The 230,426-nt window shown below is 39.3% G+C and overlaps 5 protein-coding genes and 1 long non-coding RNA gene across 6 annotated transcripts; 1 reads left to right on the forward strand and 5 right to left on the reverse strand.

Moving 5' to 3' along the window:
• Window positions 1–4,422: 4,422 nt before the first annotated feature.
• LOC125240372 (CUE domain-containing protein 2) lies at window positions 4,423–15,371 on the reverse strand. Its single transcript, XM_048148280.1, has 7 exons — window positions 15,002–15,371; window positions 12,470–12,598; window positions 9,354–9,438; window positions 8,306–8,438; window positions 7,801–7,964; window positions 6,571–6,700; window positions 4,423–5,258 (listed from the first exon to the last, which is right to left on the reverse strand). Exons 1-7 carry the CDS (start codon window positions 15,165–15,167, stop codon window positions 5,196–5,198), a joined length of 870 nt encoding a protein of 289 aa, XP_048004237.1. The 5' UTR covers window positions 15,168–15,371; the 3' UTR covers window positions 4,423–5,195.
• A 7,832-nt stretch (window positions 15,372–23,203) lies between these two features.
• LOC125240235 (43 kDa receptor-associated protein of the synapse homolog) lies at window positions 23,204–53,147 on the reverse strand. The gene is given in 16 exon segments (XM_048148063.1): window positions 23,204–23,434; window positions 26,534–26,669; window positions 28,136–28,274; window positions 28,277–28,325; window positions 28,720–28,900; window positions 29,696–29,805; window positions 31,127–31,327; window positions 32,698–32,881; window positions 33,495–33,617; window positions 34,167–34,318; window positions 35,031–35,182; window positions 36,932–36,958; window positions 38,424–38,503; window positions 39,021–39,136; window positions 39,681–39,768; window positions 53,093–53,147. Coding segments are annotated over 14 exon segments (1,668 nt in total). The 5' UTR covers window positions 39,059–39,136; window positions 39,681–39,768; window positions 53,093–53,147; the 3' UTR covers window positions 23,204–23,338.
• Window positions 53,148–56,713: 3,566 nt separating this feature from the next.
• Window positions 56,714–101,159, forward strand: LOC125240236 (transcription factor SUM-1). The gene is made up of 4 exons (XM_048148065.1): window positions 56,714–57,055; window positions 84,680–84,811; window positions 99,744–99,837; window positions 100,934–101,159. Exons 1-4 carry the CDS (start codon window positions 56,819–56,821, stop codon window positions 101,008–101,010), a joined length of 540 nt encoding a protein of 179 aa, XP_048004022.1. The 5' UTR covers window positions 56,714–56,818; the 3' UTR covers window positions 101,011–101,159.
• A 15,484-nt stretch (window positions 101,160–116,643) lies between these two features.
• Window positions 116,644–166,783, reverse strand: LOC125240193 (ankyrin repeat domain-containing protein 50). The gene is made up of 32 exons (XM_048148017.1): window positions 166,458–166,783; window positions 166,005–166,148; window positions 163,196–163,295; window positions 161,158–161,257; window positions 160,574–160,696; window positions 160,160–160,293; window positions 158,801–158,959; window positions 157,834–157,917; window positions 156,516–156,645; window positions 154,123–154,189; window positions 147,684–147,835; window positions 145,533–145,670; window positions 143,630–143,809; window positions 142,157–142,227; window positions 141,466–141,647; window positions 140,806–140,810; window positions 140,612–140,715; window positions 137,847–138,037; window positions 136,898–136,996; window positions 135,071–135,254; window positions 134,420–134,603; window positions 133,721–133,790; window positions 133,036–133,182; window positions 132,615–132,698; window positions 131,283–131,381; window positions 129,448–129,557; window positions 128,596–128,723; window positions 128,107–128,282; window positions 127,239–127,356; window positions 123,492–123,575; window positions 117,860–117,930; window positions 116,644–117,094 (listed from the first exon to the last, which is right to left on the reverse strand). Exons 2-32 carry the CDS (start codon window positions 166,012–166,014, stop codon window positions 116,979–116,981), a joined length of 3,600 nt encoding a protein of 1,199 aa, XP_048003974.1. The 5' UTR covers window positions 166,015–166,148; window positions 166,458–166,783; the 3' UTR covers window positions 116,644–116,978.
• Window positions 166,784–177,979: 11,196 nt separating this feature from the next.
• LOC125240307 lies at window positions 177,980–182,988 on the reverse strand. The gene is made up of 3 exons (XR_007178601.1): window positions 182,916–182,988; window positions 179,176–179,270; window positions 177,980–178,015 (listed from the first exon to the last, which is right to left on the reverse strand). It is a non-coding gene; the product is annotated as an uncharacterized LOC125240307 (long non-coding RNA).
• Window positions 182,989–222,817: 39,829 nt separating this feature from the next.
• LOC125240345 (U6 snRNA-associated Sm-like protein LSm2) lies at window positions 222,818–223,260 on the reverse strand. The gene has a single exon (XM_048148238.1). The coding sequence runs from the start codon at window positions 223,197–223,199 to the stop codon at window positions 222,912–222,914; it is 288 nt and encodes a 95-aa protein (XP_048004195.1). The 5' UTR covers window positions 223,200–223,260; the 3' UTR covers window positions 222,818–222,911.
• Window positions 223,261–230,426: the final 7,166 nt, after the last annotated feature.

A 230,426-nucleotide genomic window follows, 5' to 3' on the forward strand; every position in this document is an offset into this window, starting at 1 on the left:
GCAAAATTATATAAAACCAATAAAGACATATTTTATTGAAAATGTAATAATCAATTTGATACACAACATAAATCATACACATAAAAAGCTGTTCATATGGCTCATATTTATAACTATAGCCTGCCCAGAAATATATGACTACGCGCGCCATGTTGCGGAATTTCATTACAACTATTTTCTTCATACTACTGAACTGTCAACCCATACATCAGAACAACAGCGCCCTCCTGACAATAATCATATATATCTGGTCAGACTTTACTGAACAACTAAAGCAAAAATAGTAAATACACACGCATACATATCATGACAGTCCTTGTGAGGAATATACGAATGTCACGCACACAATAAAGATTCATACTATCGAGATACACACATAAGAAGCGTTCACACAAAACTGTTATAAGATACGTTTCAGTAGCCTATAAAAATAAATAAAAATACATTTCACAGATGCAAAAGACAGCGTAGTAATATTAGGAATCACATTTTAGGAATTAATCATATAAATATCGTTAACAATTCAAAAATCACAGGTCTTAAGTCAGATCTAATACTCTTAACACTAGTGTAAGAACTTTTATTAACTAGTGAGAGGTTAATATTCAATAAATAATACTAGAGGAATAAAAGAACGTTATGGAATGTCATCCATAATGTATTTGTATGGAAAATCGATCGCACTATATCCAGTTAAGTTTGCGGCCTGAGTACACGTTCATATCGAGCGTGCGACGTGCATGTCAAACAATTGAAACTAGGGATGTACCGACTAGGCCGACAACCGACTAGTCGGCGCTTGGGTGGCCGATTAGTCGGCTAGTCGGCCAGAACATAATTTTAGACTAATTTATCAAAATGTTTTAATGACATTGGTCCTTTGTGGGCGCTTTTCATTATTTTTTAAAGGTTCAAAGGTCAATGAGAATATTGATAGTGGGTAGGAATCCTGCCTATGAAACCGATAGTCCTAGGTAGAACATTTCGTTCTTTTGACTAACAAAGGCATAACAAATAGGTTCATTACAATATTAGCTGTTAATTTATGTTTGTACTGTTTTTCTATCACTTATAATGTGGCGACTAATCGGCCTTTTTTGCCGACTTATCGACCTTTTTCGCCGACTAATCGACCTTTTTTGCCGACTAATCGCCGACTACAAATGTGGTCGGATCACAGACCAACCCCTATAGACATCTATTACAAGACGACTCGCTGTGGCCAGCCTTCCTAGTATTTGCACTGATATAAGCGCGGGCGCTCGCCGTGCCCGATCAGTATCGACCAAGTAACAGACCCGAAAGCAGCGCGTGTTTTTCGCACAAAAAAATTGGAAAAGGGTATTTTGATGCCTTAAAGATGTCCACCTGTAGTGTGAAATGGTGTGGAAAGGTAACAAGAAGCTCAAATTTAAAAACAGACGGCATTACATTCCACAAATAAGTCATATTTATAATTTATTCAGAGCCGGCATAGGTCAACTTACATTGGCCACTTACGCGTCAGTAGAGGGACAGTCATACTTCTGTCCCTTTTCATCTGGCGCGACTGCCCGCCGTCCTTGAAACGGCCAATCACAGCGCGCTTAACACATTCCCCGCCCGCTCCTCGCACCCCAAACACTGGTGACTCGTATCGCGAACCAAATATACAAGACTGCCACTCTATAGGAGGTTCTCTGTGGGTCGGATAGTCGACTTTCCCGACTAGTCGGTACATCCCTAATTGTCCTGAGTCCGCGCTGCATAGCGGGCACAAGGGCCCGCCCCGCTAACCGAGCATCCACTCAGGCCTTATAATTGTGTGTAACAATTTAATTTGTGATCTTAAAGTTACCTTTATTCTAGTATTATTTATAGTTCTTACATCACGATCTGGGAATGTATCGATATATCGAAATTAATTACAGGCGTATAAGATAGCATTTCATCAGTTTTATACTTATTAGATCTAAAATTTAAGTTAATTTTATCAAGTTATGATAAAACGATATAAAACATTCCATTTTTATATTTTATTTTTCCAAATAACGTTCTAATATGAATAAATACCTAAAATTATTAAAGTAGGTATAATTCTACTTTTAGTTATGATACTTGCTTGTTTTCGACATAATAATTAAACATAATATACAACTATTTTTTTATAGAAGTTTTTTACACTTTCTACGTCTAAATATTAAGTTATCTATTGAAATTGATTTCAGTTAAAATTAATTACAAATAAACTAAATACGTATAATAAATAATTTCTTAATAATGTGACTATATACTTCGTCTATCGATATTATCGATACATTCCCCTACCTAACCGAATGAACACTTCCCATAGACTAGAGTTGTCGCGACGTGACGGCCTGACGCCGGTCGCTGATTGGTTGGTACTAGTGATGCGCGCAATGCTGCCATATCGATAAATAAAAAAAATAGAAGAACATAGTGTTTTAGAATAGATAAGTAAAAAAATATGTCAGAAGTATGTAATATAAACATATGATAGTAAAATGACAGAATTAAACAAAAAAGTATTAAATATCAAAGGACTGCGTAATTTAATAAAATAAATGAGACTTACAGACAAAACTTTAAAAAAAACCAATAAATATTAGTGAAAGGCATACGCGCACCACCTATAACAATATAGTTCTAATATAAATAAGTAAATCGCTGGTTTTGTATCTATATGCAATGATAAACAAATTTAATCATTAAACAATACATAAACGTATTTAGGCATTGATCTCACCGCGAGATAGTAAGCTATGAGCAATTGGCTATAAAAACGAACAAAACATAAGCACTCCCTTGCAAATAAAAGAGACTCGGCGATATTGATAGTTCACCGCTGGGCGAGTAACTATAACGGCCCAGCCACGACATTGGTCTAAGCGCGACAGCGGTGAGCGGCAGCCATACGTGCGAATGAAAAGTCCCATCGCTGTGTCTCGCTCCAATGTATGGCCGCCGCTCAACGCTGTCGCGCTTAGACCAATGTCGTGGCTGAGCCGTAAAAATCGCCGTGACTCTTTTATTTACGCGGGAGTGATTATCTTTTGTTCGTTTTTATAGTCAATATCACATAGTTTACTAGCTCGCGGTGGGACCAGTGCCTTAGAAAGGAGTACTTAATACAAAATTAACAAAGTGTAAATTGTGGCTCGACATGTATATATTTTTTTAATAAATCATATTTTTTAAGTAGATATTTATTAAACCACTATTGGATCAGCTCCAAGTTAGGTTATTAAAGTCACAAAAAAATCCTAATTTGTATTAACGTTGGGCCGTTCCACGACAAAACCTCTGAGTGGGAAAAAATTACCTAATAATTTGGGAATTTTTCCCGGGAACGGTACCTAGACTTAAGAGTACTTTAGATTTTTATGCGATAGTTTTAGAGATTTAGTCAGTAACTAGTCCCACTAAAAGCGATAGAAAGGAACAAAAATAGTCGCTCTCGTGTAAATAAAAGAGAGAGCGAGCTATTTATAGTTCATCGCTCGGCGACTAGGCTTGTGTAGGACATGTACTAATAGTACAAAAGACACGATTCCCTGCACTGTACTAGACCGAACTACTCCCAAATGATTCTGCTCTCTAGTACATTTAGTACACACACACGCGCAACAGAATGGGAGCGAAAGGAGCGAAGAGCCGAGAAGTGACAATGACAGCAAAGCGATCCGTGTGATCCGACCGAGAGCGCGCGAAAACGGCCGATCAGCTCCGGCTAGTACGAGCGAGCGTTACTGTACGTCATATGCACAATTAATCTCTCGCTCTCTCGGTGTACTACTGTACTAAATGTCCTAAAAGAACGAACTAGTACATTTCGGAGATCGTACTAGTTGGGAGCGATCTTTTCAGTGAACGAGCAGGCACAACTCTATCGGCGACGAAGCATAACTTTATCGCGCTATAATCGCGTCTCTTTTATTTACACGGGAGTAACTATCTTTTGTTCCTTTCTATTGCCGTTAGCTCATTGTTTCCTCGCTTTTGGTGGGACCAGTGCCTTAAATTTGTACCTCATTGCATATAAAACATAGTCCAGCTTAAAACAAATCTAAAACATCACTGACCGCCTGAGGCGGCCGGTCAGACTAGCATATTTTTGGCCAACTCTTAAGCGCCTAAGTTCATTTCTTTTCAAGAAATTTCATTAAATAGAAAACAATTGAATATCTATTAAACTAGTTTGATGTGCGGGTATATCGAAATGGGATCGTTCGAGTCAAATGTTTGAAAACGAAAGCTTTTGAGTAAGAGTTGAGAAACTAAATTACTCTCAGTAGTAAGAATAACTCGAATAAAACTAGACAAAAAACAATTAAAAACATCTGAGATGTCATAAAAGATATATACACCGTGTTTTTTTTGTTTTCCGTTAAATTCTACATGTTGTTAGGTTCATTATAAGGAATCACTTTTAGTAAAATTCGCAAATGTTTTTTTTTTATTTTCGTATATAATAAATGAATTAATTAGTGTGATAGACCCTTAAGAATAACATTTAAGTTAGTGTCAAGTGATTGACGGCACATGTCAAAACAAATAACATTAGGAATTGGTAAAGGCTGCGACACACGTGTTCAGCAATTATCTTTATTTTTTTAATAACTCGATAACCGCAAGAGTTAAGACGCTAGTTTCTTAGAGAAATTAATTACATTTAATGTAGTGAAACTTCGAAGTTAACGGAATTCAATAAAAACACGGTGTATATGTATAGGACATTGCCAAGTATTAGACGGCTCATAAATATACCCATGATCACAAGAAAGCTTACAATTTATTGAGATAATATTGCCGCCCATGAAAATATATTTACGGGCGGCAAAATTTGAGCTATATAAATTTCATTTCTGTAAGATCGAATATTATTAACCCATATTTTGGACGCCGAATATTGCCGCTAAAATACAAATGTATCATAAGCCCTTCAAATGCCGACACAATTTCCTAATAAACTTGAGAAGACTGACCCGACCCACATTTCGACCCGCCACAAACTATACACTAAAACCATTACCAACTCTTAACCGACCGCGCGTCAGGCCCCGTCGCGCGCAACTCCTGCAAGACCTATCAGAAATAATACTGTGGCGAGGGAACCTAAGCACTACAACCAAAATCAGTACGGGGGGAGGACACGTGGGGGCGGGGCGGGCCCAGTACTGACGTGGCTGTAATGGTTAAGGGCAGTGCTGTTTTTTGGGCTTTTTCAAGTTGTCCTCGTCGACGCCTGACCTTGGCACCTGGAAATTTGGCGATTTAAATGTTTTTCATCACACTCGCACACTAAATGAGCAATTCCCGTTAAGTTTGTACATTTGGATCACGTCTCCGATTTTGATAAAAATTGGTAGGCTGATAGAGTCCATGATGCTGAGCAAGATCCACTAGGTTTCCCAAAATGTCCTATGTAGTTTATATGAAACCTTCCTTTTTTGTTACCAGATTTCTATACATTTTCGGTAACAAAAAAGGAAAGTTTCATACAATCAACCTAGGACATTTTGGGAAACCTAGTGGATCTTGCGCAGCATCATAGACTCTATCATCCTACCAATTTTTATCCAAATCGGAGACGTGATCTAAATGTACAAACTTAACGGGAATTGCTGAAATGTGCTATTGCACGCAGGCGGAGCGTGAGTTATAGAAAAATCGTTCTCCCTAGGGAGTAAAGAAATTTTTAGTACTGTATTGAATTCTTTTTTACCTTTTTGCATATTTTTTATAATGTAATTGTGATGAAAAACATTGTGTGTAACTCGGGAAGTATGAATATTACTAACTCGAGTCTTTAAATCGCTCTGGCAAGCCGTCGCAATTTAACTTACTCTCGTTAGTAATATAACTTCCTCCCCTTGTTGCACAATGTACTATTGTAATCTTTTGCGTTTAAACAAATCTCGTTTCTCAAAACTGAAAGTTATAAGCGGAAGTCTCTTTCCAACTTGTCATATTAGAAATTGACTATCGCTTTTGTAACTTGTAGGCTATAGCTTCGAGAAATGGGCCCCAGGGGAACGATTTTTGAACGTCGACCACTCGGTGTCACGAATTGGTTCCTGTTGGAATTACATCACTCAAAAAAGTAAAAAAAATATAAAAGCGTACCTCTACCGTTCGCAATTGTCGCTGCAGCGAACCATCGTTTTCGGCTCCATCTTGGACTGATTTCTCTCAATGTCTGTGACTTGAGGAGTCACAACTCTCAATACTGTATACAATTATGTCCTTTTATGTCCACAGAGAATCGTGTAATAAAATAATGCTAAGAATAAATGCAGCCAGCATGTACTTGTAGCGCGGTGATAGAATCGCTGAGCGGCTCAGAGATTCCGTAGCCGAATGGCATTTACGCGACGCGAAACGAAAACGAAACGCCACGAAAGGTAGTCTGGCTCTGTTGCGACAATACGCAAGAGCGATAGAGTTAGATATCTACGAGCGTTTCGTTTCGTGAGCGTTTGTGCCACTCGGCTACGCACGCTGGTATTGTGTTCATGACCACGAACAATCGAATGATAAAGTTATTGATAAGATTTTATAAAAGCGTACCTCAGTGTACCGTTCGCCCTTGAGCGACACGATCTTGTTGTCGCGGTAGCGGACCATCTTCTTCGGCTCCATCTTGGGAGCAAGCGGCTTATGCTCCTTGGTATCAGAGTTCTTGTCCACGTACGAGTAGCTGCAACAATAATTTTAATATTCATGTAAAATCTTTAAGTAAAAAGTCAGATTTAATAGTTCTACTAGAGCTGATAGCGGCAGAGCTATTGTGCGAATTAGTTAAGTGCAGAAGTAATAGTACAATTACAAATATTTAATATTCAACATAACTTTACACGACGAGTAACAGTTCAGGCAGTCTCACTATGCGGTGCCTTGCGGTATATTTTGGACACCACAGACAAAATATTGCAGACGGATAAATTTGTCTCTGAATGGTCACAGAGCGGAGTCTTGCTAGCCTGATGCAGGACAGCGGTCGACAGCGCCTGACGACCCTCAACAAATGGGCTCACCCCTCAACCAAATGGTATAACTGAAAGACTCAATAGGACTCACCGAGCGACGATACGGTGCTCGGAATAGTTATAGAGCGGAGTCTTGCTAGCCTGATGCAGAGCAGCGGTCGACAGCGCCTGGCGACCCTCAACAAATGGTCTCACCCCTCAACCAAATGGTATAACTGAAAGACTCAATAGGACTCACTGAGCGACGAAACGGTGCTCGGAATAGTCACAGAGCGGAGTCTTGCTAGCCTGATGCAGGGCAGCGGTCGACAGCGCCTGGCGACCCTCAACAAATGGTCGCACCCCTCAACCAAATGGTATAACTGAAAGACTCAACAGGACTCACCGAGCAATGATGCGGTTTTTGAGCTCTGAATCATCACAGAGCGGAGTCTTGCTAGCCTGGTGCAGCGCGGCGGCCTACACCACCTTTCTTTGCTCGCAGCAAAATTGCCAGTAATAGTCAGTATTATTCCTTAATCAAATGGATTCAATCGACTGAAAAACTCAGTAGGACACTTTAAGTGAGACTGTTTATTGAGAGTTACATCGTTTAATAGGCAGTAATTACTAGTAAACCCCTCAATCAAATATAACTGAAAGAGCCAACAGGACTCACCGAGCAATAATGCGGTTCTTGAGCTCTGAATCGTCACAGAGCGGAGTCTTGCCAGCTTGATGCAGGGCAGCGGTCGACAGCGCCTGGCGACCCTCAACAAATGGTCTCACCCCTCAACCAAATGGTATAACTGAAAGACTCAACAGGACTCACCGAGCAATGATGCGGTTTTTGAGCTCTGAATCATCACAGAGCGGAGTCTTGCTAGCCTGATGAAGCGCAGCGGCCGACAACGCTTGCCCCTGCTCGCGGCGGTGCAGTAATGTCGCCGCCGCACGCTCTACGTCGCCGCAAGCGATGGACACGCAATGCTTTATCTGGAATGGGTTAATAAATCTATGTACTATCTTAAAGAACAGAAACAAGCGTAGGTATAGAGCTACACTATAATTTGACTACATGCACACAATTTGTGTGCCAATAAAATTGCAAGTCTACATTCTTCATTAATACTCGTAATTGTATATTATTAGCCTTCGCAAGTTCTAAACCTGTTACTTGTCGGTTCTACTTTTATTATTCCGAAAATTGGGTTGCTGGTAGAAACTCACTTCTTTTGTCGTTGAAGTCAACAGCCAATGCATATAAGTACATATGTATAATAATATTGAACTTGGATCTTATTTCCCATTTATGTTTTTGATGGGATTCTTTTTACCTCCATAGCGCAGGTGTTGGGGAACATCTCATGCAGCACGGCGCACTGGGCAGCCAGCATCGGCAGATCTTCGGCTTCCAACAGGCTTCGCTGACGCTCGGCCTCCTCAGAGCTTTCCGAACTCGAATGAGAGCTGGGAAGTAATAGTTCGTTTTAGTTTAGGAGATTAACATTTTGAAAAAAAAAACCCTCGACCGCGATATAGTGGACCGATTTTCATGAAACATGGCTAAGAACACAACCGATTAACTCAGCTTTCAGACAAAAAAAAAACTAAATTTAAATCGGTTCATCCGTTCGGGGGGTACGATGCCACAAACAGACACACACACAGACAGACAGACAAACAGACAGACAGACAGACGACACGTCAAACTTATAACACCCCGTCGTTTTTGCGTTGGGGGTTAAAAACATCAATAGTGATCGACTCTGGCCAACTTCTGAGTCGCAGTCATGGACGGATGGTTGGCTGGCGCAATTGGTAACGCATTGGATCTAAAGATGTGGGTTCAAGTCCCATTTTTAAACCCTGACGCAAAAACGACGGGGTTGTTATAAGTTTGACGTGTCTGTCTGTCTGTCTGTTTGTTTGTCTGTCTGTGTGTGTGTCTGTCTGTGGCATAGTAGCTCCCGAACGGATAAACCGATTTAGATTTAGTTTTTTTTTTGTCTGAAAGCTGAGTTAGTCGGGAGTGTTCTTAGCCATGTTTCTTGAAAATCGGTCCACTATGTCGCAGTCAGGTTTTTTCAAAATTTTAATTTTGTGGTTATTTTTCATTTCGATTGTTGTCTGCATTCATAATTTGCGATTTGTAAAGTGGTACGTTCCACAATAAAATAGGAAAAGCTATATGTTTATAATTAAACATATGGATATATGCGAGTGTGTTTAGTAAAACGTCCCACTTTGTCGGTTACCATTAAGGCGAGATTTACTTGTATCTTTATATGAATAAGCTGACAGAGCGGCTTTATAGCTATCGACAAAGTGGGACGTTTTCTCGTGCACACTCATATATTAACATATTTAAATTATGGAACTCACCGGCTCGGCTTGGTGGCAGTCGGCAGCATCTCGCTCAGAGTGTGCAGGGTCATCGTCAGCTTATCGCTGCTGCTAGAAGACTCCTCTGTAACAAAAATGTAATAAGGATAATAACAATAATAATTGAGCCTATACATATGGCACATATCAGCTAGTAAGCTATGAGCTACCGGCTATAAAAACGAACAAAAGATAATCACCCCCGTGTAAATAAATAAAAAAACCGGCCAAGAGCGTGTCGGGCCACGCTCAGTGTAGGGTTTAGTAGTTTTCCGTATTTTTCTCAAAAACTACTGAACCTATCAAGTTCAAAACAGAAATTTTCCTAGAAACGCGTGGGGGCGTGTCATTACGTCACACGTAAAATAACTTGACAACTCTCCTCTCGTGTCCTCCGCACAGAAACGCTTAAAATCCGTAACGTAATTCTAACTCTAGCCCTGAAGTCCAAACCAAGGTTGTAATAACAAGTTGTAGAACCTTGGCCCAAGGACTTCTAGGCAATCGAGGCTATGTTGGCGCTACCTGTTTCTGAAACATGTAGGTCTCACCTATATTTGTGACTTTCTCGATCAAAAGGACATTCGTAAAGGCCTTTTACATATTTATTTATTATTATTACTGACTGGATAAGCTCAAGAAAGCTTGTTGTGGGTACTCAGACAATGATTTATTTTATTTTTTTATTTTATTTTATTTTATTTATTGAACATAGTGCAAGCTTACAGTCTGAACCAATACACCTACACATTAACAATACATGCAATATAATAAAAATAAAACATGCTTAGGTAAAATGTCGAACAAGTCAAACTAATCAAATAAACAATTAAGAGGAAAAATAAAATGAGAAAATTTAAAACAATGTCAAAACAGATTACAGGTCAGTCAAATAAAAATTTATAAATTGTCTAGCAGTTTTGCATAAGTATGCTAAACGATCGGCAAACATGTCAACGTCAACGTGCTGAGTGAGCATCGCCTGGAGAAGCGTTAAAGCACGCGTGGTGGGCGCGTGCCTCGCGTAACACGTGCGAGCGGTCGGCCGCTGCAGCAGACACGGCCGGCGACGCGGTGCCACCGCCCCCTCCAAGTCGCGCGGCACACGCTTGGGAACTAATAACCCTATCTTTCCTAACACATCTGGGCTATCAACATGGTGGTGGATGATGGAGAGATAGTGTATCAGGAGCAGCAACTTCCTCCTCAAACCGAGGGTGTCTAGCCCAACCATCCCCGAGACAAAAATGGAAGGGTAGAGGTACGGGTAGTATCCATAAGCTTTCTTGTACAACCAGCGTGCAAATTTCCGTTGTGTTTTCTCAAGCATTAAGGAATACTTGGCTTCATACGGATCCCAGACAACCGCACCATACTCCAACTTACTGCGTACGTAAGCATTATAGAGAACCTTGGCCACTCCGACGTGAAATTGCTTGGATATTCTCATTACAAATCCTAAGGTTTTACTGGCCTGCCTGCTAATGCTAGTGATATGCGAATGGAAGTCAAATTTGCTATCCAACATTAAACCCAGGTCACGAATATCAGTGACTTTCTCCAAAGACGAGCCCGCTAGACTGTACTCAGTTTGGAGTGCGGAACGTTTACGTGTGAAAGTTATCGCCTTACACTTTTTGGCATTAAAGGGAAGTCTATTTCTCACGCTCCACCCAGCAGCAGCATCAATATCAGCTTGCAACGCCGCACTGTCACTACTATCACCAATGCCTAGGAGCAGCTTCAGGTCATCGGCGAAAAGAAGACATTTAGCTGCCCTAAATGTATCAGGCAAGTCATTTATCATAATAAGAAAAAGAGTGGGGCCAAGGGTACTGCCCTGACTTACACCAGACAGCGTACAGTAATCGCTAGACTCGAAGCCGCTCACCCTAACGTACTGTTGCCTACCGCACATATAACTAGCTAAGAACTCTAATAGCTTCGGCGTGAAGCCCACTAGCGCCAACTTGCCCAGCAATATGTCATTGTCGACCAGGTCGAAAGCTTTTCTAAAGTCGAAATAAGCTGCATCGACCTGGCGACCAACATCCATCTCCTTGCAGACATAGTCAGCAAGAGCAACAAGATTCGTGACAGTGGATCGCGACTTACGGAAGCCGTGCTGACTGGGGTGCAAGCGATCTGCCACCTGTACACTTATATGGCGATTGAGCATGATTTCAAATATCTTGCCAAACACAGGCAGCACGGCTATAGGCCTAAAAGAGGTAATATCCGTATTGTTACCTTCCTTGGGAACTGGCGTCACCCTAGAAGTTTTCCAGCGATTTGGATAGACGGAACATCTGAGCGAAAGGTTAAATATATGCATTAGAGGCGTAACCAATGTGTCAGCACAATCTTTGGCTAGAAATACTGGGATACCGTCCGGTCCGCTAGATGAGCGGGGTTTAATTTTACGTATAGCCGCCCTTAAATCAGACTCAGAAACGAAGGGAATGGAGACAGTTCTCGAGTCACCGGAGACGTGTGCCAAGCGCGCCGCGGCCGCCGCGTCCAGGTTCGGCCTATCTTGCTGGAACACGGAGCTGAAATAATTGGCGAAGGCATCCGCAGCATCCTGACCACTCACTTCTCTTCCATTAAAATAAAAAGACTCGTCACTGTGCTGTCGTTCCCTTTTTTTGTCTTTGACATAATCCCAGAACGCATTTTCAGAATTTGGGATCCCCCAATTAGTTGTTAACAAAAAGTAACTCACTCTCAGTTTTGTGACGATAATTAAGCATGAAATTTCTATAAAAATATTGTTTTTGGGTTAATTACATAGACTTTAAGCAATAATCTACATTCAGAATGTGAAAAAAGTAAATTTTTAGACAGATTTTATGCTTAATTGTCGTCACAAAACTGACAGGGAGTTAATTTTTGTTAACAACTTACGCTAATTGGGGTGTCCCAAATTCTGAAAATGCCCTAATATAATATACAAATACTTATAGACATAGAAAACACCTATGACTTAGGAACAAATATCTGTCTGTGCTCATCACACAAATAAGTGCCCTGACTGAGCTTTGAACCGGCAGGGTCAGAACCGACTAGGCCAGACCAGTCGTCAAGTTGTATCTTACTAAAGCGACAGTACTGACCGTGGCTAGACGGAGGATCACTCTCTTCGCTGGTGAGCAGGGCTTCCAGGTCAACAACCCAGGAGCAGACCCTCTCCACGTCAATGTTGGCGAACTGAGGCACGTATGCAGCCATCATCTCTATGAACCCTGGAAGACAAATTAATTAATGCAATATATCATTTCTCAGGCAAGATGTACAGACAAAATGTGGACAAAAATTGCGACTTAATGAACAGGTCCACCGGGAAAACGACTCAAGAAGAGACCACATAAGCGCTGGTCAGGTTATATAGTCAAAACATCAGGAAAAAATTGGATGAAAATAGTTCTGGATAGAGAACAATGGAAGGGACTCGAGGAGGCTTTTACCCAATAAGGGATCAGCGAAACAAAGAAATACAACAAACACATAAAAAGTTATATTTAGTAAATCACTGAATAAATAAAGCTGTAATAATAATAAAAAAATCATTTCTCAGAAAAATACCCTTTTTGTCACTTTGGTACCAACAACTGCATGACTAAGTTCGTTCAGAAAGCTTACACTGCATACACAAAAGTATTTTAAGAAGCTTCAAAGTAGCCATATAATTTAGATTATTGTATGCCACAGTTTCGTTTTCTTTTAACCCCTTATTTGCCAAGAGTGGCCCTGCTTTAGTAGTTTCATGTGCTCTGCCTACAAATTTATGGGATTTAGATTATGTAATCTTTTCAGGAAAATCAAAATAATTTCAATAATAACAAGGAATTATCAGATTGGCCTATTAAACTATTAACGAGAATGAAAACATTGGTCTTTGTATGAAGTAATTAGACCAAATAGCAGTATCAAATCTTTAATAGAACCAAAGAGTATCAAGTATTATAGAGAGTTACTGTCACAGTGCATAGACTGCCATCCCTCAACACAGGCTTAAAACTTTTGAACCTCAGTTTTGATAAATTTTTTTTTTTGCCACTTTTATGAAGTGTGATATTTTTGAAAAAAAATATGCTATTACAATTGACCTAAAATTCCCTAAAACAATAAAAAAAAAATTATTGGCAAAAAAAAAAGAAATGCTCATTTCTTTGCTTGATATGTGTTAAAATGTCATATATTAATATTACCGCCATCTAGCCGAGAGTCCCCCAAAGGTATAACACCATCTAGGTCACCGTACCTTTTCCTATATAGTCCTAAGGTAAGTTTTTTAGACTGTAGCTGTCTATACGGAGTTACATATGATAGAACTAAAGCTTTCTTATTTCATGTACCTTTACTATTTAACTAAAAAAAAAGAAAAGATGTGTGGAGCTTACATTGTATCCTACACTTTCTTACAACACACATAGCCCCATTCATTTGCTTTAAACTTTTGAATAGTTCAATAAAAAAACTTCAATACAATTTTCCGGAAGCCGAAATTCAATAATTTTGTTATTTTGTTGATTGTAGTAAAACCTAAAAACCTGCCTTCAGCCTGTCTAGAAAGCCTTGTGGGTTGAAGAAATCTAACCCTGAGGGCCTATGATGCTTGAAATTTTATCTTATCCACATGGATAAAGTATCCGCCACGTTCTGGCAAATATGTCCATGTGAGAGTGACAAACGGCCATCCGAGTTGATAAGTGACAAAATAGGCTACTTTCCTCCTAGTCAAATCAGCTTCTTTTTAAGAACTGTCAAAACGATTTTGAATAACTTGCTAATATGGAATTAATATGAAATCGAATTGAATGATGTCACGGTCCACTGATTTAGTTTATATATTTCTATCTGATTTATAAAATACTAGCTTTTGCCCTTTTGCTTATTAGAAAGAGACAAAAAGTAGCCATGTCACTCTCCATCCCTTCAACTATCTGCACCTAAAAAAATCATGTCAATTCGTCGCTCCGTTTCACTGTGAAAGACGGACAAACAAACAGAGACACACACTTTCCCATTTATAATATTAGTATGGATAAATTGGAGTTAAAAATAACTTCTGTCCCTGTTTTTCTTATAATTATCTGATGCTTTGTTTCATGCATGGTATAAAATATTGGAAACATGATAGCCCTCAGATATTCTTATAAAACTCATACAGAAATATTGTAATGAGAAGAATAGTCAATAAGAATCAAGCTTGACAGTTTGCTTACTGTAAACAAAATGAATAAGTCATCCACAGCTGACTCCACCCTGTATTGATTTATTTCTGTGAGTAGTTTTTATGCTTGTTTTATTGTATGTATTATACTTTTTAAAGGAATACAAACTACTGCAAGTAATTTATACAAGTTGTTTTCTTAAAATTCATAATAAATTATATTGATTTTCTGGAATCATATGTATACTGTTTTTAAATCTCTGTAGTGTTAATAGATGTATGTGGCTACCAAAACTGCATTAACAGTTTAAAAAGTAATGTAGGAATAAAACATGAAGCCACCAGAACCTTTGACGCCAAATGCAAATTAGGGTGTTAACTTAGACGAAAATAGGTCGTTTATAGCCATAATATCCATCCCATGATCTAGTTTACTTATTTATCAAGAGATATAGACAATTTTATAGTTTACCTTCAACGTCGAAGCAGGGATCTTGCGAAGACTCCTCAACGAAAGAAATCACATAAGACAGCACGATGTCGTCAATTACGTTTAAGTCCGCCGAGGGGACGTTCTTAGTAATAAATTGAAACAAACTCTCCTTAACAGCAGACTCCTGCAATGCTGTAGTGCTCATTTTCACTTACAACAATATATTTTTCAAGAACACTAGACTTAATAAATTCTATTCGCACCCAGGCAGCGTTACGCCTCGGTAAACAGGTAAAAAGGGACGACGTTTCGGAGCAATGGGCGGCTCCTGAAAACCTTTTCTCTTATAACTAGCTAGCTTGTGCGTTAATATTAAATTACAAGGGAAAACTGGGCTATTCCGCTGGAATTCCAGAGTTCCGCGACGGAAAATCAATAAAACACAATGCAATGTTTTTTTTTCTTATGTCATAAATTTGTTTATGTCGCTCGGGCATAGACTCGCGAGTATACAGCCAAGGCTGACATTGTGACAGATTTAAAGGCGACGTACACTGACGGACTCTCTGTATAATAGTATCTTTTAGTAGTCTGTGATGTAGGCGTTTATGCCGCTTTCTCTGAACGCATCCACAATACAATGACGTTTTACATGTCACTGTCAGTGTCAATCTGTCAATTTCAATTTTGAAAATATTTTTTAAATTTTAATTTTCGGTTTTCGGGATCATATTAATTATAATTTTGAGTAGTATTAATATTCGGGTCATAAAATTCACGTTGTTACTTGAATCCTTTAGTGCATTCAGGAATCCTTTACTTCTATGAACCCGGCGCTCATAATGCAATCTTTTTCTTCGTTCGGGATTAAATGTGGCGATAGGTAGGTATACATTTCTACTCCCGAATCTTTGAATTATATTATGAATAAATAAAAAAACAACAGCCATTTTCACATTTGATTTATTTCAATTAAAATTTCAAAATATAACGAACAAATATACTTTTAACTTTTATCCATTTAAAATGACAAAATAAACACAACGCCCAATTCACAACTACATGGTTTTTTTATTATAATTACAAGATATTTTAGCAATAAATACTGCATTCCAAGTACGATAAACTAGCACTGCAAACGGGATAAAGACTATTTTCCATAAAAACGTAAGCCTGATTTTTTAAAGGATCTTTATTTGTTTTTGCCTACTGTCCTTAAATTTGAAATAAATTTTATTTATAGCGTTTTTATTCCTTAAACGTGATTATACATTTTATTTTATATATTATAAAATATTTTTTTTTTCTTCTATAGCGGTATAGCTACAATTACAATAAAACAAATTAAGTGTAATTATTTCCAATAATATTAACATCCAGAAAAAAATAACTCACCACATTCGTGGCAGATGCCTGTACCGCACTGCCACCCAGGTTTTTTTTTCAGTATAATTTCACAAGAACAATATTTTTTACGCTTTCGGAATGCAATACCTATTGATACTAGTTCATGCATATTTATAATGTAGGTATTTTAGAGGAATCACTTCGTGGAACGCTTGGCGCTTATAAGTATGTTATGGTGTCCATTTTTTTAATAAAATGTGATTGGTGTAGTTAGGTAATATTAACAGTGCAATAATAATTTTATTACTTTATTCTGGTATCAGTTGTTTTGCGTGAGTTACGGTGATGAAAATAAATTATCATAATTTTTTACCATATTATTTCATTTGGACAATGAGGTACCTACTGAAAAAACTGGACTTTTCGAACAACTTAATTTTTTTTAACATAGCCACCATAATATTCTTATGTAGTTTAATCTATAGCCTATATTAGAACACAGTTTTATCAAAAAATAAAGAAATAAGTACCTATAAATAGATATATTAGTAGTTTTAGATACATGGAAGTAATATTTTACCAATGTTAAGTATTTGCTTGACACAATTTGTGAAGGAAAAAAATCTTTTAAAGGTTTTAAACTTTAACATTAAACATTAAAAAAAATTATGAATAAATAAATAAATATGTACTCTAGTCTCTACTGAGATAATTTCCATAAAATAAATTTATATATGTACGTATGTACTCTAGTCTCTACCGCACCGCACCAAAAAGTCACCCATAAGTTAGAGCTAGAAAATATATATTTTTCTCGTTCTTACTTATGAGTGCTCTTCTTGCTCTTCTATTTAAATTATATGAAATTAAATCAGTTCGAGGTCGTTGGCCGAAGATAAATTGTATATATAGAAAGTGAATACTATCTAATACTGGTGCACTTATCAATAGTTGCTTAGCATTTTGAGCCTTATCGCCAAATAGTTATAATCCTGTTGCTACCCTGGGCATATTATAACGCTAAAAACTAGCAACAATTTTTCAATCGAATTATCCAGGTAACCTACTTGTTAGTATAGTATTATTTTCGTATATGTAGTTATTAGTACAGTAATTTTTCGTTTTACAATATGCCTCCCGGTATTCAATATTAATATTTTTGATTTGTGACTGCTAAACTTTAATTTTTCTAATTTTCGTGCATCCTTAAGGTACTTTAGAATCCAACCGTTTTGAGCAAGCTACTTAACGTATCAAATTATATTTTAACACGTCTACAAAAACTATGTAGTTGATGGCAATAAAATGACGTTATTTTCAAATAATATTTATAGGTTTTTGTAACAGTTCTAGAAGGTAAGAACCAACTGACTTTCTGATATTTAAATGCTTCAGATCTGAATCTTTCATCCGTTTCTTTAGAGTGTAAACTTTTCTTTAAAAAGGTTTCTTATATTATTGTAATTCACATCCAGAATTTTGCATAATAATGGGCAAATACTGGCAATGCCAATAAAAAGTTAAAAAAAAGCTGAACCTTTCAAAAACGGACACCCAGGAATTTAAGACCTCCGTGTCCGGGTGGCCTAGAAGTCAGGGTATTAGCCGCGTAAATTGAAGAATGCTGGATTATTGTATTTATGTATACTTAGTAAAGTTACTGTTTTAAAATACAATTTTTTTAGTAAAACAATTCGATATGGATATCTAATTTTACTATTAGTGTTCCCAATTCATGTTTTTGATTCCGGTTCCATATTTGATTTGATTATTGTAGTGAATTAAACATTTTCCGCAGCTACATTTTTTTCTTGAATACTTTGTCATTTTTGCACGATCTAATTGTTATATTTATATTTTATATGAATTTATAGTTTTTCTTCCTTAATTGACTTTAATCTATTTATAATTATGTGAGTTGTGAATTTTAAGTGAGACCCTATAGTTTCTTATTCGACAGTTAAAATATTTTCAATCTCAACAAGAATAAGTTCTATGATCTATCTGAGCCACTAGGGTAAATTTCATTCGAAAACATTTTTGAGTAGATTTTTTTAGATAACATCTTAAATTTTCGCGTTTTGTACACATATTTAAAGTCGAATGAGGCGCGATGAATTAGGTAAGTAATTAAGTGTTTTACCTTTCTTCCGGTTGCCATGGCTGGTCGAAACGTCAGGAAAAAGGTAAAAAAATGTAAATTTTTGAAATATGTTCCGCTTTCTTGGTGCCAAATGATCGGAGGGGCGCCAAAAAGCAAAAAGAAAAACACTTAATTAAATTTTTTTTGTCAAAAACTTAAAAACCGCATGGTGTCTAAATTATATCTCACTCTAACATATTGAGTGCTCAGACTGGTGCTGAAAATGAGGCTAAGCGAAACTGTTACGTTATGTTTTCGAATGAAATTTACGTTAGAGGTACTGAATAATATACTCTAGACTCTGGCAAGAAATATAAGACCCTAGGAAATGTAGGTCGAGTGTGAATGTTTATAGTACAGGATAGTCTGGCTAGCCAAATATAGTCTGGCTGTGACAATACGTCAATCAATAAAGACATAGGTGAATGGTGAATTAGAAAAAGTAGGAGGAAAATTTTCGTTAAAAAAACCTTTTTTTTTACACAGCTCTCCTTAATTTTTTAGTCTTCGTAAAGAAATTGGTATGACCAGTTGACGATATTACGCATTGAGTCTACCGAGTTACATTTACAATTAACTAAACTTTTTTTTTAAAGAAATAAAACATGATGAAACGTATAAAATATGATGATATAAAAACTACCTCATAACATGATATTGTAAAATTTGGCCGTCCAGACTTTGACTAGTGTGTAAGGTAAATGGTGGCAAATTCGTCTGGCAGAGAATTTCAACTAAGTTGCGTCTGCACCGGTGTTTTGAGATTGCCCCCCTGTACCTTATTTAGAAATATTTATTATAGGCTTATGGTTGTATTTTTACTGCCACGTCATGATATATAATGAATAATAAAAAAAAAATAAGCTATCTATTCTTGATACTACAGCAAAAAGATATAAGTGACATACGTATTCACAATACAACGTAAATATTCAGACATTAAAATTTGATTACCAAATAAAAATTAAATCTTATTTATAATTACACTTATTTGTTATTTATAGTTTATATACACCAATGATAACAATATTTATAATTTATTTATTATAATTCGTTTTAAAAAAAGAATTTATAAAGCGTATAGTGTAAATTAAACTATGTATCTAAAGGACATTTGACAGTTTTATGCAACTTTTTAAAAAATTGTATATAAACTTTTTAAAGTCGCATCGATTGTGTCCTACTCTGACACATTTTTTTTAAATGGCGAAAGAGCGGAACAGACAGTTTTCAACATTAAAGTTGATTTTAAATAGAATAGGATATGGACATTCGATCGATCCTTTCGTTTCAAACATTCCAGTAGTTAATCCTTTACCATAAAAAAAAAACACAATATATTGTGTCTTTTCCAAAACGGTTAATTTTCCAACGAATTTTCTCGTTTTTTAATGAAAATTAACCACTCTCCATAATATTAATCCTTATATAATATTTCCTTGCTTTTACCACCATTTGGTTAACATATATATTTATATATCTATATGAAATAAATTAAGTACACTTAAAATCCACGTCTAGATATTATACATACTTATATAAAATTACGTACGATAAATTCCTTTGATTCAATCAAATATTCTTATCATTTATATCAATATATATTAATATGTACTGGATTGTAAAAATAAAACATTGACATTCAAATCAAGGGTGTAGGTACAGGCATCTTCTGGGCGAGCTCACTGCATCGTAGGCCACGTCTTTGCCTTTGGCTAGTCTGTGGCCAAGAGTAAGCCCATTTATAATAATAATAAAAAATCTGTAGTTCCCAATTTCATGAGATTTATGAGATATTTATGTCAAAGTTTTATTAATACATTTTATGTATAGTCGAGTTAATAAATATGTGTACATTTTTTCAACTTATTGCAACGAGTTAAGGTGAAAAAATGTACACATATTTATGAACTCGACTGTACCTACACATTTCTGCATAAATTTTGACATACTTATTGCTATGTAAATACACTAAATATAATGATAAGTCTATATATAATAAAAATAACACGTTTTACGAAGCTGGGTAAATACATGAACCATAAAATTAATTAGTAATTCTACACAGAATTATTTTCTGTTACTAAAATGTTTAGTGAAGTTGAAAATTACAGTTTCGAACTTATTCACACTATCATTGTTCTTGCATATATACCGGGTGCCCGGTAATTAATGGACAACCTTTTAACCACCAAGAGGGCACCTTATACTGGTCCAGAAAATCGACTTTAAGCTTTAGTAAAAGTCGCCTGGTTTTCGAGATTTTCACATTTTAAAATTTTAGGTAGTATTAAAATTTTAAAAAGTGTGAAAATCTTGAAAATCAGGCGACTTTTACTAAACCTTAAAGTCGATTTTCTGGACCAGTATAAGGTGCCCTCTTGGTGGTTAAAAGGTTGTCCATTCAGATCCATTAAAATTTTAAAAAGTGTGAAAATCTCGAAAACCAGGCGACTTTTACTAAATCTTAAAGTCGATTTTCTGGACCCGTATAAGGTGCCCTCTTGGTGGTTAAAAGGTTGTCCATTAATTACCGGGCAACCTGTATATAGGCACTGGTCCTACCGCGATTTAATAAACTACGAGCTATAGGCTATAAAAACGAACAAAAGATAATCACTCCCGTGCAAATAAAAGAGACACGGCGATGTTTAAGCTAGGAACTTACTACGCGGACGTCCGTCGTAAATCGACCGCGACCGCGACCGATCAGTGTGCACGGAACAAAACATCCAGCGAGCCAGATTTCGATCGGACGTCCATGCGCTCAAGGCCACGTCCACGTCCGTCGACCGATAGTTTGCACGGTTATGTGTAATTTCATTGTCCAGATTCCCGTCCGCGGTCGATTTACGACGGACGTCCGCGTAGTATGTTCCTAGCTTTATAGTTACTCGCCCAGCGTTGACTAGCTCGCAGTGTGACCAGTGCCATAAGAATGTAGACTTAACGATAGGTACAATCAGCAAAACTTTAAAATAAGAATAATTATTCCAGAAATGCGGGATGACGTAAAATATGACTGTTCTGAACAGTTTTAAATTAGAAATAAACGTAGTATTTATTAACGATGTTCGTCATAATTGTCATAAAGATTTAGTATTATATAGCTTGTCAAAAAAGAGTAGAAATGGCACATTTTTTTTCATCATAGCAACACTTATTGTTGTCAATGTTGTCATACAAAAGTTGCCTCGAGTAAAACGGTTTACATACGGCGCCCCTATTACTTTGTACTCTTTTTTGCCCGGCTGTAGTTATTAGTGCTAACACATGACCGTACGAGGACCGTACTGTACGTACCAAGGTCATCCTATACCGGCCTGTAAGTGGGAGCGAGAAAGAGCTATTCTTTTCTCGCTCCCAATTACAGGTGCGGTGTGGTCGTGTGTAAGCACAGTTATACATATATGGGCTCTACGGATAGCTTAACAGACTATAGACTTTTAGAGATCTGTATATAACATTTTGGACGTTGTACGTAGGTAGGTAGTATTTTATAACAGAAACTTGAAATGTAATGTATTACCTATTAACATTAATATAATATTATTTACAAATTATTAAAACGGTTCATAAATTCGCTTCAAAAACAATAATAAGCGTAATATAGGTTTTTGACTATTTATCGCGGTCTCATCGTGTAGATAGCGCTTAAAATACCAGTGACCATAAACAGTCAATTTCTCGGCACTAAAAAATGGCGTGAAATTCAAATATTCTATGGGAATTAAGCCTTCGCCCCTACATTTTCAATCAATTTTAAGTGTTGACACATGGCTCGTCGATGATTCCGCCAACGTCAAGGTTTTATGAAGACAATTCTCTCTAGGTCAGCCTTACGCCGTGTCTTGCGTGGGCGACGGTCGCGCGACCGTCGCCGTCGCGTCTCATACTTCCATATCGATAAGGTTTGATTTCGTATGCGTCGCATCGCCGTCGCGCGACCATCGCGCGACCGTCGCCCACGCAAGATTTTTCGTGCCAAGATTTGGTTTATTTTAGAATTTTTGCCTCTAGCAACACATTTTTTTTTCGTTGATTCGCCTCGACGCAACTTTTTTTGTCTCTTATACCACACCTCGGACACTGGCGATCAAATATATGAAAGAGGCGCGTTCCTAGCACACAGTCTAAGCTCGTGTAGGTGAACGCGTACTATGCTTCTGTGAGTCAAATATGACAGGTCGACTGTTCGCGTTTTTGACAGGCAGTAACTGTGAGGTAACCGAGAGGGGGTGGGAGGCACTTTCAGCGGGGAGCGGGAGTGGCCATACTGTACGATAGTACTTTATTATACTGTGCTTATACCATCGGACCTGCATCGGACTATGGGCTAGTGGGTTAGTATGACTATGAAAGTGCGCCCACGTAGCGACGCAACTTTTCATAAGCCGCGTATCGACTGCGCGCGGCAAACCATCGAACATTGGCTCGCGCGGCGGCCGCGCAATATGGGGACGGGTCCGCCGCGCGCGGCAGCTTGAACATTGGCGCGCTCGAACGTGCCGCGCGGCGAACCAGTTCGTGTCGGTTTTTGGTGGCGCGGCAAAGGAGCGTCAGTGTGTTGTGCGTGCGCAATTGGGACGGACCTAAATGAATGTTTGTTCACGGATCGCCTGCCGCGCGCCGCTGCCGCGCTATATGAAAATGTTGAGCTTTAAATTGGCTCGCGCACCAAAACGCAGGTTTGGCGCGGTCGAACATGGCTCGCGCGGCAGCCGCGCGCAGTCGATACGCGGCTTTAGAAACACATCCGAGAGGTAAAAAAGTCGCGGTGTAAAGTCGCCTGTGGGCGCATACTCTTAAGGCCCGTTTGCACGGTGCGCTTTCATGCGAGTTTCATTACATTGCGGCATGTAACTAATTAATACGTGTAAATGAGTTTAGACGCTAGAAGTGGCTTGTTGGCTGCTGTGGTCAGAAAGCACCGAGTTGAGGTCAGATTCTCGCAGCACGGGCGGAGTGCCGAAAGGAAAGTCCTGGAAACACAAATTTTTTGTACACCGACAAAATAAAGATAATTTATTTATCTAAACTTTATTGCAAAAAAAGTTCTATGGAAAACTTGTGCCACAAATTAAGGTAAGTACCTAATAAATGTAATATATATATGTGGCGTGAGACAGGGCGGTTTAACTTCGCCTAGGCTCTTTAATCTATATGTTGATCAGCTCATCGGCAGACTCAGTAACATGCATGTTGGATGTAGAATAGACAACACAAGTGTTAATAATATCAGTTATGCTGATGATATGGTGTTGCTGAGTCCGTCGGTAGCGGGTATACGTAAATTATTGGAAGTGTGCCAAGAATATGCTGTGGAACATGGTTTAAAGTACAATGAGAAGAAAAGTGAATTTATGGTAATTACAGGTAAAAATAAGGGTCCGGCGACTGTGCCTCCTATAATCTTAAATGGAACTGCTTTGAACCGTGTTACCAATTTCAGATATTTAGGTCACATAGTGACTGAGGATTTAAAAGATGATATGGACATGGAGAGGGAGAGAAGAGCTTTATCTGTTAGAGGTGGCATGTTGGCGCACAGGTTCGCTAAATGTAGCATTGAGGTAAAAATTACTCTATTCCGATCATATTGCCAATGTTTTTATACTAGCGGCCTGTGGACCAACTTTAAGCAGAAGACCTTTCACTCTCTTAGGGTTCAATATAATAACATCTTCAGGGCCCTGTTGAGGCTTCCCCGATATTGTAGTGCCTCTGGCATGTTCGCGAATGCGCATGTAGACGACTTTTATGCCATTATGCGAAAGTCTAATGCTTCAGTGGTGCACCGTATGCGGGGGAGCGGCAACGGGATCCTGAAGATGATAGCAGAGCGTTTCGACTCTGACATTTTGGGGCGATATATCGAATTACATGTGTACAAGCATGTGATTCGGTAAATCACTCAATTCACTTTGTAGTCATTAAAATATGTAAGTAGATTATAAGAACGTAACATAGCATGTAAGTGTACACTAACAACTATGGACTGTAATTGTCTGAAAATAAACAATTTTTAATTTTTATTTTTATTTATTTATATATATATATATTATATTATGAGCCTATGGTGTCCCACTGCTGGGCAAAGGCCTCCCCCTTCTTTCTCCATTCTTCTCGATCTTGAGCTAAAACTGGCCAGTCTGTCAAAAAGGAGTCCAAGTTATCCCGCCATCGCCGGCGAGGTCTGCCGGATCCTCTGTTCGACTCATGGGGCTCCCATTCCGTGGCTATCTTGGCCCACAAGTCATTCGGCATACGGCAGACATGTCCAGCCCAGTCCCACTTTAACTTGGCCGCTTTTCGAGCTACATCAATTATCCGAGTTTTTGAGCGCAGCGTGATGTTTCGGATTCGATCCCTTAGTTTCACACCTAATATGCTGCGCTCCATAGCTCTCATAAATTTAATACAGACAGAAATCACATGTGACAGAGTCGAGTTAGGTGCGACGACGAGCGAAGCGAGTAGGAGCGTGTTAGGTTGACCGTGAGCAAATCAGAAATTACTTACGTACCTGTAAATTGGCACAAGTTTTTCGTAGCACTTCCCCAAAACTTCTGTCTGATACAACATTTACCGACCGCCATGGTAAGACCTACTTAGGTTTTACCAAATCGATGTGGGCAAAAGCCCTAACTAAACAGCATATATATAATGATATATCATATACTTTAAAAAAAAACCGCTTTCCTTTGGGGTTCTGGTGATAAATAATTTCAAATGTTGGATTATGTTATCAATTCGTCTGTATATTTTTTAATGTTTGTTATTCGATATCTCCGTCATTTCTGAACCAATTTTGAAATTTGGATGATTCTAAATAAGTACTTACAGATGAGAATGATTATCAGAACGGAACTCTAACCAGGGGCGGCTCACTCTTCATCAGTAGTTCCACTGCACCAAATGTCACTGTTCTGGACGTAAGTGCATGCTGTTCTTATAAAAATAACAAAGTCACTATAAGTGTGCCGTTCAGATTTGAGGAGTTCCGTTCTGACCATCATCAGCAGTTCCACTGCACCAAATGTCACTGTTCTGGACGTAAGTGCATGCTGTTCTTATAAAAATACCAAAGTCACTATAATAAGTGTGCCGTTCAGATTTGAGGAGTTCCGTTCTGACCATCATCAGCAGTTCCACTGCACCAAATGTCACTGTTCTGGACGTAAGTGCATGCTGTTCTTATAAAAATACCAAAGTCACTATAAGTGTGCCGTTCAGATTTGAGGAGTTCCATTCTGACCATCATCAGGAGTTCCACTGCACCAAATGTCACTGTTCCGTACGTAAATGCATGTTGTTCCTTTAAAAACACAAAAATCACCATATGTATGCCTTTCAGATTTGAGGAGTTCCCTCGATTTCTCCAGGATCCCACCACCAGAACTGGGTGCTGAGAAAAATGGGACCAATCTGTATGCATATACATTCAGTAAAATAACAGACTGAGAACTATAAGCAATTAAATTAATTGTGTAAGATGTAATACATATGATGTGGATGTACTGTAATAAATAAACAAATAAACAAACAAACAAATAAAAAATCAAAATCGGTCCAGTAACGACGGAGATATCGAGGAACAAACATTAAAAAAAAAATACAGACTAATTGAGAACCCCTTCCCTTGAGATTTGGAAGGCGGTTAAAAACAAATATAACATGTTTAATAAAATTGCAAACGGGACTTAATCGCGTATTACTATGTTTTAAACAATAACCCTGTCTGATCCGAGACCACGTGGACAATGCCGTCCTTGAAACGTCGGAGGTTAGTGTAAACGACATAGTAAGTCCCGATTGCAAATCCATACTAATTTTATAAATGGGAAAATGTGTGTGTCCGTCTTTCAGGGCAAAACGGAGCGACGAATTGACGTGATTTTTTAAGTGGATACAGTTATGTGGATGGAAAGTGATATAGGCTGTCTCTTTCTAACGCGAGCGAAGCCGCGGGCAAAATCTAGTTTTAAATATGTGTAAAAAGCGTGAAAGTTTAAATCAGCATATCTAATAACCATTTTGAACCCCCGACGCCGACGCAAAAACGATTTTTGTAGGTGTACCTGGTCTGGCAGATCCCGGGGCGCGGGCGGCGCGGGCGGCGGCGGCACGCGCGGCGCGCGCGCCGGCGACGCGCACTCTGCGCACTCGGGCTGCGCGCCGCGGACCGAGCGCCGCGACCACGATTCCGGCATGCAACTGGAAAACACGGGTATTACTATGTCAATTTCATACAAGCAAAGACATACCTATATAACTCTGTATAGATAGACAGATAAAGTCTAAGAAAAAAACGTACCTCAATACCATACAGAAAAAGGTACGGTGGCCTAGATGGCATTACACCTTTGGGGTACGCTCAGCTAGATGGCTCTAATATTAATATTTGACATTTATCATTTATCAACACATATCAAGCTAAGAATATGGACCAAATTGTCAAACTGAGGTTCAAAAGTTTTAAGCCTGTGTCAAGAGATGGCAGTCTATGCACTGTGATTACACATTTTACTTCGACAGTAACTCTCTATGATACTCGATACTCTTTGATACAAGTAAATTTCATAAGCAAGGTAATATTGCGGTTTATCATCACGTGTTAAGTTTACCCAGAGCCTATTGAAGATTAACGAAATTGTAAAGTCTAGTTTGAGCAACAAAATATGTTAGTTTTTATAAGTGGAAACTGTTTGGATTATGTTTATATTATTTTTCGCTGTTTGTTTCCCAACAATAAATAAATAAATAAATAAATAAGTATTTTAAGCAAGAACGTCTGCAGTCAATGTAGTCAGGCCAAGATTTTAATAGTCCTGCCTATTGAAAGGTTAAAGCGTTATTTTTAACGCCCGACGCAAAAACGACGGGGTGTTATAAGTTTGACGTGTCTGTCTGTCTGTCTAGATCCTAATTTAAATGTTCTTTGGTTCTACTTACGTTCCGCTTAAAACGTTTACGGGTATGCTATAGCAGTCGTGTCCGTGAATGTGTTAAGACAGTGATGCTAGTTGCTCTGCTACACACACTTTGTGACAATTTGCAGGCGTCCATAGGTTAGTGCGTTTTCACATTCGATCCGATATCGGATATCGGAAGGATTTCAAAGGCAAAAATCAAATATGGCTGCTTAAATGTATGGGATATCGGTCCTACATCCGATATCGGATCGGATAATGTGAAAACGCACTTACGGTGATCGCTTTCCATCAGGCGGACCGTATGCTTGTATCAAAGAGGATCGAGTATTATAGAGAGTTACTGTCGAAGTAAAATGTGTAATCACAGTGCATAGACTGCCATCTCTTGACACAGGCTTGAAATTTTTGAACTTCAATTTTGACAATTTGGTCCATATTCTTAGCTTGATATGTGTTAAAATGTCAAATATTAATATTAGCGCCATGTAGCTGAGCGTACCCCAAAGGTGTAATGCCATCTAGGTCACCGTACCTTTTTCTGTATGGTAGGTACTGAGGTACGTTTTTTTCTTAGACTTTATAGACGGAGTTATATATGTCTTTGGCTTGTTTGTATGTGTATGTGTGTAACTCTTTATTGTACAAAACATAAATATGACACAGGATAGACAGTAAAGGCGAACTTATCCCTTTAAGGGATTTCTTTGCTTGTTTTCCACCGACGTAGTATAAAAAAAAATCACTTACGCTTGATGCACTATATGAGCACAAGGCAGAGACGCTAGCGGTTCAGGCTGGGTGGCTAGCGGCTCCCTGCAGCGAGCGCAGGCTGGGGCCACGAACGCGGCGGCGGCCCGCTTGAGGCGCGCGGCGGCGTTGTTGTCCCGAGCGCTGTGTAGATATCCGACAGGCGGAGGCGGACGCGGCGGACCAGCATCTGGGGAACATTACAGTACAATACAATACTATTCATTGCAGAGCTCACATAGTTTGGGCATTTTCAGAATTTGGGACACCCCAATTAGCGTAAGTTGTTCAGTTTTGTGACGACATGAAATCAATAAAAAAATATAATAAAAAAATCACGTCAATTCGCCGCTCCGTTTTGCCGTGAAAGACGGAAAAATAAAAACACACGCACTTTTTACATACATACATACAATCACGCCTGTATCCCATAAAGGGGTAGGCAGAGCACATGAAACTACTAAAGCTTCAGTGTCACTCTTGGCAAATAAGGGGTTGAAAGAAAACGAAACTGTGACATTGCAGTCATGCAGCCAGCATCTCGCACGCACTTTTTCATTTGTAATATTAAAGTATGGTTTTACCTTAGCGCCGACAGATGTCGCCACCTCCAGCAGCCTAGTGTTGAACTCAAGTGGGCGGCAGTTACAAATGCGTCCCTGTTTCCGCAAAGCTTCTAGACACCGCGCTGCACCGTCCATGGCTTCCATTTGAGCTAGACGGTCTCCTAGGGCCTGACCAGCGCCCATTGCGACTTCGTAGTGCCTAAATGTTAAAGGAATACGTTAGGAATTAGGAATAAGTTGTGTGTAAATGAGTATGCGTATCTTGTGCCGTAGCCGAATGGCATTTATGCGACTCGTAGTCTGGCTCTGTCGCGCCAATACGCAAGAGCGATAGAGATAGATATCTACGAGCGTTTCGTTTCGTGAGCGTTTGTGCCATTCGGCTACTTACCCTGTTAAGTTAAAAGCAGCTTTGGTTTGGGAATAGGGTTTCAAAAACGGTGTAACTTTATGCTTTATCTTGCATTCGAAATTGAATATAAATCCTGATAGGAACGTCTTGCAGAAAATAATGGTGGGATTGAATTGATCAGAAATGTTTAAAATCAATATGCCAATTCCAAATAAAAACGAATACTTAAGGTATTTCGAACCGGACTTATGACTCGATGTTGGCATCGGCAGTAACTTGAATATAATTTTTTTGCTAATGACGCAGGTCATATCTATCTATATAGAGGTATATATACTATTATGGACCTTACACGCTTCTACATGTTTCAGCCACGAGCTCCATATGCAAACATCAATATTTTTAAAAGCTTTTTTATTCAACTTCCCTTGTTAGTATGTTAGTTTTGGGTCAAAACGTAGACTCTAAATTTGACCCACTTCCCGATTTCCGATTGAGCTGAAATTTTGCACACATATGTAAATCACGTGACAATGTAATATTATGGTATCATGAAGCTGATCTGATGATGGAGCAGAAATGTGGTCATAGGAACTCTGTTATGAAATGTCGTATCCCATTAAAACTTATTACTGCGTTTACCTCAAAGCCTTCCCAATATCGCACTTCCGTCTGTAGACATCCCCGGCTATACGGGCTGCCCGCGCGTAGCAACCCTGGTCTCCAGCGACTGCTGCCAGCCTTAAAGACTCCTGCGGATAATTATTCGATGAATACAGTGTAATAAGAAAATACGCACACTGCCAAGGAGCTCGGAAATATAGCGGCCGGCAAGGAATTCCACCTCCGCGGCTATATTTCCGAGCTCATATAACCTGGCGACCTTCTAATCAAGGGTGAACAGGCATCTTCTGGGCGAGCTCACTCCATCTTAGGTTCTCCTAACGGCTCATAGACTGGCCAAGGTCACAAGCCCTCGCATATCTTGTCTGTCTTGACTACTTTGTCTACAACTCACGTTACAATAATATGTGTGTCTCGCTCTCCTCTCGCCCTCAAAGCGGCTGCCATTTGTAACAAAGATCCTATGACACCTCACGTTAAGGTCAGCCCGCCTTACTTACCCTTTCGGTTTAACTTCTACCTTAATTACTAACTTCAGTTGCGTTGATTACGATAGTACTATGACTCCTGTGGAGGTCAGCCTTCCCTATCGTCTTGATATTTTTGACTACATTGTCTACGATTAACTCACGTTACAATAATCATGTGCGTCTGCCAGTTCTCCTCTTGCCCTCAAAGCAGCTGCCATCTGCAGTAACACCATCCTATGATGTCTGTAGTGTTAAGGTCAGCGGCTCCTAGACTAGCCAAGAGACAAGCCCTCGCATATCTTCTCTGTCTTGACTACTTTGTCTACAACTCACGTTACAATAATCATGTGCGTCTCCCAGCTCTCCTCTTGCCCTCAAAGCATCAGCTGCTATTTGCAATAACGCCGTTCTATGATGTCTAGTGTTTAGGTCGGCGGCGCGCGGCCCGCGGCCCAGGTGCCGTAGCCGAATGGCATTTCTGCGGCGCGAAATGAAAACGAAACGCCGCGAAAGGTAGTCTGGCTCTGTCGCGCCAATAAGCACTAGCGATAGAGATAGATATCTACGAGTCCGTGGTGACGAATACCTGCCCGGGTTAAGAATTTCACCACCCCCTTTCTTCCCGTGGGTGTCGTAGAAGGCGACTGTGGGAAATGGGTTAAATTGTATCGTAGGCGAGAGGCTGGCAACCTGTCACTGCAATGTCACAGTTTCGTTTTCTGTCAACCCCTAATTTGCCAAGAGTGGCACTGAAATTTGAGTAGTTTCATGTGCTCTGCCTATGTATCTATCTATGCTGTATGTATCTACGAGTGTTTCGTTTCGTGAGCGTTTGTGCCATTCGGCTAAAAAAAAAAAGTACCCTGGTCGTAAGCTCGAGCAGCACAAGCTAGCACGCTCGGCGTCACTGAGTGTGTTAAGGTCAACTCCCCCCTTTCTCAGCTGTCTCTTATGACTTTTGTGTACTTATATCACTCACGTTACAATAATCGTGTGCGTCTCCCAGCTCCCCTCTTGCCCTCAAAGCAGCTGCCATCTGCAGTAGCGCCATTCTATGATGTCTGGTGTTTAGGTCTGCGGCGCGCGGCCCCCGGCCCAGGTCGCAAGCTCGGGCAGCGCAAGCTACAGCTCGCTCGGCATCGCGGAGACGACGCCAGAGCTCGGACAGACCGACGTAGACCTGGAACAGAGGACTAGTCAAGAGTGGCAAGTGAGGTCATGTGAGTAGTATGTAAGTAACTCGCCGGGTAGGTAAAAGTACTAGACCTGTTTGAACAATGATCTTGGTCCTTATCCAGAGTTTATACGTTGATCTACCAACCCTACCATTGATCATGAGATCCATGAGCAGCAAGTATGAACTTATTGATAAAAATGAAGTGTAGTGTTGCTTTACACAATAAAAGTAGGAATCAAATGAAATAGAGTATTTACTGTGATATTAATAGAATTTCTGTTGCGCAAGAGTAGTCAATAATATTATTACTGGTTAAACTGAGGTAAATTGATGGCGCGTTGATAAATTTAGACTTATTTTATGAAATCACTCGAGCAATTTAATTGGCCATGGTAATTAGCCCACATTATATTACAAATGCAAACAATATTTATCTTTAACAAATTCTTACGCCATTACATTTTAATGTCAAATAATTTTATTTTCCCCTCACTAGCTCCGAAACACGTGTTTTGTCCTTTAATACCAGCGGGTAAAAACGCATTTTATCCACTAGTGGGTAAAGTGATTTGACCTTGAATAAAGTCAAATTAACTGCTTTAAAATTGATAAAAGTAGGTGAAACTAGTAATAAAGATGATTTACCACCTGTGGAACTACTGGAAGCAGTGATAAACGCATTTTTTGCGTTGTAGTTTCCTCGCTATAGTGAGGGGAAAAGTTTTGTGTTACACTCGGGTGCAAATGTATTTTACTTCTCGTGTGTTAAAAAACTCGCAAGTTCAGGATTCTATTCTCGAACCACTCGCTTCACTCGTGGTTCAACTATAGAATCCTTTCACTTGCTCGTTTTTCAATTCCACACTCGGCGTTAAAATACAACTTTGCCCCCTTGTATAACAAATAACTATTCTTTTTTACTTTGACGTCTCTCACGTCTCTGACAGTCGCCATTTGAAAAGAATGAAATGAACGAATGATTTTGGGAAAGTAGTCGCCAAACGGTAACAATGTGTGCACGCGTAGTGCACACTTTCTGTCACTTCTGTGACCATTTGTGCCTGTTACCAATCGTCCCCATTTGGGTCGCCGCGACTAAACGTCGACCGTACTGCGACTAAGCATTGAGACCCGAAGACCTGTGTGTACACAAAATAGGAGGATTTGCGTAGGAACGGCGACCGATTATGGTTATATGGGCTGGTCCCGTAGCCGAATGGCATTCCTGCGACGCCAAACGCCACTGTAATCTCTCGGCGTTTGTCATCGCAGAAAATGGCGGCTATCCTGTGACAATGAGCAAAATGGCCAGACACACGCCCGTATTGACCTTATTTTACAGTACACCTACCCATGGGTGGTCTGTGCCTTACCTGTAAGAGTAGCGTATTGTCGCCTTGCGCCTGCGCAACGCTCAGCGCCTTCTGGAAGCCGTCCATGGCCTTGGAGAAGGCGCCGAGCTCCAAGCTAACGGCCGCCACGGTCAGGTGCACGCAGCCGGCGGTCGAACCCCCACCACAGTCGTTGTAGAGTGCGTGGCGCGCGTAGGAGAGAGCTCTGAAAGTTGGACATATTAAAATTATTCTAAACCACGACCCAGGTATCCCGCCGGGAGGACCGTGATGCGACGGATCTGCATCAGCTTCAAGTCAGAAACTGGCAGGAGGCCGCGCAGGATCGGGACAGGTGGCGATCTCATTTTGAACGCCGATTGTCACTTTGGATCACTGAGCCAATATAGTAAGTCATACGCCAAAATTGCCGTTGGATAAAAAAATAATTCACGAAGGTTTTGCCGCATCGCGACATTCGCGACATCCGATGGTATGTGACCGGAAGTTTTCTCATGTTTACACTTGCTAATACCGCGGACTTGTGGACGTAATGTCATGTCCGAAACATCGGGTTAAATATAAACGTAAGTTTTACGGGATTAAGTCCCGTTTTAATTTAATACTATGGACCATTGTAGCTGGGTGAGACGAACTTTGGAGTGGAAGCTCGCTAACACCCACGCGGTCGTGGCAAGCCGCCCTGATGGAGAGATGACAAGCTGGCGGGAACTGGATGCAGATAGCAATGGACCAGCGTGGAGGAATGAAGAAGAGGCCTATGTCCAAAGACAGGCGCTTTAAAGGCTGCTATAGATAGATAGATAGATGGTATGTACCTGTCCAGTCCACCCAAGGTCTGATGAGCCCTGGCCAGGTTGAGGTAGGCTTCGGCTCGCATCGGGGCGGAGTCCAGCTCCTCTGATATCCCGAGCTGGCGGTTGGCGAATTCCAGGGATTCCCTGTAAAAACATATCTCAGTGTAGGTATCATCCCTATATGTACACATACATACATAGATACATACATATAATCACGCCTGTATCCCATAATGGAGTAGGCAGAGCACATGAACTACTAAGTTTCAGTCCCACTCTTGGCAAAAAGGGGTTGAAAGAAATCAAAATTATGACATTGCAGTGACAGGTTGCCAGCCTCTCGCCTATGCAAATTTCAGACAAATTTGAAATTGATACCCTAGAATAGACATTTAAATGATGATGATTTCAATCATCAATGTTGAACAATTTAATTTGATGGTCTACAGTTTAATATTGACCTCGGAGCCGTTATGTACGAAATATCATTTGATATTAGTCACTTTTCGTGGATGGAAAACATTGTGAGGTAACCATACTTTTCCCGATAAGACCTAGATACCCCTTGAATCAGAATGGCACATGGCACTTTCGTAAAACTAGTGCCTACTCCAAATCCTGCCAAAAATCAGTCATGAGCCATGGCAAAATGCCAAAATAACGCATAAGAAATACAGCAAACACTTTTTTTACCTGTACTTCCCAAAGTCCATGTAAGCCTGGTACAAATGGCCGAGTAGAGCGAAACGGTCGCTCCTGTGCCGGACTCCTCTTAGCGCCGACAGCCATATTTTCACTGCTAGTTGCTGCTCGTTTTGCCCGTAGAGACGCACGCCGCGCTCGATCTAAACGAAATATTTCAATAAAGACTAGTGCGTGGAACTGTCTACTTCTTGTTACAAGCTCATTCATTGTTGCCGTTAGAAAAGGGGCGGCTTAATTCGCGATTATTTCGCTGAGCTACAAGTACATGCCGGCGGTCGCACTCACGGTACTAATACCTAGATGCGCAAACGGCAGCCGACAAGAGCCACGCAGTGGTAAGGGGACGATGCGTGAGGCCGAATCTGCTAAATGCTATTTATTGTAATTATTACTTCTTTGTCACCTAGGTCAGATCAACCTGATTCAATGGCCTCCTCCTAGCGAATTGTTGATCTCAAACGGCACCTTCAGAAGCAGTCGAGTCGAGTAGCCCCATGCAGAAGGGCGGTGTGTGGTACCAAAACAGGAACACCAGGGCCCCGTTTCTCGAAAGGTACAAGCCTTGTATTACAAGTGCGCGAACTATCTAATAGTATGGGTTGTCATGGAAGCATGGGTTGCCCCTGTGGCCCGTTTCTCGAAGCTACAAGTTACAATTTACAAGTGGTAGTCAATGTCTAATATAAAAGATGGAAAAAGACTTCCGCTTGTATTACAAGCGTTGTAACTTGTAACTTTCAGTTTAGAAAAATGGGCCCCAGTCCGTTCAATTGTAATGATCAATGTCTTAGGCCAGTTACACCTTTCTCACCATTGGGGAAGTTACAAGTCTACAACTAAGAGTTCACTCACTTTTCTCCTAGCGAGGTACTGGCGGACGCGCACGCGACAGCCTCGGAAGCAGTCGAGCAGCTGCGCGCCGGGCGGCGGCCGGTGCGCCGGCCCGAACCGGGAGCCCCAGCGCGGCGCCCGCTCGTCGCACTCCGCGGCGAACGAGTGCAGCTCTGTGAGGTAGGAGTTCGGACGTGATTCTATAGATGGCGTTACACGTTTGATAAAGTGTCATTTATTAAATGGAAAAGCTCTTAGGGATTAGGGAGAGGAATGACAACCAAATCAGGGGTGTGTGAGAATATAAGAAAATTATTTACACGAGAATCCTTTAAGAATTGCGACCGGATATACAAAAGCAAAATAGCTTTAGCTAAAACGTAGCCCTTGCTTCGCTGCGGTCAATTATTTACAAATTACGTGCATGTCAAACATTGGAAGCTCATGCAAATGTCCTGAGTCGAGACGCTGCATAGATAGTATGCACGCTCGCCCGCCCCGCTGAACGGCCCAGCCACGACATTGGTCTAAGCGCGAGAGCGGTGAGCAGCCATACGTGCGAATGAAAAGTCCCATCGCTGTCTCGCTCCAATGTATGGCCGCCGCTCACCGCTGTCGCGCTTAGACCAATGTCGTGGCTGAGCCGGAACGCTCCGCAGCAAGCGTCCACTTAGTTAGGACGTGATTTGATAGATGGCGTTGCACGTTTGATAAACTGATATATTTAACCCCCGACGCAAAAACGACGGGGTGTTATAAGTTTGACGTGTCTGTCTGTCTGTCTGTCTGTCTGTCTGTTTGTCTGTTTGTCTGTCTGTCTGTGTCTGTCTGTGTGTGTGTCTGTCTGTGGCATCGTAGCTCCCGAACGGATGAACCGATTTCGATTTAGTTTTTTTATTTGAAAGCTGTGTTAGTCGGGAGTGTTCTTAGCTATGTTTCATGAAAATCGGTCCACTAGGTCGCGGTCGGGGGTTTTTCAAAATTTTAATTTTGTGGTTATATTATTTTAAACTGTGTAGGTATGATAGCTTTTTGGAAGTGATGGAAAAATTATAGGTTTGTGAGAATACAGGAATATTTATATTATTTGCAAATTACTGTAACATATGGCACTAGGGTTGAAATCACTTTAAAAAAATACTTATGGTTATCGCGTATAATGAATTTACAATTCATCCCGACGTTTGGTTATTTTGTAAGACCTTATGGTTATTTTGTAAGTTGTTACTTAGTGCAAAGCTCATTAGTATTAATATATAAATAATTTATTATAATTCAGGCAAAATGACAATAAGTGCACGAAATAGATACATATATGGGGCATACATATAAGTAAACAAATGGCGCTTTACACATTAAGTTGCTATTATTTTATTAAATAATTTGATTAGGTGTTGTTAAAATAAGAAAAATAACACACACGAATTAAAAACATTCAACAAATCATGATCACTAAAATAATATGTAAGAAGAAATTCAGCTATAATAGAAAGAAATTATAATAAAATGAAATAAATATTGTCCCATCCAGAAAAATGTTTGTATGTCACGTCTCATATAAATTATGAAAATAATGTGATTTTACATACTTTTCTCCCTAATAATGGGAAGACAAAAATTCGAATCAGTTATTTAAAAAAATCCAATAAGATCCTACCGACTGCGCCATTTAAAATATTTTTTTTTTTTTTAGTTCAAAAAGTTAAATTATGCGCACAGTTTCGAGAAGTATTGAGACAGAAGAGTAAATAACACACATAAGCTGACCCTAAGACTGAATTTTAATTCATATCAAAGTATTTATTATATGACAAAGTATGAAATTAATTACATAATTATCATACCAGATGGGACCATATTTTTGTAATTAGTTAAAGTTGGAAGTTATAAAGGAGAAGTATAGTACTGTAACAGTTGCTTACCTGTTTGGTCGGGCAAATCTGGCAAGCCTTGAAGATAACAGACATATCAGACATGCAGACAGACAAGCGACGATGATTGAAATGATAGTTAAGTCACACTTAGCAAAAAAATGTTACTCTTGGCATTTGTATTACGTCTTTTTACAAGCTTTTATTCAACTTGCCTTGTTAGTATGTTAGTGTGTATGTACTCGTAAATCACGTGGCAATACAATATTATGGTATCATGGAGCTGATCTGATTATGGAGCAGAAAGGTGGTCATAGGAACTCTGTTATGAAACGTCGTATCGAGTAAGGGGGTTTTAGAAACGTCTCGGAGAGTAGTAGATGACTGTTGAAGGAAAGGTACAGTTGACGATAAAAGCTTGTGCCAAAAATTTATTTTTTGCAAAAAAACTTATGTAGATTTTGCTAAGTATGCTATTCCAGCCATATTTTGTTGTTTGTTTGTAACTAAATAGTGATGATGTCTGAAGAAAACTAATGATGAAACACCAAGATAACGATTCTATAGTTTAAAGATAATTTTATAACTGAGGTTCTGTACTTAACCATAGATTAAATATAATAAGATCATACTATCCCATACATTAAAATGAGACTGCCTACGAACGCGCTTACACTACACCACACATAGATGGCGCCACAAAAAAAGCCTTGTTGTCAAAAAGGCGGTCGCATTTTAATGTATGGGATGGTATGATCTTGTTATATTTAATCTATGACTTAACATTAGTTTAACGAGCGCTGTAAGAAGAAATTTGCAGCCAATAAATAGCTAATAACAGTAATAACAGATATTTTTTTGAAACCACAATGCAACAGTATTAAAGTACAAGTTCTACATTTTTTTCTTTGATTTTACTAGCATAGATTGTACTAGAGAAGAAATGTTGATATTTTTTTGCTGAGTCAGCATAGTTAATCATTAATAATATTAATTATACTGTAACAACATTTAGGCAATCCTACTATCTTCTGATCTTTCTAATTAGGAGACACACAGAGGCGCCACCTTAAGACGACTTTGCACAGATAGAAGAATAAACTACTTTCTACTTTATCTGTAGGTTTTTGTTTAATAGCCATAACACATTACCGGACCATGCCAGTGTCATTTCATACATAAGAGCGAGAAGATATTTTCTCTCTCTCAGATATGAAATAACGTTTGCCGGTAATGTGTGGAGCTATTGCAGCTACACTGAGACTTTAGCGCGTGCCGTGGAGACGGGAGCTAGCCGCCGTGAATAATAGAAACAAAGGCTTTTGTTTAACAGATTACGGCAAAAACCAAAAAGCTTCTCAGAAAATTCATACTACAACAGGTTGTGAATGACAGTCACTGTACCTACACATCCTACGCACTTGCACAGGCGCCGCCTGGCGAGATAAAATGTCAGTGTGCAACCTATCTAGGTTCACTCCATATGATAAACACTACCTGCTATCGCAGGAGTATGGTAGGGTATGTTAGGGTAAGATGTTACCTGGCGGTTCATCGAGATGATGTGAGGGGTCCGGGGAGCTCAGCAGCCGCGTTGCCGAGAGCTGGTGGGCCGGTACCCCGCTGGAACGATATTATAGTCAAAATTATGTTCTTTTTCTTTAGGAAATACTCAATTACAAACAAGATCAGATAATTACTTTATATTTTATAAAAACCTGCTTCCAGTTTTTAACCCCCGACGCAAAAACGACGGGGTGTTATAATTTTGACGTGTCTGTCTGTCTGTTTGTCTGTCTGCATCGTAGCTCCCAAACGGATGAACCGATTTAGATTTTGTTTTTTGTCTGAAAGCTGAGTTAGTCGGGAGTGTTCTTAGCCATGTTTCATGAAAATCGGTCCACTATGTCGCGGTCGGGGGTTTTAAAAAAAAATAATTTTGTGGTTAGGTTATGTTTACACGGGAGCGAGTATCTTTTGTTCGTTTCTATTGCCGATAGCTCATCGGCCATACATTGGAGCGAGACACGGCGATGGGACTTTTCATTCGCACGTATGGCTGCCGCTCACTGCTGTCGCGCTTAGACCAATGTCGTGGCTGGGCCGTTAGAACTTACTCTGACATAAAGTTTTAGCTTACCCGAGGAAGTCTCGCGACTCTATAGAATCCCATGACATGTTCCTCGGGTGGAGCCGACAGCGTCACCTGGACGACGGGTGCATCCTGCCCTCTCGCTCGCACACCGCGCACGAACACTGGGGAGAAAGAGATGGCTATATTTGTTACATATACAGAGTGTTACAAAAAGGTACAGCAGGAACCCTTACGGCTGAGCCACGATATTGGTCTAAGCGCGACAGCGGTGAGCGGCGGCCATACATTGGAGCGAGACACAGCGATGGGACTTTTCATTCGCACGTATGGCTGCCACTCACCGCTGCCGCGCTTAGACCAATGTCGTGGCTGGGCCGTTATGGTGCGACTCTGTTCGTCTGTCACATTACTAAATATCTCGAGAACTACTAATGCTATCAACTTGAAATTTGAAATAGTAGTGAAAATTGTAAACCTCTACAAGTAAAATGTATTTATATATTTTTTTCAATTTATATATTTTAATTGTAGAAAATGGCCAAAATGAAAGGGGGGCAAACTGTAAATTTCAAGTAACTATACGGAGTTTCTTAGAGAAATTATGTAATTGTATTTGATGTAATGAATCTTCTCTTAAAGTTAACGGAATTCAATAAAAGCAGGATGTATATTATATTATTTATCAATGGTAAAGCAAATAATAACCTGATTCAGACACCCCCGGCCCGCTTCAGCAGCCAAACCATGTTGTATCCAAAACGGCAGCCATTACACCTCGCCTTCACGACATCATCTGAAAAGATAACTTCATTTAGGATTCCTTATTGTAAGTCCTAAGAGAGCGTTCTAGGGTCGACCGGCTGGTTGCCGTCCGGCGGGTCGACCCAGGTATCACCCTGTAGTATTGACGCGTAGTTTTACCAGTTGAACCATTGAGAATTTTCTTCCCAATAGACTTACTGATTATAAGACTTTGCTTTTTTGTACGAAACTAGATGCGACAACTGTTTCGACGGAGACCCGCTGCGCGGGGCTCCTATTTCTAGATTGTTTGCCCTTCGGGCATCTATAGGTACCTAACAAACCTAACATACCTATTGCCTAGCCCTTATAGATCAAGAGCCCAGGCCCGCCAGACCTTCCTCAAATTCTCAAGGATGAAACTTTGGGACAATGTAGAGTTCACATCGGCGTTTAATGTGTGCATATTTTCTAGTTCGGCCCATCGGCCAATTTTTTGCTATCAAGTGCTGAAGGTGAAAAAAAAGTGCTAACTTTCCTTAAATTCTCAAGGCTGATTTTTATATATGTGTTAGAGCACGTTGTTAGAAATTGGTTATCATCAATGCCAGACCGTTTCCGCCGGCCATAACTTTTACCAGACGCCACAAAGTTGGCAAAAAACGACTCTAACTTACCTCATTTTCTCAAGCCTGATTTTGATATATGATACGCAGGGACCTATAACTAGACCGTTTGTAAGCAGCCAGACCAATCGGATGGACCCAACCATCCGCCAGACCGACTTAAAATTTCGATATGAGCATTAGTAGAATTGAAATATTCCGGGTCTATAAAAGCTAAAAACTTGAATTTTCTACATTAAGCTACGTGTATATTGTATACTTGACGTAATAAGCGACTTTCAAAAATTTTACTTCTAAGCAAATAAAAAATGAAAGTTTATAATTATGTGGTGCAAGATTAATTTTAAGCTATGAATTTTATTTACGCTGTGTAAGTACATGTGTATTTTATTATAAATATAACTTTTACCAGACGCGACAAGGTTGGCAAAAAACGACTCTAACTTACCTCATTTTCTCAAGCCTGATTTTGGTATATGATACGCAGGGACCTGTAACCAGACCGTTTGTAAGCAGCCAGACCAATCGGATGGACCCAACCATCCGCCAGACCGACTTAAAGTTTCGATATGAGCAAATTAATCTTGCACCACATATAAACTTTCATTTTTTTATTTCCTTAGAAGTAAAATTTTTGAAAGTCGCTTATTACGTCAAGTATACAATATACACGTAGCTTAATGTAGAAAATTCAAGTTTTTAGCTTTTATAGACCCGGAATATTTCAATTCTACTAATGCTCATATCGAAACTTTAAGTCGGTCTGGCGGATAGTTGGGTCCATCCGATTGGTCTGGCTGCTTACAAACGGTCTAGTTACAGGTCCCTGCGTATCATATATCAAAATCAGGCTTGAGAAAATGAGGTAAGTTAGAGTCGTTTTTTGCCAACTTTGTCGCGTCTGGTAAAAGTTATGGCCGGCGGAAACGGTCTGGCATTGATGATAACCAATTTCTAACAACGTGCTCTAACACATATATAAAAATCAGCCTTGAGAATTTAAGGAAAGTAAGCACTTTTTTTTTTCACCTTCATCACTTGATAGCAAAAAATTGGCCGATGGGCCGAACTAGAAAATATGCACACATTAACCGCCGATATGAACTCTACATTGTCCCAAAGTTTCATCCTTGAGAATTTGAGGAAGGTCTGGCGGGCCTGGGCTCTGGGTCTATTACGGCTCAGCCACGACATTGGTCTAAGCGCAACAGCGGTGAGCGGCGGCCATACACTGGAGCGAGACACAGCGATGGGACTTTTCATTCGCACGTATGGCTGCCGCTCACCGCTGTCGCGCTTAGACCAATGTCGTGGCTGGGCCATAATCGAGGAATAAATAAAGTCAGAGTTAGAACTGGCCCCGTTACCCAAGTTACAAACGTCTACACTCTGTAGACGCAACTCTCGCACTAATCCATACTATCCATACTTAATATTATAAATGGGAAAGTTTGTGTGTCTGTTTGTTTGTCCGTCTTTCACGGCAAAACGGAGTGACGAATTGACGTGATTTTTTAAGTGGAGATGGTTGAAGGGATGGAGAGTTCCATAGGCTACTTTTTCTAACCCCCCCCCCACTTCCCTAAAATGGAATGGGGGGGGGGGGGTGGAATTTTGTATGGAGCATTCAGCAGTTTTCGAATTTAACGCGGGCGGAGCCGCGGGCAAATAAAAGTGCGTGTTTACTTGCAATCGTCATCTTAGGTAAGCCGGTATAGTTGCCGGTCTAGCCAAAACGACAGTCTTTGACGCTAGACGCCAATCTTAACGCAGTCTGGCTCTGTCGCGCCAATACGGAAGTGCGATAGAGCTATATAAATTTACATTCATACATATATATACATACATAAAATCACGACTGTATCCCATAGAGGGGTAGGCAGAGCATAAACTACTCAAGTTTCCGTGCCACTCTTGGCAAAAAGGGGTTAAAAAGAAAACGAAATTGTGATATTGCAGTGACAGGTTGCTAGCCTCTCATTATGTAAATTTAAACGTCAAACTTCTATGAAATTATGTATAGCCTGACAAGTTTTTATTTGACCCTCGCCACGTTGCGGATTTTCAGCTGAACTAATTTATTTTACTGGCAAGGATTAATATTTGACACCCGTCGTCAAAAGTCATTGAATGTCAGTGATGTAAACGAGAAGTAAATATTTTCAATTTTCTAACGGTTTCATCGCAAATTTGCCCAAAATAATATTTAAAAAAGTGAAAATAATTATACTTAAGGTGATAATTTACTAACAACAAAAAAGGATGAAGGATTTCACAGTATTTTGATAACAATGTTCCGAAATCGTTTGTTGATATGTCCGGTACCGACAATTTATAGTGCGGTTGTCCTGTACTGATTATTTGGTTTCGATTTAGCTTAATTTATGTTTTGTTCTTATTTAAGGTGTCTGTAGCTCTGCCGTGAAAAATATTTATAGAAATAAGAAGGCCGTTACATCATTGACACCAGTATAAAACAAGGTCCCACGCAAAAAGAAAATAAACATCGACGACTTCGATAAAGGCACAAGATTCATGGATTTTAGGCTGTGCGGAAACAAGTAGCGAGTATTTAAACCTTGCTTATTAAACTTTGATTCTCTAAAACCCTGTTTTCATTTTCTACAAATATTAAAGCGAAACCAGCACACGCTGTCCCCATTATATATGACGTCAGCACATTATTGCCATATGAAAGCGGTTTGTAGCGACACTCTTTCAGGGTCAAATAAAATCTTGTCAGGCTTTAGACAAATTAACATGAAAATTACACAAAAGGGGGGCCTATAAATAGTTAGCAATCTATCTTGGCCTGACTCTAACGGCCCAGCCACGACATTGGTCTAAGCGCGGCAGCGGTGAGCGGCAGCCATACGTGCGAATGAAAAGTCCCATCGCTGTGTCTCGCTCCCATGTATGGCCGCCGCTCACCGTTGTCGCGCTTAGACTAACGTCGTGGCTGAGCCGTAATAGTAAAGTAACGAGTTACAGTAGTTACTAATAGTAATAGCAGAATGAAATTAATACGACGCGTACGTAAGTGCGGACTTACAATGACCGATGCGAACTCTCTGCTTTGTTCGTGATAAAAAAGTCGAAAACTCATCCCCCATCAGGCCTTCGCACGATATTATGCATTCAGCTGAACACTCTTGATTATTCAGGCCAAACAAACTGCAAACTGAATTATCTGCTCATCAAGGCTTGTTTCAGTCAGTAATGACATTCGATGCCGAATGCTACCTATTTTCGGGCATATTTTTATTTTGTTGTCGATTTCACTTTTTAGGGTTCCGTAGTCAACTAGGAACCCTTATAGTTTCGCCATGTCTGTCTGTCCGTCCGTCCGTCCGTCCGTCCGTCCGTCCGTCCGTCCGTCCGTCCGTCCGTCCGTCCGTCCGTCCGCGGATAATCTCAGTAACCGTTAGCACTAGAAAGCTGAAATTTGGTACCAATATGTATATTAATTACGCCAACAAAGTGCAAAAATAAAAAATGAAAAAAAATGTTTTATTAGGGTACCCCCCCTACATGTAAAGTGGGGGCTGATATTTTTTTTCATTCCAACCCCAACGTGTGATATATTGTTGGATAGGTATTAAAAAATGAATAAGGGTTTACTAAGACCGTTTTTTGATAATATTAATATTTTCGTAAATAATCGCTCCTAAAGGAAAAAAAAGTGCGTCCCCCCCCTCTAACTTTTGAACCATATGTTTGAAAAATATGAAAAAAATCACAAAAGTAGAACTTTATAAAGACTTTCTAGGAAAATTGTTTTGAACTTGATAGGTTTAGTAGTTTTTGAGAAAAATACGGAAAACTACGGAACCCTACACTGAGCGTGGCCCGACACGCTCTTGGCCGGTTTTTATTTTATTTTTAGATGCTAATAGGAGACAAAAGGCCCCAAACATTTCATACATTTTTAGGGTTCCGTAGTCAACTAGGAACCCTTATAGTTTCGCCATGTCTGTCTGTCCGTCCGTCCGTCCGTCCGTCCGTCCGTCCGTCCGTCCGTCCGTCCGTCCGTCCGTCCGTCCGTCCGTCCGTCCGTCCGTCCGTCCGTCCGCGGATAATCTCAGTAACCGTAAGCACTAGAAAGCTGAAATTTGGTACCAATATGTATATCAATCACGCCAACAAAGTGCAAAAATAAAAAATGGAAAAAAATGTTTTATTAGGGTACCCCCCCTACATGTAAAGTGGGGGCGGATATTTTTTTTCATTCCAACCCCAACGTGTGATATATTGTTGGATAGGTATCAAAAAATGAAGAAGGGTTTACTAAGATCGTTTTTTGATAATATTAATATTATCGGAAATAATCGCTTCTAAAGGAAAAAAAAGTGCGTCCCCCCCCCTCTAACTTTTGAACCCTATGTTCAAAAAATATGAAAAAAATCACAATAGTAGATCTTTATAAAAACTTTCTAGGAAAATTGTTTTGAACTTGATAGGTTCAGTAGTTTTTAAGAAAAATACGGAAAATTACGGAACCCTACACTGAGCGTGGCCCGACACGCTCTTGGCCGGTTTTTTTTTGCTTTCCTCTGAGTTTAAGATCAAACAAGTTCTACGAGAAATTGTAACTCAGTGGAAACAAACATTCTGAGCAGAAAAAGTACGAAAATTCACACAACAAACTAATAATCCGCCTTTTTAGGGTTCCGTAGTCAACTAGGAACCCTTATAGTTTCGCCATGTCTGTCTGTCCGTCCGTCCGTCCGCGGATAATCTCAGTAACCGTTAGCACTAGAAAGCTGAAATTTGGTACCAAGATGTATATCAATCACGCCAACAAAGTGCAAAAATAAAAAATGGAAAAAAATGTTTTATTAGGGTACCCCCCCTACATGTAAAGTGGGGACTGATATTTTTTTTCATTCCAACCCCAACGTGTGATATATTGTTGGATAGGTATTTAAAAATGAATAAGGGTTTACTAAGATCGTTTTTAGGGTTCCGTAGTCAACTAGGAACCCTTATAGTTTCGCCATGTCTGTCTGTCCGTCCGTCCGTCCGTCCGTCCGTCCGTCCGTCCGTCCGTCCGTCCGTCCGTCCGTCCGTCCGTCCGTCCGCGGATAATCTCAGTAACCGTTAGCACTAGAAAGCTGAAATTTGGTACCAATATGTAGATGAATCACGCCGACAAAGTGCAAAAATAAAAAATGGAAAAAAATGTTTTATTAGGGTACCCCCCTTACATGTAAAGTGGGAGATGAATTTTTTTTTCATTCCAACCCTAACGTGTGATATATTGTTGGATAGGTATTTAAAAATGAATAAGGGTTTGCTAAGATAGTTTTTTGATAATATTTATATTTTCGGAAATAATCGCTCCTAAAGGAAAAAAAAGTGCGTCCCCCCCCTCTAACTTTTGAACCATATGTTTAAAAAATATGAAAAAAATCACAAAAGTAGAACTTAATAAAAACTTTCTAGGAAAATTGTTTTGAACTTGATAGGTTCAGTAGTTTTTGAGAAAAATACGGAAAACTACGGAACCCTACACTGAGCGTGGCCCGACACGCTCTTGGCCGGTTTTTTTGATAATATTAATATTTTCGGAAATAATCGCTCTTAAAGGAAAAAAAAGTGCGTCTTCCCCCCTCTAACTTTTGAACCATATGTTTAAAAAATATGAAAAAAATCACAAAAGTAGAACTTTATAAAGACTTTCTAGGAAAATTGTTTTGAACTTGATAGGTTCAGTAGTTGTTGAGAAAAATATGGAAAACTACGGAACCCTACACTGAGCGTGGCCCGACACGCTCTTGGCCGGTTTTTTACATTGTTAACTTGCAATCATACTAAGACTAGGTAATAATTAAGTATGCAATTTAATAAATAGTTAAATTACGTTCAATTTGTAGAAATTACGTTCAATTTGTAGAAATTACGTTACGAGTAGGTAACAATATTCGATGTTTTAACTATTCCCAAATCGATAGGTTAATCTTTATGTATTATTCCGCGAAGACAGACAGACAGACGGATAGAGTCGCACCATATGGGTTCCTTTTGTACCCTTTTGGGAATACTTGCTGATAAATAAAACGGGACGATCGTTAGTTTGATCGATTCCACGACTATTTTATTTATATCGACACGAGCTGTGTTTTATTTTTCTGCACTTTCATCGTTCAGTAGCTCAAATACAAAACTAAAACTAATTACAATTCAAATAGTTAAAATGAATAACTAAATTTACCTAACCTTCTATGTTATGTATGATTATTAATGTTTTAATTCGATGTCCACGTAAAATTTAAAATAATACACAACATATTCACAAAATCTAAATCGGTACGATCTTTAGTGCCCACATAATGGGACAAAAAATAAAAACATATTTTCGTAGAATATTTTTAAATGAATGGAGTCATCTAGCATTAACAACAGTACTTTTTGCGTGTTGTAATGTTTTGGAATCGTTCCAAATCCAACTATTTTGATTTGTATGAAGCTCAATTTTATAATAAAATAATGAAGTTGGTTTTAGTAATTTTAGCTCTATGTGACTACTGTTATGGTACAAATTAGGTCTCCTGCAAATTCACCTAGGTTATATGTAATTTATATCTAGAATTACTTGGGAATTGAAATGTAGCTGTAATTTATAGGTTACTAGAACAATTTTGTAAATGAATTTATTATTTATATGAAATTTTAAATTATTGATGCTACATGTTTGAACACTTTTTTTGAGATGCTAGTAACAAATTTATCTTTTAACAGTTGAATATTTATGTATCTAATCAATCTGTTATTCAGTTTTATTACTATTTTTAAATAATTTTTAAATAATTGATGCTACATGAATCATAAATTTTATTCGTTTGTTGTTATGGGGTCAATTGCAGAAAATTTGTACCTTTTGGATTCCGTAACGAAACTGGGAAATAACGGAATATATCATAATGATACAAATTTTTATTTTTATTGTGAATTTAGAACACGATTCATTAAAAAAATAACATTAAAAAATATAATTTATGTAGGGACTTTACTCTTGTGCAGTTTCTATATTTTGAATAACGTATCCATATTTTTTATTTTAAAAGCAATAAATATAGCCAAAACTTAAAGGTCACCTTAGTTATAAAAATACAAAATACGAAATAGTTTATTCATAAAAAACAAAAAATTTCGTAATATACAGGAAGGAATGATGACTCCCGGTAAGCAATATTGCCTGTGTTGGGAGCCACCGGCGCCACTGCTCTTCCTTGGTTATGACCATAAAACAATAAGGAGAGTACTAAATTTCTCTTTTTCTGTAATCTATCATGTAGGGGATACCCCCATTTGCCAGAATTTCATTTGCCATAATTTTATTTGCCATCCTATTCAACAATCATAATATTGTTTTTCATAACAACTTATGCCATAATCATTGTTTACTATATTAATCTAGTGCCAGAAACTTTGTTTCCCATAAAGTCAGTTTCCATAATGTCATTTGTCAGAATAATCGAAATCCGTAATTACCACATTCCATACCATCATTTGTCATACAAATTAGCGTCCAGAAAAGTCAATTTCCATAATGTGCTTTGGCAGAATCGAAAACTACTATAATAGGTACTAGAAGGACTAGAGAATGAAACTGCTATCAGAAAGTAGGTTAGGTTAGGTTAGAACTGTGACCCCCTGGAAAATGAAACTGCTATCAGAAAGTAGGTTAGGTTAGGTTAGAACTGTAAACCTCTGGAAAAGGAAACTGCTTGAAAAGTAGGTTAGGTTAGGTTAGAACTGTGACCCCCCGGAAAATGAAAATACTATCAGACAGTAGGTTAGGTTAGGTTAGAACTGCGACCCCCTGGAAAATTAAACTGCTATCAGAAAGTAGGTTAGGTTAGGTTAGAACTGTGACCCCCTGGAGAATGAAACTGCTGGAAAAGTAGGTTAGGTTAGGTTAGAACTGTGACAACTGGAAAATGAAACTGCTATCAGAAAGTAGGTTAGGTTAGGTAATAATATGGGCAACAATTAATATGGCAATAATTGCTTAAGGCGTTTGAATATTCTATGAAACCATATTATTGCACTTAATAATATGAGTCGAGTCGAGTTCAATGCGCGCAGCGATGTAAACGCGTTGATGAGTAATAATTAAAATAAATTGCGAATTTAGCGCGGCTCGAGTCGCGTTGGCGATTTGACACGATGGATCTCTCCAAACCGAGTCAACCCATCGTGAACGAGTTCCTCGCCTTTCTGCAACTAAAAAACAAGCTGTTGCGGGAAGGAAAGATGGATGCGGCTGCTGCTATGCAGATAAGTTCTCGTGCGTCGAGTTTTACCATCGAGGACATCTGCCAAGCGAAGCAAGTGCTGTGCCAGTCCCTGGGGATCGTCGGCACATATGTACCTCACCGGAGAGGTGATGAAACCGGAGAAAAGACCCTTCAAGATATTAAGAAGATCCTGAAGGAGAATGAAGACCGGATTCCGGAGTTTTTAGCGACGGATACCATCCTGACGTCGCGTGAGCCGGATCAAGTCGACGTTCGCTGCTTGGAAAAGGAAATCGTGGCCCTTAAATCAAGTTTAGCGGAAGTTAAAATTAAATTTGAAGCTAGCCTAACAACAATAGCCGAATTACGCAACGAAATCGCTGCTTTGCGGAATGCCCCAATTCGGACGGCTGATTCAAATATTAATATGGACATAAATCGGCCTGACACTAGTGTTCGGTCGGTCAGTTTGCGCAATGCTGACACGGTAAAAAGTGCAGCACGTGTCGCCGCTCCGCGCGCGCCCCCCCTGCGCGCGCGACCGCCCCCGGTAAACTCGACACTACGTCAGCGTGCTTATGCTGATGTTGTGGGTCAGCCTCGAACAGCTGACCGGGTCAAGGCACCTACTAAGGTGTGTGATGAACGGGCCCCACTCAAGAAGTCCTCCTGCGCCAGTGTGGATAAGGAGGGATTCACACTAGTGGAAAGAAAAAACAAGACACGCAGGGCGCCTCGAAAGACTCTGTGTGGCACTGCAGAGCCGGTTAATTCTGGTCTACGGGTCGCAACACCGAGTAGGGCGCTCTATGTGTCTCGCCTGCACTACTCCGCCGTGGCAGACGAGGTGGTGGACTACGTTCGCCGGAAGACTGGCTACACGCTGAGGGTGCAACAGCTGCAGTCGCGTCACTACGTGCACTTCAGCTCGTTCGTTGTGCGCGTGCCGCGGCCGCTGCAGGACACCATCGCGAGCGCAGACTTCTGGCCGAAAGGTGTGGTTTTTCGGCGGTTCCGGGGCAATTTGCCGAATCCTACACCGGGGCAAACGACGCAACGGAGCCACGCAGTTACGTCATCGCCCAAATCAATTGTTTAGTTTTAAACTTTATTGTTTTTTTTTTCATGTTCTTACAAACTGTTTTTTTCTTTTATGTTATCTAAGTTTCGTGACGCATTGGTTTTACTGTAATGTCATGTAAACATGTTTTTACTAATAAATAAATAAATAAATAAATAAATATGGCTAACAAATAGTATGGCATTGTATGATTATGGAAGGTAATATTCGGATAAACAACGAGTATGTCATATGATTTTTATGGTAAACAAATCATTCGGGCAAATGAAATTCAGGCAAGTTAGATTCGGGCAAATGAATATTATGTTAAATGACTGTCGGGCAAACAATAGACAACCATCATGTAGTCTAAGTATCTACACCGTGTCCAATAAGTTTGAATACAGCGCAAATAGCCAATAAAACAAAATGAACAAATAGTTACTACATTATTATTATATTTTATGAATGGCACTCTTATTTACTACATTCACAACAAATGTTTTGGAATAATTCCAGCATTAACTTGTTTACCAGCCTCAAACGCTTCTCAAACCGATCACACGCGGCACGCACCGTTTTCTTCACATTTCATCCCAAATACTCTCAATAATCTTTTTGAAATGATCTAGGTTTATGATTTTATAAAAATTTAGTCTTCAAAGCATGTATGACCATACAAAGTAGTCTAATACGCCTAAACCTGGAGGCCTGGGTGGCCACTCATGTTTCGGATAAAAAACTGCCAAATTAGTCTGAAACTACGCTAGAATACCATTTGCCGAATGTGCTGGAGGTGCGTCTTGTTGGGACACATGATACTCATTCCCAAGCATCCTTTTTAACTTTAAGGCATTTTTTTCTCCAAAACCTTGGTTTTAAAGAAAAAAACGTTGATTTTAACGCTTTTATCTGTAAGTACTGAAGGTAGTTTACCTCGCTTACATACTGCATCCCACACCTGGGCCGATGGTGAGCTCTGGAACCTAGGCACATTTTTCTAGTTGCCCGGAACGTTATCTATCCTCGGTACCCATAATAGTTTATTTTGGACACGTGGCGTCTGTTTTATCACATACAGATTCTGCTTATAAAAAATAACTCGTCACCTGCGTGCCGAGCAAGTATTTTGTTGGCACTTTACCTCTTTGTTTTTCTTAGACACTTCGGAAATTTCATGAACTTTGTGCTTGTATTTTATTAAAAGGAATATACTCTTCAGTTTAAATAAGAATTTGATGGCCTGTGATCCCTATATCTTTAGAACTGAGGTAAAATGTGAGTATTCGGACTTATTGGACACGGTGTAGAAACGTCAATCTTTATTGTCGTTTTAGAAAAAAAAACAGATTACTTTTCTCCTATATAATGGCTTCAAAATATTATATATACCTAGAGCACTAAATTCCTCATTTTTCTGTACACTATCATGTAGTCTAAGTATATAGAAACGTCGATCTATATTATTGTTTAAAAAAAAAGATTGCTTTTCTCCTATTTCTTTTCATCAAAATATTAATATTATATATTTATCATATCCTAAAGCTCAACTTAAAAATTTCTTCATTTTTACTATAGTATTATTTAACATATACCTACATGTAATAACATATCAAAAAAGAAAAAACTTTAATATTGTTAAAACCCATTTTTAGGGTTCCGTAGCCAAAATGGCAAAAACGGAACCCTTATAGTTTCGTCATGTCCGTCTGTCCGTCTGTCCGTCTGTCCGTCTGTCCGTCTGTCACAGCCGATTTACTCGGAAACTATAAGTACTACAGTGATGAAATTTGATGGGAATATGTGTTGTATGAACCGCTACAAAATTATGACACTAAATAGTAAAAAAAAGAATTGGGGGTGGGGCCCCCCATACATGTAACTGAGGGATGAAAATTTTTTTTTCGATGTACATACCCGTGTGGGGTATCAATGGAAAGGTCTTTTAAAATGATATAAAGTTTTCTAAAAAACATTTTTCTTAAAGTGAACGGTTTTTGAGATATCAGCTCTCAAAGTCGTAAAAAGTATGTCCCCCCCCCTCTATTTTTATAACTACGGGGTATAAAATTCTAAAAAAAATAGAGGTGATGCATGCTAATTAACTCTTTCAACGATTTTTGGTTTGATCAAAGTATCTCTTATAGTTTTTGAGATAGGTTGATTTAACTGTAATTTTGGTTTGCTGCTACGGAACCCTTTGTGCGCGAGCCCGACTCGCACTTGGCCGGTTTTTGTTAAATCGCTTGCCTAAAACGAATCTTCTAAAATCTAAAAATCTAATGACATAACGCTCTCGCATTAGCGTTCAAACTATTTTGTATCTGTCCCGTCCTGAACGACCTAGGTCACGATGTACGTCTACTAGGTAAATGTCATCAAATTAGGTCAGACCTGAGAACTTTTTAAACCTAAGAATATTTACGCAAATATTGAGAAACTTTTTTTTAGTTTTTATTTGTATTTCTTTTTTTTCATATTTTTTAATTGAAAAAAAAATTAATATAGGTATTTTATATTGCTACATCATTGAAATCGTACTATTATTAGAAAAGAGTAAAAAATATAGTATGTTTTTTTTGTATTTATAATTTTTAGAGGTCCTTTTAGCGTAAAATGTCAGTAGACATCTAAAAATAGGTTAGAGTTTCGACTCCAAAAATAATCTAATCAATCTAATCTATCATAATTAAATCAATATACCACCACTAATTCCTATATTTAAAAACCTAAAATTGTATTATCAAACATTTTCAATCGAGTACGCCTAGCGAAAATTAAGAAAATCGTTACTTACGCGAACGAAAAATCCGTGATTAAAACTGACAGCACATATTTCTTTTGTTTCACGTTTGTCACTTGTTTTTTTTTGTTTTTTGTTAGTCGAATGGTTTGTTTTAAAAGCTTTGGTTGTGGAGCAGTTTTCGAGTTTTGTACGGAGGACTTGGCGGATCACACCCCAATTCAAGGGATGTGTTATGCTGGGGGATAGAGAAATGTTTGGAGTAGGTAGGTACGTTGTAAATATATATTTTTATAAAGTTGTAATTTATGAGTGTATCTTTTTTTAAGTATCGGGTAAATTTTCATTTATTTCATTACATAAAAATATTTTTTGTATTTTTTTATCAAAAATGTATTAAAATTAAAAATAAGAAATATAAGAAAAATAAGAATAAGGTATTAATTCCGCTGTTTGCACATTTTTCTTTACTTTTGCAATGAAGTTTTAAATAAAATCAGAAGAATGAAACAAAAATAAATGTATTATTAGTAATAGATAATTTACTTACTTAAATTAAAACAATATAAGCACATCCAGTCATTCATTTTTCTAAAGGAAACTTCTCTATTAAGATAAAAAAGAAATCATTTTAAAGGATTTTTTTAACGTCACTACGCGAAAAATTGCAAAATATATAAATCAATACGACCGTCTCCACTCACGGCGCTGTTCCCGCAGCCTCCGTACCGGCGCGCGACGCATGCGCCCTCCCACGCCACTTATTGGAAATGTTAGGCGGCAGTTTTGACGTTTCGAACCCCCCCTTATCTCAGGATTATAGTAGGTGTAACCCAAATAGTGGGGATAGGCTTTTTTTGTCGATATTTTTTTTTGGATAAGGTATTTAGTTTGATTAGTGGAAAGTTTTATTGTTAAGATTTTTTAGTAAATGTGTACGTTTTACACTACGTCGGTGGCAAATAAGCATACGGTCCGCCTGATGGAAAGCGGTCACCGTAACCTATGGACGCCAGCAACTGAAAGAGCGTCACATGCGCGTTGCCACCCCATTAGAAACTTGTACACTCCCTTTGGCTGTGTTAAGTACACAGCAAAAAGGAGTGTACAAGTTCCAAGGAGGGTTCGGGTTGCCGACGACTCAAAGGAAAATAGATGGAACAAATTAGTTCCGTAAGTCCTCCCGTCGCCAGCACACCGCACCCTCGTTGAGCTCTTCACCTCTCGAGCGGCAGGAACACAACACTATGAGTAAACTAGTAGGGTAGACCCTACCCCCCACCACCACTAGAGTGCTATTTGGCTGCGGTTTTTTGTAAAACGGAGGTACTTCCCCAGTTGGGCTCTGCTCTAGATTCGAGCGGGACGATATCCGCTGTGCTGTGCCCTACCACACAAAGCGGAATATCATTCGCTATACCCTACCTCCTACAAAACGTGTAGGTATAAGGTAAAATACCCCATAATGGACGGTGATGCCATTATGGACAAAAAAACACAAATCCTTAAAAATAAGTATCTAAAATAAGTTTCTAAAAACTGACGGCTATGTACCATAAACTAGAGTTGTAGAGCTGTTTAATTTTGAAGTTTCAATTAATTCGGTTATTTCTGAAGGATTTGGAGACAAGATAAAATTCACCAGTTTACTGAAAAAAATATCAAGACGAATTCTTAGTAATGTTGCTAAGAGAGATGAGTTCATGTATAAAATAATAAAAAAATAACGCACGGTGTAATCTTGAATGAGTTTTACTTACTGCATTAAGCGTGAGATAAGGTATAAAACATACTAGTTTGTTGCTCGAAAGATATAAAGAAATGACGTTATTTTGCGAGTGTCCATTACTGGACCCGAAAAACTGCCTACCTCCTATGATGGACAAGGAACAATTTACAAAACCAAAATTTACAAGAAACAATCCTATGTTAAAATAACCCAAACTAATTGTATTTATGTTGTATAAAATTGACTCATTGCGTATCAGTTGGCTTTAAAAGTAAAATTTTAAACTTATTTCACTGTCCATAATGGGGGATCCATTACTGGAGAACTGCCGTCCATAATTGGAGAAAAAACACCTAGTTTTAATTTGTTAACTATGAAAAAACCAATAGGAGTATCTATTCTGCAATACGCTTGAAATGTAGAAGAAGGATAGGACATTCAAGATTTAACACGCTTGGCGGTAGAATTTTTACATTTATCAGTGAAATATCAAAAACAGGCGAATTTTTTTCTTAAACTGTCCATGATTGGGTCCGTCACCTTAGTACAAAATACACTTTTTTATGCGCGAGAACACTTTTTCGAAATATTAGGCGGCAGTTTTGATGTTTAAAACTCCTCTTATCTCAGGATCATATAATGGGTAACGTGTTTAGAATACATTTAAAAGTGGAAAATGTCTGCCTTGGGTGAGACTTGGACTCACGGCCTCTGGATCGATACTCCAGTGCTCTGCCAACTGAGCCACCAAGACTTCAACCAATCCAGCGAAATTTTCCACCACTAAGGTCAATGGGACCCGTAGCGACATCTACCTTAAGAGTGTTAAACTTCTTAAAAAGTGTAACGTGTTTGTTGTATATGGCATTTAAAATAATAGTTATTTGTTATACAAGGGGGCAAAGTTGTATTTTAACGCCGAGTGTGGAATTGAAAAACGAGCAAGTGAAAGGATCCTATAGTTGAACCACGAGCGAAGCGAGTGGTTCGAAAATAGAATCCTGAACTTGCGAGTTTTTTAACACACGAGAAGTAAAATACATTTGCACCCGAGTGTAACACAAACCTTTTCCCCTCACTACAGCGAGGAAACTACAACGCAAAAATGCGTTTTTCACTGCTTCCAGTAGTTCCACAGGTGGTAAATCATCTTTATTACTAGATTCACCTACTTTTATCAATTTTAAAGCAGTTAATTTGATTATATTCAAGGTCAAATTACTTTACCCACTAGTGGATAAAATGCGTTTTTACCCGCTGGTATTAAAGGACAAAACAAGTGTTTCCGAGCTAGTGAGGGGAAAAATAAATAATTTAGTTCGGTTGGCTAAAAGTTTTATTAGGTAAGTACACTACTAAGATCTCGTCAATGTATATTGTATATGTACTGGTGTAGTACACATTCATATGCCAATATAGCTAAATGTTATTTTGCAATATTTAAATTGTTTCGAGAAATTAATTCATAATGTGTTGGTATTACTTTTACTACACATTTTTACTCCATTAGGTGCATAATTACTTTAACACAGTAAGTACGCAGCAATTTCAAGGCGGATTATCTGAGGATTATATTAGACATTGACAATGAAATGCCTAATTTACATTACAACAGCCCTTGTCTGAGGTATTTTATGCATGGGTACATTATTAATTTAGCTTACCTATTTTTAATAAACGTTTCTCGTTTGGCAATTCTTGAAAAGTTGATTTTTTAGGGTTCCGTAGTCAACTAGGAACCCTTATAGTTTCGCCATGTCTGTCTGTCCGTCCGTCCGTCCGTCCGTCCGTCTGTCCGTCCGTCCGTCCGTCCGTCCGTCCGTCCGTCCGTCCGTCCGTCCGCGGATAATCTCAGTAACCGTTAGCACTAGAAAGCTGAAATTTGGTACCAATATGTATATCAATCACGCCAACAAAGTGCAAAAATAAAAAATGGAAAAAAATGTTTTATTAGGGTACCCCCCCCCCCTACACTAAAAGTGGGGGCTGACATTTTTTGAGAAAAATACGGAAAACTACGGAACCCTACACTGAGCGTGGCCCGACACGCTCTTGGCCGGTTTTTTAATTAGGAATTTGGGAATGTCAATACCTACGACACTTAATTATCTACACTATTTCTAGTAATTCCAGTATACCTACTGATAGTTTTCGTTAAATGAGATGATTAAATGGTGTATTGGATATTTTACGACTCTGTGTTTCCAAACAGATTTCAGTTATCTGTATCTATCTCTAACACATGTGTACATTTGAAATAAAAAAATGTCTTCTACGTTATTTTCCAAGAATTTCCTGCAATAAAATGAGTAAAATGACTAATCCAAACGATCCTTGTTAAAAATACAGCCAATGCAACTATTTGAAACATTAAAAAATCGATTCAACACCAGCAAGAGACGATAAAAACGTCGCGACACTTCCATCGTCACAAATTCTCTGAAAATTATGGGCGGCATCAATTTCAATCCAAACACTAATAAATTGGCATCTTTCAACGTTAGAGCAGAACGGCGTTGGTGTATTAATAGCTGTTATATTTTGTAAAACCCGATTCAACCCTCGGCTGAACAGTTTCGTCTAAGCCGCGGCGCGCGCCGCCCGAAAAAAAAAGCGCGCGCGACAACTGTCAAACTATAACCTCAAAAGCGCGCGGAAATTAACTGTCAAAAATTCGAAATTACAACCTCAAAATTTAGCCATGAGTTATATTTATGATGAATTTAACAATAATTTCCAAGATTTCCGTTATTACAAAGATAATAAAAGTGATAAGGAGTGTTGTGTGAAGGATGAGGGCAAAGACGAGCATATACAGCATGTGTTGGGGCCAAGTCGGAGGTGCTTGGCGTGGGCGTGTAAGGCCTGTAAGAGGAAAACGGCGGCTGTTGATCGGAGGAAAGCGGCGACGCTTAGAGAGAGACGGAGGCTTAGGAAAGTGAGTAAGCTGATGTTGTGTTTCAATAGCGCCATCTATCTTGAACAACAGTAACTATAAGTAAGCCTGCATCTTTAGGTAGGTAGTTAAATAAATGTAAACAGTGTTTTATTACTATTACTATCCATACTAATATTATAAATGGGAAAGTGTGTGTGTCTGTTTATTTGTCCGTCTTTCACGGCAGAACGGAGCTACGAATTGACGTAATTTTTTAAGTAGTGATAGTTGAAAGGATGGAGAGTGACATAGGCTTGTCTCTTTTTAACTCGAGCGAAGCCGCGGGCAAAAGCTAGTTACTTATAAAAGTAAGTTAAGCTGATGTTGACTTCAAAAGCGCCACCTATTTTGAACAACATGTACTACAATTAAATCTGTATCTTTAGGTAGGTAGTTCAATAAATGTAAATAATGTTTTATTACTTTTCGGTTAATACCTACTTGAAACATTGCATCAGCTAATTAATGAAAAAATCTGGTTTTCATCTATTTCATGCAGGTAATCGGGTGCCTAGTTTTTTTATTTACCTACCCTCAAATTGTATACATTCGAAGGCCAAACAATAGCAAATACTATAATACTAAATTACTACTAATTAATCAAATCTGTTGTATTGTATACAATAAAGTGATTACTACTACTACTACTACATTTACCGTTTACAAATCGCTCCCATTATTGCTCCCACTTAATGGCGTCGTTTATATCCTAACCGAAATGTCTGAAAGATCATTAATAATCGATAAACATTTGAAATATATAGCAATTATGTACATGCCGCTCGCCTTACAAACGAGTTCATAGTTAGGGTCGGCAACGCGCAAGTGACACCTTTACGGTGACTGCTTACCGTATGTTTGTTTGCCACCATTTGTGGTTTTTCACCAAGTTTTAATATGCACAATTCCAATATTAACAGCGAGCGTAGCGAGTGGTTAATGTGTGGGAATCTTGAGCGTTGCGAGGGGTTCAAGGCACGAATAAACATACTTTGCCACCGAGTGAAACTCAAAGTTTTTCACCACACCAACACGAACAAAATACTGACTATAAAATATCAAACTAATTGAAATCCATCAATTTATTCAATAATTTTGATCCAAAATCATCATAGAAAAAAAATTACTTGCCAGCTGAAAACATCAAGTTAAAATTTGTATATGTATGTAAAAGCTTACTTTGCTATTCGAAAACAAGAGTGCAAAATAATTTCATAGAAATTTTAACTTGATGTCTTAAAAAGCTGGCTGGTAGATTTTACTTGTTCGGGTATCAATATTGTTGCAAACAACAACTATAACACACACAAATAACTATTGCGCGGCCGATGGTCCATCTTTGTTTGTAATTTCCACGAAAAAATACAACATACAACATAATCAGGTATACCTGATAAATATAGTTAACCCCGTTTTGCAAATAAAATAGTGCTCTACGTAGAATCTAAAGCAAAAGTTGTGTACGATTACGATCCCTTGCGATCGAACTACCCTTTCAATTGTTAGTTACTACGGCCCTAAGTTTGACAGCCTCTAAGGTTTGGATCGTCCAACTTTGGTCATTCATTGATTATCTTAGAAGTACGAGCATTAAGCTAAGTTCAACCGAAAATGCAAAAAATGTAGGAACTAGAGTCGTTGCGCCAGATGCCGATAAAAATGCAGTCTTAATTTATATTATCGTAAATAAGCGTTTATGCCTTTGGCTACGAACCATGCTCCTGTCACTTTTATGTGCGAATTCACAAGTGCGGCATAGAGGCAACCAAGCAATAATGTGCTAAAGATCATGCCATCTATTACGCATATTTGAGTAATACTTATTCTAGAGGTAAATTCGCTGCTTATTTAAGCTAGACAAGACGGCCATATATCATTTTCTGCCGATTCTACTGTACCCAAATTTTACAAATATCTAGCAGGGGCTCATTTCTCGAAGCTACAAGTCACTATTTACAAGTAGTAGTCAATGTCTAATATGACAAGTTGAAAAAAGACTTCCGCTTGTAACTTGTTTTGAGAAATGGGCCCCGTCTTCGTGGCTCAGTTGGTGAGAGGGACGGCTTTCGATTCCTGCCGGAGGTGTGAATCATTCCATCTTTCCTTTAATTTAAAAATATCAAATAAAAATAAATAAAATAAAAACATAAAAAAAATAAAAAAAAAAAATAAAAAAGCCTTTTATTTCTTGCATACAAGTGACTAAATTTTTACTTAATAAACTATATACCTATTTAATTTTATTATTATTTATTTTTTTAAATTGGTTTTGCAAGAACCCCTCTGCAGGTAAAGGCCTCCTCCAAAGTTAGCCAGTCTTCCCTTATTTGGGCTGTTTGTAGCCAGTTTCTTCCTGCTGTTTTTATGATCTCGTCTTCCCATCTTGCGCAAGGTCGTGCCTGTTTTCTTTTCCCTGACGGGCCTTTCCATTTTGTCAGAATTTTCGTCCATCTTAGGTCTCTGATACGTGATACGTGGCCTGCCCATTTCCATTTCAATGACAATGCTTGCTCCAGAGCGTCTTTTGCTTTTGTAATATCTCTAATCTTTGTATGTCTAATTTTCTGTATTTTATTTATACTTAGCATGCTTCGCTCTATTGCTCGCTGACATGTGATTAATTTATTTCTAACTTTATTGTCATATTTCCATGTTTGACAGGCGTATGTTAGGCATGGTTGAATGAGTTGAATACCTTAGTTTTTATGGCAATTGGCATATTACTTTTGAATATTTCTTTTAAGCTCCAGTATTTGTTCCATGTAATTTGTGTTCTTCGCTCTACCTCCCAAATATTACTCGCTCTATCGAAACTTATCTGTTTTCCAAGGTATATATATTTCTCAGTGTACTCAAGAGGTTTATTGTTGACTAATATTGGACGTTTTGTGTTGCTGTTGGTCATTAGCATCGTCTTAGCTAAATTCATCTCTAGGCCTACCTTCGTGCTAGCCTGGTTTAGTTCATTTAACATTGATTGAAGTTCTGTGGCAGATTCCGCGAGTATTACCAGATCGTCTGCGAACCTTAGGTGGCTTAGGTTTTTATTGTTGATCCTTATGCCGCGTCTACTCCAATCTAGTTGACTAAATATGTATTGCAAGGTGGCTATAAAGAGTTTTGGAGACAAGGGATCTCCTTGCCGTACTCCTCTTTCGATCGGAAACCAAGGCCCTGGTGACTCCAGTTTTATTCTGCTCTTGCCATTCTCGTAGATGTTTTTTATAATCTTTATGTAATCCACTCCTACATTTTGCATTTCCAGAGCTTGCCATATGCTGTTGTGTGAGATGGTATCGAAAGCTTTTTGGTAGTCGACATAAGCAATGTAGAGTAACCTTCTTTTTTCCTGGTATTTTTCGATGAGGAGCTCAAGAGTGTGAATGTGGTCAATTGTCGAAAAGCCCTTTCTAAACCCTGCCTGTTCCACAGGTTGACTTTCTTCCAGTATAGTGCTAAGTCTTTGGTTAATTATAGATGAGAATAGTTTATATATAGTTGGTAACAGGCTAATTGGTCTATAATTACTGATGTCGTTTGGATCTCCCTTCTTATAAATGAGGATAATATTCGATTCTGACCATTGATATGGTGTTACCCCCGTGCTTATTATCAGGTTAAAAAGATTTGTTAGCGGCAGGACTAGATTCCCAATAGCAAGTTTTAAGACGTCTGTTGTGATACTATCTGACCCCGGGCTTTTCCCCAATTTCAGCTTTTTCAGTGTTTCTATAACTTCTTTAGGTTCGACTACTGGTATTTTTATGATGTTTTTCTCAATAGTAGTTTCCTGATTCCTGTTGTTCTCCTTTGCCCCATCTCTACTTGTGTATAGTTCCTTGTAGAACTCAGTAGCTATTGTGATTATGTCTCTTCGGTTACTTTTTCTTTTATCTCTTTGCGTTAGACTATCAATCCAGGGTTTATTTGTTGCCAGCTCTTTGAAAGCCTTTTTTGTGCTTCCAGTTTCCAATAAATGTCTTTCAATGGTGTTGTTTCTATAATTGTTGTAGTCTTTTTTAATATTTTTACTTATTAGTTTGTAGAGGGCTGAAATTTCATTTTTGATAGCTCTAGTTTTATTTTTTATTCGATGTAGTTCCTGTCTTCTCTTTATTAGTCTCATTGTGTACTCGGAGAGAATTTTTTTATTGTTCAGCGATTTTTCTGTATTTCTGGTACTAAGGCTGTTTGTAATAATTTTGACAAGATTGTCATAATATTCTTGTACTGATGAAGTTATTTTTAAGTCCAAGAGGCCTGAGGATACATAAGAATCAAGGTTTTGCTGGAATTTTGTAATGTCTTCTTTGTTCTCGAGTGTTATATTTTTATAGTTGTGAAATTGTGTTCGGCTTCTTTTTTTGGGCAAGTGTGATGTGCTCGTACCGGTTGCTCGTACCGGTCTATGGTCTGAAGGATATATTATGTTTAATACTTCTATATTTTGTACCTTATGTGATTTGTTTGTGAGTATGAAATCAATCTCGTTCTTATGTTTCCTTGTAGTCGGGTGATCTCCAAGTCCATTTTTTAACACTTTTTGTTTATTCACCAAGAATTGAAGTATACCTGGTTTGACCACTCCTTCTGTTGCATTTGATGTACTACTAGATGTTGTGCGTGGTGCATATGTCTTGTCGCGACGTTTCGCGAGTTACCTGGCAACACTACCAACTGAACGAAACAACCTCCATTCAAACCGGTAAAAACCTGTTTGTCACTTTATGGCGTGTTGAATTTAATTATGTAAATTAATATTCGAATCAGTGCTCATCAAGGGGAGCCGAGTCACCAAAGAAAGCTAAGTGGTGTTTTTTATCTCTTGATAAGAGGAGTTATTCTCCCAAAACGTTCTCGTACATTTAACCTAAAACTAACTTTTCATGATTGAATATTATTGCTATGCATTATTACAAAGTTTACGATGATGGTGTTTCTGTTGTTGATAATATGTTGAATTGGAGTTTATTCCATGTTTATTCATATTAAGAACATTTGTAGACGTAACAATTGTTGCACAACAAGATGGAGTCTGCCGAGGCAGAGTTAAGTATAAAATGCAATTGTGATTGTTATGAAATATAACTATTATGTCTGTTTAGACTAAGTTAAGAATTATGATTTTGCGTCTGGAGAGACGGCAATGCGAAAAGAGCATGATTGCAACACACAATGGCGTATGGAGGGCGTCAAAAGGCAATCATGGCTGTTATTAAGTCAGCGCGGCCCCAAATAGTTTGGGACCAGGCATCGGGTAACTCTGATGCTGGTACGACCGCAACCAGAGGCTGGGGGTGTGGTCCAGCCTTGGTAATTGTGCTATCTATTTAATATGAGGAAAGTTATGAGTTTGGCTGGGGTTGGAGTCGCCCCCGGCCTTGGTAAGCGCCGGATGAGTTTGTTAGACCCGGCCGCTGACGCCTGAAGGCCATGGGTTCACGCATCCTCTGGGAGGACCCCCCAAGATGGTGAACACTGTAAGGGCAGTCAGGCATGTGTACAAGATTAGCGCTTTTCTGGGAGGTTGACGAACCTTCGTACACAGTTTGGGTCCATAAAAGTATTTGTCAAGCGCTGGCCATGTGGGGCGTTGTGACGCTATGTAAGTGTATAGCCTTAAGTCTGTAATGTATATATGAGTGGCATTAATAATGTGGTTACCAAAGAGAGTTTCTGTGGTATATGAAAGATAAAAGAGGCTTTAATAATGTGGTTACCAAAGAGAGTTTCTGTGGTATATGAAAGATAAAAGAGGCTTTAATAATGTGGTTACCAAAGAGAGTTTCTGTGGTATATGAAAGATAAAAGAGGCTTTAATAATGTGGTTACCAAAGAGAGGTTCTGTGGTATATGAAAGATAAAAGTGGCTTTGATAATGTGTGTACTACAGAGGTGTTCTGTGGTTTATGAAATATCTCTAATAATCTGTAATGTGTTGATCTATGTGTAATGTTAATGTGCTTGCCATAGTTGTGTTTATGAGTGGTGTTAAGATACTTGCAATGATGATGTTATACTCATCTGATCTGATGTTGTATCCGTGATATACCATCTGCATTTATTCTCTATATTTGAGAAGTGTACTTTGTGAGAGAATGGTTACAAAGCTTTCATATTGAGTTTGACTATCATATGTGGAATTTTGTATCCTGAATATGCTGAATTGAGTTGATATATCTCAATACATTAGTTGAGATAATAGCAACTATAATGAAAGACAAATGTTGTTAGAAATTGACTTTGTTTACTGATTTACTGCATTATTTGTGTAGTACTTTGGTATGAATATTGATGCACCATAATGGTGGCTGGAAAGTATCTTTGAGATACTTTACATATGTATTTAAGTACTACATTTATGTAGTTCAAAGGGAACTAACATGATGATGGTCATGATAATGATGATGATGATAAATAGTTGGAACTGTAATAACTTCAATAAGCATCTTGGAATTAATGATTTCAGTGAGATTTGAGAACCTATAATGGAAAGAATATAACATGAAATTAACCTTGTAATAATACTTGCATAGAACTAAATGTGTGATATTATATAGAGATAATTTAGTGACTTTGTAAGTCATAGTTACCCCTTTTTAATACAGATCTTGAGATGCCAGTCATGCTGACCAGTGTGGAGGCAACGAGGACAGCGGTTGGAGAAAGGCTCTAACAGTCATTCCATACATGCAGTGTAGCCACTGCTAACCAAAGGTATGAATCATTCCTTTGCTTGACTGACGTTTATATAGAGTGAGTTATAATGATAGCAGTTATAGTGATAAACCTTTGGAGATGAATTCAGGCAATGTTTTAATTCTTTTTGTTCCAAACTTATTCCCCAGAGTTTGGAACATGTCTTGTTCTTTTTTGTTGCTTGAACATTGTGTGGACTTTTAACACTTTTACTACCGCAATTTAAGTTGTTTGGTGGTGAGACGGAAAGGTTTCTTTTCCTGTTGTCGGTTGTAGCTTCTTCTGTCTTCTTTTCTAATACTATCAGCTGGTCATATTTGATTAGTACTTTATTTCCTTTCTCTTTCTCTATATTCGCTAGTTTTTGTAGTTCTTTTCTTTTTTCCAATACATGATGAGGATAGTCTTCTTTGATGTAGTGTGTGGTGTCGTTTAACAAGTTTTTTGTTTTAAAATACTAATCTTTAAACCCAGTGTAGTGAATGTCACTGTTATTGGTCGAGGTTTATCTGATTTTTTACCAATCCTTCTAACTTCCTGTATATCAATATTGTTTAATTTCATTGAGAAATGACAGTTTATGAAGTTGATTAAGTTTGTTTCTAACTGTGAATAAGATGTTTCGCTTTCTTCAATGCCAAAGAACACTAAATTTCTCTGTCGTGCTTGTCTCTCTAATGTATGTAGGCGTTGTTCCTGGTTATCTAGTTTTTGACGCGACGCGACGAATTATTGATTTTGTTTCAGAAAATTTAAATTTTTAAAATTTTACGTTGTATGTACCCTAATATGATTTAATTTTAATTCACATAAATTACTTACTAATTAATATTATACCTTTGACATGTAATTTTTTTAATTTTAAGAATAAATAAATAATATATGAATATTACGAACTGAGTAGGTAATTTTTTAGGGTTCCGTACCAAAAAGGTACAACAGGAACCCTTATGGTGCGACTCTGTCCGTCTGTCACATTCCTAAATATCTCTAGAACTACTAATGCTATCAACTTGAAATTTGGAATAGTTGTGAACATTGTGAACCTCTACAAATAGAAGGTATAATTTTTTTAAATTTATTTATTTTAATTGTAGAAAATGGCCAAAATGAAAGGGGGCAAACTGTAAATTTCAAGTTACTAGGTCAAGTGGAGTATCGTTAGAAAGAGCTCAAATTGAACGTAAATAAACTATTTTTTATAATTTTTTTGTTGTGGAAAAAAAATAATTTTGAAGGAAAATGTAAAAAAAATACCGTCCCCCCCCCCCCCTTATCTTCGAAGTTTACCAAAGAAAAATTATGAAAATTTTAGGAAACATTGGTTTTATGCTAAATATTACAGGAAAAATATAATCGTGTTTGTATCTTGAAAAAAATTTTTTTTTATTCACAAAAAACTTTTCAGATTTTTACTTTTAATTTACCCACCTTTGCGGATGTATATAGTACTTCAAATTAATACGAGATGTTACGTAAATCATCTTCTTTCCAATAAAGTAAAAATTGTTTAAATCGGTTAACATTATAAAGAATAATCCCTGAAAAACCAACATACTATGGTCGCGCAAATTAGTTAGCGAATTCACCGAGAGATGGCGCTATACACAATAATACTCATTAGCACCTATACTTTTGTCTTCTAGTCACGTTGTTAGAGTTATGTGAAAACATGAGATTATTTTAACTGGAGAGTTTGAAAGTTTGTACGGAACCCTCGGTGGGCGAGTCCGACTCGCACTTGACCGGTTTTTTTTTTTCACCTCAGCTGGCCTCGGTGATCTGCGGGCCTAGCACACCAGTGTCATATAGCCTAGCACGTTAGTGCGTTCTTTTTGCACTTATAGAAGGCTAAGATATCACGCAACCATGCTTGCCTATATTCAATATTGAAAACCATCATTTATTAGTACTTAAATTCTACCAGCCAGCTTAAGACATCAGTTCAGTTATCAACCTTCACTAATACTCATAAAGAGTCATAAGCAACAAAAATATACGAATTATATTTACAACTTGGCTGTCATCCTTCCGTGCCCGCTCCCAAGGAAATGGTGCATAAATTGTCTCCGTAAACAATGTTTTAGTTTTTTTTTTAGTTTTGATGTCTATTAAAAATGACTAATTCGTGTTTTCCCAAAATACAGCGACCATTTGATACTGTTTGATGTTTGTGATATATTGGTTTCCGGAAAATTAATAAAGAGTATAAAAGAACAAAATAATTTAGAAATAAATAACTTCCGAACTAACTAGAGTTTTAATCTAGAGTGGATTACTTTAGCCTTTTCTTCCAGTTAAATAAATAAACAAACGAGTTATCTAAGCGCCTCAGAGATGCTTCTCTGGCGAAGTGGTGACCAGCCGGCGTATCATGATTCCAATTTTATCACTTATCCACGTGGATAAAGCATCCGTCACGCTTTAGCAAGTATGTCAGTGTGAGAGTACAGCCGGCGTATCATGCTGCCAATTTTATCACTTATCCACGTGGATAAAGCATCCGTCACGCTTTAGCAAGTATGTCAGTGTGAGAGTGACAGATGTCTTATCCACGTGGATAAGTGATAAAATTGGCAGCATGATACGCCGGCAGGCAGGCAATTATGGTCACGCGATAAATGATAAAATATCAGAACGGCCCGATGTTTTATCAGTTATCGCGCGACCATGATTGCCCCGCAGAGGGCTGGCCAACATTTTGCTCAGCGGATGAGCATTGCTATCCAGCGGGACAATTCCCCCAGCCTTCTGGGCCTTACAACCTTGCCTAGGTGAGGACTTAGGTTTTATTTTAATACTCGTTAATTGTTTAACATTGGTAGCGCTGGTAGCCTGGCGGTAAGTACGTGCGACTTTCGTTCCGGAGGTCGCGGGTTCGAAACCCGGCTTGCACCAATGAGCTTTTCGGAATTTATGTGTGAAATGTCATTTGGTATTTGGGCCATTTTTTTCAAAGTTGTCCACCCCACTTTTTTTGTAACATGGGTATTTTTTTGCGCGATTCATACTCAGAATCGAGAGCTCTTTCGATCCTGATAGGAGAAAAAAAATGTCCCAAGATTTCCATACATTTTTTCGAACCTTCCATTCCGTTACCGCCATACAAAATGTATGAAAAAATGGTAACGGAATGGGAAAAAAACCTTGGGACACTTTTTTCTCCTATTAGGATTAAAAGAGCTCGCGATTCTGAGTGGAAAACACATAAAAATTTCCAAATCCAAAAAAAAATTTGGGTGGACAACTTTGAAAAAAATGGCCCATTTGCCAGTCGCTTTTCGGTGAAAGAAAATATCGTGACGTGACGGACTAATCTCAATAAGGTCTAGTTTACCCTTCGGGTTGGAAGGTCAGATGGCAGGAGCTTTCGTAAAAACTAGTGCCTACGCCAAATCTTGGGATTAGTTGTCAAAGCGGACCCCAGGCTCCCATGAGCAGTGGCAAATGCCGATAACGCAAGGATGATGATGAAATTGTTTAACATTATTCAGTAAAAGACAATACATAAAAAATCTCAATTAGTATGAAGGTGCCTATATGTAGCTATGATTTTTTAAATTTTACGTTGTATGTACCCTAATATGATTTAATTTTAATTCACATAAATTACTTACTAATTAATATTATACCTTTGACATGTAATTTTTTTAATTTTAAGAATAAATAAATAATATATGAATATTACGAACTGACTTTTTTAGGGTTCCGTACCAAAAAGGTACAACAGGAACCCTTATGGTGCGACTCTGTCCGTCTGTCACATTCCTAAATATGTCTAGAACTACTAATGCTATCAACTTGAAATTTGGAATAGTTGTGAACATTGTGAACCTCTACAAATAGAAGGTATAATTTTTTTAAATTTATTTATTTTAATTGTAGAAAATGGCCAAAATGAAAGGGGGCAAACTGTAAATTTCAAGTTACTAGGTCAAGTGGAGTATCGTTAGAAAGAGCTCAAATTGAACGTAAATAAACTATTTTTTATAATTTTTTTGTTGTGGAAAAAAAATAATTTTGAAGGAAAATGTAAAAAAAATACCGTCCCCCCCCCCCTTATCTTCGAAGTTTACCAAAGAAAAATTATGAAAATTTTAGGAAACATTGGTTTTATGCTAAATATTACCGGAAAAATATAATCGTGTTTGTATCTTGAAAAATTTTTTTTTTTATTCACAAAAAACTTTTCAGATTTTTACTTTTAATTTACCCACCTTTGCGGATGTATATAGTACTTCAAATTAATACGAGATGTTACGTAAATCATTTATTTATTTAGTAAAAACATGTTTGCGTGACATTACAGTAAAACCAATGCGTCACGAAACTTAGATAACAAAAAACACAGAAAATAATGAAAACAAAATTAAAAATAAAATTAAACAATTGATTTGGGCGATGACGTCACAGCGTGGGTCCGTTGCGTCGTTTGCCCCGGTGTGGGATTTGGCAGGTTGCCCCGGAACCGCCGAAAAACCACACCTTTCGGCCAGAAGTCTGCGCTCGCGATGGTGTCCTGCAGCGGCCGCGGCACGCGCACAACGAACGAGCTGAAGTGCACGTAGTGACGCGACTGCAGCTGTTGCACCCTCAGCGTGTAGCCAGTCTTCCGGCGAACGTAGTCCACCACCTCGTCGGCCATGGCGGAGTAATGCAGGCGAGACACGTAGAGCGCCCTACTCGGTGTGGCAATCCGTAGACCAGAATTCACCGGTTCCGCAGAGCCACACATAGTCTTGCGAGTCGCTCTGCGCGCCTTGCTCTTCTTTTCCACCAATGTGAACCCCTCTTCATCCACATTGGTGCGGGAAGTATTTTCCTTGGCAGGTGCCCGTACTTCACATCCCTTTGTAGTTGGTGTATTGACCCGGCTAGTTGCAGTAGACCGGCCGGCAGTGACGTCAGCGTATGCACGCTGACACCGTGATTTCGACGAAACAGGAGGCGGCCGCGCGCGCGGAGGGAGGGGCGCGCGCGGGGCGGCGGCACGTGCAGCACTTTTTACAGCGTCAGCAGCGTGCAAACTAACCGACACGACACGAGTGTCTGTAGGTCGATGATCGCACTCTAAGTCTGAAACAGCTGACCGAGCTGGAGCATAACGCAAACATTTGATTTCGTTGCGTAACTCGGTAATCGTTTCCATGCTAGCTTCAAACTTCGAGATAACTGCGGCTAAACTTGTTTTTAGGGCCACGATTTCCCTAATCAAGCTGCGAACGTCGACGTTATCCGGATCGTACGGCGGAACGATGATATCCGTCGCAACAAACTCCGGAATCCGATCGTTGTATTCCTTCAGGATCTTCTTAATGTCCTCGAGACTTTTCTTCCCGGTTTCGTCGCCTCTCCGGTGAGGTACATAGGTGCCGGCAATCCCAAGGGACTCGCACAACACTCTCTTCGCTTCACAGATGTCGTCCACGGAGAACTTCGACGCACGCGAAGACATCCGGAAAGCAGCTGCCGCATCCATCGCCCCTTCCAGTAACAGCTTGTCTTTTTCTTGAAGGAAAGCGAGGAATTCATTTACGATGGTTTGATTCGGTTTGGAATCTGCCATCGTGTCGATTACCGGTCGCGGCAAAGCGCGCGCGCTGATTTCGCAATTATAATTTAATTAAACCATCAATGCGTCTGCACCGCTGCGCGCATTGGACTCGAGGTCATCTTCTTTCCAATAAAGTAAAAATTGTTTAAATCGGTTAACATTATAAAGAATAATCCCTGAAAAACCAACATACTATGGTCGCGCAAATTAGTTAGCGAATTCACCGAGAGATGGCGCTATACACAATAATACTCATTAGCACCTATACTTTTGTCTTCTAGTCACGTTGTTAGAGTTATGTGAAAACATGAGATTATTTTAACTGGAGAGTTTGAAAGTTTGTACGGAACCCTCGGTGGGCGAGTCCGACTCGCACTTGACCGGTTTTTTTTTTTTTTTTTCACCTCAGCTGGCCTCGGTGATCTGCGGGCCTAGCACACCAGTGTCATATAGCCTAGCACGTTAGTGCGTTCTTTTTGCACTTATAGAAGGCTAAGATATCACGCAACCATGCTTGCCTATATTCAATATTGAAAACCATCATTTATTAGTACTTAAATTCTACCAGCCAGCTTAAGACATCAGTTCAGTTATCAACCTTCACTAATACTCATAAAGAGTCATAAGCAACAAAAATATACGAATTATATTTACAACTTGGCTGTCATCCTTCCGTGCCCGCTCCCAAGGAAATGGTGCATAAATTGTCTCCGTAAACAATGTTTTTTTTTTTTAGTTTTGATGTCTATTAAAAATGACTAATTCGTGTTTTCCCAAAATACAGCGACCATTTGATACTGTTTGATGTTTGTGATATATTGGTTTCCGGAAAATTAATAAAGAGTATAAAAGAACAAAATAATTTAGAAATAAATAACTTCCGAACTAACTAGAGTTTTAATCTAGAGTGGATTACTTTAGCCTTTTCTTCCAGTTAAATAAATAAACAAACGAGTTATCTAAGCGCCTCAGAGATGCTTCTCTGGCGAAGTGGTGACCAGCCGGCGTATCATGATTCCAATTTTATCACTTATCCACGTGGATAAAGCATCCGTCACGCTTTAGCAAGTATGTCAGTGTGAGAGTACAGCCGGCGTATCATGCTGCCAATTTTATCACTTATCCACGTGGATAAAGCATCCGTCACGCTTTAGCAAGTATGTCAGTGTGAGAGTGACAGATGTCTTATCCACGTGGATAAGTGATAAAATTGGCAGCATGATACGCCGGCAGGCAGGCAATTATGGTCACGCGATAAATGATAAAATATCAGAACGGCCCGATGTTTTATCAGTTATCGCGCGACCATGATTGCCCCGCAGAGGGCTGGCCAACATTTTGCTCAGCGGATGAGCATTGCTATCCAGCGGGACAATTCCCCCAGCCTTCTGGGCCTTACAACCTTGCCTAGGTGAGGACTTAGGTTTTATTTTAATACTCGTTAATTGTTTAACATTGGTAGCGCTGGTAGCCTGGCGGTAAGTACGTGCGACTTTCGTTCCGGAGGTCGCGGGTTCGAAACCCGGCTTGCACCAATGAGCTTTTCGGAATTTATGTGTGAAATGTCATTTGGTATTTGGGCCATTTTTTTCAAAGTTGTCCACCCCACTTTTTTTGTAACATGGGTATTTTTTTGCGCGATTCATACTCAGAATCGAGAGCTCTTTCGATCCTGATAGGAGAAAAAAAATGTCCCAAGATTTCCATACATTTTTTCGAACCTTCCATTCCGTTACCGCCATACCAAATGTATGAAAAAATGGTAACGAAATGGGAAAAAACCTTGGGACATTTTTTATCTCCTATTAGGATTAAAAGAGCTCGCGATTCTGAGTGGAAAACACATAAAAATTTCCAAATCCAAAAAAAAATTTGGGTGGACAACTTTGAAAAAAATGGCCCATTTGCCAGTCGCTTTTCGGTGAAAGAAAATATCGTGACGTGACGGACTAATCTCAATAAGGTCTAGTTTACCCTTCGGGTTGGAAGGTCAGATGGCAGGAGCTTTCGTAAAAACTAGTGCCTACGCCAAATCTTGGGATTAGTTGTCAAAGCGGACCCCAGGCTCCCATGAGCAGTGGCAAATGCCGATAACGCAAGGATGATGATGAAATTGTTTAACATTATTCAGTAAAAGACAATACATAAAAAATCTCAATTAGTATGAAGGTGCCTATATGTAGCTATGATTTTTTAAATTTTACGTTGTATGTACCCTAATATGATTTAATTTTAATTCACATAAATTACTTACTAATTAATATTATACCTTTGACATGTAATTTTTTTAATTTTAAGAATAAATAAATAATATATGAATATTACGAACTGACTTTTTTAGGGTTCCGTACCAAAAAGGTACAACAGGAACCCTTATGGTGCGACTCTGTCCGTCTGTCACATTCCTAAATATGTCTAGAACTACTAATGCTATCAACTTGAAATTTGGAATAGTTGTGAACATTGTGAACCTCTACAAATAGAAGGTATAATTTTTTTAAATTTATTTATTTTAATTGTAGAAAATGGCCAAAATGAAAGGGGGCAAACTGTAAATTTCAAGTTACTAGGTCAAGTGGAGTATCGTTAGAAAGAGCTCAAATTGAACGTAAATAAACTATTTTTTATAATTTTTTTGTTGTGGAAAAAAAAATAATTTTGAAGGAAAATGTAAAAAAAATACCGTCCCCCCCCCCCCTTATCTTCGAAGTTTACCAAAGAAAAATTATGAAAATTTTAGGAAACATTGGTTTTATGCTAAATATTACCGGAAAAATATAATCGTGTTTGTATCTTGAAAAATTTTTTTTTTTATTCACAAAAAACTTTTCAGATTTTTACTTTTAATTTACCCACCTTTGCGGATGTATATAGTACTTCAAATTAATACGAGATGTTACGTAAATCATCTTCTTTCCAATAAAGTAAAAATTGTTTAAATCGGTTAACATTATAAAGAATAATCCCTGAAAAACCAACATACTATGGTCGCGCAAATTAGTTAGCGAATTCACCGAGAGATGGCGCTATACACAATAATACTCATTAGCACCTATACTTTTGTCTTCTAGTCACGTTGTTAGAGTTATGTGAAAACATGAGATTATTTTAACTGGAGAGTTTGAAAGTTTGTACGGAACCCTCGGTGGGCGAGTCCGACTCGCACTTGACCGGTTTTTTTTTTCACCTCAGCTGGCCTCAGTGATCTGCGGGCCTAGCACACCAGTGTCATATAGCCTAGCACGTCAGTGCGTTCTTTTTGCACTTATAGAAGGCTAAGATATCATGCAACCATGCTTGCCTAATCATAAAGATAGAGTGGTCAAAGGAATATAGTTCCTTCCATCTTGATGAATATTAGTTTCATGTTAAAATGAAAAAGCATATTCATATTTATTTATTGCATCCAGAAATTTATTTTTTTGCCAAAAAGGTTTATAATATGACTAGCATTTGCCTGCGGCTTTGCCAGCGCTAAATACGAAAATTGCGGAATGCTCCCCCGCCCCCTTTTAGGGAAGTGGGGAGCTAGAAAGAGCCAAAAAGTAGCCTATGATCACTCTCCATCCTTTCAACTATCGTCAATTTTGCCGTGAATGACGGACAAACAGACACACACTTTCCCATTTATAATATTAGTAAGGACATAAAATAAAACAAAATATATCAATACATTAGGAATTTACTTTAAAATAGATAATGTCTGCTGAGTAAGCGGACTCGTCTCCAGAGGCTGTCACGACGAATTAGATGCGCAGGAGTGGATTATCGTCTAAATGTGTTCAGTCACGGGCTTATACACAAACACTGCACAAAGCTACTGTTATCCATACTAATATAAATGGGAAAGTGTGTGTGTCTGTTTGTTTGTCTGTCTTTCACGGCAAAACGGAATGACGAATTGACGTGATTTTTTAGGTGGAGATAGTTAAAGGGACGGAGAGTGACATAGGCTACTTTTTTCTCTTTCTAACGCGAGCGAAGCCGCGGGTAAAAGCTAGTTTGAAATAAGTTTAAAGTCTTCCTGTTGTAAGATTTAAAAACTTAAGTATTCTATCTTACTTCCTTCAAGAAAAGAGCCCACCCATCTTAAAAGCCGGCAACGCACCTCCAACACCTCTGGTGTTTCAGGTGTTCACGGGCGGCAGTGATCGCTTGCCTCCTATAATAATAATTTTATTAATTTAATAAAACATAATTTTATCGAATATTATATCACAAATTAATTAATTGCCATTGATTTGTAAGTTGTTGAATCGAAATCGGTTCATCCGTTCGGGATCTACGATGCCACAGACAGACACACATACACACAGTTTTTGTTTATTTGAAAGCTGAGTTAATCGGGAGTGTTCTTAGCCATGTTTTATGAAAATCGGTCCACTATGTCGGGGTTTTTTTCAAAATTTTAATTTTCATCATCATCATCCTCCTTGCGTTATCCCGGCATTTGCCACGGCTCATGGGAGCCTGGGGTCCGCTTTGACAACTAATCCCAAGATTTGGCGTAGGCACTAGTTTTTACGAAAGCGACTGCCATCTGACCTTCCAACCCGACGGGTAACTAGGCCTTATTGGAATTAGTCCGGTTTCCTCACGATGTTTTCCTTCACCGAAACTGGCAAATATCAAATGACATTTCGCACATAAGTTTCGAAAAACTCATTGGTACGAGCCGGGGTTCGAACTCGAACCCGCGACCTCCGGATCGTAAGTCGCACGCTCTTACCGCTAGGCCACCAGCCAATTTTAATTTTGTGGTTAGGTTATTGTACTTTATTTAAGTTAACGAAAAACACAGACTAACTGCTTAATAAGAACAATCCCAAACACATTCAAAACCTAAATTTATCGTTAAAGTGCGGTTGCATTAAGAGGGTGCATTTATTACTCCAAAGTGCATCCCGGAGGAATAGATGTCAGATAAATTAAACGACTAATGTGCGACACCCCACCTTTCAATCTACTTTACTTATCGAGAGAGTTTAGAGTTTATGGCATTTAAACTGCCATTGAAAATAAATTTGATCCTTCTACTTACAGCCCATGAAATTTTAAAATTACGGCACATAAGTCGGTAGACGACTGTGGGATATGGGTTAAATTGTGGCGTATGCGAGAGGATGGCAACCTGTCACTGCATGGTCACAATTCATTGTTATGCGACTTATGCGAGATTATGTATTTTTAATATTATGCTTACTCAATGTTATCAACAATTACGTTATGCCAAATCTGTTATGCGAATTAATGATAGGCGAAATAGAGGGCACCCATCTGCAATGTCACAATTTCAATTTCTTTCAACCCCTTGCCAAGAGTGGCACTAAAACTTGAGTAGTTCATGTGCTCTGCCTACCTCTTTATGAGATACAGGCGTGATTTTATGTATGTACCTAGGTATTACATTTATACTTCCTTTTAATCCCATGAAAATAATTTTAACTAATAAATGTAAACTAACCGTAAATTAAAACGAAAAACAAATATGTCCGCTTTTATTACGATATGCTTATGAGTTTTATGTCCCTACAAAATTAGACGGAGCTTATTAGCGCCGGCTCATTTGCTCTCAAGCGACCCGATTTGTGGCGAAAAAAAATGTAAACATTACGGCCAAGTTCAATCATCTTATCTTATTATTTTGATGGTTGGAGAAACGTTTTGCCTACACTGGGTACGTAGCCAAATGCACGGACTCTTACGATTCAGATTCAGATTCAGATTCAGATACTTTATTGGTAAAACATTATTTTACACGTCATACATTAATGCAGATACATAACTTATCGGTAAGTACCTATTATACATTATTAGTACATATATTACATTATTATTATTATACATTGTTCATTATTATTATTATTATGTTATTTCAATTATTCATTATTAAATATTATACATTAGCTGATGTAAGCCTATTCAAGTTAATACAATATTGGCCTTTAAATACATAGTAGGTATTGAATGACTACCGTCCTGGCTGATTTTTACACATTTAGAATAAATTCGTTAACGTTGTAACATGCAAGTTCATGGAGTAGTCCCTTTAATTTTTTGTCAAAAATTATGTCACTGGTGGAGTTTTTTATATCACTTGGGATACAATTATATAACTTGGGGCCGAAGGCGCTGAGCGATGCGCGAGCCTTGGCTAGCCGTCTTGGCGGGTGTGCAAGTAGGTTTTTCGCGCGACACCTTTCGCTTCTAACTCCGAGCAGCGGGTATTCATGCAGGTTAGCTCTTACATATCTGCAGGCCGTCAGGATGTACACACTGGGCAGAGTTAAGATTTTGTAACGCCTGAATAGGTCCCTTGCGGGGTGATCAGGCGGTACGCGCGCAATAGTCCTCAATGCTCGTTTCTGGAGCTTGAAGGGTCTATCACGGTCGGCAGATGTCGCCCATAAATCAGCCCCCTGTATCAAGATACTATGGAAATATCCAAAATAAGCCTTTTTAAGGTTTTCAATGGATAGTGTAGGAGCTAATCTGGATAATGCATAACATGCCGAGGCCAGCCTGTTACACACGTAGTCGATGTGTGGAACCCAAGTGAGTCCCGAGTCGATCATGAAGCCTAGGTATTTAGTTACATAGACTTGGGGCACTGGAATATTATTAACTACGATGTTCAAAGGAAATTCCTCTTTGTGCTTTAATTTGAAATGCATTATGTTAGTTTTATCTATGTTTAGTGACATACCATTTGCTGAGAACCATAGAAATATATTGTGCATTGTTATTGATAATTTAGATCGTAAGTTTACAACGTTATCCGCGTTAACAATAATGCAAGTATCGTCCGCAAACATTACGTAATCCGGATCAGCACATGCCGATGTTATGTCATTTATTAATATCAAAAATAAATTGTTGCCTGTCGCCGAGCCTTGAGGGACAGAACAATTGCCAATAGGTTCCATTTCAGACCTTGTGTTATTGACATAAGTACACTGTTTGCGATTTTTTAAGTACGAGGCGATAGTGCCGTGAAAACAACCAGTGAAACCGTAGTGTCGCAGCTTGCTCAGAAGTAGTGCGTGGTCTATTGTCTCGAAGGCGCGCGACAGGTCACAGAAGATGGCTGCGACCTGCCGCCCGTCCTCGAGACGCTGGAGTACTCGCGCGGTGACGTCACGGACCGCGTCCGAAGTCGAGCGCCCCGGCTGGTAAGCGTACTGTTGGGGGTTTAGTAGGAGATTAGATGAGATATGCTGCATTATTCGGCTACATAATAGACCTTCGAAGATTTTCGATATAACAGGTATTATCGATATGGGTCTGTAATACTTAGTTACATGCATGTCACCTTTACCCTTATATACGGGGTGCACTTTTATTAGTTTTAAGGTATCAGGGTAAACGCCCGCGTTGACACAATTATTAAAAAGTAGTAGGAATAATGATATTACGCTAGGGGACAGACAGTCGATAATATGAGTTGTCATGTCGTTTATATCTTTGGTTTGTTTGCGTTTAATGTTTTTACATACTTGCAGCATTTCACTGAGTGAAAAGGGTACAAAATTATACTGAGGTGGCGCTCTGTTTAGTAGGTATCGATTAAGGTACTGGAGAGCGGCACTCGTGCATGGGATGGCGTTGTTTACATTCACATCTATGTAGAACCGGTTTAGTTGTGCGGCAGCTGAGGCGGCGCGCGCGCTGTTGTTGTCGCCAGCTGATTTGTTGATAAGCACTTCGATTGCAGTATTTGCAGGTTTATTATTGCTGCATGTTTCTAAAGAAATCACGCGCCAAACGCTGCGACACATGTTGTCACTAGAGGTTGAAATTTTGTTATTTATGTAGCTACAACGCGTATTTCTTAACTCCGCCCAGTACAACAACTCGGCCTTATCAAGTTCAGTACATAGCTCAGCGTCGTCGGGTGAAGATGATAACAAAACCTTTATTTTTCGAATGTTTTGATGCAACTTTTTTGTTAGTGGATTAACCCATGAACTCGCGCTGACTTTTACAAGTTGTTTTTTTATAGGGAAGTGTATCTCGTAAAAATGCTTGATGACATTTACAATAAGTTCAATTTGTTTACCAGGACAGCTGGATTTTTCTAAAATGGAATTCCAATTGTATGCGTCAAGGCTATGCGTAAAACTTATTTTATTTTGGCTAGTGAAAGTTCTTTTTAGCGTGTGCTGGTTTTTACACTCGTTCTTATTGCAAATGTCAACAATAACATTGACTGATAAGTGATCTGAGAGATACATATCAAAGCAGTTGACAGATTTTACGTCACATTTTTTTATGTTCGTGTATGCATGATCAAGGCACGTCTTAGAAGTACTAGTAACTCTAGTTGGTTCATTTACAAGTTGGTGAAAACCACACTGTTTAAATAAATTGAGTAGGCATTTTGTATTTTTACATTTATTAATTATGTCTATGTTTATGTCACCGAGAATCAATACATTATAATTTTGTATAGTATTTAAATGTAGTAAATTATCTAGCAAGCTAAAAAATAAGTTTACATCACCATTAGGGGGTCGGTACACGCAAACTACGACGAGATCCAATCCTACACACTCTACTGCGCAGACCTCGAATTGAGACTCCACAGAAAGTTCTGTCACCTCCTTGCGTTCGAAGCACTGGATTCTGGAAGCCACATAGATGCAGGCACCTCCCCCGGTGCGCGACGACCGGCAGTATTGGGCGCGCAGCTGGTAGTTCAATATGTTCACACGTTTTATTTGACTTTGCTCAAGCCAGTGTTCTGTCATACATAATATATCGATCTGTTTTTCTCGTGACTGGAGCTCCGATTCAATCCTGATGGTCTTATTACCCAGACGATTAATGTTTTGGTGAAGTACACTAATTTGAGTGGACGGGCTGGGTTGTTTATTTATAGGCTTATTCGGTTTTGGGAGTCCTGGGCTCCCTGGGTTTGAGAAAGTTCTGCCATTCCGATACACATGTATTTAGGGGCCACGCTGAGGTTACCAGAAAGTCTTCATAAACTGACGATGGGATACCGATTTTGTAGGATTTGTACGATTCCCTTTTAGATGGTATTAATTCAACCGTATATTGTACACCCTTACGTACGCTGTTTAGGTGGTCGATTATGGTATCGGGCGTAGATTCCGTTTTGAAAAAACACCCGTGTAGGTACCTGAGGACATCAACGCCGCGGAGATCCGTGTTTTCAGCGGTCCCTTTTATTGATAGGGGTTTTTTGTAGCTTTTTCGCCGTTGGTGGCGGTTTTGAACCTTTTCCCATTTGGTGTCATCGGACGGGGTGTCCTCTATCGGGATATTTATGCTGTTAATATCCTTACTATCAATCACAGTGTCATCATCGATGTTCGGGTTCGTGCACTTATTAGCAGTCGTTAATTTGTTATTATTTTTTGTCAAAGATACTCGCTTTGTCGCGGCGGTCAGTGGTGGCGGTGGGTTATTCTTGGCCGTTTGACTCGTTTGTTTGAATTTGGCCGTTTGTTTTGAACTCGCAGCAAGCCTCTCTTTCGTGCGGGCGGCGGCCGCTCGCGGCTCTCTAGACTCCTGCGCGTGCGTTAGAGTGAGACGACCGGTCGGTGTCGATGCGTTACTGTTGGGTGCTGATAACGGTGCTTTGTCTTCGGATCTACCGGCAATATTCGACGATTCCTCATTTTTTGTTGCACTGAGAACGGTTTTTATTTCCGATATTTCACTACATAATCCGTCAAGTTTTTCAGATAATTCACTCACTTTTCTCTCAAGCGGTTGTAGAATACTTTTCAGTATGCTCCTAATGGTTTCACAATCTTTTAACGCCATTTGGTACTATGTTCCGTTTCACACAGAGACAGCGATGTTTACGTTCGGCCGACCGCGCGCGACTACGACATCATCATTGTCTATTCTTCCGTATTGACGCGACAGGGCCAGACTGCGTTTTGATCGGCGTCTAGCGTCAAGGATTGTCATTTCGGCTAGTCAGACTGGAGTTTTTTTTTGTCTGCTTCATCTGTTTCATCATAAGTAGGTACTTACATTTGAATGCGATTCGACGCGTAGCTAACGGACGCAGTTTTATAAGAAATGCAGAAGGCGAATTAATGAGACTCGGCCCGGTAAGCCTAGTGAACGCCAGGCTAAAAACTACTTAAGGTAAAACTACCAGCGCTCGACAGTGTCCCTCTTTTCAATCTCAGTCATTGTCAATCAATGTGACAGACATATTTTTACTTTACGCGTTCAATGTTCAGACGATTTTTTTTAATTATTTACCAGACTATGTACTCAGTTACCAACTTCACGTAGTTATCAACCTTCACTAATAGGTACTCATAAAGAGTCATAAGCAACAAAAATATACGAATTATATTTACAACTTGGCTGTCATCCTTCCGTGCCCGCTCCCAAGGAAATGGTGCATAAATTGTCTCCGTAAACAATGTTTTAGTTTTTTTTTTTTAGTTTTGATGTCTATTAAAAATGACTAATTTGTGTTTTCCCAAAATACAGCGACCATTTGATACTGTTTGATGTTTGTGATATATTGGTTTCCGGAAAATTAATAAAGAGTATAAAAAGAACAAAAGAATTTAGAAATAAATAACTTCCGAACTAACTAGAGTTTTAATTTAGAGTGGATTATTTTAGCCTTTTCTTCCAGTTAAATAAATAAACAAACGAGTTATCTAAGCGCCTCAGAGATGCTTCTCTGGCGAAGTGGTGACCAGCCGGCGTATCATGATTCCAATTTTATCACTTATCCACGTGGATAAAGCATCCGTCACGCTTTAGCAAGTATGTCAGTGTGAGAGTACAGATGTCTTATCCACGTGGATAAGTGATAAAATTGGCAGCATGATACGCCGGCAGGCAGGCAATTATGGTCACGCGATAAATGATAAAATATCAGAACGGCCCGATGTTTTATTAGTTATCGCTCGACCATGATTGCCCCGCAGAGGGCTGGCCCACATTTTGCTCAGCGGATGAGCATTGCTATCCAGCGGGACAATTCCCCCAGCCTTCTGGGCCTTACAACCTTGCCTAGGTGAGGACTTAGGTTAAATTTTATTACTAGCTAATTAACTAGTAAAACAACTAGTTTAACATTGGTAGCGCTGGTAGCCTAGCGGTAAGTACGTTGGACTTTCGTTCCGGAGGTCGCGGGTTCGAACTCCGGCTTGCACCAATGAGTTTTTCGGAATTTATGTGCAAAATGTCATTTGGTATTTGGGCCATTTTTTTTCAAAGTTGTCCACCCCACTTTTTTTGTAACATGGGTATTTTTTTGCGCGATTCATACTCAGAATCGAGAGCTCTTTCGATCCTGATAGGAGAAAAAAAATGTCCCAAGATTTCCATACATTTTTTCGAACCTTCCATTCCGTTACCGCCATACAAAATGTATGAAAAAATGGTAACGGAATGGGAAAAAAACCTTGGGACACTTTTTTTCTCCTATTAGGATTAAAAGAGCTCGCGATTCTGAGTGGAAAACACATAAAAATTTCCAAATCCAAAAAAAAATTTGGGTGGACAACTTTGAAAAAAATGGCCCATTTGCCAGTCGCTTTTCGGTGAAAGAAAATATCGTGACGTGACGGACTAATCTCAATAAGGTCTAGTTTACCCTTCGGGTTGGAAGGTCAGATGGCAGGAGCTTTCGTAAAAGCTAGTGCGTACGCCAAATCTTGGGATTAGTTGTCAAAGCGGACCCCAGGCTCCCATAAGCAGTGGCAAATGCCGGGATAATGCAAAGATGATGATGAATTGTTTAACATTATTCAGTAAAAGACAATACATAAAAATCTCAATTAGTATGAAGGTGCCTATATGTAGCTATGAGCCAGGCTTGTGGGGGTCCAAAATTGACTCCAAATATACCGACATATGACGCATATTTCATAAACATATGCTTTGCCAAATCGAATTTCCTACGATATACTTATTCTTGAATTATCCGAGAAATCATCTTACAATTTCAAACCTCTACGCAACATGGTACCTATTTCAAGGTCCCTACTTACTCCAAATAAAAACCGGCCAAGAGCGTGTCGGGCCACGCTCAGTGTAGGGTTCCGTAGTTTTTCGTATTTTTCTCAAAAACTACTAAACCTATCAAGTTCAAAATAATTTTCCTAGAAAGTCTTTATAAAGTTCTACTTTTGTGATTTTTTTCATATTTTTTAAACATATGGTTCAAAAGTTAGAGGGGGGGGACGCACTTTTTTTTCCTTTAGGAGCGATTATTTCCGAAAATATTAATATTATCAAAAAACAATCTTAGTAAACCCTTATTAATTTTTAAATACCTATCCAACAATATATCACACGTTGGGGTTGGAATGAAAAAAAATATCAGCCCCCACTTTACATGTAGGGGGGGTACCCTAATAAAACATTTTTTTCCATTTTTTATTTTTGCACTTTGTTGGCGTGATTGATATACATATTGGTACCAAATTTCAGCTTTCTAGTGCTTACGGTTACTGAGATTATCCGCGGACGGACGGACGGACGGACGGACGGACGGACGGACGGACGGACAGACAGACATGGCGAAACTATAAGGGTTCCTAGTTGACTACGGAACCCTAAAAAAGCATGAGTATCAGTACTAGACAAAGGATTGAGTATTATAGAGAGTTACTGTGAAAGTAAAATGTGTTTTCACAGTGCATAGACTGCCATCCCTCGACACTGGCTTAAAACTTTTGAACCTCAGTTTTGACAATTTGGTCCATATTCTTAGCTTGATATGTGTTAAAATGTCAAATATTTTTACTAGCGCCATCTAGCCGAGCGTTCCCCAAAGGTGTAACGCCATCTAGGCCACCGTACCTTTTTCATTATGGTTTTGAGGTGCGTTTTTTTCTTAGACTTTATCCGTCTAGTTACATATGTCTTTGGTATTAGCTATGCAACTAAATTTACAATTTATTGTACAAGTGCTAATCTATTTCCTCGCAATAAAGTACATGAACTACGACGGATTTATTCTCCATAACATTTAACGGCTACAAAACGGTACAAGCATTAAGGGGACAGGGGAAAACGATTGTCCATACAAACGTTAGCCCCCATTTTCCTTTCTACAGTACTAGTACAGTGCTGTATAACGTCGTACAATTTAAATAGTTCAATACGCTACAACTGCGGAAAAAAGTCGTGTCGTGTAAAGATTCAACGAAATTTCTTTAATTTTTTACTATTTTAAAAAATATGCGAAAAATAGTACATTACGATACGATACAAGTGCGTAAAAAGTGAAGTTTTTCGCACGTGTATCGTACGAAGTTTTTCAGTACAGATGGCCCTCCGAAGTTTCGATCTGACAAGAAATAAAACTCATTTCGCATTAGTGCGTAAAAAATGCGCATGAGTACAATCCAGGTCTCTTTAAAGCAAGAGTAAATAGGTATCTCTTTGGTAAGCGTGCTCCACCGTAGACCGCGTCATCACTTACCATCAGTAGGCCTAGCACATGATTGCCGCGAGAGTATGTCGCCGCGAGATAGATGACACGTCTTCTTCTAACTGTATGAATGACATAAGGACGGGTAGCCTATCTCGCGGCGACATACTCTCGCGGCAATCATGTGCTAACCCTGCTGGTGTGATCGTGGTCAAACGTCTACCTATTCAAACTTTTAAAAAATGCAGAGAGGAAAAATAGGAGATACATTGTATGAAAAACCGGTTTCTACTCCACAATCTCCTCGTACAAAACGGTAAGCACGTAAAATAAAAATAAATTGTCGCCCTTTGAGTGAAGTCATAAATTAACTTTTATGTGGAATTAAGATGTGTCCCATATATTTGTGAGTTTATCTGTGTTTCTATAAATATGACTGTCTACTAAGTCTTTTTAACGGTTTATGAGTCAGTGGTTAGATGTAGTTTTCTCGGTATCTAGGAGTTTTGCATATGATATTGTTTGTTCCAAGTTTTATTCTAGAATGTGTTATTGAATGAAAACAATTATTTTATGAAGCATTTTATTTTGATCCGTTTCGCCTTGAAAAATGGGGCGAATCGGATATTTTTAATGCTTTTGTATTTTAATTGTTAAAATTTAATTAAAGGTCTGATATTTGTTTTGACTACTTGATTCAATAAATCGATAACCGTTGTATCCAAAAAACATTAATAAACGACATATCGCTTTGAAATGTCGTTTTTATGTCAAAAAACCGGCCAAGAGCGTGTCGGGCCAGGCTCAGTGTAGGGTTCCGTAGTTTTTCGTATTTTCCTCAAAAACTACTGAACCTATCAAGTTCAAAACAATTTTCCTAGAAAGTCCTTATAAAGTTCTACTTTTGTGATTTTTTTCATATTTTTTAAACATATGGTTCAAAAGTTAGAGGGGGGGGGACGCACTTTTTTTTCCTTTAGGAGCGATTATTTCCGAAAATATTAATATTATCAAAAAACGATTTGAGTAAACCCTTATTCATTTTTAAATACCTATCCAACAATATATCACACGTTGGGGTTAGAAAGAAAAAAATATCAGCCCCCACTTTACATGTAGGGGGGGTACCCTAATAGTTTTATTTAAATTAACTTTAAAAAAAATTTTTTTTTTTAAATGTTTATTTTTTTCCATTTTTTATTTTTGCACTTTGTTGGCGTGATTGATATACATATTGGTACCAAATTTCAGCTTTCTAGTGCTTACGGTTACTGAGATTATCCGCGGACGGACGGACGGACGGACGGACGGACGGACGGACGGACGGACGGACGGACGGACGGACGGACGGACGGACGGACGGACGGACGGACAGAGACAGACATGGCGAAACTATAAGGGTTCCTAGTTGACTACGGAACCCTAATAAAAACGACATTTCAAACTGAGGCGAATCGGATCAATTTTGGGTTAATGTCAAATTAACCCAAAATTGATCCGATTCGCCTCAGTCTAACCTACTTAAAAAACATCTTGTATACTTAATTTGACCGAATCCGCAACTCCACGCTCAAAAACACACATTACAGATGTAGGGGTTAAGACCGCCAAACTGAAATTGGACTGGGCAAGCCATGTCTGCCGTATGCACCCACAGAGGTGGGCTAAAATAGCCACGGTTATGGGTGCCGCAAGACGGGCGGGGATCTGGCAGGCCCAGGCGGAGATGGCGCCCGTTTCTCGAAAGGTACAAGCCTTGTATTACAAGTGTGTTTCCATGACAACCCATACGATTTGATAGTTCGCGCACAAGGCTTGTACCTTTCGAGAAACGGGCCCCTGGGCGTGTATCTCAGCGACTGGCCGGAGATCGCTCATAACCGGGGCGAGTGGAGATTGAAAGGGGAGGCCTTTGCCTAGCAGTGGGACTGTGGGACACGGTATAGACTTTAGATACTTAATTGATTTTTCTTTGTCCCAGGTAAATGCTGCCTTCGAAGAGCTTCGAATTCGTGCGAGAGCCGGCAGTGGGAGGTTACCGAAACTGGAAATACTGAGGGCCGCCATACAGCATATAGAGAGGTTGCAAGCCGCCTTGAGAGCTGCCGCAGCGGTAAGCATTATTTAGGGATCACTCGTGTGTCTGTCTGTCGGTCTGTCACAGCCAATTTTTCCGAAACTAACAAACCGATTAACTTGAAATTTGTCACACATATGTACACCTGTGACCCAAAGACGAACATGTAATTTAAATTAAGAAAATTCAATTACAGCCCGGGCCACTTTTGGGGGGTAAAAGTGAAAATTAAAAATCAAAGTTTCTAGAACTATATTGTGTAACTTTTTATAATCATTTCAAAAATATTTTTATTAATATTTTTTAGTAAATTAATTTTAAGTAATTTAAGAAAATAGGCAAAAAATCCACTCACTTTTATCAATTTTAAAGCAGAAAAATGACTATATTCAAGGTCAAATTACTTTATCCACTGGTGGATAAAATGCGTTTTTACCCGCTGGTATTAAAGGACAAAACACGTGTTTCCGAGCTAGTGAGGGGAAAAACTGTTTGTTTTGCGCACTCCCGCATACCTAAGCGTAGTTAGTAGTAGCGTCATTCGTGTTTACTAATATTCTTAGTTGGCACTAAACTATTGGCTCCCATTACGCACTAAACGAAGTTGACGCGTACATTCCCTGTAATCTATGAGGCCAGGAATAAGGCCAGCCTTACACGATCTTAAAATTAATAATCTATATAAAATTCAGTCTGTCCTCACACACTCTTATTTTCTAAGATTATGATTTTTTTTTAAGTACTAACGCTACTACCTATAAACTGAAATAGATACCACTAAAGAAAAAGCGATCAAGCCCTCTGGTGGCGAAGCCGGGAATCGAACCGGGTCTCCAGCTAACGCGGCTGACGTGTTCGACCGCTACACCACCCCGACCGCCGAGGTACCCGTCGAAATTTCTCTAGTGTATGCTATCTCTGAAGGCTAGGCGCCTTTGACCAACTCTAAGGGCGAGCAATTTGTGCTTGCACTTCCTATATGAATCCTTTTGCAGTATTACGATATAGCGAGAGAGATGGTGCTGCCATCTATCGATGTAGGGAACAAATAAAATTATTTTATTAAATATTTTACTAACGCTACTATTATACTATTTGAAATAAATGTCATATACAAGGAAAAAGTGCGTCCAAGCCATCATCCTCCGTTTACCGGACTTATGCCTAAACTGGTCGGCCATTGGGTCACGAAGACAATGGTCGACAATTCCAAATAATTGACAAAATCTGAAGGCTCGTGGTGCTGTCTGCCATCCCTGAGGTAGAACAGTATGGTTCGACCTCCTAGTTTCTAGTTCGGGACCCGATGGCCGAGTGGTGTAGGCATCCGTCCGGTAAACGAAGGACATTAGTTCGATTCCAGCTCGGGACACTTGAGGCCTTGCCTTGCCTTGAAGTCAATTGAAGGCCTTGGTCACTTTTTACAAGCTTTTATTCTACTTGCCTTGTTAGTATGTTAGTTTGGGTCAAAACGTAGAAGCTAAATTTGACCCACTTAACGGTTTCCGATTGAGCTGATATTTTGCACACATATGTAAAGCACGTGACAATGCAATATTATGGTATCATGGAGCTGATCTGATGATGGGGCAGAAAGGTAGTCTTAGGAACTAACTAACTAATAGTAAAGGGTTTTTAGAAACGTCTCGGAGAGCAGTAGATGACTGTTGAAAGAAAGGTACAGTCGGCGATAAAAGCTTGTGCCAAAAATTAAATTTTTGCAAAAAACACTTATTCTTTATTATGACATTTCTTTCAAATCCAGACTATGAGTAAGACTGTGTGAGGAGCGCCTAAGAGCATTTCTAATAATCTCGGCCGCCAGGAATAACGCGTCGAATTAATTAGTCCCGATATAAGTTGTATTAATGTCGTTTCCAAGATGGCGTCGATTCGCGCCGTCTGGCTTGTCAAAACGGTTGGCCGCTTATTGATGAAATGGCGAGGGTTCCGTGTGTTGAGAAATTAGTTTATTTTATTTTTAAGCCCCGACGCAAAAACGATGGGGTGTTATAAGTTTGACGTGTCTGTCTGTCTGTTTGTCTGTCTGTTTGGCTGTCTGTCTGTAGGGGAAGGTGAGGTAATACGATCCCTGGAGGTCAAACGATCCCCCGCCCTAAATCAGAGACAACTAGTGCCATCTATCCAAATGCGCTTTAAACATGTTCCCCGCGCCTGAGCCAGTCACCTCTCCAAGTGTCATGGCGGTGCGAGAGCTCGGCGTGATTTTATTAAAAAATAATCAAAAAGTGTGGCTCTGATTTAAGATAAGCCTGTTTTTGAACTTTCATTACTTTATTCATGTTCGTATTTATTGAAATATTGTGTTATTTGAGGGTATTAATATCGGTTAGCTAATATTTAAGCCATGTTCGATCACCGCACGCGTTATTTGAAGGTTATAATTTGATCGATATCTAGAAATTTGGTGTTTGGGGCAAAACGATGCCTTTCTATGTGTTTAAAATGATCCCTGGAATCATTTTACCCCATTAGTATTTGTTGTTTTTACAGATCATGCCGCGAATTTATATACGCAAAAGTAATCGCCTAAATTGGCTTGAAGAACAAAATGCAGAAGGCATTAGATGCCGTCAGAGATGGCATGCCTTACAAAACTGCAAGTAGAGTTTAAGGTCCCGGTGATGGCTTTAAAAAAAAGAGCCAAAGGTAAAAATAAAATAGCTGTAGGCTCCGCTAAAAAGCTAGGTCGCAAACAAACTGTGTTTAACTTAGAACAAGAACAGGAACTGGTTGATTACATTAAGGACATGGAGTCTAGAATGTACGGACTGACCACACAGGATGTTTTAAGCTTAGCTCACGAACTGGCAGAAATAATTGACCTCATCCATTTTCTGAAGAAAAAGGAAAAGTTGGACTTGAATGGCTTCGTTGATTTAGTTTAGACGTAGACATCCGGACATTACGATGCGTGCCCCAGAATCGATGTCTTCTGCCCGGGCGCGAGCCTTTAATAAGGCCTGTGGTGGACAAATTTTTTTCGACTTTCGCAAATGTGCAAGCAAAACATTATTTTCCACCCCATCGGATATTTAATGTTGACGAGACGAGTATATGCACTGTCCCAACAAAAAACTCGAGAGTGTTTGCACAAACGGGCCGTAATAAAATGCCGGGCCGTAATAAATAAAGGGCCGGGTTTAAAATGATCCCTGGGATTATTTTACCCCTACCCCAGGGATCATTTTATACAAGGGTGTGTATAAAATGATCCTTTACTAAACTTTATCAAAAACCTCTAATACTATAAAAATACACACATATAATAAAAAACAAGTGTGCAGTTACAACGTCAAGTAAGTTTACTACCTACAACAATAGAAATCTTGCGGTTTTTGTCTTCAGCTTTAGCCACAGTTAAGTTTTTCCCTTAAGGGAATCATTATACCTCACCTTCCCCTATTTGTGTCTGTCTGTGGCATCGTAGCCCCGAACGGATCAACCGATTTTGATTTCGTTTTTTTTGTTGCTGAATTAATCGGGAGTGTTCTTAGCCATGTTTCATGAAAATCGGTCGCGGTCAGGGGTTTTTTCAAATTTTAATTTTGTGGCGTAGGCGAGAGGCTGGCAACCTGTCACTGCAATGTCACAATTTCGTTTTATTTCAACCCCTTTTTGCCAAGAGTGGCACTGAAACTTGAGTGGTTCATGTGCCCTGCCTACCCCTTTATGGGATACAGGCGTGATTGTATGTTGTATGTATGTTGTTAATTTTGTGGTTAGGTTATGTAAGTAAGGATATTTTCAATCCACTAAAAATATAGAAACTTTATAAACCATTCATCTAGTGACAGATCAAAATAGACGACGCATATGCACATAATGCATTAAATCTACTCCGATCATCTTCACAACCTCGTATCTCACCCTAAACTTAACCCTAATTTCAACCTTACAACTAGGTTAAATAGAGTTTAGTTTAGAGTACATGTTGTGAGTGGTGTGCGAGCACAGACCACCTCAACTAGACAGCGCATTAAAACTTTTTTATGCAAATGCTTATACCTACTCCTTATCCTGCTTCATTATCAATTTTACACGTATTTACGTATTTAACACGTGTAATCCGACGGAAAAATACTATAGGATAATCTCAACTACAGTGAAGTCAACAGTGGTGTACCTAACTTATGTGGAACTGCATGTGTTTGTGGCTTATCTAATTCGGTCGAGGCGCGAGTATAATATGTGTCAATCTTTCCCATCATCATCCTCCTTGATGAGTTATCCTGGCATTGGCCGCGGCTCATGAGAGCTTCCGGTTTGACAACTAATCCCATCATTTGGAGCTCACTCCATCGTAGGCCACGTCTTTGCCTTTGGCTAGTCTGTGGCCATGGGTAAACCTATTTAAGAGCGAGTGCTATCTGACCTTCCAAACCCAAGGGTAACTATTAGGCCTTATTGGGATGATATTTCGCGCAAAAGTTCCGAAATACTCATGGGTAGGTACGAGCACTTCCTTGAAAGTCGTACGCTCTTACCGCTAACGTAGCTCTTAGCGTTTCGTTAAGACGATACAGGAGCAAAAATGCTAAAATGGAAAGGAGCCCCCCTTTCAATTTGGGAATTTTAGTTAAATATACTAGTGTTATTAACTAGATTTATCGAAAAAAAATTATCCATTCAAAACAACTCAGTTAAAAGATATGGCGAAAAAATCTTTAAAATTGAAGTTCCACTCTCGACTGTTTCCTCCTTCAAAACTTAATCAATCGTAACGAAATTTAAGAATCTGAATAACAATGAAATAATCTGTGTCGGACCGTTTAGTTTATTTGGCTATTTGTTACCAATTTTGAGTATCACACCTTTTTTGCGCCATAATGAAAAAGGCCGTTTTTGGAAATTTTTGATGGGCTCTAGAGTCTTTAAAAATAGGAATATCAAAAAAATCAAAACGGTCTGACACAGATAATAATAATAATAATAATCTGTGTTGCCCTGGCGGGTGTTGCCTCTGCGTGTGTCCCATGATATGGGCAAGGGCAACATCCGCTCGGTGTACCCCTTACATTTCATTAAAGTGTCGAAAGGGCCTCTACGCGTTGGCTTCGGCCCCGCGCACGCCTCCCAAAGGTCCGGAATACCATTGTTCCGTGATGGGAAAGACATAATAATAATCTGTGTTGAAAAAATCATTGCTCTATCTTCAAAAACCAGGGAGGAAACAGTAGAGAGCGTTTGTATGGAGAATTGACCCGTACTGTATCGTCTTAGCTGTATGCGGTGTCTATGTGTGCGAGGTCGGGAAGCGTATCTATTTCTGCGCAGGAGTCGTGTAGCAATAAATAATGCGCGGACTTGGATTAATGGCGATTTAACCCGCGACACGGGCTCTGTCCGCGATGCTATCATGGGTGGTGACTCTGGTGAAGTTTAGAAACGTCTTAAGAGACTGTGTTCTTGTTACGTCGTTTTGGTGGCGGGCTACTGAGATTCATAGAATGAAACTTTTGCTCTTGAACAGAACCACAGTGCCATATAACGTGTATTTTTATACTTAGTAACATTTAGTATATGAAAGTTAGAAACGTATTTTTTTCCTGTGAGTCTTAACTTTATTCACATTCACTTTATTTTGTGTCTTAAACAAAGCGGATTTTTTTTTAGAATTAAAGATTAATGTATAAGAATGATAGGGCTGGCAACGCGCATAAAACTCCCTGGTATTGCAGGCATCCATACGCTACGTAATCTTAATGCCTACTTAGCATCACAGTGGCCACATTCTTGTTTGGCACTGACGTAGATAAAAAAACCGGCCAAGAGCGTGTCGGGCCACGCTCAGTGTAGGGTTCCGTAGTTTTCCGTTTTTTTCTCAAAAACTACTGAACCTATCAAGTTCAAAATAATTTTCCTAGGAAGTCCTTATAAAGTTCTACTTTTGTGATTTTTTTCATATTTTTTAAACATATGGTTCAAAAGTTAGAGGGGGGGGGACGCACTTTTTTTTCCTTTAGGAGCGATTATTTCAGAAAATATTAATATTATCAAAAAACAATCTTAGCAAACCCTTATTCATTTTTAAATACCTATCCAACAATATATCCGCCGGCAACCCTGGCCAAGCAAACATTAAGAATGGAGCTATGTCGATTTTTAACTGAAAAAAAACTGGAATACATACGTTTCGAATAAAGGATTTGGCAGAAAACATCCGAAGAGGTACGCACGTTGGAACAACACTCCTAAACAGCAAACTAGTACGCAAGACCCGTATCACAGCATCTTCATTACTGGTGAGACTAAACATTTTTTTGACAGTTTGCTTTAAAATTTAAAATATTTCACAAATTGCGAGAACACAACGGCATTAAAACAATACCACGCCGGTCATTGACGATTCTGAATCAGTGACAGTGACAGTGACGTGACACTGACATTCACGCGGAATACCAACTGCATGGCTTAATTGGTGTTGCCATAACAGAAAATTACTGAGACGCTAACAGGTTTGACATAACGTCACTGCTACCAACATTATTTAGGGTGCGTTCAGTGACTGAAAACTTGTTTGAACTATTGACCACCACAGAGTGCGTGTGCATATATTAAAATAAAATTATAAAAATACGTACCTACAACACACCGATAATGGCACCGAAGGAAACAAAGCTATATATAAAATGTACGACATGCCGAAAAACATATGATACTGCTATTATGAAAATTCCTGCAAAAACATTCCGTCAAATGACAAAAGAAGAAAAAAGCGTTTGGAAATGCCCCCTCTGTATTCCAGCTGGTACGCCAACAACGGGTAATATTTCAAAAAAAAAATCTACAAGTTCTGTAAACCCAATAGAATCTGACAATGTCACAAAACGCAAACCTACCAAACTGGCACAGTCTAAAGTTCCACAATCGCACAATACATCAGGGTCATCAACATCAGAGGCAGATGAACAGGACCTCTTTCCTGGCTCGGAACCCGAAAGTTCAGCGATAGATGGCGACACTCATCGCAGTTTACCAAATATTTCAATAATGGATAATGTGATGATTGCTGATTTAAAACACGAAGTTAGTAGTTTAACCGTACAGCTTGCCAGCGCGCACGAGGAAATTGACAGACTAAATAGTGAAACTTCAGTTCTAAAAAAAAACAGTAGACGAGTACAAAAAAAAATTAGAAATGTATAAAAAAGTTACAACCGGAAACGTGCCTCGTGTTGCAACCCCTCACAAAATAAATATAAGCAAACAAAAACCTTCTATAGTAATACAGAAAAACTTAAAAATGACCAAATCAACTATTCAGGTGCCACAAGAAAGTACTACATGCCAAACTATGTCATCTGTAAACATGACAATACAAGAACCTAGCAACGAAATACATCCAACACTGAATCAAGAAGTCAACTCAAATCTTGACAAGGAGCTGTCTACCAAGCCACTCCCACCACAAGTGCCAAATAGTCCACCAGAAAATGAGCAGACGACAAAAATTGGTAATAGTATTTATATAGTGGGAGATCAACAGGCAAGAAATCTACCTGCGCTGATATTACGCGAAAGGGCAAAGTATAAAACCCCGCAACAATACAATGTAATAGGCTATACATACACGGACGCTACACTAGAATACATTATGAAACAGTCACAAATTATGGAAAATAATTTTGGCAAGAATGACTGGGTGGTCCTGTGTATGGGTGCCAATGAATGCAACCCCACTAAGTATTTTGCAGAACTTAGTGTCTTATTGACAAAATTAAGTTCACCAAGAATTATTTTATGTAGCACTGAAGAAAATTATCATTTAAATACAAGCAAATTGAATTACAGCATGTCAACGCTGGCACAGTTATTTGCGAACTGCAACTACTTAGACACAAGGGAAAAAATGAATAACTATAATGCCCAGACAAACAAAAAACGACAGGTATCATTGATAAATAAAGAGATAGATATTGATGACTATGACAAACATTACACCGTAAATAACTCATCGAATAACAAAGGTCTTCTACAGCAAATCCGTGAAGAATATAGATGCTCACTAAATAGGCCGAGTAACAAAATAACAAAGAAAAAGATGGACAAGCAAACAAAATAACAAATTACTTTAAAGTAGTAGAAAAACAATCTTATTCAACAAGTGTGAGTCTCAACATAAATGAATCATCAACCAATCTCCACTGTAACAGTCAAACTAAGTTTTTTCGTACGTAAACATATGTTCATTCTCCACCAGAATATATCTGGATTAATAAACAAAAGCGATGAACTCACGTTAAATCTGAATGAACTGGAGAACCAACAAAGACCCATTGACGTGATCTGCATCACCGAGCATAACATGACCACCGACATCGAAAAATACCTCACGATTCCCGATTTCTGCCTAGCGACCAGTTTCTGCAGAAATAAGAAGCGGGGTGGAGCCTGCATCCTAGTAAGGAATGGACACCGATATAAAGTTTTAAATAATATTAAAAATCTTTCAATCAGATGTGTAATAGAGTGTTGCGCTATAGAACTTTACGAGCAAAACTTAATTGTTGTATGTGTATATAGGGTACCAGGCTCTGACTTGAGCATGTTCCACGACCGCCTTGAAAGCATACTCAACTTTACATGTGATATTAAAAACAATAAAAAAGTCGTTATAAATGGGGATTTTAACATAGATACATTAAAAAACACATCAAAAAGCCACGAATTCTTACACCATCTTTTAAGTCGAAATTTAAAACTTGAAATTAAACAACCAACAAGGTTATGTAGCGGAACCTGCATAGATAATTTCGCACATAACATAAAGGGGTCTCAGGGAGAAGTCGTGGAATTGGCTCTATCGGATCATGCCGCCCAAATCTTAAAGTGTCCTGTAAAGAAAATATGTCTGATTAAGTCTTGGCGTGTCACGCGCCGTTGCTATAGTCAAGAAAATCTTGAAAAGTTCAGTAGACATCTAAAAAGCATTACATTTGACGATGTGAAAAATTGTAATCATGTAAACTCTGCATATGATTCCTTCTTAAATACCTTTAAACTATTATACGATCTATGTTTTCCGTACCTTAGCTTCAAAAAAAAGGTGAATGCAAAACCAAAGTGGATGTCAAAAGGAATCCAATTATGTTGCAAAAAGAAAAGACAAATGCTATGGTCTTACCGATCTAGTGGAAAAAACGAAAAAGCAAGGTCACTACATATTTTAAGGTCGTACAGTGCCAGACTCAAAAGAGTTATTAAGCTTACTCAAAAATCTCAAAATGACTTCTATGTAAAAACCTCGAGAAACAAGTCAAAAGCTACGTGGCAAATTATAAATAAATGTAAAAGTAATTTACCACCAGAGCCAATACATCAACTAATAGTAGACAATGAACAGATAACAGACCCAACTAATATTGCAAAAGCATTTAACGACTACTTCATTGATGAAATACAAAACAATGTTTATGCTTCCCAACAATACAATCACAATATAACTAGTAATCCATATACTATCTTCCTTGCTCCGACTTCGCCTAATGACGTTTTAAACGCTATTAAAAACTTAAAAAACAGTCATAGCGTTGGTTTTGATGGTATAAGCACCAAGGTAGTTAAATATGTGGCTGCATCCATTTCCTTACCATTAAGTCACATAATTAATCTTAGTTTTACTACTGGCGTATTTCCAAATAAGCTTAAAATAGGAGTTGTAAAACCCTTGCATAAGAAAGGGTGCAAACAAAATGTGCAAAACTACCGACCAATAACGTTGTTACCTATATTTGCTAAAGTGTTTGAGAAAATTATTTACAACAAAATTTATACATTTCTTGATAAATACAAAATATTAATAGAAGAACAGAAAGGATTTAGGAAAAATAACACCACTAACATGGCAATATATGACTTGGTCAGCAAAATTTATACCAATCTGGACTCAAGAAATCCGTCATGCGCCATATTTATGGACATGACGAAAGCATTTGATCACGTCGATCATAATACGCTATTAAAAAAATTAGAATACTATGGTATCCGAGGAAATGCATACTATTTATTAAAATCTTACCTAGATGACAGACAACAATACACAGAATTAACGCAAATTTGTACCTCCTCCAGAGAAGAAAAGACATATAAATCAGAACGTAGACACGTAAAATATGGAGTGCCTCAGGGAGTGTACTAGGACCTCTGTTGTTCTTGATTTACATCAATGACATCGTAAAAAGTAGCCAATACCCAATGATACTCTTTGCTGACGATAGCACAGTTTTTATAGAACTTGAAACTAATACAAATTATGAACAAAATGTTAATTCTACCATTACAAATATAATAAGCTGGCTAGACCACAATAATTTAAAAATAAATATTAGTAAAACTAATGTTATGCAGTTCACTCAGAGAAAAGCTGTGCCAAAATTAGACGTGGTGTATAACGGAGAGATAATAACTAAAACTTCTGTCACCAAATTTCTAGGTATATTCATTGATAGCAACATGTCTTGGGAGGCACACTCCTTAGAAATATGTAAAAGGCTATACACATTCTCATATGCGTTAGGTAAATTAGCGAAGATCTCTGACCAGAAAACCGTATTGACGGCCTATCATGGATTTGTCAGCTCTAACTTACGCTTTGGTGTCATATTCTGGGGCAACTCAACCTATAAAGATCAGATGTTTAAAGCCCAAAAGCGCTGTATTAGAGCTATTTATAATCTTAATCAACTGGAGAGCTGCCAACCGTATTTTAAGTCTAAAAAGATTCTCACGCTACCTTGTCTGTACATTTATGAATGCTGTAGTTTTGTAAAAAATAATCCATCTTTATTTAAAATGACTGAGCCCAATCCTATGGGTAATTTACGACCCAGGGAGCCGATGATTGCTATAAAGAGATATCAAACGGCATTAATGGGCCACAGTATATGTGTCATGGCACCTAAACTGTACAACAAGCTACCCGTTGAAATAAAAGATGCCAATTTAAATAAATTTAAGTCTTTGTTAACAAAAATGTTAGTAAATAAATGTTATTATAGTACTAAGGAATATCTCAATGATTCATTTGAAACTGAGTGAATGGTTTTAATAATCTTATTTTTTATTGACATAGTTCCTATTAAATTAATTCAATGCCGTAATCAATGTTCCTAATTTTACTTTAAATATTATTTTAATTCTATTGCATGTTTTGTAAATATTACTTTAAGATATTATGTTAAGACTTATTTTATAAGGAATTAATTGTGCATGCCATGAACGGCAGATTTTAGAGGACACTTCTTTTGTTTTAACACCCAATTGTACTTACGTACCTAAAATCGTGCAAAATAAATATCATTTATCATTTATCATCATTTATCATTTAATATATCACACGTTGGGGTTGGAATGAAAAAAAATATCAGCCCCCACTTTACATGTAGGGGGGGTACCCTAATAAAACATTTTTTTCCACTTTTTGTTTTCGCACTTTGTTGGCGTGATTGATATACATATTGGTACCAAATTTCAGCTTTCTAGTGCTAACGGTTACTGAGATTATCCGCGGACGGACGGACGGACGGACGGACGGACGGACGGACGGACGGACGGACGGACGGACGGACAGACAGACATGGCGAAACTATAAGGGTTCCTAGTTGACTACGGAACCCTAAAAACCGGTCAAGTGCGAGTCGGACTCGCCCACCGAGGGTTCCGTACAAACTTTCAAACTCTCCAGTTAAAATAATCTCATGTTTTCACATAACTCTAACAACTTGACTAGAAGACAAAAGTATAGGTACTAATGAGTATTATTGTGTATAGCGCCATCTCTCGGTGAATTCGCTAACTAATTTGCGCGACCATAGTATGTTGGTTTTTCAGGGATTATTCTTTATAATGTTAACCGATTTAAACAATTTTTACTTTATTGGAAAGAAGATGATTTACGTAACATCTCGTATTAATTTGAAGTACTATATACATCCGCAAAGGTGGGTAAATTAAAAGTAAAAATCTGAAAAGTTTTTTGTGGATTAAAAAAAAAGTTTTCAAGATACAAACACGATTATATTTTTCCTGTAATATTTAGCATAAAACCAATGTTTCCTACAACTTTCATAATTTTTCTTTGGTAAACTTCGAAGATAAGGGGGGGGAACGGTATTTTTGTTTACATTTTCCTTCAAAATTCTTTTTTTTTTCCACAATAAAAAAATTATAAAAAATAGTTTATTTACGTTCAATTTGCGCTCTTTCTAACGATACCCCACTTGACCTAGTAACTTGAAATTTACAGTTTGCCCCCCTTTCATTTTGGCCATTTTCTACAATTAAAATTAATAAATTTAAAAAAATTATACCTTCTATTTGTAGAGGTTCACAATGTTCACAACTATTCCAAATTTCAAGTTGATAGCACTAGTAGTTCTCGAGATATTTAGGAATGTGACGGACGGACAGACAGACGGACAGAGTCGCACCATAAGGGTTCCTGTTGTACCTTTTTGGTACGGAACCCTAAAAACAAGATCATTTAAAATTAAATCGATTTTTGCTCCTAACAATAATAATAAAAATTTTATCGTTCATAAAATATCTACAACCTACTATTTATGTGAGAAATCGACATCACCGATCAAATAAATCAAGACGTTTTCTTCAACAAACTCTATACATTATCCATTCTAATATTATAAATGGGAAAGTGTGTGTGTCTGTTTGTTTGTCCGTCTTTCACGGCAAAGCGGAGCGACGAATTGACGTGATTTTTTAAGTGGAGATAGTTGAAGGGATGGAGAGTGACATAGGCTACTTTTTGTCTCTTTCTAACACGAGCGAAGCCGCGGGCAAAAGCTAGTGATTTATAATTCGAAGTTAAGAGCGAATAAGTAGGTACTCGAATAAACGCATTACAAAAATATAGCTTTTTCAGAAAATGACCTAAAACGCGGCGTTTCAAATTTTCAATCTTTTATGCTAAATTTTATAACGACGGCTGTTAAGTCCTTACGTAGCTGTACAGTACAGATGTGAATAGAAATCAACTTGGCCTATATTTAGCCCGCGGCGAAGGACAGATATGGCAAACTTCCATGCCGCAGGGATTTGTACGGAAGATATGCCAGATAGCATCTGTAAAGGGTTGAAATAACATTTTCAGTAGTAGTTACAAGGTGTTTGCGTTTCTAACCCGAGAGGTCGCGGTCGGGGGTTTTTTAAAAATTTTAATTACCTAGGGTAGGGTAGGGTAGGGTAGGGTCGGGGGTTTTTTACCTAGTGGACCTATTTTCATGAAACATGTCTAAGAACACTCCCGACTAATTCAGCTTTCAAACAAAAGAAAAAAAACGAGATTTAAATCGGTTCATCAGTTCGGGAGCTACGATGTCACAGACAGACGCACACACAAATAGACTGACAGACAGACAGACACGTCAAACTTATAACACCCCGTCGTTTTTGCTGTGCTCGCGCTTTAATATTAGAATCTTTCGTTTGCTCGGGTATCAATATTGGTACGAGTACGTGCGGTTAAACAACAACTTTGCCCCCTTGTAAAACAGATACCTATTGTTTTACAAGGGGGCAAAGTTGTGGTGTTCCTAAACCCTATGCTATGACAGAACAGAACTGTTATCAACACACACACAAACCGACACACCCAGACCGCACAAAAGACCGCATCCAAATAGCACTAGACCCTACTCATAGTGTTGTGTTACTTGTGTTCCTGCCGGTGAGTAAGGCTGCCAGAGCTCAACAAGGGTGTGGGGTGCTGACGACGGGAGGACTTACGGAACTAAATTTGTTCCGTCTATTGTCCTTTGAGTCGTCGGCAACCCAAACCCTCCTTTGAACTTGTACACTCCTTTTTGCTGTGTACTTATACTTAACACAGCAAAGGGGAGTGTACAAGTCTCTAATGGGGTGGCAACGCGCATGTGACACTCTTTGAGTTGCAGGCGTCCATAGGTTACGGTGACCGCTTTCCATCAGGCGGACCGTATGCTTGTTTGCCACCGACGTAGTATAAAAAAAAAACCGGCCAAGAGCGTGTCGGGCCACGCTCAGTGTAGGGTTCCGTAGTTTTCCATATTTTTCAAAAACTACTGAACCTATCAAGTTCAAAACAATTTTCCTAGAAAGTCTTTATAAAGTTCTACTTTTGTGATTTTTTTCATATTTTTTAAACATACGGTTCAAAAGTTAGAGGGGGGGACGCACTTTTTTTTCCTTTAGGAGCGATTATTTCCGAAAATACTAATATTATCAAAAAACCATCTTAGTAAACCCTTATTCATTTTTAAATACCTATCCAACAATATATCACACGTTGGGGTTGAAATGAAAAAAAATATCAGCCCCCACTTTACATGTAGGGGGGGTACCCTAATAAAACATTTTTTTCCATTTTTTATTTTTGCACTTTGTCGGCGTGATTGAAATACATATTGGTACCAAATTTCAGCTTTCTAGTGCTAACGGTTACTGAGATTATCCGCGGACGGACGGACGGACGGACGGACGGACGGACGGACGGACGGACGGACGGACGGACGGACGGACAGACAGACATGGCGAAACTATAAGGGTTCCTAGTTGACTACGGAACCCTAAAAAACTTCACAACTTGTCATTCGCCAGGTTTACTAAGGCAACTTTAACTCCCGACGCAAAAACGACGGAGTGTTATAAGTTTGACGTGTCTGTCTGTCTGTGTGTGTGTGTCTGTCTGTGGCATCGTATCTCCTGATCGGATGAACCGACTACGATTTAGTTTTTTTCTGAAAGCTGAATTAGTGCGTTTTCATATTATCCGATCCGATATCGGATGTAGGACCGATATCCCATACATTACAGGCGCCATCTTGGATTTTTTCCATTGAAATCCTTCCGACATCCGATATCGGATCGGATAATGTAAAAACGGACTGTTTGGTGGAAATTGGTGCACGGTATCAGGGGATTTTTTTTTTCAATTTTTTTTTGTTAACAGTTGGAGACAGAAGGCAAGGGCTACATGGAGCCAGTCGGTGACAGGAGTCCCGCCAGGGAACCCAACTTGGACCGGGAGAAACCTTTCCTTAACAGTACGTAAATTATGATATTTATGATACTAGTGCGGAAAAAAACAAATTCAAAAGGAGTCACGATATAATACATTACGACACAAGTGCGTAAAAAAGGAAGTTCGAACGACGTACGAATTTCCTTTTCGCACGTGTATCGTACGAAGTTTTTCAGTACAGATGAGCCTCCAAAGTTTCGACCTGGTATATAATGAACCACTTCTCGCACTAGTGCGTAAAAAAAACACCATCTGTACTGAAGAATTTAATACATTAATGAACGAAGGGAGTATTTTATTTTATTTTCCCCTCACTAGCTCGGAAACACGTGTTTTGTCCTTTAATACCAGCGGGTAAAAACGCATTTTATCCACTAGTGGGTAAAGTAATTTGACCTTGAATATAGTCAAATTAACTGCTTTAAAATTGATAAAAGTAGGTGAATCTAGTAATAAAGATGATTTACCACCGGTGGAACTACTGGAAGCAGTGATAAACGCATTTTTTGCGTTGTAGTTTCCTCGCTATAGTGAGGGGAAAAGTTTTGTGTTACACTCGGGTGCAAATGTATTTAACTTCTCGTGTGTTAAAAAACTCGCAAGTTCAGGATTCTATTCTCGAACCACTCGCTTCGCTCGTGGTTCAACTATAGAATCCTTTCACTTGCTCGTTTTTCAATTCCACACTCGGCGTTAAAATACAACTTTGCCCCCTTGTATAACAAATAACTATTTCTTTATTGGGGAAAAAAACAGACATAGGAAGGTCATACAGATAAGAAGATATTGGAATACACAATAATAGGTACAACCTACATCCTGAGACAATTCCCACTAAGATTTATAGCCTTTAGTTAAGAATGGCACTTTTGTCTGTATTGATAGCTGTATTGCCGAACAAGGGGTAACAAGGGGTAGGCAGAGCACATGAAACTACTCAAGTGTCAATGTCACTCTTGGCAAAAAGCGTTTGAAAGAAAACGAAATTGTGACATTGCTGTGACAGGATGCCAGCTTCTCGCCTGCGCCACAATTTAACCCACATCCTACTGTCGTTTTCTGCGACAGCTATGGCAAGAAAGTTTTCTTATTATGACATAATCGTTTCTTGTCCCCAGACGAAGGAGGTTGTGGAGTCAACAGTCTAGCACGACTTCGGTGCATCGTCCAAGCCTTAACTACGAGGGACTCGTGACCGGCATCCGTATTATCCATAAATAACCAACCACAAATTAAAATTTTGAAAAAACCCCCGACCGCGACATAGTGGACCGATTTTCATGAAACATTTCTAAGAACACTCCCTACTCATTCAGCTTTTAAACAAAAAAGTAAAACTAAATCGGTTCATCCGTTCGGGAGCTACGATGCCACAGCTACACACACACAAACAGACAGACAGACCCAGACAACACCCCGTCGTTTTTGCGTTGGGGGTTAAATATCATTTTCATCACACTCGCACACTAAACGTGATTTTGCACGCAGGCGGAGCGTGAGTTATAGAAAAATCGTTCTCCCAAGGGAGTTATGACATTTCTAGTACCGTATTCGACTTTTTTTTTATCTTTTTACATATTTTTATATTGCAAGTGTGATGAAAAACATTGTGTGTAACTCGGGGGAGTATGAATATTACAAACTTCAGTCTTTAAATCCCTCCGGCAAGCCGTCGCGATTTAACTTACTCTCGTTAGTAATATTCAAGTTCCTCCCCTTGTTGCATAATGTACTATTCAACCCTTTTCTTCCCGTGTCAAAAAAACAAAAAAACCACTAGTGGTGGGCAAAGTAAAAAAAGAATACAGGGAGTCCCACGGCTATTGCAGAAGGAAAGTACCTTAAATATCAGAGACAGGATATATTGCTGAAAGAAGACTTCATTTTATTTTTAAAACTAAGAAAAACTGCATTCATAGATTTTTAAATAATTACATGGGTTAAACGGGAATCGAACCCGCTACCTACACGAAAAAAACACTGTAGTTTTGTCATACCGATCGATAGGCTTCATCATAAGACCGTTTTCACATTATCCGATCCGATATCGGATGTTGGAAGGAAAAATCCAATATGGCGCCTGTAATGTATGGGATATCGGTCCGACATCCGATATCGGATCAGATAATGTGAAAACGTACTGGATATTTTTTTACATACCTACTTAGTGTCGGATATAAAAAAGACTATGGATTTTAACTTTTACATGGCAACTCGTTATAGACTAAGAGCCTATAGCCACCAGACCTTCCTCATTTTCTCAAGGATGAAACTTTGGGATAATGTAGAGGTGGTACGACGTTAATGTCTGCATATTTAAGATATGTAAGATTCTTCCAGTAAGCCTTCAGCATAAATTCACATTAGCACTTAGTCACCATGGAAGTCATAATCATGGTTTATCTCTTGTAAGTAATACACACGGCACCAGGTCGGTAACTGTAGGCAAATACGAAGTGCCCAGAGTAACCAGCTACTATGGAGATAGATGTTTGACGAAACGTCTACCCTACATATTAAACTGTTTGCCTGCGGATATCAGGACGGAAGCCTGATTTGAAAGAGCTCTGTTTAAGTTTTTAATTGTTACTATCTAAATGTTATTTTAAGTCAAACTGTGAAAACCGTTTTGTGGGACATATTTTTTGTTATGAATGTACCTCTTGTGTTAATAAATTAATAAATTAATTAATAATATTATCTAGTTCGGCCCGACGGCCATTTTTTTGCTATAAGGTTTTTTTTTTAAAACAATAGCTTTCCTTAAATTCTCAAGGCTGATTTTTAGGGTTCCGTAGTCAACTAGGAACCCTTATAGTTTCGCCATGTCTGTCTGTCCGTCCGTCCGTCCGTCCGTCCGTCCGTCCGTCCGTCCGCGGATAATCTCAGTAACCGTTAGCACTAGAAAGCTGAAATTTGGTACCAATATGTATATCAATCACGCCAACAAAGTGCAAAAATAAAAAATGGAAAAAAATGTTTTATTAGGGTACCCTCCCTACATGTAAAGTGGGGGCTGATATTTTTTTTTCATTCCAACCCCAGCGTGTGATATATTGTTGGATAGGTATTAAAAAATTAATAAGGGTTTACTAAGACCGTTTTTTGATAATATTAATATTTTAGTAAATAATCGCTCCTAAAGCAAAAAAAAGTGCGTCCCCCCCCTCTAACTTTTGAACCATATGTTTAAAAAATATAAAAAAAAATCACAAAAGTAGAACTTTATAAAGACTTTCTAGGAAAATTGTTTTGAACTTGATAGGTTTAGTAGTTTTTGAAAAAAATACGGAAAACTACGGAACCCTACACTGAGCGTGGCCCGACACGCTCTTGGCCGGTTTTTTTTTTATATGTAATAGAAAAGACTGCAAGGATTTGACAATCATCACTTCCAGACCATTTCTGCCGGGCGTGACTTGTACCAGCCGCTTGAAAGTCTCTCTAACTTACCCTAATGTATAACACTTAACAGCCCTAATTTCTCAAGCCATAGCCGGCGCAAATGGTTAGTAAATAGTATTTTATGCAACTGGTGGTTAAAAGAGGTCAAAAAAGGTGAGTGGCGTGGGTAACGAATTTGAGGCGAAGCCGAAAATTGTTAATAAAGACGCCACGAGCATTTTTTGACTCAGTTAAACACCGTTGCATACAATACTTTTTCTACGACCAAGCACTTATTTTGAAAGAAAATTATAAATTCAACAAATACCTACTTTCAGTCATCTTAGTTATCTAGGTGGACCGCCTACCATTTTGAATATGCAGTTTGAGTGCAAACATGAAAATAAAACTGTCTATGGTATGGTTCTTTGAAAACTGGCCACTAAGACGAATCGAGCCGAGTTGAATCGAGTTCTCATACATTTGAATGCGATTCGACGCGTCGCCAATGAACGCAGCAGAAAACGAAGGAGTCTCGACTCTGCGAATTGGTTTGTTAAGTTGGTAGCAATGTATTTACTGAACTGTAACAGCTATATCGTGCTACTGCTACTAAATGTTTTCAGGGTATAGACTAGATAGACTTGTCCTGACATCTTTTATGTAGGGTTTTAAAGTTCTATGCACGACCTTGTAACTCACGAATAACAGTACGGGAGTAGAAAAAGATGATTATCAAATCCTTACAGCCTTTTCTAACACATGTATAAAAATCAGCCTTGAGAATTTAAGGACAGGCAATATTTAAAAAAAAACCTTATAGCAAAAAAATGGCAATGCGTTTGGCGACCGGTCTGGCGCAGTCGGTAGTGATCCTGCCTGCTACGCCGCGGTCCCGGGTTCGAATCCCGGGAAGGGAATTTATTAGTGTGATGAGCACAGATATTTGTTCCTGAGTCATGGATGTTTTCTATGTATATAAGTATTTATATATTATACAGAGTGGGGCCTGTAACAAAGGCGAAGAATTGAACTGTAGGCTATTCTCCTTATACTGATCAACATTTGTTCAGTGACTTTTAAAAATTATGAAGTCTTTAATATTTTAATTTTTCATACAAAATAAATATTAGCATCAATGTACGCCATTATTGTTGTCATTGACGTTGTCTGTCACACTTTAGACTTAACAGAATTCGCAATACATTACCTCTTAGAAAAAACTTTCAAGGGGCCCCACTCTGTATACCGTTGTCTGAGTACCCACAACACAAGCCTTCTTGAGCTTATGTCCTATAATATTTATTTATTTATTATTATTGATTTATTTAATGGCCAACGGGCCGAACTAGGTAATATGCAGACATTAAACGTCGATACCAACTCTACATTATCCCAAAGTTTCATCCTTGAGAAAATGAGGAAGGTCTGGCGGCTATGGGCTCTTAGTCCATTATATTCGTATGTAGTTATCTACAATACTAGAATAGTTATAAATTATAATGTAGCTAAAGTAATATTGTAAATACATATTGTGATAAGAGTATTTTTAGTTCGTAGATAAATTATTTATTGTAAATGTAGTAAAATAATTGTACATAGCCAAATTACATAATAGTTTTTGAGTTTGTAGTTTTATTTTACCACCTGTGATTTTAAACGTACAGTCAATAACACACCTGTGAATACAGACAGAGTTCAAAATAGTATTTTATGCAACAGGCGCTTAAAGGAAGCCAAAAAAGACGAGGGGCGTGAGTAACAATTTGAGGCGAAGCCGAAAATTGTTAATTAAGGTGCCACGAGTATTTTTTGACTCAGCTAAACACCGTTGCATACAATACTTTTTCAGTACAGATGGTCGTTTTTTTACGCACTAGTTCGAGAAGTGGTTCATTATATGCCAGGTCGAAACTTCGGAGGCTCATCTGTACTGAAAAACGTCGTACGATACACGTGCAAAAAGGAAATTCGTAACTCGTGTCGATTTAAAACACTCCCTTCGGTCGTGTTTTAATTTATCGCCACTCGTTTCGATCTTCCTTTTTTACGCACTTGTATCGTAATGTACTATTTCTACGACCATGCACTTTCAGTTTTTAATAGTTTTCTTGAAATTCACTCTGTTTCCTGTATTTTGATGCAAAGGTTTGCACTGTCAGCTCAGCTGCCCAAAGCGTTATAACAATGTGTTGCCATGGTTACAGAGCCAAACAATGCGTTTTCAGCTTTTTGGATATTGCGCGCATACCTACGCGGAAAGCCGGCGGACGGCTTTGGGGAATATACTTATGGGTGCTTTCAAAAAAAACGTAAGAAAAATGTAAAATTGATAGTTTTAGTCGGTGAAATACTACACTTTCCGTTATCCAACAGATTTATTTAATTCAAGTTTCAGTTAGAGCATCTTATTATCTTGATTTTTATAAGACTGGATTTTCGATAACTAACTCACTAAATTAATTATGAATTTTTCCCCTCACTAGCTCGGAAACACGTGTTTTGTCCTTTAATACCAGCGGGTAAAAACGCATTTTATCCACTAGTGAGTAAAGTAATTTGACCTTGAATAAAGTCAAATTAACTGCTTTAAAATTGATAAAAATAGGTGAATCTAATAATAAAGATGATTTACCACCTGTGGAACTACTGGAAGCAGTGATAAATACGCATTTTTTGCGTTGTAGTTTCCTCGCTATAGTGAGGGGAAAAGTTTTGTGTTACACTCGGGTGCAAATGTATTTTACTTCTCGTGTGTTAAAAAACTCGCAAGTTCAGGATTCTATTCTCGAACCACTCGCTTCGCTCGTGGTTCAACTATAGAATCCTTTCACATGCTCGTTTTTCAATTCCACACTCGGCGTTAAAATACAACTTTGCCCCCTTGTATAACAAATAACTATTTCTGTAATGCACGTTTAAAAAAACTCACGTATAGAGCTGAATTAGTCGATCTTATTTGTAAAATTTGGACAATTTTTAATACTAAAACAGGTAAATTTATAATTCGTATATCCTGTACTACAATCTTCTAAGACTACATTTTTATTATAAGGTTTTGAAAAAGAGTAAACGAGGCTAAGACGAATTCAATTTTTTTCAGAAATTACCTAAAATTAAGTGACAATTTCCTTGAAAATCTACATCACATCGAAGTAATTTTTGTACTTAATTAATCTGCAACGTTTACTTAAACTGCTGTTATGCCTTAGTGATTATAAATTGCTATTATTTATTTTTGGCAATTTTTTGAAAACGAGCCTTCACCGGTACAATTATTACCACTTTTGGACATTTTCTCATATTTTGTTAGACCAAGAAGAAAAAGTCTTATAATGTGATATATATTTGTAAACTACTCGCAAAGCTCTTTAATTTGATACCACACACGATGTGATTAAGCGCTCGGTTGCGATTTCACTGTTTTTCACACGAAAGCCCTCTTATGTAGGGTTTTAAAGATCTATGCACGATCCTGTAAATGACGGATCGGTTCGGGAGTAGAAAAAATATGTTTACAGAACTTTATTCCCTGTACATAAAGGTGTGTATATATATTTTTGGCACTCTGTACTCACAGCTATATTTTTGACTGCACCTAAAAACGTTAGGTATACCATATGGTAGGACTGATAGGTACAGATACCCGTACATACGATACACTTGCGAAAAGGGAATTCGTGACTCGCGTCGATTTAAAACACTCCCTTCGGTCGATTTTTAATTTGTCGTCACTTGTTTATAATTTCCTCTTTTCTTCACTTGAATCGTAATGATTCCGATCCGATATTTAACTTGATAAATATAAGCGATAAATAAAATCTTAAATATAAATATGTTATAGTTATTTGTTATACAAGGGGGCAAAGTTGTATTTTAACGCCGAGTGTGGAATTGAAAAACGAGCAAGTGAAAGGATTCTATAGTTGAACCACGAGCGAAGCGAGTGGTTCAAGAATAGAATCCTGAACTTGCGAGTTTTTTAACACACGAGAAGTAAAATACATTTGCACCCGAGTGTAACACAAAACTTTTCCCCTCACTATAGCGAGGAAACTACAACGCAAAAAATGCGTCTATCACTGCTTCCAGTAGTTCCACAGGTGGTAAATCATCTTTATTAGGGGAAGGTGAGGTATAATGATTCCCTTAAGGGAAAAACTTAACTGTGGCTAAAGCTGAAGACAAAAACCGCAAGATTTCTATTGTTGTAGGTAGTAAACTTACTTGACGTTGTAACTGCACACTTGTTTTTTATTATATGTGTGTATTTTTATAGTATTAGAGGTTTTTGATAAAGTTTAGTAAAGGATCATTTTATACACACCCTTGTATAAAATGATCCCTGGGGTAGGGGTAAAATAATCCCAGGGATCATTTTAAACCCGGCCCTTTATTTATTACGGCCCGGCATTTTATTACGGCCCGTTTGTGCAAACACTCTCGAGTTTTTTGTTGGGACAGTGCATATACTCGTCTCGTCAACATTAAATATCCGATGGGGTGGAAAATAATGTTTTGCTTGCACATTTGCGAAAGTCGAAAAAATTTGTCCACCACAGGCCTTATTAAAGGCTCGCGCCCGGGCAGAAGACATCGATTCTGGGGCACGCATCGTAATGTCCGGATGTCTACGTCTAAACTAAATCAACGAAGCCATTCAAGTCCAACTTTTCCTTTTTCTTCAGAAAATGGATGAGGTCAATTATTTCTGCCAGTTCGTGAGCTAAGCTTAAAACATCCTGTGTGGTCAGTCCGTACATTCTAGACTCCATGTCCTTAATGTAATCAACCAGTTCCTGTTCTTGTTCTAAGTTAAACACAGTTTGTTTGCGACCTAGCTTTTTAGCGGAGCCTACAGCTATTTTATTTTTACCTTTGGCTCTTTTTTTTAAAGCCATCACCGGGACCTTAAACTCTACTTGCAGTTTTGTAAGGCATGCCATCTCTGACGGCATCTAATGCCTTCTGCATTTTGTTCTTCAAGCCAATTTAGGCGATTACTTTTGCGTATATAAATTCGCGGCATGATCTGTAAAAACAACAAATACTAATGGGGTAAAATGATTCCAGGGATCATTTTAAACACATAGAAAGGCATCGTTTTGCCCCAAACACCAAATTTCTAGATATCGATCAAATTATAACCTTCAAATAACGCGTGCGGTGATCGAACATGGCTTAAATATTAGCTAACCGATATTAATACCCTCAAATAACACAATATTTCAATAAATACGAACATGAATAAAGTAATGAAAGTTCAAAAACAGGCTTATCTTAAATCAGAGCCACACTTTTTGATTATTTTTTAATAAAATCACGCCGAGCTCTCGCACCGCCATGACACTTGGAGAGGTGACTGGCTCAGGCGCGGGGAACATGTTTAAAGCGCATTTGGATAGATGGCACTAGTTGTCTCTGATTTAGGGCGGGGGATCGTTTGACCTCCAGGGATCGTATTACCTCACCTTCCCCTACTAGAATCACCTACTTTTATCAATTTTAAAGCAGTTAATTTGACTTTATTCAAGGTCAAATTACTTTACCCACTAGTGGATAAAATGCGTTTTTACCCGCTGGTATTAAAGGACAAAACACGTGTTTCCGAGCTAGTGAGGGGAAAATAAAATTACAAGCATATAATATTCATTAATTTCTATCCACGGTCGCATCGCATCAAAATATGACGGTGCCAATCTATTTCTGTAGACAGCTAAACTATGTAAGCTTTGATTTCATAAATTTCAAATCTGATTCTGATTGGGCGCGGCTTTGTTTGATTCCGCCCACTCTGCCCAGACTGTACTCTCATTGGTTGAGAGAAATGCGCGAGCGCTGGTGAAATGAGTTCTTAATAGTAGGCAACGAGATCTGTGGGTACCGTGATCAGAATACGTACATGTTTCTATACCGAGAATGACACGAAAATGGTATATTACGATACAAGTGAGGAAAAAAGGAGATTAGAAACGAGTAGCGATAAAGTAAAACACGAGCGAAGGGAGTGTTTTAATCGACACGAGTTACGAATTTCCTTTTTGCAGGTGTATCGTACGATGTATTTCAGTACAGATGGCCATCCGAAGTTTCGACCTGACATATAATGAACCACTTCTCGCACTAGTGCGTAAAAAAAGAAGCGATTCATTTCTTGTGGTTAGGTTATTCGATTCTTTTTCCCCTCACTATCTCGGAAACACGTGTTTTGTCCTTTAATACCAGCGGGTAAAAACGCATTTTATCCACTAGTGGGTAAAGTAATTTGACCTTGAATAAAGTCAAATTAACTGCTTTAAAATTGATAAAAGTAGGTGAATCTAGTAATAAAGATGATTTACCACCTGTGGAACTACTGGAAGCTGTGATAAACGCATTTTTTGCGTTGTAGTTTCCTCGCTATAGTGAGGGGAAAAGTTTTGTGTTACACTCGGGTGGAAATGTATTTTACTTCTCGTGTGTTAAAAAACTCGCAAGTTCAGGATTCTATTCTCGAAACACTCGCTTCGCTCGTGGTCCAACTATAGAATCTTTTCCCTTGCTCGTTTTTCAATTCCACACTCGGCGTTAAAATACAACTTTGCCCCCTTGTATAACAAATAACTATTAGAGTAGAACTGAAATGCTAGTTTATTTATACTGGTTATTTTGAACTGTAGCTCGGTAAACGGTTTGGAATGACGTTAGAGAAGGGCGTCGCTTGCGCAGTGACATCCTATCGATCATACGAACAACTGTTCTTATATCAACCTTAACGCATTAAGATGAAGTTCAAAATTGAGAGAATGCAGTTTGTTAAGTAAGGTACGTATGTAAGGTACAGCGGGGTAAATCTCGACTGGGGGGGCATTGTAACTAATCCATTGACACTGAACACGCCTACCGTATATATAACCGGTAGACACTCTATTTAATAATGCAAACATTGTAAAACATGGAAAAAATGGACCAGTTACATTTGCCCCCCAGTCGAGATTCGCCCGAGCGGTATATTGATGTAAAATAACACGATTCGCATCCAAATCCAACAATTTATACAATATTTATGATTCAAATTCATCGTTTATAGGTAAATTGTACCGTCCAGATTAAGACAGCAAGTTAAAATTTGTACGAAATTACTTTGCACTCTTGTGGATAAAATGCAATTTTCCTATCGGTTTTCGAATAGTATAACCTAACCACAAAATTAAAATTTAGAGAAACCCCCGACCGCGACATAGTAGACCGATTTTCGTGAAACATGGCTAAGAACACTACCTAAACTCAGCTTTCAGACAAAAAAAAACTAAATCTATATCGGTTCATCCGTTCGGGAGCTACGATTCCACAGACAGACAGACACGTCAAACTTATAACACCCCATCGTTTTTGCGTCGGGGGTTAAAAATTGGTGTTTACCCGTTGGTGTGGTCACAAAATCATTCTCGAGCTTAGCGATCTCTATTTCAAATAAAACACACATATAAGAGAAATTATATATATTTCAATATATTTCTTCACAACATGTATCGCACGGCACCACCTACGCTATATTCGTACAGATTCAACACAAACAAAATAATCTAAATCACAATGTCGCCAAACTCACACAAACGTTTACGAACCAAAGTTAATAAAATATAACCAGCTAGCTTTTGTCCGCTGCGGCGAAAATTCCGGAATGCTCCAAACTCCAACCCCCCCCCCTTTTAGGGTGGGGAGGGAGGCTATGTAACTCTAAATCCCTTCAACTATATCCGATTAAAAAATCACGTCAATCCGTTGCCGTGAAAGACGGAAAAACAAACAGACACACACTTTCCCACCTAAAATATCAGTATGGATTTTTCTTTCAAACACAAAAAAAAACTTGGCTAGTTTTGGCACATAATCTTCTCAAATAACGCCAACAGGGATCTAGTCAAGGCTAGTCTGCGTCTAGTCAAAGACGTAAATAACTCCGTATAGACAGATAAAGTCTAAGAAACAAACGTACCTCGGGACCAAGATTGATTTATATAGGATTAACGATCTTCATACTAATATTGTACCTCAATTTTTTGTCGCCACCTATTAAATAATTAACTACATGAAGATCCTGCGGCTGTCGTGAATCACGACACTCGTTATTAATACCCCCTTACATCTCTTGTTGCACAATGTATTAAAAATGTTTTCTTTAATTGTATTGTGAATTTTTCTCTCAAAGGTATCTTTTAATGGAATAATATCGGTATTTTTCTTTCTTGCTTTTATTATGGGAACAATAGAGATAGCAAGTTTTATCAAAGCTGTGTGCCAGTGTTGTCTTTGGTTCGTAAACTTTTTAAAATTAAAATGGGCACGAAATTTGACATAATTTTATATTACCTAATGTAACGTTTCGTATAATTTTGATTGCATATTTGCTTTCGTATTTTACTGCAATAAGTATTATATTAAATTAATTATATTTGTGTATATTATAAACGTTACATTAGGCTTTAAAACATAATATCACGCACCCAAAATCAATAAATAAATATTACTATATTTTTACAAAATAAGCGTAAACTAAGGCGTTATATGCGAAGATTTTTGCATGAGAGCCATATACATATATATATTCATATAACCCACAGCAAAAATGTTAAAATATTTGTAAAAAAAAACTAAAAAATATTGACTGGAGATTAGCAAGAATTGATTCAAAACTATAATATAAAAAATAATTTGTATTTTTTGTCACAAAAAATATGAAGATATTTTAGTTGTACATATTATAAGAACTTATTTTATGCAAAGAGAGTTATGTTATGAAATCATTTTAGTCATAAAACGAGTTATAACCACTTGGTAAAATATGAAAATGAATTTGCACGTCACTAAACAAAAAAAATAGTACATTACATCAGAGGCCGGGAAAATGAGGATTTCCGGCCAAGTGGGTATATACGGGATACCGGATAGGGATACGAGGCCGGGAATCCGTTTTCACGCCGAGGCATGTATAGTGCTTTTCTCAAACATACAATGAAATAAAAAAAATGCTCTAAAGGACAATATTTTATAAAAAAAAGTTACTTTGCAGGCCTAGGACTAAAAAATAATATGAAATCCCTTTACAGTCCTCTCGAGTTGTTGCGCCCAAAAAGCGATACTTCCCAGCCCATTTTAAGGAACGTAAAGACAATATTTCATTGCATGTTTGAGAAAAGGAGTTTTTATGAATATCTTAATACTTTTTATGACTTTAAAATACAATATACATGAGATATTATTGTTACATTTGTGTATGCATTCCCTTCATAGAAATCTAGAGGGTTAGTCAAATAAGATTTTCCAAATATTCATCTTGCGATGAATAATTTTCAAAATTCAGTACACTAAAAATATACAACAACGATATAAAATAAAAGGTAATGTTACAAACCGCTTTAAAAGCGTATTACTTTTATATTATATCGTAGTTTTAGGGCCGGTTGCATCAAACCGTCTGTCACCGTTAAAGCGTTCGTTAAACTTTATTGTATGAGAAGTTCCATAGACGTCTGCTGCGTGACGATGATGTGTCTGTCAAATGTGGTTGATGCAACTGGCCCTTAATAAAATAATATAATAAAAAAAGTATTCTAGCCTCAATTTTATGACACGAAATTCAAACTCGATCAAGATTCAGCCTCAAAAATTTAGTTAAATTTAATTTAATTCGATTTTTAATCTTATGCCGAAACACTACCACAACAATACCATTGAGAATTTTTAAAATTCTAATTTTTTAGCAATGACTTCTAAATTATCTAAAATTGTCTTTTTCACTTATTCAAACTTTGCATTTTTTGTATAAGATGTTTTGTCTTTCATTCAGAAGTAAAATTATGTTGAGTTCAATGAGTTTTTTTTAGTTTTAGTATTTTTTTCTTTAGTTATTGCCCATTGTCAAATCTAAAATAACTCAATAAAACCTTTTAATAACAAAGAAGTCATTGTATTTATAATTTTGCCTCTTTTTCCTAAACATTAGTGCCTCGAACAATACTGTATTAAATTTAAATAGGATTTCACCTAATTTACTTTTACATAATATTTGATGAATTTACTTTAAATTAAACCATAGATTATATTATATAAGAAGATTATACCATCTCATACATTAAAATATAACAGCCGAAAAGGGTGTAAAAAGTAGATGGTTCCATTAAAAATATAAATCGGCGCCATAAATCTATGTCAAAAGTAACACTTAACGCCATCTACAAGTACATATATATAATCGATGGCAACAAGGCATTTTGTTAGTGGCGCCATCTACTTTCTGCAAACTCTTAGGCGGTCGCATTTTAATGTATGGGACATAATCTTTTTATATTTAAATTATGTTCAAACAGAGATTATCAATGTTATATTTTTTATATTGCATCAGTAGCCAGTTTAAATTATACACTCGTACGCTAAGTTGGTGTTGCCATCTTAAAATTTCAAAACCCTACTATATTTATTAATTAATATCTAAATTACAATACATATTGCCATATATTAACTTGTGTATACACATCAGAAAGTCTTGGCGCTTCTTTAGACTTTTTAGCTGTTCGTTTTAGAATTTATATCATTTATGTCAAAATCTATAGAAACGCCATACTTACACAATAAATCGGGTAAACATCGACCGTACCCGTGCGGTCGGTGCAGACCCGGCCAAAGGGACTAGTATAATTCAAAACATCATAATATTACGTTTAAATGCACAACTTTTTTTTATCAGAATGTCTGAGTTTGTTCGCAGTTCTGAGATCACATTTGTATGGTTGTTGTACTATTTTGGTTTAATCCACCGGATTCTGTATTTTAGCACTAGGCCGTCGATTTATCTACGTCTAATGTTAAATTAGCAAGACATTTAATTTTCAGTACAGAAGGTTTTTTTTTTCAGTAGAGCGAGAAGTGGTTCATTTTCATCAGATACACGTGCGAAAAGGAACTTCGGTCATGTTTTAATTTATCGCCACTTTTTTCGAAGTTCCTTTATTCAGCACTTGTATCGCAATGTACTATTATCGAGACAAAATGTTTTTTTTTTCTAAAACAGATGATTCGTTTTTTCCACCAGGGGGCGATACTGAGGTGCAAGGTCTTTCTGACAGCAAAGTTCAAAATCCTAAACATATTAAATCGACATCTATTTGATTGGTGGATTTTGAAGTACTTGGAGTATTGGTGGATTAAGAACTAAAGACGATGTTATAAATGTATAAAGTCGTTTTAACACTTAAATTTGAATTCTGACATGCTGTCAATAGAGTCAGAAATAGATGATGCATATATACATCACTATGCATTTAAGGGTTAAAGACTACAAGAACAGTATCTTCCAATATTCTCAAGTTTTCACTGAAGTTTATTTTAACACTAATTTTCTACATACATATTTTAAAATCGAGTTAAAAGCAAATTTTCCTTAAGAAAATTTAGCTTAACCGATAAAACTTAGTCTCTAAGGACGTTTTTGTCTAATTATAGATTCAGATGTAGAGTATTATAGATACAGTCAAGGGTGCATCATTTTTGATATAATTTCATATTATTATTTCGTCTAAAGTAAAATTTGACATAAAAAATCTGAGGTGGATTGTATATTTGAATGTTATTTGATATAACTGTGCCAATGTCGTATTATATGAAACGTTAAATTATGTCAATAATTTGTATTACAACAAAACATTATATCAAAATGAAACAGCTAGTAAAATCTTACTACCAAACAGAAAAAATATAGATTTTTATGTTGCTAAAAATAGGTTTAATGAATTTAATTTCAGATTGTGAAAAGTCGAATTTTTGACATTTTTTTTTCAAAACAAAACTGAGTCAATTGCAGAAAATTTGTACCTTTTGGATTTACTAAACGTAAAACTAATAAAATCAAAGCGTCTTCAGTATTGACAAAAGCTAATTCTCAATTTCGTAACGTAATTGAGAACTTACTTCTACGACAATCGTTTTCGTTTGGACGAATGCATTCATCAAATAATTGCGTCACATGATATTTTCGACCTTACGGCTTTACACATAATGTCTATTTCTTGAGTTCTTCTCGCTTTTGTAGTTATCATTTGCGACGTTCTCAATTTAAAGGTGTCGAAATTGGCTCGTTTCACCGATCCGCGCGTCCTCTTATTTAGGAACGACACAATTTATAAATATTTAACTTTACAATTATGTTCTGAATTCTACAGTAAACACTGTACATTTTATTTTGTTTATATGAGTCTTACACATTTTAGTTTTAAATTAGCTCACAAAGACAAAGTATACACACAAAAAATTACGTCATATAAAAATATCAAAATCATAATTACACAATATCTCAGGTTTCAATTACGCAACAAATCATATTTACATAACTTAAAAATAATATTGTTAATGTCATAGGCTAAAAAAATAGACTTAACTGCCAAGTCCTTAGAATCATAGTCTTAATACTATGACTTCCTTTACACGGACATAATTGTGAATATAGATAATTAAAACAAATATTACACCACTTTTTCATCAATTTCTTTGATTTAATACCGATTCAATATAATCGTGACGATATATTAATGTCTATGTCATTAATATATCGTCACTACTTTGAAAAAATCTCGTATCTCACGCTGCTCCTCAAAGTTAAAACGCAGTAAGTCTATATGCATTCCATACATACTTACTACAATTTCCTTTTCATTGACAGACGAAGATACAAGTTTTTTTAAAAGTAGTGACGAAATGAGATTTGTCAAGAGGGCGCTGTTATTATGATGTATGGGTTGACAGTTCAGATTAGTATGAAGAAATTAGTTCTAATGAAATTCCGCAACATGGCGCGTAGTCTATATTTCTGGTCAGGCTTTATCATCATCATCATCATCATCATCATCATCATCATCATCATCACCATCATCATTTCAGCCATTAATCGCCCACTGCTGAGCATAGGCCTCCCTCCGTGTACGCCACTTATCCCGGTCCTGGGCTAATCTCATCCAGAAGTGCCCCGCAGTTTTTCGAATGTCGTCCACCTAACGAGCCAACGGATGCCAGGCTTTATATGGTGGTCAAATACACCATTACGGCTCAGCCACGACATTAGTCTAAGCGCGACAGCGGTGAGCGGCGCCCATACATTGGAGCGAGACAAGCGATGGGCCTTTTTATTCGCACGTATGGCTGCCGCGCTTAGACCAATGTCGTGGCTGGGCCGTTAACCGTTTCTGTGCTGATGGCACTTCCATTATATTTCATGAAAGTCTCACAAGAAATATAGGAAATTTAAATGTAGGTATAAAATATACTATCTATTTAATAAATTTAAATTTCCTATATTCACGGCCCAGCCACGACATTGGTCTAAGCGCGGCAGCGGTGAGTGGCAGCCATACGTGCGAATGAAAAGTCCCATCGCTGTGTCTCGCTCCAATGTATGGCCGCCGCTCACCGCTGTCGCGCTTACACCAATGTCGTGGCTGAGCCGTTAATCTCCACACAAAAATAAGGAAAGTGTAAAAACTTTTTTTTTTATTATTATAAATGGGCTTACTCTTGGCCACAGACTAGCCAAAGGCAAAGACGTGCTCTACGATGGAGTGAGCTCGCCCAGAAGATGATTATTCCCCATCATCATCATTCGCTTGCCCTTATCTCAATTACTTGAGGTCGGCGCAGATTTCTTCTTCCATATCTCCCTATCGGACGAGGAATTCTTCCTATCTTGAATATTTCGCAATTTTGAAAAGTTAGCACATCATTACAATAGGTGCTCTGTTGTCTCGCTCTAGTTTATAGTGGCGTCTCTTTCCTCCACTGGAAGGCGTTGGTTTTGACGGCGGGGTTGGCAGAACTGGCGCTGGCTGCTAGCGCCACCCCAGTGCGACGGATATTGGCGGCAGCACTGTCTGTAATAAGCATAATACAAAATTTTAAATTTTTGAAAAAACTCCGACATTATGGACCGATTTTCATCAAACATGGCTAAGAACACTCCCGACTAATTCAGCTAACGAAAAAAAATGTAATCTAAAGCGGGTTCGGGAGCTACGAAGCCACAGATAGACACGTCAAACTTATAACACCCCGTCGTCTTTGCGTCGGGGGTTACAAGAAGCGGCACGTAACTTTAGCGCTGAGTGAAATGTGGAGGGGATAGCTGGGCCCTTCGCCCCCTGTAATCCCCTGAGAGATCTGTTTTTGGCTTCTGCGCAATAACGGTCAGTGCTAAAGTTACGTACCGCTACTAGTGGACCGATTTTCATGAAACACTCCCAACTAATTCAGCTTTCAAACAAAAAAATGAAATCAAAATCGGTTCACCCGTACGGGAGCTACGATGCAACAGACTGACACACACAGACAGACACGTCAAACTTGTAACACCCCTTCATTTTTAACCCCCGACGCAAAAACGACGGGGTGGTATAAGTTGACGTGTCTGTCTGTCTGTCTGTCTGTCTGTCTGTGTGTGTGTCTGTCTGTGGCATCGTAGCTCCCGAACGGATGAACCGATTTAGATTTAGTATTTTTTTTGTCTGAAAGCTGAGTTAGTCGGGAGTGTTCTTAGCCATGTTTCATGAAAATCGGTCTACTATGTCGCGGTCGGGGTTTTTTCAAAATTTTAATTTTGTGGTTAGGTTATTACATCGGGGGTTAAAAATGTGACTTACCAAGGCCGTTCCTGACGTTCGCAACAAGTCGCATCGCCGGATTGGTGACGATTCCGTTCCTCTTTCCCTTACTGTGAACAAATTATATGATATAAAACTACAATAATGCAGGGTGAAAAGGGAACTTGACTGTAGTTAACATAAAATATTTTATACCATGCACAAAATAAAACATCAGATAATTATAAGAAAAACATGGATAGAAGTTAATTTCAAATCCAATTTCTACTTAATAAGTCAGGTAGAAATATATAAAGTAACTGAGTTGACCGTGACGTCACTCAATTTGATTTCATATAAATTTCATATCAGCAAGTCGTTCAAATTCGTTTTGACAGTTCTTAAAAAGAAGCTGATTTGACTAGGAGGCAAGTAGCTTAATACAGAAGACCGTCTTATGGGACCAATGCTGAAAACACGAGAAAAATGTTGGCTGTACAATAGAAATGAGCGGCATAATGACAATACAATACAATACATTTATTTTCCAAATCTGCAATACATAAGCCTAAGTTAATAATAGAAAAACAAACAATAGAAATATACAAGAGCTTAGAACAAACAGTAACCCTCACACTAAGGTCTAGCCTGTATCGTGAGGACTGGAGCTTTGATCCTACGATTTACCAAAGAATTACGAATACGATGACAGTCGAAATTTATTGAACAGCCAAATTATTTTTCGTGATTTCATAATTGTTCCCATAGTAAAAGTTGTTCATTATGAGCTCAAAAGTCACTTCGCAAAGTTAGAATGTTCCTTTTTATCATAAACATTTATTCTTATAATTTGTTTAGTATATTGTGTCCCACTGCTGGGCAAAGGCTGTCCTTTTTTCCTAGCGTCTCGGTTTAGGGCAATTTTCGATATACGAGCATTTTCAGAATTTGGGACCCCCCCAAATAAGCGTAAGTTGTTAACAAAAATTAACTCACTGTCAGTTTTGTGACGATAAATACGCATGAAATTTCTATAAGATTTTTTTTTTGTGTTAATTACTTTAATTTTAAGCGATAATCTACATTCAGAATGTGAAAAAAGTAAATTTTTAGACAGATTTTATGCTTAATTGTCGTCACAAAACTGACAGTGAGTTAATTTTTGTTAAAACTTAATTGGGGGACCCAAATTCTGAAAATGCTCATAAATAGAAAACATCTGTGCTCATTACACAAATGCCTTACCGGGATTCGAACTTCATTCGAGCCCGGGACCGCGGCTTAGCGGGCAGGGTCACTGGTCACTACGCGCTACGCCAACCCATCGTCAAAATTATAGTATTGTTTGCATTTGATTATTTTATCGATATATTATAACTACTACTACGTATAATTATGTTGTATTATCTGTTGGATAAAATGTTAATAAATAAAATAAAAATAAGTTTTCGAACAATACAGAGATTTGTTTTTTAGTTCAGTAGCCCATTTCTCAAAACTGAAAGTTACAAGTACAAGTTACAAGCGGAAGTCTCTTTTCAACTTGTCATATCGTCACTACTTTTAAAAAAACTTGTATCTTCGTCTGTCAATAAAATAGTACATTACATCAGAGGCCGGGAAAATGAGGATTTCCGGCCAAGTGGGTATATACGGCCGAGCGAGCGTGCGAGCGAGACCGGATAGGGATACGAGGCCGGGAATCCGTTTTCACGCCGAGGCATGTATAGTGCTTTTCTCAAACATACAATGAAATAAAAAAAAATGCTCTAAAGGACAATATTTTACAAAAAAAGTTACTTTGCAGGCCTAGGCCTAAAAATATAATATGAAATCCCTTTACAGTCCTCTCGAGTTGTTGCGCCCAAAAAGCGATACTTCCCAGCCCATTTTAAGGAACGTAAAGACAATATTTCATTGCATGTTTGAGAAAAGAGAATTGTAGTAAGTATGTATGGAATGCATATAGACTTACTGCGTTTTAACTTTGAGGAGCAGCGTGAGATACGAGATTTTTTCAAAGTAGTGACGATATTAGACATTGACTACCACTTGTAAATAGTAACTTGTAGCTTCAAGAAATGGGTCCCACTTAGTGTAACCCGTAAAATACCTACAAAATACTTCATCCACCCCCATATGAAAAAAAATAGATTAGGCGAAGAAAGATTATGTCAAAGCGACAGTATTTTAACACACCAAGAGCGCACAAATTGTTAACTATATTTTTTTTCAGTCCTACGGCCGGAAAGCGTCAAATTTCTGGCCGCTGCGCTAAACGTACCGCTTCCCGGCTCCGTCGAACAGAAAAATAGTATACACACCTTGGCCAGTAAATAAGAGCCTTAGGCATTGGTCCCACCGCGAGCTAGTAAGCTATGAGCTATAAAACGAACAAAATATAAGCACTCCCGTGCAAATAAAAGAGACACGGCGATATTGATAGCTCACCGCTGGGCGAGTAACTATAAACATCGTCGTGTCTCTTTTATTTACGTGGGATTACTTATCTTTTGTTCGTTTTTATAGCCGATAGCTCATAGTTTACTAGTTCGCGGTGGGACCAGTGCCTTAGATCACATATTTCGACCTCGGCTCGGCCGATAATTAAATGTGATTTGAGTATGTACCTAATCTACTATTGTTAGTTGTCACACACCACAACTGGTTATTTTTATAAGCAAATAGACGTTTATACTGTAACCAAAAATCTATAGAATATGTTAAGTGAATGGTATTTCAATCTAGCAGAAATTCTCGAAAAGTTTGTACATTTGGATCATGTCTCCGATTTTGATAAAAATTGGTAGACTGATAAAGTCCATGATACTGAGCAAGATCCACTAGGTTTCCTAAAATGTCACAGGTAGTTTGTATGAAACTTTCCTTTTTCGTTACCGAAAATGTAAAGAAATCTGGTAACAAAAAAGGAAGGTTTCATACAAAGCATCTGGAACATTTTGGGGATTAGGAAACCTAGTGGATCCTGTTCAGCATCATGGACTCTTAACAGCCTACCAATTTTTATCAAAATCTGAGACGTGAACCAATTGTACATTTTTTTCCGGAATTACTCCTAGCAACTAGATTTGGTAACATAAATACCTCTTATTTCTAATAATGTACAGAGTTTTAATATAACTTACTCAAATTACGTAAATTTATAGTCAATATCTTCAGGCATTTAAATAAATGTTAAAATTTTGTAAATCTACCCTCAAAGGGCTATGAAATTATTTTGCAATCCTGAATTTAACAAACTTAAAATATTCTATAGATTTAAATATGATAACGATGACAATGTTTTAATATTATTGTTAGTAAGCAACTTAAACAGAATTAAAACTACGTAAATATTTCATCTCAGGTACTGGTCTCACCAAAAGCGGGTAAGCTATAAGCAAATAGCTACGAACAAAAGATAGTAGCTCACGTGTAAACATAACCTAACCACAAAATTAAAATTTTGAAAAAACCCCCGACCGCGACATAGTGGACCGATTTTCATAAAACATGGCTAAGCCGCATTTTTTGTATTAGAAATCGCTAGTTAATATGAAGACGCTTACGATCGGAAAGCTGAAAGCACTCCTAACGACTAACTCAGCTTTCAGACAAAAAAAGTAAATCTAAATCGGTTCATCCATTCAGGAGCTACGATGCCACAGACAGACAGACAGACACGTCAAAAGGGACGCGATGATAGCGCGGGCGAGTTATAGTTCGTCGCCAAGCGATGAACTTATAAATCGCTCGCTCTCTCTTTTTAACCCCCGACGCAAAAACGACGGGTCTGTCTGTCTGTCTGTTTGTGTGTGTCTGTCTGTGGCATCGTAGCTCCCGAACGGATGAACCGATTTAGATTTTTTTTTGTCTGAAAGCTGAGTTAGACGGGAGTGTTCTTAGCCAGGTTTCATGAAAATCGGTCTACTATACTCTGTCAAACAAGTCTGTCAGTAAATAAGAACAAAGAAAACTATATGCATCCTTTTCTTTAGGGTGTTAGAGAAAAGGATACCTATAGTTTTCTTTGTTCTTATCTACTGACAGACTTGTTTGACAGAGTGAATGTCGCGGTCGGCGGTTTTTCAAAATTTTTATTTTGTGGTTAGGTTATATTTACACGGGAGTGACTATCTTTTGTTGGTCTCTATCGCTGATAACTCATAGCTTACACGCTTTTGGTGGTCTGGACCCAATATTATGTGCTCCCTGCCTATATAACTATGTCTTTTGTATTTAAATTCTTGTGCTCATACGTTTACGGCCCAGTCACCACATTGGTCTAAGCGCGACAGCGGTGAGCGGCAGCCATACGTGTGAATAAAAAGTCCCATCGCTGTGTCTCGCTCCAGTGTATGGCCGACGCTCACCGCTGTCGCGCTTAGACCAATGTCGTGGCTGGGCCGTTAAGGTGCAAAACCCAATGCCTCAGAAACTAATGCCTAGAATTATCCTGGAACCTTTATCTGTATGGTGAACTAAGCCCAATGATGATGAGTGAATGATATCACAGTAAAAGTTGTATACCAGTATTTTGTCTACGTAAAAACGTCCAAACTTTAAGACAGGATGGTGTGCAATCATAATAAACCTAAAACATACCTATGTTATAGTATTACTCGTAAATGCTGTTAAAGTAACTTAGGAAAGCTAATATTAAAAATATGGTATTAATTTTACCATTTTACACTTGGCATGTCCTTTACATTGCTATGATAAGCAGCAGCGGCTGGTCCATACAAGCCGATTCCCACCGGCTTGCCTAAAATTGATTACTAGTAAAGTACCTAATGTTAAGGTAGGTTTCTTTTTGCTCAGTGTTGCCTAGCAGAAATTTTCACCAGCCGCCACTGATGATTAGTTAAATCCAAATCGTATTTGAATAAACATACAGTCCAAACAATATGCATTACACATTTTGGGCGTTGTTATAAGATATGTACCACGAGAAGCGCCAGTTCTCGGGCTTTTATCTATAGTGTCATGATATTATGAATATAGAGTATGATTCTATGAATATAGAGTACAGGCCCCGTGGCCGAATGGCATTTTTGCGACGCGAAACGAAAACAAATCGACGCAAAAGATAGTCTGGCTCTGTCGCGCCAAAACGCAAGAGCGATAGAGATAGATATCTACGAGCGTTTCGTTTCGTGAGCGTTTCGGCTACACACGCAGATGTCGTGCATATTATATTTCCATCGAATTTTCACGGAAACGCACGAACGACACTATTTTTAGTCGGTGTCATGCAAGAAATACAGTTAAGTGATTAAATTTATATGCAAAGTGCCAAAAAACTAACAAAGTCGTGTATAGATATTTCAGGCACTTCATCCGCATCTATATTTATATTTATTATTTATTACCTTGAATTTACTTACTTTGACTGAAGTAATATGACAAATACAAACATTTCAGAGAAAAAAAACTGTTGGAAAACTATTACGCACATCTTTGTGTACAGTCAAACGGAACCCTAGGCCACTCTACAACCATGTTACCATGTCAAAATGACAAGCAGTAAGAGATTTCTTACAATCTAATTTATAACGTCACTATGACATAGTTCTACAGAGGCCTAGCGTTCCAATTGGTAGACTGTACTTCAGTTCGTTTTTGCGAGATCAAAATACTGGCTATACAACTTAGGCTGCGTCGTTACAGTATAGACCTCTCGCTCACTCACGTTTTCTTAAATATGCGCCCTCTCGCTCGCCCCAGACTGCCTACTAGCCTGTTGTACGCCTGACGACTCTTCGAAGCTCCACTGCTATGTACAAAATTGTGTTTTAACCTCTGTTAAAATGATACAGCGACTCGCTAGGCGGGTTCTCTATCAGTAAGCTCATAAGTCGGGAAAAACCATGTTTTTAAGGCTAAATTGGCTAAACCCATCAGTCGTACTAAAAATATAAAAGCCAACATTTTTAATTCTTAAGACACACAATACTTGTGTAATTACTTGTAAAATGAGCGGACAAGGGGTGACCCCCCCCCACATCCTCATTTCCCTCCCTGGATATTTACATTATGGAAAAGGGTGCAAAAAGCTTTTCCTTCGTATATTTCCGGAAACGTCCGCGTTTCTCATGCTAGTTCAAACAGTGTCAGTACGTCTTGTACTGAGACTGACTGAAATAGCATAACAAGTTCGTATGTTTCCGTAACAATACGAAGGAAAATAATTTCGCAATACATCTGTAACACAATTAAATGTATTTTAATCATAATTAGTGATGTCCAAGTTGCGGAAACTTTCCAAAAAATCTTAAATTTCTTGAAAAATTCACGAAACTTTCACGAAAAATAAAGGGAATTAAAATTTATGAAATGGAAAGTTTCCATCCATACAATTGTCCATACAAAGTATGGAAAGTTACCGAAGTTTTCCTATGTGAAAATTTCAGAATTTTGGAAACTTTCCGTCGGCACATCAGTACTTAATCATAATTTTCAACGGGATAATCGCCCCTTTCATTGTCCTTTTTGAAAATAATATAATATATGCTAAAATCTGAAAAATAGGGGTCCGTTTAGTACCTTGCTATGTGTTTAATTATATTGCAACAAACATACATCATGTTAAATTGTAAGCTTAGTTTTATAATAAAAAAACCGGCCAAGAGCGTGTCGGGCCACGCTCAGTGTAGGGTTCCGTAGTTTTCCGTATTTTTCTCAAAAACTACTGAACCTATCAAGTTCAAAACAATTTTCCTAGAAAGTTTTTATAAAGATCTACTATTGTGATTTTTTTCATATTTTTTGAACATAGGGTTCAAAAGTTAGAGGGGGGGGGGACGCACTTTTTTTTCCTTTAGAAGCGATTATTTCCGAAAATATTGATATTATCAAAAAACGATCTTAGTAAACCCTTCTTCATTTTTAAATACCTATCCAACAATATATCACACGTTGGGGTTGGAATGAAAAAAAATATCCGCCCCCACTTTACATGTAGGGGGGGCACCCTAATAAAACATTTTTTTTAATTTTTTATTTTTGCACTTTGTTGGCGTGATTGATATACATATTGGTACCAAATTTCAGCTTTCTAGTGCTTACAGTTACTGAGATTATCCGCGGACGGACGGACGGACGGACGGACGGACGGACGGACAGACAGACATGGCGAAACTATAAGGGTTCCTAGTTGACTACGGAACCCTAAAAACCTTGTACCTTAGCACGTCAAAAGCATTACACACAGCGGATTACATTGACAGACAAATATACAAGCGTTAGACTTTTCATTTTTAGATACTTTCATCCATCATTACCGTACATTTTATACGTACTCAAGGTTCGTCAAATAAATAAATAAATATTATAGGACATTCTTACACAGACAGATTGACTGAGTCCCACGGTAAGCTCAAGAAGGCTTGTGTTGTGGGTACTCAGACAACGATATACAGGGTGGCCCATTCAAATCGGTCAGTATGGGAAAGTCTGAAACTATAAGACATACGAAGATTTGTTCTTAGGAACCGTGTCACCGATTTTGATAAAAAGAAAAACTGCATTCATACAATTAAAAAAAAAAGTGTACCCAACTGGGGAATCGAACCCGGTTGTTTTGAAAAAATAAACTTACACTATTTCTATTCAGATATCGTTTGTGTAGGTCTTAAGCAGTAAATATCTCTAAGAAACATAATGTCTAAAATGAATAAAATGCATTTTTTTCACATACTTTAATTTATCATAGTAGGTGTTCAAAGTGACCACCGTCTTTTTCAATACAATATTCAACACGTCTAGGTAACGATCTTACTATTGCATTTTGTATCTTCATGTGGTGAATCTGCGTTAAAGTTGACTCTATGGCTACTTTTAGGTCTTCAACTTCAACGGTGTTATAGCTATTTTTGTACACTGTTGTAAAGATGAAGTGAACTTGCTGAATATTGTAACGGTGGTCACTTTTAACACCTACTATGATAAATTAAAGTATGTGAAAAAAATGCATTTTATTCATTTTAGACATTATGTTTCTTAGAGATATTTACTGCTTAAGACCTACACAAACGATATCTGAATAGAAATAGTGTAAGTTTATTTTTTCAAAACAACCGGGTTCGATTCCCCAGCTGGGTACACTTTTTTTTTTAATTGTATGAATGCAGTTTTTCTTTTATCAAAATCGGTGACATGGTTCCTAAGAACAAATCTTCGTATGTCTTACAGTTTCAGACTTTCCCATACTGACCGATTTGAATGGGCCACCCTGTATATAATATATAAATACTTATATACATAGAAAACATCCATGACTCAGGAACAAATATCTGTGCTCATCACACAGATAAATGCCGCGAGCGTAGCGTCGGGCTAACTGTATGGCAAAGCCTGACGCCGCGTCGAGTTTTTCATACAGTTGACCCGACGCTACGCTCGCGAGACACTAGATGTGGGACGACCCTAACCATTAGGGCCCTATCACACAGGCGATAGGGTCCTTAAAAGTACATTAGCTCAAAAATTATAATAGTTACTTGTACAACAAGAGTGAAAAGTCGATATTTGCATTTCGTCACTACTTTAAAAAAAACTTGTATCTTCGTCTGTCAATGAAAAGAAAATTGTAGTAAGTATATATGGAATGCATATAGACTTACTGCGTTTTAACTTTGAGGAACAGCGTGAGATACGAGATTTATTAAAAGTAGTGACGATTTGTATTTGAGTCCCGAGGAAGCGAAAGATTTCGTAATAGAATCACGAACGCAGCGAGTGGCTCTAATTTAGAATCTTGAGCGTAATGAGGGACTCAAAAGTCGCGAAATGTAAATAACTTTGGTCTCGAGGTCTAACAAGAAGAAAAAACTGTAATGCATACAAAGTAAAGCATTTTATTACAAATAAAAGCTGCTAAATTTGAACCGATTTCCAGGGATTGACTATGTGTCTTTATTTTGTTATATTTCTCACTGGTTTCAGCTGTTTGAGGTAACCTTTTATTTATTTATTATTTATTTTAGATAATTACAAACATAAATCTCTAATTAATTTACATAGTATCGTTAAACCAATAAGGTTTGTCTCGATACCTTTTTAAACGGTGACATTCAAATTCCGCGCCAAACTTTTTTTTAAATCTGTTTGAGATAACGTTTTTTTTAACCGGTGACCGCATTATATATAGTCTGGCAAAAAAGACTAGAATTTAATAGATGCGACGTTTTGCATGTTTTTTTTTCTGATGATGGCGTTGTGTCACAATTTCAGGTTTAGAAACAAATGACTCGAGCATTGCAGTCTTAGGTCTGCAATGTTCTATGAAATTCCATTACATATCATCCTCGCTCAACGAACCAGATACATATTACTTCCCGGCCTGATTTGAAGTACGTAATGACAACATTCTATTGCAAGTTTGAGAAAATAACTATTATCTGCTCAAATTTAGAGTACATATATGGATAATTCTCACCTGTCTCTCTCCTGCGGTTGTTTCGTGTCTCGTCCGAGTATGATGCGCATGTGTGTGTCTCGGTTGAAGTGTGTGTCTGTCAACACGGGCTGAGCGGTCAGGCTTGGAGGTTGGGAACCTGTCGAGACCAAATTAAGGGTTTTTTCTATGTTCTAGCATAGAGGAATAAATAAGAGTTGTAACTCCATACATCAGTAAATGCAAGTTATTTGTAGTGACATCTAGCGTAATCCACGCTTCAATCACGCGTCAACTAGCGTAAATTATCAGTACTGCTACTAGTCAATAGATGTCGCGACGAACAAAAAGTCTAATGCTCAACATTTTTTTAGCTAATATTACTAATAGTATTAATCAGTACTCTGTTTTCAATTCCTTCTGCTTGTAATATAAGTTGTAAACTGTTTTAATATTACATTTTTGGCAAACGAGACACTGTTGACACCTAGTGTCGAGTAGCGAAAATTTACGCTATTTGACGCGTGATTGACGCGTGGTGACGCTAGATGTCACTACAAATAACTTGTATTTAATGATGTATGGAGTTGAGAACTTCATATACTTACCGCAAAGAGGATCGAGTGTTATTGAGAGTTACTGTCTAAGTAAAACGTGTTATCACAGTGCACAGACTGCCATCTCTCGGCACAAGCTTAAAACTTTTAAACCTCAGTTTTGACAATTTGGCCCATATTGTTAGCATGATATGTGTAAAAATTTCAAATATTAATATTAGTGCCATCTAGCCGAGCGTTCCCCAAAGGTGTAACGCCATCTAGGCTACCGCACCTTTTTCTCTAGGGCTTTGAGGTACGTTTTTTTCTTAGACTTTATCCGTCAAAACGGAGTTAAATATGTCTTTGCTTACCGTGTGTCGGTTGTGTGGGGCTACAAATATCGCTGATAGGGCTACGCGGAGGGGATGCGTAGAGCGGACTCATGTTGTCCCTGTCGCACGGGTAGCCGTGGCGTTCGTCGCGTCTTCTGTCTCGCTCGCACGCGTAGCCGCGTAGATCGGCATCGCGTTCGTTAGCTGCGTAGCTCCTGTTCAATAAATAAATATATAGGACATTGTTATACGGAGATTGACTGAGTCCCACGGTAAGCTCAAGAAGGCTTGTGTTGTGGGTACTCAGACAACGATATATATAATATAAAAATACTTATATACATAGAAAACATCCATGACTCAGGAACAAATATCTGTGCTCATCACACAAATGCCCTTACCGGGATTGGAACCCAGGACCGAGGCTTAGCAGGCAGGGTCACTACCGACTGGATATTAGAAATACCCATTTGAAAATTTAGTAGTAAAACTTTAATATAGAAGTTCTAGTTTTTTTTTTATAAATACCTAAGTTTAGAGTCCTTTTCGACCGCATGATGTTCCGGTATCACGTTTTCCCTCTCTTTCTCTCTTCTGCTGCGGCCGCAACGCGCGACCTGCTGCGCGAAAGAGAGCGATAGATTCGCTCGATTTGGCTGTAAAAGATAAAATAAATGAGTGAGCTCATAAAAACTAAAAGTTGAGAGGTGGCCTAGCGGTAAGAGCGTGCGACTTTCGATCCGGAGGTCGCGGGTTCGACCCCCGGCTCGTACCAATGAGTTTTTCGGAACTTACGTGTGAAATGTCATTTGATATTTGCCAGTCGCTTTTCGGTGAAGGAAAACATCGTGAGGAAACCGGACTAATTCCAATAAGACCTAGTTACCCTTCGGATTGGAAGGTCAGATGGCAGTCGCTTTCGTAAAAACTAGAGCCTACGCCAAATCTTGGGATTAGTTGTCAAAAGCGGACCCCAGGCTCCCATGAGCCGTGGCAAATGCCGGGATAACGCAAGGAGGATGATGATGATGGCTCGTCGATGATTCCACGAACGTCAAGGTTTAGGAAGGCACGAGTTCTATGAAGGCAATTGCTTGACGTGTCTGTCTGTTTGTATATCTGTCTGTGTGTGTGTCTGTCTGTCTGTGGCATCGCAGCTCCCGAACGGATGAACCGATTTCGATTTTTTTTTGTCTGAAAGCTGAGTTAGTCGGGAGTGTTCTTAGCCATGTTTCATGAAAATCGGTCCACTATGTCGCTGTCGGGGTTTTTTTCAAAATTTTAATTTTGTGGTTAGGTTATTTAGTACCAAGATTTGATTGACCGTCTAGAACATTCTAAACATACTCATACTCTTTGATTTTATGTGATTTTGTTTACCTTTTCATGGTGTGTGAGATCTGGCGGAGGGTCGTGATCCCTCGTGGAGCCGGCGGAAGATTTCGTCGAGTTGCTGTGTGTGCTGCGCCGTTTGTACTCCGGAGAGTCTTCTAGAAAATGACGAGGCGAATTTCAGATCAAAATAATTAAAGGGCTCGGGTTTCGTCGATTTTTGACGAGTTTTGAGTTGAAACTCCTAAACTGGCACTGCAGATGGAATTATAATCCGAACGGCCAAAGGTTCTTCAATCTTTTATCTCTATTCGTAAAGCCATATTTTGAAGAAAAAAAAAGTTTTTTTTAACCATGGTCTAAAAAAACACTTTTTCTACTCCCGTACTGTTATTCGTGAGTTACAAGGTCGTGCATAGAACTTTAAAACCCTACATAAAAGATGTCAGGACAAGTTTATCTAGTCTATACCCTGAAAACATTTAGTAGAAGTAGCACGATATAGCTGTTACAGTTCAGTAAATACATTGCTACCAACTTAACAAACCAATTCGCAGAGTCGAGACTCCTTCGTTTTCTGCTGCGTTCATTGGCGACGCGTCGAATCGCATTCAAATGTATGAGAACTCGATTCAACTCGGCTCGATTCGTCTTAGTGGCCAGGCTTCAAAGAACCATACCATAGACAGTTTTATTTTCATGTTTGCACTCAAACTGCATATTCAAAATGGTAGGCGGTCCACTAGATAACTAAGATGACTGAAAGTAGGTATTTGTTGATTTATAATTTTCTTTCAAAATAAGTGCTTGGTCGTAGAAAAAGTATTGTATGCAACGGTGTTTAACTGAGTCAAAAAATGCTCGTGACGTCTTTATTAACAATTTTCGGCTTCGCCTCAAATTGTTACCCACGCCACTCACCTTTTTTGACCTCTTTTAACCACCAGTTGCATAAAATACTATTTCGAAATTTGATTTAAAGGGTTTTCAATACATGAAAACGACGTTTGGAATACCTTAGACTTTCCCAAAAATTCAAGAGCGATTTTAATTTTAAATAAACTATAATTAGTTTTGGGCCTAAAATTGTTCCACATTGACACAGGCGGAAATCTTTTTCCAACTTGTCATATTAGACATTGACTACCGCTTGTAAATTGTAACTTGTAGCTGCGAGAAATGGGCCCCTGGTGCCACTTCCATCAGTTATAAATATGATCATGTCTCTTACAGCACGGGAAGCAAGTGCGCGATAGACGATAAAATAGCAGGCCGTCCCTATCGCACTATTTGTAAGTGCGATAGGGACAGCCTGATATTTTACCGTCTATCGCGCGACCATGCTTCCCGTGCTGGTATTGTGTTCGGCCACCGTGGCCGGTGTGCGCACTGGACAAAAAACAGTACATGCATGACTGACACAGTTTTACTCAAACTGTAGTCATTTCATTTCTTTATTTACTATTTACACAGCATTACAGTTAGGACTAATACACTGCTAAACGATAAAATGACAAACTATAAGTACGTAAAACTAAAAATTAAATTAAAACACTTTAAAAAGTCATGTACTACTTTTGTCTGTCTATTATGTCTCCGTATTCAAAATTGACCAATTGTACAAAATTACCATAGTTAGGTAAGATTCGTTAGGTATCTTCAAATGGCCGCAAGCCAAACTGGCCGAAATCTTTTTTCTTATGCACACTGCCAAGGAGTGGAATTCATACAACCCGGCAACCATCAAATCAAGAGTGAACAGGCATCTTCTGGGCGAGCTCATTCCATCGTAGGCCACGTCTTTGCCTTTGGCTAGTCTGCGGTCAAGAGTAAGCCCATTTATAATAATAAAAAATAAAAAAATTATCAAGAACAATTCTTACTGGTGTTGTGTTCGGGCTGGTGCGCAGGCGCCGCGCGCTCGAGCAGGCGGCTGATGTGCGCGTGCCCCGCGCGCCACGCCACCGTGGCCGGAGTACGCCCTGGACAAAAAGCACTAGTTAAAAATCGATAAGTTTTTTTGCAAAAAATTCATTTTTGGAACAAACTTTTATCGCCGACTGTACCTTTCTTTCAACAGTCATCTGCTGCTCTCCGAGACGTTTTTAAAAACCCATTACTCGATGAGGATACGACGTTTCATAACAGAGTGCCTATGACCACCTTTCTGCTCCATCATCAGATCAGCTCCATGATACCATAATATTGCATTGTCACGTGATTTACATATGTGTGCAAAATTTCAGATCAATCGGAAACAGGGAAGTGGATCAATTTTAGCTTCTACGTTTTGACCCAAACTAACATACTAACAAGGCATTTCAATAAAAGTTTATAAAAACGAAATTAGGTTAAATACATAGACCTATCATTTCGCTTACGCTGACTGCTGAAGTGCGCAAAAGAGAAGCTGTCACGTGCATCCCATGAGTGCAAAAGAGACAGACTACAAATGAAAACACGTGACAATTTTTGACGACACGCAGCGGGCTACTCTAAGTTAAAGGGTTAATCGGACCTTTCAGTACAAAAGTTGTATTTAGAAAATCATCATCATCATCATCAGCCTATCGCAGTCCACTGCTGGACATAGGCCTCCCCAATTTCACGCCACCGTTTCCGATCTTCGGCTGCTCGCATCCTGCTGCTGCCAGCCATCCTGCGCAAATCTGCGATGTATTTAGAAAATACAGTGGGTGATCTTTATCTCCGTTTTAATTAAACGGTTAGAAATGCCAATTATTTACGTAATCCATACTAATATTATAAATGGGAAAGTGTGTGTGTCTGTTTGTTTGTCCGTCCTTCACGGCAAAACGGAGCGACGAATTGTCCTGATTTTTTAAGTGGAGATAGTTGAAGGGATGGAGAGTGACGTAGGCTACTTTTTGTCTCTTTCTAATCCCCCACTTCTCTAAAATGGGGGGGGAGGGGGGGGTGGAAGTTTGTATGGAGCATTCCACAATTCTTTAATTTAACGAAGCCGAGGGCAAAAGCTAGTCATACCTAATATCTGAATTGAGTACTCCGAATGACACTTGAAATTGTTTCAATTTTTCTCCTCACTTTTGATATTTGACAATTCTTCTTTGTCATCCTACTTCTATGGTTAAATAGGAAGTTCTAACTCCTCGTCATACAATAAAAGCGACGCTCTCCCTACCCCTCTGGGAAACAAGCGTGATTTAAGTATAGAGCGAATATGTCATGCTTACCGCAATGATCAGCTTGCAACGGATCAGCGCCGTGCTGAAGTAACCACAGTACGCATTCTTCGTGCCCCTCTTGAGCGGCGATACCTAAAAACAACGGAAACCGTCTAATAAATAATAGTTATTTGTTTTATAAGGAGGCTCCGATTGAACCGCGAGCGTAGCGAGTTATGTCCAACTTCGAACAATTCATAAACGGCGTTCGAAATTCAAGATCTTGTAGACATAGCTCGCGAGCAGTGATTCTCGCGTCGTCACTTGTTTTTTATTCCATATCCGTCATATATTGCGTTCGATATTTCAAATATCGAACACATTTACACGCACGCGACACGCCGTCACTTGTTTTTTGTTCGAAGTTTGATTGCACGGCATTAGTCAGTATGTTACTCTAGTAGTGTCTGTCTGTCTAGTAGTGTGTTACCTAGCGGAGTGGCGCCCTGCGTGCAAACGGCGGCGGTGTCGGCGCCGTGTGCAAGCAACGCCGCCAGCACCGCGCCGCGCCCGCGCCACGCGGCCGCGTGGAGCGCGGTCCGACCACACCTGTCGCGCCCGTCGACGTCAGCGCCACCTAGTTGAGAAAAAGTATTGGATAAATATTACTGGACGCATTACTTATTTTAGATTTTAATGACAATAAGATTTTTCGCAAAAATTCGCATTTTTGGCACAAGCTTCTATCGCCGACTATACCTTTAGTTCAATAGCCATCTACTGCTCTCCGAGACGTTTCTAAAAACCCCTTAATCGACAGGGATACGACATTTCATAACAGAGTTCCTATGACCACGTTTCTGCTCCATCATCAGATCAGCTCCATGATACCATAATATTGCATTGTCACGTGATTTACACATGTGTACAAAATTTCAGCTCAATCGAATACCGGGAAGTGGGCCAAATTTAGCTCCTACGTTTTGACACACACTAACCTACTAACAAGGCTAGTTGAATAAACGCTTGTAAAAAGTATTGGATAAATATTACTGGACGCATTACTTATTTTAGATTTCAATGACAAAAAGACATAATTATACACTATCCAACGAAATACGCTATAACATCGTTTTAAAATAAGCATAACTAATAAAGATTTGAAGTTTACGTACCAACTTTTATAAGTAAGTTCACCATATCGACGTGCCCTTGCCACGCTGACACGTGTAGCGGAGTTCTTCCCTGCAAGAAAACAATAATTAATACTTGTAGAATCTACGGTAAACTATCGTTAGCGCGATGCAGCAGCGCACTTTACAACGACATCTAGCGGCAAATCTACTAACCTTCAGGAACCTAGACGGTTGTCTCAAAATAGGACGTATAGAGGCGCTTCTTACTATTGAAAAGTTCTCAATCTACTTACAGAGATGCAGCGCACTTTACAGCGACATCTAGTGGCAAATCTACTAACCTCTAGATCCGTTGTCTGCCCTTGCTCCACATTATGTCAGCAATAATCTCGCAACAGCCAGACGATTATGTAAAGCTAGAGCGTATAAAGCGCGTACTATTGAAAAGTTTTCAAGCTACTTATAGAATCTACGGAAAACTACCGTTAGCGCGATGCAGCGCGCTTGACAGCGCCATCTAGCAGCGAATCTACTAACCTCTAGGTCCGTTTTGTCTACCCTTACTCCACATTCTGTTAGCAAGAATCGCGACATAGCCAGACTTGTCTAAAGCTAGGACGTATAGAGTGTCATACTATTGAAACAGTCTGATGAAAAATACTTATATAATCTACGGGAAACTATCGTTAGCGCGATGCAGCGCGCTTGACAGCGCCATCTAGCGGCGAATCTACTAACCTCCAGGTCCGTCGTGTCTGCCCTTGCCCCGCATTCAGTCAACAGGAACCTAGCCATAGCCAGCCGGTTATCTAAAGCTAGGACGTATAGAGCGCTCCGTCGGTCGGCGTCTAATGCGTCAGCGTCGGCTCCGCGTTGGTACAACGCTCGTACTGTGTCGAAGTGGCCTTCTAGGGCCGCCAGTCTGTGGAAGAGATAGATTTTTGTTGTTATTTCTATAGTAAATTCACTTAGGTACTTTGCTTTTGTTAATCCCCGACACAAAAACGACGGGGTGTTATAAGTTTGACGTGTCTGTCTCTCTGTGTGTGTGTGTGTGTGTGTGTGTGTGTGTCTGTCTGTGGCATCATAGCTCCCGAATGGATGAACCGATTTGGATTTACTTTTTTTTGTCTGAAAGCTGAGTAAGTCGGGAGCGTTCTTAGCCATGTTTCATGAAAATCGGTCTACTATGTCGCGGTCGGGGGTTTTTTCAAAATATTAATTTTTGTGGTTAGGTTATTTGTCCCAGATCGAAAGGGCTCGAGATTCTGAGTAGGAAAAACATAAAATTTACCTACCTTAGAAAAAATATTTCTGGGGGTTTAATTTTGTCTATCTCAGTTACGTCATTGAGGTCTGTACAATGTATAATAATATTAATAAACGAACCTGAGCGCGGTCTTCCCGTCATGCGCGCGCTGGTCGACCGGCGCCGACCAGTCGTCGAGTAACACTTCGACCAGCCCCGTGTGGCCTTCCTGCGCGGCCAGCATTAGGGCCCCCTTGCCATCGTTGTCCGCCTCGTCAACTTTCGCGCCCGCTTCTAGTAATGCTTCGCATACTTCTATGTGACCTGAGGGACAAAATGTCACTATTAGCACATCTCGGACACTGACGATCAAATATATGAAAGAGGCGCGTTCCTAGCACACATTCTAAGCTCGTGTAGGTGAACGCGTCTGAAGTGCAAGCATGGTTGCATGAGTGACATATGACAGGTTGACTGTTCGCGTCTTTGACAGCCGGTAACTGTGAGGTAACCGAGAGGGGGTGGGCGGCGCTTTCAGCGGGGAGCGGAAGTGGCCATACTGTACGATAGTACTCTTTATTATACTGTGGTGTAGAGATGGGCCGAAAATGGACTTTTCCGAATACGAATATTCGGCCGAACATTCGATTCAGCTCTTATCGAACCGAACATTCGGTTAAGCCATATTTTTAAAGCGGAGGTTGAGATTAAAAGATTAAAAGAGAGAAAATCCCAGAATGTATAAGTCTTCACGACTACTCTTCTCTATCCGAACAAATATTACGTGGGTGACTCAACTTTTTCTTGCCTGTTATTGCCATGGTTACAGTCCCCTGAGTCACGCCGGTTTTATGCAAAATTATGCAACTGAAATTATGCAAACATGCATGTAGTCCATGTTTGTAGGTGGCAAATTAAGGAAAGGTTTAATTAGCATAATTTAGGTAGCATAATTTAGGCTTCGGGCATTTGTTTTTGTTTAATTTATTTAGGCAACAAACAATAATTTGAAAATGCATGATGTGTTAATAGACCTTGAGTGAGATATAATATATTTCTTTAACGCGAAAATCCTGTACCAAATTGCTGGGAAAGTTACTATATCTGGTAACTAGCGACCCGCCCCGGCTTCGCACGGGTACTATACCTACATGTAAACCTTCCTCTAGAATCACTCTATCTATTTAAAAAAACCGCATCAAAATCCGTTGCGTAGTTTTAAAGATTTTTTCTACTCCCGTACTGTTATTCGTGAGTTACAAGGTCGTGCATAGAACTTTAAAACCCTACATAAAAGATGTCAGGACAAGTCTATCTAGTCTATACCCTGAAAACATTTAGTAGCAGTCGCACGATATAGCTGTTTTACAGTTCAGTAAATACATTGCTACCAACTTAATAACAAACCAATTCGCAGAGTCGAGACTCCTTCGTTTTCTGCTGCGTTCATTGGCGACGCGTCGAATCGCATTCAAATGTATAGAACTCGATTCAACTCGGCTCGATTCGTCTTAGTGGCCAGGCTTCAAAGAACCATACCATAGACAGTTTTATTTTCATGTTTGCACTCAAACTGCATATTCAAAATGGTAGGCGGTCCACCTAGATAACTAAGATGACTGAAAGTAGGTATTTGTTGAATTTATAATTTTCTTTCAAAATAAGTGCTTGGTCGTAGAAAAAGTATTGTATGCAACGGTGTTTAACTGAGTCAAAAAATGCTCGTGGCGTCTTTATTAACAATTTTCGGCTTCGCCTCAAATTGTTACCCACGCCACTCACCTTTTTTGACCTCTTTTAACCACCAGTTGCATAAAATACTATAAGCATACATAGGGACATAGGGACAGAGAAAGCGACTTTGTTTTATACTATGTAGTGATAACAGTCCAGGTTCAGGCGCTGATTGTGAATTGGCTTCAATAATTCGTCTAGTGGTTGAGGTGGTCTGTGCCTTGATATCTTACCTTCAAAAGCGGCGTAATGCAGCGGCGTCCAACCGGAGTTGTCTCTGTGGTGTTCGTCTAGGCCTCTGTCTAGAAGCTGACGGACCACTTCCACGTTGCCTGTTCAACAAAATGAAGAAAGTTACTATGATTTATATTATAGAAACTAACCAGCGTGCGAAGCCGAATGGCATTTCTCCGACGCGAAACGAAAACGAAACGCCGCGAAAGGTAGTCTGGCTCTGTCGCGCCAATACGCACGAGCGATAGAGATAGATATCTACGAGCGTTTCGTGTGCGTTTGTGCCATTCGGCTACGTATCCAGGGTACCTTACATAGCCAATGTTTGGTAAACTTTCCCGTTTGCAGCAACGACAGTTTGCAGACGTAACAGCGCTATCTACCATGACATTGGGTAAACTTTCTCACCTTGCGCCGCGGCGGTAGTGAGCACGGTCCGTCCCTCCCTGCCCATAGAGTCCACGCAAGCCCCCCAGAACAGCAGAAGCCTCAAGACCCACATAAGACTGTAATCTACTTATAATAAATGAAAATAAGATTACATTATAAAGTCGACGTTAGTTTGCAGAACTAACAGCGACATCTACCATGATACTACGTAAACTTTCCCGCTTGCCGCAACGACAGTTTGCACACGTACCAGCGCCATCTACCATGACATTGAGTAAACTTTCTCACCTTGCGCCGCGGCGGTAGTGAGCACGGTCCGTCCCTCCCTGCCCATAGAGTCCACGCAAGCCCCCCAGAACAGCAGAAGCCTCAAGACCCACATAAGACTGTAATCTACTTATAATAAATGAAAATAAGATTACATTATACAGTCGACGTTAGTTTGCAGAAGCAACAGCGACATCTACCATGTCACTGTGTAAACTTACCCGTTTGCCGCAACGGCAGTTTGCAGACGTAACAGCGCCATCTACCATGACATTGAGTAAACTTTCTCACCTTGCGCAGCGGCCGTAGTGAGCACGGTCCGCCCCTCCCTGTCCATGGAGTCGACGCAAGCCCCCCAGAACAGCAGCAGCCTGGTGGCGCGCGCGTGCCCCGCGGACGCGGCGGCCCACAGCGCCGTGCGGCCGAGCACGTCGTGCGCTTCTATGTCCGCCTCGTGTTCTAGAAGCAGCTCGCAGATTTCACTACGAGAATAGGAAGGAATTAGAAACTATTATAAGAAGATAATTTTTAAGAAAAAAAAACCGCCTTCCTTTGGGGTTCTGGTGATAAATACTTTCAAATGTTGGATTATGTTATCAATTCGTCTGTATATTTTTTAATGTTTGTTATTCGATATCTCCGTCATTTCTGAACCAATTTTAAAATCTGGATGATTCTGAAGACTACTTACAGATGAGAATGATTATCAGAACGGAACTCTAACCAGGGGCGGCTCACTCTTCATCAGCAGTTCCACTGCACCAAATGTCACTGTTCTGGACGTAAGTGCATGCTGTTCTTATAAAAATACCAAAGTCACTATAAGTGTGCCGTTCAGATTTGAGGAGTTCCGTTCTGACCATCATCAGTAATTCCACTGCACCAAATATCACTGTTCTGGACGTAAGTGCATGCTGTTCTTATAAAAATACCAAAGTCACTATAAGTGTGCCGTTCAGATTTGAGGAGTTCCATTCTGACCATCATCAGAAGTTCCACTGCACCAAATGTCACTGTTCCGTACATAAATGCATGCTGTTCCTTTAAAAACACAAAAATCACCATATGTATGCCTTTCAGATTTGAGGAGTTCCCTCGATTTCTCCAGGATCCCATCATCAGAACTGGGTTCTGAGAAAAATGGGACCAATCTGTATGCATATACATTCAATCAAAAAAAAAATTTTCAAAATCGGTTTAGTAACGACGGAGATATCGAGGAACAAACATTAAAAAAAATAAAAAAAAATAAAATAATTTTTAAGAAAAAAAAACCGTCGCCTTTCGGGTTCTGGTGAAAGTTACTTGCGAATGTTGGATTATGTAGAAATGTGTAGGTATTTTTTAAAACTGCTTTTAATGCTTTAATTATTAGATGGCAACATAAATGAATATACGTATAACGTTAAGGTTTGAGGAGTTTCCTCAATTCCTCATGAATCCGATATTATATTATAAGAAATCGAAGCTTGACAAACTTTGACTTGAAAACTCAATATGCTTAACAAACATAACTAAATAAATAAATGTCACTGTTCTGAACTTAAATGCATGCTTTTCTTGCAAAAATACCAAAGTCACTTATGAGTGTGCCGTTCAGATTTGAGGAGTACGGTTCTGACTATCATCAGCAGTTCCACTGCACCAAATGTCACTGTTCTGGACGCAAGTGCATGCTGTTCTTATAAAAATACCAAAGTCACTATAAGCGTGCCGTTCAGATTTGAGGAGTTCGGTTCTGACCATCAGCAGTTCCACTGTACCAAATGTCACTGTTCTAGACGTAAGCGCATGCTGTTCTTATAAAAATGGCAAAGTCACTATAAGCGTGCCGTTCAGATTTGAGGAGTTCGGTTCTGACCATCATCAGCAATTCCGCTGCACCAAATGTCACTGTTCTGGATGAAAGTGCATGCTGTTCTTATAAAAATACCAAAGTCACTATAAGCGTGCCGTTCAGATTTGAAGAGTTCTATTCTGGCCATCATCAGCAGTTCCACTGCACCAAATGTCACTGTTCCGTACCTAAATGCATGCTGTTCCTTTAAAAACACAAAAATCACTATATGTATGCCTTTCAGATTCGAGGAGTTCCCTCGATTTCTCCAGGATCCCATCATCAGAACTGGGTTCTGAGAAAAATGGGACCAATCTGTATGCATATACATTCAATTAAAAAAAAAATTCAAAATCGATCCAGTAACGACGGAGATATCGAGGAACAAACATTAAAAAAAAAAAAAAAAAAAAACATACAGACGACTTGATAACCGTCCTTCTTGAGATATGAGGCGACGGTTAAAAAAAATACACTTTGAGATTTGGAAGGCGGTTAAAAAGCAATCAATAGTATTGGCGGGCGGAAGTTCAATATTGCAAATTGTAAGTCAAATCAGGAGGAGGTAGGATAGGTTCACTATTGTCTCGCAGACATTGTTTCTCGCATATATTTGATTCGTAAATCTTGGCAGAAGTCACGTTTAGCAGAAACACGTTAGGCAGAATATGCTTTGGCATTAATCATTTGGCAGATTTTTATAATACCGAATCACATGTTGCCATAATGTTGATGAGCATGTAAGGAATAGCACTTTCGCAGATAATATTTGTGCATAATATTTAAAAAAAAACAAATATTTATTTTTCAAGTACAATGCGCATATGAACGTCAAATCAAGCTACGCCGGCTGTGTTATGGATGCAAATGCTTGTAGTATATATAATAGTTTGCTATACGACTGTTATGGTACATAAAATGATGCTAAATCAAAGTTGACCAAAGTAATGTTCTGTAAAACAATATTCTGCCAAATGTGTCGTATGCATGGGAGAGAGAATAATAAAGAACTTGTATGAAATTCTATTTTTGACATTATTACAGTTAACAAAAGTGAACTGTATTGAAATATTATAGTTGACTAAGTGTCAAAGACTATCTAACACTGAAAAGTCAGCACTTATAGTTTAGTCTGTGGTGTCCTAATTGACAGATTAAAGTCGACGAGTAGAAAAACGTTATTACATCATTAACACATGTTATCTTCTCGTGTACTTACGTATGTCCCTCAAAAGCAGCTACAAGTAACGGTGTGGCTCTATCACGATCGCAGCGGGACACATCCGCCCCTCTCTCTAAGAGTAGAGCCGCGCAAAAGCCGCTCTGATAACGCGGAGGTAATCAAATGATAACAAAAACAATTTATTTGTGATGACGCTACTGAAACAAGCCTTACGCCACAGATGCGATCACCGTATCTGCGTGTAAATCAAATGATAACAATAATTAAACAATTTATTTGTGATGACATCAAGTGAGATATACTCAACTTCAGTCAAACAACGCTCGCCTTACAAATATACGCTTCTACTATTGTCCCAGATTTGTAAGAACCTCTTTTTGACACATGACAGTGTCCACAATACGTAAACACGCGCAACCTAATGAAATTTTAAATAAAATCCTGTAATAATATTTAAAAAAATCAAGTACTTAAAAACAATATTTCGCTTAACGTAAACATAATCTAGCACATGTTACATTTTTGCGGATCTTCGTTAGTGAGTATTTTACGATATTAATTTATCACGCAGGATTTACTTATTATGTCATTTATCATTATTTTTTATTTTTAAACTAGTGCTGTGGCAGTCTGTCATTTCGATTTAAATGACATTTCAGTAAGTTGATAGAAATCGTATATTTGTTTAAGCGCCTCCTTGTATTTCACTAAGTACATATTTGGATTTGTTTAAGCGCCTCCTTGTAATCGATTCAACCAATTCGAAATTAATCGTTAGATTTGGCAAACGATACGTCTTAGCCACATCGCAACATACTTCAAAACAAATGTGTCAAATATGTGAACTTACAAATCCGGGACAATATGTCTATCTCACTTTAATATCTTACCGTCCTCGTCAGCGTGGTCGACGCTCGCTCCAGCGTCTAATAACGCCCTGACTATATCCGCGTGTCCCATATAAGCGGCAGCGATTAGCGGAGTGCGACCTTCAGCATCCGCCTTGTCCGGATCAGCGCCCGCCGCTAGTAGACGCGACACGACGCATTCATGGCCCGACCAGGCGGCCGCTCTGCGGAATAGTGAAAATGTATATTTATTATTATAGATTTGTCACCCCACTGTGGTGATGTGGACAGACAACCTGTCACTGTCTCACCACTTTTTTCAACCCCTTAATAGATAAGAATGGCACTAAAACTCACAGTTTCATGTGATCTGCCTACCCCGTATGAATGAATTCATGTCAGATAAAAATCAGTTACTGATTCTGAGCAAAAATATCAGGCTCTGATAAAATCAGGTAATCGGATTTTATTTAAGAAAGAAAGTCCAAAATATGAATTAACTAGGTTTTTCCCGCGGCTACACTCGCGATACAAACTTCCACCTCCCATTTTAGGGTAATAGGGGGTTAGAAAGAGACGAAAAGTAGCCTATGTCACTCTCCATCCCTTCAACTATCTCCACTTAAATAAATCACGCCAATTCGTCGCTCCGTTTTGCCGTGAGAGACGGACAAACAAACAGACACACACACTTTCCCATTTATAATATTACAGTATGGATTCATGATGTTACCTCAACGCCGTCCTGTTATCAGCATCGACGCAATCTACGTCGCACCCAAACTCGAGTAGAACCTCGACTACCTAAAAGAAATAGAAATAAATACAATACAAAATTTAAATTAAAAAAAAACAACATAGTGAGCCGCTTTTCATCAAACATGGCTAAGAACACTCCCGACTAATTCAGTTTTCAAACAAAACAAAAAAATCTAACCGAAAGCCACGAGTGTGTATTATCTAGGCCCGTCGATCTACAATCGCCTGCCGAACTCGGTAAGAGATGCAACTTCCACAGCGGCATTCAAGGTTAGGCTTAAGGAGTGGTTGACGCAGGAGACGTTCTATTCATATGATGATTTTTTTAGTCTACCGATTGTTGACTAATTGATAGATCTTTATGATTTATGTAATTAATAATACTACTCACTTACTTACTTACTGCAATGGCTCAGCGACCCGAAGTGGATCTTGGCCTCCGACACAATATTCCGCCATTCGCTCCTATCCTGTGCGATCTGATGCCACTCAGTCACTTGAAGGTCACACAGGTCTTTCTGGACCTCATCGATAGACAGACACGTCAAACTTATAACACCCCGTCGTTTTTGCGTCGGGGGTTAAAAACCTTCCTCTCTTTTCGGTTTTGCAACATTAGCATTTTACCAATATCGTCGGCTAAACGAAAGCCCACAGACTTCGCCGATTCACATGCTGGTAGCAAAGTCCTCTGGACTATTACAAATTTAATTAAGTTAATTTTTATTAAGGATGATAATTATAATTTAGCTACAATACACTAGTATTTTAATTTAATGTATTATAATTTTAATAATATAATTACGATCTATGTTGATCGCAGAATAAATGAAATTAGATGATTCAGTCACTTAGATTTGGAAACGATCGGGCTGTCAAGAGAGCGTTCCTGGGTCGACCGGCGGATCGACCCAGGTATCGCTGGGAGGGCAGTGTGGCGGCGGAGACAGCGATCAGCAATCAATCTGCGTCAGCTTCAAGTCAGTAACTGGTAAGAGGCTGCGCAGGATCGGGACAGGTGGCGATCTAGGCTCATAAACCAGATTAATTTTTACCGGTTAAAACCGGTTTATTTCGATTTTACTCCGAACTATGTAAAGAACGCGAACGTTATGAGAACTTTATTTTAACCGAAATAAACCGGTTTAGTCGAGAAGTAGCGAGACGCACCGGCGCCGCGTAAATACCTACGTTCACGCAGCGACTTTTTTGTTGGGTTAGAACAGTATTACCTACCATTCCGCGGAATAAAATGGTTTATTTTGTTCTAAATCGGTTAATCTAACGAAAGCTTTATGAAAGCGTTCCCCTAAAAACCGGTTCAAAAATAGCGGATTTTCGATAACGAGAATAACGATTTACTTGATAACGGTTTAAAAATTTTACCGGTATGCCCTGGTGGCGATCTCTCATTTCGGAGGTCAAAATTCACTTTAAAAAGCAGTACCTCAGTGTGTCCGGCCCAAGCCGCTGCCCTCAGCGCGCTCCAAGCGTCGGCATCCGGCGCGTCGGGCCGGGCGCCAGCGCGGAGCAGTACACAACACGTAGAGGCTCGCCCGGCGCGCGCCGCCGCGTGTAACGCCGTGCCGCCCGTCGCGTCCGTTACTAGTGCTAGCTCCGGACAACGCTGAAAAATAGTTTAAAAAAGCTATAAAACACACGCTATAATTATAAATAAATTATAAAAAAAAAATACAGTACCAATATAGAGGTATTTTACCTTACATTTTGTGTAAAAGTAATAAAATAAATCTGTCTGTTTGTTTGTCCCTTCACGGCAAAACGGGGCGACGAATAATCGTCATTTTTTAAGTGAAGATAGTTGAAGGGATGAAGAGTGGCATAGCCTACTTTTTTATCTCCTTCTAACGAGAGCAAAGCCAGATGCAAAGCTAGTATTTTATAAGACGGTAAATAAACAAGAGGAAATTACCAATAAGTTGATAAAACCATAATATTTATGAACTTCCTGTTATAGTTTATTGAAATTATTACCTTGAACTAAAATAGTTCAACCTCAAGGCGTGATGAATTTTTGAATCCAACTTAGCTGTAGCAAGCCCTCTGCACAGACTAGGCAGCGTGTTGAAGCGCTTTTATTTTAGGTCTCCCCAAACATATCGACGCCGATTCGGCGTTCGCCGACCAATAATCGCGCGTTAGTATCATATATTAAATATAATAAGATCCTACCTAGTGATGTGCAAGTTGCGGAAATTTTCCAAAAAATCTTAAATTTCTTGAAAAATTCACGAAACTTTCACGAAAAATAAAGGGAATTTAAATTTATGAAATGGAAAGTTTCCATCCATACAATTGTCTATACAAAGTTAGGAAAGTTTCCGAAGTTTTCCTATAAATAAATAAATAAATAAATAAAAATCATTTATTTCAGACTCAGGGTCCATAGATGGTTAGTAGAACATTACAACTCTAAAAAAACTAATATTAGTGTTAAAGTTTACCTAATGCCTTAAAAAACTGTGAAAATTTGAGCATGGGGCCAATTTTGATGCTGTTGGGGCTGTCGCGCAAGTGAGGCTTTCCATTATTGTCGTTGGCAACATCAGTAATCCTACCATTCGCCTTCTGCGTAAAGTTGGTCCACTAAAAAGTTGGTAAAGTTGGTGGTTGGTTGGTTGGTCCTATGCAGAATTTTGGAAACTTTCCGTCGGCACATCAGAACGCGCAAGAACGCGCATACACTACACCACACATAGATGGCGCCACAAAAAAATGTCTTGTAGCTTTCGATTGTACTTGTAGATGGCATTAAGTGTCACTTTTGACATAGATTTATGGCTCGAAAGTGACACTTAACGCCAATCTACAAATAATCGATGGCAACAAGGCATTTTTTTCTGGCGCGATTTATGTGTGGTGTGGTATATGCGCGTTCTTATGCGGTCGCAGTTTAATACCGGGTGCCCGGTAATTAATGGACAACCTTTTAACCACCAAGAGGGCACCTTATACTGGTCCAGAAAATCGACATTAAGGTTTAGTAAAAGACGCCTGGTTTTCGAGATTTTCACACTTTTTAAAATTTTAGGTAGTATTAAAATTTTAAAGTGTGAAAATCTCGAAAATCAGGCGACTTTTACTAAACCTTAAAGTCGATTTTCTGGACCAGTATAAGGTGCCCTCTTGGTAGTTAAAATAAAAGGTTGTCCATTAATTATACTATATATGGGATGGTAGGATCGTCTTATATTTTATCTATGTTAGTATGAACATGCATACGGGCCGTACGTACGCTGCGTTAGCGACATAACGAGCGATTTTTGGTCGAGACGATATGTTTGGGGAAACCTTTTGGGGTATGTTGTGATATAAATAAGCCTACAAACCTTCAGCAAAGCTGTGAGAGCCTCATCTTCGCCCCTACTCGCTAGCTCGAAGACAGCATTCGGATCTATCACTATAGGCTCTTCGGACTCCACGTCGGGGGCTAGAACTTCCGCTTCCAGAGGGGCGTCCAGGGAGAGCTGTAATAAATATAACTTTTAGTATCCGTACTAATATTATAAATGTCTTTCACGGCAAAACGGAGCGATGAAATGACGTGATTTTTTAAGTGGAGATAGTTAAAGGGATGGAGAGTGACACAGGTTACTTTTTGCCCTTTTCTGACCCCCCACTCCAACAAAACGGGGGGTGGAAATTGGGAAGCCGCGGGCAAAAGTAAAATAACTGATAGTACTTCCAACTTAACAAAAGGGTTTATAATGTTTGCCTTTTGTTATATATTATATAATTAGGATCACTTGAAATTGGCACGCGTCAGTGCAAACTGCATACAACTAAAGCGAAAGTATATTTTGCACAATACCACGTCGAAAAAGGGTGCGGTCACTATGTAAAGGTATCGCGCGTTTTCTTTGGTTAACAATATAAAACAACAAGTGAACAAAAAATAAGGTTCTCGATAATACTAAATAAATAGGAAATTACTGCAATAATCTAACCACAAAATTAAAACTTTGAAAAAAACCCCGATATAGTGGACCGATTTTCATGAAACATGGCTAAATAAGAACACTCCCGACTAACTCAGCTTTCACAAAAAAAAACTAAATCTAAATCGGTTCATCCGTTCAGGAGCTACGATGAAACAGACAGACACACACAGAGACAGACACGTCAAACTTATAACGACCCCGTCGTTTTTGCGTTAAAAATAAGGCTCCCTTAATAAAAGTAGGAAATTACTGCAAAAATACCCCAACAAAGTGAAGTATGTACGTTTTACAAGGTTGGTTTCAAGATCGTGAAATCATCACTCAGTATGCAATCTATTTTAGAATATTTGTTCAATATCTTATCTCCTTCATGCAGATACCATGGTAAATATATGCGCATGTAACATTAGGTAATTATATTTTAAGCTATTACCGCTATTAGTAATATCTGTTTGTTTGTCATTTAATGATCTGACTACTAGAAAGTACTAGGTAAATTCTTAAAATTCTGATGCATTTACTCAGAAAAATCTTTATAGCATTAATACAGTACTACATACAGTCATAACGATACCCACTATACCTGCGCCAGTTTTCGAAAATGGTCGTGCCACGCTTTATTGGGATCGATCTATTTTCACTGACAGGACTATTGTAGCCAATAAGCCTGACATTGTGATAATAGATCGACTGCAACGCCGGGCCGTGCTCGTTGACATCACCATCCCCCATGATGAGAATCTCGTGAAAGCCGAGAAGGACAAGTCCAGTAAGTACCCAGACTTGGCTCACGAGATAACCGCCATGTGGGATGTTGAATCAACGATCATTGTTCCGATAGTCGTTTCAGCGAATGGTCTCATAGCGAAGAGTCTCGACCAACATCTTAAGAGACTCTTGCTAGGTGGCTGGATCAAGGGCCAGATGCAGAAGGCGGTGATCTTGGACACAGCGCGGATAGTCCGACGGTTCTCTCTGTAGCCCTAACCAAGAGCCCTAGATGAAAACTTATACTTAAACGTCTAATACCCACATGGGAAATTTAAACTATGACATATTTTACACAATATCGCGCGAAGGTAACTCACTGTGCTAACTAATTTGGTTTACTTAATCTACCGGAAGATGTCATTGTACCTTACGGAACAAATCCTACAGTCGCCGGCATAAATAAGTGATAATTCTCTACCTTGTCGCTTTAAATCGTTTGACAATTTCGTATGACATTTCAAACAAGACGTTAATGTGATAAGGTATAGAAATCATGACATTATGCCGGTGACTGTTCAACGCGCTAACGTTTGTTTGTCGTAGAAACATGACTACTAGTGGATTCTAAGGCTGATAGGATATTGTCTGGCACTTCCTCTGTAGTTTTTCACGGTTCTGAATCCGACCTGGAAGAACGCAGAACAATAAAGCAAAGAGATTGGTTTACCAAATCTCCCGGAAGATGTCGCTGTACCGTACGGAACAAATCCTACAACGCGCTAACGTTTGTTTGTCGTAGAAATATGAGTACTAGCGGATGCTACTTACCAAATCTGGTACTTCTTCAGTAGTCTCTCCCGGTGCTGAATCAGACCGGCTCAATTCTAGCAGAGCGCGAAGGACTCTCCTGTCGTGAGGCCATCTAGCGTCAGTGTTGCCAGATATCAGCTCGGGCATTATGGATTCCAGGGCCGAGGGATCTGTGGACAAATAGTCATTTCTTTTACAAGCTATATTGTGTAACGAGGGAGGTAAGGGGGATTTTGTCAACGGGTGTTAATAACTCGCGACAGCCGCATGCTGGAAAGATAAACACGAGTTTACAAAAGCTAAGCTTCTTAGTTAGTTAGTTGTATAAATAAAATGCATTTTTTATAATGTGTAATATTTTTATAGCTTAATAGTCAACGTCTGGTAGTGCCACAAAAATCCTTGGCTGATTGAAACATCCTTTACCTGAAGTATTTATTGTACGGATAGTATTAATTTTTAAAACTAAATCCATAACACTCTTTTTGCTGTGTACTTAACACAGAAAAACCGGCCAAGAGCGTGTCGGGCCACGCTCAGTGTAGGGTTCCGTAGTTTTCCTTATTTTTCTCAAAAACTACTAAACCTATCAAGTTCAAAACAATTTTCCTAGAAAGTATTTATAGAGTTCTACTTTTGTGATTTTTTTCATAATTTTTAAATATATGGTTCAAAAGTTAGAGGGGGGGGGACGCACTTTTTTTTCCTTTAGGAGCGATTATTTCCGAAACTATTAATATTATCAAAAAACGATCTTAGTAAACCCTTATTCATTTTTTAATACCTATTCAACAATATGTCACACGTTGGGGTTGGAATGAAAAAAAATATCAGCCCCCACTTTACATGTTGGGGGGGTACCCTAATAAAACATTTTTTTCCATTTTTTATTTTTGCACTTTGTTGGCGTGATTAATATACATATTGGTACCAAATTTCAGCTTTATAGTGCTAACGGTTACTGAGATTATCCGCGGACGGACGGACGGACGGACGGACAGACAGACATGGCGAAACTATAAGGGTTCCTAGTTGACTACGGAACCCTAAAAAGGGAATGTACAAGTTTCTAATGGGGTGGCAACGCGCATGTGACACTGTTTGAGTTGCAGGCGTCCATAGGTTACGGTGACCGCTTTACATCAGGCGGGCCGTATACTTGTTTGCCACCGACGTAGTATAAAAAAAAATAACTCCCTTGAGAATAAAATAGTATATTATTTTTCAGTACACGTAGATAATGAGACCTTTAAACATCAAATGTGATGAAAAATTGTTTAAGCGAAGCGAGTGATTCAAAATGTGGAATCTTGAGCCTTGCGAGGGTTTCAAGTAACTTATATTAAACGAAGTTTGCTACCTACCGCGTGTACATCATTTTTCACCACACGAATATTAGGAAAATATTCTATTTAAATCTTCCGAGCCGACAGGTCTGGTTCAGTCGGTAATGACCCTGCCTGCTAAGCCGCGGTCCTGAGTTCGAATCCCGGTGAGGGCATTTATGTCATGGTTGTTTTCTATTTATATAAGTATGTATTAATCTATTTAAGTATGTATATCGTCGCTTAGCACCCATAGTACAAGCTTTGCTTAGTTTGGGGCTAAGTTGATCTGTGTAAGGTGTCCCCAATATTTATTTATTTATTTATAAAACATCAAAATAGATCAATGACATCAATTTATTTAACATTTATGATTTAAAATCACCATTTAAATGTCAATTCACAGCCAGCTTTTAAGTTTAATCGACCATAACAAATAATTATTTAAATTAATTAATTAGGTACAAACATAACTTCCTACTTATTTTTACTTCTATTTAAAAAATCTTAGGAATTTTTTTATAACCCATTCCAATCAATTTTGATTCTCAAATTTATCTTTATAAGCTATAATCCAGGCTACTGAGGGCCACTTGCACCAACGAAAATGGAGAGTTAACCCGAGGGCTAACTCACCATTTTATAAGGAATTTGAAAGTTGACATCCCACAAACCCTAAGTTAAGTGGTTGGTACAAGTGGGCCTAAGCAAAATTTGATATTGTTTTAGTATATTATGAATTCATTTATTAAAGCAAAATCGCATTGCTAATACTTACAATACCATGTAGTTCTGCTTTCTTTCATTGTCATTTCTAAACGATTAATTCCTTAAAAACACTACACTGTACATACATACATACATACATACATACAATCACGCCTGTGTCCCATGAAGGGGTAGGCAGAGCACATGAAACTACTCAGGTTTCAGTGCCACTCTTGGCAAACACACCACTACACACACTGAACACTACACTGTGAATTTGTAAAACCTTAGTCTCTATTATTCGTAACACCTACAGTTTAAAAATATAACATTATAACCAAAAATCTATTATTTAAAAACTAAATTCGTAACTCGTATGGTGACGGGTTAAGAATTTCACCACCCCTTTCTTCCGTGGGTGTCGTAGAAGTCAACTGTGGGATATGGGTTAATTTATGGCTCACTGCAATGTCACTATTTCGATTTCTTTCAACCCCTTTTTGCCAAGAGTGACACTAAAACTTAGTAGTTCAGCTAGTGCTCTGCCTACCCCTTTATACAGGCGTGATGATATGTATCTATGTATGTAAATTAGTAACTAATTAAAAATTCTGTTACGAAACTTTTCTAATTCATAAATTTATAAAACACAAGGCACAACTATACACCAGCACAGTTAAATATCAACTGTTTAAAACGAATGATTTTTTCCTTAAAACTAATTAAGAATCCATTGAAATTCAACTTTATCACAATGTAAATATCATCAGAATTTTCTTGTACACGATACATAATCTCTCAATGAGGCACTGGTCCCGCCAAAGGCCCGTAACGGCCCAGCCACGACATTGGTCTAAGCGCGACAGCGGTGAGCGGCGGCCATACGTGCGAATGAAAAGTCTCATCGCTGTGTCTCGCTCCAATGTATGGCCGCCGCTCACCGCTGTCGCGCTTAGACCAATGTCGTAGCCGGGCCGTAAGCGATGAGCTATTGGCGATAAAAAAAAAATTGTCGCTCCCGTGTAAATATAACCTAACCATAAAATTAAAATTTTGAAAAAAACCCCGACCTCGACATAGTGGACCGATTTTTATGAAACATGGCTAAGAATATTTCGTTTTCCTTTAACCCCTTATTTGCCAAGAGTGGCCCTGAAACTTTAGTAGTTTCATGTGCTCTGCCTACCCCTTTATGGGATACAGGCGTGATTGTATGTTGTATGTATGGCTAAGAACACTCCCGATTAAATCAGCTTTCAGACAAAAAAAAATTAAATCGGAAATCGGTTCATCCGTTCGAGAGCTACGATGCCACAGACAGACACACACACAGACAGACAGACAGACAGACAGACGGACAGACAGAAAGACAAAGGAACTCTGTTATGAAACGTCGTATCCCCACCGAGTAAGGGATTTTTAGAAACGTCTCGGAGAACAGTAGATGACTGTTGAAAGAAAGGTTCAGGCGGCGATAAACGCTTGTGCCAAAAACGATTTTTTTGCAAAAAAACTTTATTTCATTTGAACTTCGTTCTTTAAGTAAATCGATAAGAATTTCGTTAGTTTCAAAAACCAAGGAAACAAAAGAAACGCTACTTTATTTGGTTCATCAAAAATTCAAATTCGATTGCGACCACTATGTACATTGTAATGTACATTGGGTCTTACAAGGATAGACTTAGGACGTTCTAGTAGTCGATAAAACTATGATTAATTTCCAATTCAATTAAATTTTTGGGCCCCTTGTGGTGACGAGTTAAGAATTTCACCACCCCCTTTCTTCCTGTGGGTGTCGTAGAAGTCGACTATAGGATATGGGTTAAATTGTGACGTAGGCGAGAGGCTGGCAACCTGCCACTGCAATGTCACAATTTGGATTTCTTTCAACCCCTTTTTGCCAAGAGTGGCACTGAAACTTAGTATGTGCTCTGCCTACCCCTTTATGGGATACAGACGTGATTATAACGTATGTCTGTATGTAATTTCAATTCATTCTCATTACCAATAAGGATGAATTCCGATTGATATCAACATGTAAACACAGGATGTGATAAGGGTTCATAGTAAATGGTAATCAGTTTGTGGAAATGATATAGTAATGAGGTCTAATGACACTTGACAGTGACACGGTTTGTTTTTGACAGTTAATTTGTGAGTGTGTTTAGTAAAACGTCCCACTTTGTCGGTTACCATTGAGGCGAGATTTAATTGTATCTTTATATGAATAAACTGACAAAGCGGCTTTATAGCAATCGACAAAGTGGGATGTTTTTCCGTGCACACTCGCATTTGAGCGTTTATCTTATTGAGGAAGGATATCTTTTATGAGTGACTAGCTTTTGCCCGCGGCTTCGGTCGTGTTAAATTTAAAGGTTGCGTAATGCTCCATATAAACTTCCACCCCCCATTTTAGGGAAGTGGGGGTTAGAAAGAGACAATACGCAGCCTATGTCACTCTCCATCCCTTCAACTATCTCCACTTAAAAAATCACGTCAATTCGTCGCTCCGTTTTGCAGTGAAAGACGGACAAACAAATACACACACTACACTCTTCCCCATTTATAATATTAAGTATGGATTTACTGGACATCGTTCGTCAAGTCGCCATTTAGTATATTATTGCATCTGAGGCGTTCAAAAACATCGGAACACGCCAAAATTTTATTTGAAACTTTTCTTCAAAAAATTTTAATAACGATGAATGTTTTTTAGGGTTCCGTAGTCAACTAGGAACCCTTATAGTTTCGCCATGTCTGTCTGTCCGTCCGTCCGTCCGTCCGTCCGTCCGTCCGCGGATAATCTCAGTAACCGTAAGCACTAGAAAGCTGAAATTTGGTACCAATATGTATATCAATCACGCCAACAAAGTGCAAAAATAAAAAATGGAAAATGTTTTATTAGGGTACCCCCCCTACATGTAAAGTGGGGGCTGATATTTTTTTTCATTCCAACCCCAACGTGTGATATATTGTTGGATAGGTATTTAAAAATGAATAAGGGTTTACTAAGATCGTTTTTTGATAATATTAATATTTTCGGAAATAATCGCTCCTAAAGGAAAAAAAGTGCGTCCCCCCCCCCCCTCTAACTTTTGAACCATATGTTTAAAAAATATGAAAAAAATCACAAAAGTAGAACTTTATAAAAACTTTCTAGGAAAATTGTTTTGAACTTGATAGGTTCAGTAGTTTTTGAGAAAAATACGAAAAACTACGGAACCCTACACTGAGCGTGGCCCGACACGCTCTTGGCCGGTTTTTTAAATACAAATAAACATGCTGATACGTTTCTTTACGTAAATGGAAAACACAATTATAAGGAAACAAGGAAATAAAAGTAATTTATGTAGTTCAGATATTGAGTCATTACAATTTCAATCTTCTTACTTAAATCGTAAGGTACATAGCTACATATATCATTGAACTTTTATACTGCACCTGTTCAATTTATTTGAAATATATCAGGACATGTGCAGCGTATGGACAGTACTCGTTTGCCCAGACGGACTATGCTGTGCCAAATCGCATCAGGCAAGCGCAATGTAGGACGCCCACTCCTCCGCTTTAAGGACTGTGTAAAGCGCGATATGGTAGCTTTTAACATAGATTTTAACTCGTGGGAGGACCTAGCAGCAAACCGCGTCGAGTGGAGGGCCAGCCTTTTAAGAGGTCGTGAAACCCATGACAGGTCCTGGTTTCAAAACTTAGCCCGAAAACGGGCAATAAGGCATAACGAGGATCGCGCTCGTGTAGAGATAGAGACTAATTCTAGTTTTATTTGTGACAGATGTGGTAGGTTATGCCGATCACGAATCGGGTTATATAGCCACAAGCGCCGCTGTCCCTAGATCTGAGACGCTGCTTAAATCATCTGTAAAGATGTACAAGGCCTGATGATGATATCAGGACAATAACGAATAAGACTAATGACCTACAATAAACCACTGGCATTTATATTTATTAAATTAATAATGTTTTAAACTGGCCAGAGAGGTTCATAAGGAAAACATTATAAAGTAAGGTAAACCACTTTAATTTTTACCACGCTCATTTTATTCATATACGTTTAGAAACTCACGACTGTATTGCCAAAAGGGTTAGCCAGAGCGCATGTTTATGTATTTACATAAGTAAATATGTATATTTAAAAAATATTTTACACATGTATATTTTAAAAGCCCATTTTGTGAGGGGTTCCGAATTTCCGCACCCTCTCGAGGGTTTACTGGTTGGTGAAACCCGATAAGTTGGGCAAACTGGTTTTTGAAATTCCATAATGTTGTTATTTCAAGGACAAATTATTTCGATATATCGGGTTTCACCAGTAAACCCTCGCATTTTCTTCCCGTGGGTGTCGTAGAAATCGACTGTGTAAATGGGGTAAATTGTGGCGTACACTTTTAATATTGTATAATACTTACCGGAAATAGAATCTTTGCCTTCAGAATCCGGATCCCCTTCTTTATCTTCGGGTTTACTTTCAGTTTTCTGTAACAAACATGTACATTCAAACCTCTCTTTTCAGGTACTGAATAACCTAACCACAAAATTAACATTTTGAAAAAACCCCCGACCGCGACCTAGTGGACCGATTTTCATGAAACATGGCTAAGAACACTCCCGACTAACTCAGCTTTCAGACAAAAAAAACTAAATCAAAATCGGTTCATCCGTTCGAGAGCTACGATGCCACAGACAGACACACACACAGACAGACAGACAGACAAACAGACAGACAGACATACACACAGACAGACACGTCAAACTTATAACACCCCTTCGTTTTTGCGTCGGAGGTTAAAAAAACAAGTAGTGGAATAACAGTATCCTGTGCAACCGATGTTTAACAGAGGCCAAATAACTTTTTTTTTTGCAAAAAAATTAAATTTTGGCACAAGCTTTTATCGCCGACTATCTTTCTTCTGCTTTCCGAGAAGTTTCTAAAAACCCCTGCCTTGATGGGATACGACATTTCATGTTCCTATGACCACCTTTCTGCTCCATCATCAGATCAGCTCCATGATACCATAATATTGCGTTGTCACGTGATTTACATATGTGTACAAAATTTCAGCTCAATCCGGGAAGTGGGTCAAATTTAGCTTCTACCAGGGGCGGCTCACTCCGCGATCCTTTCGCCGCGCTACAAGTACGTGCCGGCGGCCGCGAGTTCGCGGCCCATTCACTGGCGACGACCTTCGCGCGGCGCAATAGAATTCAATGTCGTCTGCACGCGTGCGGTCCGTTTGTTAATGTAGGTAAGAATTTATAATGGCGGCGTTTTGTGAACATCAAAGGAGTGAGCCTTCTGTACTTGTACTATTATATATTCTGTGCTTCTACGTTTTGACGCACACTAACATATTAACAAGGCAAGTTGAATAAAAGCTTGTAAAAAAACAAGTAGTGGAATAACAGTATCTTATGCAACCGGTGTTTAAGAGAGGTCAAACAAAGCGAGCGGCGTGGGTAACAATTTGAGGCGAAACCAATAATCCACACTAATATTATAAATGAGAAAGTGTGTGTGTCTGTTTGCTTGTCCGTCTTTCACGGCAAAACGGAGCGACGAATTGACATGATTTTTTAAGTGGAGATAGTTGAAGGGATGGAGAGTGACATAGGTTACTTTTTGTCTCTTTCTAACGCGAGCGAAGCCGCGGGCAAAAGCTAGTTATTAATAAAGACGCCACGAGTATTTTTTAACCCCCGACGCAAAAACGAAGGGGTGTACTGTCCGTCTGTCTGTCTATCTGTTTGTCTGTCTGTCTGTCTATCTGTTTGTCTGTCTGTCTGTCTGTCTGTCTGTCTGTCTGTGTGTGTGTCTGGCTGTGGCATCGTAGCTCCTGGACGGATGAACCGATTTAGATTTAGTTTTTTTTTGTCTGAAAACTGAGTTAGTCGGAAGTGTTCTTAGCCATGTTTTATGAAAATCGGTCTACTATGTCGCAGTCAGAGGTTTTTTCATAATTTTAATTTTGTGGTTAGGTTATTGACTCAGTTAAACACCGTTGCATACAATACTTGTTCTACGACCATGTCCTTATTTCTTAAATAGTTCTCTAGAATACCTTGAATAACTTTCTTGATCTACACTGTCTACTGGATTTTGTCTAAAAAAAAATGTTCGTACAATTTTTTCACCAAGAATAGATTTTCATTATCGTGTGTGAGTTAGAGAATAACTAACAAAGTTGAATTGCAAAATGATTGGCATATTTTATATCACTAGGGTCTTCCTGTTTCGAGAATTTCATATGTTTCACGTCCATTCAGAGAGTTAAAAGTGGGTCATTGACCCGATTTCTTTATCAACCCGTTATAATAAAATGGATAAAAATATTTCGAAATTATTGCAAAACTCTAGAGCACATGTAAATATGTATAAAATACATATATGTTTCTGCTTGAGTTATGACGAAGAACAGTTTTAGTTTTATCTCTGAATCTAAGCCAAATCCGGATATTTCATGACATTATTGTGTCTAAATGTGGTCAGGAATGGACTGTTAAAATCTTACGGGTTATTGAGGCCCACCGTGTTTTTAGTATATTCGTTATAACTATTTTTCACCTCCGACGCGAAAACGAAGGGGTGTTATAAGTTTGATATGTTTATCTGCCTGTCTGTCTGTCGGTGTGTCTGTCTGTGGCATCGTAGCTCCTGAACGGATGAACCGATTTAGATTTAGTTTTTTTTGTCTGAAAGCTGAGTTAGTCGGGAGTGTTCTTAGCCATGTTTCATCAAAATCGGTCTACTATGTCGCGGTCGGGGGTTTTTTCAAAATTTTAATTTTGTGGTTATTTTCCGTACCTGAGTGTCGATAGTCTCAAGCTGTCGCATAGTATCGTTTTCCCTTCGCAACGCAGACTCCACGTCGCAGCCCGAATCTAGTACCCACAACAGTACTAGCGTGTGGAGGTCTATCACTTCTTCTTGATCACTGCAACAATAAATCCATACTAATATTATAAAAAGTGTGTGTGTCTGTTTGTTTGTCCGTCTTTCACGGCAAAACGGAGCGACGAATTCACGTGATTTTTTAAGTGGGGATAATTGAAGGGGTGGAGAGTGACAGGCTACTTTTTGTCTCTTTCTATCGCGAGCGAAGCCGCGCTCTGTGTAAGAATGTAGTAAATAAATAGTATACTACATTCTTACACAGATTGACTGAGTCCCATGGTAAACTGAAAAGGCTTGTATTGTGGGTAGCCAGATAACGATAAGTGCTAAGAGTTTTTTGTATGTCTTTCCCATCACGGAACAATGGGGTTTCGGACCTTTGGGAGGCGTTCGCGGGACCGAAGCCAACGCGTAGAGGCCCTTTGACACTTTAATGAAATGTAAGGGGTACACCGAGCGGATGTTGCCCTTGCCCGTATCATGGGACACACGCAGAGGCAACACCCGCCAGGGTGTAAGGACTATTTGAGAGTTAATGGAGTCTAAAATGAACTGGGCTATTGGATGAAAGTGATGGACTAAATACTGGGCTATGGGATGAAAAACCGGACGCCTGCCTAATAAAACGGTATCCAATTTTATTTCCGGCAGACGGTGATTCGTCCCCACAAGATGGGCCCCCACAAAAAGCGACATCCAAGATGGCTCAACGGTGTCGAGAGGTGTACACCGCTTTCTGCCCAGTGGCCGTTAAGCCACTGTACCAAGAGTTTTATTATTATTATTATAAATGGACTTACTCTTGACCACAGACTAGCCAAAGGCAAAGATGTGGCCTACAATGGAGTGAGCTCGCCCAGAAAATACCTGTTCACTCTTGATTTGAAGGTTGCCGGGCTATATGAGCTCGGAAATATAGCGGCCGGCAAGGAATTCCACTCCTTGGCAGTTCAGTGGCTCCGTATCTCTTATTTACTTATTGTCGGTTGCCATTATTGTCAAAAAGGTATCGGCATAATATATAGGTTCAATATGAAATCGAACTTAAAGACAATGAGGAGGCACACTGACATTTTATCACGCCATGCCGCGTATGCAAGTGTCTAGGCATGTCACTGTCATTCATATGCGAGAGAGAAAAAACATATCATCTCGCTCTCACGTATGGACTAATAGGGTGGCGCCATCTTCTGATTGAAAACGTCACAAATATTTGATGGTTACTCACCTAGTCTTTTTTTTCTGTGAGGCCATATGTTGTTCCAAACTTGTCATATGGAACACGTAGTTATGTATTTCTAGAGCGCTCAATCTGTAACAAATTATAAATACACGTTATTGTAAAATAACAAAAAAAAACAACGGTCATCTTATACCATTTTTAGTTGTAGAAGACTTTTATTATGGTTACGTTTATTCGATATCCCGATATGGCATTCATACTTGGGGGCATTAAACCTTAACTTTTTGTCAATGTTAATAAAGAACAAGTAGAAAAACCTTTACATTTTAGGTAGTAGTACCTTTTAGGCAGCAAAGGAAGCCAAGATACCTTTTCTAGATCTTTTTTATTACGGCTATGATCATTTGATATAACAATATGGCGTTCATAGTTGGGGTAAACAAATAAACATTATAGGACTTTCTTACACAGATTGACTGAGTCCCACGGTAAGCTCAAGAAGGCTTGTGTTGTGGGTACTCAGACAACTACATACATAATATATAAATAATACATAGAAAACATCCATGACTCAGGAACAACTATCTGTGCTCATCACACAAATACATGCCCTTACCGGGATTCGAACCCAGGACCGCGGAGTAGCAGGCAGGGTCAGTACGCGCTAGGCCAGACTGGTCGTATGTCTTACCTTTTAGCAGTAAATGGCGAGAAAATACTACTCTTCAGAGATATTTTATATACAACAGTAGGCCTAGCACATGATTGACGCGAGATAGATGATACGTCTTCTTCTAACTGTATTAATGACACAAGGACGGGTAGTCTTTCTAGCGGCGACATACTCTCGCGGCAATCATGTGCTAAACTGCTAACCCTGCAGTCACATGTCCAAGAAAGGTTTGTACCATGGCTACGTTTATTCAATATCCCGATATGGCATTCATACTTGGGGTCGTTAAGCCTAAACTTTTTGTCAATTTAAATAAAGAATAACTAAGAAAAACGTTACCTTTTAGCAAGTAGAGTATAATACATGGCGAGGGCAGCGTGGCCGTCAGCAGGGCAGCAAAGATAGCGCCGCGTGCAGTGTTTAACATCCAAGAGCCACACGGCGAATGAGTGATGGAAGATTGAGAGGTAGCCCGTTGAACGCTCCATTACTAGTATCCTGTAAGTTTTGAATGGTATAAAAAAATTGTCTTCTACCTGTAATATTTAAAGGCTGATCATAAATATCTGTAGGGGGTAGGGCATAGCGAATGATATTCCGCTTTGTGTGGTAGGGCACAGCACAGCGGATATCGTCTCGCTCGAATCTAGAGCAGAGCCCAACTGGGGTAGTACCTCCGCCTTACAGAAGACCGCAGCCAAATAGCACTAGACCCTACTCATAGTGTTGTGTTCCTGTCGGTGAGTAAGGCGGCTGGTGAGCTCAACGAGGGTGCGGTGTGCTGATGACGGGAGGACTTACGGTCTATTGTCCTTTGAGTCGTCGGCAACCCGAACCCTCCTTAGAACTTGTACACTCCTTTTTGCTGTGTACTTAACACAGCAAAAGGGAATGTACAAGTTTCTAATGGGGTGGCAACGCGCATGTGACACTGTTTGAGTTGCAGGCGTCCATAGGTTACGGTGACCGCTTTACATCAGGCGGGCCGTATGCTTGTTTGCCACCGACGTAGTATTAAAAAAAAATTCTACGCGCCATGTTGCGGAATTTCATACTACAATACAATACTCTTTATTGCACACCTTGATAAAAAACAACAATACAAAACAAGGAAGCATACTACTGAACTGTCACCGCATACATCAGAATAACGGCGCCCTCGTGACAATAGTCACATATCACTGATTTAAACTTACATGATTATTACAAATATTTAAAATTGCAATTGCTGGTATTATGTATTTAACACTAAAACGGCATCCTTGAAACAAACGTCGGAGGTCTTTGTTAAAAACATAATAATACGGGATTAAGTCCCGTTTGCAATAATAATAACAAAGAGCATCTAGTATTATAGAGAGTTACTGTCGAAGTAAAATGTGTAATCACAGTGCATAGACTTGCCATCTCTCGACACAAGCTTAAAATTTTTGAACCTCAGTTTTGACAATTTGGCCCATATTCTTAGCTTAATATGTGTTAAAATGTCAAATATTAATATTAGCGCCATCTAGCTGAGCGTTCCCCAAAGGTGTAACGCCATCTTGGTCAGAGGAACTCTGTTAGGGGTGTGTTAGGGGTTTTAGAAACGTCACGTTTTTTTGCAAATAAACTTTTTATTTAGTAACTTCTTATTACTGTAAAGTCCTACATTATGTAAAGCACTTTTTTGTAACTTTAAATATGTTGTAAACTCACCTTCTAAGTAAATGTAGGCGCCTGTTGAAGTCCTCTCTAGTAACACTGTACTCCTTGGTGAGTAGACATTTGTACAGCATTTCCTCAGTGACACCGCAACGAGCGGCTAACAGCACGTCCAGTAATAGACGGACCTGCAAAATATATTCGTTTAAAGACGAAAGGAGATAACCAGTAAATTATTATTTTTTTACTGGTTATCTCCCATTTCCATGAAACATGACTAAGAACACTCCCGACTAACTCAGCTTTCAAACAAAAAACACTAAATCTAAATCGGTTCATCCGATCAGGAGCTACGATGACACAGACATACTCATACACAAACAGACAGACAGACACGTCAAACTTATAACACCCCGTCGTTTTTGCGTCGTCTTAAATAGACAAGTAACAAAATAATAGTGACGGTACCTTAGTAAACCGCCGTCCATGGAACAACCGCTGAGCCAGCCATAGATATAACCCGTTGAGTGTCCCCGGTATCTCCTTGATTTCGCGGAGCGCTATGAACCCATCTGCCACTCCGTCTAACACCTGTAGATAAATATTTAAATTATGGGTATGTACGTGGGGATATCACGATATGGCGTTCATACTTGGGGTAATTCTTAGTAGTGGTACATGGCAAATAAATAAATATTATAGGACATTCTTACACAGATTGACTGAGCCCCATGGTAAGCTCAAGAAGGCTTGTGTTGTGGGTACTCAGACAAAGATATACATAATATACAAATACTTATGTACGTAGAAAACGTCCATGACTCAGGAACAAATATCTGTGCTCACCACACAAATAAATCCCCTTACCGGGATTCGAACCCGGGACCGCGGCGTAGCAGGCAGGGTCACTACCGATTGAGCCAAACCGGTCGTCAACAAAAAGACTGAGTCCCACGGTAAGCTCAAGAAGGCTTGTGTTGTGGGTTGTGGGCTTCTCTTTACGAAGGAAGGCACAGTTTATATCCTGTTCTATATAACTCTACTATACGTACCTTCTCTAAGTACAGAAGGCAACCATCGCTCTTGATTCGTAGATGGTCGAGCGCCGCCGCGGCGGCCGCAGCGGCCGTCGCGTCGTGAGAAACGCGTGCTCTGTTGAAAACAATAGTATTTTATGCAACAGGCGTTTAAAGGAGGTCAAAAAAGACGAGTGGCGTGGGTAACAATTTGAGGCGAAGCCGAAAATTGTTATTAAGACGCCACGAGTATTTTTTGACTCAGTTAAACACCGTTGCATACAATACTTTTTCTACGACCATGCACATACTTTTGAATAGTTTTCTAGAATAACTTTCGTGAAATTCGCACTGTTTCCTACAAGTATTTTGACTTGTCCTCTGCAATGTTTCTGCACTCACCCTGTCGCTCGCTCTCCCCCGCGCCGCCGCCCGCCCCCGGCCGGCGCCCCGCGGCCCGCTATATCCCTTAACGGCTAAATAACAATGCTGTAAGAGCTATATCGTATGCGTGGGTACGCGGGGCGCCGGCCGGGGGCGGGCATCTTTTATGTAGGGTTTTAACAATCTATGAACGACACGGTAAATGAAGAATAACAACACGGGAGTAGAAAAAATGTTAAATAAAACATTCAACGGTTCTGTCTGTATACAAAACCTAACCACAAAATTTAAATTTTGAAAAAACCCCCGACTGCGACATAGTAGACCGATTTTCATGAAACATGGCTAAGAACACTCCCGACTAACACAGCTTTCAGACGAAAAAAAACTAAATCTAAATCGGTTCATCCGTTCGGGAGCTACGATGCCACAGACAGACAGACACGTCAAACTTATCCCCTGTCGTTTTTGCGTCGGGGGTTAAAAATGTCAAATATTAATATTAGCGCCATTTAGCCGAGCGTCCCACAGAGGTGTATCGCCATCTAGGTCACCGTACATTTATAACCGCCTTCCAAATCTCAAAGGAAGGGGTTATCAAGTCGTCTGTGTTTTTTTTTTTTTAATGTTTGTTCCTCGATATCTCCGTCGTTACTAGACCGATTTTTGATTGAATGTATATGCATACAGATTGGTCCCATTTTTCTCAGAACCCAGTTCTGATGATGGGATCCTGGAGCAATCGAGGGAACTCCTCAAATCTGAAAGGCATACATATGGTGATTTTTGTGTTTTTAAAGGAACAGCATGCATTTACGTACGGAACAGTGATATTTGGTGCAGTGGAACTCCTGATGATGGTCAGAATGGAACTCCTCAAATCTAAACGGCACACTTATAGTGATTTTGGTATTTTTATAAGAACAGCATGCACTTACGTCCAGAACAGTGATATTTGGTGCAGTGGAATTGCTGATGATGGTCAGAACGGAACTCCTCAAATCTGAACGGCACACTTATAGTGACTTTGGTATTTTTATAAGAACAGCATGCACTTACGTCCAGAACAGTGACATTTGGTGCAGTGGAACTGCTGATGAAGAGTGAGCCGCCCCTGGTTAGAGTTCCGTTCTGATAATCATTCTCATCTGTAAGTACTTCAGAATCATCCAGATTTCAAAATTGGTTCAGAAATGACAGAGATATCGAATAACAAACATTAAAAAATATACAGACGAATTGATAACATAATCCAACATTTGAAAGTATTTATCACCAGAACCCCAAAGGAAGGCGGTTTTTTTTTTCTTAAAAATTATCCTGTATGGTTTTGAGGTACGTTTTTTTCTTAGACTTTGTCCGGCTACACGGAGTTACATATGTCTTTTTTAGCGTTAAACACACAAGTTTATGACAGTCATGTATAAGCTTACTTTTTTTTTTGACCCAGGGGGAATCCATTATGGATCCCACTGGCCCGGGAGAAGCCAGTGGGTATGTCGGACTCTCACCGACTAAACCCCCTGGGGTGTTCCGCCGCGCGCTTTTGTGAGGGGGTTTCGGGAACATGGTTGTAAGGCACCAATACCCCCTCAGCAAAAGATCGCTGTCAGAATTGAACCCGAGAACATCTGCGTACGAAGCCAGCGCACTACCACGGGACTACGTCTTGACTTATTTATAAGCTTACCTGAGTCTTGGCTCCGTATCTAGTCTAGATAGAACGTATCTCTGAACATCGGCCGACACGTGTGCGCGCTGAAGTTCGTCCAGGGTTATCTTCCTGAACCCTGCGGCCCAATTAATACATTAGTCAATTCTGGATTAAGGCAGATAATGCGGCTTTAATAACTGAGCATTTCTTTTTTTTTTGCCAATATTTTTTTTTTATTGTTTTAGGGAATTTTAGGTCAATTGTACTCAGATACACGAGTAAAACTAAATTTACTTTTAAACGTCATTTTAAAAAATATCTTTTAGAAAAACAAAGGTTTGGGTATCCCTTATGGCTACCTGGTTGCAGATTACCGGATTTAGCTTCAGCTTTAGCTCTAGCTGGAGCAATTATTTTACTATCTATCGATCTAACAGATCAAACACACATTTCTTTTCATCATAGCATTCATCTCACTCGTTTCATAGGCAATTATTTATAGATAGATTAGATTAGATTAGATTTCTTTATTTCATGATAAAAATTACACTATAAATTTGCTACATGTCAAAATTATGTTTATCTTCTCATCATGATCGTCAAAAATTACATAATAAATTCCAAATAAAAATAATTGTGTCTCCCAAATGAGGATCGTCATTTACAAAGAAAGAAAATACACATGCCAAGCTAAATAAAATTAATAAATTAAGTTACAATATCATGAAATTATCACGAAGCAAGAAAATATTATATAACAGAGAAATATAGGTATAATTATATCATCGGTCATTAAAAATTCAAATCCATGTACTCATTTACAGAGTACATGGGGTTATCTAACAAAAGGTTTCTCAATTTGCGCTTAAATGCTTCGTCACATGGCTCATTTCACAGATCGGCAGGTAAGTGCTCATAGTAAGTAGGGCCAATATATATAGATATTTTAGGTATATAATTTCATCTCTTTACAATATTTCTTATTCAATCAATTATGTGTTATCGTGATCTGATCCGGTTCCGGCAGAATATCAGTGCTCAGGGCGTAGCGTAATACTGAGCCGTAACCCTTTTGTCTTGTTGCGACGCGCACAGTATCATAGTACGCTATGGTAAAAATCTGTGTAATTTCCTGTTTTCCAATTTGCTTATTAAGTATGTATTCTAATTCTTTTTTGTAACTTATTTCTTTTGTGTATTCTGTGTGTATTGTGACAAACAAATAAACGTATATCTATCTATCTACTTTCAATCTCACTGGGAGACAATGTGTCCCAATTTTCCATACATTTCTGTTACTTTCCTCTTTTGTTACCCCATACAAGATGTACGGAAAATGGTAACAAAATAAGAAAAAATCGTATGGGACAATTTTTTTAACTACTAGGATTGAAAAGGCTAGTAATTCTGAGTAGAAATAGCATTTTTTTTTTTCAGAAATATTACACTTCATAAAAGTGGCAAAAAAAAAAGAAATGCTCAACTCGAGTTTGTGACCCTTCAGCCGCCCGTGATATACATTAGTACATTGTGCAACAAGGGAGGTAAGGGGGTCATTACATACGAGTGTCGTGATATATTCACGACAGCCGCAGGCTTCTGCATATGTATTTTTCATACCGTATAATATCTTTTATAGCTTAATTGTCAAATTTTGGTTGTGCAACAAAAATCCTCTGCTGATTGAAACATCCTTTGCCTGAAGTATTGCCCTTTTTAACAATATTAAATCTTCTGCCAAACTGCAAAACAGTTTGTTGGCAGAGGGGACTCCCTTACATAATCTAAGTGGGTAGAACTATATAAGTAAAGTTTACGCTAGGTACAGTTTTGATGTATTGCTTACAGAGAGTTTTAACTTCAAATTATCATATTCAAATCAAATTATTATCAAAAAAATCAAATTATTATTATTCTTCAGTACACGTAGACGCAATGAGACCTTTAAACAGCAAATGTGATGAAAAATGTTTTTCATCACACTCGCGAAGTAATAACCATATTTTAAACTAAATGTATTGAAATACCTACACTGACATTTCGAACATTCGTCCGCCATCTCGTAATTTTTGACAGGTCGTGGAAGACCCCACCCAGGTATTCACTTTACTGCCCTAGGGCCAATAGCTCATTACGTACCAGTATGCAGGCATGTAATAACACCGTTTACGAGCGAGTGTGTATCACGGGCGGTTATAGGATTACAAACTCGAGTTCGGCGTCGGGCTTCAAACAGCCTCTCGTTCGTAATCCTTCACTTCCCGCTCTACACAATGTACTACAGTCTATCAGACATTTTTTCACGGTTAATACGATTCGCGTCCCCGCTTAATACACCATCTAAAACCATCCACCTTGCATTACTTTACAACTTTATTTATGCGGGTGACAAAAATCGGAACTAATTGTACTGTACTAATTACGCGATTCTGGCGACACCGCCACCCGTAAAGATAAATTTCTAATTTGTCGTCCTAACTCAGCGGTTAGTGCGATAGTTCGTACCTACCTACATACACTTCGCTCATTATCACTGCTGCGGTGTTGAGTGTCGGTGTTGAGTTTCTGAATTCTTTGTCCCATCTCTGGATCAGTGATGTCAAAAATAAGAAGAAAAGCATTGTCGCTCCAAGAAAAAGTAACCATATTAAAAGTTTACGATGAAACACAATTTTTTCACCTTTAATACGATTTCCCGTATAATACGCTTTTTTGGCTGGGTCCCCTCAGAATCGTATTAAGCGGGTTCTACTGTATTTACATTGAACCATCGATATAGCGATGTAGGAATCGCGTCGACCGGCACAGCGCCATCTAACGAACAATTGCGTCAGCTTATACTAACCTGTGAACATCTTAGTGAGACTCTTGCTCTGTCGTCTGGCGCAGCATACGAGTAGCAGCCATTGTGGGAACAGGTGCTGATGGCGTGAGAGGAGAGCGGCAACAGTGCGAGACTCCGTCGTGCTGTCTCGCTCTGGCGGTTGTCCTGAGAAAAATAAATATAAATATTAAATAATAATAAATATTATAGGACATTCTTACACAGATTGACTGAGGCCCACGGTAAGCTCAAGAAGGCTTGTGTCGTGGGTACTCAGACAACGATATATATAAATACTTATATACGTAGAAAACATCCATGACTCAGGAACAAATATCTGTGCTCAACTGCTCATCACACAAATAAATGCCCTTACCAGGATTCGAGCCCGGGACCGCGGCGTAACAGGCAGGGTCACTACGCGCTAGGCCAGACCAGTCGTCAAATATGAAAGAATAGTTAAAAACATCTTACCATTAAGCCCTTCATCTATAGCATCCACCAACAAAAACAAGCACTGCTTAGGCGGATCGATCTCCAAAAGCGGAAACAAAAGCGCTTTCTTAAAACACTCGTCCGGGTTTTTCTCCAAATTGTGTGGCAGCAACGCCTGCTGAATCTCAGGCTCTGACAACAATTTATCATAATACGCGTTCGCTATTAGAGTTCTTGGACTGACTGGTAAAGAAGGTATAGGTGGGGGATCATCATCTTTCTTATCCCGTTCTAGAACATTCTGATATTCAGGTAAATCTTTCTCTTTTGTTTTCTGTGCGGCGAATTTTCTACTGAATTCGGTTTTAATTCGCTCTTGTTAGGGTATTTGAAGTTGGCTACAGGTATTCTAGATTTCGGAGGGCTGTTCTTTTCGTTTTCGCTGTCAGTTTTTTGCTCTGTGGATAAAGATTTCTGTAGGACGCTTGGTTTTTTCTCGGTAAGCGGTTCGGAGCTTTGTCTGAGCAGTCTGGAGTTGCGTATTTCTTTGGATTGTCGAGAAGAAATGTTGCGTAGGAACAAGTTTTCGTGGTTTTCGTAGAGAGGGTTCTCTTTTTCGTCTGTTGCGAATGGGTTGGTTGGTTTTACGCTGGAGCGGGGTAGGATTTCTGGTACCTGCAAAAAAGGAGTTTATTTAAAAAAACTGTTTAATTATTTCTATTATTGAAAGCTCTGTAAACAGGACGATTTATTGCAACCTTAATGGATCCTCGACGCAAAAACGATAGGGTGATATAAGTTTGACGTATCTGTCTGTGTAACTGTGTGTCTGTAGCGTAGTATCCTGAACGGATGAACCGATTTAGATTTTTGTTTGAAAGCTGAATTAGTCGGGAGTGTTCTTAGCCATGTTTCATGAAAATCGGTCCAGTCACCGGCATAAATAAGTGAAGATTTCTGTACCTTGTCGCTTTAAATTGTTTGACGATCAAACAAAACGTTAATGTGACAAGGTATAGAAATCATGACATATTTATGCCGGTGACTAGCCACTATATAGGGTATTTTTAAATTGAAATTTTGTGGTTATCACATATTCGCTAGGTGCACGACCATCACTCGCCGCAAATCTAGCGGAAGGTGTCCATTCACTATTTTTTTTTATACTACGTCGGTGGCAAACAAGTATACGGCCCGCCTGATGTAAAGCGGACTACATCTTAAATAGGCTAGTTTCCTATACTTAAAATAAAATATTTTATGCACTGCACGAAATAAAGCTCCACAAAATTTGAATAAATATATGGACTGTAGTTGTATTTCAACAAAATTTCTATTTAATAAGTCAAAGAGAAAGATAAAAAGTAAATGAATTGACCGTGACGTCACTCCTCAGTATTTCATATTAATTCCATACTAGCAAATCGTTTTGACAGTTCTTAAAAAGAAGCTGATTTGACTAGTAGGAAACTAGCCTATTGGACGTATACATACATTTTCAGCGCTAGCGTCGGCCATGGAGTCAGTATAGTTGTCCCTCTCGTGTATGCGGTCGATCGTGCGCGCGCGTCGCCCGCCGACATCTTCGTCGTCAGTTCGTTGGTCTGCCGACAAAATATAACTTTACATTTGGCTACTATACCACAGATCAAAGGCATATGTAACTCCGTATAGACGGATAAAGTCTAAGATATAAACGTAATCAAAGCCATAGCGAAAAAGGTACGGTGGCCAAGATGGCGTTACACCTTTGGGGAACGCTCGGCTAGATAGCGCTAATATTAATATTTGACATTTTTACACATGTCATGCTAACAATATGGGCCAAATTGTCAAAACTGAGGTTCAAAAGTTTTAAGCTTGTGTCAACAGATGGCAGTCTATGCACTGTGATTACACATTTTACTTTGACAGTAACTCTCTATAATACTCGATCCTCTTTGGACATAGAAACAATATACACCGATGAAGGTTTTTTATCCATTTCAATCCGTAGGTTTGTTCGAACCCCGGTTAGTACCAATGAGTTTTTCGGAAATTATGTGCGAAATGTCATTTGATATTTACCAGTCGCTTAAACAAAACGATTTTTATTCTTAGTGCTAAATATCATTGACACAAACCTTCGCTATCGGCCAGAAGAGGTTTGGAGCTGTCTTCGCCATCGTCACCCAGTTCTTGAAACTTGCTGATAAGTCGCTCCTCTTCGGAGTTTCGCCTGTCAAAAAAAATGTTTATATGGTTTATGTAAACGTAATAATAACTAATAAACTTGTCGGAGACAGACCGGATTTTGGCACGGACAGTCAATTGTAGCGCAGCGCGCGAAGAGTTGCAGCTGGACAGCTGACGTCACAACCAACCAGTTGTCCAACCAACCAGTTGTCCACCCAACCAGTTGTCCACCCAACCAGTTGTCCAACCAACCAGTTGTCCACCCCACCAGTTGTCCCCACTTCGTGCGCTAGGACGGAGCCGGGATCCCTGAGACCCAGCACTCTCTGGCGGACCACGCTAGAGACAAGAAGTCTTAGAGCTACCTCGGAACTGTCCACGCTATAATTGTTCTAAACCAAGTTGTTTACCTATCAGTTATTGTAAAATTGATAGTGTGTCTTAATCTTCGACGACCCAGCAACGCCCTGGGGCCCGTTTCTCGAAAGGTACAAGACTTGTATTACAAGTGTGTTTCCATGACAACCCATACGATTTGACAGTTCACGCACTTGTAATACAAGGCTTGTACCTTTCGAGAAACGGGTCCTGGGATGGGACGGGATGTCTGAAAATGGTGCCTGACCTATCCCCGTCAAAACTAATGATTTTCTCAATACAGAGGTGCAGACTAAAATGTCAAGTTTCAGTGGTGCTCATCACACAAATAAATGCCCTTACCGGGATTCGAACCCAGGACCGCGGCTTAGCAGGCAGGGTCACTACCCGCTAGGCCAGACCGGTCGTCATAACGTCATATCCCATAGTCGACTACTATACTCACGGGAAGAAAGGGGATGGTTAAATATAAAACACAGTAAACACACTGAAATAATTGTAAAACATAAATAAAATGCATTTTTCACCGTGTAATATTTTTTTATAGCTTAATAGTCAAATTTTGGTTGTGCAAACAAAATCCTTGGCTGATTTAAACATCCTTTGCCTGTAAGTATTGTATAGATTGTATTATTTTTTTTAAAACTAAATTCATCGCTCCCTTGGGAATTAAATAATACATTATTCTTCAGTACACGTAGACGCAAAGAGACCTTTAAACAGCAAATGTGATGAAAATAATGCTGATGTAGATGAAGTTACACTACTGGTCGCAACGCCGCCGGTTGAAGGTTTTGCCTTATAACTGTTTCCTCTGTATTTTTCTCTCAAATGTGATTAACTCAGGAGAAAGTAACTAAGGAGAAAAACATTGTGTGTAACTCAGGAGGCAAGGACATTAAAGACTTGTGTCTATTATTCACTCCTGTCTGCGGCAGTCGTAAATAATAACACGCGTCTTTAATGACCCCCTTACCTCCCTTGTTGCACAATGTACTATAACCCGTCACCACACGGGGGGTTTCTTACCCGTCACAATCTCTAGGAGAACCGTCTCTCTCGCTCGTATCGGCGCGGGGGCGGCGGGACGACTGGCTCAAAATCTGCATAGCCAGGGAACGGATGAACTCGCCTGGACGAAGGCTGCTTTCGCTGTGGCCCTGCAAACACAAAATAATTACTATTAGACTTTATCAGTCTATACGGATATTATATTTGATATTAATATTATTAATGGAAATTAATGAGTAAGTCGTCAGCCACGACAATCGAGCCAACCAATGCGTTTTCAATATTTTCGTTACTGCGCGCGTGCGCGGGAAGCCGGCGGGGATGGCTTTGGGGAATAGACTTTTATAGGACACAGCTACTACACTAAGTCGGTGGCTACAGGTAAGCTATCTGTGCCTAGAATTCATAATTATTCTGGTGACAGATCGCTAAAAAAGCGTATTCCATATCTGCTCAATAGCTTACCTTAAGCCATCCGAAGTGAAAAGCACCCAAACAAATTCAAATCTATGCTAAAAACCATTACCTAAATATATTACAATAATTTATATTATCTATTATTTGTGCCGTTTGTATATCCGAGGTCTTTATAGAGAGTACGTCGTAGACGTCGCATCGGACCGATAGATGGCGCCATCGTTCGTTGTAAGTCGCTCCGGCGTCACACCGCCGCGATGTTGGTAGTCCCGTTTTCCCCACCTGCAACCTAAGGCCCCCCCCGCGCCCCGACTCGCCACCAGCCACCCTCTTTGTTTCGTCGAACGCCGAAGTGACCGGTTGTCGCGTATTCCGTTCGAACATTTTTACAGCATGGTGTCTCGAAATTAATCTTTTAGTTTCTATTTCCTCGTTACTTCTGGTCAAACCAGAGTTATTCGCGTTTTTATTTAAAAAGTGGCTTATAACATTTCGGAATTATGAAATTTTTCAATTTCATCCGTCAATTCTTTCTTCCCTTTTAATTTACGCTCGTTCGTCTTGAATAATGAGATATATTATGCCTCGCTAGCGATCATTATTCGTCTTTCGGGGTTCTCACGATAGAAATGAACGAGCGGTGCTTTATGATTCTACCCACTTTTTTGTAAGAAAGTTCCATGCTGCAAAAATCGTTACCGTTAATCAGTTTTCTTTTTTAAACTATTCGCATTTCCGAGACTAAAGTAGGAAGTGTTATCCGCGTATTAAAAGTTTCGCGCGAGAATATAAGCGGTAACGTAGGTAAGTTGCTCCGCCGGGGACCACGTGCTCCGGGGACCACGTGCTTCGCGACCGCGTGCTGCGCGACCTGCGGGCTGCGGCGGCGGCGGCGGCGGCGGAGGGCGCGGTGAAGGAATACCGCGCTCCAAGGAGGTTTGAATTTCTCGGACGAACGGGTGAGCAGCTTCATATTATTTTAGAAAGAACATGTTCGGTTTCCGATTCGGTGCGTAGGACACGTGTCGGCGCCGAAACTTACTGGTAGCGCTGCGATAGCGCCACTGACGGCAGTGTTGTCCGCAACGTCGGCGCCGCCGAAGTTGCGTAGAAATTGCTTCCTCGTTAACGACCTCTGCGGTGCCGCCGAACAACGTTGTGGCCGCCGCATAGGCGTCGCGTGTGACGCTGTAAGTATGTCTGCTGCTGCCCCGACGCGAGCGCCGCGCCGTTAGTGATCAGTCGTCAATACGCAGGCTACCAGCGCGGCCACCTACGCCGCGAGCCTGCTGAAGCTGTCCACCAATATCGCTGGCCGCCACGCTTATGCTGGCGCCTCGATGGTGATGCAGAGCGTTCGTCTGCCGTGACAACGCCGCGATCCTGCTGAAGCTGTCCACCAGTATCGCTGGCCGCCACGCTTATGCTGGCGCCTCGATGGTGATGCAGAGCGTGCGTCTGCCTTGACAACGCCGCGAGCCTACTGAAGCTGTCCACCAATATCGCTGGCCGCCACGCTTATGCTGGCGCCTCGATGGTGATGCAAAGCGTTCGTCTGCCGTGACAACGCCGCGATCCTGCTGAAGCTGTCCACCAGTATCGCTGGCCGCCACGCTTATGCTGGCGCCTCCATGGTGATGCAGAGCGTGCGTCTGCCTTGACAACGCCGCGAGCCTGCTGAAGCTGTCCACCAATATCGCTGGCCGCCACGCTTATGCTGGCGCCTCGATGGTGATGCAGAGCGTTCGTCTGCCGTGACAACGCCGCGATCCTGCTGAAGCTGTCCACCAGTATCGCTGGCCGCCACGCTTATGCCGGCGCCTCGATGGTGATGCAGCGAGCTCATCTGCCGTGACAACGCCGCGATCCTGCTGAAGCTGTCCACCAGTATCGCTGGCGACCAGTATCGCTGGCCGCCACGCTTATGCTGGCGCCTCGATGGTGATGCAGCGCGCTCATCTGCCGTGACAACGCCGCGATCCTGCTGAAGCTGTCCACCAGTATCGCTGGCCGCCACGCTTATGCTGGCGCCTCGATGGTGATGTAGAGCGTTCATCTGCCGTGACAACGCCGCGACCCTGCCGAAGCTGTCCACCAGTATTGCTGGCCGCCACGCTTATGCTGGCGCCTCAGTGGTGATGCTGCGTCTGTCATGACAACGCCGCAAGCTACTTGAAGTTTTCCACCGGTGTCGTCGGCCGCCACGCTGATGCTGGCGCCTTGATGTCGCCTCGATCGCACGAGGTAAGATTGCAGACGCGGCGACCTTCATCGCGCCACCGAGCGCAATACTGCGGCTGCCGCGAAGGCGTCGCTAATTTTCCTGTCGCGTTTGCCGTGACGACGCCGCGAACTCTGTCGATGCTGTTCACCGATGTAGCTGACTGCCACGCTGGCGCCGGTGCCTCCCGCGCTGACGGCGGCGACCTCGAGAGGGCCACCGAGCACGATACTGCGTGACGCGACAGGGGCATCGAAGACGCCTTTTGAGCTGACGACGGCCATTCTCAATCTCACCGCCGAACGTAACACCGTCTGCTGCAGTGACAAGCTGGTAAGATTGCTGATGTGCTCCCTTGGTGTCGCTGGCCGCCACGCCGACGTCGGCGGCTGCCGTCGCGCCTGATGTCACGCTCACCGCGAACACTGTCTTCCGCTACAATGGTGCCACGACCACGACTATCCAGGCCCCGTCTGCTACGGTATCGTTGCAGACTCTGTTGCTGACCAGGCTGATACTACCCTCCAATGTGACGCCGGGCGCCGCTATCAGCTGACATCCCGTACACTATGGTATCCACTCTTCTCTTTCCAGTTCCGTGAAATACTTTGACAGTATTTACACTCTATTTTGACCAAGGACTCCTCCGTCGCCGAAGTGAGAACAGATAAATTCTAAAGATGCTACGTCCTAACGTGGCTTGGCCACCCATAGTTGAACGAGGTAAGACGTCAATAACCGGACGAGGAGCCGCACTGCTGCGAGGGTGTCCTGACGATGTTCGCGAGCTATCTAATCGGAGAGGCGCCTCGCGAGACGACCCTGTGGTTCCTGTACATCGCTCATTGTGTAGGTCAAACACATCGTAAAGGTTTGCGGAATTAAAAAAAAAAAAAAAAAAAAAAAAAAAAAAAAAAATCTCAGAATGTCCAGATCTGAATTCGAGCCAGCGTCCTGCATCCTGAGCGTGCGTCTGTTTACCGGGCGGACACCAAAACCGATCGGTAATCTGGCCGCGGGGGTTCCAAGTACACGAAGATTTCCCGGAGGCTTGTGGCGCCCCCTGTCGATTCGAGAGATGAACTTGTTCGCCGAGCCTCTAATAAACAAATTGGGAAAAATAAACCCGCTTCGCCTTAGTGAACTTGAGATTCCAGCTCAAAGCGAAAGGGGCCAGGAACTCAGGAGGACTTCAGTAGTTATCATCTGGCTCGACTATACTGAATTAATAGTGCTTGATTCGATCGTAGAACCTGATTTCATCAATTTCACAACTTTCGTAGTCTACAGAGGAAGGTTGCACCGCTGCACTTTCCAGCATTACCTCGTACAGCTGCCGATAGCTGTAGGCCAATCGCTCCTGTTTTGCTTGCATCTGCAGCCCGATAAGACCTTCAATAATCGTAACATTGTACGAAGTAAAGCTCTTCCGATGGAAAATAATCTTCTACAGGCGGTGGCGCTGGCAACTGAAGTGACATGCAGCCGGATTAAGGTTCGCCTAGCACTATATGCTATGCACAGTTCGGTTGTATGTTATGTTATGATGTACGATGGCAGGACTACATCTCTTCTGTTACGAGTAACTACGACAGTAACTGCTGACTCCAACAGACTGTCGTACGAGGTCAGTATGCACCCCCTGGGAGCCAAGTGACCTTCGGTGACCTCGCCTTCTTCTGCTTCGCCCGTCATCGTACCTCTTCGTCTGCGAGAGCCCTGCATTACGCCGTACAACGGTACGTATTAAGCCTCCGCCACACATAAAGCGCATTCCGCTTCGCTAACGCTACGCTATCAGCGCGCTGAATGCGCGCGCATTCCGCTCGCGTCCCGCGCGCGTTGCGCTCGCAATCCGCGCTCGTTAGTTCCCGCTAGCGCCCACTGGGCGCAACGCCAGCGTTTGTGCGGTGCACCGCCATTATTGCGCTCCGCCTACGCTCTCAAAGCGCGCATGTGTGGCGGTGTTTTAATTCATCCCTTGACCTGCTACCACGACGTGTTCAGCAACCACCAGCGATGCGACACGGACGTCACCTCTCAGTCTACGCTGTCGACCTTCATTGCACGAAGTAGAAATCCGTCGCATCGGGTTTTGGATTAGGTAATGGATTACCCTAAGAGTCAATGACTGACTTGAAGAAATCGACTGATACCTCCGTCCAGTGTAGTAGCAATCGACAGCGCTCGTACTTTTCATCTTCTAGGCTAGTTTTACCGAGCGATCAGTATCCTCAATTGCCCTCACTAAAAAGAGTTCAGAGTTCAGGAGTCTCGCTTGCAACCGCGCTCGCTTGACGCGAAATAGTCTGATCGAAAATACCAGTATTGTAACAAATAGCCCTTGGGCGCGTGAGTGATGACCTTTTTCTGTGTTTGATATGGACGTAAGACGTTGGACTTTAAATAGTCATATCAAAGCTAATATTGATTTTGATAATTTTTACGAAGGGTTGACAAAAGCAGTATCAATTACGTTACCCTGCTACAGTACAGATAGTTACACTACTTTTACAGTTAATTTACATGTACACTTTGTGTCTGAAATTGGGTTTATAACCTGATAAAATAACGTCTCTGTTAATAATAATAGTGTATCTAAAGTTTTTGTATCTTGTTCAAGTCAACCTCGCCTACATCTTTTTTTTGGTTTTGATCTGCGATGATGCTGCGATGTATAATAATGTCATTTCTCTAACTATTCGCTGACTAAAGCGTCATCACGAAAATCTCTAGGCGTTTCTGGCACCGAGATATTCGCGGATCGAAGGCGATTTCGACTGATACATCTGTCAAATCGGTTCAACAACTGATTCTCTTATTCTTCTATGCTATGCCAATAGGGCTACCAAAGGCTTGCGCGCCAGCTGACTCGCCACCAGGAGATAATAAACAGGTCTCTATAAAGACCTCGGATATACAAACGGCACAAATAATATAAAAATTTTACCTTCCAATAAAATTATTATTATTTTGCCTGGTATATCCGAGGTCTGAGTGATGCCTTCCTGGTAGGCTTAATATACCGTCGGCACTTCTCCTCAACAATGAGGGTGGCTGGTGGCGAGTCGGGGCGCGGGGGGGGCCTTAGGTTGCAGGTGGGGAAAACGGGACTACCAACATCGCGGCGGTGTGACGCCGGAGCGACTTACAACGAACGATGGCGCCATCTATCGGTCCGATGCGACGTCTACGACGTACTCTCTATAAAGACCTCGGATATACCAGGCAAAATAATAATAATTTTATTGGAAGGTAAAATTTTTATATTATTTAAGAAGTTCAACGATTTTTCTTTAAGTTAATTTAATTATGTTTATGTAATTGAGAGACTGTTGATCCCACAGACAAACTCGTTCTGTTCCAGAGTTTTGTGGGACTATATGTTAGATATAAGTTTGTCACTGTATTTAAATAACAATAAATAATAATAATAATAAATGTAGGGTTTTAAAGATCTATGCACGACCCTGTAAATGACGAATAACAGTTCGGAGGTAGAAAATAGTACCTTACTTACTTGTAAGAAATGCCTGGCCAGCAGCCTTCTGTTGAGCGCCCTCTGTTGGCGAGCCTGCGGACCTTGCCCGGGGTCGCTTAACTCCTGACATAGAGCAGTTTTGCCACTACCCGCGTCACCTGAAATAAATAATTAATTAGGTAAATATTGAACTGTTATTAAAGCTTGTATACTCCATTTTTGTGCCGCCATGCGACGCAAAAACGACGGGGTGTTATAAGTTTGACGTGTCTGCCTGTCTGTTTTTGTGTGTGTCTGTCTGCGGCATCGTAACTCCCGAACGGATGAACCGATTTATATTTACTTTTTTTTTTTGATAGCTGAATTTGTCGGGAGTGTTCTTAGCCATGTTTATGAAAATCGGTCCACTAAGTCAGGGGATTTTTCAAAATTTTAATTTTGTGGTTAGATTATAATATAAACAAATAAAGTCCTGTAAGGGCCACTTGCACCAACGAAAATGAAGGTTTAACCCGAGGGTTAACCCACCATTTTATATGGAATTTGACAGATGACAGCCCACTAACCCTGAGTTAAGTGGTTGGTGCAAGTGGGCCTTAGTCAACCAGTCGTTTTTGCGTCGGGGGTTAACTAAATGAGAGCAACGAGTTCATGAGCTGGGCTGGAAAGCCCCTATTATTGATTTATAGTATTTATATACCTAATATAAGCGCCCCGCAGGCTTTGCTAGCGGGCCGCTGCTCCAAGCAGTGCGCGATCTTCTGAAACGCCCACTCCCGGCAGAAGAATCTCCGCTTGTCCGCGGAGATGGTCTCCGAGACGCGATGCGCTGATGACGACTTGCGTACCGGCCGGGACGAGGGCGGGGTTAGGGGGGTACCTAAAAAAAAAAACATTCACGCCTGTTCCCAAAAGGGTTAGACAGCGGACATACGAATAGTCAGGTTTCAGTGCCCTTTAGGAATGCAAAATTATTCTACTTAAACTATGCAAACATGCATTTTTCTGGTGTTAACAAGCCCTTTCCTTAATTTGCCACCTACAAACATGGACTAAAACTAAATGCACGTTGTATAAAACCAGCGTGACTCAGGGGACCGTAACCATGGCAATAACAGGCAAGAAAATTGATTCACTCAAATGCAACATGAAGGGTACTCCAGTATATTACCGTCTTGGTTACATACCATCAAACTCCAAATCTCTATCCCTATCCCTGTCCTTGTCTCTCTCGCGTCGGTGCTCCCTCGGTTCTCTCTCTCTTTCACGCTCTAGGAAACCTGTGGAACAAAAACGCGTAATTATAGAACAAAACGAGACTATATTTGGCCCGACGTTTTGAACACCACATTATGTTCATGGTCACGAGAAAAATTATGAGTGCTAATCGTGTTAGTTTAAATCAAAAACGCATAAATATTACAATCTACTAAAATAATGTAAATGTAAGTATTAAGTAATAAATGATTCTATTCTATGAAGTTTGCATATCGGTACTATAAATTACTTACCAAATTGCTCACTAGATGTCGCTTTTTAAAGTTTAAACTGGATCTAGTTTTGTCTGGGTCTGCCTAAAACGTTATATACGATTCATACACGTGACAACTTCTCTTTCGCACACTTCAGCAGTTTTTAAGCGTAAGCGAAATGATCTGGGCAAACTTTCTCGCTTGCCGCAATAACGACAGTATACAGATGAGACAGCGCCATCTACCATGATATTGGGTAGACTTTATCAATGGCACTTACCATCAAACTCATCCCTCTCCTGTCCCTGTCCTTGTCTCTCTCGCGCGATGCTCCCTCTCCCGTTCTCTGTCTCTTTCCCTCTCGAAGCCTCTGTGCCGTTCGGTAGGCGTTCTGTCGTGCCCGCGGTCCCGAGGTATGGCGTTCTCGTTTAGCGGTAATGATCTGTAAACAAATAATTAAGTAAATTATTTATAATATACTTATTGTCACTTGTCTTCTTGTAAATTGAAATATTAGTAATATAATAACCAGAGGGTAATAATGGGTTAAATTGTGGCGTAGGCGAGAGGCTGGCAACCTGTCACTGCAATGTCAGTTTCGTTTTCTTTCAACCCCTTATTTGCCAAGAGTGGCACTGAAGCTTTAGTAGTTTCATGTGTTCTGCCTACCCCTTTATGGGATACAGGCGTGATTGTATGTATGTATGTATGTAATAACCAGAGATCGGACGGATTTGCGACATTCTTAGTGACTTACGTCATTTTAATGACTTTTAGTATGAGATGACGCACAAAAATCCGATCTCTAATCATAACATAACTATGTTTTTAGTCTTTCCACTGGTACTATGTGTAAACTGATAAATGATAATTAATCAATAAGTTTTCGTATGTCGCGACATTAGCGACATCTAGTGACAAGTAGCAGAACTGTTATTATTGTATAATTTATTCTCTCCGGTCGACCCGTCGACCGGGATGTGGGTTACATTGTGGCACAGTATAATGAAGAGTACTATCGTACAGTATGGCCACTCCAGCTCCTCGCTGAAAGTGCCGCCCACCAATTCTCGGTTACCTCACTGTTACCGCCTGTCAAGAACGCGAACAGTCGACCTGTCTTATCCCACTCATACAAGCATAGTACGCGTTCGCCTACACGAGCTTAGACTGTATGCGTAGGAACGCGCCTCTTTCATATTTATGACGACCGGTCTGGCTCAGTCGGTAGTGACCCTGCCTGCTAAGCCTCGGTCCTTTTATTTCAATCCCGGTAAGGGCATTTATTTCGTGTGATGAGCACAGATATTTTCCGAGGTGTTCCTGAGTCATGAATGTTTTCTATGTATATAAGTATGTATTTATATATTTAAGTATGTATATCGTCGCTTAGCACTCATAGTACAAGCTTTGCTTAGTTTGGGGCTTTGATCTGTGTAAGGCGTCCCCAATATTTATTTATTTATTTTATTTAAATATTAGACCGCCATTATCCGAGGTTTACGTGCCTTCGTTGTCAAGAATGGTACCGAATCTTGAGCAGTTTCATGTGCTCTGCCTACCCCTTTGAGGAATACAGGCGTGAGTTATATGTATATTTACCTCAAATTGACTCTGTGTTCGGCTTGCCTCACCGCGGAATGCCTGTGTTGCTGCTGCCGTATGCTCACTTGGTTTTGCCTCAAATAAGCCTCAACCTGGGAAATACAATGCATAATATATATTATATAACCACAACACAATACAAACTTTAAACTTTGAAAAAAAAAACAGACATAGTGTTAAGGAACCCTAATCTCACGGGCATCCGAGGGGAATGCACCGCGCGCGGGACGCAGCCATCTAATTTGCATGTCACTCTTCGCCGTTCGCTGTCAACCGCGCGCTCATACTTTTTCTTAATCTCAAAATGGTGTAATTAAGTAATAAGTTAATTATATCAACCTGCATGTATTGAAGAAATCTAAGTAAAAATTATTCAAAGTTCATCTGCCTACGTTATTTATACATCGTCAAATCACCACCAGTATCCTGCATTCAAAACCAAAAAGCAATTGACGCCAAAGTCTACACATAGTGGACCGATTTTCATCAAACATGACTACCAAACACATACGTACATATGACTAAGAACACTCCCGACTAACTCAGCTTTCAGACAAAAAAAACTAAATCTAAATCGGTTCATCCGTTCGGGAGCTACTATGCCACAGACAGACACACACACAGACAGACACACACACACACACAGACAGACAGACACACACACAGACAGACACGACAAACTTATACCACCCCGTCGTTTTTGCGTGCTCCCGAACGGATGAACCGATTTAGATTTGGTTTTTTTTGTCTGAAAGCTGAGTTAGTCGGGAGTGTTCTTAGCCATGTTTCATGAAAATCGGTCTACTATGTCACGGTCGGGGGTTTTTTCAAAATTTTAATTTTGTGGTTGGGTTATATTTAACCCCCGACGCAAAAACGACGGGGTGTTGTAAGTTTGACGTGTCTGTCCGTCTGTCTGTTTGTCTGTCTGTGTGTGTGTCTGTCTGTGGCATCGTAGCTCCCGAACGGATGAGCCGATTTTGATTTTGTTTTTTTTTAGGGTTCCGTACCTCAAAGAGGAAAAACGGAACCCTTATAGGATCACTCGCGTGTCTGTCTGTCCCTCTGTCACAGCCGATTTCTCCGAAACTACTGGACCGATTTACTTGAAATTTGGCACACGTATGTAAACCTGTGGCCCAAAGACGGACATGTAATTTAATTAAATGAAATTTAATCACAGGGGTCACTTTTGGGGGGTAAAATTGAAAATTAAAAATCAAAGTTATTAAAACTATATTGTGTTACATATCAAATGAAAGAGCATTTTACCAGCATCTGAAATATATTTTTTTTATATTTTTTGTTTTGGTAATTTAGAAGTAATTCAAGAAAATAAGCAAAAAATGACCATTCCCCCCCCCCTTATCTCCGAAACTACTTAGCGTAAAATTTTCAAAAAAATACACGAGATAGCCCTCTCCCTGTAGATTACAGGAAAACCTATTAGAAATCTACAGTCAAGCGTAAGTCGGACTTAAGAGAAAAAAACTCAGATTACGAATTTCACTCACTGCCGCTGCAAGTAGTTACTAAACGTCTTAAAATTGTGTAAGCGAGTTGGACAGGTATAAAGAAATTCATTTCTGTCTTTTTCCTTTTAGAACTTGTTCAAATTTTTTTTCATTTGTACAAAATGACTTAAGTTCCTACTAAAAAGGAGGCGCTTAAGACTGTTTATAAATTGACTGAGCAAAATTTTATTCAAATCGGACCAAAAAAAGGTGTCTGTTGACGAAAACATAGAATTTGTGCCACCGAAAGCCCAAATCTGAAGTCCATTTTGCTCTATCTCTTATCGTTTCCGAGATATATACGTAAAGTCTTGAAAGTGCGAAACGTTAACTTTGCCATCATAGTCGTTCAGGCGCTCATGAGTTCTTTGTATGGAAAAGTCAAAAACTGACTCGCACTTGACCAGTGTTCATAGAACGTTGTGGTTTTTTTTTATTAGCAAAAATGACTTAAGCGCCTTCAGAAGTGCAGGTGCTTAAGACCGTTTGTAAGTTAAAGTTAGCTGTGATGGCTCAACGAAGAAAGAAGATTTCAATATCCTACTTATACATATTTCATTAATTTAACTATACAGTTTTTATTACTCAAGCCACAGATCAAATAATACTAGTACAGATACCTAACCCCATACTAAAAATGGGCGCCGTCCTAAGTATTCTAGACCTGTGTACTAAATTTAATCCACACTCAAAGAGCTAGATGGCGCCAGTAGCCACGCGTGGCCAACAAAACTCTTATCAGTATGCTACGTCGAAATAGTCATCAAACTGCAACATCTTGCGACATCTGTTTTAGCTTTCACGCACTAAACATACAACGTCATGTGCACGTTTAAAGTCAGACATTACTAGATGGCGTTGTAGACATAGCCTACCAGTGGATTGAATGCCGCGCGGTTTGTATGTGTGCGTGCAGGTGGTGCGCAATGTACTTACGTACGCGCTGGGTCCGCTCATCAGTGTGCGTAGTCGAATGCACACGTGCTCACGATAATATTTGTTTCGTTGTATCTATCTACCTCTAATTATAGCTCTTGCGTACTTGCGCGACAGAGCTAGACTACATTTCTGTCGGCATATGGTGTCGACAATTGCCATTCGGCTACGCCGGCTGCTGAGTAAAATATAGCACGCACCTATTATTATTGGTTTTATTTTCAAGAAGGACGGTTATCAAGTCGTCTGTATGTTTTTTTTTATTTTTTTTTAATGTTTGTTCCCCGATATCTCCGTCGCTTCTGGACCGATTTTGAAAAATTTTTTTTATTGAATGTATATGCATACAGATTGGTCCCATTTTTCTCAGAACCCAGTTCTGAAGATGGGATCCTGGAGAAATCGAGGGAACTCCTCGAATCTGAAAGGCATACATATGCTGATTTTTGTGTTTTTAAAGGAACAGCATGCATTTAGGTACGGAAAAGTGACATTTGGTGCAGTGGAACTGCTGATGATGGCCAGAACGGAACTCTTCAAATCTGAACGGCACGCTTATAGTGACTTTGGTATTTTTATAAGAACAGCATGCACTTTCGTCCAGAACAGTGACATTTGGTGCAGTGGAATTGCTGATGATGGCCAGAACCTAAACTCCTCAAATCTGAACGGCACGCTTATAGTGACTTTGCCATTTTTAGGGTTCCGTAGTCAACTAGGAACCCTTATAGTTTCGCCATGTCTGTCTGTCCGTCCGTCTGTCCGTCCGCGGATAATCTCAGTAACCGTTAGCACTAGAAAGCTGAAATTTGGTACCAATATGTATATCAATCACGCCAACAAAGTGCAAAAATGAAAAATGGAAAAAAATGTTTTATAAGGGTACCCCCCCCCCCCTACATGTAAAGTGGGGGCTGATATTTTTTTTCCCAACCCCAACGTGTGATATATTGTTGGATAGGTATTTAAAAATGAATAAGGGTTCACTAAGATCGTTTTTTGATAATATTAATATTTTCGGAAATAATCGCACCTAAAGGAAAAACTTTTGAACCATATGTTTAAAAAATATGAAAAAAATCACAAAAGTAGAACTTTATAAAGACTTTCTAGGAAAATTATTTTGATTTTGATAGGTTCAGTAGTTTTTGAGAAAAATACGGAAAACTACGGAACCCTACACTGAGCGTGGCCCGACACGCTCTTGGCCGGTTTTTTGTCTGAAAGCTGAGTAAGTCGCCAGTGTTCTTAGTCGTTTTTGCGTCGGGGGTTAAAAACAGGACTTACTTTTCCATCATTCGTATCCGCTCTCTGCGTCTTCCTCCTCTCCCCCCTATCTCTCTCCCTCTCCCCCTATCCCTCTCCCCCTCCGTTCCTTCTTCTCCTTATCCATTTTCACCTCCAGCGGGGCGTTGAGGTGTTGAAAGTTGCCCCCGTGGTTGTAGTTGAGGGGGTCAAAATCGGTTCGGGATAAGTTTTGGGGGCGCTCGCGGGTGCCTACTGGTTTCGGTTTTCTGTATTGTGATTTTGGTACTACCTGAAATGGAAAATTTCCGCACTTGTATTGCAATGTACTATTAACTATAAACCTAGTTAATGACTAACACGGTATTTAACTAAAATTCCCAAATAAACGCTACTCACAGAGAACCTCCTATAGAGTGCCAATATTGTAAATTTTGTACGCGCTACAAATCACCAGTGCTTGGGGCGCGAAGAGCCGGAGGGGAATGTGTTTAGCGTGCTGCGATTGGTCGTTTCAAGGACGGCAGGCAGTCGCGCCAGATGAAAAGGGAGTCGCGTAAGTAGCCAGTGTAAGTTGACCTATGCCGGTTCTGAATAAATTATAAATATGACTTATTTGTGGAATGTAATACCGTCTGTTTTTAAATTTGATCTTCTTGTTACCTTTCCACACTACAGGTAGACATCTTTAAGGCATCAAAATACCCTTTTTCAATTTTATTATTGCGAAAAACACGAGCTGCTTTCGGGTCGGTTACTTGGTCGCTACTGATCGGGCACGGCGAGTGCCCGCGCTTATATCATGGCAAATACAAGTAAGGCTGGTAACCGCGAGTCGTCTTGTAATGGATGTCTATAGGGGTTGGTCTGTGACGCTACTACAACGTCCCAAAAAAACATAGAGGAATAAGTAAGGGAAGAATTGGAACTCCATACATCAGTAAATGAGGGGTTATTTGTATAGGCATAGTTATGTGAACTCTAGCGACAATCACGCGTCAAATAGCTTGAATTATAAGTACCACTACTCGATACTAGGTGGCAGCAGTGTGTCGTCGGCCAAAAATGTAATATTAGAACAGTTTACAACTTATATTACAAGCAGAAGGAATTGAAAACAGAATACTGATTAATACTATTGCAATATTAGCTACAAATCGGTGAGCGTTAGACTCTTCGTTCGTCGCGACATCTATTGACAACTAGCAGTACTGATAATTTACGCTAGTTGACGCGTGATTGTCGCTAGATGTCACTGAACTATGCTGATACAAATAACCCGCATTTACTGATGTATGGAGTTACAACTCTTTCCTTACTTACTCCTCTATCTTCGTGCGCAGATGAAAACTTGACTTCCATACCTTAATCGGTGACGGACATTTTTTTTTCTCGCTCGCTAAACTGTTCAGAACACTAACCCCCTTATTCATAAACGTTCACTAAAGTTATCAAACCGATAAAGTTTGTTTGTCCCTTTCTATCACACCAATACGTCGGAAAAGGACAAACGAACTTTATCGGCTTGGAACATACATACATACATATAATCACGCCTGTATCCCATAAAGGGGTAGGCAGAGCACATGAACTACTAAGTCTCAGTGCCACTCTTGGCAAAAAGGGGTTGAAAGAAATCCAAATTGTGACATTGCAGTGACAGGTTGCCAGCCTCTCGCCTACGCCACAATTTAACCCATATCCCACAGTCGACTTCTACGACACCCACGGGATGAAAGGGGGGTGGTGAAATTCTTAACCCGTCACCACACGGGGAACTTTAGTGAACGTTTATGAATAGGGGGTAAGTGAAAATGCAGCTTCGGAGAAGTGCGTTACGGCTCAGCCACGACATTGGTCTAAGCGCGGCAGCGGTGAGCGGCAGCCATACGTGCGAATGAAAAGTCCCATCGCTGTGTCTCGCTCCAATGTATGGCCGCCGCTCACCGCTGCCGCGCTTAGACCAATGTCGTGGCTGGGCCGTTAACGAGCGAAAGCTACACGAGGCCGTACAGTAATACCGAGGAATACCGATTCATCATCCTCCTTGCGTTATCCCGGCATTTGCCACGGCTCATGGGGGCCTGGGGTCCGCTTTGACAACTAATCCCAAGATTTGGCGTAGGCACTAGTTTTTACGAAAGCGACTGCCATCTGACCTTCCAACGCGAAGGGTAACTAGGCCTTATTGGAACTAGTCCGGTTTCCTCACGATGTTTTCCTTCACCGAAAAGCGACTGGCAAATATCAAATGACATTTCGCACATAAGTACAGAAAAACTCATTGGTACGAGCCGGGTTCGAACCCGCGACCTCCGGATCGAAAGTCGCACGCTGTTACCGCTAGGCCACCAGCGCTTCAGGAAGGCAATACCGATTATTATAGAAATAGTTATTTTTTATACATTTTAACGCCGAGTGTGGAATTGAAAAACGAGCAAGTGAAAGGATTCTAACTATAGTTGAACCACGAACGAAGCGAGTGGTTCGAGAATAGAATCCTGAACTTGCGAGTTTTTTAACACACAAGTAAAATACATTTGCACCCGAGTGTAACACAAAACTTTTCCCCTCACTATAGCGAGGCAACTACAACGCAAAAAACGCGTTTATCACTGCTTCCAGTAGTTCCACAGATGGTAAATCATCTTTATTACTAGATTCACCTACTTTTATCAATTTTAAAGCAGTTAATTTGACTTTATTCAAGGTCAAATTACTTTACCCACTAGTGAATAAAATGCGTTTTTACCCGCTAGTATTAAAGGACAAAACACGTGTTTCCGAGCTAGTGAGGGGAAAAATATCTTACCTGACTATAGATTGGCATGTGATTCGACATCTTACGCTAGCTTTGGTAAATATATCTAGAGGTTTAGCTTTGGTAATTGACAGTATGCTGAAGGAACGACGGGCTGCATATCACAGGGCTATGATGGCTGGTTATCTGAAACAACGAGAAAATGTACGTTCAAACGGGTGTTATCCATACAAATATTATAAATGGGAAAGTGTGTGTGTGTCTGTTTTTAACCCCCGACGCTTAAAACGACGGGGTGTTATAAGTTTGACGTGTCTGTCTGTCTGTGTGTGTGTGTGTGTGTGTGTGTGTGTGTGTGTCTGGGGCACCGTAGCTCCCGAACGGATGAACTGATTTAGATATAGTTTTTTTTTCTGAAAGCTGAGTTAGTCGGGAGTGTTCTTAGCCATGTTTCATGAAAATCGGTTTAATATGTCGCTGTCGGGGTTTTTTTTTTCAAAATTTTAAGGTTATTGATTGACATTCGCTCGATATATTACGTTTTTTCAATAATTCAGTCGCGGTCGGGGTTTTTTTCAAAATGTTAATCGTCAATCGTATTGCGATCTAAAAAATGGCGCTGAGTTTTCAAACTTCTAAAGCAACGTATATAGACTAAGGAACCTTAAGAGGCAGGACGATGGGACATCTCTTCTATTGGGTTGGTAAGAAAGTAATGAGCGAATCATAACCAATATTGTAATTTTTATTTAATTTATTATTTTATTCATTTATCAAAAATATAACGGCCTTCGTTATCTACTACTTGTCTCCATCGTTCTGGTAAAGAATGAATAGTATCGGCGAAGAAGTTCTTAGGTTTAGATTCAAAAAACTCAGCTATGTACTGTCGTAGATGGGCTTGATCATCGAACTTTTTTTCATTCAAGGCGTTGCTTAGCGATCTGAACAATGCGTAATCCGTAGATGCCAAGTCTGGAGAGTACGGTGGATGAGGTATCACTTTCCAACCTAGCTCCAATAGCTTTAGCCGAGTCACTTTTGCAATGTGTGGGCGAGCAACGAGCATTGTCGTGTAAGAAAAAAACTTTAGCATGCTGTGGACGATTCTGACAGATTTTTTGGTTTAAATTTTCAAGCTGATTACAGTATACTGATGCGGTAACAGTCATTCCACTTGGTAGGAGTTCCCAGTGAATAATACCATGAATATCCCACCAAACGGACAGCATAACTTTTTTCGGGTGAGGCTCTGTTTTTGGTGCCTCTATTCCTTTTTCGTTTGGAGCTAGCCACTGACGTTTGCGTGTGTGATTTATATATAAGACCCATTTTTCATCTCCAGTGATAAGATGGTCCAACCAGTTGAATGTGCGGCGAAAAGACAGAAGTTGTATGCAGATATCGGCACGGCGGTTTAGTTGATCTCTATCAAGTTCGTGCGGTATCCAAACACTGTATTTGTAGTTTTTTCCCAACTCGTGTAAATGTGTTTCTATGGTGACATGAGAGCAGCCTAACTCGGTAGCAAGAGTACGACTCGTTAGCCTCGGATCTCCTTCAATTAAGGTTTTTAATTTGGCTACATCAATCTTCACCGGTCGACCAGATACCGACTTAGGTTGATCTGATAATGAAAAGTCGCCACTACGAAACCGCTGGAACCATCGTTTCGCCGTGGCCTCAGACACAACTTCAGGAGCAACACGCTGACATATATTACGCACTGCTTCGGCGGCTGAATGGCCAGACTGAAATTCATATAGTAAGCAATGCCGTACATGCACTTTTAATTCGTCCATTTTCTTCCTTATATTAGCTCGGCGACAGCTAGTGAATGCCTGACGAGAAACTGTGCGACTCGCCCTTTATATACTTTCGACCATAGAAGATTCTAGAACTCTCTCAAAAATTTTATGTGGAATTCAATCGATCGCTCATTACTTTCTTACCAACCCAATATATTTTAGTAGGCCGTCCATATGAGGACGCATTGATGGGCAAGCTTTTAAGCGACAGCTTACAAAAGAGTCTTTTTGAAAGCAGCCGGCCTAAACAAAGTGACAATCGTTGACGCCACATGGCGATCGAAAGAAATTACAAATCGTTTATTCAGCAAATAGGCCACAGGGGCACTTTTTTACACATCATATATACCGGGTGCCCGGTAATTAATGGACAACCTTTTAACCACCAAGAAGGCACCTTATACTGGTGGTAATCGACATTAAGGTTTAGTAAAAGTCGCCTGGTTTTCGAGATTTTCACACTTTTTAAAATTTACCTAAAGTATTAAAATTTTTAAAAGCATACGCCAACAAAGTGCAAAAATAAAAAATGGAAAAAAATGTTTTATTAGGGTACCCCCCCTACATGTAAAGTGGGGGCTGATATTTTTTTTCATTCCAACCCCAACGTGTGATATATTGTTGGATAGGTATTTAAAACCGGCCAAGAGCGTGTCGGGCCACGCTCAGTGTAGGGTTCCGTAGTTTTCAGTATTTTTCTCAAAAACTACTGAACCTATCAAGTTCAAAACAATTTTCCTAGAAAGTATTTATAAAGTTCTACTTTTGTGATTTTTTTCATATTTTTTAAACATATGGTTCAAAAGTTAGAGGGGGGGGGGACGCACTTTTTTTTCCTTTAGGAGCGATTATTTCCGAAAATATTAATATTATCAAAAAACGATCTTAGACAACCCTTATTCATTTTTAAATACCTATCCAACAATATATCACACGTTGGGGTTGAAATGAAAAAAAAAAATCAGCCCCCACTTTACATGTAGGGGAGGGTACCCTAATAAAACATTTTTTTCCATTTTTTAACCGACTTCAAAAAAGGAGGAGGTTCTCAATTCGACTGAATGTTTTTTTTTTTTTTTATTTTTTTTTTTTGTATGTATGTTATTCGATATCTCCGAGAATCGTGGACCGATTTTCAAAATTTTTTTTTTTTGATCGAACCGGTATAACCCCGAGATGGTCCCATTGGCACCAAGTCAGGGTCTGATGATGGGATCCTGGAGAAATCGAGGGAACTCTTCAAATGTTATAGGCACATGTAATGTTTTTAGTCTATTTTTCAAAGGTACACCAGTATTTACGTCTGATGGTAATAATTTTATGTGGCTGAGCTGATGATGGAAGGTCAACTCCTCAATGGTTAGGAGTTAAAGGATAATTCTTTCACTACTGTACATGTATTCGGACTGATACATATAATATCACTAGGAACCACTAAAAATCAACAAATAAATAAACTTTTTAACAAAAAATAAAACCGCCTTCAAAAATAAGCGCGTTACAAAACACGGAGAAACTAAAAAGCCAAAAATAATAAACCTTTCAATTCAGATTTCTTATCGTATTGCAATAAGCTAAACATCCAAATTATAAACAAATCAATTATTTTTGGAGTCGGTACCAGCCTGTGTATGGTTGGGTGGGGCAAACAGGCAATAGCAAGGCGACGAACAGGTCTGGTACCGACTACAAAAATAATTGATTTGTTTATAATTTGGATGTTTAGCTTATTGCAATACGATAAGAAATCTGAATTGAAAGGTTTATTATTTTTGGCTTTTTAGTTTCTCCGTGTTTTGTAACGCGCTTATTTTTGAAGGCGGTTTTATTTTTTGTTATTATTTTTGCACTTTGTCGGCGTGATTGATATACATATTGGTACCAAATTTCAGCTTTCTAGTGCTAACGGTTTCTGAGATTATCCGCGGACGGACGGACGGACGGACGGACGGACAGACAGACATGGCGAAACTATAAGGGTTCCTAGTTGACTACGGAACCCTAAAAATGAATAAGGGTTTGCCAAGATCGTTTTTAGGGTTCCGTAGTCAACTAGGAACCCTTATAGTTTCGCCATGTCTGTCTGTCCGTCCGTCCGTCCGTCCGTCCGTCCGTCCGTCCGTCCGTCCGTCCGTCCGTCCGTCCGTCCGTCCGTCCGTCCGTCCGTCCGTCCGTCCGTCCGTCCGCGGATAATCTCAGTAACCGTTAGCACTAGAAAGCTGAAATTTGGTACCAATATGTATATCAATCACGCCAACAAAGTGCAAAAATAAAAAATGGGATTTTTTTTTTATTAGGGTACCCCCCCTACATGCAAAGTGGGGGCTGATATTTTTTTTCATTCCAACCCCAACGTGTGATATATTGTTGGATAGGTATTTAAAAATGAATAAGGGTTTACTAAAATCATTTTTTGATAATGTTAATACTTTCGGAAATAATCGCTCTTAAAGGAAAAAAAAGTGCGTCCCCCCCCCCTCTAACTTTTGAACCATATGTTTAAAAAATATGAAAAAAATCACCAAAGTAGAACTTTGTAAAGACTTTCTAGGAAAATTGTTTTGAACTTGATAGGTTCAGTAGTTTTTGAGAAAAATACGAAAAACTACGGAACCCTATACTGAGCGTGGCCCGACACGCTCTTGGCCGGTTTTTGATAATATTAATATTTTCGGAAATAATCGCTCCTAAAGGAAAAAAAAGTGCGTCCCCCCCCCCTCTAACTTTTGAACCATATGTTTAAAAAATATGAAAAAAATCACAAAAGTAGAACTTTATAAAGACTTTCTAGGAAAATTGTTTTGAACTTGACAGGTTTAATAGTTTTTGAGAAAATTACGGAAAACTACGGAACCCTACACTGAGCGTGGCCCGACACGCTCTTGGCCGGTTTTTGTTAACAATTTACGCTAACTGGGTTGTCCCAAATTCTGAAAATGCCCCACTGCAGAAGAGTGATAGAGAGAGCTATCTACGATAGGCTTACGAAGCTTAATTGTGACGTTTTGGCTAGGTCTCATAGTGATGCAAGAGCACTATAGAAATGTGTTCGCAATCTTTGTGCTGTTTTTGACATGTAGGGTCAATGTGCTTTTTTCTGTCCTACTTTACTTTTCGTCTACATACGCCACAGACTAGCCGTGGCAAAGACGTGGCCTACCACAGATGTCATATATACCACAGATCAAGCAAACGTCTCTACTTAGCGTGTCAAATTAACTCAGTAAAATCCACTGAGTTGTCCGTCTTTAATCGCAGTTTGCAGCTTTAGGCAATGCCTTGTTACGAAATATTTAATTGCAACAACACAAAAATTATGTACACTCAAGGGCCTGAGACATATTTAAAATCACAGGCAAGTAACAACTTCAGTACAAAATCTGACACGCTCGGCCTTGGGGCTTGTTTTGGCCTACGATGAAGCTCGCTCAAAAACCACAGATTTAAGAAAATGGTAGTATTTTTTGCTCTGAGCTGTTCTCCCTTGATTTTAAGGTTGCTGGGTAATATAGACACCGGCAAGGAATTTCACTAAAATTAATATTATAATTGGGAAAGTGTGTATGTCTGTTTGTTTATCCGTCTTTCACGGCAAAACGGAGCGACGAATTGATTTTTAAGTGGAGATAGTTGAAGGGACGGAGAGATTGGAGTGTAACTGTGTAACATAGAACATAGGCTACTTTTTGCCTCTTTCTAACCCCCCACTTCCCTAAAATGAGGGGTGAAAGCTTGAATCTGGGGGCACGGCAGTGCCCCCGCCAAGTCGAGCAAAAAGAGGCACGGCCGTACCATCCTTTTCTCGAAGCATTTCAGACCATTTTCAACCCCCTGTTACTCCGTTCTGGATAAAACTAGAAGCCTCAATTTTCAGCACCCAAGTAGTCATTGTATAAACACGGTATATTCCAAATTTCATTAAATTTGAACCAATAGTTTAGGAATAATTACTAGCCAAAGTTTCTTAGTTTTGTCACTCACTGGCTGACTGACACACGATCATCAATGATAATAAGACACTTCTAGTACACTTGGAAGCTTCAAATTTAGAATATAGTTAGTGTTTAGTGTATAAATCACACAAAAATTAAAAAATGTTGCTATTTCATTCCAGGTTTTCAGATACACCAACTGCATAAATAACTATTGTAATTTCATATCAATATATGGGATTACCAAGTTATGTTTGCAGTTGATTTACAGTAAATAAATCCGTGTACCTGTCTATGTAAATTCATACATATACCCGATGTCGTGATGAGTTGAAAATCTCACTACCCCATTTCCTTACATGGTGGGAGTCGTATAATTCAACTATGGGATATGGGTTCCATTGTGGTCTGGACGAATAGGCTGACAACCCCTTCATAATTTTGCCAACAGTTGCACTGAAACGAGTTCGTGTGCTCTGCGTACCCTGTTGGGAAATACATGCGCGACTTTATATATGTATACACCGTGTTTCACTTAACACTAAAAACCTGAAAACACTTTGTTCAGAATCGAGAGTAGAATCGATTGAGCTATATCTTGATGGGGGTAATATTTTTATTTAAATTAGTATTATTAGTTATTTTTTACGTGCCCATTCTATTGTACTCGTAATACAACATTGTGTATATCGCATTGCTAGAGGTTCTTTACCTTTTTTCAGTATTTAGGGGTATTAATACTGGCCGGTTACTTGGACGATTATTTTTTCCGCTACTAGTTTGACGTTGTTTGTCAGTTTAATCTTAATGTTTATCATAAGTCATAACAAATTGAACTCGTACCTAATTACAACCTTGTCATTTTGAATATTGAGTTTATGTGCTTACTGCGATTACCTGTCCAATTTGAAGTTTACTGTGACAAAGCTTTAAAGTGTTTTACAGTGACATCTTAGCTGTCTATTGGTAAACCTTATGTCGTTGCAGTAACGTACACAAATAAATAGTCTTATGGTTTATGATGGTAGTTAGCAATTATTTTATGGAGTGTAGAGCTAAAAGTCAAGTAGAGCTGTACAGAAAATTAAAAATTCAATTAAAAAAAAAGTAACGATCAGATTAAAAGATGAATACTCTAGATGAGTTTAAAAAAATAAAAATCAGTTGGGGTGTCTGAGGTTTTGAGTGATACCGGAAACACCGTGTATAGATATGAGGGCGAGCCCTCGCCAAGTACAGCAAAAATTTAAAACAAGTAAATTGCAATTCTACCTACATCACCAACTTCATATACCCATATAAATAATTATATTAGTACCTATAATCAATGTGTTGTAAAATGTAATTAAATATAAATACGTAGGTACTTAAATATTATGTTTTCACGAAAGCGACTGCCATCCGACCCTCAAACCCGAAGGATAAACTAGACCTTATTGGAATTACTCCGGTTTCCTCACGATGTTTTCCTTCACCGAAAAGCGACTGGCAAATATCAAATGACATTTCGCACATAAATTCCGAAAAACTCGTTGGTGCAAGCCGGGGTTCGAACCCGCGACCTTCGTATCGAAAGTCGCAAGCTCTTACCGATAGGCCACCAGCTAGCGAGAGGTGTCAGGAATTAATTCAGATATTGAAATGATTGTGGAACGATGTATCAACATAACCTAACCACAAAATTAAAATTTTGAAAAAACCCCCGACTGCGACATAATTGACCGATTTTCATGAAACATGGCTAAGAACACTCCCGACTAACTCAGCTTTCAGACAAAAAAAACTAAATCTAAATCGGTTCATGCGTTCGGGAGCTACGGTGCCACAGACAGACACACACACAGACAAACAGACAGACAGACAGACAGACAGACAGACACGTCAAACTTATAACACCCCTCCGTTTTTGCGTCGGGGGTTAAAAATGTCGCAGTGTACAACATTCATAAGGTGCAATTAAATGAAAGGAGGATTTTAGTCATTGACAAACCTTTGAAAGACAATAATCCATTGAAATTGTACCTATCAATTATGTGGTGTTGCCTTGCATCAATTAAAGTTACGTCGTAATCTAAATATCATGAGTCTAAAATACAGTCCGAAGTGGAGTTCTTCATAAAACTTATGCCAGCAGAATTGTCGCCTGCGGTATTTCCGGACCAATACGACCTTCAAACTTTCAAGAAAAGAGCGTACACCCATCTTAAAGGCCGGCAACGCACCTCCAACACTTCTGGTGTTTTGGGTGTCCATTGGCGGCAGTTATTGCTTACCATCAGGGGACCTGTCTGCTCGTGTGCTTCCTATCCCATAAAAAAAAACGTCTCAGAGAGTCAAAGGAGCAAGCGTGATGAAGACTAGGAAACCGAAGGGCCCTACTGAAAAAAAAACACCGAAATGGGCATTCCAATACAGTTATGGACCTGCAAGTACATTTGGCCTATGAAAGACAAGGGTTTTAATAGAATCCCACCTTTCTCTCCACTAGCGGGTTGAGTCTTTATAAATTGAGTCAATAATATGAAAAACAATTCGCGCTCGCTTCGCTCGCGTTTATTATTTCCATCAAATAAATATCTTTGGAATAGTAGACAGAATGCATTTTTTACTTACATACTCTTAGTCAAAATTTCGTGTTTGCTACGCTCACGTGTAGGTACATGAACACGATATCCCCTATCAGCCCCAAGGCTTGACACCGTTGACAAAATTGTTTCTTGCGATTGCCAAGTCAGTCCATTTTTTTTAAAACATGAAATATATTTAATATTGATATGGTCGTTATAAGATATTATTAGGTTAGCTATAGGTAAACTACGTAATAACTTACGGCAGAAGGTCCTTTAAGTAGGGACTGAATAAATTAACCGACTTGGTATTAAACTAAAGGGATCTTAACTCTTTTTACGCCAGAAGAACTGAGTTGCGAGACTTGGTGTTTTTACAAGTTTTGTTTTTGATGGAATGTAACATTCCGCGAGCGAAGCCGCGGGCAAAGCTGGTATCAGATAAACACACAGATTATCAGTTCGTCTATCTGTACGTATCTAAATGTCGCATGACGAATCCCGTGTGGGCGGAAATATTCCGGAGGTCTGAGAGACCTCGGCACAAGGTCCCTAGCAGAAAGTTACTATAAATTCACGCCTAAAGAAGTGAGCAGAGCAAATGAAATTGTTAAAATTTCATTTGCCTCTTAGCAAAAGAGGTTGAAAGAAACCGAAATTGCAGTGATAGGTTGGCCCAACGCTCACACAGATGAACATAAGGCAGCGTTCCCATAATGGTATATACAGAGGCTAAGAACACTCCCGATGGAAATAAAAAAACTAAATCGTTTTTTTCGCAAAACAGAGACACACACAGACAGACAAACAGACAGACAGACAGACAGACAGACGCACAGACAGACAGACAGACACGTATCATTCGTTTTTGGCAAAAATACATGTCTAGAATATTTCTAGCCAAAAATTTTGTTGGCATTTTATCGCCGACTGTACCTTTCTTTCAACAGTCATCTACTGGGGGGGGCTGTCACGTGATCTATTTGTATGGCCAACCTAGCCCTCCCCCAACCCCCCGAACTGCCCATGCCCTTAAGCCCTTTTGTTAAGTTTCTAGTAATCGGGTCTCCGTGTTTGAAATGGAGTGGTGTTATTTATTATGTGCTATACGGTGGATCATATGCTTGTTTGCGACCGACGTAGCATTAAATAAACTATACAAAACTGACCATCACATCCACAAACCGGTAGACAGCAGAAAAGAGCAAATAGACCTCGCCTCCCACATGTATGAATATTAACGAGACGACAGTTGAAGAGCGGGGGTTTTAGTGTGAAGCCGAATGCAACTGCTTTCATTTCATTCATATTCGTACTAATAATATAAATATGTATAACCTAACCACAAAATTAAAATTTTGAAAAAACCCCCGGCTGCGACATAGTAAACCGATTTTCATGAAACGTGGCTAAGAACACTTCCGACTAACTCAGCTTTCAGATAAAAAAAAAACTAAATCTAAATCGGTTCGTCCGTTCGGGAGCTACGATGCCACAGACAGACACACACACAGACAGACAAACAGACAGACAGGCAGACAGACAGACACGTCAAACTTATAACACCCCGTCGTTTCTGCGTCGGGGGTTAAAAAGTAACTCAGTCTAGTGGCACGTGTCTGATACAGAATAGTGAGTGATAAAACTCAAAAAAAAAAATAACCGGCCAAGTGCGAGTCGGACTCGCCCACCGAGGGTTCCGTACAAACTTTCTTTCAAACTACCTAGTAAAAATAATCTCACTCTAATGACTTGACTAGAAGACAAAAGTATAGGCACTAATGAGTATTATAGTGTATAGCGCCATCTCCCGGTCAATTTGCTAACTAATTTGACCGACCTGGTTTTTCAGGGATAATTCTTTATAATGTTTACCGATTTAAACAGTTTTTACTTTATTGGACAGAAGATGGTTTACGTAACATCTCGTATTAATTTGAAGTACGATATACATCCGCAAGGGTGGGTAAATTGAAAGTAAAAATCTGAAAAATTTTTTGTGAATTAAAAAAAAATTATTCAAAATACAAACACGATTATATTTTTCCTGTAATATATAGCATAAAACCAATGTTCACTAAAATTTTCATTATTTTTCGTTGGTAAACTTCGGAGATAAGGGGGGGGGGGGGGGAACGGTATTTTTTTTTTACATTTTCCTTCAAAAATTTTTTTTTCCACAACAAAAAAATTATAAAAAATAGCTTATTTACGTTCAATTTGAGCTTTTTCCAACGATACCCCACTTGACCTAGTAACTTGAAATTTACAGTTTGCCCCCCTTTCATTTTGGCCATTTTCTACAATTAAAATTAATATATTTAAAAAAATTATACTTTCTATTTGTAGAGGTTTACAATGTTCACAAGTATTCCAAATTTCAAGTTGATAGCATTAGTAGTTCTCGAGATATTTAGGAATGTGACAGACGGACAGAGTCGCACCATAAGGGTTCCTGTTGTACCTTTTTGGTACGGAACCCTAAAAACATTAAAAAAAAATACTTTTTTGGAGTCAATCTATTCAATTCAATTCAGTTCAATAATTTTATTTCGGAAGAAATCCATAGTGTTAGTGTACATTCCCTTAAACCTATGTTAGTTACATTAACAATATCTGGGCGACCGAGCTTCGCTCGGTTCTATTTTAATATATCACGTCTTTAGATAAAAAAAAACTCTTATAAATACAAAAACAAAAAAAAAAGACAAAAAACAAAAACTTAATTTCTGGCCGGGATTCGAAACCCTGACACCTACGATCTATCTGCGTACATTAGACCGACCTCGTGCGACTGAGCTAAGCGGAATCGATGCGCGCGCGGCGAAATTAAGGACCATATTTTACGTTTACAAATGCGAAAGAAAAACTCATGAAAACTCGAAAATTCGCGTTTTCCGGGATCTAAGGCTACGCTAGATCGATTTTTCACCCCCGAAAACCCCCACAAAACAAATTTCAGCGAAATCGTTAGAGCGGTTTCCGAGATCGTCGGTATATATAAATAAATATATAAATAAATAAATAAATAAATAAATAAATATACAAGAATTGCTCGTTTAATAGTATAAGATATTATTTATTACTAGTAAGGCGGCGGAATTGAAAAAAGTCGTCTAGTTTTGAAGTTGATGTGACTGGAGAGTATACTGCTGACAAGTGGTATCGTTGTGATCGGTAGACTTTACTGAGTACGAAATAATGACTTGTCACTTTCTCAGACTGTGGGGGGGTTAACTATGACGTCACAAAGATCGCGGTCCCGGGTTTCAATTTTTTGCCAATTTGTCTAGAACCCCTTATCCAATTTTGAAAAATGAGGTGTCGATTGAAAGCGTATAACATGCTGATTAAGATTTATTATATGTGAAGAGTATAGTTTTGTTAGTTATTTTTTAATTAATACTACAATGCAAAAAATACTTTTTTTTTACTCTCTTTTTTGATTTTTGTGACTCAAAAAGGCAATGAAAACGGCCACTTAGCTAAAAAATATGTTATATAAATCATTTAACTACATTATTAAGCTATCTGTTGCTTTTTAAATTTCTACGATCGGATAATAAATAAGCAAACTACAACCACATACCTGTAGGCGGGGAGTACCGCTTGACACGCGTTCCCATACATTCGGCGTCTACCAAATTACACCTCGCGCAAAATTCGTTTCAAGCAGATATACCTCTAATCTTATTCATCGTAACCTATCAATATTGGTATCATTTGAAAGTACAATTAAAGTACTTTAAGAAACAATGTCAATCATTTTCATAAAATCAATAATCGCCAGTCTGTGGTGGTTACAAAGGAAAAAAGTGGGTATGCAATTTGACTGGTTTCCTAGGTTTGATACCCTAGACGAGTTTAAAAGGGGAGGTAAAGGTGACATATGGGTTGTTCTCTGGCCTAAAAGCTATACAGAGGGTCAGGGGAGAAAAAACTAGGGTTTAAGTTTAGTTTTAAGTTATTTTTTCTTTTATTTGTTGATTTTATTGTGTTTAATTTTTTGTAATTTTATCAAGGATACACATTGGTTTCTTTTGCTGAAAATTCCCTTTTTTATGAGAAATGTTATGAATTTCATGGCATTTTCCGATAGAGACTAAAATTAACTTTCAAATAAGGCCACATAGTCATACTGATACATAGTCATACCCTTAATATTATATAAGTAAAAGTATGACTATGTGGCCTACTGATACATAGTCATACCCTTAATATTATATAAGTAAAAGTATGACTATGTGGCCTTATTTGAAAGTTAATTTTAGTCTCTATCGGAAAAAGCCATAAAATTCATAACATTTCTCATAAAAAAGGCAACTTTTAGCAAAAGAAACCAACGTGTATCCTTGATAAAATTACAAAAAAATTTAACACAATAAAATCAACAAATAAAGGAAAAAATAACTTAAAACTAAACTTAAACCCTAGTTTTTTCTCCCTGACCCTCTGTGTAGCTTTTAGGCCAGAGAAAAACCCATATGTCACCTTTACCTCCCCTTTTAAACTCGTCTAGGGTATCAAACCTAGGAAACCAGTCAAATTGCATACCCACTTTTTTCCTTTGTAACCACCACAGACTGGCGATTATTGATTTTAAAAAATGATTGACATTGTTTTTTAAAGTACTTTAATTGTGCTTTCAAATGATATCAATATTGATAGGTTACGATGAATAAGATTAGAGGTATATCTGCTTGAAACGAATTTTGCGCGAGGTGTAATTTGGTAGACGCCGAATGTATGGGAACGCGTGTCAAGCGGTACTCCCCGCCTACAGGTATGTGGTTGTAGTTTGCTCATTTATTATCCGATCGTAGAAATTCAAAAAGCAACAGATAGCTTAATAATGTAGTTAAATGATTTATATAACATATTTTTTAGCTAAGTGGCCGTTTTCATTGCCTTTTTGAGTCACAAAAATCAAAAAAGAGAGTAAAAAAAACGTATTTTTTGCATTATTGTTAATTAAAAAATAACTAACAAAACTATACTTTTCACATATAATAAATCTTAATCAGCATGTTATACGCTTTCAATCGACTCCTCATTTTTCAAAATCGGATAAGGGGTTCTAGACAAATTGGCAAAAAAATTAAACCCGGGACCGCGATCTTTGTGACGTCATAGTTAACCCCCCCACAGTCTGAGAAAGTGACAAGTCATTATTTCGTACTCAGTAAAGTGTACCGATCACAACGATACCACTTGTCAGCAGTATACTCTCCAGTCACATCAACTTTTCCCGAGACCCTCTCGCCGCTCTACTATACATCTAAAAAACTAAAACTATAATAAATTATACACTTGGCCTCTGGATTCCATATGTACACTATCCCAGTGTCTCCAGATAGCACAAGCAGGCTTTTGATATCTATCACCGAGGATAGTTAGATTATGTCGAATAACGGCATCATCGCCATCAAAACAGCGTTTTCTTATGAGAAATACGAATTAATAGTTATTTGTTATACAAGGGGGCAAAGTTGTATTTTAACGCCGAGTGTGGAATTGAAAAACGAGCAAGTGAAAGGATTCTATAGTTGAATCACGAGCGAAGCGAGTGGTTCGAGAATAGAATCCTGAACTTGCGAGTTTTTTAACACACGAGAAGTAAAATACATTTTGCACCCGAGTGTAACACAAAACTTTTCCCCTCACTATAGCGAGGAAACTACAACGCAAAAAATGCGTTTATCCCTGCTTCCAGTAGTTCCACAGGTGGTAAATCATCTTTATTACTAGATTCACCTACTTTTATCAATTTTAAAGCAGTTATTTGACTTTATTCAAGGTCAAATTACTTTACCCACTAGTGGATAAAATGCGTTTTTACCCGCTGGTATTAAAGGACAAAACACGTGTTTCCGAGCTAGTGAGGGGAAAATGGTTTTTTTTTTAATGCTTATAACTCTGAAAGTAGGCGAAATCCAGAAAAGTTTATATGACATTTTAGTCTTCTAATGTGATGAGGAATATGCTTTTAATTATTCAGTTTCCTATTGTTACACCGTGTATAATACTTGTAAGTTTTTGAATGAATTTTACACTAGTGACACCCGCTCAGGCATGCGGTACATTTTGGCCTTTGTGTCTTCATGACTTTGACCGTTGACATTATTGTCATTTATCATTTTATCAACAAGCGGACAGTGTTACATTGATTACAATGAATAGTGTCAAGCAGATAGCGAAGTGACAGATGTAAGTAATGGTGACATATTAAAATATGTCAGTTTTTTTATCACATAGTTCATTGTTTATAACCACAAAATTAAAATTTTGAATAAAACCCATAGTGGACCGATTTCCATGAAACGTGGCTAAGAACACTCCCGAAAACTCAGCTTTCAAACAAAAAAACTAAATCGAAATCGGTTCATCAGTTCGGGAGCTACGATACAATGAAAAATACGCTGTTAAAATTATTCGGTTTCTTAATGTTACACCGTGTATAGGTATGATTGGTAAGGCAGTTGCTCACAAAAATTCATATTCCGACTATTATTTTTTTAACCCCGACGCAAAAACGACGGGGTGTTATAAGTTTGACGTGTCTGTCTGTCTGTCTGTCTGTCTGTCTGTGTCTGTGTGTGTGTGTGTCTGTCTGTGGCATCGTAGCTCCCGAACGGATGAACTGATTTAGATTTACTTTTTTTGTCTGAAAGCTGAGTTAGTCGGGAGTGTTCTTAGCCATGTTTCATGAAAATCGGTCCACTATGTCGCAGTCGGGGGTTTTTTCAAAATTTTAATTTTGTGGTTAGGTTAGTTCCCATGTCTATGGTACAAACGACGAAAGGCTAAAACAATGAAGCTCTTCGCTTAGAGATTCAAATTGAAAAGCCCCCTATTAAGGCGAGGGCTCATTTCCTTACAGCTTTGAAGGGTAAATTGTGGACAAATTGGGTTGCTACTGTTGCTAGGGTAAGATTTACAATGGGAAGGGTTATGATTTTGCAATCATGTACTCATGTATGTTTGGAATATTAATTACAAGCTTTTATTCAACTTTCCTTGTCAGTATGTTAGTTTGGGTCAAAGTGTAGAAGATAATCCGGACCATCAATCGAGTAGCAATCGAGTTAGATATATTCTCTTGTTCTCTGAACGAATTCACAAAGGCTACGCTATATGTTTTGTGCTACGGCAATGTATAAAATGTTGTGTAAATTTCCATACTATCGTATTAGGATGCCCTGTTATTGATAGTTTATGTGTATGTAATAAATAAATAAATAAAAAATAAATAAATAAATAAAAACTAAATTTGATCCACTTCCCGGTTTCCGATTGAGCTGAAATTTTGCACGCAATTCGAGGGTTTACTGGTGAAACCCGATAAATCGAGATAATTCGTCCTTGAAATAACAACATTGTGGAAATTGCACATAGTTCGAATTTCAAAAACCAGTTTGCTCAACTTATCGGGTAAATCACGTGACAATGCAATATTATGGTATCATGGAGCTGATCTGATGATGGAGCAGAAAGGTGTCCTAAGAACTCTGTTATGAAATGTCGTATCCCCATCGAGTGAGGGGTTTTTAGAAAAGTCTCGGAGAGCAGTAGATGACTGTTGAAAGAAAGGTACAGTCGGCCATAAAAGCTTGAGTCAAAAATAAAATTTTCAGTACAGATGGTCGTTTTTTTACGCACTAGTTCGAGAAGTGGATCATTATATAACAGGTCGAAACTTCGGAGGCTCATCTGTACTGAAAAACGTCGTACGATACACGTGCAAAAAGGAAATTCGTAACTCGTGTCGATTTAAAACACTCCCTTCGGTCGTGTTTTAATTTATCGCCACTCGTTTCGAACTTCCTTTTTTACGCACTTGTATCGTAATGTACTATTTTTAACCCCCGACGCAAAAACGAAGGGGTGTTATAAGTTTGACGTGTCTGTCTGTGTGTATGTCTGTCTGTCTGTCTGTCTGTTTGTCTGTTTGTCTGTCTGTCTGTGTGTGTGTCTGTCTGTGTGTGTGTCTGTCTGTGGCATCGTAGCTCTCGAACGGATAAACCTATTTTGATTTAGTTTTTTTTTGTCTGAAAGCTGAGTTAATCGGGAGTGTTCTTAGCCATGTTTCATGAAAATCGGTCCACTAGGTCGCGGTCGGGGGTTTTTTCAAAATTTTAATTTTGTGGTTAGGTTAGTGTAAAAAAAACTTATTAAATCTGCTTTTTGGGATAAAACATTTCAGTAAGTAATAGTACCTATTATAAATGGTAGATTGTGTAAGTCTGTTTACCAGTCTCTCACGGCAAAACGGAGCGACAAATTGACGTGATTTAAGTGGAGATAGTTGAAGAGGAGAGTGACATAGGCTACTTTTGTCTCTTTCTGACCCCTCACTTCCCTAAAATGGGGGTGGAAGTTTGACGGTGTTCAGTGAGATTTGGATTCAATTATGGTGTCGGCGTTTTGCTAGCAACCTCTCATTCTTCTTTTTAAACCCTTTCCAAGAGTGGCACTGAAATTTGATAATTTTGATGTGCTCTGCCTACCTTTGGGAATACAGTCGCGACTATGTAATGTTATAGTTACCCAAACTGGTACTGGTGCCGTAGCCGAATGGCATTTCTGCGACGCGAAACGAAAACGAAACGCCGCGAAAGGTAGGCTCTGTCGCGCCAATACGCAAGAGCGATAGAGGCAGATATCTACGAGCGTTTCGTTTCGTGAGCGTTTGTGCCATTCGGCTACGTACCCAGCCGGCGTATCATGCTGCCAATTTTATCACTTATCCACGTGGATAGGACATCTGTCACTCTCACACTGACATAAAATTGTTAAGGTTTTTTTTTTTTTTTACAGATCAACTTAGCCTCAAACTAAGCAACGCTTGTACTATGGGTGCTAAGCGACGATATACATACTTAAATAGAAAAATACATACTTATATACATAGAAAACATCCATGACTCAGGAACAAATATCTGTGCTCATCACACAAATAAATGCCCTTACCGGGATTCGAACCTGGGACCGCGGCTCAGCAGGCAGGGTCACTACCGACTGAGCCAGACCGGTCGTCAACATACTTGCTAAAGCGTGACGGATGCTTTATCCACGTGGATAAGTGATAAAGTTGGAAGCATGATACGCCGGCTGACCCGAAAGGGAACAAACTTGCTTACCACATGGTCTATAAATACATCTACAACATCAACAATCATATCTATACAGAAATAGACCATTCTCGTATAGTCAGCATCCGTACGTAATATTATAAATGGGAAAGTGTGTGTGTCTGTTAGTTTGTCCGTCTTTCACGGCAAAACGGAGCGACAAATTGACGAGTGACATAGGCTACTTTTTGTCTCTTTCTGACCCCCACTTCCCTAAAATGTGGGGGGGGGGGGAAGTTTGTATGGAACATTATGCAATTTTCGAATTAAACGCGAGCGAAGCTGCGGGCAAAAGTATCTAAACTCCTTAACTATAGAGGCGTGTTTACATATATGTGAGTACCTCGGCTGGTCCGATATGTCTGATTGAGATTGTACACTGTCTATTGCTATTGATAGATCTATAAAATACTCTGTCTATAAAGTTGTCTAGTTTCTAATGGGGTGGCAACGCGCATGTGACACTGTTTGCGTTGCATGCGTTCATAGGTTACGGTGACCGCTTTCCATCAGGCGGACCGTATGCTTGTTTGCCACCGACGTAGTATAAAAAAAAAAAAAAAAAATAATCTATCCATAATCAACAATCAATCTTATCTCAAAAACTTAAGTTAAATTTCGTTTCTCCCGTTTAAGATTGTCTAGTATTACACTTTCATAAGGGTGTCTATCCACCAGAGGTGTGCTACGCTACGTTTTTTTTTTTTTTTTTGAATTGGAATTTCTTTGAGTCGGGCGGGTTAAGCGCCCTTTACTCGTTATAGGACGGGGCGCCTATACACCCGAGTGTATAGGGCTAACTTGCTACGCTACGTTGCTATGGATGCGTCTGATATCCACAATCAGCTTAGTCGAACCCGTTCCCACTAGCGCTATGCTTTGTGGAACAATGAACATGATTGGTGGATATCAAACACATCCACGTAGCGCATCTCTGGTGAAAGGGCACCCTTACGGCCTGGCCACGGACTTGGTCTAAGCGGCGAGCGGGGCGGCGCGAGTCGCGGCAGCGGCATCGAGCGGAGGGGACGGATTTAAAATGGTGTTATCCAAAATTGCTCGTCTGTTTCTCGAAAGCAGCACATATTTCAGGCAGGATATTTTAAATCTGAGAGAAGGAGTACACGAAACTAACAGACGTACACATGGCGAATTTACAATTTTGTATGAAGAACACAGAAAGTACCCGGAGAAATTTTACGAGTACACCAGAATGAGCATCGAACCCTTCGATTACATATCTCAATACTAAAACAACTATAAAATTCTCAGTATCAAATATTTAAAAACACTACTCTCTGTATATAATAATTAATGGCACTTACTAGTATGAAAAACAGCCTTTTGGTAACGTCAAAATCACATTCAAAAATGTATACCTAATCATAAGTTACCCATCTAATATTTCCGGGAGCGCTTCCGCGAGTCCATTTCGCGAGCGAATCGTCTAATATTTTTTGGTCGGAAGCGAACCGCCCGATACGTGCCGCTAATATCGCTGGTCGCGCCGCTGTAAGTCGTGGCGTCGTCCACTAGCCCGGTACGTTTGTTTCCCCGCGCGTCGCACCGCGCGCCGCTGCCGCCCGCCGCTCGACAAAATTCGCGCGCGTTGTCGCCAGCGGCGGCGGTTCGTGGCATCCTAAATGCGTTTTTAGGCTTTTGTTTCTCCCGCTCACCGCTCGCCGCTGCCGCTGCCGCAATTCGCGCGTGTCCGTGGCCAGGCCGTTACGGCCCAGCCACGACATTGGTCTAAGCGCGACAGCGGTGAGCGGCGGCCATACATTGGAGCGAGACACAGCGATGGGACTTTTCATTCGCACGTATGGCTGCCGCTCACCGCTGTCGCGCTTAGACCAATGTCGTGGCTGGGCCGTTAGGGCACATAAAGGCCGTATGTACAGTATATGTATCTAAAATCTTAAAGTAGGTATAAGTATACTAGCTTTTGCCCGCGGCTTCGCTCGCGTTAAATTCGAAAATTGCGGAATGCTCCATACAAACTTCCACCCCCCGTTTTAGGGAATTGGGGGGGTTAGAAAGGGACAAAAAGTAGCCTGTGTCACTCTTCATCCCATCGACTATCTCCACTTAAAAAATCACGTCAATACGTCGCTCCGTTTTGCCGTGAAAGACGGACAAACAAACAGACACACACACTTTCCCATTTGTAATATTAGTATAGATAATATGGATTTTCGACACCATCTTGACCTCATCTATATTTCTTACCTTGACTGTCCAAGGGTTAGGGCACATCTTGGACACTGGCGATCAAATATATGAAAGAGGCGCGTTCCTAGCACACATTCTAAGCTCGTGTAGATGAACGCGTACCATGCGGGATACCCCCATTTGCCAGAATTTCATTTGCCATAATTTTATTTGCCATCCTATTCAACAATCATAATATTGTTTCTCATAACATCTTATGCCATAATCATTGTTTACTATATTAATCTAGTGCCAGAAACTTTGTTTCCCATAAAGTCAGTTTCCATAATGTCATTTGTCAGAATCATCGAAATCCGTAATTACCACATTCCATACCATCATTTGTCATACAAATTAGCGTCCAGAAAAGTCAATTTCCATAATGTGCTTTGGCAGAATCGAAAACTACTATAATAGGTACTAGAAGGACTAGAGAATGAAACTGCTATCAGAAAGTAGGTTAGGTTAGGTTAGAACTGTGACCCCTGGAAAATGAAACTGCTATCAGAAAGTAGGTTAGGTTAGGTTAGAACTGTGAACCTCTGGAAAAGGAAACTGCTTGAAAAGTAGGTTAGGTTAGGTTAGAACTGTGACCCCCCGGAAAATGAAAATACTATCAGACAGTAGGTTAGGTTAGGTTAGAACTGCGACCCCCTGGAAAATGAAACTGCTATCAGAAAGTAGGTTAGGTTAGGTTAGAACTGTGAACCTCTGGAAAAGGAAACTGCTTGAAAAGTAGGTTAGGCTAGGTTAGAACTATGACCCCCCGGAAAATGAAAATACTATCAGACAGTAGGTTAGGTTAGGTTAGAACTGCGACCCCCTGGAAAATGAAACTGCTATCAGAAAGTAGGTTAGGTTAGGTTAGAACTGTGACCCCCTGGAGAATGAAACTGCTGGAAAAGTAGGTTAGGTTAGGTTAGAACTGTGACCCCTGGAAAATGAAACTGCTATTAGAAAGTAGGTTAGGTTAGGTAATAATATGGGCAACAATTAATATGGCAATAATTGCTTATGGCGTTTGAATATTCTATGAAACCATATTATTGCACTTAATAATATGGCTAACAAATAGTATGGCATTGTATGATTATGGAAGGTAATATTCGGATAAACAACGAGTATGTCATATGATTTTTATGGTAAACAAATCATTCGGGCAAATGAAATTCAGGCAAGTTAGATTCGGGCAAATGAATATTATGTTAAATGACTGTCGGGCAAACAATAGACAACCGTACCATGCTTGTATGAGTGAGATATGACAGGTCGATTGTTCGCGTTTTTGACAGGCGGTAACTGTCAGGTAACCGAAAGGGGGTGGGCGGCACCTTCAGAGGGGAGCGGAAGTGGCCATACTGTACGATAGTATTCTTTATTATACTGTGGTTAGGGTAAGTTGGTTAGTGATTATGGACTTTTTGAAGCTTCAATAAAGTTCATGTCAGTTAGAGTTATGTCGTTTCGTAGGTAGGGAGTAATGTAGCAATTGTAAACATTTCAGTAGGATCATGTCATAACTGGGTGCGATGGTAAAAAGTGATTTTTTTTATAGCAAGTTCAATAACATGTGGTTTTTATACGTTTCATAGCTAATGGTAATTGGTAGGCAATGTAGTTTTTTTTTGTTATGATGAATATTTATAAATAGATCAATGAATTGGTGTTGTGTTTGCTTTCGAAGCTTCGCTTCGCTTTGCGAAGACAGACAGACACGTCAAACTTATAATACCCCGTCGTTTTTACGTCGGGGGTTAAAAAAAACGCTTTAAGGGTCGCGTCGCTTCTCTCAGTCAAAAACATTTAATTCAAACATTTCATCACACAAAGGTTAATGTGTACTTAGCAAACTTTCGCCCGCCCTCTCAGTCACCTCGTCTCGTTCAAGGGCCTTAGAAGTAATTCGATATTGTTTCTGCCAGACTGCCAGTAGTGACGTAAGACTTAGGGCCAACTTAGACGGTACGAGAACTCGCATACGAGTTTTATTACATTGCGGTATTGACGGCTGCGCAAAATTGTATGTAACTTAAACAGTGTGCATGCGAGTTCGCACGCCGTCTAAATCAGGCCCTAGGGTACGTAGCAATGATCAGTGTTGATACTTGATGCCTCTTGCGTGCTAAACCAACCACAAATAAAGTTAAAATAATTTTGACACGCCTAATAAGCTGAAAGGGATAATGCTACTGACGTACTGACACTACGGCTCAGCCACGACATTGGTCTAAGCGCGACAGCGGTGAGCGGCGGCCATACATTGGAGCGAGACACAGCGATGGGACTTTTCATTAGCCGTATGGCTGCCGCTCACCGCTGTCGCGCTTAAACCAAGTCGTGGCCGGGCCGAAACACCAGCCTATGTGTCTCAAGCTTTAGCAGGGGCAGCTCACTCTGGCGGCGGCGGTTCTTTCGCCAATAGAACTCAATGTTCCTGAGTCATGGATGTTTTCTATGTATATAAGTATTTGTATATTATATATATCGTTGTCTGAGTACCCACAACACAAGCCTTCTTGAGCTTACCGTGGGACTCAGTCAATCTGTGTAAGAATGTCCTATAATATTTATTTATTTAATGTCGGCTGCTCGCGTGAGGTCCGTTGACTTCGTTGGTTAAGGTAGGTAAGAATTATGAAAGGCGGCATTTTCTGAACATCAAAGCAGTGATCCTTCTGTACTTGTACTATTACAATTATATTATGTGGCTTTAGCAGGGAGTGTTCTATCTGCCCTGTGCTATTATTTGTTCTATGGCCGGCTACTAACGAAGCAAAAACTCCGTACAAACCGTGAAGCCAACTTGTTCAGCGCAATTGAATTTGTTCGCAACTGATAAACTCTTGGAATAACTGCAACTGGATTGTTTATTGTTCAGCCATTTTTCTATTATAAGCGCATGTTATTTTTAAGCGGTCGGGGTTTTTCAAAATTTTAATTTTGTGGTTAGGTTATTGGCACAAGCTTTTATCGACTGTACCTTTCTTTCAACAGTCATCTACTGTTCTCCGAGTTTCTGAAATCCCCTTACTCGATTGGGATACGACGTTTCATAAGAGAGTTCCTATGACCACCTTTCTGCTCCAACATCAGATCAGCTTCATGATACCTTAATTTTGCATTGTCACGTGATTTACATATGTGTGCAAAATGTTAACTCAATCGGAAACCGGGACGTGGGTCAAATTTAACTTCTACGTTTTGACCCAAACCTAAAATACTAACCCCCTTATTCATAAACGTACACTAAAGTTATCAAGCCGATAAAGTTCGTTTGTCCCTTTCCGATGTATTGGTGCGATAGAAAGGGACAAACGAACTTTATCGGCTTGATAACTTTAGAGAACGTTTATGAATAAGAGGGTTACAAGGCAAGTAGAATAAAAGCTTGTAAAAATTAGAGCGTAGTAATAGTCACTGCGGACTCTCAAAAGCAGATTCTGTGGGCGTACTGTATACAGTATTTTTCCGTGTCACGTGTCAATACGGATATCCGGTAACGTCGCAAAAGCGACAGTAAACCTACACCCACACGTTAACCATTGTAAATATGTGTAGTGCTTCCGACGATCCAACGAAATGAAGCGTGTGAACTTCAAAAATGTTACTAGACTATATACATACGCTTTAGCATAGGTACTTATACCACACCTCGGACAGTGCATGGCGATCAAATATATGAAAGAGGCGCGTTCCTAACACACAGTCTAAGCTCGTGTAGGTGAACGCGGATTATGCTTGTATGGGTGAAATATGACAGGTCGACTGTTCGCGTCTTTGACAGGCGGTAACTGTGAGGTAACCGAGAGGGGGTGGGCGGCACTTTCAGCGGGGAGCGGGAGTGGCCATACTGTACGATAGTACTCTTTATTTTTTTTTGTTTGAAAGCTGAGTTAGTCGGGAGTGTTCTTAGCCATGTTTATAGCCATTATGTCGCGGTCGGGGGTTTTACAAAATTTTAGTTTTGTGGTTAGGTATACTATCCTTCGTTAGCTCGTAACTCCTAAAATTGCTCTCTGTATTTGTGTTGCGAAGTACAAATCTGGGTAAATCCATTCTGCTTTAAGGTTGATTATGTAAAAAAACTGTTATTATCTGAAAGATAATCAACCTTATAGCAGGATTTACCCGAGTATAAAGTTAAGCAACACATTTGACACACTTCCCTTTATGTATTCCTAGCAGTCTAAAAATAATATGTCAGTTGTCAGATGGTATTTATCATTAACAGACATGCCGATATTGCCAATCCGCTAAAAGCGTTCATCTTTTGTGAGCGACGCGTCCCATGAGGAATGACCGATATATTCCACGCTTTTGTGTACTAAACTTTCGCATCACATATATTGGAACAGCCAAGCGCTCACATATATATAAACACTCCGCAGAGAATTCAGATATTCTTGAGTAGTTCGGCCGCTCCGATAGCAACGGAAATATCTTCTTCGGCAACAATAGTTATTTGTTTTACAAGGGAGCAAAGTAGTTGTTTAACCGCACGTGCCAATATTGATACCAGAGCAAGCGAGATTCCGATTGTGGAATCTTGAGCGATGCGAGGGTTTTTTAGGCACGAAGGTTAAGCAAACTTTGCCACCGAGTGAAACACAAAATTTTTCACCACACCAACACGAAAATACCTACAAAACATCAAACTAAATCAAATCCAGTAATCTATTCAATAATCTATTCTGCCTGCTACGCCGCGGTCCCGGGTTCAAATCCCGGTAAGGGCATTTATTTGTGTGATGAGCACAGATATTTGTTCCTGAGTCATGGATGTTTTCTATATATATAAGTATTTATATATTATATATATCGTTGTCTGAGTACCCACAACACAAGCCTTCTTGAGCTTACCGTGGGCCTCAGTCAATCTGTGTAAGAATGTCATATAATAATATTTATTTATATTTATTTTAATATTATGATTCAAAATAATTATTTGTACCAGCCAACTCAAGGCATCAACAACAAGATTTAAGCATACATAGGGACTCCCTATGTATGCTTAAATCTTTAAAACTACGCAACGGATTTTGATGCGGTTTTTTAATAGATAGAGTGATTCTAGAGGAAGGTTTACATGTAGGAGAGTACCCGTGCGAAGCCGGGGCGGGTCGCTAGTGAGAATTTTTTTTTTCCACTTTTATGAAGTGTGATATTTTTGAAAAAAAAAATGCTATTTCTACTCAGAATTACTAGCTTTTTCAATCCTATAGTAGTTAAAAAAATTGTCCCATACGATTTTTTTCTTATTTTGTTAGCATTTTTCGTACATGTTGTATGGGGTAACAAAAGAGGAAAGTAACAAAAATGTATGGAAATTCTGGGACACTTTTTGTCTCCCAGTGAGAAAGAAAGTACTCGAGATTCTGCGTACAATTGACCTAAAATTACCTAAAACAATCAATTTTTTTTATTGGAAAAAAATTGGTTGTCTGTAAAGTCGGTTTACGGACAGTAGTTTGACGTGATAACGTCAAACATTACAGTAGTATAGACTGTACTATTATATATTCTGTGGTATAGATTAAACAATGAGATTTTAAATGCAAGAATTACTTACCTATATTGCCGCAATTGTATTGAACACACATGAACATCACAATAACATTTCACTTCACTTTATAAACATTTGAGTTCACGTCTATCTTTTATGCTAGGCTGATCGAGTGGAAGGGAGATAGACGCAACACGAACCGAACTGAGCCTATCGCTCGAGCCGATCACGCTTCTCTCTCGTTCGAGCCGCGCTCCCGCTTGCGGGCCTTGCGGAAAGGGACAATGACGTCATCTTTTTCGTGCATGCAGCCCGTAGTAACGAGTTATTAGACGTTATCACGTCAAAAAAAATAAAACCGCCTTCAAAAAAAAAGCGTGTTACAAAACACGGAGAAACTAAAAAGCCAAAAATAATAAACCTTCCAATTCAGATTTCTTATCGGATTGCAATAATCTAAACATCCAAATTATAAACAAATCAATTATTTTTGTAGTCGGTACCAGACCTGTTCGTCGCCTTGCTATTTCCTGTTTGCCCTACCCAACCATACGCAGGCTGGTCCCGACTCCAAAAATAATTGATTTGTTTATAATTTGGATGTTTAGATTATTGCAATCCGATAAGAAATCTGAATTGGAAGGTTTATTATTTTTGGCTTTTTAGTTTCTCCGTGTTTTGTAACACGCTTTTTTTTTGAAGGCGGTTTTATTTTTTGTTAAAAAGTTAATTTATTTGTTGATTTTTAGTGGTTCCTAGTGATATTATATGTATCAGTCCGAATATATGTACAGTAGTGAAAGAATTGTCCTTTAACTCCTAACCGTTGAGGAGTTGACCTTCCATCATCAGCTCAGCCACATAAAATTATTACCACCAGGCGCAAATACTGGTGCACCTTTGAAAAATACACAAAAAACATTACATGTGCCTATAACATTTGAAGAGTTCCCTCGATTTCTCCAAGATCCCATCATCAGACCACGACTTGGTGCCAATGGGACCATCTCGGGGTTATACCCGTTCGATCAAAAAAAAATTTTTGAAAATCGGTCTATGATTCTCGGAGATATCGAGTAACATACATACAAAAAAAAAAATAAAAAAAAAAAAAAAATAAATCAGTCGAATTGAGAACCTCCTCCTTTTTTGAAGTCGGTTAAAAAAAAGAAATGCAATAAAAGAACATCTAAGTACGAACAAAGTCGCGCGGGCAGTAGCTAGTAAATAACAGTAAAAGCTCATACGTTTGAAAGTGCGGCAACGTAAATCAAGCGCGACATAAGATATAATTTACGATGTATTGTTCGTAGTAAAGTCAATGTCTGCATTGTCGGCCTAAACACAAATATACTCATAAATAATGTACGCATGACGCGGCAGTAAAGAGGGGTAGGTCAGAATATAGAACAATCATCATCATCATTTCAGCCATTAATCGCCCTAGGCCTCCCATCGTGTACGCCACTTATCCCGGCCCTGGGCTAATCTCATCCAGAAGTGCCCCGCAGTTTTTCGAATGTCGTCCACCCAACGAGCCAGCGGATGCCAGGCAATTCTTACATCCGATAGCGGCCAGCATTCGGTCAACATTTTGGTCCACCTACCATCACTCTGCCTGGCAACATGCCCCAATAATTCGATTTGAGTTTGGAAATGACGTCACCCACGTCCCGCACCTTGGTGCAGCGTCGGGTCTCGACATTACTATTATAGAAGTAGAACATTACTTCCTAATATGTGCTTCAAAATTGCCACGGTCTGGGTGCCGCAAGACGGGCGAGGATCTGGCAGACCTAGGCGGAGATGGCGGGATGACCTGGACACATATCTTAGCGACTGTCCGGAGATTGCTCAAGACTGTGACGGATGGAGATCCATGGGGGAGGCCTTTGCCCAGCAGTGGGACACCATGTAGGCTATTAATAATATATATGTGCGTTTTCATCATTATCCGATCTATATCCTAAGGCGCCATGGGTCACGGATGTAGGAAGGATTTCCTACATCCGATGTCGGTTTGGATAATGTGAAAGCGCTCTATGGGTCTTCTTCTTGCCACGCTTCACGGGAGCCTGAGGTCCTTTTTGACAACAAATCCCAAGATTTGGGACAGGCACCAACCTGTGTCCTTAAAATTAAAATTTTGAAGAAACCCCCGACCGCGACATAGTGGACCGATTATCATGAAAAATGGCTGAGAACACTCCCGACTAACTCCGCTTTCAAACAAAAAAAACTAAATCGAAATCGCTTCATCCGTTCGGGAGCTACGAAGCCACAGACAGACAGACAGACACGTCAAACTTATAACACGTCGTTTTTGCGTCGGGGGTTAAAAATAGGACATCGGGCCGTTGGTTAAACGCTAACCAATAACCTTAAACCATCTTGAAATAAAAACTATACTTAATTAGCAGTGGCAAGCTCTCGGATTAGTGGATTACCCGCATTTCTATTCCCGGTATAGCATGTCGGATCTCGACTAGCAGTCCCGTTTATGCCGGATTCCATGTGACATCTGTAAAACTGGCTCTGCGATTAAGCTTGTTTGTAGCCTTCTACATTTACGAGAAAATTTTGTATAATGAACGTTATTCGGAAAATGTGAATACATCATTAAAATTTTGGATAAATTTTAAGAAAAAAACTGTCAAGCTCGATTTCTTATATGTACCTAATTGGATATCGGATTCATGAGGAATTGAGGAAACTCCTCAAACCTTAACGGTATACATATTCATTAAATTTGTGTTTCCATCAAATAATCAAGATTTATATTAAAAGCAGTTTTAAAAATTACCTACACATTTCTACATAATCCCACATTCGCAAGTCCTTTTCACCAGAACCCCAAAAGCGGCGGTTTTTTTTCTTAAAAAATATTATAACGAAAAAACTTGTTGAACGAACATGACTGGTTGTTTTTAACCCCCGACGCAAAAACGACGGGGTGTTATAAGTTTGACGTGTCTGTCTGTCTGTCTATCTGTCTGTGGCATCGTAGCTCCCGAACGGATGAACCGATTTCGATTTAGTTTTTTTTATTTGAAAGCTGTGTTAGTCGGGAGTGTTCTTAGCCATGTTTCATGAATATCGGTCTACTATGTCGCGGTCGTGGGTTTTTCAAAATTTTAATTTTGTGGTTAGGTTATTCCGTACTTGTATCGTAATGTACTATATGAACTATATCGCCACTTGTTTAGGATTTCCATTTCTCGCACTTGTATCGCAATGTATACGACTCTTCTAGAAATCTAGATCTCCACGGTATCGCAGACAGGGGGGCAGCCTTTACTATATCGGAGCTCATTGATTGAAACGAGGCGGCGTCTAGGTCCACCCTTCATACTTGAGGGTTCGTTCAAAAATAAATTCGAGCCTTAAGTACTTAGGTACTTGCCGCATTTTTAACCCCCGACGCAAAAACGACGGGGTGTTATAAGTTCGACGTGTCTGTCTGTCTGTGGCATCGTAGCTCCCGAACGGATGAACCGATTTCGATTTAGTTTTTTTTTGTTTGAAAGCTGAATTAGTCGGGAGTGTTCTTAGCCACGTCAAACTTATAACACCCCGTCGTTATTACGTCGGGGGTTAAAAACGCCCTTTAACTTTGATATAACTTAACGTCCGTTTGCACGCATTACCACAGATCAGATAATGATTCTGTGACTTCACTACGTATGATATTACGATAGCCACCGACATTAACAAAGCTCTCCTCTTTTGCAACACCATGGCATCACCACCATGACTAATTTAATCATGCACTTTGTATTCAAAGCCGCATTGGCTAAGCAAATATAGTTAGTATTAGTTAGGTAACTACTTCCTGAATCCTGTTCCTAGTGCATCTCTTTGTTTATGTCATGTAATGAATTTATGATTAACCAAATAATATTAGAGCTAAGTGGTCATTTTTAGGGTTCCGTAGTCAACTAGGACCCTTATAGTTTCGCCATGTCTGTCTGTCCGTCCGTCCGTCCGTCCGTCCGTCCGTCCGCGGATAATCTCAGTAACCGTTAGCACTAGACAGCTGAAATTTGGTACCAATATGTATATCAATCACGCCAACAAAGTGCAAAAATAAAAAATGGAAAAAAATGTTTCATTAGGGTACCCCCCCTACAAGTAAAGTGGGGGCTGAATTTTTTATTTATTCCAACCCCAACGTGTGATATATTGTTGGATAGGTATTTAAAAATGAATAAGGGTTTACTAAGATCGTTTTTTGATAATATTAATATTTTCGGAAATAATCGCTCCTAAAGGAAAAAAAAGTGCGTCCCCCCCCCTCTAACTTTTGAACCATATGTTTAAAAAATATGAAAAAATCACAAAAGTAGAACTTTATACAGACTTTCTAGGAAAATTGTTTTGAACTTGATAGGTTCAGTAGTTTTTGAGAAAAATACGGAAAACTACAGAACCCTACACTGAGCGTGGCCCGACACGCTCTTGGCCGGTTTTTTGTTTATGGGATAGGAGGCAAACGAGCAGACAGGTAATGGCCTGATGGTAAGCGATCACCGCCGCCCATGGACACCAGAAACACCAGAGGTGTTGGAGGTGCGTTGCCGGCCTTTAAGATGGGTGTACGCTCTTTTATTGAAGATTTGAAAGTCGTATCGGTCCGGAAATACCGCAAGCGACAATTCATTCCGCAGTTTAGCTGTGCGGGGCAGGAAGTTTCTGGAGAAACGCACAGTTGAGGACTGCCAGCCATCTAAATGATGGCGATGGAAATGTTGTCGCGTAGGGCGATGGCGGATAGAAGCGGTAGGGAATTAGGGATTAATCCGAACAATTCCTCGGAGCACTCCCCGTTATACATGGCACCTATGGCACGGATCCATAATTTCATATCCTTACATTACATTTGTACAGGACGGCCAAGTAAGATGTACCTTTATTTTTGAAATTTTATTTTAAAACAACATCCTCCTTGCGTTATCCCGGCATTTGCCACGGCTCGGCTCATGGGAGCCTGGGGTCCGCTTTGACAACTAATCCCAAGATTTGGCGTAGGCACTAGTTTTACGAAAGCGACTGCGATCTGACCTTCCAACCCGAAGGGTAACTAGACCTTATTGGAATTAGTCAGGTTTCCTCACGATGTTTTCCTTCACCGAAAAGCGACTAGCAAGTATCAAATGACATTTCGCACATATGTTCCGAAAAACTCATTGGTGCGAGCCGGGGTTCGAAACTGTGACCTCCGGAATGAAAGTCGCACGCACTTACCGCTAGGCCACCAGTACGCCAGCCGGCCAGTAGTATTTTTAACCCCCGACGCAAAAACGACGGGGTGTTATAAGTTTGACGTGTCTGTCTGTCTGTTTGTCTGTCTCTGTGTGTGTCTGTCTGTGGCATTGTAGCTCCCGAACGGATGAACCGATTTCGATTTAGTTTTTTTATTTGAAAGCTGTGTTAGTCGGGAGTGTTCTTAGCCATGTTTCATGAAAATCGGTCCACTAGGTCGCGGTCTGGGGTTTTTTCAAAATTTTCAGCTTTCAGACAAAAAAAACTAAATCTAAATCGGTTTACCCGTTCGGGAGCTACGATGCCACAGACAGACACACACACAGACAGACAAACAGACAGACAGACAGACAGACAGACAGACAGACAGACGGACAGACAGACAGACACGTCAAACTTATAACACCCCTTCGTTTTTGCGTCGGGGGTTAAAAACATGAAGAATATTAATTTCCTTGTTAAATAAGTATAATATTATAGGGAAGGCAATTTTCGACAAAAGTAAGCATGCAGTATATGCAGTGATTTCGTGCCAACAAGTGAAGAAGCGGCCTAACCTAACCCCTAAATTCATAAACGTTCACTAAATTTAACAAGCTGATAAAGTTCGTTCTTTCTATGACACCAATACGTCGGAAAGGGACAAACGAACTTTATCGGCTTGATAACTTTAGTGTACGTTTATGAATAAGGGGCTAAGTGTATAGAACTTGCAAACAAACAAGAAGTATACAAATTTTGTGGTATTTTACTTCATTGACGGATTCATCAAGGCTTATCATAGCCTTCTCTGACTTCAGATTGATTCACTTTTATCCCAGAAACTGTTATGATAGGTAATGATAAGTAAACATTATTATCTCTTGTTCATGGAAATTGATTATGATAAATTTATATGTAAATATAAAAGTAAAAGAAAAGGAAAACTACAATTTTATCATCAATATTTTAAATAGGAGGTCGCAGGAGTCTGCTGGATGCGGGTGGCGCAGGACAGGTCATTGTAGCAATCTTTGGGGGAGGCCTATGTCCAGCTGTGGACGTCTTTCGGCTGATATGATGATGATGATGATTTTAAATATGCTTATTTAGGGTTGCAATATACATGTATCTTAGGCTCTTGTTGTCAATTTCGACTCTCCAAAAGAGAACCTGTATAATATTGAAATAAAATGATTTATGTCGGACTATAAATTGAAATAGATACCATACACTAAAGAAAAAGCGATCAAGCCCACTGGTGGCAAAGCCGGGAATCGAACCCGGGTCTACAGCTAACGCGGCTGACGTGATAAACCGCTACACCACCCCGACCGCCGAGGTACCCGTCGAAATTTCTCTAGTGTATGTTATCTCTGAAGGCTAGGCGCCTTTGACCAACTCTAAGGGCGAGCAATTTGTGCTTGCACCTCCTATGTGAATCCTTTTGCAGGATTACGATATAGCGAGAGAGATGGTGCTGCCATCTATCGATGTAGGGAACAAATCAAATTATTTATACCAGTGGGCTTGATCGCTTTTTCTTTAGTGTATGGTACTATGGTATCTATTTCAATTTATAATTTAATATCTGGGCGACCGAGCTTCGCTCGGTTCTATTTTAATATATCACGTCTTTAGATAAAAAAAAAAACTCTTATAAATACAAAAACAAAAAAAAAAATTGACAAAAAACAAAAACTTAATTTCTGGCCGGGATTCGAAACCCTGACACCTACGATCTATCTGCGTACATTAGACCGACCTCGTGCGACTGAGCTACGCGGAATCGATGCGCGCGCGGCGAAATTAAGGACCATATTTTACGTTTACAAATGCGAAAGAAAAACTCAAGAAAACTCGAAAATTCGCGTTTTCCGGGATCTAAGGCTACGCTAGATCGATTTTTCACCCCCGAAAACCCCCACAAAACAAATTTCAGCGAAATCGTTAGAGCGGTTTCCGAGATCGTCGGTATATATAAATAAATAAATAAATAAATAAATAAATAAATAAATAAATATACAAGAATTGCTCGTTTAATAGTATATAAGATATATAGTACCTAGTGTTACTACTTAAAAAAACAAATCAAAAAATATTTAATAAAATAATTTGATTTGTTCCCTACATCGGTTTATGTCGGACTGTTTAGTATTTTGGCTAACTGTTATGAATTTTGGATATCAAACCTTTTGGATATGAAATCAATTTCTAATAATTTTCGAAATTTTTGATGATAAAAGGTGGATGGACTATGAGAGAGATGATATGAAACAATAGCAAGTGAACGATGAGATGATGAGTGATGAAGAGGTTCTTCAAAAAAAGGAGGTGTACGGTGGGCAAAGCCCATGTGACACTGACACCCCTTGAGTTGCAGGCGTCCATAGGTTACGGTGACCGTTTTCCATCAGGCGGACCATATACCTGTTTGCCACCGTGGTATTAAAAAAAAACCGGCCAAGTGCGAGTCGGGCTCGCGCACAAAGGGTTCCGTAGCAGCAAATATAATAAACCAATAACTTAACCAAAATTACAGTTAAATCAACCTATCTCAAAAACTATAAGAGATACTTTGATCAAACCAAAAATCGTTGAAAGAGTTAATTAGCATGCATCACCTCTATTTTTTTTAGAATTTTATACCCCGTAGTTATAAAAATAGAGGGGGGGGGGACATACTTTTTACGACTTTGAGAGCTGATATCTCAAAAACCGTTCACTTTAAGAAAAATGTTTTTTAGAAAACTTTATATCATTTTAAAAGACCTTTCCATTGATACCCCACACGGGTATGTACATCGAAAAAAAATTTTCATCCCTCAGTTACATGTATGGGGGCCCCACCCCCAATTCTTTTTTTTTTTACTATTTAGTGTCATAATTTTGTAGCGGTTCATACAACACATATTCCCATCAAATTTCATCACTGTAGTACTTATAGTTTCCGAGTAAATCGGCTGTGACAGACGGACAGACGGACAGACGGACAGACGGACATGACGAAACTATAAGGGTTCCGTTTTTGCCATGGTATCGGAAGACATTCTGCACCAAACCTAAATGATTGGCTTTGAACAGAGCTTGGTGGAAAGAGGTGAAAAGTGTAATGCGGTAACCCTCACATATGAGGAAAGAACCGTTTCATTCAAAACTTTCAGAATTCTGACTTATTATTGCAAAAGACCTACAGTACTATCCATACTAATATTATAAATGGGAAAGAGTGTGTCTGTTTGTCTGTCTTTCATGACCTGAGATCGGACAGTTGGGCGTCATTTGTATGACGTTTCGGCATAATGAACCTTCATCATCATTATCATTTTAGCCATTAATTGCCCACTGCTGAGCATAGGCCTCCCTTCGTGTACGCCACTTATCCGGGTCCTGGGCTAATCTCATCCAGAAGTGCCCTGCAGTTTTTCGAATGTCGTCCAACCAACGAGCCAACGGATGCCAGGCGCTTCTTACATCCGAATGAACCTTATGTTGTTAGAATGATGCACAGTTGTCCGATTTCTGTTCATGACAAGACGGAGCGACAAATTGACGTGATTTTTTAAGTGGAGATAGTTGAAGGGATGGAGAACATTAGGCTACTTTTTGTCTCTTTATAACCCCCCACTTTTCTAGAATGGGGGGTGAAAGTTTGTGCGGAGCATTTCGCAATTTTCGAATTTAACGCGAGCGAAGCCAGGGGCGGCTCACTCCGCGATCCTTTCGCCGCGCTAAAGGCACAAGCATAAATAGAATTCAGTCATTTTGTTTGTTATATGTTTAAATGGCGGCGTTTTGTGAACAAAAGGAGTAAAATTATATATTCTGTGGCGAAGTAACACTATTTTTTAATTTTAACAGTGTAAACAATGCTTAGCTTATTATGCATAATTCCCACAGTTGACTTTAAATTAATTATGCATTAAATTACAATAATTTCACACACTTTCAGTTTTAAACCATTTTTGATTATGCGATTGATGTATTCCAAAAAGGAATTGTTCATCCTTTCATTCAATTTAAAATGGAAGAAAATAACATGTGTAAATTTCATCTGCAGTTTCTGAAATTAGCAAAACATCTGATATTGTGCAATATAACATTGATAAATTTTGCTAACATTTTTGTACAATCATTAAAAAAATAAAATGGGATGGGAACCTTTGCATCTGAGAGGGCCCAGAACGAGTTTTGTGATTAGAATTTAGTTTTATAGTAATGTTAGTTTTAATAGATTAGTATTATATTAATTAGCATTTTTAAGTTAGTTTTAATAATAAGAGAAAAGTTTTACATGTACCAAGGTCTTTTGAATAAAGTTGTTTTCTATGTTTGTTAAATAAATATACATAACATCAGGCAGGCCCGACCTGGCACAGAACCACTGCATATAGAATGGAATGGAAATCTGTGAAAGAGGCATATCTTCAGCAGAGGATGCGAATATGCTGAGAAGAAAAGAGAAGAGACATATATTAAGGCCCAAATTTTGTTTGTGAAACAGTTTTCTGATGTGTTCTAGATTCTGATTTTGTACTAGGTTCTTTCGGTGATGAAACAAACACCATACTTGCTGTAATTTAGGTATGTTTTGTCTACCTTTCTACATTTCAAAGACATTGAAAATACAGGTTGAAGATCACATGTCAATAAACATGAACATAATAAATTGTTTGTTTGGCGGCATCATAATAAAGTAACACGTCCGACCTGCATTACGCTAATTGAAGATAATGAGATGCTGACATATCGCGGAAATTAACACCTAACATAAACATTTGAGATAAAACAAAACCACTGTATGACTCATCAATACATACTGTAAGCAGATGTGTGAAAATGTAATGTAAAACAAACTCATGATAGGCTTCAAAACAGAGAAAAAAAGTAATTAAAAAAGCGACTTACTTTTTAAAGCCTGAAGCTGACTGAAGCCAGGGCAAGGAAAGTGTTTTAGTCTCTTAAAAAAACACTTATAACTGCACATAAATATAAGAGCAATGAACCGAAAAGACGTCACTTCACTGTACACCCACGATTACAACCTTTCACGTCCATTTTGTGCGATAATATCAATTAATTATTTACATTTGGAATCACATGTTAGACGCTGTAAAAGTATGATGTATGAAAAATTATATGTATTGACGTTTTACTATCTATAATGAGTAAACGCGTTCATCGTTTATTATTAAAACTTAGGCACACTACACTCACTCGCGGCGAGAAATGTTTATAGAAAGCTTTAATTCAAGGAATACGAAGACAAAATAAATGAGACGAGCGTAAAGTAGATGAGACTGTAGTATACAACAAATTGAAGCGATATCAAAATGTTGACAGCGTCAAAAAACAGAATTTTCTACCAGACCTTATTGCCATAGTAAAAAATATGCACTATTTTGAAAACTCCATGTAGACTTTGTTGATAAAAAGTATTGTATATAAAAAAATAATAATCAAAGGTTAAAAATAAAATACCCATTTTAGTTCTGTGGTACCCATGCTCATTAGCTTAGCTTTATATAGTGCAGCTATTGGACCATAGATGGCGCTATTCATACTTAATGTATCAATGCAGTAATAGATGGCGTGATTGTTAAGCGGAATAATCTAAATGATTGCAGGTGATCTCACAAAAAATATTACTTTTGTTATTGCCAAATTCTTATACTATTACTCTTACTTAACTAAAGAACCTTCCCATAAAGTTAACAAAATTCAATAAAAACATGGTGTATCTATCAATCAAATTAATCGTTTATTAAAATAATAATAATGCAATAGTACATGAAACATAATTATGTCAGTTTATTTATATTTACATTATTAAATTTACTACATTGATAACTATAATTATTATGATTTTAGTACCAGAGGCAGAAATGTTAATGTTTGTTTTCAGTTTTTAACCCCCGATGCAAAAACGAAGGGGTGTTATAAGTTTGACGTGTCTGTCTGTCTGTGGCATCGTAGCTCCCGAACTGATGAACCGATTTAGATTAAGTTTTTTTTGTCTGAAAGCGGAGTTAGTCGGGAGTGTTCTTAGCGATGTTTCATGAAAATCGGTTTACTATGTTGGGGGTACAGTCGGTGGTTTTTAGGAAATTGTGTTACTTTAAAATGTTTTGACAACAACTGGTCTGACCTAGTGGATAGTAACCCTGCCTGCTAAGTGCCTGTATAGGCATTTATTTGTAATGAGCACTGTTTGTTCCAGAGTCACGGATATTTTCTGTATTTAAATATTTGTATACTATTGTTGTTGTTGTTTGTCCTAAGGCACCCCATAGGTGCATAGGGCCTCCACAAGATCCTTCCACGCCTTTCTATCTTGAGCCACCACCTTGGCCTCGTTCCAGCTCAGTCCATATTCCCTCAGCTCGTTCTCAACGTTCCGCCTCCAGGTGTGTACGGGGCGTTTGCCCTCTTTCCTCCTTGAGGCCGCCACTCAAACGCGATACTGGCGCTGTTGGTAGCTCCTCTTCGAAGGGTATGACCGATCCATCTCCATTTCCGCAGAGCCACTTCCTGGGCAATCGGAGGTTGTCGGCACATACTCCACAGATCCTCATTTCTTATAGTTTTCGGCCAGAAGATACGGAGGATCGACCGGAGGGATTGTATACTATTATCATTGTCTAAGTGCTCATAACACAAGTATTCTTGAGCTTACCTTGGGGCCCATGGGTTTTATTCAATCTGTGTAAGAATGACCTAAGTTTAATATTTTTTTCATTTTCAGTACTATAGTTCATACACAAGGTGACAAATTAAAACAAGCTTTATCAATACAACATACTTTTATTCACGCTTACACTTATTATTTACACGTACATAACAACCGAACTTCCAAAACAAATTCTAGGATTTTGAGGTTATGTTCATCTTGTAGAAACCGTTGCTTCTTTCCTGGCCGCGTCTTGCAAAAGCTGGGTGTCCACTTCGTCTGCCGGTAACTGCACGTAACGTACTACAGAGCCTCTGATAAAACAGTTCTTCACTGACAACATATGCGGATATTTGTCTGGGTCAATGACGCTTATGTCCGAAAGCTTAATGTTCAAGTATTGATCGACTGAATGTAAAGTTCCGCATATGCTAAGATCATTCTTTAACTCGACTACAACATCTTTTCCCACAAGAGACTTGAAGAAAGAGTAGAACAGCATTTTTATGAGTAAAAATTGTGAAAAGGCGGCACAACAGAGTACATTGACAATCAATCAAACAATATTGAAGTACCATAGACAAACCAAGATAGACATTTGACTTTTTGTCTCTTAAGGCTCCAGTACACAATGGCCTGTGATGGGCCACGCTTTGCAATGCACAATTGTAGGCCACGATCACTTGGTGTTCACACAGTGGCGCATGTCTCATTGCTGGCTGGCAAACCACTTGCGATGGACATAGAAGTAATTACGGCTGCGGCTATTTATTTGTAAACCTGTAATACTTGTATACAGGCTCAGATTGATATAAATCAATAAACTTTAAAAGTTTCTTCATTGCTCCACGGTACTGATATTTTGGGCGATCAAAAATTCTAGTTCTAGCAACAAAAAAGTGCACTATCCCGGTCAGGCGGTCGGTGACAAACTAAACAATGGCCGATTGTGTGAACACCACAGGCCACGCTACGCCACGATTCCTTTGAAGTGTGCCCAAAAAACCGACAACTCCCCGATTGCGCACCACGATTGACAATTGTCCGCCATCATACACCATTACCCCCTGTACACAATGGCGATGGCCTGTAGTGGGCCAGCATGGGCCATTGTGTACTGGAGCCTTTAAGGACGATTGACACAACCTTACCATCGGACTTCGTATCAAACAACGAAGTACGTACCATCCACGAACTGGCAAGAGAATGAAAGCGATTTAACATTGAGGCGAATTGAATGCGATTTAAAAATAAATATATGATCAAACGAGCTTCGCAAGCGAAGTTCGATCGATATTATATGACTCGCTTCATTGGAAGATATAATTATTAAGTTTACATTATTGTAGTTTATTTAATCTACTGGCAACATATTGCACGCTTATTTTATATGATCAAACGAGCTTCGCAAGCGAAGTTCGATCGATATTATATGACTCGCTTCATTGGAAGATATAATTATTAAGTTTACATTATTGTAGTTTATTTAATCTACTGGCAACATATTGCACGCTTATTTTAGAGATTTATAAAAAATAAGTATTTCAATTGGCTCTAAACCTTCCCCCCCACCCTCAGGTCGGTGTCAACCGGCGGTGGGATCCTCATTATTTTCAGAGATTATTCTAAGCAAAACTTTGGAATCTGGGTGTATCGGGGGGAGGGTAATTATATCTTCCAATGAAGCGAGTCATATAATATCGATCGAACTTCGCTTGCGAAGCTCGTTTGATCATATATTATATTTCCTCGCTTCATTGTTCGATATAATTATTAAGTTTACATTATTGTAGTTGTTTAGAGACAAAGTTTTGCGGATGCCAATTGTGAAAACAAAATTAAATATTTATCATTAAATTTTGTTACATAATTATTACTAAACAACTAGCAATTACATAATTATGTAATTTATACACAAGATCAGTCTTATTCAGTAACACAGTTCATAATTAATTATAGCAAACTGATCTTGCAAATAGGTCTTCGTCAACTATTTGACGATGGCAGAATTTAGGAAATATTTGCGAGGTTGAGGTTCAACCCGCAGTTTTTCTGATAATGTCAAACATTGACCCATGCCGAAACGGCAGTAGACGTGGTAGTATGACGAGTGCCTGTGTGCACTAAATGTTGCCACGTCCATCCCGATCTCCGCTAGTACTTGTTTTATCCACCTGCTTATTGACTGTGCCATCGCGTCCCTGTGAGGGCGCTTCGCAGTTAATAAGAGGTGTTCTGAGTTCGGAGGCCTTTTATCGCTTGTTAGAGTGAGATACTCGCGAAGGACCGAAGTCGCGCGACACGTTTCTTTAAGGTACGAAAGGAACAGTATATGTATGTCGGGGCAGATGGTTATATCTGACACGATAATTTTTACCCCATTTGGGTAGTGTATATTCACTCATTTAATCAGTAAGAATGTTGGCACGCGATGGGCAGTGCATAATGCCAATAATACGACAAGCTTTTTAGTACCTAGGTAATCTGCTCTAAAGATATAGTCGTATTTGGATACCATTCATCAATGTAATCCAATACTATTTTTGGATCCCAAGAGTGAGTAAGTATATTTTGGAAAATTAGGTCTCATTTTAAATATGCGTTTTAACAAACGTTTAACATGTTCTGTTTTTTTTTTTTTTTTTTTTTTTTTTTTGTCCTGCGAAACAGGGATAATGCTGACCTTATGATTGTTTATGGATCCATAATATGACGATCCTGCTGTGATCAAAATGTCCACCATAGTTTAAATCACGTTTAAACGAAACGTTATATTGCTGAATGGTATTTTTAGAAATAGATGCGATCACATGAAGTTTCCTCAGATAACCTTTACCGGAGAGCACCGCTGCACCCAGGAAAAGGCGCTCGTGGAACGGATTCCTGGTGCTGTGATCAGAACAGACCTTATGTTCTTCGGGGCTCATGTAAATAATATCGGATTTTACTAGTGACATTAACAAAGGAAACTACGCTTGGGATTGCCAGACGGGGAAGCTAAACTTCCTGTTACTTTGTCATAAATTATCTTTTTTAAAGATTTTAAAATGATCGGCAAAGGAGGGAAACTATAAAAGTCTAGTGTAAAAGCATCTACAGCTGATGCATCTGGGTATTTCCACCATGATAAGTAAGTGTACAATTGGCATTGGAGCGAGAAGAGAAAAGATCAATATCAAGCTCACCAGCAGTATACATTATGCGTAGCAGTATAAACGCTTCATGAGATAGTTACCATTCAGTATCGAGATTCACATTTCGTGATACCCGGTCTACTTCTATATTGTCTTTCGTATATTTAATATTTATATACGATGCAAAAAAAAACCAAAGGTTTCGCTTCTTCGCACCACTGCCAAATCCGTCTGAAAGGGTCGTTCAAATTTCGAAATTGAACGCTGCCCATGCGATTTTCATCGCTTATATCAGTTATAGCTTTCGTATTGTCTATACGAATTAATATAAAACAGTCACAACGACGGTCATTTGAGAAATATTAAGAGGTAAACATACTGCTAACATTTCCAAATGGTTTATGTGGAAAGCTTTTTCCTCGGATCTCGACGCTCCGTGTGCAAGAGAATATAATATTCATCCCCCAGTTCGGATCATTTAATATTAGTTTCGGTAATTTAATTTTCTTACTATAGTTTGGGTCGCGTTGCAAGGCTAGAAATTTTTGGCGTTCTAGAATTTTAGTATATAGCCACCCAAATTTAGCTGCAGGGCATGCGTTAATAAGTACTCCGATCAGTTGAGATAATTCTCTAACGGAACAAGAGTGTAGTGACAGAGATTTTCTAACCATCACGTTGATTTTCTTTCGTTTTTCCCGTAGGTAAAAAAATCGACTGAGTTTGAACATAAAACCTAAGTCTCGACAAACCTGTCGTGGTTTTAATGTCCTATTAGTATAGTTTATGACAAAGCACAAGCATTCTAGTAGGTTAACGTTTACGTTTCGTAAACACTCTACATAAGAGTACCGACACATAAAATACCGCGCTAAAAAAGACCATAAGACAAAGCCGTAAATTCATTTAAGTTAATAAACTAGGGTTTTCATCTTCAAAATGGACGCTCAGATATTTGCGGCAATATCTCGCAATAAGAATCAGTGGGTAAGCTTCCTTCAAATCAACTGTAGCCATGAAGCTACCTGTTGGTAAGTATAAGCTTAACAGTTGGTCTGTGGTTTTCCATTTTGAAATGTTCTCTAGGAATAAATTTGTTCAGCTTTTCGAGATTTGGAATAAAACGTTTAGTGTCATAGATTTTTGTGACAAAAACGTTCTCGAAATAAACTGGTCATGCTGTGGGATGCAAGGGACAACTGCATCCAGCTGAATTAAATTTTGGACGTACCTCCATAACGGCTTTTCCACTACTCCAATTTATTTTTGGGGTACAACGTCTTGAAAAAACCGGACGTTCAAAAGTTACAGAGCAACCGTTTTTAAGCGAATCTAAAATAACTTCATTTGATGTTATTTTTGACCAGCAATCATAAAAAATATTTTATTTTACCAGCGTGAGGTAACTGACTCATTGTTGAGGAGTGGCACGGGGCTTGCCCTGGCCCGCTGGTCTAGCTGGAGGGTTCGGGGTTGGTTGACTGCTGTCCTTTCTCTGGGCCCCCCCGCCTTTCGACTGGTAACGAGGAGGGCCTGACCCGTTTCCCTGAAACTGGTATTGGTTGCGCGCCGACGTTGTTGTCGAAGTTGATGGAGCCGTGTTGCTCTTTCCCAAATATACAGACTTTTTATCTGTAGCCATTGTTTCTCAATTACTTTTGAGGCTTTTATGTTTTCCGGGAGTTTACTTCCATAGAGTAAATCGCCCGCATCTTGAATTATGGTCAAGAAGGGTTTTTATAACCTGGGTGTGACAATGACAAGCCTTGTACGTGCTTGGGTTTTGCAATAATGCAAGTCTGATAAGATGCGACAACTGTCGCTTAACAGCTTGATAGCAGTGATCTTATATATCATCAGACGTCAATAGAACAGTAATAGCTCGGTTTATGGCTGTAATGCCTACACCCAACTGGCAGCTGCCACAAACAGCATGGCTGTAATGGCCGCAGAAATTTCTGCATGAAGCATCTAAATGCGTACAATTTTCGGAGATAAGGTATTCTTTTAATATCTTATCCTTCAAATATTTGGTAAACCCTTGCGGACTAATGATAGCCAAAGGGAGGCTAAGTTACCGTGAATTTTTCCCCAAGTATGGGTGTATGTTCGGTATATAGCCTCACCTAAACACGGTAACCAGGTCTGGGTCCAAATCAGGTACTTTTGGAGCTGAATTTTCAGGAGTTGAGCCTGGCGCCGTACCCGCAAGGTGTTGCGTCTTCAGGTAAGATCTCCGGAACATTCTCGATGTATGGAGAATTCGAGTCCTGGTAATCGAGTTGGTTGTCCGGAATGTACCATTTCAGTCTCCGTGACTTCTTGTTCGAGAAAGCAACGATGCTTTCTGAACAGAACAAAAAACCAAGCCATAATTTAGTTTTATAAAAACTAAAATAAAAATAGTACCAAAATTGTGGGTACACTGAGAGAAAATACAACCAGTTTCATGTTCGTTCAACAAATTTTTTGGTTAAAATAGCACCTACGTGCTTTTTGGTTCAAACAACAAGCTACTTGTCATTTGAATCAACAAGTCGATTTTATAAAAACAACCTGACACATATTGTTTTAAACATACGTTTGGCTGATTCAAACGGATAAACCGCAACAAGTCGAACTTGTTAAATTCACAATGCAAATTTCTCTCAGTGTAGATTTCACCCATATGCGCGAATGCGCGTCTTACTTAGTGTTATCTCGCGGATAACATTCAGTAACTAATGTTCATATCAACATGTGTTCGTAATAGAATCACCATGTCTTACATGAGTTATGCCTTCGTGTTGACTCACGGTCAACCCCCGGCTGCCTTCGTGTTGACTCACGGTCAACCCCAGGCTCGCGTCTTGTTAAAAGTACGCGTTGTGTGATCATCCGTAGATGATGATAAAAATACTAGTCCACTGTTTTTCTTGGTTAGTGCGTTTTACGCTTTGGCATTGCCAACAACCAAGATAAACTTAGTATCAAAAGATAGTGCAGTGGACGCGTGCGTCTGTTGCCGTGCACGAAAAAATAATGAGGATCCCACCGCCGGTTGACACCGACCTGAGGGTGGGGGGGAAGGTTTAGAGCCAATTGAAATACTTATTTTTTATAAATCTCTAAAATAAGCGTGCAATATGTTGCCAGTAGATTAAATAAACTACAATAATGTAAACTTAATAATTATATCGAACAATGAAGCGAGGAAATATAATAGAGATTTATAAAAAATAAGTATTTCAATTGGCTCTAAACCTTCCCCCCCACCCTCAGGTCGGTGTCAACCGGCGGTGGGATCCTCATTATTTTCAGAGATTATTCTAAGCAAAACTTTGGAATCTGGGTGTATCGGGGGGGAGGGTAATTATATCTTCCAATGAAGCGAGTCATATAATATCGATCGAACTTCGCTTGCGAAGCTCGTTTGATCATATATTATATTTCCTCGCTTCATTGTTCGATATAATTATTAAGTTTACATTATTGTAGTTGTTTAGAGACAAAGTTTTGCGGATGCCAATTGTGAAAACAAAATTAAATATTTATCATTAAATTTTGTTACATAATTATTACTAAACAACTAGCAATTACATAATTATGTAATTTATACACAAGATCAGTCTTATTCAGTAACACAGTTCATAATTAATTATAGCAAACTGATCTTGCAAATAGGTCTTCGTCAACTATTTGACGATGGCAGAATTTAGGAAATATTTGCGAGGTTGAGGTTCAACCCGCAGTTTTTCTGATAATGTCAAACATTGACCCATGCCGAAACGGCAGTAGACGTGGTAGTATGACGAGTGCCTGTGTGCACTAAATGTTGCCACGTCCATCCCGATCTCCGCTAGTACTTGTTTTATCCACCTGCTTATTGACTGTGCCATCGCGTCCCTGTGAGGGCGCTTCGCAGTTAATAAGAGGTGTTCTGAGTTCGGAGGCCTTTTATCGCTTGTTAGAGTGAGATACTCGCGAAGGACCGAAGTCGCGCGACACGTTTCTTTAAGGTACGAAAGGAACAGTATATGTATGTCGGGGCAGATGGTTATATCTGACACGATAATTTTTACCCCATTTGGGTAGTGTATATTCACTCATTTAATCAGTAAGAATGTTGGCACGCGATGGGCAGTGCATAATGCCAATAATACGACAAGCTTTTTAGTACCTAGGTAATCTGCTCTAAAGATATAGTCGTATTTGGATACCATTCATCAATGTAATCCAATACTATTTTTGGATCCCAAGAGTGAGTAAGTATATTTTGGAAAATTAGGTCTCATTTTAAATATGCGTTTTAACAAACGTTTAACATGTTCTGTTTTTTTTTTTTTTTTTTTTTTTTTTTTTTTTGTCCTGCGAAACAGGGATAATGCTGACCTTATGATTGTTTATGGATCCATAATATGACGATCCTGCTGTGATCAAAATGTCCACCATAGTTTAAATCACGTTTAAACGAAACGTTATATTGCTGAATGGTATTTTTAGAAATAGATGCGATCACATGAAGTTTCCTCAGATAACCTTTACCGGAGAGCACCGCTGCACCCAGGAAAAGGCGCTCGTGGAACGGATTCCTGGTGCTGTGATCAGAACAGACC

Source organism: Leguminivora glycinivorella, chromosome 27 (genome assembly GCF_023078275.1).
Source record: "Leguminivora glycinivorella isolate SPB_JAAS2020 chromosome 27, LegGlyc_1.1, whole genome shotgun sequence".
Taxonomy (NCBI): Eukaryota; Metazoa; Arthropoda; class Insecta; order Lepidoptera; family Tortricidae; genus Leguminivora; species Leguminivora glycinivorella.

Excerpts from the sequence above, each read along its gene's own strand:
- LOC125240236 (XM_048148065.1), top strand. The coding sequence starts at position 56,819 with ATGAGTTATATTTATGATGAATTTAACAATAATTTCCAAGATTTCCGT. Across the intron at positions 57,056-84,679 it reads AGAGACGGAGGCTTAGGAAA|GTAAATGCTGCCTTCGAAGA; the intron begins GTGAGTAAGCTG and ends TCTTTGTCCCAG. Across the intron at positions 84,812-99,743 it reads CCTTGAGAGCTGCCGCAGCG|TTGGAGACAGAAGGCAAGGG; the intron begins GTAAGCATTATT and ends TTTTGTTAACAG.
- LOC125240372 (XM_048148280.1), bottom strand. The coding sequence starts at position 15,167 with ATGAGCACTACAGCATTGCAGGAGTCTGCTGTTAAGGAGAGTTTGTTT. Across the intron at positions 9,439-12,469 it reads TGATCCTCCGTCTAGCCACG|AGGAGTCTTCTAGCAGCAGC; the intron begins GTCAGTACTGTC and ends TTTTTGTTACAG. Across the intron at positions 5,259-6,570 it reads AGGGCGAACGGTACACTGAG|GTGCCAAGGTCAGGCGTCGA; the intron begins GTACGCTTTTAT and ends CCAAATTTCCAG.
- LOC125240345 (XM_048148238.1), bottom strand. The coding sequence starts at position 223,199 with ATGCTGTTCTACTCTTTCTTCAAGTCTCTTGTGGGAAAAGATGTTGTA.
- LOC125240193 (XM_048148017.1), bottom strand. Across the intron at positions 157,918-158,800 it reads TATACTCTACTTGCTAAAAG|ATTGAGCGCTCTAGAAATAC; the intron begins GTAACGTTTTTC and ends AATTTGTTACAG. Across the intron at positions 133,791-134,419 it reads CAGACACGACGGACCTGGAG|GGAAGAACTCCGCTACACGT; the intron begins GTTAGTAGATTC and ends GTTTTCTTGCAG.